We start from the raw sequence: 284,552 nt of genomic DNA, 5'->3' as shown, positions 1-284,552 counted from the left end.
TCGCCATGCACAAACGTGCCATGGTCTGTGAAGTACAATCCATCGTACTGCGGTTCTATTCTGCCAGGTCCATCCTCCCACCGCCTTTACTAACCAACCCGCACTGACCAGCACGGAGAAGTTGGTCAACTGACCAGCACGGTGTGGGAAGGCTGTCATCCAGCAGTGGATGTGAGATGTGCGCGTCGCTCCTGCACTCGATGGATTTAATCTCACTCCAGGTCGCTCCGCGCGATGTCGAACTCACTTTATTAAAATCTAATTAAAATTCTGCAGTGTAAATTACGCACGTCATACTATTAATAAAATAATTGCAAAACTGTATAAGAATCCTCGTGAACTGATTAAACAATCGGCAGATAATAATTCGACTCCGAAGTTGTGATTTGAAAAAAATAACCGTGAGGTTTCTCTGTCCGCCAGGGCGCGCTAATTGTGCACAATCGGCTTCGTGCAGTTCTTATCTCACCCAGCGGTGAGGCTCAACTTCCCAGGCGACAGACAGCAGCAGCAGCCACGGTTGTCTCGCCGGAAACCGCCGGAAAGTCACCGTGGCGCCAGCTTCTCGGTAGCCGTGTCACCAGACTGCTCAGTTCCCGTTCCCAGAACCACCCCCCCACACTTCGTCCGTCCCTGCCCAGTATTTTGATGTCGCTGCCCGAGGAGGTGCAACGGTCGGACACGCCGTGCCGAGTTCGCCGGTTCGTTTGGATCTCCCGGCGCGGCGGTTCAAACAACGGTGCGAGTTTCTTAAATCCCCCCCACACCGCCCCCCCCAGTGCCCCCCCCCCCCCAGCGTCCAACCATTCCAACGGGGAAGACTAGGCCAAAACACCCTCTGGAACGGCTCAAGCTTCCTCCGGTTGCCCATCGGCTTGCAGTGACGTCGGCAAGCAAATTGCAGGGCCGCACCTTTCTCCGCTGCTGTTGCTAATATTTTTGTATTTCGCTTTCGCAGAGCGTCGGTCCGTTTCCTTGTGCGTCAGGCGTTCCACTCCCACCTCAAAGCAAGCTGGCAGTGGGGCCCTCTCACCACGATGCAAATCTGATGGAGGCGGCGGAGCGCCGAGCGTGCCGACCGGTTAGGCCGGGAGGAAGCTGCACGGTCCGTCGCCCCGCGCCGAGACTCGGGTCTCTACATCAAGGCTCAACGCACCGCCTCGTCCATCCGTCCGTCGGTGCCCACTCTAAACTCGCCAACGTCGCCGTGCGTATGTGTGTGCGTGTGTGCGCGTGAGGTCATCCACTGCGGAGATGGAGCAGTTAAATCGGTTCGTGTGACCGGTGCTCAGGCGGAGGATTGTTGCATCGCGAGGTGGCAAGGTGGCGGTGGTGGTGCTTGCGGAGGTGGTTGATGACCATCATGTCGCTTGTGTTTTTTGTTTTGTTTTAAAAGACCAGGAGGCACGTCACAGATTTTGTCTCGATCGTGGGGCGTAGGTGGTGACGATCCAGCCGCATACGGTGGCAACGGTTCAGCTGCAACCACGACCGCCAACAAATCCCCGAAGTCCTCATGGCGGGGAGGGGGCGAGTGCCGGGGCTCATACGTCCCTCCTGGCAGTCCCTCTCCTCGATCCTCGCTGTGAATTCCTCCTGCAGGAGAAACACGGGGGGGGGGAGGAGGAGGAGCGCGTGGGCGGCAGGTTTACGTTACAGCAACCGCTGGCTTTGGCGTGCGGTGTAGTTGGTCACGGTTTCAGGTCGGGTTTTGTTACCGCGTGTCGCTGGGCATGAGGTCCGACGTTTCTCTCCTCGTGCCGGGAGCTTCTGGGGTGCGGGGAGCGCTGAATTTAAAATCGGGGGGAGGGAGAAAGCGAGACGCTCGGTTCAGTTGTTGGGAAGAAGTTCCCCGGGTGCGCGGGGCGAAACGTCGGACTTTGTACGGCGCAACCGCGAAACCCCGTGACGGTGTTACTCGTCGGTTGTGTCTAAGGATTTTGTCATTTTGTCATTTCACTCCCGGTAATGTTTTTGGGACTCTTGCGACGTTTTATATTCGTATTGCGCTCGCGCTGCCGTGTCTAAGAGACGAAGACCTCCGCTCGCCTCGACCGCGAACCCGCCGCCACGAAACACAAGCGAGCAGCGTGCACGGCCGGCTGCTGACGGCGGCAGAGATCGACGACGATGGGAGAGAGACAACGCTGGGGACAAAGCCGGTCCCCCACCTCAGTTGTCCATCGCCGCATCACTGGCTGCTGCTGCTGCTGCTGCCGCCAGACGCCGTCAGCCGCGGTCACATTCGCTCAAATTCATTTCATTAAAAGGAGAAGGGCCACAATGGCAGTTCTTCAGGAACCGCCGATGGGTTTTTTTGTTGCACGTACACAAATTGCTGGGCTTTTTTTTTTCTACACGTGTCTGCGTTGTTGTTGTTGTTGTTTTAAGCGTGTGGTTTTCACAGCCTGCGCTGTTGTATTACAATGGGGGTTTTCTCATCATTTCCAGATTTAACTAAGATTAAAATTCGTCGATACGTCTGCCAACAGCTCCTCTTCACAGCGGCCAGTGTTACGGCGAGTTTTTGGAATTGTTAAATGTGCTCATGCAACCCACTAGCAACGTAGCAGCGGCAGCACAACCAGATGACGTTTCACCAAATTAACGGTCAGAGCACAAGATTGGTGCTGACGAATAGTCAGAGTGAACGGCAGTCCGTGTCCGCTGTCATTCACGATACACGAACGCGGTTCGAATGTAGCCATTTAATAAATGACACTGAGGCCTCATGTTCTTTGTGTCTTTTGGTATAGTCACCTGATGACAGTCGCTTGTGTTGCGATCGAAACGTCGTAGTTTTCTGTTTATTTAGATTATTTTTTTAACCCATCTACGTGACTTTACCGAAAGACCCAAAGAATACGAATTTCTGCAGTCACGAAAGCTTCAAGTCAAGATTGATGCCTCCTCGTCACACCCGAGGGGTGTGCGTGTGTGTCTGTGTGGTGACGTCACTGGGAGCGAGGGCGCAGTGGTTCGAGAAGTGCACTGCGAACTCCGCGGCTCGAGTTCAGTTCCTGGCCACGGCCAACACCAGTGGCGATTATTTGAACGAGTGCCGAGGGCTCCGCTCGGTCGACCCAGGACAGCATTATTTTGATGTATTCTCTGTAACGTGGTTGTTGTTGCATCGATTTCTGTTTAGTTTCATTGCTGCACTTTGTTTTATGTTCTTGCTTTTGTGGCGACTCAGGTCACTGACTTGAGTCGATGCTGGTTTCTTGGGTTCTCACCCGGTGACACAACATACACTTCAAAATGAAACGAGTGCCTGGCGAGATGTGCAAACATCAGTGCTGGGGGAGACAAAGGCGGCCGTGCGTTATGCTGGCGACACCATCGCGGCCTTAAAGGAGGTCAGCTCTTGGAAGGGGGGGGGCATCTTTATCTGTGTCTGTGAGTGTGGAGATGCTCCACAGAGGGAGCAGCGGTCAGTCAGGGCGAGTGGAAAATCGGCGTCACGAGGCTCCACCGCAACCGGAGCCGGGAGTAAAAGTTTAACGAGAGGAGACGAGGGGATGAGGGGGAGAGGTCGAGGGAGAGAGATATATATATATTTCTTAGTCGTCCTTCCTCCCTCACCGCACCTCCGATTGACACGGTTGGTTACGTACGGTGTGAAAGAAGTTCGACAAAGTATAGCGAAAGCAAGGCCTCGATTAAAGGGGAGCATGCAAAAAAACCCAAGCTTGGGCATTGCGAGTTGGGCTGCGTTTTGAGCATTTAATCTCTCAGGCTATTGCCGGCAGGGCTGGCCTCCATATCAATCGTAGATAAACCTCAGGCGGGAGCCACGGAGAACTCCGAGAGACAACGGGCGAGCGACCAGGAGGAGGTGGACGAGGAGGTGGACGAGGAGTCGCGCAGGGCGGAGCTGCTCACCCCGTGTACGGTGGTGGTGGGCCGTCGTACTGCCCCGACACCTCCATGGCCTGCTCGTAGGAGGGCAGCCCCAGCAGCTGGTCGGGCCCTGCCATCATCATCGCCGGATCCTCGCGGTCGGGGGGCGGCGGCACCCTCGGCTCTCCGCTCATCTCCATGTCGTCATTGCTCCTGGCGGGACACGGGCATGCCGACGAGCGGGAATATCGGTGGGGCGCTGACGCGGGGCCGTAAATATGTCCAAGCCTACGTGTTAGACGTCCATCATGTTACCGGTCGCGGGAAATATGGACTGGCCACTGCTCGGATTTGCACTTCTGTTTCTGCTAAATCCCTCACGCTGCTCGACTCTGGAACTGCCTCACATCGCCTCTTTCACATCGCCCACCCCCTGCCCCGAACCCCCCCTCCCAAATCCCACCAAGTCCGTACAACATTGCTTATTTCAAGAACACGTTCAACTCTTTAATCAATTATAGCAGCTCAGCTCAAGATTGCACCACCCACTCCCCACGACAGCGAGCAAGCCAGGACGGCCCTGGCCGGGCCCCGGTACCTGGTGCCGCCGCGCGGTTTCCTCCGGTACTTGCAGCAGTAGGCGAAGACGAGGCCGATGAAGATGAGCAGCACGACGGCCGCGATCACGCCGGCCAGCAGGCCCGGGATGTTGAGGCCGGAGTTCCCTGCGCGGAGCGATCGGACAAGACGACGACAAACACCGCGGCCTAGATTATAACAACAATTATAAAACGACGACGGCGGCGGCGCCAACTTGTAACGCCGTGCCGCCACCGCTCCTCGCTCTCGTAGAGAGAGGACGGCTCAGAGGCGCCAGGGAGAACCACAGACGAGCAGGAAGACGGCAGCAAGGTGGTGATCCGGCACCAACAGTTTCCCAAGCTCTGCCGTCCCTGATATATTGAGATGTTAACGGCCAATTAATTAGTGACGCTGTACGCAAGTCCACGGACCTCTATCCGAGTCCAGGGTCTCTTTGCGAGTCTATGAATTGCGAATATTCCTCGAATCGCGAGGGGACTGCGTCGTTGTCCCCACCCCCCCTTAGGACTTGGACGACGCCAATCGCGGGACCTTTCCTGCAGAGGGCACTGCAATCCATCACAGCTGCAGGGTAAAGTCTCAGCCCTGCAATTCCTCGCTCGTGCCACTGCCGGGGGAGTCTCCGTGGGGGCATTTGTGGTCCGCTCTCCCACGCTACCCAGACGCCTTAGAAAGGTGGGGAGGGGGGTACCCACACTTTACCCCACCACACGTGACATGCCGATCGACGAACTATTATCCGTTTACACTGCTGGGTGGACAGAGGCTCGGGGGGCGGGAGGCTTTTCAGGAATCTGTTTCTCAGCTGCCGCGCCGTGAGATCAAATCAGACCGGCGACGTCTGGATTGCAAGCCCCAGTGCCCGAGCCGTTACCCCACGGCAGCGTCCACGATCGCCAGGAGGCGAATCGTTTCATCTGGGCGGCACGATGGTGGTGGTGGTGGTGGGGCAGCGGTGACGCTCGTGCCTCGCAGTGGCAAGGCCCCACAGGTTTGACTCCTGCCTGGGGCTCCTATCTCTCTGTGCGGGGTTTCTGCGTCCTCTCTCCCCCTCCCCCAACCTGTTCTGCACGGGTTTTCCTCGGCATTTTCCGATTTCCTCCCCCATAGCTAAAAAACACGTGGAATGAAACTGCTGGTTGGCCAAACATCATCCCAATGCTGAAAAATCACAACGCAAATGAATCAATTGGGATCAAAGACAAAGATTCACCCGTATAGCCTGGACAGACTGTTGGGACAAGTGCTGTTAGCGAGCACCACCTATGAAAGCCGGCACGGCACACGAGGAGGTGGGTGACCAACACCACGCCCAGCCGCCTTTGTCTCCCCAGTGGCGATGTTGACACCACACCAGGTACTCACTTGAGGCCGAGTCGACCTAGGGGAAGCCCAGGACCGGTTCAGATAACAGTCACTGGTATTGGCCATGAGCAGGAATCGAACTCGGGTTACCGGTTCGTAGCGCAGCACGCTAACCGCTATGCCACCACTCAATTGGGATCACACGCAGCAACATCACATCCCCTGTACTGCGAGGCTTGCCTGAGTTAACGAGCACATTAATAAAAACAACAATATAATTTAATTCCATCAGCTTACCTGCAGATGCCGGATTCATATACGTTTTCCAGAAGGCGTTCTACAAAAAAACAACACACACCACGGGGAACGATGATTATCCCATCGTTACGGCAACGATAACCACGCGTCGCTAAACGACGCCTCCAAATACGTGGCCGCTATGGAACACAGCAGCGGCAGTGGCACGCTGCGCATGAGACCGGTCTCGCGAACCCGGCGGGGGGCGGGTGGGGACTCACCGTCTTGACCACGCCAAGACATCGCACAATCCTTGCGTGATGTCTGGTGGGAGGGCGGCGGGGGGGGGGGTGTGGGGGACCCACCGTCTTGGCGTCATCCTCGAATATCTCTCGCGCCTCCTCGTAGCTGCACAGCTCCTCGTTGCACTCACGCTCCAAGTTGTCCGGCTGGAACAGCTCAAAGTCCCAATTGTTGGCGCGCAGCCGACGTGACAGGTACGAGTTCGCTTCTGGGGCGCCCAGGAACGCTGTTGCAATGTGTACGGGTGGGGGGGGGGAGAATATATTGCATTGTTAAGTGGGCAATATGGATCGTTACTTTGCTTTCGGTTTTTTATCCAGGCAAGGCACACCGAGTCGTAGGACTCTTTCTCAGGAGGGTCCTCTTAAGTTGACTTGGGCGGGGGGGGGGGGGGCTGATGGACGACACTGGTGATGGAACGACAGCCAAAGGAGAGAGAGTCCCGCTAGGGTTGACCGCCGAGGAGACTGAGCGGTGAGATGATCCCGCGTGGTGTTGGAGCAACATCGATGGTCGGTTGTCGCTTCGCGCGACCGTGATGGATGGCGACGACATTGGAAGGGGGTGGGGTGGGAGAGGTTTTGATCCAGTAGTGGATAGATCACGGCCGGTGATGATGATGATAATCACATGCCAAATTGTAACATGGCTGGGGCAAACCAGTCATGGAAAGATGGAGTGGATGGAACCGTAGATGCTTGAACGTTATTGCAGTCAAAATAAACCTTGAGTGGCAAGTGGACCTGTGGATTGTGGGTAAGAGCTTTGAGCTGCCACCACCGAGATCCTGGGTTCAACATTTCAGCGGCCCGGAACTAGACGAGATTCCCGCGTGGACTGAATCAAACAACCCCCTCGACTGATTCGACAGCAGATTAAGAGAGGGCTGTACAATTTTTATTTTATTTTATCGACACTGCTTGGATAAAGGGCTGAGGGTAAACCCCCAACTAGTTAATGAACTCACAAGCTCCGAGTTGAGTGGCCCGTTTGAACCCCCTATCTACACTTTAGTTGCGCTTCAACCGGAGGACTGGAATTTACAGTTTGCACTTTATCTTCCGAGGTCCCTACCCCGTGTATTTGTCTTCTCAGAGCTCAGTAAAAAAAAACCAGAGTCCACTTCTGTTGTTTCCCAATTCTGTTTACACATCTTCTCTCCTCCCCTTGAGCACGCAAACGCTCTTTGTTCCGGCAACCCGGGCAGGAACCTCGACCAACCTCCGCACGCAATGGGAGGTCGCTCCTCATCCGTTGCTGGCCCCGGCGGTCTTGAACTCATTCCCGCCAGCCATGTGCGGTGGAACCCAGTTGAATCGCGGCTGGCTGAAACCTGGATTCTAACCCAGAAGTGCAGCATTGATGGCCCAGTGTCCGCGTCACGGCCACAACCAACACCACTTCCCATTGGCTGTTGTGTGTTTAATAATGACTGTGATTTTTTCGCTTGCTTAGCATCTCGTTCGAGAATAATTTTGACCTTAAAATGTCGGATTAAATACTACGCGCGCCCTACAGCCGAAGAGTCGGTTGCGTTGTATTAAAAACAAGTTGAGGTATTCATGAAACGCGTCACGTCGCCTGGGCGACGGAGACACGGTTTTGATTTCACCAACGGATAAATAAACAATATATTTTAAAATAATAAGGATCATTCAACAGCTACACGGCCCGAATCAGGCCCATGGGCGTGAACTCGAGGCCAGGAGAGAGTCTCGTGAGCAAGAGGGACCTGGCTCACCGTGGTGACGAAAGCACGCGCACGAAATGATGTAGATGCGACGAAGGGAATCAGTGGCGTGAAAAAAACAGCCAAATAGTGATCAGGGCAAAAACAAGCTCGTTACTGGACACACAAAATGCCGCACGATACGGAAATAAACGTTAAAAAAAACTGATTTCTTGGCTCGGTTGGATCGCTCATGGCTTATGATGATGGCAATGATGATGTCGATGATGTCGTTGATGACGTCGATGATGACGTCGATGATGACGGCGATGATGACGGCGATGATGACGTCGATGATGATCATGGTGTCAACAATGACGGCGATGATCACAGAGGGGGTTGCGGACGGGGGCCTCTGCTCACTCACCGTGCTGGGCGTTTGGGTTGCCGCCTCCCGGCTGCCCCCCTCTGGCGGCGTGCAGCCCTGCCCCTGCCATGGGCAGCAGCGTGGAGAGCAGCGCCCAAGCGAGGGGCAGCCGTGCCCCGCGGAGGGGCTCGGCCGATCCTGACATCGACCCGGGCACCGCGGGGTCCACCTGGGGGCAGCGGGAACAGCCGCGGTCAACTTTACACTCGGCCGCCGGTTGTCGACCGGAGGTAGACACGCGTTGGGTAGAAACCGCAGCCGTAGCGAGCAGAATACTGGACGTGGTGTGCCGGGTTGCTGAATCCACCTGACCTGACCCGGCCCGGCCAAAATGAAGCCCCGGAGCACAGAGGCGGTGAGATGAGATGTGTGCCGCGGGAAGGCGTGACAGCTGTACGCACAGGATTTACACCTTACACACCCTCTCATCCCTACACTGAACAAAAACGATCCCCCGTACAGCCTTTGTTAGTTAGACGACTGGGGCAAGTGCTGTGGACGTGTAGCACCTACGAAGGCCGGCACGGCACACGAGGGGGAATGCCGACGCCGTTCATCCACCCGTGGATTTATCGTGGCTGATGTTATTGTCAATGAGACAGTCTGACTCCCTGCGAGGAGGAGGAGGGGGGGAGGAGAGAGAGGAAGGAGGTTCAGCCGGAGCCAGAGAGAACCGGCTCAAGGCAGGATTCCCGCGGCCCTGGTGACTCTTGGAATGTATTCAAGAGGCGCGTGGATGAGGGGAGATGGAACGATGGAATTATTTCGCGTGCAAGTGCCGGGCGGATTGTGACGTCGCGCGGCCACGGCGACTCGGGGAGGATTTCATCCAGCAGTGGATCGACCATGGCTGATGATGATTGATGAATGAACAACAGAACATTCTATTTTTAAACATTATATTGCTTTTGGGCCACATTGCAGATGCACTAAGACACGAGGGTAATTAGAAAACACAGATTCGTGGAACAGGCCACACTATTTCAGGCATTTCCTTCCACATTTAGAATCAACATCCGTTTAGAGTATTTGGCTGCTATGGATTTCCACGTGATAGGCCACTTTGTTGGAGCAATCATTTGTGATGGTCAGTTTAGTTTAGTTTTACCGAAAGACCCAAAGAATATGAATTCCTGCAGTCACGAACGCTTTAAGTCAAGATTGTTATAGTTTAGTTTCGACGCCAACCAGGAAGGGAGTTTCACAACAACATCTGCGCAGTGATCCACCAACCTCCAGTGCTGGTTTACAGACCGCGTACCCAGAGAACATCACCCCAGCACAGTTCAACTTCATCACCACCACGAGGATCTTCTCTTTGTATCTCTATGGGTCTCGATGTAAGTCGACGGCTTTCTATGCAAGGCAATATAAATGTTATAACCATGACCTTTATATGTTGAGCGCCTTTCATACCACAAGGTGTAAAGGCCACATCAGACGAGTGAAGAACAAACATTCACATGTTGTAACTAAACATCAGAACATTTACAAGACAGTAAAAATCATTTTAAGATGCCAGAATAAAACCAGAAGGCAGAATTACAGAAATAGGCCTTAGGCCTTTATAAACAAGAACCTCCGCACTTCCGATTTTAGCACGGTTGGCTACGTACGGTGCAAAAGAAGTTCAACATACAAACACGTAGGGGGCGAAACCTATGACGCGTTCGGACAGAGAGCCCCACGGCCGTGGTGCCCGAACACGGGAATCCACCACCACGTCTCCTCTCATCCCAGCCTGACCTCACAGAGCGCAGAGCTGCCAAAACCACCACAGTGAGCCGAGAGCCGAGCTCACTGTGGACGCAACACGAACTCCCGACAGATCATCTGGCGCCTTTCAATTTCGCGATTTAAACATCGGTAATCGAATTTAAAATTTAATTCCGTGATCGTTTCGAACCGCTTTTTTTCCCCCATTCGTACGTGGCCATCTGTACACGTTCATGGGATCTCCGTGCAAGTCCACCGGCCTCTTTTTAAGACTACGCAAGTATGTGCGTCTCTGTACGAGTCACGGGGAGTACACGGGTCTGTGAAAATGTATGGGATTACGGGTCTCTACCTAACTCTGTAGGCCTCATGTTGTCAGTCGATGGCACTTCGAAGCTCTCGGATTTGGACCGGGTGCCGTTTGGTATCATGCCCCGACACGTCACGCAACCAGAAAACACGTGGCCGCCAAGATCTACGCAGTCGTCTATGGGTCTCCATACACGTCTACGACACATTATGTACGGACAAGGATCTCCGTTAAGTATCTATGAATGTATGCGAGTACATTGGTCTCCATTAAGCATATATGGATTAAGTCCATGGGTCTCTACAAAGTATCTATGCATGTACGTCCATGGGTCTCCGTTAAGTATCTGAATGTAAGTCCATGGGTCTCTATGCAAGTCTACTGGACGTTTTGCGAGTCTATAGGTTTCTGTGCAAGTCTACGTTTCTCTCATTTGCTATGAGGCAGGGCCATTGCTCAATAACAACAACAAAAACCGTGCACCGCTTTGCGCTTCCTTCCAGGGCCACGGGGCGTTAGTGACGAGCGTGTCGAGTTTTCTGTTTCTCCGTTCTCCTCCTCTGGTTCTCTGCCCAGCAGCAGGTCCTCGGCTCACGCTGACAGACCTAACGACACATTGCTGCTGTATGCGCAGCGCAGCACTGCGCGTACACGGGCAACCCAACTCGGCCTTGTCCAGACCACCGGCTCAACAGAACTTGAACGTGCGAGCCTGCGCCGTCGTTGAGAACCATCACGGAGTTGAGGAAATGTGGCCAACCCCCAAACAGCAAAACAACGGCAGCAGTGAAGCGGACACCCGGAGACTGGCTTCATCCTCACGAGCACTCATCAGTACAGAACAGTCACCAATGCTCAGACATAAAATGCTTGTAGGGGCCCTATATATAGAGAGAGATGGCTCAAACTTTCTGTATCCCAGTTAAACAAGTAGGCTTTCGCGACAAAATCTCATCCATAATACAGGTTGTTTTGGGTTAGATCGCGTAAATCTGGCTGTCGCCTGATGAAGATAGTTGTAATTACTGGCGAAACGTCGTACTCAGATTGTAAATGTTGTGGCTTGGCTCTCCAACACAGCCTTGTGCTGTATTAGTGACGAATTGGCACGTTCTGTTTACGGGACAAACCTTACTAATTGGCTGTGTCGGGTGGTGGCGGGTTTAACGACACATTTATATTTTTCTGAATCCCATCTGCTCTCAAAGTCCCCCCACCCCCCTCCTGTACAAAGGGGACTACTCCCCATGCAGGGCCATCATATGGGGAATGCGTCCCGATTCGCTGTACTCTAGAGACGCCTCTGTCAGTACCTGATGAAGCTCACAGCGGTTTGAGCGAAACGTGGCGGGCGATACGTTAATGTTGCTGTTCATTGAATCCAGTCACCAACAGTCTAAAGTCACCGCTGGTAAGGAGAAGCTGTATCGTCAGAACGTGACCAATACATTGGCACATGTAAAACGGGTAATCATAACGCTACCTTTGTAAACGTCACAATTGTGTTTGGGTGGTGGTGGTGGCGTTAACGATAAGAATTTGCATGACGCTACCACGTGGCCCTCACCCAATTGTGGCGATGTTAGCCCGTGCGCGTTTGAGGACTTTAGGTGGTTTCCCCTCGGCTTCCTCATTAGCGTTTTTTTTAAACTTAAGATCACACTACCACCACCACCACAAGCAGCATGTTAACCTCATCACAACAACAACAATAATAATAATAATGCTTTCTCTATGCGCGCCTTGTGGGAGAGGCGGTGGTGCAGAACCGCTGGGAGTGAAGTTCCATTCCCAATCACGGACCAAAAACAGTGGCCGATATTTGAACGAGTCCTGGCCTTCCCCCTCGGCTACGTCCCTTGTGCGGTGTGCAAACATCAGAGACTGGGGAGACAAAGGCGTCCAGGCGAGGTGTCGGCCACCCACCCCCTTCGTATGACCTGCAGGCCGACACATGGGTGCTCGCTAGAGGCTCTTGCCCCAGCAGTCAGCTGAGGGCTCCGTGTGGGGCATGCACGCCGATGAGCCTCCATGCACGCCGATGTACCCTATTGAAGATTACGTAACACTTTGTATAGGGTATCCACGGCCATGTAAGTGTCACGACACAACCACGGCACTACCGATGACAATAACACAGTACGGCACTGGGCACGGGGTGGCCAGCACCCGTGGCGCAGGGCTGAGAGCGCCCCAGAGCTGACCCGAACCCGGCCACCCGAGTTGAACTCCCGGCCGGGAATGGCTCAACATCGACGGCGGCGAGCGAGAGGATCCGAAACCTCTCCCGAGGCGCTCCCTTCCACGTGAGTGGTGAAGTATGGTCAGGCCAACAACTCCACCACGGCCGGACCCGACACACAACACGGGGAGGATTCCATCCAGCAGTGGATCGACGAATCAAAGCCGCGTACAGAACACACGGTGCGGCAATCTACGTCTCTTACCGCCGGGAGAACGGATCCGACGATTCTTGGTCTCCGCGTACCCACTTCCACGCGGCTCAAGATCCCCTCAATCCAGCAGTGGAGAGAGCAGGAGGAGGGGGGGAGCTCTTGTCTCTCTTCGCTACCCCGGATTAGACCGCTCGCATTCCCGTGTGGCGGAGCCGGAACGGAGGGCGGTCATGGAGCCAGCCGGGCTCGATGGAGACCGCGTCTCCAAATCCGAAACGATTTCTTCTGCGATGACGACAGCTTGACGAGGATCGTTGTGGTTGGTGGTGGGGATGAGGTGGTGGTGGTGGGGATGAGGTGGTGGTGCTGGGGATGAGGTGGTGGTGCTGGTGGTGCTGGTAATGAGGTGGTGGTGGCGATGAGGTGGTGGGTCTTATCCCGCTGCGTGTTCGCTACGTCCTGTACCCAGCCGCCCCTGGTTGAATTGCGAGGGGGTGAGGGCTGGGGGGGTGAGGGTTGGGGGGGCGTGCGGTGATGCTGATGATGATGCTGCTGCCGGTGGGAGGATGCGAGGAGGCGGTAGCAGCAGCAGGAGGAGGAGGAGCGGGCAGCTCGCCGAACAAGTTCTTCGAGACGCGCCACAGGCCTCCCCCTCTCACCCTCTCCCTCCCCCTCTCTAACCCTCCTTTCTCTCCCTCTCTCTCACCCACCCTCTCCCTCGCCCTCTCTCTCCCTCACCCTCTCTCTCTTTTTATGATCAGTGGAAACAAGAAGATGCTCGGTGTAGTCGGCACTTTGCTTCGTTCATCATTTCGTATTTTTTTTATCTTTGCTTTATGTAACCCACTCTCTCTCTCACCCTCTCGCCATCCCCTCCCTACCCCCGAGCAAGCTCCCACCGCCTGTGGCACATCACACTCTCCGGCATGACCCCACACCCACCAATCCGATCCGCCCGCCCCCCAACTCCCCTCAGCCCCCCTCTCCCCACCCTGGATAACAAACATCGAGTCCCTTGGCTGCCAGCCAATCTCTCTCTCTCTCTGCGTCGCGCTCAGCGCTCAGGAATCCGAAGCGAAGCGTTTGCCCGCGGCGCAGAGAGCGAGTGACGTGGAGCAGCCGTGACGAGCGGGCCGCCTTCTCCTCCACGCCACCGCGGGGCGAATGCCCGAACACGAACGCCGCGGTGGAGCGATCGGGTGTGCAGGCGGTGCAACTGCGCAGGGGCGCACGGGCCCAGTAGCCCCCCTCCCACCACGGCGTAAGGCACTACCACCACGGCGTAAGGCACTACCACGGGAGAACAATCTACGCCTATTCATAGCAACCCTGTATTATCATACCCTACATTTCGATAATCCTTTGAACAGGTGTGTGTGTGGACAAATTACTCGTGTGCGGGTCAAAGTAAGGCTGCGGGATTGATGTGGTTTGAGTGCCAAAAATAATTTCCGGAACAGCGTTCGAGCTAAACTTAAATAAGCGCTGTCTATATCTTGACGTGAGCACGCCAGGATACACGTGGCCTGTGCGTGTGCGGCCACAGCCTGTGACGACCACGATCCATCATTAGGCGGTAGCACTGCACCGAATTAGCGAAGCAGGTGAAAGCCACACAAAGACAACCATCGCACACAATCATCTCATTATGCGGGCTGGAGTGGGCAGACAAGAGCAATACATTGAGTTTAACAAAAAATTGTATTGTCTGTGGTCAATCGTTATAGCCATCAGCGGGGTATCGCTGTGCTGTTCTTCTATGCTCCCACGTGTGTGCTCCCCGCTATCACCTATCCGCACCGACCAGCGTGGTGAAGTATGGTCAAATGACCCCTCCCACCTCATGGCCCGCACGAGGTGAGGAGGCCCTCATCCACCAGTGAGATTTACAAATTCTGGTGACAAATCGCGTGGCTCGGGGTTGTCACGCGGGTTTGACCCCGGGTTTGACCCGGCCAGTTCTGGAATTGGCATTTCTGTGTTGAGGCAGCAGCAGTAGCAGCACGTGTGAAAAACTACTGGACATCTCGATTTCAAGCTTTCGTGACTGCAGGGATTCATCTTCTTGGTTCTTTCGGTAAAGTCACGTAGAAGGGAAGTAATAAAATAATAAAAATAAAACATAATAAAAAAAATAAAACAAGAAGATACTGGACATCTGTGAAAAAGAGCTTAATCGCTCATCAGATTCCTCCAGTATAAATACATATTCTGATTCGTGCCGAGATCTGGTGCCGCTAGCATGTTGATATCTGCACTGCCGTGGCTTTTGGCCCAGTGCTGGCTGAGATTGGAAGGGCTGGCAAAACCCTTAGCCTTGGGTCATGTACATTGCTCTGTATTTAATGGCAAAAATTAGTTTTTAACATGTAACATACCGTAATAGGGTTTCAAAGACTCATGGACTGGTATCCAATGTTTACCAGAGTTCTTCACTGATTTTCCGAGGGGGGTCCACTTTCGCCCATAAGCCATGAGTATGAGGGCCGCCACAGATTTGAAACCATTGGGGGGTTAACAGCAGCAGGGTGATGATGATGGGAGGTGTTGTCACGTGTTGTCTATTGTCGAGGGTCCGGACTAAAGGCCACCAGGGGCCTTACAATAAATAACACCGGTTTACCAGTTTCAATGCAGCACTAGAGGCACCACATATCACAACAATGTCCCGCGATGAACTCTAACGTGGTGTACAAGTTTCAAGTGTATTACTGGTAGGAACCACCTGGTTCCACCAGCCCACAGGGGATTATTGTGTCCGTCCGTCCGTCGTGCATCCAAACATGAGACGGGTCGGGCTGGGTGGAGAGGGGAGGGTGGGGAGGGGCTGGGTGGGGAGGGTGGGGAGGGGCTGGGTGGGGAGGGTGGGAAGGGGCTGGGTGGGGAGGGGCTGGTCACCCCGTGATGCCCTTATCAAACTCAACGTCTAACCTACTCACGCCGGCTTGTGCCCGACCTCACAGTCGGCCATATTTGCGGAATGCACCACGCCGCCGTTGACCCTGGTCATTGACCGAGCAACCCAACGTTCCTACCAGCTCCCTCCGCAGGAATGAGTTTTGTTTGACCAAGGTAGAGTCTCAATGGAAAGAGTGACCTTGGGCCATCGACATTACAACATCAAAAACAAATAAAGTTGCAGCAATGAAGCAAACAGCAGCGAGAACAAATACAACTGCGGCCACCATCACGACGAACACAAATCCAGGTTAAATAATCGACCCCATGGAGCGCGAATCGCCTCGGGAAGATGCTTTTTTCGTACTTTGATCCGGGCAAAAAGGGTATCTCCCACGATGTAGCTGCTCGCCACGAGCTAGAGATGCTCTGATAGTGCATCGCCTTTGTGCTGTTCGCCTGTTGGCGTTGTGCTCTGGTGTGACACTGGTGGTGAGACTCGGCCATAAAGAAAACTGTCTCTGGTGAAGTAGGCCAATCAGTTTCAAAGACAATGACTATATTGTCAGAGCGCGTTTTATTTGCATGTTCACCACACGTACGTGTGCTTAATGCAGACTTGATTCCTTGCAAAATGTGTCCATTTGGTGTTTGAACATCTGGACACACCTCCTGTTTTATTTCCAGAAAGGGTAAAACCCCCATTCTTATTTTTCATGATGTTTTTGTTAGACGATCACAGCGCAATTACAAAATAAAAGTTACAATAAATACTGTGAGGTATTGACCTCCCATCATCGGTGCACCGAGTGATTCGCGTGGCGTGGCGTGAGAGGCGACGGGAAGGGAGCGACACCATGGGGCGAACGCGCCATGCACGAGACACTCAGAGACACCAACAAAGTCCGCTGGCCTCCTGCCTGCGCCTTAGGGATGTGGGGGGGGGGTGTTTGCTTCAGCGGTAAACATCGCCTCCACGGCGCTTGGGTTCGACTCGGGCCCTTCGACGTATGGCAACTCAGCAGCAGCGGCAGCAGCAGCAGCGGCCACACCCCGCTGATGAGACGCAGATAAACCGAATCCCGGTCCCGCTGTTTGCCTCCCGCTTAAACAAAGCGGCGGCTCGCGGGCGACTCTGGTACATTTTGTGGTGGCTAGCGTGGTGGCTAGCTTGGTGGCTAGTGTGGTGGCTATTGTAGTGGCTAGCGTGGTGGCTATTGTAGTGGCTATTGTGGTGGCTAGCTTGGTGGCTAGCGTGGTGGCTAGCGTGGTGGCTAGCTTGGTGGCTAGTGTGGTGGCTATTGTAGTGGCTAGCGTGGTGGCTAGTGTGGTGGCTATTGCAGTGGCTAGCTTGGTGGCTATTGTAGTGGCTAGCTTGGTGGCTATTGTAGTGGCTATTGTAGTTGCTTGCGTGGTGGCTAGCGTGGTGGCTAGCTTGGTGGCTTGCGTGGTGGCTTACGTCACGACCGGGAAATCCGCGTGATGCCACCGCTTCTTTGTTCTTCGAGGGTGGATCGGAACGCGCGGCTTGCGTGATGAGTCATGGGGCGATGCAGTTCAACGCTCGCATTATTCTCATTTAATGTTTTTTTAAAATTTCTCTTGGTGAGAATTGAAAGCAATCACAAGTGTCAGGAGGAGAATGGTCACATTATATTAATGGGGGAAAATATGCATTGAAACGGCAATATTACAACACGCAAATGGTGTAATACGCCAGAGTATTAATCAGTCACTAAGGTTGAGGTGTAGCGGGTATCTTGGTTGTCTCATACGCTGGCAACCCGAGTCCAAATCCACACGCACACATCGACGCGAAGACGTCACGCCGTGCGGGATGACGTCGGCGCGCGTGTACAAAAGGCCACGTGCGCCCTGTAACCCCTCGTGGGCCCTGTCACCACTAGGGGGCCCTGTCACCACTAGGGGGCCCTGTCACCACTAGGGGGCCCTGTCACCACTAGGAGGCCCTATCACCACTAGGGGGCCCTGTCACCACTAGGGGGCCCTGTCACCACTAGGAGGCCCTGTCACCACTAGGGGGCCCTGTCACCACTAGGGGGCCCTGTCACCACTAGGAGGCCCTATCACCACTAGGGGGCCCTGTCACCACTAGGAGGCCCTGTCACCACTAGGAGGCCCTGTCACCACTAGGGGGCCCTGTCACCACTAGGGGGCCCTGTCACCACTAGGAGGCCCTGTCACCACTAGGGGGCCCTATCACCACTAGGGGGCCCTATCACCACTAGGAGGCCCTGTCACCACTAGGGGGCCCTATCACCACTAGGGGGCCCTGTCACCGCTAGGAGGCCCTGTCACCTCCAGGGGGTGCGCTTTTAGTGTCCACCACGCCATGAACCTCCACCGTGTGTTCAACGTTTCGGCAGCACGCAGTAAACCCCGCGATCACAGTCGCAACGCGCCGTGACACCGTGAAACGGCAGCGTCCGTTTACCGTGCTTTGTGGGTTTACTCTCCAACACAACCGTTGTTCCACCATCACCACCACACGAACGGGTCACAACAACACACACACCCACAGACTACTCACTCACCCACTTACCCACCACACTGCAGGTCACCTCACTTATGTCGACGTATTCCCTCGCAATGCTCCAATGTGGACTTCCCTCTCGTCTTATAATCGCCCTTCTCAATTCAACTAACTTGTTCACTCAAATATTACACCTTCTGTGTTGCTGGCGCTTCAAACACAACAACCATACACAACAACATACAACAACCATACATAATAGACTCAACAACCACACACATCCTCCCATACACAATGGCACAAAGATCCCCCGTGTAGCCTTAACATACTGTTGGGGCAAGTGCCGTTAGCGAGCACATATGAATGCCGGCACGGCACACAAGGGGGTGGGTGGCCAACACCACGCCCGGCCGCCTTTGTCTCCCCAGTGGTGATGTTTTTACGCACCGCACCAGGTACTCATTTGAGGCTTAGTCGACCTATGGGAGGCCCATGACCAGTTCAGATAATCGTCAGTGGAGTTGGCCGTGAGCGAGGTCACGGTGCCCCGCCCACGAGGTCACGGTGCCCCGCCCACGAGGTCACGGCCAGGTCAACACCACCCCGCGCGAGCACGGCGCCGTGCTCCGCCCTTCCCGTGCCCCCCCCCCCATCTCCCTACCCCCCCAACCCCCCTCATCATCTTCCCACCTCATTTTCCTCCCCCTACCTCATCCTCTGATCTCACCACCTCATCCTCCTGCTCCACCAGCTTCCTCTTCCACCTCATCATCCTCTCCTACCTCAAGGTCTCTCTCTCTGCGTGGTAGAGGTCACTCCGCCAGCAGGAGAGCGAGCTGGCAATTGCAGGGCTGTGCCTTTATAGCTTCGCAAACATCTGCCGTGCACCTATTCATCTCCTTGATGTCGTGCGGGCCGCTGATGTCGACGCAGATCAACGACTGCGATGTCACATCCAGGTGCTCAAGCCCAGACAACGGCCTCAGGAGCTGCGGAGTGTGGTCTCGTCGTCCTCGCTCTGATGTCTCCTGCTTCACATTTGTCGATCGGGGAATTGCGTCGCGCGCTCTGTTCTGGGTGGCCACGGTCGCACTCTGCCGGAGACTTGTACTGGTAGGAACCACCTGGTTCCACCAGTCCACAGGGGATTATTGTGTCCGTCCGTCCGTCGTGCATCCAAACATGGTGACGGGTGGGCCTGGGTGGGTATGGGAGGGTGGGGAGGGGCTGGGTGGGGGATGGGGCTGGGTGGGGGTGGGAGGGGTGGGGCTGGGTGGAGAGGGGAGGGTGGGGAGGGGCTGGGTAGGGAGGGGAGGGTGGGGGATGGGGCTGTGTGGGGAGTGGGAGGGGTGGGGCTGGGTGGGGAGGGGCTAGTCACCCCGTGGTGCCCTTATAAAACTCAACTTTAACCTACTCACGCCGGCTTGTGCCCGCCCTCACAGTCGGCCATATTTGCAGAATACACCACGCCACCGTTGACCCTGGCCATTGACCGAGCAACCCAACGTTCCTACCAGCTCCCTCCGCAGGAATGTGTTTAATATCCCAACTCCTGTATGGGGGCGGCGTTGTCACAACCGCTTTACGCCGCTAGAGGGCAGCACTGACTCAACAACACCGCGATGAGAACGGAATGCAGCACGGTACCGAGATTCGGAATATTCCTATGAAGTTCGTACGCACATTTGGTATTCGCATGATTCCTTGAGCGCAAGGCTAAATGGCAACTTCTGTGATGTGACTCTCGTTGGCGAGGAAGCGTAAACCTTTCACTGTTTGCACTTAAAACGAAGCAAAACATCACCGCAAAGTGTTCCGCTGTGATTCGAGCTGTAACTGTTATTGCTGTGATCATGTTCGCGCATTTCCCAATCAATCAAGTCGACGACGTCACCACCGTAACGAGGAGACCGAGGAGCAGGAGACCACGTGTTCGTTAATTGAAAACTCATTTCTTTGGCACTGCCTGTTGTGTTGAGTTTGCGCCTCCGATTAGCACGGTTGGCTACGTACGGTGCGAAAGAAGTTCAAGATACATGGAGGAAACCCAGGCTGCCTTCTGGATAGGAGTTATTCGTCTTCGACGTTGGGACGTGTTCTAGGGGGGGGGGGGGGCTAAAATTCGGCCGGGTCTGTCCAGGGTCGTTAACCTGGAGAAAGTCGTGTGTGTGTGTGTGCGCACGCGGTCCACCACATCCAGTATGCATCTCACGACAGCCGTGGCCAGAGATTTCGTCACGTGCCATCTATTCCAGTCTACCAAGCGATCCGGAGATTGTTCAGTGAGAAGAGTCAAGCTCCGTGACTGCGAGGAACAGCTCGTGATGAGATTCTCCCAACAGGAACGATGCGTACTGTCCCACCCCCCCGTCACCCTCCCCTTCAACCCGGCGATCCCAAACAACTGCACAATAAACAATGACAATTAATTGGTGGAATTATTTTCAGCCGATTTATAAAAACGCCAGTTCCGCTGGCATTTAAGTGGTCTCTAAATCCGTTTGTGGACCCTTCCCTAGGAAGGCTCAACCCTAAATGTAGTCCGTACAGTCTATAAAATCGACCCTTCTTATGTCGAGTCGCTCGCAGAGCTGCTTGCTAACGGCACGATACTCAACTCAACATGCTTCCTATTCAGCCATGGTATGTGCCTGTCTTGTGTGTGTATATTTCGGTAAAATGTTCATAGAATAAAACTAATTAGGACCGGGAAGACAAAGACGGCCGGGATTTGTACCACGCCGCTAATAGGTTCTCGCTGTTAGAACATGCCACACAATATTATCTAAGGCGAGCCAGAGGGCAGTGTGTGTGTGTGTCTGTGTGTGTGTCTATGTCTGTGTGTATATCGATGTCTGTGTGTGTGTGTCTATGTGTCTGTGTGTGTGTGTCTATGTGTATGTGTGTGTGTCTATGTCTGTGTGTGTGTCTATGTGTATGTGTGTGTGTCGATGTCTGTGTGTGTGTGTCTATGTGTATGTGTGTGTCTATGTCTGTGTGTGTGTGTGTGTGTCTATTTCTGTGTGTGTGTCGACGTCTGTATGTGTGTCTATGTCTGTGTGTATATCGATGTCTGTGTGTGTGTCTATATCTGTGTATGTCTGTGTGTCTGTGTGTATATGTTCATGTCTGTGTGTGTGTGTCTATGTCTCTGTGTGTGTCTATCTGTGTGTGTCTATGTCTGTGTGTGTCTATGTCTCTGTGTGTATATGTCTCTGTGTATCTATGTCTCTGCGCGTGTCTTTTCTTTGTGTATAAGTGTGGGGAGCGGTGACACAGCGATTAGCGCGCTGCGCTACGACTCACCCGTCCACCCGAGGTCGCTTCTCGCTCACGGCAAACAACACCGGTGACGATTATCTGCACCGGTCATGGGCCTCCCCTAGGTCGACTCAGCCTCAAATGAGTACCTGGTGCGATGTGTAAGCATCGCCACTGGGGAGACAAAGGCGACCGGGCGTGGGGCTGGCCACCCACCCCCTCGTGTACCGTGCCGGCCTTCATAGCTGCTACTCGCTAACAGCACTTGCCCCAACAGTCTGTTAAGGCTATAGGAGAGATCTTTGTATTTTAACCATCGTTAGCAAGTGTGAAGACGGTGCAACTGCAACCGGTACCCACGTGCCAGAGAGGGCTCAGGCATCGGGCTACGAAAAGTGGGGTGGGGGGGGGGGGATTTAACAGACGGGGGGGTGGGGGGGGGCTTTAATGATTTGATCCCTTGCACCAGGGTCCATGCAAACCGCGCTGGCGCTGTGCGTGTGGATGGAGCACGGTGGGTTGGGTTGCCGGTGCTGTTAGCGAGCGCCTATTCAGGGCGGCAGGGCGCACAAGGTGCATGTGGGAGCCGGTAGGGATGAGGGGGAGGGATAGAGGGAGGGGGGGGGATGAGTAGGGGGGATTGGGGTTGATGGGGATGAGGGAGGGATAAGGGAGGGGGGAGGGGGGGATGAGTAGGGGGGGGATTGGGGTTGATGGGGATGAGGGATGAGGGAGCGATGCGGGAGGGAGGGAGGAGGGAGGGATGGATGTTGAGGGATGAGGGAGGGAGGAGGATGAGGGAGGGAGGGGGGCAGGGTTTATTTTTGAGGCGGAGCGCGGAGCCGAGTCAGAGAGGCAGCGATGATCTTCGCGAGGGCGGAGAGGATCGCAGTCGTCTCCAACAACGTCTCCATCTGTGTCCCGTCATCATCCTCGTCGTCGTCATCATCATCATCGTCGTCTGCGTCATATCAATATTCATCCTTCACATATTCTTAATTTCCAACCTCTCTTCTGAGTTCCATCAATCTCTTCGTCATCTCCATCATCATCGTCATTATCTGCTGCGTCCCTTTAATCAGCGTCCCGTCGTCATCATCATCATCAGCATTCCCTTGTTGATCAATCTCCTTATCTTAAATCCTTCATAATCATCCTCATCCGCTTGACTTCGTCCTCCGATTCATGCATCCTCATCTTATCCTCCCTCCTCCTCCTCACATTCATAATCCGCTTCATTCAGCTGTTATTCACCATCTACATTCTCACTCCTCCTCCTTCTCTACAACTTCCTGATCCTCCTCGCTCCTCATCATCCTAATAATCCTCTTCATTTCCATCATCCGACAGTCATCTTCATCGTCAACTCTGTCTTCATATGAATCCTTCTAATCTCCCTCCTCTGACTTGTCATTAGCATCATCATCGTCATCCTACACTTTTATCTTTATCCGAGTCACATTCATCATCCTCGCAACCCCTCTCCTCTTCCTCCTCCAACCGAATCAGTCTGTTCTTCTTCGCGGAGCAAAGATCTCGACCTCGCCAAGTCCCGAGTTGGGAAGTCCGCGAACCCTTTTCAGGGACCCGGGAACACTTTCAGGGACACCAGGACCCCTCTGCAGAAACCCAGGTGCCCTCTGTAGGGGCCCGTTGCTCCTCGGCAAGGACCCAGGAACTATCTCTAGGAAACCAGAACCCCACTGCAGGGCCCCACGTACTATCTCCAGGGTTCCAGAACCTCTCTGCAGGAACAAGGTTCCTTCTGCAGGGACTCAGGACCCCTCTGCAGGTACCCGGGACCTCTCTGCAGGAACAAGGTTCCTTCTGCAGGGGCCCAGGACCCCGAAGACCATGCGTCCCCGCGGCGAGAGCCACTCCTCCTCGCCCGCGGCCCCCATGCGCCGGGAACCTCTCATCCCGGCGCGGCTCCACTGAGGGAGACGAAGCGGGCAGCGGAGAGGGGCCCTTGTCTGGAGAGGCGTGGGGCATGGGCAGGCGGGGCATGGCCGTGCTGCCCCGGGGCAGCCTCGCCTGCCCTCTCAAGAAGCTGCGGAAGCGCGCACGGGCACTGCTGCTGCTCCTGCTGCTGCTGCTCGCAGCTGTGGGCGCGATAGCCACGTGGGCTGCGGCGTGCGCCGAGGAGACGAGAGGAGAAGCAGGAGGAGGAGGAGAGGAGGAGGGCGCGAGAGGTACGATGTTGGGAGGACTGACGAGCATCGGGGATTGGGGGGCACCATGACAAAGATCCCCCGTATAGCCTGAGCAGACTGTTGGGACAAGTGCTGTTAGAGATTCAAATAGTCGGCGACACTGTTATTGTTCGTGAGCGGGAATCGAACTCGGGTCGCCGGGTTAGTAGCATCGCAGCACGCTAATCGCTGTGCCACCGCTCCCGATATTTGGGGGTGGAGTGGGGGGGGGCACACAGAGACACGCAACCTGGCACCCACCCACACATACCCACCCACACCCACGACCAAGATCCCACGTGTAGCCTTAACAGACTGTTGGGGCAAGTGCTTGTATAGCGAGCACCTATGACGGCTGGAACGGTACACGAGGGGGTGGGTGGCCAGCACCACGCCCTACCGCCTTTGTCTCCCCAGTAGCGATGTTCACACACCGCACCAGATACTCATTAGGGGTTCAGTCGACCTAGGGGAGGTTCAGATAATCGTTATGGGAGTTGGCCGTGAGCGGGAATCGAACCCAGGTCGCCGAGTTTATAGCGCAGCGCGCTAACACCCACACACCCCCCAAACTCCCACACCCCCACACCCCCCAAACTCCCACACCCCCCACACCCCCAAACTCCCACACCTTCCACACTCCCCAAACTCCCACACCCCCCACACCCCCAAACTCCCACACCCCCCACACTCCCCAAACTCCCACACCCCCCACACCCCCTACAACAACCACACCCCCCACACTCCCCACGTGAACACGAACCGCGCGCGTGTGGAGTCGCGGGCGGACATCGCTTTGCCACTGCGAGGCGGTTACTTCGTAAAAAGAAACATCGTTAATTTTGTATGTTAATATTATTATCATTTTCCCTCTTGTTTACCAAGGCGAAGGCTCACCGAATCTCGTGACGCGGTTTTTAAGGAGGGTTTCTGACAGCTTTTAGCAACAGTCTGACGATCATTGATGATGCTGGTAGTGGCGTCGTTTTTGTGATGGCGATTTGGTAATTGTGATGATGATGATAGTATTTGTGATCATGATTTTGGAATTGATGATGATTATTACTTGGCAGTTGTGATGGTAATAATTATAATAACGTGGTGATGATGAGGTGGTATGAATGATGATGATGAATGAGGTGGTATGAATGATGATGATGAATGAGGTGGTATGAACTATGATCATGATGACGATGGAGGTGGTATGATGATGATGAACAATGCAGTCACCTCGTTATTCTTTAATTGACACCACGGTGACGTCACTGGTGCCTGTTGACGATGTCACGAACTTCTTCACGTCTCGCCGCATGGATCTGCAATCTCGTGGCACGCGGCCCAGGCCACGCGCGGCCTTGGGTGTGTAGCTGCACGATAAGAGCCGCTTCTGTCGCGGTGAAATGAAGGAGACCGTGAGCGAACGCGTGTGGACCCAAGATCGCGATGTCATCACCACCACCACCACTAAAGACAAAGATCCCCCGTATAAACTGTAACAGACTGTTGGGGCAAGTGCTGTTAGCAAGCACCTATGAAGGCCGGCACGGCACACGAGGGGGTGGGCAGCCAAGACCACGCAGCGGTGATGTTTACACACCACACCAGGTACTCATTTGAGGCTGAGTCGACCTAGGAGAGGCCCATGACCGGTTCAGATAATCCTCATTGGCGTTGGCCGTGAGCAGGAATCGAACTCGGTTTGCCGGGTTCATAGCGCAGTGCGCTGACCGCCACCACCGCCACCACCGTCAGGGTGGAATCGAAACCACGACCTCCTGTATACCTGGCGAAGGAATTAACATCTCACCACCGCGGCGAGAAAGATACCCATGTGCTCACACTGAGAGACCCAAGGCTCACACACAGACCCATGACGCCTACATAGAGACCCATACACTCATAAAGAGATACTTAGACTTACACAGAGACGCATAGAGTCAGAGAGAGACCCACACACTCGCACAGCAGCATCAGCGGTCGGGACACCTGAGGTCAAATGCCAACAGCTGCAGTTCGAGTCAAGAGTCCAGCTCTGCTGCCTCAAATGCCCTCTTCTTTACCCTCAGACCTGCAAGTAATGGAAGGTGTTCATGAAGTAATGGGAAGGCATTCATTAACCCCCCCCCTCCTTTGCATGTGAAGGGCTCACAAGTGACGTAATCACATTTATCCGTCGATTTAAGGAACGAAACTGGAGGATTTCTCCACAGCATCTGGCTGTCCGCCTGATGCAGCTGGTTGTAATTACTGGCGAAACGTCGGACTCAGATTGTGAATGTTGTGGCTTGGCTCTCCAACACACCGGTTAGTGCTGTACGAGTGACGAACTGGCCACGTTCTGTTTACGTGACAACCCTCTGTTATTGATGAAAGAAGTCTTTCTCAAGGTTTTTTTTGTTTTGTTTTTGCGAACGAGATGGAGACCGTGAACGCAGCTGCAGGGAGACCTGCACCGGACGACTGAATCATCACAACCATAGCCCGCAGTCATTGCTCGCATGGACGAGCATCCGTGTCGCAGTGAAGACACCACGGCGTCGTGGTGTCTCTGCTGGTGTCTCTGCTGGTGTCTCTGCGTGGACACAGCGGACAGCGTGCGGTGTTGCGAACCCTGCGGCCAGAGTTCGATTCCCGTGAACAGTCACCACCAGTACACGATGATCTGAACGAGTCATGAGCCTCCTCTAAGTTGACTCGGCCTCAAATGAGTACCTGGTGCAGCATGTAAACATCAGCACTGGGGAGACAAAGCCGGCCGGGCGTGGTGTTGGTCACTCTTCTCCTCGTGTGCCGTTCCGGCCTTTATAAGTGCTCGCTAACAGCACTTGCCCCAACAGTTTGTTAAAGCTATACAGGAGATCTTTGTCTTTGTATATCTGCGTGTGTGTGTGTGTGGTGTGTGTGTGTGTGAGTGCGTGTGTAGTACAAAGGGCGTATTAATAAACGGCGACCTTGGGGCGGTATTAATGCTGAAGACCTTGGGCAGCATTCATTTGCAGCTTCGCGCCTCACTCTGCACATCCCACGTACACACGCACACACGGCGCTTGTGTGTGTGTGCGTGCTGATGAGGGCGTGCGAGTGGGACAAGCGGTGTGTGTGTAGTTCCCACTCGCACGCCCTCAAACACACGCACACACACACCGCGCTCGTGTGTGTGCAGTTCCCACTCGCACGCCCTCATCAGCACACACACACCTTGGCCGTGTGTGTGTGGGGCGTGCGTCGATGTGCTCGCTAACAGCACTCATCCCAACAGTTTGTTAAGGCTACACGGGGGGTCTTTGTGTGTACACGCACGCAGCCCTTTATTAATCCACTGCTGGATGATGACCTCCCCGTGATGTGTCGTTTCGCAGGGGTTGTTGGACCAGGGTTCAATTTCTCACGCGATATTTCCCAGCACGCTGCTGCTGGGTTGAAAGAGGGATTCATGGCGTAAGGCACTACCACTAGAGTACAAGCTACAGCTATCACATGTCACCAATGGGGAAGATGAGCACAGCATTCTGGACTCTTCCGGCAAAAAAATTGAGCACAGTGTTTGACCGTACTTCACCGCACTGGTCAATGAACACGTGTGTAATCTCCTTCGCATAACAGCCATTCTCAATCCACCGCTGAATGCAGGTCTCTGAACCGCCAATCAATTGCATCTCGTTGCCGTGTGTTATACATTTGTTTGCAAACGTCGTTTCGTCTCCCGTTTGGTAGAACCCGCGTTACTTCCTGTGGGAATGCTCCCCCTAATTAGATTCCAACAAGTCGGCACCACAGCGTCATACACTAACACAACACCTATCATAAACACACACACACGAACAATGACAGAGATTCCCCGTATAGCCTGTAATAGACTGTTGGGGCAAGTGCTGTTCGCGTGCACCTAAGAACGCCTGGAACGGCACACAAGGGGGTGGGTGACCAGCACCACGCTCGGCCGCCTTTGTCTCCCCAGTGGTGATGTTTACACACCGCAGCAGGTACTCATTTGAGACAGAGTCTACCTAGAGGAGGCCCAGGACCCTTTCATATAATCGTCGCTGGTGTTGGCTGTGAGCAGGAATCGAACTCTGGTCGCCGGATTCGTAGCGCAGCGCGCTAAGCGCTGCACCACCACTCCCCACGTACACAAAGACACACGTCTCTGATGTCAACCACGCACAGAGTCCCTGTCTCACGACTGCGCGACCAGCCTTCATCACTTCTGAGCTGGGCACATTCCCTGACCGCCCGCTCTCTCCCTCCCCATCCTTCTGTGCGCCACCAACCCCGTGTCGTTCCCAGGGGTCGGGAGGTCAGACAGCGTGCGGGGCAGAGTACGAGACAAGACGAGAAGCGGCGGTCCAGTCTCTCACCTCTCCGTGAGTCCTGCCTTGACACCAACACAACCACCACCAACCACGTTGTCTACCACCACCACAACAACCGCTGTCAGCCACAAAGCGGTGGTGAAATTACCACGGCGTTTGTACAAAGCTAAGGGGCACCTTGAGGCACGCTGTCTCTACCACCACAACCACGCCGTTTTTACCACCAACCTTCCGATGTTGCTGTTCGCGGCACGAGTTCAAGGGGGTTTGGGAAATCGATAGCGCAGAGGAAAGTTGCATCTCCTCTCGACCATGACAAAAGTGTTCTCACGCCCATGCACTTCTAATGAGCCCGCGGGACGCGCTGGGTCAGGCTCGGCGCTCCGGTGAGCCACGCGGCCTGGGAACCTCGACTAGTGGACGGGCGTCCACCGACTTCGTGAGGAGCAAACAGAAGGCAGGAACAACAACAGCAACACGAACAACAAGAACAACAATTACAAAAAAATGCATAATTCCTCTCCCCGCACTGCCCAACCACTCCCCCCCGCCACCCCCACCCCCGAATATCACCAACCCGGACTGCTGACCAGCGTGGTGAAGTATGGTCAAACAAAAGCCCCGTGATTGACACTGCACACGGGGAGGCATTCATCCATCAGTGGCCTGCCAAAGGGTCCTGTAAATTACGTTGAATATTTTATTCTTCGTCGGATGCAAAAGCAAGTATCCTCTAAGGGATCTCTTTAAAAACAAAAATCATTCACGGCAGGTGGACGAGTGGGAGGGGCAGCGTGGATGATGTCGCGGGCGATGAATTACGCGGGGGGGGGGGGTGCGTTGATGCACCGGAGGAGAGTTATTAACGCCCGCGTCCACTCATCTCGGCTGGGATTATCGCCAGGACGAAGAGACGGCATCGCCGTTTGTCGCACGGACCCCCGGCGGCGCAGCGCGGGCCACTCTCATTAACCTCCCGTGCCCCCCCCCCATTCCCCCACCCCCCCCCCCGGGGCTCCGTGCCCCCCCCCCCACCACCCCTTCCTCCATGTGCCTGCGTGACGCGAGCATCTGAGTTCATCTGAGCGACTGGCAGTAGTAAGCAGCATTGGCAAGCGCGGTAGAAGCAGATAAGCGCGTGGGGGTGTTCGCCCTCCCCCACCACCCCCCTCCCGACAGAAATTGTTTTAGAGAGCCGATACGAGCAGGCAGTGACATTCGCGCGAGATGTGCACGGCAGGGGGTGGTTCTTTTCGTACAAAATAAACCCACGTTAGCCACCTGCAAATCAAAGATGGCCACCATTAAATTTCGATTTAAACCATTCGTGACTGCAGGGATTCATATTCTTGGTTCTTTCGGTAAAGTCACGTAGAAGGGAAATAATAAAATAATGCAAATATAAAACAATAACAATTCTCACGACGTTTCGACTGCAACACAAGCAATCATCATCAGGTGTGAAATCCATAGCAATAATTTTTTTCCCTTCTACGTGACTTTACCGAAAGAATCAAGAATATGGCCACCATTGTTGGGTGGCGGTCATGTTTTATTTTGGCAGTCGTCTTAGATGTTTAGGTTCGGTCGATGCGAGTCTATGGGTCTCTGTGTGAGTATGGGTCTCTGTGTGAGTCTATGGGTCTCTCTGTGCAAGTCTATGGGTCTCTCTGTGCGAGTCTATGGGTCTCATTGTGTGAGTATTTGGGTCTTTGTATGCGAGTCTATGGGACTCTCTATTCGAGTCTATGGATACGTGTGAGTTATCGATCTCTCTGTGCGAGCCTATGGGTCTCGGTGAGTCTGGTGGGATACTCTTAGACCCTAAGAGGTTCAAAAAGTCAAAGAGTCTCCACTTGTGCACCATCATTGTCAACACGTGTCTGGAATCTTCTCCAGGTGGTCTCCAGAACCCGGAGGCACATTTCTCGTGGTGTTGTTGCAAATTCTCGGAAGTGTTAACATTTTTTTGAAGCGACCTGTATTTATATTTTTGGCTCAGTATTTTCTTGGCTCACTGCCTAAAATTGGAGTCGGCGCCGCATGTGACTCCAGTATTGTGTAGCAGCCACGCCAGCGAGAGGTACATTCAGGACGTGGTGTGCCGGGTTGGCAAGCACTTTCTGGCTGGCTGGTTCCGGGTCAGGCCCGGCTGGATTGAAGCCCTGCCACGTGGTGGATAATAAAAACGTTCAGTGACTGGGGTTCGTTAGCGAAGGTTTTGGATATCTTTCAATGCACGATGTCTCTCCCTCTCTCTTGCACGCTCTCATTCCTAAACTGTTTAAATCTATAACTTGCCGGCGCTGGCCTTTCCTCCCATCGCCGCGGCTACCGGGTTTGTTTCAGGTTCTCCGTGGACTGGACAAATTAGATTTTCGTGCGATGTTGGAAACCAGAAATAGCTCCATTTCACGTCGATAAGACGACGGGATGATTTATCCAGTTGCCGCTTCAGTGAACCCATGCATAGAATAATAGGTTAATTATGTATGATAATAACAGGTTTTTCTCTCTCCAACTATCACCATCGTCAGCAACAGCAGCAGCTGAGGCTCATGCACTGCTGGATGAACGCCACCCTACGATGGCAATAGCACAGTCACTGCGAGGAGAGGGAGATGTTGGATGTTACAGAAGGACCGGCTGCGTGCAGGAAACATTGAGGTTTACACGCGGACACAGAGAGACGTATGTTGAACTTCTTTCGCACCGTACGTAGCCAACCGTGCTAATCGGAGGCACGAGATAGATAGAGAGGGAGAATGGGAGTCGTGGAATTACACTGAGAGACTGGAAGGCGAACACGCGGATTAAACGACATATACACGGGTTGTTGAATATCACGTTGAGAGTCAAGGCAAGTGGATTTCGCGAGACGAGATGGATGACGGGTGATCGAGACGAATGATGTGATGACAGCCAAGAGAGGGAACGCCACGCTCGCGCGGGACGTCCGTCACGGAGACAGAGTGGCGAAATGTGATCACGTGCAGGAGCCGGCTGGATCGTGGCATCGCGAGAATGAGAAATGTCAGCGGCTTGGCGAGCGAGGGGCTTCATCTGGCGGTGAATTAGATGATGCCCGATGACAACGCTGGCAGAGAATGCACCGTAATTAAGAAGCGCAACAAGGACTCGGCATGTGAGAAGCTGTGACCGCATTCCGATGTTGAATGCAATTGGGTTGCCCGAATATGCAACGTAGCGAGTGTGAAACTCCGTCGAGGCGGCGTAGCAGTTTAAACAACGAGTCTGTTTCACCAAGACGACGTGAATGAAGCAAGGCCGCAACCAGGGAGTCAACATTGGGGGGGACCAAACCTTCTAGGGTGTCTGGGGGTCCCAACCCAGACAAAATATCTAGAACCACACCCCGACTGCCTTTGTCTCCCCAGTGGCGATGTACGTAACTCCGCAGCAGGTACTCACTCAAGGCTGGGGGAGGCCAGTGGAACGGGGCCCAGGATCGGTTTCGTTTATTCGTTGGCCGTGATCGGGATTCGAACTCTGGTCGCCGGGGTCGTAGCGCAGTGCAGTTCGCACACATACGCGCATGAACACACATGAACTGCACTAATTGATGTATCCACTCGTGTTGACTTGATTTTGCTCGGTAAGCGCGTGTTGTTTGTGTGCGCTTACATACTCGCGTGCCCATCTCCGAATCCTAGCATTCCTTTGTCCCTGTGCCCCCTCGTCTGTCTCCCCGTTTCCACGTATAACCCGTGTCCCCGTGTCCCCGTGTCCGCATGTCATCGTCTCCCCGTGCCCATGTCTCCTCGTGTCTCCCCGTGTCCGCGTGTCCCCCACATCCGTGTCCCCGTGTCTTTGTGTTTTGTCGTGCCCGCGTCTCGGCATCTCCTCCTGTCCCCCCCCCCCCCCCCACGTGTCTCCCGTGTCGTTGAATGACGAGCACACGCGTCCCCATGTCCCCGTGCCCCCCCCCCCCCACAGTCCCCAGACCGGCGGTCCGTGCCTCCAGCGGGGCCCCACAACAGGGTGGACTTGGCCGCGATGCTCGCGTCCCGAGGCCCCGCGCCGCGCCGCCAGGAGGAGGAGGGGGGGGCCCCCGCGCCCTGGTCCCCTGACGTGAGTCATCTCAAGCGGCCATTGTGTGGGGGGCCATGCCCCCCTTACCCCCCACCCCACCCCTTAATGAGCAGAAATGCTCCCCGTACCATCTGTCCCCTATTCTGCCTCCTATTCTGCACTCCTATTCAGACAGCTTCTTGGGGCGACTGTGCACTACGTACATACAGAGACCCCCTCGTGTAGTCTTGATAAGACTGTTTGGGTAAGTGCTGTTAGCGAGCACCTATTAAGGCCGGGACGGCACACGAGGGGGTGAGTGACCAGCACCACGTCCAGCTGCCTGTCTCGCCTGTGGTAATGTTCACACCATGGGGTCAGGTACTCATTTGAGGCCGAGTGGATCTAGGGGAGGCCTAGAACCAGTGTTGGCCGTGAGCGGGAATCGAACTCGGGTTGCCGGGTTTGTAGCGCAGCGTGATAATCGCCGAACTACCGATTCCCACACAAAGGCACACATACACGGATGTACACCCATGAATTGCAGAGGTTCACGGTTCGAATCCCGCGGCTGCCCTGATTAGTACTGCGGTGTGTGCACTCACCATCACTGGTCCGCGCCATCTGCTTCACAGCGGACGTTAGAGATCCCGTCACGTAAAATCGCAAGAGTTGGTCAATCGAGTTCCAACATCACGGACCGGGTTTAAACGATCACGCCGCAAATTACTCACTTGTAATTTACACACGGCAATCACCCGCACCCCCCATTACTGCATCTACTTGGCAGGACCCTCCAGAAAAAATAGTCACGAAACTCAGCGAGGCATTCTTTGGTGAGTTGCCTGCAGTCTAAACTAAACGAACTAAAACTTAAAATTTTATTTTACCAGGCAAGGCCCACTAAGCTATGTTGCTCGTTTTCAAAGCGACCTGGGCACAAACGATAGCTCAACTAAGTGGCTTGTCACGTGGAAAGTTATTGCGGCCAAATATTCTAAACGTACATTTCTAAATGTGGAGGGGAATAACTGGAGAAATCCGGAGAAAAATCCCCGCGACCACGGGGAGAGAGACACACACACTCCAAGTACACAGGCCGTCAGGGTCTGGATCGAACCCACGGCCTCCTGTATACCAGACGAGGCAGTTAACATCTCCTAGCCACCGTGGTAGACCTGTACCCGCGTCTCTTCTCGAGCTCCGGCTAGCGATGTGCGTGGCACAGCAATCCCCACGCGTGACGCACCGATGAGGAGGAGAGTTGGAACCAATTACGATCGCTATCGCGTGTGGGCAGGCGCATTAGCTCCGCGTCTCGACACCAGGAGGCAACCGGCGCTCTGCAGGGCTTTTAACCCCGATCCATTAAAACCGCTCACTAATTTCCACTGCGGGACGTCTGCGAATGTTGGCAACTCACTCGTCCGTCCAGCGGGGGCCACGCTCAGTCGTAGGACTCGTTCCGCGTGGGTTCCTGCTGCTGCTGCCGCCGCTACATTTGGGGGTTTTATTTTAAGAAGTTTTCAGCAAATTATTGACGAGTGCTTATTGTTATGATTATAATGAGACGCGTGGGGAGGAGGTCGAGGTTCGAAGCGGACTGCGACGCTCAAAGGAGGAGCGCCGTCCAGCGTGGTCGCCACCCCCACTCCTCCCTCCCTCACCCCTCCCTCCCTTCCTCCCCCCTCCCTCCATCCCTCCTCGTGATCCATGGATCAAACAAATCACTCGAGACGCCGGTCTATGGCAGCCAAGAGCAGTTCATGCGAATGCTGGCGCACAAGGTATTCCCACGTTGGGCACCAAAGGTCCCCTTCGCTGGCTGTGCGTGACGAGTGAATGAATGGAGGTGGGGGGAGGAGGAAGAAACCGGAGCACGCCTTGCACGAGGGGGCAACGTTCAATTCCCGTGAAGATGGAAACAGATGGCGATTAGTCCACTTGCTGTACCGCGTTCTCCTAGCGAGCCGGGGGGTATGGCCATCTCCTCCTCGACGCTCACGGGAAGGGAGTTTCACAACGTGATCTGTGCGGTGATCCACCAACCCCCCGCTGCTGCCTCCACACAATTGGGATTTACAGGCAGTCGCCACGTGCGACAGCAGCGTAGCCGCCACCACAACCACCGCCTCCGCCTGATACCGTCCGTCTATCTTCATCTCTCTGCGTTCGTATGCATCTGTGTCTTTGTCTCTCTTGGTCTGTCAGGGTTTGTTTGACTATACTTCAACCACGCTGGTGAAGGAGTGGGGGGAATGAGGGGCTGCAGGACCGGTTTAGATAATCACTCGATGCCACTAACAATGTTGCCCCTCGCCAGGGATTTAATTCCGGTCACCGGGGTTCATCATTTGGCAGCGCTCCAACCATTGCACCACTACTCCATCACATGAAATTTATATATAAATTAAATTTAGTTTCATGAGGTTATTTTTTTAAAGCTGATTTAAAAGTAATTTATTTGGGGTTTATCAGCCAGGCTCATACCCCGAGAGAACCGAAACTCAATTGCATAGCAATATCATCATCATCATTATCGCATTGCGTGCAGCGGTGGCCCAGCGGTTAGCGCACAGCACTGCGAACCCCCTCCCAACCGAGTTCCGATTCCCGACCACGGCTACCATCAGATTAGTACCAGGCATCATCACCATCACCACCACCAGCAACATCACCATCACCACCACCAGCAACATCACCAGCAGCATCACCAGAAACATCACCAACAGCATCACCAACAGCATCACCAACAGCATCACCAACAGCATCACCAACAGCATCACCAACAGCATCACCAACAGCATCACCAACAGCATCACCAACAGCATCACCAACAGCATCACCAACAGCATCACCAACAGCATCACCAACAGTATCACCAGCAACATCACCAACAGCATCACCAACAGCATCACCAGCAGCATCACCAACAGCATCACCAGCAGCATCACCAACAGCATCACCAACAGCATCACCAACAGCATCACCATCAGCATCACCAACAGTATCACCAACAGCATCACCAACAGCATCACCAACAGCATCACCATCAGCATCACCAACAGTATCACCAACAGCATCACCAACAGCATCACCAACAGCATCACCAACAGCATCACCAACAGCATCACCAACAGCATCACCATCAGCATCACCACCAGCATCACCAACAGCATCACCAACAGCATCACCAACAGCATCACCAACAGCATCACCAACAGCATCACCAACAGCATCACCAACAGCATCACCAACAGCATCACCAACAGTATCACCAACAGCATCACCATCAGCATCACCAACAGTATCACCAACAGCATCACCAACAGCATCACCAACAGCATCACCAACAGCATCACCAACAGCATCACCAACAGCATCACCAACAGCATCACCAGCAACATCACCAACAGCATCACCAACAGCATCACCAGCAACATCACCAACAGCATCACCAACAGCATCACCAACAGCATCACCAACAGCATCACCAACAGCATCACCAACAGCATCACCATCAGCATCACCAACAGTATCACCAACAGCATCACCAACAGCATCACCAACAGCATCACCAACAGCATCACCAACAGCATCACCAACAGCATCACCAACAGCATCACCAACAGCATCACCAACAGCATCACCAACAGCATCACCAACAGCATCACCAGCAGCATCACCAACAGCATCACCAGCAGCATCACCATCAGCATCACCAACAGCATCACCAACAGCATCACCAACAGCATCACCAACAGCATCACCAACAGTATCACCAACAGTATCACCAACAGCATCACCAACAGCATCACCAACAGCATCACCAACAGTATCACCACCAGCATCATCACCACCACCAACAGCATCACCAGCAACATCACCAACAGCATCACCAACAGCATCACCAACAGTATCACCAGCATCATCACCACCACCAACAGCATCACCATCAGCATCACCAACAGCATCACCAACAGCATCACCAACAGCATCACCAACAGCATCACCAACAGCATCACCAGCAACATCACCAACAGCATCACCAACAGCATCACCAACAGCATCACCAACAGTATCACCACCAGCATCATCACCACCACCAACAGCATCACCAGCAACATCACCAACAGCATCACCAACAGCATCACCAACAGCATCACCAACAGTATCACCAACAGCATCACCAACAGCATCACCAACAGCATCACCAGCAACATCACCAGCAACATCACCAACAGCATCACCAACAGCATCACCAACAGCATCACCAACAGCATCACCAACAGCATCACCAGCAACATCACCAGCAACATCACCAACAGCATCACCAACAGTATCACCAACAGTATCACCAACAGCATCACCAACAGCATCACCAACAGCATCACCACCAGCATCATCACCATCACCACCACCAGCAACATCACCAACAGCATCACCAACAGCATCACCAACAGTATCACCAACAGCATCACCAACAGCATCACCAACAGCATCACCAACAGTATCACCAACAGCATCACCAACAGCATCACCAACAGCATCACCAACAGTATCACCAACAGCATCACCAACAGTATCACCAACAGCATCACCAACAGTATCACCACCAGCATCATCACCACCACCAACAGCATCACCAGCAACATCACCAACAGCATCACCAACAGCATCACCAACAGCATCACCAACAGCATCACCAACAGTATCACCAACAGCATCACCAACAGCATCACCAACAGCATCACCAACAGCATCACCAACAGCATCACCATCACCACCACCAACAGCATCACCAACAGCATCACCAACAGCATCACCAGCAGCATCACCAGCAGCATCACCAACAGCATCACCAACAGTATCACCAACAGCATCACCAACAGCATCACCAGCAGCATCACCAACAGCATCACCATCAGCATCACCAACAGCATCACCAACAGCATCACCAACAGCATCACCAACAGCATCACCAACAGTATCACCAACAGCATCACCAACAGCATCACCAGCAGCATCACCAACAGCATCACCAGCAGCATCACCAACAGCATCACCAACAGCATCACCATCAGCATCACCAACAGCATCACCAACAGCATCACCAACAGCATCACCAACAGCATCACCATCAGCATCACCAGCAGCATCACCACCAGCAACACCAGCAACATCACCAACAGTATCACCAACAGCATCACCAGCAGCATCACCACCAGCAACACCAACAGCATCACCAACAGCATCACCAACAGCATCACCATCGCGGTTGGCTACGTATGGTGGGAAAGAAGTTCAACATGCATACATATATCTTCACCGTCATCACCGACATCATCACTATCAACACCACCATCACCACCATCATCACTAGCATCGGGCAGTGACACGGTCCAGTTGTAGCGCGTTCGCTGCCCGTTGTCGCAAAGGTTTCGCGGTTCGAATCGAGTGGCCGCCCTGATTGTTATTATTATTACGAATGCAATGTCCGTAATGATATCACGCGTCCCTCTGCTTCACGGCGGGCGTTAGAGATCCCGTGAGGTCATTCGCAAAGAGTCGGCCACTGTGCAACTTGGTGACCCGCAACCCCTCACTGGACATCTGTGAAAACGAGCTTCATGGCTCATCGGATTCCCCCCTCCTAGATATCTGTAAATATTGATCCTGATTAAGTGGGATCACACGCAGAGCAGCAATTGTTGCACCCTACTGGACGAATCAAGCTACGTGGGCACTCTGGCAAATGAACTTTAAATCTGAAACTAATCGAGAAATATAAAAAAAAAATTACTGAGCTATATATAGCTCGTTTTCAGAAGCGACCTGGCCACAAATGGTAGCCTAACGATGTGGCAATTTGTAGCAGCCAAATACTCTAAAACGCGTGGTGTCGATTTTAAATGTGGAGGGAAATGCCGAAGACCCGGATAAAAATCCACGCGGCCACGCGGAGAGAGACACGCAAACTCCAAATATGCAGCAGGCATCACAGGGTGGGGATCGAACCCACGATCCTGCGTACCAAGAGGGAGTTCACTTCTCGGCACCACGGCGCCCCAGCATCAGCATCAAGCCAGGAAGCAATATAGAAATACACAGAGACAGGCAGACAGCACGGGGAATGGGCATAGTTACGAAATATATGTACAAAGGTAGATATGAACATGAACACAGACAGACAAATGCACAAAGGGACAGGCTAGACAGACACAGATTGATAGATACACGGACACACATAGGTGGTTTGAGAGACATAAAGAGAGAGAGAGAGGAGCAGTGGCCCAGAGAGACAGACAGAAGCGTAGAGACGGAGACGGAGAAGAATCGACCACACCGACACACAGACCGATCACTCGGACAGCGAGAGACACAGACTCAGACAGCGAGAGACACAGACCGATCACTCGGACAGCGAGACACACAGACTCAGCACTCGGACAGCGAGACACACAGACTCAGCACTCGGACAGCCAGAGACACAGACAGCGAGAGACACAGACTCAGCACTCGGACAGCGAGACACACAGACTCAGACAGCGAGAGACGCAGACTCAGCACTCGGACAGCGAGACACACAGACTCAGACAGCGAGAGACGCAGACTCAGCACTCGGACAGCGCCGAGGCTGAGTGGTGTCCATTGTGAAGACGCGGCGAGGCAATCGGCCAGAGTAGCACAACCCTCCCGCACCCTCCACTCTCCACCCCCCACACCCCCCCCCATTACCCCCCCCCGCCTCTGTCCGGGTTGGATTGGATTTCCCCCCTATGCCTCCGCGCCCTCTCCCCCCCCACGACTTTTCCCGCAAAGACAAAGATTCCCCCGTGTAGCCTTCACAGACTGTTGGGGCAAGTGCTGTTAGCGAGTAGCGCCTATGAAGGCCGGCACGGCACACGCGAGGGGGTGGGTGGCCACCACCACGCCCGGCCGCCTTTGTCTCCCAAGTGGCAATGTTTAGACACCGCACCAGGTACCCATTTGAGGCAGAGTCGACCTAGGCGCAACCGAGACACGGACAGTGTCAACGAGAAAGCGAGGTGTAAATCGAGGGCTTCGAGCACCGAGGGCCGGGCAGCCAACGTCCACCGCCCTCCTCGACTTTTCTCCCACGCCGATGCGCGCCGCCTTCACCAACTCGGAGCTGACCAGCGCGGTGAAGTATGGTCAAATACCCCCCCCCTCCCCACTACCAACACCACCACCACCAGAGGAGCTGTCTGCAGACGACACGCTCAGTGGTCGGATTGTGTAGCCATACTTCACCGCGCTGGTCGGCAACGAAGGGCCCGGACCAGCGTCGAATCCGTGGCCGGGAATCGAACCCGTGCTGCGTGGCCCACGGTCAGCTACGCAGCTCGGCGCGCTAACCTCTGCGCCACCGCTCCCCGCATTATTGCAATTATTCGATGGCAATTAACAGCTGTCTCTGGGGGGGGGGGGGGCGCGGGGAGTACGGGGGCGGGGGGGCTGCTGTGAAATACCACGCCAGTCTACCTGCTCCTCGCCAAATAGATAATGACCCCCCTCCCCCACACCCCCTTCCTCCACACCACCCTCCCCCACACCCCCCTCCCCCACACCCCCACACCCCCCCTCCCTTGTTCTAACACTCCCATCTTACTCCCACCTCTAACCCTGGACAGCCCTCGCCTGGTCAAATATAGGGCACGGAATTGATTGCGATGCGATTGGGATGTCGTTTGGAGGGCAAGTCGGTGGAGGGCGGGCGGGGAGTGGTGGAGAGGGGGGGGCTGAGTGGGGAGGGGGTATACAGAGCTGGATCTGGGTTATTGGATTGGGGGGGCGGGAGTCGGTGTGGGAATGGGGGGGAGGGGCAGCCTGCTGAAGCATCCTAACGATGATGCTGGATTACCGGTAATGTGTCTCAGCATAAAATCGATGACGGAGGGACCGCTGGTAATTGATTTCTGAACAACAACATCCACTGCCCCCCCCTCCCCCCCGAGGAATGGATTCCGTGGGCCACGCAATCAATCTCTGTAAAGGTCCGGGAATAACATTGTCACGAACGCTGATGGAACACGGGCAGCCTTGCAAGCTTTGTATTCCTTAAACAACGGCGCGAAGAAGGCTTTCTGAAATTCCACTTAATAAGAGGCGGCTATAGTCGGGGAGTGTGGGGAGTGGGGAGGAGGAGTGTGGAACGGTGGCGCAGTGATTAGCGCACCGCGCAACGGAACCCCGCCGGTCCACGTTCGATTTCCGCTTACGGCCAACACCGGCGACGAAAAGCTGAACCCGTCCTAGGTCAGCTCAGCACTAAACGAGTTGCGGGTGCGGCTGTGTTCACAACAACATCAGCACCGGGCAGGCACCGGGCTGCCGGGCCGAGTGTTGTTGGCCTCGTCACACCCTCCCCGCGTGTCGCTCCAGCCTTCATCGTGTGCTCACTCACGGGGATACGCACTTTGCCACAACAGTCCGTTAAGGCTATACGGGGGACCTTTGCCTTTGGTGTGATAGGGTAGGGTGGAGAAGAGACGGGGTCTGCTCACTGCGGGGTCACCGGTCTCGTGTTCATCTGCCATCGTGACCACGTGCGCTGCCTGAACGCACGTGCGAGGTCTCATTGTGACGTGCCGACGGCGTTCGTTCCCCATCATCATCATCATCCCACGCGCTTCCTCCCCCTCGGCGTCTCGGTGCAGGCCTCACGGCCGCAACCTCCTCTGCACGCTTCGCTGCAGATTTGTTTTGTTGCTGTTCCTGAGTCTACGCCACCAGCCCTCGTTGATGGCCCCTTCGTCGTCGGCTCGCTAAGTACACAAACAACAACATTAACAACGTCACATTTATCAACAACACTCTGGACTTAAAAAGAAAAAAACAAATATATCATAGGCGACGTTTCGGGCAATGGCTCTTCTTCACAGCACAGAGATCGCCAGAGAGTTAGAGTGGGCTATGTGTTGTGAAGTGCCGTTGCCCGAAACGTCGCCTATTATATACTTGCCCTGTTAAGGCCACGCAGCGTCATTGACGAGCGTGTTGAGTTGTTGGCTGTGCGTGTGCCCCTCTGCCAACGCAGCAGCAGCACAAAATAATTTCATGAGACACGTCGGTATGCTGCTCTAGAAATGTCGGTATGCCGCTTTTTTAAAAAACCCCATCAAATTTAGTTTTTTTCTCTTCCCGAACGCATTCCATCCAGCTCTCATTCGCACGTTCATCTCATCGGCGCTGCAGGGACGCAGCTGGAACTCACCGCGGAACTTGTTTACCTTCGGCAATTACTGCGGCTTACACAGCGGGGAGACGGTGGGGGGCTGATGGCAACAGCCGAAGAACAGAAAAAAAACCCACAGAGGGAGGCCCTTTGCGTGGCACGGCGGAGAGGAGCATCGATCACAAGCCGAGCGCGGCAGGGGAGAGCGAAGGGTCGAGCCGAGGGCGTGAGCCGTGAGCAGTGAAGGAGCAAGGGGAGGGAGTGAAGGAGGGGGGGAAGGAGTGGAGGAGGGAGGGGGGGTGAAGGAGGGGGGTCAGAAGGAGAGCCATTAGCGAGGCCACGTCACAGGCTACACGGACCGGGTGGAGAGCGGAGGAAGCTTTTGGAGCCCGAGCCCTGGGTCGGGCCGTCTCGCCGGGAGATTCACGAATTCCCCTCGCCGCGCTCTCGATCACAGTCACTTGCACACAGTCGGGGGTGGTGGCGGGGGGCCGCGGGGTGGGGGGGGGCTGCATGGCTGTGCCCCGCCGGCTCCCGTGCGCGACCTTCACTCGCGCCTGCCCCAGGGTCACCTCGTGCCGGGCTGCAGCGCTTCGAGTGGAGGAGGAGGAGGGCGAGGAGCGGTGGCGCCGCAGGAGCGGCTCGCGCACTGCGCAGTGAACTTAGCGACCCGAGTTCGATCCCCCGGCTCAAGGCTGAGATCGATCGTGCCTCTCCTCGAGATAGAGAGAGAGGTGGGGGGGGGGGGCAGGCACTTTGGCAACCGCTCTGCCATGATAGCGATGTTGGTTACTTGACGGCCACGCCGATGCTTTTAATTTTCCGAGCTGAAAATTTGGCCAAATAATGTATGTATGTTGAACTTCTTTCACACCGTACGTAGCAGAACCAAACGTAATGTTTTGCGCAGTCATTCGTGACGGGGCTGGGACCATTAGCTCACTAGGCTTGAGAACCTGGTTTAATCAGAGAGGGATCCATGATTTATTTTTAATAAAAACATTTACGGATAGAGACATCACTTGCAGTTAAATATTGTATGTCCTGACATGGGCAAATCAATTGAACGCGAGTGTTAAAATCATGAAATAATAATTACAATAATAATGTTGAGTGGTTTGTCAATCCACTGCTGGTGGAAGGCATCCACACGCCATATGGGTGACAGGGGGGAGAGGGGGGTTATGTGGCCATACTTCACCACACTGGTAAGTGTGGCTTGTTGTAGTGGGGCCCCAGAGCAGATTCAGATCTCACTGCAAATTATTTTCCTATTTTTTTTTATTACATTGCATGTTGCACGTAATGGGTTTGACACGACGATCCTCTTGACAAAGAGTCTTGAGACTCAAGGAGGCTCTCCGGAGTAGACAAGCACAAACATCACCATACTACTAATAACATGACAATACTACAAAATAACATGACAATACTACTAATAAAATCACTGACATCCACTAGAGGCGCTACCATCCACCGCGACGGTAATGAAAAGGAATCGATTATTTAAATCGCCACAGTGGATCTTACAAAAAAATCTAACTTCTGATGATGCTAATCCTCTCCATTCCAAACGTTTACAACGACCACAAAAACAATCGAACTTCTCATTAGATTATCGTATCACTATTTTATTTAACAGCTTTGGCTCTTTTTATTTTCAGAGACAACCTGACCACACGTGATCGATCATCGAGTGGCTTTTATATCACCAATTTATAGCAGCTGCCAAATAATCTCAAGGCGTTGTTGTTTCTCGATGTGGAGGAGATGGGGGGGGGGGCTAGACTGGAGAACACTCCACGTGATCTCCACGGGGAGAGAGAGGACACGCTGACTCCGAATATACGGGCATCGTCAGGGTCCATGATCAAACCAACTCCTGCGTATCAGGCGAGGGAGATGACATCTCATCGCCGCCGCGAGGCAAACCCAACACGAGCAACGCGTCATTTTAGTATGAAAATAATAAGAATGGGTGTTAAACTTTTCTGACAATAAAACAAGCTTCAAATCTAGAATAAAACAGGAGTTGTGTTAAGATGTTCAAACACCAAATGGACACCTTTAGCAAGGAATAAAGTCACTGCATTAACCACACGTAGATGTGTGTGGTGAACATATAAATAAACTTGCTCTAATAGGCCAGGCCATAGAGAAAGCCATCTCTGGTGTAGACCAATCAGTTTCACAGGTAATGCGTAGATCAATAATTATCAGAGCATGTTTGTGTTTGCATGTTCACCACAAGTACTCTGTGTGGTTAATGCAGTGACTTTATTCCTTGCAAATGTTTTCTATTTGGTGTTTGAACATCTTAACATATTGTGTTTTATTGCCAGAAAGGGTAAAACCCCATTCTCATTTTTCATACTTTTTATACTGGCAAAAAAATGTCGCATTATTTTTTATTGTATCCCCTCCCCCCCCCTGCTTACTAACGCCTCTTCGCTGGTGAGTGTCGTTCTTAGGCGAGCAAATTAAATCAGCCCTTGAAATCAGAGAGCCGGCGAGGTTAATAGGAAATGTGACTGTAATTCGGTTTTTGCTGGAATTAAATCCGCAGGTGTATTGGCGTGCGGGGGTGAAACGCGCGTCTCGATTGTGGCGTAATTGAAAACCTCCCCCCCCCCACACTCACTCACTGCCGTATTGTGTGTGTGTGTGAGGGGGGGGGGATTATAGGAATTACCAAAAATTACAAAAATAGCCGAGCGAGCGTTATAACCTCGCGCACACAAAAAACGACACGCACCCTGGGCTCCCTCCGCGGTCGCTCCAAAACTCTCGTGCGACAAGGTCATGACGACTTCCTTCCGACGTGAGCGTTCGCAGGCGATGCCTCGCGTCTCCCCTTCACAGGCTCGAGCCTGTGAAGGGTAAATTCCACATTCCCATGGCGGGGGCGATGTTGGATTCCCAACGAATCGGTATGGATTTTATCGACCCCAGGAGAAGGGGGATGATTGTGCCGAGGCATTCCCCATCCCCAACGGAGCGCTCACCAGAATGTGACCTCCGATTCAGAAGCTTTAGATAGACCTGGGAGGAAATCCGATGAGCTATGAAGCGCATTTTCACAGACGTCCAGTGGGATTCACAAAACATTCAGATCGTGAGCCGCTCGCTCTACCGGAAGGGGGGACAGGGGGGGGGCTGGAGAAGAAGAGTCACTCCTCCACCCTACCCCAAACACACCGTCGTACATTCTAATCGTCAAGTCAGAACGGGTGCGATATTCAACACGAGCGGTGTGCCACCAGGGGCTTGGGAACGTGGAGCGTGGCGACAGGCAGACTAACGCGAGACTCCCCCCTCTGCCTTATCGACGATCGCGACTCATTCTGTCGAGTGTTTAACATTCGCTTCCAGTTGGTTTCAAGGCTTGCCGTGCAGTGCGCACCCCGACCCCTCTAAGCCGGGTGCCACGTTGCACGGGGGTAGTGGAGAACACGGCTCGTGTGCATGTACCTGTGCGTCGAACTTCCTTCGCACCGCACGTAAGGCAACCACGCTAATCCGTAGGTGCGCGGGGAAGGACAACAAAGTAAACACACAAAAGGCAGCTCTAAAGACGCGAGTTGTCTAACTTGATTGTGCAATTTGCGTTGACGGAGGGGGACACCTCATTGGTTACGAACGGATCGTGGTGTCCTGGACACGCGACGCGTCCGTGCGAGAACTCATCTCGTGTCTCACCGGAGGCTACAGTCGCTGAAAAACTCACCACGCAGCTCACCAACACCACTGCTAAACTCACCACGCAGCTCACCAGGGCCACTGCTAAACTCACCACGCAGCTCACCAACACCACTGCTAAACTCACCACGCAGCTCACCAGGGCCACTGCTAAACTCACCACGCAGCTCACCAGGGCCACTGCTAAACTCACCACGCAGCTCACCAACACCACTGCTAAACTCACCACGCAGCTCACCAGGGCCACTGCTAAACTCACCACACAGCTCACCAGGGCCACTGCTAAACTCACCACGCAACTCACCAGCGCCACTGCTAAACTCACCACGCAGCTCACCAACACCACTGCTAAAAACTCACCACGCAGCTCACGAGGACCACTGGTAAACTCACGGCACGACCACACCAACACCGATGCCCCGATCTGCGTGGCTATCAGGGGCAGGGGACAAGGCGGTGCCGCGCTTTACCCAACGCGACTGCAGCATTTTCAAATGGCAACTTAAATCGTCGTTTTACTTCCAGCGAAGCGCACCTTGAGGATGCGAGACGCCCCGTAAGTCTCCGTCGACATCGTTGCCATCACTGCTGCTGCTGATGTTGTTGTTGCTGTTGCTGCTGCAGCGTTACACCGCGCGCGCCTCCTCCGCCCCCTCCACGGGATGGGAGCGAAGGCTCCCTTAGTGGACCCGGCCAGTTTGTAGTCCGAACGAGGCGCGATGCTGCTAATTAAAAACCCAGGACAGACACACACACGCACACACACACGCGCGCGGCATCTGCAATCATTTCGAATCGCTCCACATTCGAATCAAACGCGCCGTAATTAATTTTACATATTCCCCTCCCCCCCTCTCCAACCATCAACAAACCTCATCTCAAATCCCCCCCCCCATCCCATCCCCCACGATCCCCAACTAATTGGCGACTCCGGCAAGCTCGTGATGAGGGGGATCAGCGGCCCCTCGATGCGCACGCGACTCACTGACGACGGGGATGGCTCACGGCGCTGCGCGAGAGCGCACGTGCCGACTCCTCGTCACGAGCACTTGACGAGGCTCCTCGCGATTCGGTTTCTCACAAAGACAAAGACCTCCACCGCCAGTATAGCCTTTGACATACTTTTGGGGCAAGTGCTGTTAGCAAGTAGCACCTATGAAGGACGGCACACGAGGTGGTGGGTGGCCAGCACCACGCGCGGCCGCCTTTGTCAGTGGCGATGCTCGCACATCGCACCAGGTACTCTTTTTGAGGCTGAGTCGACCTAGGGAAGGCCCAGGACTGGTTCGGATAATCGTCACTGGTGTTGGGCATGAGCGCGAATCGAATTCGTGTGGTCGGTTTCGTTAGGCAGTGCGCTAACCCCTACACGACTGTTCCTCACACACGCACACCCGTCAGACCCATCATCATCAGCCATGGTCCGTCCACTGCTAGAGGAAGGCCTCCATCCATGCCGCCGCCACCTCCTCCTGCACACACGGGCTGGTTTCATCGCTCCATCTCCTCCTGTCCTGCCCAAGCCCCAGTCACTTCTCTTAACAGTATGAGTGGTGAAGTATGGTCAAACACTGCCGCCCCCCCTCCTCCATTGACCGAAAAAAAATAAACCAGGGCCACGAACGGCTCTAAATCTATCAGCCGTGACATCTCTGTGTGAGTATGTGGGTATTTGTGTGAGTCTGTGGGTCTCTGTGTGAGTCTGTGGGTCTCTGTGAGTCTGGGTCTCTCTGTTAATCTATGATAATCTGTGCGAATCCATGGGTCTATGTGCGTCTATGGGCCTCTGTGAGTCTACGGGTCTCTATGTGTGTCTGTGAGTCTATATGTGCCGTTGGCTGGATGGGTGAACGAGCAGGGGGCGCTCAGAATCTCTGGGTATAAACAAGACGCCTTGTAGACACATATAGGGCACTGAGGGTGTCTACTGACAAAGATGATGCTGATGATGATACTGGTGCGGATGATGATCCGCTGTTGTTGGCAGTTGTTGGGTGGCGCCAACATGCACGTGTACGAGGACTGGTGCGGCGCTTCTGTGGCTCAACTGCGCAAGAATCTCCACTTCCCTCTCTACCCGCACGTGAGCTCTCTCACACACACACACCTCGAGGCCTCTGCAATAACACATCGTCATCAGCAGCAGCCTCGTCAGCATCGTCATCATCTTCAGTGCCATCATCATCAAGCAGCAATGTCACCATCAGCGTCATAATCATCATCAGCAGCAGCATTATCATCTTCAATGTAATCATCGTAAACATCACCATTCCATGTGTTCAGCCGAAACATCTTCTCTCTCTCTCGGTCTGCATCAATCTCCAGTTCACTTGGCTGTCCTCCGTCAGCCTCATGGGGCCATATGTACACGCGTGTGTGTGCGGGTGTGTGTTCTCGCTAACAGCACTTGCCACAAAAGTATGCTCAGGCTTTACCGGGACCCTTTGTCTTTGTGCGTGCACGTATATACACGTGCGTGTTTGTGTGTGCCAGCCTGTGCATGGGGAGCGGTGGCGCAGTGGTTACCGCACTGCGCTACGAACCCGGCGACCCCAGTTCGAGTGACGATTACCTGAGACGACCCCCGACCTACCCTTAGGTCGACTCAGCCTTAAAATGAGTACCTGGAGCGATGCGTAAACATCGCCACGAGGGAGACAAAGGCGGCCGGGAGTGGTTTAGCCATCCAGCACCACGCGTTGTGTGTGTACCGTTCCGGTCTTCATATGTTGGTCGCTAACAGCACTTTGCCCCAACGGTCTGTTAAAGGCTACACGGGGGACCTTTGTCTGTGTGTGTGTGATAGTCTCGCAGCGTGATCAGCAAGCTGGCCGTGTCTCCCCGCTGGGTCAACTACGGCCTCAGAATCTTCGGCTACGTCGTCCCCACCGCCACAGGTTGTGACCTACATCAGGGCACGGGTTTCATTCATCGGGGCACGCGATAAGATTCGTTCATTCCTCGGGGTACGTGTTTCATTCATCCATGCATCGGGCCACGCGTTTCATTCACTGGGGCGGCGTTTCATTAATCGGGACACGCGTTTCATTCACTGGGGCGCAGTTTCATTAATCGAGACATGCGTTTCATTCACTGGGGCGGCGTTTCATTCATCGGGACATGCGTTTCATTCACTGGGGCGTCGTTTCATTCATCGGGACATGCGTTTCATTCATTCAACGTCTACAATCCGCGCGCTCGGATCCGGTGCACCGCGGCGCTTGGCTGCGTCGCGTTGGCGACGCCGCGCTCACCTGTTGTGTGGACCTGCCTACCTACCTACACGTGCGAGTTGACTGTGCGCGTGTCGCTTTGTGAAGGCCTCTACCAGTTCGCCGTCACGTCGGACGACAACAGCGAGCTCTGGCTCAGCCGGGACGCGGCGCCGGCCAACGCCACTCTCGTCGCCTCCGTGGGTCCGGTACGTCGACGCGCTGTTCTCGGTCATCGGTCCGTCGCCGTCGTTACTCTCATCGCCTTGCCGCGGCCCCTTTCACGCTGGCGTATTCATGTTGGCATCAGTTAGGACGATTGCCGCGCTCGGAATAATTGCAGCAATTAGGCGGGCGGTCCTGGTGGCTTCACTGCTGCCTGTTACCCAGCGCTGTGGAGGTAGCAGCAGCGAGGGGTTGGTGCATCACCGCACGCAAGTGTTGTTGTGAAACTTCCTTCCCGTGGGCGTCGAGGAGGAGCCGTAACCCCCTGGCTCGCCAGGAGAAGGCGGTACAGCGAAAGTGTGGACTCCCATCTGTTCCGTTGGCATGGGATAGAGCGTTGCCCCCTCTCACACGTGTGAGGTTTTCTCCGAATGTGCCGGTTTCCTCCCACAGGTACATACACGCTCATCATTAATTGGCTGAAATCATCATCGGGGCACCGTGGGGGGGGGGGACCGTGGGGGGGGGGATCGTGGGGGGGGGATCGTGGGGGGGGGGGGACCGTGGGGGGGGGGGACCGTAGGGGGGGGGGACCGTGGGGGGGGGATCGTGGGGGGGGGACCGTTGGGGGGGGGGACCGTTGGGGGGGGGGGGGACCGTGGGGGGGGGGGACCGTGGGGGGGGGGGGACCGTGGGGGGGGGGGACCGTGGGGGGGGGGCACGGTGGCGAGATGTTAAAACAGAAGCCCCCGCCGCGTGTTCATTTTTTATTTCATCGCCCACAATGCACCACGACGTGATGGATTTTCCACTGAGAGTAATTGATGTTGAGCGAGCCTTAGAAATGACGCCTCGTCCATCATATATATAATATATATGTATACACACCGTAATGTTTTTATGATATCGCCATTATTTTTCTTCCACACTCCCTCCGTGAGCTTTCCGCGGCATGAACCGCGAAAAACTTCGCGCCCGTGGCTCCGAACAAAACCAAACGTCCAATAACGGCGTCGAGGAAACCAAAAAGAATTATAAATCAAAAGTTTTCCTTCGGGGTGGACGGATGGAAGCGGGAGGGGGACGTTGAATGTAACACGCGGAGCGGAGTTTTAATCTGATTAGGATGCTGCCAAGTTCGGGGTGGCTGATAAGATTGGTTCCGTCGCGAGATTTATGGGCATTGCGGTGGCGGTGGTGGCGGTGGCGGTTTGAAGAGTTTGGGGGCGTGGGGGGAGGATGGACGAAAAGTAGCGAATGTCGCGTCCCCGTTGCAGGCGGGACGTCGTCTCTGTGGGGCCGCGCCTCGGGCAGGGCGCGCCGTGCGGGCCTCTTCTGCCGTGTGGCCGTCCCGTGGACTGTTGGTGGTGGTGGGGGGGAGTGGGGGAGAGGGGAGTGGGGGGGTGGGAGTGAGACTTGCGCTGTTGGCGAGCACCCGCATCGCGGGGCGCTTTCAGATGCGCTTCCGTGGCCGTCTGGAACGCTCTTCCAGACGGCAGCCGTGCACGCGAGATGGTTTAATTTTGCTCCGTATGCGCGCTGGGCGTCCATCCTGCCGGGCTTGCTTTCCCATTCACGCGAGTGCCGCTTCTGCGGCCGTCTGGAACGCTCTTCCTTCCGATATTAGGAAGCCATTGGAGGTATGCACTTTTAAATAATCTACATGGAGAACTCATTTTTTTTATAATTTATTTTTGTGTTTAGTTTGTTGTCCTTCCCCTGCACCTCCGATTAGCACAATTGGCTACGGACAGTGTCAAAGAAGTGCAACATACATAGATACACCTATGAATGCTACACTCGTTTAAAGTTAAGCCGACCTAGGGGAGGGCCAGGAACCCCGTTTCCGTTATTGGTTCTGGCATTTTTTTTTGTCGGTGGCTGGGAAATGAACTCCAGGTTTCCGGGTTCGTACAGCAGCGTGCTAACCACTGCGCCACTGCTCGCCATGATAACACATGCGCACAGACGGTCCTACACACACGCATACGTAGACACTTGCAGATGCACACGGCACGCGCTCTCAGATGCAATAACGGTGACACTTAATCCACAAACCCCGCGTCACTCTCCCCGACCACCACCACCTGAGCTTGCCAATTGCTAATTTGCATGCGTCTCTGCAGACCTGGATGAGGGCAGAGGCGCAGCCCGGCAATTGCGCGCTCACACCACCGCTGCCGGCTTTTTCTCCTCCACATTCAGAATCAACGTTGCGTACAGAGCATTCGGCTGCAATACATTTCCACGCGGTGACGACAAGCCCACTTCGTGATAGCCAGGTCGCTTCTGAAACGAGCTGCATAGCTCAGTGGGCCTTACCTGGTCAAATAAAAAGTGAATAAAGCCCAGTGTGCTAACTTTGGTATACTGTGTGAGTAACACGGAGTGGGAGGGGGGGGGGGTGCTAATGGGGAGCCGTGTTGTATTATTGCTTCAGCAGCATCGTTGGTGTTTGCTGCTTTTGTTGTTGTTCGAGAGTAACCTGGCAATATTCACAAGGGTGCAGCCGTTTCGCTGGAGGATAACATCCGGCATCGTCAGGTTGTTAACAACAGGACCTACGAATCTCGAGCGCAAAGGCTTCCCGCTGCTCCACGTATCAGAACGGGAATGTACAGTGTCTGCCCCCCCCCCCCCCCCTTTGTACGCGTTGTGGCCTTCACTGGAGTCTTGCCATCTGCATTCGGAAATTGAGTCGAAGATCGCGAAATCAGGACGCCTCCCAAACAAACAAAAACATCTTCCGACTCAGCGAGGCCTCCCCTCCTCGATAAGCCACCAACAGATGGTGCATTTAATCGCGCGCGCCAGGACGTTTCATTGCTTGGTCTGTGCGTCACGCGCGACGGAATTTGACGGTCGGTACCGTTGCACGTTTTCGCAGACCGGCCGCGAGTGGACAGCGCCGGGAGAATTCCGAAAATTTAGCTCGCAGATCTCCAGACCAACCCGGTGAGTGACACAAAGACAAAGGCCGCGCCACGTAGCCGCCTTCGACAGAATGGAGCGACAAATTGCTGTCGGCGAGAACCTACCAAGGTGCCCGGCAGAGCGGCACACGAGGGGGTGGGTGGGTGGGTGCCCAGCACCACGCCCGGCCATCTCTGCTGTCTCGCAAGTGGTGAAGTTTCATACACACCGCATCAGGTACCCATTTCAGGCTGGGTCGACCTAAATGAGCCCCAAGGCTGGTTTTACAATTTCGCCACTGATGGTAGCCGTGAGCAGGAATCGAACTCTGGTCGCTGGGTTTGTAATGCAGCACGCACACAACAAAAACAAAGATCCCCCGTCTAGCCTTAACAGACGCTTGGAGCAAGTGCTGTTTGCGAGCACCTATGAAGGCCGGCACAGCGCGTAGTTTTCCAAAGACAAAGATCCCCCCATAGCCTTAACAGGCTGTAGGAGCAAGTGCTCACACACACAGACAAAGATTTCCCTTATCGCCTTAACAGACTGTTGGGGCAAGTGCTGTTAGCGAGCACCCACGAAGGCCGGAACGGTACACGAGGGGGTGGGTGGCCAGCACCACGCCCGACCGCCTTTGTCCCCCTAATGGCGATGTTTACAATCCGCACCTGGAGGCCCAGGACCGGTTCAAATAATCGTCACTGGTGTTGTGCCGTGAGCGGGAATAGAATTCCCCACGCACGCGCGCTCACCCGACCTCACGCACCCACGCACCCGTATTAAAATGCTGATGAGTTTGTCGAACAATTTGAATGCATGAAGCACATTTCGCGAGAGCCGCCTCAAAGTGCCGAATGTGAAATGAAAACCAATCTTGCATAAGTTTGCAGAGAGAGAGAGAGAGAAAAAAAAAGAGACCGATTCTGGGATTAGATTTACACGCGGACAGCGACAACACCCAACGCACGCTCGGGGAGGAGGCGTCGCGTCGGTGGGCTCGTTAAGCCGCGACACTCATCTCCACTCGAGAGGAGACGCGCTTTCAGCATTCGCGTGCTGGGTCGCGTGGCGGTGGTCGTAGTGGTGGTCATCGTGTTGGCGGTGGTGACGGTGGTGGTGGTAGTGGTGACGGTGGTGACGGTGGTGACGGTGGTGGTGGTGGTAGTGGCCACGCCGCTGCTCGTGGCTGCCTGTAAACCCAGCGGCGAGAGTTGGTTGATCACCGCGTCTGAATGTTCTTATCAAACTCCCTTCCCGTGGGTTGGCGTCGAGGAAGAGCCGCGTACTCCCCCGGCACAAAAATGTGGCCTCCGCCGGTTCCGTCTGCACAGGGATCGAGTGTTTCCCCCTCGCATTACGCGTGCGTTTTCTCCGGGTGCTCCGGTGTCCTCCCACATGTACACACACTCATGTATTGGCTGAGAGACGTCTTAGTACAGAGAGGACATCGGCGCCTGGGCAATTGCTGGTGGCGCCGGATCACAGCCGAGTCGCGTGCATGATCGCACTTTCATTCCGTGTTATTTCGTCAGTGCCGCTCAAGCCTACTCCGATTCGCACATTCGCAAGGCGAGCGAGCGAGCGAGACAGCCTTGAATTCTAGCGTGGAACTTTTTGCGCCTCGTTGTGACAGATGATATATTTTTTGTAAAAGTTACAATCATCACGCGCTTTGTCAATCTTGTCAAGTTTAATGTGAATGGGAAAAAAACGTGATTTGTTGTTCGTCTCGGAAGTCGTTTTCCCGAGAAGGGTCCCGCTACACTGGGATGTTTGGCCTCTTCCTATTTGCCGCATTGTCCGGGTCTATAACGCCGACACTCACGTCAGACGGCCAGCAACAAACGGCACTCCCAAGAATCAGAGCTGCAAGAGGAGGTGAAAGGGAACACGGATCTTGACTTGGGCCAGGTTACGGGCCCTTCATTCTAGATGTGAAGCTTTCGTGACTGCAAGGATTCATACTCTTAGGTTTTTTCGGTAAAGTCACGTAGGTAAAAATAAATAATAAAAATAATAGAAATATTTTTTAAAATCATTATATAAACAATATATAAATAATAATATGAATAAAAAAGATATTCTAATTTTTTTTATTTATATAATTTTTTCTATTATGTTTATTATTTATTTTTACCTACGTGACTTTACCGAAAAAACCTAAGAGTACGGACCCTTCGGCCGCCAACTCAAAGGGGATTAAAATATTGGCCTTCCCGTCAGGCAGCGGTGAAACGGAGAGATAACTGGAGACCAGTTTCGTCCTCATTACGACTCATCAGCTCGTCCAGGACATCAATGTTTCAACCCCCCCACCCCCATCCATCCACCACCGACACCACGATTGCCTCCGAGGGGCTCTGTGTGATAGCAAACCCATGAGGCACACGTGTCCGGGTTCGACTCCCGTTGCAGGCTGGTGTCGTCACAACGCTACTTCTTCGAGCTCCTCCACAAACAGGACGACAAGGGGACTGACCACGTCATGGTGGCCGTGAGTTTACCGTCACTCCGCATTCCCAAGGCAGGGACAGTCCGTCCGTAGAACAACGGCTGTCAAAAATACATTTAGGGACGAGTCTAACGATACAGCAGTCACAATATGGTACGTATTTTACGAACCCCAGTGGGGATGATGGGCTATATCTCGACGAGGCCTTCATCCAGCAGTGTCTGATTGATTTTTTTGTTGAGCACAGGGTCCAAAGGCCCGATATAGCAAGCGGCCAGCAACCAGCAGCACCCACACAACGTCGTAGAGTTGTTCACAGCTACCCAGGGGCTGAGCGGCAGAGCGAGGAGCAGGCTCGGGACTTTTGGGTGGTTGACTAAACCCATCATCCTTATTCGTGGCGCTTTTAAAACGAGTACCACTTTGTGCGGGAAGACCCAAAGTGGTTGCGCTAGAAAGAGCCCCCACCCCTCCACCCCCCTCCCCCCGCTGCACCTCCCCCCTCCCTCTGTGCCCCCGCCACGTGAACGTAGAATTTCTGCCACTGGCTGCAGCGAAGCTGCAAACGGGCGGGATGCGCGGCGACGTTCTCGACGTCCACTTCAGCAGGAGGTCACTCCGAGCGCGTGTCTGCGTGCGCGCGCGTGTGTCTATGTGTGTTTGTGTATGTGTCTGTGTGTCTGTGTGTTTGTGTCTGTGTGTGTGTGTGTGTTTGTGTCTGTGTGTGTTTGTGTGTGTTTGTGTGAGTGTTTTTTGTGTGTGTGTGTTTGTGTGTGTGCGTGTGTTTAATAGTCGAGGGAAGATTGATGATGCCGATGATGAGGCTGAGCCGCGCGCATTGCCAGGCGATGCATTATTAACGCGACTTTACCCGGACGCCAGGAGGGGGAAGCGTGGCACGGCACTCCGGAAGATCAATGCCCCCTCCCCCCCTATCTCTCTCGTCTCACAGACTTCTCACAGACAAGAGACGGATAGGCAGGGGGGGGGCAACGACGAGGATGAAGCTATTCCTGGCACTGCGCCCTCTCCTCACAATTGAATCCTCGGGCCTCAGCCGCTATTGAACGATTCAGCGTCTCAGTGCCCGGTGGCAAATTTGTTGGTAACTAAGACCCAACGATCCGCTGCATTTTTTCTTCCGTGTGTGTGGGCGAGCTCATTCTTAAAGAGATCGTAGCTTCTTGTTTTGTGTGTGTGCGCGTGTGTGTGTGGCAGCTGAGAAACTTTAGTCTCGTCTGGTTTTGACGAACGGCCGATCGATCGCGACGCGAGGGGGGGGGGAGGTAATTCTGCGCCGCTCTGTCTCAAACGGAGACCGTCTCCACCGCCCAGTAGGGGCTCGCGATCGATCGAGAACATCGTTTTTTTGCACGAAGAACACGGAGCTCTTGCGGACACCGTTGCTGCTGTTCATTGATTGAAAGTGATCCTGATAATGTCCGTGGGACGTCGCGTCTATGTTAATGCATCATCGCAAGATTCGCACGAATCACATTATGCCGACGTTGTCACACATGTCCCAGTCGACTGCGCCTTCTGTACGGGATCGAGTGTTGCCCCCTCGCACGCGAGGGTTTTTGCTTCCGGGTGCACCGGTTTTCCTCCCCACGCGAAGCCGCACTCTCATCGGCGGAATCGTTCCAAAAAGCGCAATGTGGCAGGAACCTCCTGATAATAAAATAATCCTCGTCATTGCCTGGGTGCATTTTTCCTGGGTAAATTAAGGTCATTGTTATAACGGTGACTCTACTCGTCACACTCATCTCTTGGACACGGGCGCGCTAATTGAGGCCAACCAATGTCTCATTCGCCCAAGGGAGCACGTGATGCGATCGACTGCCCGTTATTTACACGTTGATGAAATGTCAACGCGATGGAATCACAAAAGGCGAGGGTGGCACGCTTGACCGTGACTTTTAAATATCTATTTTTTTGTTCTGAACGAAGCGCTCAAACTCATGTCGGACAGCTACGGACGGATAGCCCCGTGTGTAACGCCTGGGACACAGGAAGAGGTCGGTTCGATTCACACCCTCACGCCTGTGGTTTGTTTAGTTCGCACGTCCCCCCCTGTGGCCGCGTGGATTTGCCTCCGTGTCCTCCGGGTTTCCCTCCTCCACATCTAGAGACGCGCGGCTCAGAGTAGTTGTCTGCTCTGCATCTCCACACTCGGAGCCAGCTACCACGTGCGATGGCCAGGTCGCTTCTGAACGAGAGCGTGTATAGACCAGTGGGCCTTACCCGGTAAATTATGACCAGTTTATCTTCTTGGTTCTTTCGGTAAAGTCACGTAGAAGGGAAGTAATAAAATAATAAAAATAAAACATAATAAAATAATTCTCACGACGTTTCGGCCACAACGCAAGCAGCCGTCATCAGGTGAAAACCAGGTCGGCTGCTTGCGTTGTGGCCGAAACGTCGTGAGAATTATTTTGTTATGTTTTGTTTTTATTATTTTATTACTTCCCTTTTACGTGACTTTACCGAAAGAACCAAGAAGATGAATCCCTGCAGTCACGAAAGCTTTAAATCGAAACTGACCAGTTTAGATCAGTCTAGCTACGAGAGAAGAGTTACCCGTTTTTTACACGCTTTTATTTAACTCACTGTCTGTTGTTGTTGTCGCTGTTGTTGTCGTATCCTCAAATCTTGGAACTCAATTTTAACCCACTTCCCAATGTGCTATCGACTGCAAACTTGGTATACTTATGTCATACTGATGACAATACTATATTCCATCATTAAAAATATAAAAACATATTTTTAAACCATCTTTTTTATTAAATTATCTATCGGCTTGGCTCTAATTGTCCACGCTCAACTAGCATTGGCTGTAAATCACCACGGTCCATTAAGTTATGGGGAAGCCTCGGGGCCACTTCCTGGAGTCGTGGAGTTCTGCCGTTACTCGTACGGTACATTTCATTAACGCGTGTTTTAATTTTTTTTTAAATATTGCTTGTTTGTTCTTTTCTTCTTTAAACGACAACGCAATTCCCTGTCGTGTTGTTGCTCCTCCGTCCCCGCCCCGCGTCACCCGCCCAGTGGAGTCGCCTCGGCGCTCGCGGGCGGTTCCGCACCGTCGACTCGCGCCACCTGTCCCTCTACGCAGGTGAGAGCCGCACAGAGTACGACAAGGTGGCCCGCGTGGCCTCTCAGCAGGGGGCCAGTGCCGTGAGCGAGTCGCGCCGATGAAGGCCGCCACGGCGCACGAGGAGGTGACGTGGTCGGCATCACGACCTGCGGCCCCCCGGTGGAGATTTTGACACATTTTGACACACTTTGCACCAGCTAACTCTTTTTGGGCCGAGTGAGCCTAGGGGAGGCCCAAGACCGGTCCAGATATTCGTCATCGGTGTTGGGGACTGCGAGTGGGAAGGCGACTCGGCTGGCCGGGGATTCGTTTTGCAGTGCGCTAACCACTGCACCACCGCTCCTCGTCTCACAACAGTCCCACACAAACTCTTTGGCTCTTTCGGTAAAGTCACGTAGAGAGATAAATAATGAATAAATAAATCACGACGTTTCGATCGCAACACAAGCGATCGTCTTCAGGTGACAAAATACAGCAGGCGAACTGCTGAGGCAGGGCTCTGCTGCACACTCACACACACCGTCACGCTCACACGTACACGTGTACACTCACACCTGCCGCAAAGACACACACACACACACCTACACACGAACAATCGCCATCACACACCTACACAGGTATTAAAAAAAAAACCCACAATGCCACACACACGGTCACACACTCACCGTCACCCTGTCACACACACTCACTCACCTCCGACTCTCATTCCCTCACCCCCAGCCCTCCCGTCGCATTCTACCTTCACCGCCATCATCCCCTCTCGCTGCTTAGCATATATATTGACTACATTTCCATCATGACTGACCCAAAACTCCCTGTGGATTTTATGAGCAAGTTTTTTGGGTTTATATTGTTGTGTTCACACGCGTGTGTGTGGTGTGTGTGGTGTGGTGTGTGTGGTGTGTGGTGTGTGTGGAGTGTGTGTGTGATGTGTGTGGGGAGCGGTGGTGTAGCGGTTAGCGCGCTGCGCTACGAAACTGGCGCTCACGGCCCAGTGACAATGATCTGAACCGGTCCTGGGCCTCCCCTAGGTCAACTCAGCCTCAAATGAGAACCTGCTGCGGTGCGTTAAAACATCGCCACTGAGAAGACAAAGGCGGCCGGGCGTGGTGCTTGCCACCCACCCCATCGTGAGCCGTTCTGGCCTTCATAGGTTCTCGCTAACAGCACTTGCCCCAACAGTCTGTCAAGGCTATACGGGGGATCTTTGTCTCTGTGTGCTCGCGGTGGGGAGCGGTGGCGCGGCAGTTAGCGCCGCACTGCGCTACGAACACCGGCGGACCCGAGTTCGATTCCCGCTCACAGCCACCGACAGTGGTGGTGGTGGTTTATCTGAACAGTGGCGAAATTGTGGACCCGTTTTTGGACCTCCCCTAGGTCGACTCGGTCTCAAACGAGTACCTGGTGTGGTGCTGGTCACAAGAGACCTCCCAGCCTTAACAGGGGCTCGCTGACAGCTCTTTCGCATGAAGTGGCTTCGTATTGAGAGTCCCTCTCCTTCACCAAACGAACATTCCCCCCGTACAGCCTGAAGAGACGACACGAGCAGCACCGATGAAGGCCGTTGCTGTACACAAGGGGGTGGGTGGCCAGAACCACGCCCGGCCGCCTTTGTGTCCCCAGTGCCGATGTTTACACACTCATTTGAGGCGGAATCGCCCTAGGCGAGGCCCAGAACCGATTCAGATAATCGTCACTGGTGTTGACCGTGAGCGGGAATCGAACTCGGATCACCGGTGTTCGTAGGGCAGTGCGGCGCTAACCGCTGCGACAATATGACTCGCACATCGGCGCGCGAGCCGTGCCCCAAGCACTCACGGCCAGCCACTCGCGCCTCCGTGAAGCTCCATCGCGGATGATGACGATGATGATGAGAGTCGGTGTGCGGGTGGTGATGGGTGCTGATGGGTGATGATGGGCAGAAGGGAGATGTGAAGATCGCTTCACGCTTCGTGGGCATCGTTTCGGTGTGGAGTTTTTTTTTTTTTAAAGCCACACAGTTGCAGAGCCCGGAGGCCCAGAACGTCAAGCGGCCAGGAACAAACAGCACCATGAGGGTTGTACTCGATGAGCGCAAGACATTTCTTGAATCGAGCGTGGTGATTATTACGAATGTTATTGTTGCAAGAGCTTTGAAAGAGGCGATGGGATGGAATTGCAAACTTGAGCAGTGCGAGAGAAGTAGAGACAGATGTTTTGTTCACCTTCCCAACAACAACCATCTTCACCATGACAACAACCACCATCTTCACCATGACAACAACAACCATCCTCACCATCACAACAACAACCATTATCTTCACCATCACAACAACAACCATCTTCACCATCACAACAACATACTGCAGCTTCTTCCTCTCTCTCAACAACCCCCACCTCTTCTGCCCGATCCTGTCATCATCATCCTGCTGCTGCTACTCCCTGCCCTGCCCCCCAGCTACGACCAGGCCTAGCACAACCCCTATCACTACCCCAACCCCTATCACTACCCCAACCCCTATCACTACCCCAACCCTATCACTACCCCAACCCCTATCACTACCCCAACCCTATCACTACCCCAACCCTATCACTACCCCAACCCATATCACTACCCCAACCCTATCACTACCCCAACCCCTATCACTACCCCAACCCCTATCACTACCCCAACCCCTATCACTACCCCAACCCTATCACTACCCCAACCCCTATCACTACCCCAACCCCTATCACTACCCCAACCCCTATCACTACCCCAACCCTATCACTACCCCAACCCTATCACTACCCCAACCCCTATCACTATCCCTATCACTACTCCAACCCCTATCACTACCCCTATCACTACTCCAACCCCTATCACTACCCCAACCCCTATCACTACCCCAACCCATATCACTACCCCAACCCTATCACTACCCCTACCCCTATCACTACCCCTATCACTACCCCTACACTACCCCTATATCACTACCCTAACCCCTATCACTACCTGAACCTCTTCCACTACCCCTATCACTACCCAACCCCTATCACTACCCCAACCCCTATCACTACCCCAACCCCTATCACTACCCCAACCCCTATCACTACCCTACCCCTATCACTACCCTACCCCTATCACTACCCAACCCCTATCACTACCCTACCCCTATCACTACCCAACCCCTATCACTACCCCAACTCCTATCACTACCCTACCCCTATCACTACCCAACCCCTATCACTACTCCAACCCTTCCTCAACCACTCCCACCTGTTCTCTTGTCATTGCACCACCACTTTTAACACCAATAACAACAACAACAACCCACACCACTCGTTATCTCAACGACCATCACCGCGTGTGCAATGTTAACATTGCTGTAAAGCGCCTTGGAACGAGGTGCTCTACAACAACCAAACGAACAGTCAAAGATAGGACAACGAAATTACTGCAGTTTGACGTTTCGCAGCCCTCTGCCTTAGCGAGGGCAAGCGAGAGAGGCGCCTCGGCTCGACCCCCGCCGCTGACCGCACGGGGTCTGTGTTCGACTCCCGTGCGCACAGACGAGAGGGGCCTGCACATGGACGAGACGGGTCACGTGCCCCTGACCCCGGGGGGGTTAGGGGGGCCTCCACCCCGGGGGGGGACGAGCCCCTCCCCCAAACACCCCGCCGCCATGCTGGCGTACAGCCCGCAGGACACCTTCTTCACGGGTGAGGAGGCCACGCTCATTATCTTGAGATGCACACGTTGTACACGGGCAGTGCAGAAAGTGGGTTGACAGACAGGTACAACAACAAAAAGCGGATTATTACTACTACTACCAGATCTCGGAATCTAAGCGTGTCATATAAACATAAATAAATTGTTTGGTGATGATGATGCTGCAGCTGCAACGTTGGCATTGGTGCACAAACACAGCCACCAACAACAAACTCACACTCGTCAACAACAACAAACTCACACTCGTCAACAATAACAACTGTGGCCTTCAAAGAACAAAATATAAAATCGGCCACGTTTCGGGCAATGGACCTTATTCAGGTGACACAGAGGCCACATCAGAGAGGCGCACTCCACCTCTATTGCCTCTCCGTGTTCTGTGAATAAGGTCCATCGCCCGAAACGTCGCCTCATTATTTTACTTTCAAGGCCACATACACGGTGTTGCTAACGAACGAGTTCGTTGAGATTCAAGTGGGGAGTGGTGGTGCAGCGGTTAGCGCTACGCTGCGCTACGAACTCGGCCACCCGAGTTCGATTCCTGCTCACGGCCAACACCCAGTGACAATTATCTGAACTGGTCCTGGGCCTCCCCTAGGTCGACTCAGCCTCTAATGAGGACCTACTGCGACGCGTAAACATCGACACAAAGGAGACAAAAGCGGTCGGACGTGGTGCTGGCCACCCACCACCTCGTCTACCTTGCCGTCCTTCATAGGTGCTCGCTAGCAGCACTTGCCCCTACATTATGTTAAAGCTATACAGGGGATCTTTGTCTTTGTTGGGTTTTCGGCATGCCGCGTGTCAACTGGTCAATTGATCAGAGACCTTTGGCAACAGGGGCGGTGGGAGGCTCAGGAGCGACGTGGGCATAGCGGTGGTACCTATCGACGACACGGGCGATATCCCAGCACAGCAATTAGCCGGGTAGCTGTGGCCCTGCATGTTGGCCTTCAAGGCAGCAGTGTTGAGGCAGGGAGAGGTAGGTGGATCACCGCACACAGATGTTGTTGTGAAGCTCCCTTCCCGTGGGGGTCGAGAGGCACTGTCCCCTGGCTCGCCCGGAGACGGCGGTGCCAGCAAGTGGACTAATCGCCATCCGTTTCCATCTGTGTGCGGGGATACAGCGTTGCCCCCTCGCGCAATGCGTAGGCTTGCTCCGGATGCTCCGGTTCCCCCCCCCCCCCCACGTGTCTACTAAACACAAATCATCACGTGAGAACTGTTTGTCGTTGCGTTTGGTTTGTTGTGCTTCATCCGCACCTCCGATGGTTACATATGGTGCGGACAGAAGTTCAACATACGTACAACTGGCTGAAAACATCTTAAAATAAAAAAGAAACCCTTACGTGGCAGGACGCTCTTGAAAACGAGTCACATGACTCCGCGTGGCTCTCCTGGATGAACGAGTCAAATTAAACGCTGCTCGAGAGCCCATCCACCCCATCCACCCCATTCACCACACCCACCACACCCACCACACCCACCCCATCGCCCCCGTGTGCGCCCTGCCCAGTGCCCCTGCTGGATGAGCGCTGGCTGGCTGGCGGGCTGCCTGGCTGTGCCTACAAGCCGACCTACACCATCCGAGGCCACCCGCTCCTGCGCTACCAGGGCCTCCAGTTCGTACGTACGCGCCGCGCGCGTGCCTACTGTATACGTTCGTGCAATGAGGAAGCGCCATTGCCCGAAACGTCGCCGATTTTACATTGTTTTTTTTTTCTTCCCGTGTATGGCCGCAGTGTTATTGACCGATGTGTTGTGATGTCTGTGTGTTGGCACGAGCCGTGCCAGTGATGTGCTGTGTTAGCATTGTACTATATTAGTGCTGTGTTGTTGTTGTGCTGTGTTAGTGGTGTGTTGTGTTGTCTGTTGTGCTGTGTGTCTGCTGTAGTAACGTGCTGTGTCAATGCTGTTCCATACGAGTGCTGCGTGTTGTGCTGCGTGTTGTGCTGCGTGTTGGTGCTGCCGCCAGGTGTACCTCTCCTACGTCTACCCCAACGACTTCACGCGCCTCGCGCACATGGAGAGCGAGAACGCGTGCGTCTACGAGCAGCGCGCCCTGGGTGGGGGGGCGGCCGGGGGGGGCCCCCATGGGTAACGCGCACCCCACGTGCGTGTCTGTGTCTGTGTGTACACGTGTGTGTGTGTGTACACGCGTGTGTCTGTGTGTGTGTGTACACGCGTGTGTCTGTGTGTGTGTGTACACGCGTGTGTGTGTGTACACGTGTGTGTGTAAGTGTGGGGAGCGGCAGTGCAGTGGTTAGCACGCTGAGCTGCGAATCCGGCGACCCGGGGGGTTCGATTCCCGCTCGCGGTCCCGGGCCTCCCCGAGGTCGACTCAGCCTCAAATCGAGTACCGGATGTGGTATGTAAACATCGCCACTAGGGAGACAAAGGCGGCCGGGCGCGGTGCAGGCCACCCACCCCTTCGTGTGCCATGCCGGCCTGCATAGGTGCTCGCTAACAGCACTTGATCTGACAGTCTGTTCAGGCTATACGGGAGATCTTTGTCTGTTGTGTGTGTGCGTGGGTGGGGAGCGGTAGTGTCGTGAATCCGGCGACCCGAGTTCGATTCCCGCTCACGGCCACCAACAACGGTGACGATTAACTGAACCGGTCCTGGGCCTCTCCCCTAGGTCGACTCGGCCTCAAATGAGTGCCCGGTGTGGTGTATAAACTTCAGCACTTGGGAGACAAAGGCGGCCAGGCGTGGTGCTGGCCACCGTCCCAATTGTGTTCCGTGCCGGCCTTCATAGGTCGTAGCTGCTCTCTCACCGCACTTGCCCCAACAGCCTGTTAAAAGCAATGCCGGGGGGGGGATCTGTGTCCATGTAATTGGAGTGCGGCGCAGTGGTTAGCGACCTTGCAATCTAAACCCAGCATCCTGACTTCACTTCCCAGCCACGTCTGACATTGGTGGCGACACTTAGGTCCCCTCGGCCTGAAAACAGCACCTGGTGCCGTGCGTAAAGCACCGCGTGTCAACACCTGCCCGCTGCTACTACCCCAGTCGTGTGCCAGGGCTGCCCTTAATAGGTGCTCGCTAACAGAGTCTATGAAGCACGCGGGATGGTTGCCTCTGCTGGCGAGAGGGCGAGTGCTTGCGGTCGGCGGGGTAAGATAATCGACAAGGGATTTGAATCGATCGTTTCCGATCGATGCAAATTATATTTCAAGGTGGACTTGAGGCTTCCGGAGCGCATGAGCGAGAACTAACGAGGCAGACTATGGAGAGGAGTTCAATAAAAAAACAATCGATTATTGAATGATATTCTTGAATCGATTCTTGACCCGAAATCATGGTCACGGGGTGGGTGGGGTGGGTGTGAATCATTACATGACAGCTATGACAGTCATCATAACAACAACAACAGTAATGTAATACATTTGGTACTTATAGCGCACGGCTATCATCACGAAGACGAGGCGCTACGTCTCCACCGCACAGCCCGCAGTAGTTTTCACAGAAGGGGGCGATGTGTCGGTCACTGCTGCCGCTGCGTGTGTGTGCGCCATCGGCGGCACGCAACGCCCTGCTCGTTCCTGCCGACGTCACGGGGATCTTTAACGTCCACCACTGCGAGCGGAGCAGACGGCGCGCAGTGATGCGTTACGGTTAATGCATCCACACCGCGGTTATGACCGGGGCGGCCCGCCGGAGTCAAACCGCGATTCCATTCTGCCCATCCCCTGACCCTCATTTGAACCGACTCTCTATTATTCAAATCACTAAACGTGTCGTGAACACACCACCACCACCACCACCTGACACAGCCAATTAGTAAAGTTCGTCGCGTAAACAAAAAATGTGGCGAATCGCCAGGGGAAGCTGGTTGCTTTAATCAGCAGCGAAACGTTGTAATCAAATTGTAAATGTTGCGTGTTTGCTCTCCACCCCACCGGTATGTGCTCAAGTAGTAACTAATTGGGCACACTTTGTTTTCACGACACATCTTACTAATTAGCTGTGTCGAGTGGTGTTGGTGGCGGGTTAACAACACATTTATATTCACGCGATCTAACCCAAAAAAAAAACTTTAATTACCAATGCCAATGCTTTCCTCTTTTCCGAACTACCCCCCTCCTCTCCTGCCCTGCAAGGGTGGACTTTAGCCGCTACATGAAGGTGGACGCTGCCGAGGCCGGAGGGCAGGAGAACGCATCCACTCAGTTGCCACGACCCCCAGGTAATAAATAACCAAACGAGAACAACGCCGCGATCATCATTCCTTCGTGTGCGTGTTGTATGTGCGGTGAACTTCTTTCGCACCGTACGTAGCCAACCCTGCTCAATATGTGCGGGGGAAGGACAACAAACTCCGAAACACAAATAATTTATGAACAAGTGAGTTTTCAATCTAGACGATTTAAAAGTGCATAGCTCAAGTGGCTTCTCTATAACCTAAAGAAGACCGTTCCAGACGGCCACATCGCGCGCGTCTGAACGTCTTTGTTCGAGGGCTACCCTGAGGCACGCACAACCGCGGAGTGCCAGCCGAGGGAATGGATCGCGTGAGACAGGAGGTCGGTAGCGACACAATCGGCTGTTCACTTCTATACGCCGCAGCAGCGTATAGAAGAAGTGCATCTCCCACAATATCACAATCGCCGAGGATCCACAGACACAAGCTGGAAGGCGGCAGCAGCAGCCAGGCTGTGGCGAGCCGGCGTTATCGACGATTGCCCAAGCTCTGCGATCCCCTACGCATTGGGATATTATCAGCCAACGAATGCGGGGAGCAAACCGGGGAGCACCCGGTGACAACCCAGGCGTGCGAGGGGGCAGCACTCGATCTCACACGGAAGGGACAGACGGTGCTCGTCCGCACTTTGCTATACCGCCTACTCCGAGCGAGCCAGGGTGCGGCGCACGTTCGTGCGGTGATCCACCAACCCTCGCCGCTGCCTCCGCAGTGAGTGAACACAGCCCGCGTGCAGCAGCGTAGCCACCATGATCGAGAATGTGCAGGCTTTGTTCGTCGGCAAAATGGCATAAAGATTCACCATCTCTTTCACAATCAGGCCTGGCGACCGCTGCTAAGATTCTGGGGCCTGCCGCTTATTGATTTTGTACAATTAGCTAATGAGTATTATTGGGATTATGACGACGACGACGATGATGTCAGCGCAGAGTGGTCCATGACCGAGAGGTACAGTGGAAGGTCTTCAACGCGCGCGGCTGATGCGTCTTGGAGCTCCTTTGCGGCATGAACTGGAATCTCGCCGTGACATCGGCGCCGAGTATAGCCGAGTACACAACGGCCCGTTGATGCCCAGTGTCTGACGATTACCTGCACCAGTCCTGGCCCTCCACGAGGTCAACTCGGCCTTAAACGAGTACCTTGACATCCAGAAATGTCAGGCCACCACGTGTACTGGCACTGCTGGATGAGGGTCTCCCCGTGCCCTGCGGGTCGCGGGGTGGGGGTTACGTGACCAGACTTGACCACAATGATCCGTGCAGGTTGGTGAAGACTGCCCTCTGGGTCCTACCACGCTGCAGCGTACAGCAACCTGCCGTGCATCCTGGGCAATCAAACCACTGCCCAAGCTCAACCCTGTTTATCCATGCATATGTCTCTCTTACCTGTCTCTCTGTCTCATGTCATGTGTCTCTCTGTATCTTTCTGTCTGTCTACATATTGTCTCCCCCTTTGTCTCGATGCCCCCTCTCTCCCCCAGTCTGCCCAGGACTTGACTTCGATTTGAGACAGACCATGCATGTTTCATGTTATCGCAATGTATATGTTTGTCCACTGTTATTTGTATGACCGGTCCAGCTTCATAGACGATCACCCCAAGAGTTTATATGCATATTGAAATAACCAACGCACAACGCTGCACGTACCTGATAGTTGGTTATCACAGAATGTAGAAACCGCGGTGGAGCCAATCAGATCACGAGTTCAGATCCCGGTCGGAGGTCCGCTCGGCACCACCATCACCATCATCACCACCATCACCACCATCACCATCATCACCACCATCACCATCCCTTTGACGTCGATAAAACGAGCACCACTTTGTGGGACGTCGAGCGTGGTTGTCCTGTAACGGATGGTCTCGCCCCCACCATAGCAATGTGGAATTCCTACCGCATGCCGTCACCCAGGAGACGCGTTGGCCGAGCGCGCCCGAGTCGCCCCCTGCTGCCCTCGGTGGGAGGCTGCGCACGGACTCGGCAGCGTCGATGCCATTGAAGCGAGCCTCGACCCAGCTGATGAGACGCTGAATGTCGAAACCGGTCTCGAGTTTTGTTTGTTTTGTGGAGAGACGGATACATGAAGGAGCCCGATGATCGATTTTGCTTAGTATTATTATTAGCAGGATCCATGACCTATCCACTGCGGGATGAAGGCCTCCCCACACCTTGTATCATGTGCGCTATCTGACCATATTTCACCACGCTGGTCGGTGTAAGTTGATGAACGGGAGGTGGTGGGAGGAGGAGGGAAATAACCCAGGAGCAGTTCAGATATCGCTCGCCACTGATGTTGGCCGTGCCCGGCAATCAAACCTGGAACACCACTGGCTTCATTACGCAGTGCGCTAACCGCTGCGCCACCGCTCCTGTTCCCCGTCGCGAACCGCAGACGCGGAGAGACGAGCGGTCACGGGGAGGGTCACGGGGAGGACCGCAGCCGTAGCGGGGGGCGATCGTGGCTGCGACGGCCCCGCGAGTTGGGACCGCTCCGCGCGGGCCGCACGGACGGGTATCCGAGCCCAGGAGGCACCCACGGCCGGCGCGAGGCCCTCGGGGTCGCGGCCTCCGCGTGGCTGCGGGGCGCAGGGGCCGCGGACCTCCGTCTCTCCGGGGGCGCCCGGGACGAACGGCAGCGGCGGCGGCGTCCGGCGCGAGGAGGAGTCGGCGTCTGCCGGCGGAGCGACGCGGCGACCTCGCCGCGACTCGAACCCCGACCCCGAGGCGGGGGACACTCGCGGCTGGCTCCGGCGGTCCGGCCGCGACTCCCGCGAGAGTCGGGCGCCCTCCAGCCGCTCCCTCCTCGTCCTCGAGGGCTTCGGCCCCGAGCCAAACATCTCGGCGCGTCGGGGCGACCTCGACCGAACAGGGACACGAATCGGGACTTCGCTCCTCCTCGGCGGCGGTGGCGGCGGCCTCCGGGCGGGGGGAGGGGCCGCGCGCCCCCCGATCGAACCCCCGCCGCCCTCCCGCGCCCCGGCGGTGGCGACGGCCGCCGCGAGCCGGGGCCCGGGACGCGGGGGGCCCGGGCCCTCGTCCGCGGGGCCCTCCGAGAGGCCGGGCCGCGGGGAGGCGGCGCTGGACTGGGGCCGCACGTTCGCCGCGCGGGGCCGCGTGGACGTGGAGCGCGCGAGGTCGGACCGCATCGACCTGCGGTGCAACGTGGCCGGCAACGCGCTGGCGCCGGCGCGCGAGGCGCTGGCGGTGGCGCGCAGATTCGTGCAGCTGCTCAACGCCCGCGGAGGCCAGCGGTGAGGAGCGGCGGTGAGGAGCGGTGAGCGGTGGTGGTGAGGAGTGGTGGTGGTGAGGAGTGGTGGCGGTGGTGGTGAGGAGTGGTGGCGGTGGTGGTGGTGAGCGGTGGCGGTGAAGATTGATGGGTGGTGGTGAGTGGCGGTGGTAAGGAGTGGCGAGCGGGAATAAGCGGTGGTGAGGAGTGGTGAGTGCTGGTGAGGAACGGTACGCAGACTCGTGCTATTCACATGCAAATCAATAGACAACTGAGCTCCTCCACCTTGTATCAGAGACGCCTCATCCAGATCAAGCGTGGCCGCAGACTCGACCCCGGGTAGCGCTGATGACGGGCTACCCTCACGCACAGCAGAGGACGATGCGCACCTCCGAGTCGCTTTATCTCTTCGCTTATCAAACCGAGGAGAGCCTCGTCGAGTCTCGAGGCCGTTTCCCACGAGGGGTCCCCGCTGCACGCGAGGCACGCGTCGAGTGATTCCCGTACCCTTGGTTTCGCGTGCCACGCCTGCGTCTGCACGCACGCTGCACTGCACGCACGCTGCGTGTCGCACCGCACGTGGCCAGACGCGCGAATCGCCATCGTCACGCGCCACGACGAAGGGTCCGTGGCCCACGTCGTCACCTGTGATGTCGCTCTCCTGTTAAGGGGGTGACGATGCCGCTGCTCCGTGCACTCCCAATTGAGTGATTTGCCGATCACTCCTCGGCACGGTAGGGAGGGGGGGTGCCGTGCTCTGCTGTGACCCCCACTCCCCCCGTTTCCCCCCCCCTCCGTCGTGTTCCGTTCTAACGCCGTCTGCGTGCATCGTCCCCGGCCCCGGGTCGCCGCGCAGCGCGCTGCGTCTGCGCCGGGCCGTGGCCGTGGAGAAGCGGCGCGACGGCGCCAGGGGCGGCCGCTACCTCCTGGAGCTGGAGGTGGAGGTCAAGGTCGGGGTCGGGGTCGAGGCCGGCTCCAGCGAGGCCCCCGTGGCGCGCCTCTCGCAGTACGTGTACGCCACGTGGGCCCAAGGTCCCCTCCGCCGTCGCGGCAGAGGCGGCGGTCACGTCGACGGCGAGGATGACGAGGACGACGAGGAGGACGATGAGGAGGAGGAGGACTACCGCGACGACGGGCGACTCGGCGGCGGCGCGGAGATTTACGAAGGCGCCGCCCGCGATGACGACGACGACGACGCCGCCAACGATGGCGGATACGACGAGGAGGAGGACGAGGACGGCGTGGACACGAGCAGCGACGTGGTGCTGCCCGTGCCGGCCTCCAGGGCGAGGGCCTTCCACCTGTGCAGGCCCCAGGGCTTCTCGTGGAGGCCCAACGTGATGGTCCACTTCATTGTGCCAGGTACAGAGCGGGACACCGCGTGGCAACATCGCCCCCCCCCCCACCCATTGCGTAAATCGTGCTCAACGACGCTCTCCTGGGTAAACGAGCAGAATAATAAAATGATGATGTTATTGTTGTTGATGATGATAAGAGGTAGGAGGCCAGAGTGAGTGCAGAGGTGGACGAATGTGGGTGTCAGGAGACACGCACGGAACGATGTGTGTGTGGGTGAACTGGTGTTGTCTTGCGGGGGAGAGTGGGTGGCGCGGTGTTTAGCGTATCGCGCTGCGAACTCGGCGAACTCGATTTGGCTTCCCGGCGATGGCCAACATCAGCGGCGAGTGCTATCCGAACCGGTCCCTGGGCCGCTCCACACTTCCCGAGCCCGCACTAACCTGCACGGGGAAGTATGGTGATATGAAGCGAGACCCGTAACCGGCACGGCGTGGGGAGGCCTTCACCCGACACTAATTTGATCACGTCTGACGACCACGACGACACTTTGAGCACACGGACACGGAACGATGTCGCTCGTACAAGTTGCCGTGCGGCACGTGCCCTGCCCGCGTTTCTGTGACGCAATCCATTGACGCGTCGGTCACGTGGTTTTGCTTCTTCATCTATCAACAAAAAAAAGTTTTCCGGGGTAGGCGGGGAGGGGGGAATGTCCCTCCTGGGGAGTGTCCCTCCTAGGGGGGAGATCATCCCGTCCGTGCTGGTGGCGTGCGCGTGTGCTCCTCCTCCTGCGTGTGTGTGTGCCCCCCCCACCCCGAGCAGTGAAGAACCAGGCCCGATGGGTGCGCCAGATCATCTGGGACCTCGAACAACTGTCCAGGGTGACCGGTGATCGGCGCTTCTCGCTGGTCATCGCCGACTACGACAGCGGCGACATGGACATCGAGAGGGCCCTGAAAGCGAGCTCCCTTCCCAGGTCTCCTTTCCTCCTGACCCTCACCCCCCTCATCACCGCCCCTCGTCCAGGCAGTGCGCACAATCGTCGCGAGCGCCGTTGTGGACAATGTAATTTTTTCTAAAAAATGAAGCAAAAAATAATCTGACAATATATCCACCCCCCACCTCATTCTGGCATCTGTCTCTCCACGTGAAGTATCAACGTCAGTTTCACACATCCCATCGGCCACACGGCCCACCTACTGGGAGTGCGTAATTTCAGCGGCGTTGGTTCAGCACTAATCAAAACTCTTGACCGGTTTCAACGTTCAGTGTCTCATCAGCAGTCAGGCTTGCGTGTGGCAATGCTGCCGAACTGCCAGATAGTTCTAGGCGAGGACCCTCTCTGTTAGACACGGTTCCTAGCCCCACGCGAAGCTCGCTTGACGCGTCGCTTTGGCTCTGCTCGCCCGTCGGTCTCGGTCGGACGGTCACGGCCCACAGAAGTGGCTATCACAGAGCCACTTCTGAGATCCCTTCAAGTGACGTTCCGGGCCCACACCGAGGGGGGCAGCACTTTGCCACCCACCGCGTGCGGCAACCAAACTAAGTTTTTTTTTTTGCCAAATAACAAAACAAAAACTTGAATGTCATGGAGTTCTTCTGTGCGGTCGTTGGTGACGGGGCTGAGACCTTCAACTGGGTACACTTACACCCCGGACTGCTCAGCACGGGGCTGGAACCCCGGGACTTGAACTCCGCCACGTGCTGCACAGCGGACCTCGTGTGTGCTCGCGTCCCCAGGTCGACTCAGTCTTAAATGAGTACCCTGTGCGGTGTGCATTAAACATCGGCACTGGGGATACGAAGGCGGCCGGGCGCGAGTGGCGCTGGCTACACCATCCCCTCGTCGTAGGTGTACGGCACCGGCTTCGCTCGCTAACGGCACTTGCCCCGAATGATTGTCCCTGCTACACGGGGGATCTTTGTCTCTGTCTTTGTGTGCGTGCTCGCAGTCATCAGTACGTGAGGCTACAAGGGAACTTCGAGCGGTCGGCCGCTCTGCAGGCCGGGGCCGACCTCGTCAAGGTGAGTTCACGCGACCGGCGCTGACCAGCAAAGTGCCCGGAGAGTTCCACCTCGCGGGGAGAAGCCGTCGAGGTGGATCGCGACGTGGGTTCACGCGGCCTTCCCAAACTAAAACCTTCCAGAAAAGTCGGTCCGGGTGTTCGGTATTCGTGACGAGCGAGTACCTCCGGAATAGACTCGAGATGAACGGCGTCGATACCTCCCGCCTGCCCAGCCCCCCGCACCGACCCCCCCTCCCCTCCCCCCGTTTCTAGCGACGGACAAGCAGCTACTGCAGCTCTGAGCGATGATAACCACTTTGGCGTGAAGCGCACAGATTCGGCCAAAGTAGAAATGTTAATGGGCTCCCAGTTGTAGTGGCGTGCGAGCAAAATAAAATAAAAATGTAAATCTCCACCTTTGTACATTGTATACCCGCACTGACCAGTGTGGTGAAGTATGGTCAGTTGACCCCCCCCCCCCAATCCATCCCCCCCCCCACCCATGATGTGCACGACGTGGGGAGGCCCTCATCATCCATCCAGCAGTGGATTGACAAGAGGGGATTGTAAGGGGGTGGGGGAATGTCTCCAGTTGTCTTGACTTCCTCGTCAGGGCCACGATGGGGAGTTGGGTGGGGGGGGGCAGCTGTAGACAAACCGAAGTGTCCGGTGAAGCCAAGAGGGGGCGCAATCGTCACGAGATTTCTATCTCTGACTCACCATCCACGCCACGAAATTTATATCCCTGACTCAACGTTCACGCCACGATATGTGTATCTCCTACAACGTTCATGCAACGAGATTTGTATCTGACTAGGCCCTAAAGAGTCGGCCTTCTTTAGGGCCTAGTCTCACCAGCGAATGCCAAAAGGCGAAGTTCAACATACATATGCGGGGATGTTTTGATAATAAAGGTGTTTTTGGGTTAGATCGCGTAAGTACAAATGTGTCGTACCACTCCACCAGCCGAAACAGCCAGTAAGGTTTTTCACGTAAACAACGCGCCAATTGGTTACTACTTCAGCCCACCGGTGTTGGAGAGGAAATCCAAAAACATTTACAATTATAGCTTCCGAGTCGTACGAGATCAGGGTCACCGTGGGCGATTTGGCCCAAGGCCTGGATAAATATCACTGGATCGCAAACCACGGCAGCAGAGATCGCTGGCGGAGACAATTCTTACGTCTCAAAATGTGATTCACTGCATCCCGCCATCGCACCCCTTCTCCTTAATGGAGTTGGCCAAACATCCCACGATAGGGCCACAGGGCTTGGACAATTGATGGCGCCCATTCTGGCTGCCTTCCTGCTTCTCTGTGGTTTATCACGCCTCTGAATCGTTCTCTTTTGAACGAAAACATGCACGTACAAAAATCCAAATAACTATCGTTGGCATCTTTTATCACAATCCTATCGCGTCCCATCCCATCTCATCCCAACCAGTCTCGTTTTAATCCCATCTCATCCCATCCCAGCTTGTTCCGTCCCACTTAATCTTATCACATCCTGTCCCATCCCGTCCCACGTCCTCCGTCCCACATCATCCCGTCCCGTCTCCCTGTCTCGTCTCACCGGCCCCGTCTCCCTGTCTCCCTGTCTCACCGTCCCCGTGTGGCCGCCAGGATGCACACAGCGTGGTGTTCCTGTGCGACCTCCACCTGCACTTCCCGTGGGGACTGGTGGACGCAGTGAGGAGGCACTGCGTGGAGGGCCGCATGACCTTCGCCCCCATGCTCATGCGGCTCAGCTGCGGCAGCCTTCCCACGGAGCCTGACGGTGAGGGACGGCCGCATCCACACCGAGACCCCCCGACTCTCAGAGTTGTTAACTACCTCGCCTGGTATGTAGGAGGTCGTGGGTTCGATCCCGACGCTTGCTTGGAGTTCGCGTGTTATCTGTTTTTTCCCAAGTCACGTGGATTTTTCTCCGGGTCCTCCGGTTTTTCTCTCCACATTTAGAATCAACGTCAAGCTTTTAGAGTATTTGGCTGCTATAAATTGCCACGTGACAGCCACTTTGTTGAGCTATCATTTGTGTCCAAGTCGCTTCTGAAAATAGCTATATAGCTCAGTGGGCCTGACCTGGTGAAATTAAAAAAAATGGTTTAGTTGTAGTTTAGTCTCAGAGACTCTTGAAACCCTGAACCATGAAACTCTTTAGAGAACCTGTGGACTGAGATTCTACGGCATTGAGACCCAGAGACCCCAATAACCTGAGCCCCATGAATCCAGAAGACCCACAGTCCCCGAGACTCCCAAACACTCCTGGACCCCTAAAGGTCTTGACACTCACCAGATGCCTGGATCCCACAACTGAGACACTGAGGTGCTAATAAACGGAGACCCCTGAACCCTTAGACCTGACATCGAGACCTTAAGCCCCAATATTCTGTGATCTGGACATCCAAAGACCCTGAGACCCAGAGACTCCAAGATCCATAGATTGAGAGACCCCGAGATTCCTGGACACGAATGCCTCTGTCATCCACGATCAAGGAGCCAGAATCATTTATACAGTTTGTCTCACTTGTTCCATCTCACTTGTTCCGTTTCATTCCATTCCATATGTTCAATCTCGTTCGTTGCATCTTGTATGTTCCCTCTCGTTTGTTCCGTCTCGTACCGTCTCGTCGTATCAATCTCGCCCGTTCCGTCTCCTCCGTTCCGTTTCCTCCGTTCTGTCCCCTCTGTTCCCGTCTCAGGCTACTGGGAGGTGAACGGCTTTGGCCTTCTCGGGATCTACAAGTCGGACTTTGACCGCGTCGGGGGGATGAACACCCAGGAGTTCCGGGACCGCTGGGGCGGGGAGGACTGGGAGCTGCTGGACCGGTGAGTGGTGGACACTCCGTGGGACAGAGATGGGGGTTGTCAAAATAAAGAAATAAGTAAATATTATTTCAGGTACTTTCGAAAACAATTAAATTGGACACAAAACGTCTTGGTGCGTTACATCCTCGTACGCATGACAAATGATTCATTTGGGTTACGTCAGGTGGTGGAGGGTCTGCACGACAAAATTATTTGCGTGCCCAAAAGTCTTGTTAGGCTATTTGGGGGGTGGGTCTTTGTGTTTATGAGTGTGAGTGTGTACGTGTGTATGTGTGGGGAGCGGTGATGTAGTGGTTAGCGCGCTGCGCTACAAACCGGCGAGTTTCATTCCCGCTCACGGCCACCACATGAGTGACGGTTGTCTGCACCGGTCCTGAGCCTCCCCTAGGTCGACTAAGCCTCAAATGAGTACCTGATGCAGTGTGTAAACATCGCCAATGGGGTGACGAAGGCGGCCGGGCGCGGTGCTGGCCACCCACCCCCTCGTGCGCCGTGCCGGCCCTTCGTAGATGCTCGCGGACAACACTTGCCCCAACAGTCTGTAGAGGCTACACGGAGGAGCTTTGTCTTTGCGTGCGGCGCCGCCCTCTCCCCGCAGGGTGCTGTCCGCCGGCCTGGAGGTGGAGCGCCTGCGATTGCGCAACTTCTACCACCACCACCACTCGCACCGCGGCATGTGGCACCGCAACGGGGCCGCTCCGCACGACCGCCACGGGGGCTGACGGCCACGCAGGTCGCGACGTCGCGATCGCCAAATCCGGGCTCGTCGCAGTGGGGCGGGCGAGGCTGGGGCGGGAGAGGCTGGGGCGGGAGAGGCTGCGGCGGGAGAGTCTCTGGCGGGAGAGGCTGGGGCGGGAGAGGTTGGCACAGGGCACCACCAATTCTCCCCTTCCCCCCACCCGAAAAATGTGTGGCCCGGAACCTGGGCACGCCGCTGGCCCGTGGGCCCTGGTGCAGTTGCACCGCCTACACACTCGATAGCTATGCCACTGGTTCATGGGTGTGCGTGAAAGTCGCGTATTTATGTTTGTGTGATGCTTATCTCAACCGCTCCTAGGCCTCCCTTAGGTCGACTCAGCTTCAAATGAGTACCTGGTGCGGTGTGTAAACATCGCCACTGCGGAGACGAAGGTGGCCGGGCGTGGTGCTGGCCACCCACCCCCTCGTGTGCCGTGCTTGCTAACAGCACTTGCCGCAAAAGTCTGTGAAGGCTATATGGGGGATCTTTGTTGCACAGGCCGTGGTGGGGGAGTGGCGGTACATCGGTTAGTGCCATGCGCTACGATCCTGACAACTTTGGTTTGATTCCCGACCACGGCAAACATCAGAGGCGAGTGATATCCTAATTCCTGGGCCTCCCCTAGGTCGACTTAAGCCTTAAACGAGTACCTGCTCTGGTGTATTAACATCAGCGCTAGGGAGACAAAGGCGGCCGGGCGTGGTGCTGGCCCACGCCCACCCCGGCACGTGCCGTGCCAGCATTAACAGGCGCTCGCAAACAAACACTTGCCCTCACAGTCTGTAAGGCTATACGGGGGGGGGGGGGGGGGGGGGATCTTGTCTGTGTGTTGATGACATTGATGATGATTACATTTCTATGATAATTAAATTTAATTACATTTAACGAGTAGAGCCTCGACGTTGGAGTCTCGTGGTGCGAGTGGGCGGCTGGGTACGGGCGGCGTTTGCCAGTTTCATCTCGGGCTCGAGAATGGTCAAATAGGGGCGGTCGTGGTGGGAGAGCATCTCCCGACTCCCGGCGTGCGCGCACACGCACGCATTGGCGCAATCGTCCACCTCCATGGGGAGGATTAAAGCCAACTCGAGCGCCGCTACTTTGCCGTAGATCGTGAGTGCAGCGGCGTGCAGGCTGGAGGCGGCGATCGGCTCGAACGACGTGCCAAGGGTGGCCGTGCCGCTCGCTAACAGCCGGACGGATGCGTGGACGCAATGACGCCACCACACGGTCGGATCTTCCCCACACACCCACCCCCCAGAGCTACCGATTGGCTTAGCGCTCTCCATGTCCACACGCACGTGGACATGGAGTCAACGTTGCCAACCGCACCGTGTGAACGTCGAGGTAAAGCTGCCACACAACTTCTAGATTTGAAGCTTTCGTGACTGCAAGGAATCATATTCTTAGGTTTTTTCGGTAAAGTCACGTAGGTAAAACATCAAAATTAATGAAAATAAAATAAAATAAAAACAAAAATCACGACGTTTCGGAGGCAACACAAGTCTCCGTCATCAGGTGGGACCGTCACAGCCGAATTATCTGATGACGGAGACTTGTGTTGCCTCCGAAACGTCGTGATTTTTGTTTTTATTTTATTTTCATTAATTTTGATGTTTTACCTACGTGACTTTACCGAAAAAAACCTAAGAATATGACTGCCACACAACCTCGCCTTGCCAATTAGGAGGCAGGTGACGTGCGTGCAATGCATGATGGGAGTGGCGTCCTCTTGCTGTGCGTGAGCAGCACGCCTGCGGTGTTCATTTCCTTGGGTTGGGAGCTGATCGAGTCCATCATTCTTCTGGGGCCGATAAAATGAGAACAGCTTTGTTGGGGGCCGTCAAACGAGTGGTTGTTCGATAGACAAAACCCGCCCCCACTGCTCATGGAGCAGAATCGGTCACTTTTTCGTGTTGGGAAACACAGACGCTCTCCTCCACTCTCGTTCGAATCTATCCTTTCGATTTATTTTACACTGTTTTTCTTAAAGCCGTTAGATTTGTTACACTTGTATAAAAACGGGGTGGAGGGGTGAATAATAATACATGTACTGTAAGGCGGCACCGGAACAATTTGTTTTGCTTATGATGCTGCAGGACAAACGCCATCACGGGGAACGCATTTACAGGAGAGCGTCGACTAAACGAGAAGCCATTTACAGGCGCGATCGAGCAATGGAAGAGGAGGAGAGACAAACGCGGCCGTCACTAAACGGGCATCTCGGACGCTGCGAGGCATCGCCACCTCCCGAGGCCGGAACGGATCCCGGAATCGCGCGGCGCTCCTCCCCGTAGCGGCGACGCCTCCCCGGCAGCGGTTGCCGCGGGCGGCAAGTGACGGCGCGAGACAGAGACAGCGGGAGCCGAGAGAGCGAGACAGAGAGTGAGACAGAGAGAACGCACGATCTCTCGGTCGCGAGTACCTCGTCAGGGTCGGGGACAGAGGCGATGGCTCCCCGAATCTGCTGCGGTTTGCCGCCAGACTCTCGAAAATAAGAGTTGCAAAAATGGTCTCTTTGTTCGCGTGCCCCTGACGCTTCGCGTTTTGCATTGAACACAACGAGCGCCCAGCGTGCCCGACCCGCAGTAAGGCTCGCCATGGTTCCCATCTCCGTGGTTCCCGTCTCCGTGGTTCCCGTTGCCGTGGTTTCCGTCTCCGTGGTTCCCGTTGCCGTGGTCCTTGTCGCCGTGGTTCCGAGGTGATGGTCTCCTCGAGGGCACAGCGCAGGGAGATGTCTCGTGGTGTCGCTTTACTTGCCCCGGAAAAAGCAGCAGCCTTCGAAGTCCTCGCGGGTCTCCTCGTGGTTGTCGCGAGGGGGAGTAGTGGGGGTCACGATGTGTTTTTGGCGACGCACCGGAATGTCGCCGGGCTCCATTTGTTGTCCTGGCGCGGCGGGTGAAAGATCGGTGCGCCGGTCCCCCCGATGCCACCCCGCCTGTGTCCACCCAGCGATTGCAAACGGCGACGGCACAAACCGAGTCCACCAGGCACCGGCTGCACCTTTACCGTTCCCGTGTCGGCTGTGAAACTCTCGACATCATCACGGTCAGCGGGGGCGTCGCGTGCGTGGCGATAATCGCAGCGAGTCCGGCGTACGGCGTACCCGGCGCAGCGAGCCGCCGACACGAGCCACAAACCCTCCGCACCTCTCACGGCCGTCGGCGGTCGATGTGCACAATGTCTGGCGTGATCACCCCGTCCCAGACGTGGCCATGCTCACTGTCATCCGACTGCTGCTTGGCCGAACCTCTCCTCCTCCTCCCTCCCTCCCCCTCCTCCCTCCTCCTCAAACTTCAACTCCTCATCATCATCGTTAATCCCACTTGGGCCCTGCAGGGTGGAGCTGGAAGTCTCTGGAAGCTCGAGCCATTTGCTGCGCTACGGAGTCGGTCGAGAGCACCGGCCCGTCACTTTAAAGTCTTTTCACCCCACCCCCCCCCCATTAATGAATCTTCCCGCTCGCGTTGAACAAAAGCGCGGGACGTCACACCCTACTGGGTGTGACACCCTGGGTGTGACGTCGCTACAAGATAAGAGCTGCTCGTTTTTCGGGCTGCCAAGGAACCGCGCGCCGTGGTTCTGTGCCGTATGGGAATCGCCGCAGGGCGTGGGCTCGCCGCGACACCCGCACCACCACCGGCACCCACCGCCGGCACCGCAGCATCTCGCCACTGAACGTCCGCTCGAACGTCTCGTGTCCGCCGTTGTTGCGTCCACCGCGAAAACCCAAGTGCGGACGGATCCGCGTGCAAAATCTTCGCCGCAAACGAATGCGCCGACCTCTCTCGCTCGCCGTGCGTTCTCCTCCCAGGCCGCATTCGGCAGCCGCCGCGCGACCGCGAGTGGCGCCGCTTGCACCCCAGGTGGCGTCGTCGGCATCGGCGTTTATTCAGCACTCGGTGAGGAAATCTAGCGGCAGGCGTGATCGGATTGGTCCACACCGGTAGCTCCTGGCCAAAGGTGCCCAGCCGGTGCTGCTGTGCTTCTGCTGCTACTGCAGCTGATGCAGCTGGTGCTGCTGGTGCTTCTGCTACTGCAGCTGGTGGAGCTGGTGCTTTTGCTGCTGTTACTGCAGCTGGTGCAGCTGGTGCTGCTGATGCAGCTGGTGCTTCTGCTGCTGGTGCAGCTGGTGCTGCTGGTTCTGCTGTGCTTCTGCTGCTGTACTTCTGCTGCTACTGCTGCTGGTGCTGCCGGTGCTCCTGCAGCTGGTGCAGCTGGTGCAGCTGGTGCAGCTGTAGCTGCTGCGACAGGCTGCCGCCGGCGGAGAGCTGTGTCTCCGCGCTGCTCCCATCCTGGCGCCGGCTGGTCCTGGAGGAGACTACTGCTTCTTGGAAAGGAACTTCATGCGACTCCCTGCAACACACGGCAGGCAACACCCATTGAGAGGTTTAGGGGCAGTGGAGCAGCATCGGTTAACGTGCTGCACCTATGAACCCAGCGACCCGGGTTCGATTCCCCGCCTGGGCTAACGGCAGCGGCGAGGGATATCTCAACTGGACCGGTTCCTCCCCTATTCCCCCGATCGTGCCCTGTTCAGGTTGACCAGCGTGGTGAAGTATGATCACGAGCGACATGGTGTGGGGGAGGCCTCAATCCCGCAGTGGGTTGACTCGGGGCTGGAGCTGGAGGTTTAACAACAGCTGATTGATCGTATTGGTTCGAGTCCAATCCCAGTCTTCCTATCTATTTAGCGTGTAGACGCCTAGTCTCATTCACCACATGTTATACAAGCCAAGCCTTCCTGTGCTCTTAATCCCATCTGTAATATCAATCGTAGAGGTTTCGAGTCCATCCGTTGTTTGACAGATAATCGTAAAAAAAAACTTATGTAAGATAAAAAAGATTGTACGAATTTTTTTTTTTATTACAGACTTCTCCGGCTCAAGTGCCACAAATGGCGTGCAATGGCGCGAGTGTAAAGAAAAACGTTCACTCACACTCACGGACACGCACGCACACATCAACAATTAACATCCCTCACTCCCGTCTCCCGGACCACAACACCCCTGGCCGACAACACCGGGTTGTCCACGGGCAGTCCCATCCCATCCCATCCATCCTTCAGGCTTAACTCTGCTTAGCTTTCTGACATTCGTGGCAATCTGCCCGTTGGCTTCGTGCGGTATCTACGCTCTGTGCCAGGGGGTGGCGCCACCCTGCACCGCTGAGGCAAGGCTCCCTGTGCGCTGGGTTGCGCTGTCGCTGCTGCTGGCGCTGCTGCTGGCGCTGCCGCTGCTGCTGGCGCTGCTGCTGGCGCTGCCGCCAGTCCTCGGCGCTACGGCTCAGGGCCGGTGGCCGTGCCCGCGCCGGCGCCAGCGCGGGGTTGTACGTACGTGTGTACGTTTAACTTCTTTTGCACCGTACGTAGCCAACCGTTCTAATCGGAGGTGCGGGGGACGACGAACGAAACACAACAAGCAGCGGGGGCGGTGTCTCTGCTCACCGAGCTCCTTGAGGAAGCGGTTCACTCCGCTCTGCTCCACGTTGGGAACTTCGTCCAGGAACTGCGACGCCCGCAGCTCGAACAGCCCTGGAGGGTCGCCCACAAACACCGCGATTAATATCATCATCACCATCATCACCATCATCACCATCATCACCATCATCACCATCATCACCATCATCATCATCATCACCATCATCACCATCATCACCATCGTCGTCGTCATCATCATCAGTGAGTGGTGAACCACCTCATGTCGAGGAGCAGCCATGGCAAGTCGCCCACGCACACCGGGGTTATCGTCGTGCGTTCTTCCTTTTGGTGCAGTGACAGACCAGGCCTGGGCCGTCGGTTCAATCGTATGTTCATGCGAGTCTGGAATGGATCTTTATACGAAGCCCAGGGGTCTCTGTGCGAGTCTCTGGGTTTGTTGTACAAGTCACCGGTGACGGAGCTATGACCGGCCACTCGCCGTGCTCGGTGCCGCTGACACCCGGCCTCGAGCCCAGGATCCCAGCGGTGCAGCCGGCCCGGCCCCTCCGACACGGCCATCGGTGAGCCGCGTGGAGGTAGCCGGCGGGACTCGTGTTTGACACGGGGCGACGCTGTGTCGTGCGGAGCCCTCGAGCGCGACAGACCACGACGGCGCCACCGCCGGCGTAAAGGGCGACGCGGCACTTGGGTTCGGCAAACCGCGGCACGTCACGGCGCTGGGGCGAGCCGCACGGCGCGACAACGTCCCCCACCCCCCGTGTCGCCTGCCCCGCGTCACCGCCCCACCGCCCCCCAACCGCGTTGCCCGCCCCCCGCGTCCTGGCCCACCGTTTCGAGTATTCGGCTGCTGCTGCTGCGGCTGCCACCAATCTCCACGCGACGATGACGACGACGATAAGCCGCTTTCGCCGAGCTATCATTCGTTGCAGGCCACGTCGCTTCGCGAGAAACAGCTGCGTAGCTCGGTAGGTGGGGTTGGAGGGCCTTGCATGGCAAAATCATATATATATTTTTTTTTATCGGTCGACAGGGGCTTTAGTTCACCTCTGGCGTGGTGGCAGCGCCGCAGCTCGCGGTCCTGCACGAAGCCGGCGAACATCTGCGTCTGCATGAAGACCTCGAGGAAGCGGCGGACGCTCTTGGAGGCGACCGCCTTGCGGAAGGCGTCGGCGTGCAGGCGGCGGGCGCCCTGCTCGTCGGCGCGCACGTGCAGCGCAAAGTGTCCCACCGTCTCCGCGAAGAAACGCACAAACGCCTCCGACACCAGCGCGTTGAGCGCCGCGCTGGCCTCGCCTGTCGCCGTGCGCGTGGGGGGGGGGCAAGGGGCAGGGGCGGGGGGGAAGGGGGGGGGAAGGGGGGAAGGGGGGGGGGAAGGGGGGCGGGGGGGAAGAAAGGCCCCGTGGGCGCCGTTAGCCGGTTTTAGAGTTGCCTCGTCGTGGCGTCGTTTTATTTGTTTTACTTTACTACAAAACACTCACAACAACCAGCGGAGCGCCCGGCAGCTAAAATGCACCAAGTTGGCACAGCTGGCGCGTCCGCCGGTCATCTCAGTCAGCCAACCACGGCACCTGCTGCGTCTGTCACGTGACCTCCCGTCAGCGAGCCTTTGACACTCCACGTGGCCTCAAAGCGCACCTGGCCTGGCGCAGGCTCCGACGTCACCGTCACTCAGTGGCCAATGGCGCGTGTTGGTGTTGGGGGGAGGTGGGCGGGTCACCTGCGTCTCCGTCGTCCGCGTCGTCGTCGTCGTCGCTGTCCACGGCGCTGCTGGCGATGAGGCTGCGCTGCTCCAGCACCTGCTCGAGGGCGGCGTGCAGCTTGCGCGGAATGACGCCGTCGTCATCGTCCAACTGGCACCGCCGCACAGGCAAAGGCAAATGATCCCCCCCCCCCCCCGTTATAGCTTCACAGCCTCTCGGGGCAAGTGCTGTTAAAAGCCAGCAGCAGGAACCTATGAAGACCGCCACGGCGTGGTGTTGGCGGCAGCACGCCCGGCCGCCTTTGTCTCCCTCCCCCCGGCTGATGTTTAGTTACCGCACCAGCTACTCATTTAAGGCCGAGTCGACCCAAAAGGAGGCAACAGCCATTGCTGGGAATTGTTTGTAGTGCAGCACACAAACAACGTTGGCACACACACACGAATAATTGGATGCCAAATGGTAGTGACATCACTGCAGCACCTGTGCCAGGCTAAGTGCACCTTGAGGCTATCACGTGAAGTGCTGAAGGAATGCTGATAGGAGGTCACGGAACAGGCCCAGGTGTTATGAGTTGACTGAGATGACTGGCAGATGACTAAGGCACGCACACATATCTCTAAAAAAGACAAATACCCCCCAAATAGCCTGATCAGATGGTTGGGGCAAGGGCTATTAGCGAGCACCTTTGAAGGCTGGGTTGGCACACGAGGGGGTGGGTGGGCAGCACCACGCCAAACTGCCTTTGTCTCCCCAGTAACGATGTTTATATCACACCACAGCAGGTACGAATTTGAGGCTGAGTCGACCAAGGGAAGGCCCAGGACTGCTTCAGATAATCGTCACTGATGTTGGCCGTGAACTCGGGTAGCCGGTTTCATAGCGCAGTGAAACGCTAACTGCCAACAAAAACAAAGATCCCCCATATAGCCTAAACATACTGTTGGGGCAAGTGCTGTTAGCGAGCACATATGAAGGCCAGAATGGCACACGAGGGGGTGGGTAACCAGCACCACGCCCAGCCGCCTTTGTCTCCTTAGTGGTGATGTTTACTGCACACCACACTAGGTACTCATTTGAGGCTGAGTCGACCTAGGGGAGACCCAGGACCGGTTCAGATAATCGTCATTGGTGTTGGCCGTGAACGGGAATCGAACTCAGGTCGCCGGGTTCGCAGTGCAGCGTGATAACCCGCTACACTACCGCTCCATGTACACACACACACGTACACACACACACGTACACACACACACGTACACACACACGTACACACACACACACACGTACACACACACACGTACACACACACACACACACGTACACACACACGTACACACACACACGTACACACACGTACACACACACACGTACACACACACACGTACACACACACACGTACACACACACGTACACACATACAAAGACACGCACACAGTCTCCCACACGCGTTTCTTTAAGACCATCGTGACCGCCTCTCCGACCAGAAAAATCCATTCACATTTTGCGGTCACGAGAATTTCTATCGATCAGACGCGTGGGAGAAGAGATCAGGTGTCTTGGGAGCCACCGAATCGTGCGCACGCACGCACGAACGAACACGTGAACACGTGAACACGCACGAACACGTGAACACGCACACCCTGGCAAAGATCCCGCCCGGCACGGCACACAAGGGGGTGGGGTGGTGTGGCCCAGGACCGGTTCAGATAATCATCACTGGTGTTGGCCATGAGCAGGAATTGAACTCGGGTCGCTGGGTTTGTAGCGCAGCGCGCTAACCGTTGCACTACCGCTCCCCGTACACACACACGTACACGCACACACGTATAGCCTTAACAGACTGTAGGGGCAAGTGCTGTTAGCGAGCACCTATGAAGGCCAGCACGACACACGAGGGCGTGGGTGACCAGCACCACGCCCAACTGCCTTTATCTCCCCAGTGGCAACATTTACACACCGCACCAGGTTCTAATTTGAGGCCGAGTCGACCTAGGGGAGGCCCAGGACCGGTTCAGATAATCGTCACTGGTGTTGACCGTGAGCGGGAATCGAACTCGGGTCGCCAGGTTCATAGCGCAGCGCGCTACCGCTCCCCACGCACATTACCACACACACGCTTGCGCACACTCGCGCTGACTCACGCGAGTCCTCGCCCACTCAATGCACGAGGCCTCCCCGTCCGTAAATCGCCGCCGTTTTCCTGGAAATTCCATCGACCAATGCCGTCCGTAAAAGCCCACGGGACGCCGGCACCGTGAAATCGAGAGCCGGGAGATGGGGGGACGGCGAGCGAGGGGCGGCGTGGAGATGGATGGGCGATTCGCACGCGCAGCCCAGACGCAGCGCGATCGCCTTTTCGTTGCAGAGGCTCGCGGGTCTGACCCCAGTGAGCCGCCCTGGTTGATGCTGCCGGGTGTATGAGGATCGTCGCCCGATCGGCTGCGGCCAGGACAGGTCGGGAATAATCGACGTCTGTCTTCGGGTGGAAGCGGGAATCGATTTGTTTTTACGGGATGTGGTTGCGGTATCGCAGTTTTGTGACTTCGCTGCAACGCACTGCAAAGTTTTGATTAGAGGCCGAGTGCGGACTGAGAAATGTGTGCGTGGGTTTAGTCTCCAGCGGGGAGGTTGGTGGCCGTGAGCATTAAGAGTAAAATTCCACCCGCCGTCTCGCTTTTCAGTGGATGCCGTACGTATGTTCGTACGTGCGTTCAACATACGTACGTGCGTACGTATGTTGAACTTCTTCCACGCCGTATACGTAGCCGACCGTGCCGGTCGAAGGCGCGTTCAAAATCCCGTGACGTCATCCGAGGAAGCAGCGGGCCGACGTTACTGTCGACATTTGAAACTTCACACCGCAAATTCCTTCATTGGGGAACTGCTTGGCAATCGTCACCCCCCCCGCCTACCGCGGAAGAGTGGCAAGACCCTCCTGAAAAAGAGTCTCGAGACTCGGTGAGGCTTTCCTGGGTAAACAACAATAATGATCAATAAAAATTCCGCTGTCCGTGTTGTTGAAGTTTTCAAGATTGGCAGTCCCTGCCGCGGGAAGGGTTTGGCCACTCGCCGGCCCGGCCTGCGGGAGGCCACCGGAGAAAGCCCACGGAGAGCAGGGGGAGACACGTACGAACTCCGTACGGATAGCCGCGAGTTTTCATCACAGCACCACCACGCTGCCCGGTGTCATGCAGGCGTTTCGCCGTACTCCATCAATCACTCGACGACAAAACAAAAATTACAAATGCTGTCTATGTACTGAAATTAAAACAGTTTGATTTGTGGTGTTTCTACCGTTGCTTCTACAAGCGATGCTTCATTTCGGTGAACGCCGCACACGAATCCAAACGACATAATAACGATGCCTAAGCAGGAGTTGCATCTGCTTATATTTACATCGTTTTGCGTTGAACTGCCACCCACATCTCTAAGAGAGAGAGAGAGAGTTCTCTGTCTGCAAACATCTGGCAGATCATCAGCATTGACTCAAGAGAGTATGACCTCTACTGATGAGGCACTGAGTGTTGAAACCGATGCAAGTTGTACTCGTATTAAAGGAAAAAAAAGCTGCTGATAAGATGCACCCCCAGAAGGCCGTGCGGCGGATTGATGGGGACATGTAAATAAATGCGTAACAAAAATACAAGTTATATAATTATATATATATGTTTATTTATTTATTTTATGCACAGATAAAGGGACGGAGGTATGATGTCACCTTATGTATTTTGTGAAACGATATGAAAGTGGCCCTGTGGAGACGGTGGATGTGGGGCAGCTGCTGCTGCTGCTGCCTGTGGTGGTGGTGGTAACGAGTGTTTGTGTAGCTGGTCTCGGACAGAGCTTCCTGCCGAACCCCCACCCGCTTTCCCAGACAAAGATAAATATACCCCGGATAGTCTTCACAGACTGTTGAGGCAAGTGCTGTTAGCGAGTAGCACCGATGAAGGCTGCCGTGGCACACGAGGGGGTGGGTGGCCAGCACCACGCCCGGCCACCTTTGTCTCCCCAGTGCTGAGGTTTACACACCGCACCAAGTACTAATTTGAGGCTGAGCCGACCTACGGGGAGGCCCGTGACCGATTCAGATATTCGTCGCTGTTATTGGCCGTGGGTGTGAATGGAACTCGGGTCACCGGGTTCAAAGTGACATGCACACGACGTCCTTCAGCAGCATGATGCTTGGTTCAAGTCGGGGTTCCAGCCCCAGTTCAGGTAATCGTCACTGGCTTGGACCATGAGCGGGATTCAAACCCACGCCTGGTGCTGGTGTCCACCCACCGCCTCGTGTGCCGTGTCGGCCTTCATAGGTGTTCGCTAACAACACTTACCCCAACAGGCTGCTGTCAAGGCTCTACACGGGAGATCTGTGTCTGTGTGCGAGGTTACTCACCTGTCTGATGAAGCGGTTATTGCACAGGTCCACCACGAGCACCTGCACGCGACACGCAGCACAGACTGTGGTGAGCCAGGTGCTGGTGCTGGTGGCTACGCTGCTGCTGCACGTGACCAGTGTGGAGGCAGCAGCGAGGGTTGGGTGGATCACCGCGCACAGCGATCGTGAACTAGCGGCCACTCGTTGAAGAGGTTCGAATCCAGCGGCCGCCCTCGTTAGTACTGTGGGTGGAATAACCACAATAATATTGCCACTGTGCAGGGTGCGTTTCACCGTCGACGTTAAAGGTCCCCCCGTGGGGTCATTGTGTGCCTGCGTCATGGTCCAAAGTTGAAGAATTACCACCGCAGACGTAAATAAAAACCACGCAATGTAAACATCCCAATGCTGCAAAGATTACTCGCAAATTACTCCCAACCGGAAACATATAATAAACAACCATGGCTCGGGCCACTGTCAGAACTAAGTTGGCAGGACCCTCCTGCGAACGACAAACTATCAACTTGTTTTGCCATGTAAGGCCCATTGAGCTAGAAATATCTCTTTCAGACATGACCTTGGCACAAATGATAGCTCTAGGAAGTGGCTTATCATCGTGTGGAAATTTATAGCAGCCAAAAAAACCAAGCAGCCACGGGGAGAGAGACACTCAAACTCCAAATATACAACAGGCGTCAGGGTTGGGATACCAAGCGAGGTAGTTAACATCTCCTAGCCTCCACAGTGCCCCGTGGAACGAGCTGTGGGACTTGGCGAGGCCCTCCCTCCACTCCCCCTCCCTCCACTCCCTCCCTCCCTCCACTCCCTGCCTCCCTCCACTCCCTGCCTCCCTCCACTCCCTCCCTCCATTTCCTCCCTCCACTCCACTCCCTCCACTCCACTCCCTCCACTCCACTCCCTCCACTCCACTCCCTCCACTCCACTCCCTCCACTCCACTCCCTCCACTCCACTCCCTCCACTCCCTCCACTTCCTCCACTTACTCCCTCCACTCCCTCCACTCCACTCCCTCCCTCCACTCCCCTCCCTCCACTCCACTCCCTCCCTCCCTCCCTCCACTCCCTGCCTCCCTCCACTTCCTCCCTCCACTCCCCTCCCCGTGGTCACCTCCTCGAGCGGCAGCTCCTGGAGTTTGGGCAGCGTGGAGGAGAGGACGCCCATGAGGAAGGGCGTGGGGGAGCAGGCGATGTCCAGCATGGAGGCGGGCAGGACGGGCACGTAGGTGTGCTGCCACGCGAAGGGGTAGAGCAGCGCCGCCGCCGCGTGCCCGCACTTCGACAGGGTGCTGGGGGGGGGGGGCAGGGGGGGCACACGGCCAAGGCGTGAAGAAGGGGGTAGGGTTAGAATTCAGATTTGAAGAATAATTGTTCACCACCTCCGTGGTTAGGCATGAGATAGTCGCTGCCCCAGGGGATGTACGTTGACGACAAGCTCGCTCGGCACGTGTACGCCGTTCTACGTGGTAGTTTGTGTGTGTGGGTACATTCCACCCTCCTCGAGAAAACACCATGGTTCGCCGCCGCCGCCTCGACGCGAGGAGGACAGAGCGGAACCTCCTCCTCCCCCGTCTCTTGCCCCGTCAGCAACCTGCCCTCGGGGGCACTTGTCCAATAAAACATTTTTTTGTATTCACATCGTGAACACGCACACCCTGGCGGGAGACTCACGAGCCCAGAGGGCGCACCACCGTTGTGGTAGTTGTTGTTGTTGCTGAGTGGGGAAAGGAGCCGCCGGACAATGCGGCGGCACAGAATGCCCCCCCTCCCCAAATTTCTGCGGTCCTCTATTTATTAAATTGTGAGTGGCCAATGAACGAGGAATTTCCACCACTGGCTCTGCAGGGCTGTAAACGTGCGATGAGCGCCGGTGCCTGGGCGCTGATTGGAGCCCCGCAGGGAATGAGCGAGTTCGACCGCGATGGGTGAAATGTTTTTCTTGCATCCGACTCCCAAATCGTCACAACTACAACCACCGCTCGCCACCAAGTGGCGGCGGACGTCACCACGGCGCTCGTGCCAGGCTAGGTGCACGCCTTCGATCGTCGCGCGTGGCGTGAGTCGGGACGGCACTGCCCCCCCCCCCCCCCCGAGACGCTGCACTACCGCTGACAGCCCCCGACGGCCCCCCCCTCCCCACCCAACACCCCCCACCCCCCCTCCCCCTCCCCACCCCCCCCCTCCCCCCTCCCTAACCCCCCCCCCTCCGAGCGCGCGAGCACATCCTGCAGGAATAACCCCGCACACGCGGACGGACGGCGCGGAGGAAACGGCACGAACCTTTACAACTCACCCTATAAATATCCATGTCCCCTCTGCTGAGGTGCGTGTGGGGGGTGGGCGTGGGGTGAGGGTGGTGGGGGGGGGCGGATGGAGGGGGTTTCAATGCATGCATTGGGATAACACAATCACAAAGCCTCGTGATGATAGCCATTGCCTACGCATTAGCATGGTTGGCTGCGTATGGTGCGAAAGAAGTTCGACACACAACAACATAGCCGCTGGCTATGCATGCACGGCCATGCCCGCCAGGCGCAGCGATGCCCCACACGTGCCGTGTTGCCCCCATGAGACACAACCATTGCCCCCATGTCTTTCCTTGCCCCATTAGACAAAGCACTGCCCCACACACGAGTCATCTCCGGCAATCATCATCTCTCGCACTAACGCTACATCCCGAGCGCGAGGCAACCTTGATTCAGTATTGCTGTGCTCGTTACACCCGCGGCATTAACCAGAGGTGATATCTGTCTGCTTATATGTCTATCTATATGTCTCTGGTTCTGTGTTTTATCTCTCTCTCAAATTTAGCATTCTCAGGAAGAACGTAATCAACCAGGTAGGGTGTTGACTGTTATGTTATCCGACTCTCTGTTGTATTACATTACATTTCTAAGTATACTAGATATGTGTTTCTATTTCATTTATACCTGATGATGATTGCTTGTGTTGCAATCGAAACGTCGTATGCTAGTATTTTAATTTATTATTTTCTCTTTCTACATGACTTTACCGAAAGAACCAAAGAGTCATTCCTGCAGTCACGAAAGCTCCAAATGAAGTTTTATTAACCAGAGTGGCCGCTGGATTCGGAGCGCCAACACGTCGGCGGCGAGCGGCGAACGCGACACCGCCAGGGCGCGTCGCTGCCACAAAGTACGGATGGTGACTCGACCCCCGTGCTGCGATGCGATGATTTCCCATCGTTCACGGAAGCCGTTGGGATTTGAACCGCCCCCTCTCCGCTCTCTCCGATGTGCAGCACCCAGAGAGGTCAGGGGCGGCCGCTCTCTCTCTCTCTGTTGCCCAGGCTGGTAATGATTAGACCTAACTCCTGGGGGTCACTTGCCAGCAGTGAATGGCTCGTACTTAACAAAGCCTACCACACACACACGCACGCACGCACACACGCGGACAAAGATCTCCCCTTCAGCCCCACGGAGAACGGTCCGGGTCAAGTGCTGCATGGGAGAGGCTACGAAGGTCGGAATGGCACACGTGAGCGTGGTGCGACAAAAGACAAATATCCCCAAGTGTAGCCTTAACAGACTGTCGGGGCAAGTGCTGTTAGCGAGTTGCAGCACCTATGAAGGCCGGCACGGCACACGAGGTGGTGGGTGGCCAGGCCCACGCCCAGCCAACTTTGTCTCCCCAGTGCCAAAGTTTGCACATCACACCAAGGTATTCATTTGTGGCTGAGTCGACCTAGGGGAGGCCCGTGACCGATTCAGATCATTGACGCTGGTGGCCGTGAGAGGGGAATCGAACCTGGGCCGCTGGTATCGTAGCGCAGCGCGCTAACCGCTGTGCCATTGCTTCTCACCCACACACGCACACGCACACACACACGCACACGCACGCACACACACACGCACACACACGCACACACACACACACGCACGTGCACACTTGCATATGGACGCACACGTGTAAGCACTTGTGGAAATTCAGGAATTTGTGGAAGTTGAGGAATGTTTTGCTCGCGATGCTGGTCTCATCCCGGACATCTGCTAACATTCCCCCACTGTGGCTCCCACCCTCAACCCCCACCCTAGGCACAGAGACAAAGATCCCCCGTGTAGCCTTAGCAGACTGTTGGAGCAAGTGCTGTTAGCGAGCGCCTATGAAGGCTGAGACGGCACGCGAGCGGGTGGGTGGCCAGCACCACACCCGGCCGCCTTTGTCTCCCTAGTGGCAATGTTTACACACTGCGCTAGGTACTCATTTGAGGCCGAGTCGACCTAGGGGAGGCCCAGTACCGGTTCAAATAATTGTCACTAGTGTTGAACGTGAGCAGGAATCGAACTCGGGTGGCCGGCTACGTAGCGCAGCGCGGTAACCTCTACACGACTGCTCCCCTGGACACACACTCACGCCATGTCTCACTTCCATCTGGACAGTTCCAAAAATGCTCCACTCATAGAGCGGCCTCGGTCTTAAGTTTCACATCACTTCACGTCTCGTGCTAAACGACAACTGCACATCACGCTATCCTCATCATCGGTGAACCACATCACGTGCCTTCCATCGAGTGTGTCACTGAAGCCGATATGAAGCAGACACAAAGCCTGCTGCTGGTCACTCGCTACGAAGGGCACCGTGGTGACGAGATGGTAACTACCTCGCCTGGTATTCGATTCCGACGCCTGTATATTTGGAGTTTGTATGTTCTCCCGGTGGTGGCGTGCATTTTTCTCCGGGTCCTCCGGGTTTAACCTCCACATTTAGAATTAACATGCACTTCAGAGTATTTGGCTGCTATGAATTCCGACATGATAAGCCACTTCGCTAAACTATAATTTGTGCCAGGTCGCTTCAGAAAAAGAGCTATACAGCTCAGTGGACCTAACCTTGTAAAATAAAAAATAGTTGAGTTGTCGTTTAATCTCAGAGACTATTGAGACCCTGAACCATGAAACTCTTTAGAGAACCTGTGGACTGAGATTCGGAGGCATTGAGACCAAGAGTCCCCAAGAACCTGAGGCCCATGACTGCAGAAGACACACAAGTCGTGAGACTCCCAAATGATAAGCCACTTCGCTAAACTATCATTTGTGGCCAGGTCGCTTCAGAAAAAGAGCCATGCAGCATATCTCAGTGGGCTTTAACACCTCGTAAAAAATGTAAGTAGGGTCATTACCCGAAACGTCGCCTTTTGTACAATTCTCAATTCAAGGCCACACTGTTGTTGTTGTCTTTGCATGTGCACCGCTGCCAACGCAGCAGCAGCAGCAGCACCAGCAGCAGATACTCTTCTCAGGGCCCGGCCACCACCTTCCCCCGCTATTCCGTTCTCAAGCAGAGGAGGGCGCAAGGAAGTCTCCTGTGAAGCGGGAGGGGGGCGTGGTGGGGGGGGCAGCCCCACCCCAGGGGCCGCCTTCGTCTCCCCGACGTCCACAGCGAAAGGACCGCTCCCTGTAACGAGGCCGAGTTGAACTTGCGGAGGTGGCCAGGAGAGATATTCAGATTTTGTCCACGAGTCGGGAATAAACCATGCGTCGCCAAATTTCGCAGCGCCACCGCTCCAACAACAACAACAACCTCCATTCGCCACTAAGTGGCGGTGACGTCACCACGGCGCTTGTGCCAGGCTACGTGCACGTTGAGGCCACCGCTCCACACACACACACAGAGCCAGGGGGGTTGCCAGCTGCCCGGGAATTGGCATTCCTGTGTTGCGGTGTCAGGAATTGATTTGCATCGATATCGGGTATCGCTGTTGTGCTGAACTTTATGACTGCCGACAGCACAGGTTTGATGTGAGACCTGGACTGCCTTAGGTGAGGGTTTGGTCCACATTGGATAGTGTGGCAACCCTAACCCACAACAAAGACAAACACCCCCACCCCCTCCCCGTGTCGCCTTGGATCAAGTGATGTTCTAGCGAGCACCTGTGAATGCCGACACGGCACACGAGGTGGCGGGTGGCCAGCACCGCGCCCGGCCGACTTCTTTCTCCCTAGCGCCGAAAATTACACACCCAACCAGATGCTGATGTGAGGCCGAGTCGACCTAGAGGATGCCCAGGACCCGTTTAGATCATCGTCACCGGTGTTGGTAGCCGTGAGTGCGAATCAAACTCGGGTCTCTACCAGGTTCGTGGAGCAGCGCGCTACTAACCACTCCCCACACCCTCGCGCACACACAGTGCGCTAACCATTGTGCCACCGCTCCCCATACACAGACACCACCACCACCACCACACACGCACGCACGCGCACACATCCAAATCGGCCTGTACAACCTGCACCACTGGCTTAGGACTGCCAATCAATTAGAATTAGCCCCCTACCCTCCTCCCTGCTCCATACCCCCCACCCCGATGCCCCCCCCTCCCCCAGCCCCTGCGCCACCTGAGTTTATCGGCGGTGAAGATGACCCTGCGCTCCATGAGCAGCGAGGAGAAGACGCGCAGCAGCTGCCGCGGGCCCAGGCACGACAGGAGGCAGGAGAAGTCCACGTGCTCCAGGCGGGAGTCGCTGGGCCGCCGCAGCTCGATCGTCTGTTTGGGGGAGGGAGGGAGGGGGGGGGGGGCGAAGGTGGGGGGGGGGGCGAAGGTGGGGGGGAGGGGGCGAAGGTGGGTGGGAGGGGGCAAAGGTGGGGGAGAGCAAAGGTGTGGGGGGCAAAGGTGGGGGGGAGGGGGGCGAAGGTGGGGGGGGGGCGAAGGTGGGGGGGGGCGAAAGTGGGGGGGGGGGGCGAAGGTGGGGGGGGGGGCGAAGGTGGGGGGGGGGGGAGCGAAAGTGGGGGGGGGGGCGTGAATGCGAGGGTGGAGAGGCCTCGTCTGTGTGATACATTCTGTAAACGACCCCCCTCCCCTATAGCCTGTAACAGACTGTTCAGGCTGTAGGGGAAGCGAGTAGCAGCACCTATGAAGGCCGACACGGCACACGAGAGGGTGGGTGGCCAACACCACGCCCGGCCGCTTTTGTCTCCCTACTGGCGATATTTGCACACCGCACCAGGTACTCATTTGAGGTCGAGTCGACCTAGGAGACGCCCAGGACCGCTTCAGATAATCGTCACTGATGTTGGCGGCCGTGAGCGGGAATGGAACTCGTGTCTGTGCCCATCACACTGCTGCTGCTTCATCCGTCTCATGGGCTGTGATGTGATTGGCCAAGCGGCGCCACGCTGCTGTGTTAATAGCCTCGGTGTGACCGTGCGAGACCCCCCCCCCCCCCCGAGTTGATAATGTTGTGACTACGTCACTGGTTAGGGCGGTAGGGGTCAGTGCCGCCTTTGTCTCTCCACTGCTCACCACGCTGCTGATCATAGGACACAGCAAGATAACCGCTGGCAGCTTCATCGTAACGCTTTCCAATCCGCGCGTTATCGTCGTCTGTGTATAGTGGGCACCACCGCCGGCCACCGCAATGCACGCATCTCCCTTCATTCGACCGCTCAGGTCGGCCTCCTCTCAAACACAAAAGCTTTGTTCTCCTGTGCACAACGACCTGCTGCTGCAGCGCTCCTGCAGCTCCTGCTGTTGTTGTCGTTCTGCGGTGTCAAGTTTTGCTCGCCTTATCCTTCCAGGGCTAAAACCCTGACCCCGTCCGGACGGCCGAGTCTTATTTGGAGATAAGTAGTGGGAGATAAACGCGTTGATATAAATCACTCAAAGGAGCACTTTAAAATAATGACACTAAATAAGCACCCTGGCCTGCGTAGTGGTCGCCCTCGGGCCGGCGTCGACCACGTGGCCCAAGGCGCGGCACCTCCGTCTCGTCTCCAGCGGCAGGCGGCTCCGGTTAATTGGCACCTCCGCCTCTTATTACTACTCAAGCGTTGTGTCCTTTGATCAGCAGCGTGGTGAGCAGTGGAGACACAAAGGTGGCACTGACCCCTACCGCACTAACCAGTGACGTAGTCACGACATTATCAGCTGGGGGGGGGGGATGGTGCGGCAATCGGTCAGGTGGGGCCCTCCAACCTTTGATTTGTCTCGCACGGTCGCACCGAGGCGATTATACAGCAGCGTGGCTCCTCTTGTCTAATCACATCGCTATGCTGCTCACCGTAGTACGGTACAATACTGGCGCGGATTTTCCGCTGCAACGGGTTCTCGGATTTCTCAATAAAGCTCGCTTGCGCGCGTGGGGCGGTGAAGCGAAACGTCGGACCTCGCGGCGCACGACCCCCCCTGACGCGCAACGGAGGACGCCGTGACGTCCCCCCCCGCCACCCCGCCCGCCAGCCCCACGCGGGTCGCAGGCCCTCGCCATCCAGCAGCGGACGGAGCCTCCCTCCTCACCTCGTGTCCGGCGCCCGGCAGGAAGAGCGACACGCGGACGGTGCGGCCCGGGGCCGGGAAGGGCGCCTCCACGAGTGCGCGCATGAACGGGTAGACGAGGGCGGCCGACAGCCCCCGCCGCCTCTCCACCTCGTCCAGGATCTGCGGTGGGGGGGGGGGGCACGGGGGGGGGGGGGCACATGACATCATCACCACAGCCATGAAGGAAGCCCCGGGTCAATGTTCTTCACTCATCAGTCAGAGACATGATCATCATGGAAACATAAAACAATAGGTTTTACTCTTTCTTGTAATAAAACAGTGGTGTTAAGATGTTATAACACCAAACAGAATCACATTTTTCAAAGGAATCCTGTCTGCATTAACCACACGTAATTGTGGTGAACATGCAAACACAAAAGAACGTACTCTGATATAATATATGAGGCTTTGTCTTTGAAACTGATTGGTCCACACCAGAGACGGCTTTCTTTCGAGCCTCGTCTCAAAGTGCTCGACCAGAGGATGACGCCAAAAGGCGAACAGCACGAAGACAACGCCACTCTCAGAGCATTGGGAGCTCGGGGTGAGCAGCTACAATATGGAACCTTTCTTTCCAGTGGCAAAGACATCGTCAGTGTGACGGCCGCCACACATTTGAAACCATTGGGGGTTTGACAGCAGCACGATGATGATGATGATGATTGTGGGGATGTTGTCACGTGTTGGCAGTTGTCAGGGGGCCGCACTACAGGCCGCCAGCGGCCCACGGGCCTTGCAATGAAGAGCCCTGCCCCAGGTGGAGTCTTGAACCAGAGGTTCACAACCTTGTGGGTGGTTATGGAGGTCCCCCCGCTCAAGCCCCCCCCCTCACCCTGTTTGCTAAGGCCACAATACACAGAGATCACATGCTCACGCCTTTGTATGTATGTTGAACTTCTTTCGCACCACCGTACGTAGCTATCCGTGCTAATCGGAGGTGCGGTGGGAAGAACAACAAACTAAACACAACAACAAGCTGCTCTAAATAAATTAGTTTGTCGATCTAGATGATGATGAGTTAAAAGTACACAGCTCCAGTGGCTCCTAATATCGGAAGAAAGAGCGTTCCAGACGGCCACAGAAGCGTATCTGAAAGTGCCGCGCGACGATGCGGTGACCGCCGCCTTTGTTCGATGGTCGCGCCAAAAGCCGCTGCGAGGCCCCAGCGGCGGAGACAGATTTTGGAGGGGACAAACCCAGCACGAGGGGGAAATGTGAAGGAGTTGAGAGCGGGGGGTTGTGGGAAGGGAGACTCGAGAGGGGAGGGGAGGGCGAGAGAAGAGAGGGGAGAGAGAGACAGAGACACAGAGAGAGACACACACAAAGACAGGAAGACGCACTGCAAACAGGAAAGCGCGCGACGTGGGGGGGGGGGTGTTTCTGGCCTGGGTCTCGCCCAGAACCCCGACCCGGGAGCTATTATTATTACTACTACTACTACTATTTTTATTATTCCTATTTATTTCTTTACTCGTGGCTAGAATTGGAAGTCGACGCTGGAGTTTCTAAAAATAACACCCGGCGCAGCTGTACGTTTTTTAGGAACTGACCTAAAAAGTGACGACTGTGAGAACGTGAGCCGCCGATGGATGGAAAGCCGATGGTCGTGATGATGATACCAAGACGATGACGATGATACCGAGATGATGATGATACCGAGACGATGATGACGGGTCACTTGAAAACAATCTCATTTCGCTTCGACGACGACATCGACCATGGTGGCGGTGGTGGCGGTGGTGGCGCCTTCGATGGCCATGCAGTGTGATGAGTAACTTCATGAGTGACGTAAAACTATCACGCATCGTGTTAATTCCACGTTAAGTTAATGCTCATGACGATCGCAAAATTACAACGGTGAAGTGTGATTACGCCGATGGTGATTGGATGATGACCACTGCATGAGGACAATGAATGAATGTGCACGATGATGATGATGATGGTGGTTATGCCCATGGCTGACGATCACTCCAGAGCAAGGGGCCCGTGTGCGTCTCCTCTGTCGCTATTATTATCGTTCCGCTTGCTTGCCCAGGAGAGCCTCGCCGAGTCTCAAGAATCTTCTTCTGGAGTCTTGCCACGTTTGTCACAGTATGGGTGAGGGAGGAGGGGGGGGGGGCTTTGATGATGTTGCTGCTGCTCGCGTACGAATCCCAATTAATTTGCAGCTAATTTCCCCAGCTAATGGGATTTATTTATTGGCCAATACCAATTGCATTGCACGGTTGTTTCTTCAGCGAGAACTGTTTCTTGCGTTTTAGTTTAACGTCCTTCCCCCGCACCTCCGATTAGCACGGTTGGCTACGTACGCTGCAAAAGAAGTTCAACAAACATACGTTCACCCCCGTTTAGCATGGTTAGATATGTACGGTGCGAAGGAAGTCCAACGTACATGCATACCAGTTCTGGGAGGGAACCAGAATACACCGAGGAAACGGATGGAGAGCCGCTCACAGCAGCAGCGGTCCTGTGGCCAAATGACCCAGAGTGTGCCCGAACCGAACCGGGGGGGGGGGGGGGAGAACGTACAAACTGGAAAAAAAGAAAGACGCCCGTGATAGGGAGTCAAACCCAGGCCCTTGTTGCTGCAAGGCGCGAGTGTCACCAGCGCCGAGTCTCACTGCCGTGGGATCGACTGCGGCGCATGCCGTGGTGCGGGTCATCTTGTGGGACCCAATGTTGAAGCACGCACATCCGCCCCCGTTTGGGGGGGGGGGGTGTGACGGTGTGTGCATGTGTGTGCCTGTGCGTGTGTGTGCCTGTGCGTGTGTGCGTGGGGAGCGGTGGCGCAGTGGTGAGCGCACTGCGGAACGTCGTCGACCTGGCGGCCCGAGTTCGATTCCCGCCCACGAGCAATAACAGTGGTGAATATTTGAACCGGTCCTGTGCCTCCCCTAGGTTGATTCTGCCTTAAATGAGAAGCGCGTTTGTATGGTGTGTGTATAATGTGTCTTTGATGTGTGCGTGAGATATGCATGCGTGATGCACGTCCGCACTGTTCGTGTGCACTGTGTGTGCATGGTGTGTACGTGCGTCATGTGTATCTACGTGTGTGTGTGACATGTCCTTGCTAACAGCACTTGCCCCCACAGTCTGTTAAGGTTATACGGGGGACCTTTGTCTTTGTATGTACGTATACGTGTGCCATGTTACACACTTGTGCAATGACAATGCGCGGGGAGCGGTGGCGCAGCGGCCGTGCACGTTGCGCCGTGCCGGCCTTGCTTGGGTGCTCGCTAACAGCGCTGGCCCCAACGGTTTCGTGTTGGCTACGCGTGGGCCTCTCTGTCTGCATCGCACGCACACACACGAACACGTGTGTGTGCGCGTGCGCGTGCACGTGGGTGCACGCGTGCACGTGGGTGCGCGTGTGCGTGCCGGTTGTGGCTTTGAAGGAAGGAGGCATCTCGTGAACTCCCCACGTCACCTGGAGCTGATTTGGACCGCAAGGGGGGCGGGGGGCGATTTCAGGAGCGGGCGATGGAGGGAGGAGGGGTGGGGGGAGCGTGCGAGCAGGATGGGGGGATGGGAGGGGATGGGAGGGGCTGAGGGGGGTGGGGGGGACAGGGCCGTAGGGAAGGCTGTGCTCTTTAGGAGTCGCTGGTTCCGGTTTAATTTTTTTTTTGTAATTCACTGCCAGCTGCTTTTGATAGCGCAACCCCCCTCCGCCCTGCCTCTATCCCAGGCGTGCACACACGTACACACACACACGTACACGCGTGTCCGTGTGTGTCCGTTTGTGTGTGTGCACGCCACAGATCCGCGCACGGCGCCAGGACCCCCCAGGAAATGCCAGCGCTCCTTATTTCAAACATCGAGAGTTAATACTTGCTCGCGACTCGGCTCAAGAGAAGAGTTCCTCCATTTAGATTATTTAATCTACCCGTGCGGCGGAGCATTGGGCGGTCTCCCCCCACCTCCATCCCCGCCGTGTGCCCGGCTGGGTTTTCTCCCAACCCCATCACGTGGGGTTTGGCGTCCCCCCGCCTTTCGTGAGCCCCAAAAAACCTTCGTCGTCGTAGTCGCAATGGGATCGGCCGAACGTCCCAAGGCGGCGGCAACCCCCCCACCCATCCCCCGTCTCCTCCCAGTCGCGCTCCGATCGCGCTCCCGCAACGCTCTTCTCGGGGATCAATAAAAGGGGTCGTCATTGATTCTAGATTTGAAGTTTTCGTGACTGCAAGGATTCATACTCTTTGTTTTTTTCGGTAAAGTCACGTAGGAAAAAAAATAAATAAATGAAAAACTAAATTATTCAGCAGGTGGAGCTCGCACCTGAGCTACGAGCTACTTCTTTTCAGAGGAGGCCTGGGGCCACACGTGACAGCTCACCGAAGTGGATTACATCATCATCATCGTCGTCGTCATCATCATCGCACGTGGGAATTTATAGTGGCGGCCGTATAATCTAAACGCGTGTCGTTTATAAATGTGGGGGGGAGGGGGGTAGAATCGGAGGAACCCGGAGAAGAATCCACGCCACCAACACGGGAAGAGAGAGAGAAGACGCGGATTCTAAATATTTTCTAGAAACTAAAAGAAACTATAAACATTTTTTTCTTTTACCGGGTAAGGCCCACTAAGCTATCTTTCAGAAGCGACCTGACCACAAACGATCGCTCAACCAATTTGCTCATCACGCGGACATTGAGAGCAGCTCTTGTAAAAGCAACACAACTAAGGGGGCATCGTCGGGGTGATCCGGGATCGAGCCCACGTCCCTCCCGCGTGGCAGGCGAAGGAAGGGACCGAGTCAGCGGCTCGCCTTGCCCCCCCCCACCGCCCCCCGCCGGGCAACGGCAACAACAAAAATTCCGCGCGCGATGTTCGGCGCCGCAGTAATTTGACGGGACAGGAACGGAGCGACGGTGAGGGCGTGACGACGTCACCACGGCGTCTCGCGCCTGCCACACCTGAGACCACCAGATGTCCCCCCCCCACCTCTTTGATGTTTGAGACAGACGGGGGCGGGGGGGGGGCACCCCTCAGGACAGAAACAACACGAGGGTCTAGGCAGAGTCGGAGGCATGGCAGCCGTGGGTTGTTTTTGTTGTTGTTCGCGCCGCGCGTCGTTCGTACACGGTGTCATTCTGAAGCTCCGGGAAACGAAACGTCGGACATCGTGCCAAATAACATGTATGCATCTCAGGTAGCAAGGGGCCGGATATTTGCCTTCGCACCTGGTTTGTGGGGTTGAACCTGGCCGTTCTGAGCTCAGCGGAGCAAGGCTGTGTCGTTTCTGGCTGCAGTGAATCAGGCCGTAGCGAGGTGGGGGGCACGGGGGGGGGGGGGAGCAGGGGAGGGGGGGCAGGGGGTTACGACGGGGCGAGCGCTGCAGGGCGATCGATTCGAGCGAGTGAACGAGTTTGACAGACTGGCGCGTGTCGGGTGAGTCAGTGGAGTGAGTCAGTGGAGTGAGTCAGCAGCAGCAGCAGCCGCCGGGCGAGAAAACAATCGGGCGCCGATGGGTTCCCAGCACTCGCCAACTCACCCCCACTTGAGCAGACTCACAAAGGCAAAGGTCCCCCGTATAGCCTTTAATAGACTGCTGGGGCAAGTGCTGTTGGCGAGCACCCACGAAGGCCGGCACGGCGCTCGAGAATGGCTGGGGTGACCAGCACCACGCCCGGCCGCCTTTGTCTCCGCAGTGGCGATGTTAACACATCGCACCAGGTACTCATTTGAGGTTGAGTCGACCTAGGTGTGGTCCGGGACCGTTGGCCGTAAGCGGGAATCGAGCTCGTGTAGCCGGATTCGTAGCGCAGCGCGCTAACTGCTACGCCACCGCTCCCCACGTATACACACGGAAACACACACACGCACGTACAAACACGCACGTATAAACACACACACACACATGTACACACACGTATTGTCACACGCACGTTTTGTCACACACACACGTATACACACACGTATACACACGTACACACACACGTACACACACACACGTACACACACACACGTACACACACACACGCACACACGCGTACACACACACACGTACACACACACACGTACACACACACACGTACACACACACACGTACACACACACACGCACACACGCACACACGCACGTACACACACGTACACACACACGTACACACGTATACACACACACGTACACGCACACACGCACACACACACGCGCGCGCACTCGGATTGCTGGGTGCGTGAACCACTCTGAGTGCAAGTCCGCCGCCTCATCGCAACCCCCACGTGCCCGCGTGTCGGGCCCGGTGTCTCCATCACAAGGGTCGTACAGAGAATTCCACACCCCCCCCCACGCCACCAGAAACGAGACGCTCGGCGCAAACCAGTAAGGCAAGTCCTCGCTTAACGCGATATCGCTTTGACCCCCCCCTCCCCGTTAGAACGCAGGGTCTCGGGGGTTGACGGCGAACTACTTTCTTGAGCTGCGTGGCTGAGCGGAGTGATACAATGACGCGGAGGCGTACACTCGGTTATTTGTCCCGCGAGGCAGTTCGTGTCAGCCGGCGGAATCTCGCCACACGTGACCATCACCATCATTACTGTTACCATCACGTTACTTACGTGGGTGAGGGGAGACTTGTTTTCGCTTAACGCGAAACTGTGTAGGGACGCATCTCCTAGCGCGCTAAACGAGGACCTGACCTGTCCAGTACAACCAGGGCAGCCGTCAATCCGGAGCAGGTGGTTCGCGATGTTACGAAGCGTCCCATTCACCACCCCCCCCCCCCCGCTAAAATGCGCGGTAGAAGAGTGGGGGGGGGGGTGGAGTAGCGCTCGGATAAAAGAGCCCCCCACGCTGTAGCGAGGGGGGGTGGCGGAGAGAGCTGACGGATCGGACCCCTTGTCCATCGGCTCTCAAGCCAAGCGCGCGCTCCTCTGCCTCTCTCTCCCTGTATCTCTCTCTGCCTCTCTCTGTCTCTCTCTCTCTGTCTCTCGCTCTCTCTCTCTGCCTCTCTGTCTCTCTGTCTCTCTCTGCCTCTCGCCGGTCGCATGGTCGGGTCTCGTGATTTCAGCGGCCACCTGGGGCCACTGGCGCGCTCCACACAGTTGACTCTGTGATAGCGAGTCAAGCTTGAGCTGGGTGGAGCTTTGGCTCGGTGAAAACGACGAAAAAAATACTTTTGGGTCACGCGGAATATTTTTTAAAATATAAATTGGTTCTTGAATGGCAACAACGCAGCGAATCGCAGGGGGGGGGGGGCATGGCCAATGAGAAGAGGGAGGGGGCACCGGTTAACTGAAAGCGGCCCCCTACCCGCTTTAGCCCCCCACTATCCCTCTCCCCCCATTGCCCTGCCACTATACTCTCCAACCCCGCCACCCCCAGCCCCCCTCCGACTTCCTGGACTTCCTGTGGCCTTGATTTGTCATTGGCTTTGCGACAGTGTGGAGATGCCCTGGGGGATTATCTGGACTGCAGAGAGGCTCCCCTGCCCCCAGCCGCCACTGATCCAGAGACACGGGGACACTGGGACACAAGACACAGAGACACAGAGACACAGGGGACGCAAAGACGAGGGTAAGGGTGGTAAGGGAGGGTAAGGGAGGTCACGTGGATTGTCATTCAGACACCGTCTCCCGTGGTAGCCATCACCTCCACCGATCAGTGGGCAACTTCATTGCGTAATAATTACAATAATAATAATCAGAACAACACCGCACCAGGCACTCGAGACGATGCATTCACACGTGGCTCTTCCTCCTGGGTGTTGTACCCCGGGAGGCGGAAGCCCCCAGCTCTCAACCACCACCACCACCACCCCCTACTGAGTGGAGCAACCATTTAGCCTGTGAAGTCTTCAACAGTTCCGCGCGACGATAACATCGATGGGTTGGTGAGGGGGCGGCGGGGCGCTGTGGTGAGCGCACAGTGCTACGAATGTCGCTGCGTTTTATACGCCCGGCGCTCCGCGGGTTGTTGTGAGCGTTGCTCCGCTGTCCTCCGCTGTTGTTGGAGGGTGACTGCCTCCAACTGCACAGTAGCAACGTCCTTCGCAAACACACTCCACTCTCCCACTCACTCATTCACTGACTCTCCCACTCACTCACTCTCTCCCACTCACTCAATCACTCTCTCCCACTCACTCACTCTCTCCTACTCACTGACACTTTCACTTACTCACTGACGCTCCCACTCACTCACTCACTGACGCTCCCACTCACTCATTCACTGACTCTCCCACTCACTCATTCACTGACTCTCCCACTCACTCACTCTCTCCCACTCACTCAATCACTCTCTCCCACTCACTCACTCTCTCCTACTCACTGACACTTTCACTCACTAACTGACGCTCCCACTCACTCACTGACTCTCCCACTCACCCACTCACTCACTGACGCTCCCACTCACTCACTCACTGACTCTCCCACTCACTCACTGACGCTCCCACTCACTAACTCACTGATGCTCCCACTCACTCACTCACTGACGCTCCCACTCACTCACTCACTGACGCTCCCACTCACTCACTCACTGACTCTCCCACTCACTCACTCACTCACTGACTCTCCCACTCACTCACTCACTCACTGACTCTCCCACTCACTCACTGACTCTCCCACTCACTCACTCACTGACTCTCCCACTCACTCACTGACTCTCCCACTCACTCACTGACTCTCCCACTCACTCACTCACTGACGCTCCCACTCACTCACTCACTGACCCTCCCACTCACTCACTCCCTGACTCTCCCACTCACTCACTGACTCTCCCACTCACTCACTCACTGACTCTCCCACTCACTCACTCACTGACGCTCCCACTCACTCACTCACTGACGCTCCCACTCACTCACTCACTGACGCTCCCACTCACTCACTCACTGACGCTCCCACTCACTCACTCACTGACGCTCCCACTCACTCACTCACTGACGCTCCCACTCACTCACTGACTCTCCCACTCACTCACTCACTCACTGACTCTCCCACTCACTCACTGACTCTCCCACTCACTCACTCCCTGACTCTCCCACTCACTCACTGACTATCCCACTCACTCACTCACTGACGCTCCCACTCACTCACTCACTGACGCTCCCACTCACTCACTCACTGACGCTCCCACTCACTCACTCACTGACTCTCCCACTCACTCACTGACTCTCCCACACACTCACTCACTGACTCTCCCACTCACTCACTCACTGACTCTCCCACTCACTCACTGACTCTCCCACTCACTCACTGACTCTCCCACCCACTCACTCACTGACGCTCCCACTCACTCACTCACTCACTGACTCTCCCACTCACTCACTCCCTGACTCTCCCACTCACTCACTGACTATCCCACTCACTCACTCACTGACTCTCCCACTCACTCACTCACTGACTCTCCCACTCACTCACTCACTGACGCTCCCACTCACTCACTCACTGACGCTCCCACTCACTCACTCACTGACACTCCCACTCACTCACTCACTGACTCTCCCACTCACTCACTCACTGACTCTCCCACTCACTCACTGACTCTCCCACTCACTCACTGACTCTCCCACTCACTCACTCCCTGACTCTCCCACTCACTCACTGACTATCCCACTCACTCACTGACTTTCCCACTCACTCACTCACTGACGCTCCCACTCACTCACTCACTGACGATCCCACTCACTCACTCACTGACTCTCCCACTCACTCACTCACTGACTCTCCCACTCACTCTCTCACGGAGGCTCCCACTCACTCACTCACTGACTATCCCACTCACTCACTCACTGACGCTCCCACTCACTCACTCACTGACGCTCCCACTCACTCACTCACTGACTCTCCCAATCACTCACTCACTGACTCTCCCACTCACTCTCTCTCCCACTCCATCTCCCACCCTGCCACTCTCCCTCTCCGCCGCCCCCGCGCACCTTTGAGAAGAGGGTGAAGCAGCCGAGGCGGCTGACGATGCAGTGAACCTCCGGCAGGCGCGGCCCCTTGCCGCTCGGCTGCGAGACACAAAACGGCAGCGCAGCGCTCGGGAACCGGGAAGCACGCGGGGGAAACGCGGGGAAACACGCGGGGAAACACGGGGAAACACGTGGGGGAAACACGGGGAAACATGCTGCCTCGCATTCGCAGGCCGGGAGCGCCATTCTCCTGCTGCGCTCAGAGCCATCCTCGATGGGGGCCCCACAATTCGACGTGACGGCGTCTGATATCACACTCCCGCTTTAGTTTGAAGGCGTCGCGGCCCACACGGTGCAAGCTGCCCCAAGCCCTGCACCACCCCCATCAGGACGACCCTGGCTGCCGCTGCAAGGTTTCGGTCGTTGCGACGGTTGCAAAAGATTGTGGGTAGTTGCAGTGGTTGCCGTGATTTCATGGTTCCATTGGTTCCGGTGGTTGTCGTGGTTTGGTTGTGATGGTTGCGATGCTGATCGCGGTGGTTGTGTTATTGCGCCAGTTGTGGTGGTTGTGGCAGTTGCGGTGGTTGTGGCCGTGATGATTGCGGTGGTTGCGGCAGATATGACTGCGACATTGCGGTGGTTGCGCCGTGGTTGTGACAGTTGCTATGATTGTGGTGCTGGCGAAGATTGCGGGCGGTTGCGATGATTGCGGCGGTTGCGATGATTGCGGCGGTTGCGATGATTGCGGCGGTTGCGATGATTGCGGCGGTTACCAGGAGACGCCTGCAGTAGCCGAACCGGCGGCTCCCGTCGCTCGTCGTCAGCACGAAGGAGAACATCTCGCTGCGCACGGCCGGACGGGGCAAGCGTGTCAACACCGCACGGCTCAACACAGATCAACAACAACAGCCACAACGGCCAGCCAGTGGCGGTGATGTCGCCACAGCGCTTGTGCCAGGCTAGGTGCACGTTCGGCAGGCTGTCATGTGAGGTGTCGAAGTTTCTCCGACTGGGGTCACGGAACAACGGAGACAAAGATCCCCCAGATAGCCTTAACAGGCTGAAGTGGCAAGTGCTGTTAGCGAGCAGCATCTATGAAGGCCGGCACGGCACACGAGGGGGTGGGTGGCCAGCACCACGCCCAACTGCCTTTGTCTCCCCAGTGGCGATGTTTTTACACACCGCACCATGTACTGATTTGAGTCTGAGTCAACCTAGGGGAGGCCCAGGACCGGTTCAAATAATCGTCACTGGTGTTGGCCGTGAGCGGGAATCAAACTCGGATCGCCAGGTTCGGAGCGCAGCACGCTGACCGCTACACTACCGCTCCCCACACACACACGGTAAGACACACACGGTGACACACACACGGTGAGACAAACACGGTGACACACACACGGTGAGACACACACTCGGTGAGACACACACACGGTGACACACACACGGTGAGACACACACGGTGAGACACACGGTGAGATACACACGGTGACACACACACGGTGACACACACACGGTGACACACACACGGTGACACACACACGGTGAGACACACACGGTGAGACACACACGGTGACACACACACGGTGACACACACACGGTGACACACACACGGTGACACACACACAGTGAGACACCCCCTCCCCACCTGGTGTAGTGGGTGATGGGCGCCCAGTCACGTGCGTCTGGGAAGCAGAACTGGGGGATGGCCTTGATCCTCTCCTCGGACTCCCGCACCTCCTTCGTCAGGCGCTCCAGCTTCACGTCACAGACAAACATCCCCCGGGTGACGTCACACAACGCCGGGGTAGGTGGAGAGGGGGGGGCACAAGGCCTGCTGGTGAGCCGGGTCGTCCCCGCGCGAACGAGACTCCGACCCTCTTCTCTTGAGTTTTCATAAACACAACCAGCGCGCCCCTTGGGGAACTGGTAGGTGACCTGGGCTGGTGCTCACGTACCTTCGGGAACTGGTAGGTGACCTCGGGCTGGTATCCGCGCCCCGTCGGCTTGGCACGCAGCGCCACCACCAGGAAGCACTCGAACAGCTGGCGCTCCTGCCACTCGAGCAGCTCGCGCTCCAGCGTGCGGTGGCCACGTGTGCGGGCGCGCAGCCGCGCCATGCGCACCAGCCTCCACGCGTGCTCTGCTCGCCACACCATGGGGAGGGAGGGAGGTCAGAGGTCACGGGGCTTAGGGAGAGGGGGGAGCAGGGGGGTGGTGGTCGGGGAGCGGTTGAAAGTAAAATATGGGCACCATGATGATCGATCGGTCGATTGTAATGCACGTAATAATCTAGCCGGGATGTGCGTTCTTGCGTAAATGTTTGCGTGTGCGTAAAAACTGCGTATATGCATGTGTGTGCGTGGGCATGTAGCGAGAGCGTAATAATTAGCGTGCCGTGCTACGAATCCGGTGACCCAAGTTCGATTCCCGCTCACGGCCAACATCAGTGACTAATATCTATACCGAGCTTGGGCTTCCCCTAGGTTAGCTGGGCCCTTTCATCCGTACCTGGCGGTGGGTGGATAACAAACATCACCGCTGGGGAAACAAAGGCGGCCGGGGGTGGTTGCTGGCCACCCACCCCCTCCTATGCCGTGCCGGCTGTCATAGGTGCTCGCAAACAGCGCTTGCTCCAACAGTGTTCAGGCTACACGGGGGATCCGTCGTCTCTGTGTGCGATGGGCAGCAGTCCGCAGGGTCACGTCCGTCCGTCACCGTCCCTCGTGTCAACGCCACCACGGGGCCATCTCACGCCGCACCTTTGCTGTGATCGTCCGAGTCGCTATCGCTCTCGCTGTTGTCGCCTGACCGTGGGTGGGGGTGAGCGGGGGGGGGCATGTGGGGGGGGAACAGCAGAAGAAACAGACGTCGCATGACATTCCATTACATGGCCACTGTCAACACCGTCCCCCCATTGAATAAACTGCACCCTGCCATAGGAATGTGGAGTTTAAAAAAAACATCAAATAAACTCGTGGTGGTGTGTCACACGAGGCCGTGGCCATCGCTCATCCCCCCCACGCTTCACCTTCCCGTGAAGTAATCGCAAGGGGTCAGAGTTCACGGTCGAGCAACGATGGGAAAGCTACGCGCGCTGGAATTTTTTGGAAGAAAATAACCCCGTGAAATATCGGCTCCTAATTGTTAATTATTTGCGTTGCCCTTGGTTTGCTGATCTATGACGGGGTTGGGGTGGGGATGGAGGTCAGACAGAGCAGGACCACATTCCTCTCGACGCTACGTCAAGTGTACGAGCACAAAAGCAAAGATCACCCCCCCCCCCCCCCCCCGTACGGCCTCAACAGACTGTTGGGACAAGTGCTGTTAGCGAAGAGCAGCACCTATGAAGGCCGGCGGCTCGGCACACGAGAAGGTAGTGTGACCAGGACATTGCCCGACCGCCTTTGTCTTCCCAATGAGACAAAGGCGGAGTTCTCACGTAAAGGCCGAGTCGACCTCGAGGAAGGCCAGGTACCGGATCAGATCTCCGAAGGGCACACACGCGATGGTGGGTTGACGGAACGAACCGACGTCGTGGTGAACTCGCAAAACTGGAACGAGGGGGGTCCAATGGGGGGGGAGGGTGGTGGGGGGGCGGGAGTCCATGGTATGGGGGACCCATTGACTTGACGCCGTTTGTGGCTCACGATGGCCGTGGCAACCGTGACAAGGAGCGGTCGCCGTGGCGACGACGGGGCTCACCGCGCAGGGAGGCGGTCTCCGCGTTGCTAGGCGAGGTCTTCCTCCAGCGCTTCTTCCCACGCTTCGCCGTGAACACCTCGTTGATCTTCTGCACCATCTTGGGGAGGGGGAGAGACGAGCGGAGAGGGAAAGTCAGCTGGGCGAGCGACGGGGCGAACCTCGTCGCAGCGCAATCGCCGGCCGGAAAAAAAAGGACGGATCTCAGAATCTTTATCTGGACTGCCGGAGGAATCTGATGAGCCGTGAAGCTCTTTTCCACATATGTCCTCCGGTCACAGCGAGTTACAACAACAAACAAACAAATAGCGATAGGAGCAAAGGTGTTGCTCGTGCAAAGGTTCCCAGCCTTGCCCAGACCACCAGCTCAATGCGCATCCTTACGTGTTGTTACATCTATGGTACGGTTACCTTGTTATAATAATAATTTCAGCACCGGGGAGACAAAGGTAGCCGAGGCGGGGCGGTGCTGGACACGCCACGTGTACTTTGCGCGCCGTGCCGGCCTTTGCAGGTGAAGGGTAACGGCACTTCACTTGCCCCCGGACCCTGTGTGGGGTGGGCTACACGGTGGACCTTTGTCTTTGTGTGCGCGCGTGCCCGTGTGGTTTTAAGGCAAAGCACGTGGCTACTGGCTCCGGTCTCGCCCCCCCCCACCGACCCAACCCCCCCCCTCTCCATCCCTTTCCCACCACCCCAGTTGGCAGTTCCGCCGCTCGCCTTTTGATCCCATCTGGGGAGCAACTGGGGCCGCACGCGGTGGCCAATCCCTCTCTGTGTGCAGTGGCAACAGCAGCAGCAGCAGCAGCAGCCTAGACGCCAGGTCATAGCTCCCTCACCCCCCCCCCCCCCGCATCTAAAACTCAACTATTTTTTATTTTACCAGGTAAGCCCACACTGAGCTACGTAGTTCTCTTTCAGAAGCCACCTGGCAACGAGTGAGAGCTCAAAGAAGTGGCTTGTCGTGTGGAAACGCTGCTTTTTGTGTCTAGTTTGTTGTTTTTTCGGTAAAGTCACGTAGGTAAAAATAAAAATAAATAATAAAAATTATAAAAATAATAGAAATAAAATAACAATTTGTTGTTGTTCCCACGCACCTCCAATTAGCACGGTTGGCTTTGTACGGTGCGATAGTAGTTCAACATACATTCACACATCATGCAGCCAAATACTATAATCGCACACGTTGATTCGAAATGTGGAGGGAAAAAGCAGACGACCAAGGGAAAAATCCACGCGATCACAAGGAGATAGAGAGAGAGAGAAGAGCAAACTCCAAATATACAGCAGCAGCAGCAGGCGTCGTCAGGGTCGGGATCGAACCCACGCTCTCCTGCACACCAGGCGACGGAGATAACATCTGACCACCGCCCCCCCGCCCCCCCCCCTTACCTTGGGCACACGGCGGGGGTGCTGCTGCCGGAAGGAGACGTCGCTGGCCGTGCTCACGGTGTCCTCCGTGGCCCCCCCGCGGGGGGATCCCCCCCCGCCCAGGGAGCGCCGGGGCCCCACCAGCGTCGCGATCGCCGGCTCCGTCAGCGTCTTCTTGAGCGGCAGGCGTCGCCGCCCCTCCGAGTCGCCCCCATTGAGCCCCACCGCCCCCGACGGCGACGATGGGGATGCCGCCGCCGCCGTCGTCGATGAGGCAGAGTGGGGACAGCTGCCCATGAGGCTCTGGGTTCTGCGGTGGCTCTGGGAGAGAGGGGCGGGGGGGCGGGAAACGATGTGGAAGAGGAGGTGAGTCACTGGCGCCACGGTGGCCAGTAGATGTTATATCCCTCGCCTGGTATGCAGGAGGTCGTCGGTTTGATCCCGACCCTGACACTGACGATGCCTGTATATTTGGGGTTTTAGTTGACGCTCAACCCTGGATCATCGCTCGATTCTCCAGCGACACCCGATGCTGTGATTTGTTGAGACTCTGATGACCACCCCCAGCTTGCAGTCTCGATCCTTCAACTTGAATGTGCAATTTCATTGAGAGACTACGAGTTGCCTCGGTGTGCTCTGGGACTGTTGCTGTTTTATTGCCTTGCCCAAGCTTGCATTGAGTGTTGAAAAATCGCCAGGAATGCATCTACCTATGCAATTTCTACTAATAAACGTTATTTAGTTTTTAGTGACTTGCTTACGTTTTCTCTACTTTTCACTCCTTTAGTTTTTTGTATTGCTAATTGTTGTTATTGTTGCTGCTGTAACTTTGCTGACCCCATTCCCCTGACTGGACATCTGTGAAAAAGAGCTTCATAGCTCACCAGATTCCTCCTCCCGTCTAAAGATAGATTCTAATTCCGCTTCTCTCGCCTGGTCCCACCGGCTCGTGCGGTTGGCCTCTACCCCCCCCCCCCCCCCCCCACGGTGTTGAGACGCCGGCGAGGGACGCCCACGGCTTGCGCCACCCACTCTTGGGGGGGTTGTCGGCGCTCGGCCGAACCCAGGGACACCGCGCTCAGCAGCGCCCGGTGAGGCCGGCACGGCGCAATGTGGCGGTGGTGTGCCCGCGGCCATCACGGCAGGCCGCCCTTTGTCTCCAGTTTACACAAACCGCACCGAGGTGCTCATTTAAGGCTGAGTTGACCTCGGGGAAGCCCAGGACAAGTTCAATGTTGTCCGTGAGCGGGAATCGAACGCCGGTGGCCGGGTTCGTCGCGCAGCGTAGCGCTAACCGCTGCGCCACCACTCCCCAAAGACAAAGATCCCCCGTATAGCCCTAACAGACTGTTGTCACGCAAAGAGACGTTCACATAGGCGTGTGCACACACACATGCGCGCACGCATACCGGCGATGGAGTGGAGAACTTGCGCAGCTGTCCCCAGGGCCGCTGTGCGGAGGAGCGGCGCCCGTTGCGCGACGAGAAGGCCCGCTTGCGCCCCGTGAAGAAGCAGTGCGGCTCCACGTCCTCGTAGGGGTTCTCCCGCGACGCGTCTGCTGGCGCTCCCCCAGCGACGCCGGCGCCACCGCCATGCACAGACACAGGTAAAGTCCCCCGCACCTCCCACCGGGTGGACATACATAGCCGGTAGGGGCCCCTATCAGAGCTCCTGTGTGCCTCGCCCGGTACACAGGAGCTCGTGGGTTCGACCCCGACCCTGACGATGCCTGCTGTATATTTGGAGTTTGCAGTGTATCTCTCTATCCCCTTGGACGCGTGGATGTTTTTCCGGGTCCTCTGTTTTTTATCTCTCCACATTTAGAACCAACATCACACGCTCAGACTATTTTACTGCTATACATTGCCACGCCATGATGATGATAAGCGAACTCCGTTGAGCTATCCATTTGTGATAGCAAGGTCACTTCTGAAAAAGAGCCGTACAGCTCAGTGGGCCTAACCTGGTGAAATAAAAATAGTTTAATCGTTTTTTTATAGTTTATTAAGGCCGGCACCTATGATGACGGGGTGAGGGGGGGGCAGCTCCCTTACCGACGATATCCTCGTACACATTCTCCTCCGAGCCGTTCCGCCCGTGTGCGCTCCTCCGCTCCGGGTTTTTCCTGCCGATGGGCGGGAGCCCCTCACCTCGATCCCTCGGGGTCTCACTGCCCTCCAGAGATTTCCTGCCCATGAAGGAACGCACACGTGTACACACATACACACGTGTACATAGACACGAGGACACACATACACACGTGTACACACATAGACACGTGTACACACATACACACGTGTAGACACGTGTACACACATAGACACGTGTAGACACGTGTACACACATAGACACGTGTACACACGTGTACACACAGACACGTGTACACACGTGTACACACAGACACGTGTACACACATGTACACACAGACACGTGTACACACATACACACGTGTACACACAGACACGTGTACACACATACACACGTGTACACACGTGTACACACAGACACACGTGTACACACAGACACACGTGTACACACAGACACACGTGTACACACATACACACGTGTACACACATACACACGTGTACACACAGACACGTGTACACACATACACACGTGTACACACATACACACGTGTACACACATACACACGTGTACATAGACACGAGGACACATTGAAAAAGCTTTTCTTTCGAACTAATCTTTGTATTTAGTTTGTTGTTCTTCCCTCCGCACCTCCGATTAGCACGGTTGGCTTCATACGGTGCAACAGAAGTTCAACCTACATACATACACACGTGTAAATAATATCTCTCGCTTTCGGATGCTCGTTCTGTAAATGAGATAAACTCCAAATGATGAGTGCAGCCCTCCAACGGAGCGTATCTCTTTGTGCGCGCCAGTGAAAGCGAGTGACCGCGAGTGACCGCTAATGCCGCCGACGCACTTGCTGCCTCCGCTGCCGCCGCTGCCGAACCGACTCTTGCCACGGGCGGCCCTCGGCTTCCGCGACACCACGGGCGTCTCCTCCAGCAGTCGCTCTCCTCCTACTCGGCATCCCACCCCCACGCTGCCGGATTCCTCCCCATCCCCTCCGTCCCCCTCCTCCCCGGCGCCATCCACCGCCCCCGGTGCCGGCGTCGTCCGCTCGGCGTGGTACTCGAACGTCCGCCGCGGCTTGGGCACGGGGTTCACCGAGATCGGCGTGAACGCCGCCATGACGCCGCCGCCCCCCGGCCCTCCCCCCGACGCGGCTGCCGACCTTGCGCCGGAGGCGGCGAAATCGTTCGGCGGCGAGGCCGATGACGAACCCGGCGATGGTGGCGGCGGCGTTGCTGGCGAGGAGACCGTGGCGGCGGCCGTGGGCCTGAGCGACGCTCCGTCTGGGCACAGCGGGTCGGCACGGCAATGATCGGTGGGATGCTCGGCGAGCGTAAAAGTTTGGTTGCGACGACGCACAACTTGGAGGCTTGCAACACATGTCAGTCTCACCGCAATGTGTAAGGTGACGGTTAGGGTTGCGGTTACGGTTGTGGTTAGGGTTAGTGTTACAGTGTAAATTATCGAATGAGACGCACACAGCAGACAGCCCCCAAGCAACGGTGCAACACTCGTGACACCACGCAGACTGGAGAGTACACAGGACAGGAGGACAATTCAGGCAGGCGCTGGTGCCAAGAACACGGACGGTCGAGCCTGTAGGCGACTACAAACACGCCGCCGTCATAGCCACCGAATAACGGCGCAGGCTGGAAAACCACGAACAAGGCACAAACGTGCGCACAAATCACACGGCCTTTTCGCAACCAAAAATAAACATCAGCATATCCCGAAGAAAAGCATTGTGGTCCTCTCTCTTCTTAGATCACTGCCAGCACAATTGTGAGCGTTCTTGACTAGCGCTGTGCCGATGAGTCGTGATTAGGACGGCACCGCTCCAGAGCCTGTGTGTCACTGCTGTAGCCGCTGTCAGTCAGGGTCACTCAACAAGAGGAGACCACAATGCAGTGCTTCAGGAAGTGCCGATGGTTTATTTTTATTTTGCATATGCACACTTGGTTGTGCGTCTCGCTACACATTTCTGCGCCCCATCTGCAAACGCAGACAACACAAAAACCAGACGGACAGAAAACAATTACGAAGGAGATATAAAAAAGATGAAAAACAACGGAATAAATTTCGATTTAAAGCTTTCGTGACTGCAGGTATTCATCTTCTTGGTTCTTTCGGTAAAGTCACGTAGAAGGGAAATAATGAAATAATAATACAATAAAAATAAAACATAAAATAAAATATTATTTTATTTAAATTTTTCTTTTATTATTTCCCTTCTACGTGACTTTACCAAAAGAACCAAGAAGAACAACGGAATAGTATAAACACAAGAAAAAAACAATACAATTTTCACCCCAAATTGCGATAATTCGTCAACCCTTGAGAAACTCGGACAACAATTACACTCTCCCACTGAACGCTCAATGGGAGGGAATGGATTTGAAATGCAAGCGATTCAATTGCATTCTCCCCCTGCGAGAAGCATTCGCAGTCTGACGAACAGTTTCCAAACGTCATGTACCAACGCCTGGGATAAGCAAGAGAGTTGTCTCAGATAGCGTAACGGGAGGTCACGGGGTTCAGCAGTCCATGGTTCTCAGGTTTAGCGATGTGATGGTCCCTGGTCAGTTTTCAACAACTTACACAAAGACCCATAGACTCACACAGAGACCCATAAACACATGGACAGAACTTATAATCAAGCCGGGATCGTCAGCCTAGTCACCGATGACTTCACAAACGAAGACAAAAAAAAACCCATCGTGACATTTCAACTCGGCATCCCTAACCCTGCCGAACTACGGCGGTCGCTTCTCAACGGCCGCCGAGCGAACACGGGGGGAGGCTGATCGCCCATTACCGAGGATGGAGGCTCCCAGCGTGGCCTCGACGTCATCCAGCAGCGACTCCCCACTCACTCTCCTCCACCCGGTCTCCGTGGGGCTGGCGTCGTCATCGCCGCCGCCGCCGCGCTCCCCCCTCCTCCTCGAGCCGCCCATCGCGAACCTCCCCCTGCCGCCGTCCGCGGTGCCGAGCGAGAGGCTCGCCGACTCCATCCTGCGGACGAGCGCCGCGTCGGGGCTGTAGTAGTTCCCGGGGAACTGCAGGAGGGAGGCGAGGGGGGTCGCTGCCCCCGTTGCCCCGCCGGCACCGGAGGCGGCGGAGGTGGCGGGAGGGCCGGGCGAGCCGGCCAGGCCTTCCTTGGCGGCCTTCTCGAAGGTCCGCACGCGCTGCAGCACCGACTCGCGCCGCTTCGAGTCGGCGCTGGTGCTGGCGGCGGCGGCGGCGTCGGAGGGGGAAGGGTGGCGGCACGCGCGGTCAGGGTCCCTGGCACGGAGGCGCACGCTCGCGCCGGCGCCCGGGCACGGGGCAGGGACGCCGCCTGGGATGGGCACACGCACGCACACACACACACACACACACGGGCAAGCACACACACACACGGGCAAGCACACGCACCACACACACACACATAAGCACACACGCATGCACACATACACACACATACAGGCAAGCACACACGCACGCACACACACACAGGCAAGCACACACCCACGCACACACACACACACGGGCAAGCACACGCGCACACACCACACACACACACACACACGTACGTTTCTTGTTATCATTTGAGTTTTCACGCCGGCGAACAATTCGTTCTATGTGATTGCTGTGCATCTCTGTGCGAGTTGATGGATCTCTGTGTGAGTCAATGGGTCCCTATGCACATCTGTGGGTGTCTATACGAGTATATGGCTCTCTGTGTAACTCTATGGGTCTCTATGTGAGTTCATGAGTTTCTATGAGTCACTGGTGTCCTTGAGACCCCCCACTTTAGTGACGTGCGGCTTAAACCCGGATTCCAACCCCACACCCTTAGCGGTGCTGGCTCATCATCTGTCATCACCCCCCATCCCCACTCCCCAAGCCACTTCAAGGCCCACTCGTTGCTGCGACGCCGGCAGCAAAACGCAAAACCCGGGGGTCGACTCCCGTTACCGTTCTCCGCTCCCCGGCAACCTCCGGCGTCGCCGTCGCTTCGTCCGCCGGCGCCGTCGCCTCCCGGGAAGGCGTTGCCCTCGCCGGGTGGGGGGCCCCCCGCCCCCCCCCTCGCGCCCTCGAGGGGGGGGGGCGGCGGTGACCGCGCGGGCGACGCCGCCGCCGCCGCCCGTGACGCTGAAGCGGCTGATGATGGAGACGCGGTACCCGGCCGGGGCCCGTGCCATCTCCCCCGTGGCCGAGCCGGCCGGGACCGTCGCTGCGGGACAGCCATATGGGGGAGGGGGGGGGCGTTACACAGACAAAGGTCGAGCCGTGTAGCCCGCACGAGGCTGTTGGGGCAAGTGGCGTTATCGAGCGACGGTGGAGGGAGGAGCGATGGCGTGGGCTCGACGGGGTGGTGTGTGCCGGCACCGCATCCGCCCGGCCGCCTTTGTCTCCCCAGTGGCGACGTTTGATACGCCGGGTATTCTGTGAAGGTTTGGTCGACCGAGGAGAGGGGCCCATGACCAATGCAGATATCACTCGCAACTAATGTTGCTCGTGGCGGGGAATCGAACCCAGGTTAATTGTGGTCCGGTGCACGAAATACCGCATGCAAACATACGTACATACCGAGTTCATCGACTTACACAGAGACCCATTGACTTACACAGAGACCCATTGACTTACATAGACACCCACAGACTTACACAGAGACCCACAGACTTACACAGAGACTCTTAAACTCATTTAGTCATCGAGGTCCAAAATGAGCGGTGGCGAAGGGGCGAACACTCCGCAACCGTGAATCCGGCCGGGTTCAATGCCTCGCCGTAGCGAACATCGCTTGCGAGTCCGAACCGGCCCCAAGAGACGGCCTCCCCTTCCAACCAACCGACGCTGGGCAGTGCAGTTAAGTACGGTCAAATGGCCCCCGTATGTATGTGTGTGTGTGCGTGTGTGCATGCGTGATCCGAAGCTGCGAACGGTTACAATTGATCCGGTGCAATGCAGGGAGTGGCGCGTCCACGCCCGTATCCCGAAATAAAACCCAAACATCTAAAACCTAAAACCAAAAACCCAAAAGGCTCACCTCCATTCTTCACGGCGACGCCGTTCGGCACCGCACCCTCCGCCGTTTTGGGGGGGCAGCCGGCGCCGGTGACCTCGGCCGCGGGGGTCACGGGTCCCCTAGGGGTCCCCGCCGCCCCCCCTCCTCCTCCTGCTCCAGCCCCCCTCTGCTGCTCCGGGGGCAGCACGGCCGGGCCCCGGGGCCGGGCCTGCAGCGCGGAGCTCACGTAGCGGGGGGGCTCCGCCGTGCAGGGCCCCCCCCCGCCGCGGGCTCCGCATGACCGGCCCCCCACGGACGCCTTCAGCGCCGCCGCCGCCTTGAGGCCGCTCCTGCGGACACACGTGGTTCATAACGGCCGCGTCGCCGGAGCGTCGATAGAGCCCGGCCTCAGCGGCGTGGTTGGCACCCGCCACCACCCGCCATTGACACCCCACACCGCCCCCCCCCCCGCCAGTGCTGTTTGTTGCTGGCCGCTCGGCGTGCCGGCCCTTTAATGAAGCGAGGTGAGAACCGGTCGCAATCCCGGGCGTCGCTCCTGTAGACGCGTCGCCGAACAGCGCAGCGCGGAAAGGGGGGAAGACGCAGCGGGAAGAGCACGAGGGAGAAAGCACCCCCCCCGCCCAGCCTCCCCCCCAGCCCCCCCGTGGTAACGCAAAGGGGGGGGGTTCAACGGGGACATTCAAGATTCCGGTAAAAGTAAACCCGGACCGTTGGCCCGAGCGGTGGAGCGAGCGGTGGAGCGAGCGGTTCGCAATCGGAAGGTCGAGAGCTCGGGTCCTGGTTGGGGCGGTGGTGGTCGGCTCGGCCCATCATCCCTCCCTCCGGGGCGGGGGGTTCGATAAAACGAGTACCGCTCTTTACATCGGGAAGGTCAACAGAGGTTGTGCTCTTGGAGAGACTCGCCACCCATGCCATGGAGGCTTGTGACCCAGGACGTCACAAGCCTCCATGGACGTTTGGGTGATGCTGATACTGCTGTGTGTGATCCCAGTTGAGGGCACCACAGAGGCGAGATGTTAACTACCTCGCCTGGTATACAGGAGGTCATCGGTTCAATCCCAACGCTGATGCCTGCTGTATATTTGGAGTCTGCGTGTCTCTCTCTCTCCCCGCGGTCACGTTTGTGCCCCCACATATAGAAGCAACGTGCGTGTACAGTATTTGGCTGCTACTGTACATTCCCACGTGACAAGCCACTTCGTTGAGCTACCATCTGTGGCCAGGTCGCTTCTGAAAAAGAGCTACGTAGCTCAGTGGGACTTACTTAGGTAAAGTAAAAAAAAACATTTTTTTGTTTAGTTTTTATGGAGCGCTGAGCGAGGGGAAACTTCGCTGCATGCGCAGGGAGACGTTTCGCAATCGCGCATTCACTCCCGACGGCGCGAATGGCATCCTCGTGAATCTGGCGGGGGGGGGGATCGTCGTGAATTGCGAACGATTTAAACGCGGAGTTAAGAAACGCGGCAAGCCTGAGATCATGGGTTTGAATCCTCGTTTCAGCCGCCCGTGCTTAATCCGGATTCTCAAGCATCGAAAGTGGAGGGTGTCGGCAGCCGGTCATCAATTGACCGGGGGGCCTGTAATCCAGCACTGTCGAGGCAGCAGCGAGGGCTGGTAGATCACTACACACACAGATGTTGTTCCTGTGGATGTCCCGGAGGAGTCGTACCCTGGCTCGCCAGGAGAAGGTGGCACAGCAAAGTGGCGGACTAACACCAACATCATCTGTCCCTTCTATACGGGGGATAGAGCGTTGCGCCCTCGCACGCGTGGGTTTGCTCGAGGAGCTCCCGATTCTTGCCACGTGTATAAACACTCATCGCTAATTGGCTGACAAGTATATTAATCAACAGAGGACCACAGATCTTGGGAAGTTGTTTGGCAGCTCTGGCTCACCGCCCAGCTCTGCTGCCTCGGCAATTTAGATGCAATTTGCACGAACGCCAATGATGCAATATACATAGAAATCATTACTGTAACTTCCCGTTGCACATTCAATGGTTGCAAAACGACAGCACCGAGGACTAAAAATACAACTCGCGTTGATTGCCGCATGACAAACACCACTTCAGATTACAACAGCACTGTGCAGTTGGAGTTGTCTAAACATGTTAATGTGGCAGGACCCACAAAGACAAAGATCCCCCATATAGCCTTAACAGACTGTTGGGGCAAGTGCCATTAGCGAGCACCTCTGAAGGGCGGCACGGTACACAAGGGGGTTTTTGGTGGCTAACACCACGCCCGACCCGCCTTTGTCTCCCCAGTGGCGATGTTTTTTTTTACACACCGCACCCAGATACTCATTTCAGGCTGAGTCAACCTAGAGGATGCCCAGGACCGGTTCAGATAATCGTCACTGGTGTTAGCCGTGAGCGGGAATCGAACTCGGGTCGCCGAGTTCGTGGCGCAGCGTAGCGCTAACAGCTACACTACCACTCCCGACGCACAGACTCACCCACACACGCACACACGCGCACACGCGCACACGCGCACACGCGCACACGCGCACACGCGCACACGCGCGCACACGCGCACACACGCGCACACGCGCACACGCGCACACACGCGCACACGCGCACACACGCACACACGCGCACACGCACACACGCACACACGCGCACACGCGCACACACGCACACACGCACACACGTGCGCAAGCACGGCCTGCAAATGCATTTGCTTGTTCAACGCAATGAGATCATCCCTTGGCAGGAGTCCCAGTCCCCTGCGTGGGGGTCCAGGCACATCCCACAGGCCAACCCCGGCCCACGTACGCACCATCACCTCCAGTGCAAACATCACTATCATCAACATCCTCCTCCTCCTCACACATCCACTTTCATCAACACCATCAGCAGCGGCAGTGTCAACATCAGCGGCGGGCCGACTGGGCAGATCCTGAGCATAGTCTCTGTGAGCCTCGGTGAGGATGAGCAGGAGGAGGAGTCATAGCGAGGAGGAGGTTGGAACAAAGAGGAGATGGAGGAGCAGAAGGGGGAGGAAAAGATAGCGCAGGAGTGAAGAGGAAGCGGAGAGAAGGGCCCCTCCCCGTTCATCGCTGCTGAGTCGCACGTTCTGCAGGCGCCGCGTGGAGACCACGACGGAGTGCGTGGTGGTCGGGGGGGGAGGGGGTAAGGAGGGGGAGGGGGTCTCGTATTTGATCCGAGCAGACCAGCACCACGCACCACACGAGGAAGAGCAGCGGGAATTATTTATTTACCTCTGCATTGAAAAGACTTTCTCCTGGCCTCGGCGATTCACGCGACGAAGGCGGCGTCCACCCCTTCGTACAACCAGGAACCCGGCACGTCCGTGCACACTCGGCAGCGTCAATAACCAACGCGCCGCACACGCACCGGCTTGGACTACCGGCGTCCCATCGGCAGAGCCGCGCTTGCTCGAACCGACGACGCCGGCGCGACCGGTTCTCGCGAAAGCACTCGCTCCACAAACGCCGCTCACCGCCGCTCACCGCCGCTCACCGCCGCTCACCGCTCATCCGCTGCCCCCCCGCACTCCCGCGCCCCGCACAGGTTCGCCGCTGGCGCCGCCGTCTTCGTCGGCGTCGTCGCTGTCTGGGAGCGGCTGGTGCTGAGCCCGTTCCTCAAGGCAACACCACCGCCGCCACCGCCGCCACCGCCGCCACCACCGCCACCACCACCGCCACCACCGCTCCTATTGGCCGTCATCGCGACCGCCCGGCCTCATCGTGACCTGCGGACACGCGTCACAGGGACGTCGTCACAGTCAGCCACCGTGGTTTCACGACGTCATCGCGGGAGCCGTCCACGCCTGCTACCGGTCACGACCATCAGCATCGTCGTCGTCATCGTGATCATCATCATCGTTATTCATGTCGAGTGTTGTGGGTCGCAGCGTGTGGGTGTGATGGACAACCTGACGAGTACTCCACCACCCCGACCACGGGCCGAACAAAAATGAAAGCTGCCGACCGAGTTTGTGTTTTCACCGCAACAACAACAACAAGAAAAGGTGCGAGAAACGAAAAGCGCGGACAACCTTTGCTGGACGCATTGCCGCCGGAGGATCACGACCCAGCATTGCGGGGGGGGGGGGGGGGTTCCTGTGCCGCGTGCCCAAGGCGTCGTGCCCACACGGGCCAAGCCAAATCAATGAATCGTGAATCGTAACATCGGTCGTGAAAGCCCACGAATCAAATCGTCGTCATCGTCAAGGAGCGGTCTGGCGAGCCCCCCCTCCACTCCGTCGTGGCCCGAGTGGGTCGTTGTCAATAACATCAATAACGTCAACAACATCATCAACAACATCATCATCGTCGATGTCAATTACATCGTCAACAACAACACCAACATTATCAACAACATCATCAACATCGGTAACATTGGTGATGACGACATCACACATTGGCGATTAAAAAAAACTGCCACCGTTATATCTAATTGCCAAGCAGGCGAGATCGAACGCAAGCAGGCAATCGAGCCCGCGACCTCTGGATTGCAAGTCCAGTGTGTTGACCACAACACCGCCGTAGGCATGAGAAGTGATCTCCCATCGCCTGTTAGGCAGAAGGCCATGGGTTGGATCCCAGACCCTGGCGATGATTGTTGTTGCATATTTGGAGTCCCCGTGTTCTCTCTCTCTCTCTCCGTGGTGGTCACGTGGATTGTTCTCCGGGTTCCTCCGGTTTTGCACCCCTCCTCATTTAGAATCAATACGCATTCAGGTTGTTTGGCAGCTTTGCATTCCAACATGAGAAGCCAATGCGATGGTGAGCTCGCATCACGTGTGACCTCTCCATAACAGCTGAGAGTTCAGTGGGTTCTCCACCTTAACAACAATAATAATAAAATGCTCTCGAGAATGTCTCCCTATTAAATGTGGTAATGAGGGTTGTTTTGGGTCCCGCCACATGAACGTGGAATGTCCACATTTACTGCCCTCTGGCGCTGGCCGTTATGTTCCTCCCGTCAGACGTGGGCCCTCCCTCTCCAAATACAGACAAAGCACAAAGACCCCCGTAAAGCCTTAACAGACTGTTGGGGCAAGTCCTATTAGTAAACGCCCATGAAGGCTGGCACGACACACGAGAGGCTGGGTGGCCAGCACCACGTGCGACCGCCTTTGTCTCCCCAGTGCCGATGTTTTATACACCACACCAGCTACTCATTTGAGGCTGAGTCGACCTAGGGGAGGAGGCCCAGGACCGGTTCAGATAATCATCGTCACCGATGGTATTGGCCGTGAGCGGGAATCGAACTCAGGACGCGGGGTTCCTAGTGCAGTGAGCCAACAATTGCACCAACGATCCGGTAACAAAGCCAAAAATCCCCCGTATAGCCTTAACAGACTGCTGGGGCAAGCGTTGTTAGCGAGAACCTATGACGGCCGGCCCGGCACACGAGGGGGTGGGGTGGCCAACACCACGCCCGACCGCCTTTGTCTCCCCAGTGGCGATGTTTACACGCCACACAAGGTACTCATTTGAGGCTGAGTCGACGTGCATACACACAGGCACATCATGCACACACTGACACGTGCACACAAATATGCGCTCGCACGCGCGCACGCCGCCCCCATCCCAAACAGCTCCCCCCCCCGAACCCTACTGTATTGTGCAGGCTTCAAGAGAGAGGCTCTTTTGTACCCGGGCAGAGAAAGAGAGCGGAGGATGGGGAGAGAGAGTTTAATGTGAGAGAGAGTTTCAAAAAACTTAAATTCTTCGGCCTTTTGTTTGCATGCGGAGAGAGCGAGGTTCCGGGGATGCAACTTTCCCTGCACTCTGCCCGTGCTCTTCCCTCTCTCTCTCTCTCCCATCACTATCCTCCCACTCTCACATCGCCATCCTCCTACTCCCCACCCCTACTCTCCCATCACCCCCCCCACTCTCCCATCGCCCCCCCACTCTCCCATCGCCTCCCCCACTCTCCCATCGCCAGCTCTCTCCCTCTTCCACTCTCCCCCCTTACTCTCCCATCGCCAGCTCTCTCCACTCTCCCTCTTCCACTCTCCCTCTTACGCTCCCATCGCCAGCTCTCTCCCTCTTCCACCCCCCCACCTTACTCTCCCATCGCAAGCTCTCTCCTCTCTCCCTTAATCCATTTCCTCTCTTCCTCTCTCCTCTCTCTGCCATTCTCCCCCTCCCTCTGCCATTGCAATCTCCCTCCCCAGCTCTTCAACTCGACTCGACTCCCCCCAACTCTCCCATCGCCATCTCTCTCTTTTATCCTTCTCGCGCTACCCCTCAAGCTGCGCCAACCACAGCGCCACAGCCTCCCTATGGCTCTCCATACACTGTGTGGGTATCTACGTGATCTGCGTTAGTCAATGGATGACTACGTTAGTCTAAACATCTATTTGCAAGTCCACGAGTCCCTTTGTAAGCATTTTTTTTAAATACATGGGTCTCTATGCAAGGCTATGGGTCTCTATGGAAGTCTATGCCGGCACCTCCTATGAGTACGGTTGGCTACGTACGGTGCGACAGAAGTTCAACAAACACACTTGATACCCCTCCTCCTCCGTCTCATTGTTTTTGTGATCATCTCGCCAGCGGCTCCCCGAGTCACGACAGCGACACGGGGGGTGAGAGCAGCAGCAGCAGCAGCAGGAGGAGGAGGAGAGAGTTGGGGAGGTGGAGGGGGGGGATGAACCAATGAATCACCATCGTCATCATCCTCATCATAAACACCATCAGACTCATCATCAACATCATCAGCAGCAGTAGAAAAAACAGCATCAGAGTCATTATCATCATCAGCAGTAGACATTGTAGAGTCATCCCGTGGCTGCGACAGTGTTGGTGAGGAGGTGAGAACCACCAACATCATCACAAGCGACTGCTTTATCCACTGCTGGATGAAGGCTTCCCCACGCCATCCACTCTCCCCTCCCGTTCCCTGCGATGCTATAAGCGGACCGAGTCCTTCCCGAGTGGAGCCGACCTCCACCTCAACGCTCCACCTCGTCGCTCCATCTCCGTGGTGAGTCACCCTTAAGGGAGATCATCCTCTCATTTGGCTGCCCCATCAGCCCATCACCCCACCATTACCCCATCACACCATCACCCCACCATCAGTCTCGGTCCATCAGCCATCGGCTCCTTGTGGCCTTGATGGCTCCAGCCCGAGGCCCCACTAGCTCCTCCTACTGACTCTGTTAGTTTCACCAGGTAAGACCCCACTAGCTCCTCCTACTGACTGTGTTAGTTTCACCAGGTAAGGCCCCACTAGCCCCTCCTACTGACTCTGTTAGTTTCACCAGGTAAGACCCCACTAGCTCCTCCTACTGACTCTGTTAGTTTCACCAGGTAAGGCCCCACTGGCTCCTCCTACTGACTCTGTTAGTTTCACCAGGTAAGACCCCACTAGCTCCTCCTACTGACTCTGTTAGTTTCACCAGGTAAGACCCCACTAGCTCCTCCTACTGACTCTGTTAGTTTCACCAGGTAAGACCCCACTAGCTCCTCCTACTGACTCTGTTAGTTTCACCAGGTAAGGCCCCACTGGCTCCTCCTACTGACTCTGTTAGTTTCACCAGGTAAGGCCACACTGAGCTGTTAAAGGTTTGTTTCGAAAGCGACCTGGCCACAAGTGACAACTCAACGAAGTGGCCTTATCATCATCATGTTGACATGTATTGCAGCCAAATACTCGAAACGCGTGACGTTGATTCTTAATTGCCGGGGGGATGGTAACGAGAGAGACACGCAAAACTCCAAACATACAGCAGCAGGCATCATCAGGGTCTGGATGGATCCCACGACCTCCTGTAGACCAGGCGAGGTAGTTAACATCTCCTAGTCACCAGAGTCGACGCGAGGCGTCTCTCGACCCTGCGTTCCTCCCCGCGCGTGGCAACGCGAACCTCAGCGGAGCGCCTCGCACGGGGCGAGGGGTAAAGCATCCCAGCAGCCAGGGGCGGTGTGGCACCCCCCACCCGCATCGCCCCCCCCCGCATCACCCCCCCCCCCCCCCCCATTGTCGCCCGACCCGACCCACGCCTCCTGCTCTCCCACTCATCCACAATTCAAAGGGGGGGGGGGGGGGTGTAGGGGGGGGGGGCGGCGTGTGGGGGGTGGGGGATGGGGCTAATCTCACAGCCCCCCACGGTAATTCTCGCTCGGTGTAAACACAGAGGAGCCCCTAAACCCCCGAACAGTCCCACAGGGGCCCCTAAACAACCAGACAGGCCGCATCACGGCCCCACCACCCCTCTACCCCCACCGCCCCTCAACCCCCCCCACCCCTCAACCCCCACCACCCCTCTACCCCCCCCACCCCTCAACCCCCACCACCGCTCTACCCCCCCCACCCCTCAACCCCCACCACCCCTCTACCCCCCCCACCCCTCAACCCCCCCCACCCCTCAACCCCTACCACCCCTCAACCCCCACCACCCCTCTACCCCCCCCACCCCTCTACCCCCCCCACCCCTCAACCCCCACCACCCCTCAACCCCCACCACCCCTCTACCCCCCCCACCCCTCTACCCCCCCCACCCCTCTACCCCCCCCCCCACCCCTCTACCCCCCCCACCCCTCTACCCCCCCCACCCCTCAACCCCCACCACCCCTCTACCCCCACCACCCCTCTACCCCCACCACCCCTCTACCCCCACCACCCCTCTACCCCCCCCACCCCTCTACCCCCCCCACCCCTCAACCCCCACCACCCCTCTACCCCCACCACCCCTCTACCCCCACCACCCCTCTACCCCCACCACCCCTCTACCCCCACCACCCCTCAACCCCCACCACCCCTCAACCCCCACCACCCCTCTACCCCCCCCACCCCTCTACCCCCCCCACCCCTCAACCCCCACCACCCCTCTACCCCCACCACCCCTCTACCCCCACCACCCCTCTACCCCCACCACCCCTCTACCCCCACCACCCCTCTACCCCCACCACCCCTCAACCCCCACCACCCCTCTACCCCCACCACCCCTCAACCCCCACCACCCCCACGACAACAACAACGCCGCCCTTGCCACAGCGCCAGCTGCGAGGGCGCGACGTGCGGGGTGGCGTGAGCCCCCCCCCTCCCCCGTGCAGTTGCACCGCCTGCGCACCCCTCGATGGCCACGTCACACAGGCCGGGCGAATATCCGAAGGTGGAGAGAAAGAGGGGTCAGGGTTGGAAGACTCGCGGTCGGCTTCAGCGTTACAGATCAGACACGCGTCTATGTGTGTGTGTCTCCGTGTCAATGACTCCGTGCCTGTGTGTGTGTCTCCGTGTCTCTGTGTGTGTCTCCGTGTCAATGTCTCCGTGCCTGTGTGTGTGTGTCTCCGTGTCTCTGTGTGTCTCCGTGTCAATGTCTCCGTGCCTGTGTGTGTGTCTCGGTGTCTCCGTATTTGTCCAGCAAGCTCCCCTCTAACACCCTTCACGCACAGGGAGGCTTCTCCGACACGAGCGCACCTCTGGCTAACACGACCCCAGCACCCCCACCTCGTGTAAGGTCGCCCTGGGTTTCTTGCCAAAGCTTCGTCCTCATCCCAGTGCCTCTTCCCCCTTCCTCTCACTTCGTGGGTGCCGCGGTGGGGAGATGTTAACTCCCTCGCCTGGTACACAGGAGGTCGTGGGTTCCATCCCGACCCTGCCGCCTGCTGTATATTTGGAATCTGCGTGTCTCTCTTCCCGTGTCTCGCGTGGGATTTTTCTCCGCAATCCTCCGGTGTTTCCCTCCGCAGCTATGATCGGCAACAGGCGTTCAGAGCGTTCGGCTGCGATACATTCCCACGCGACCGTGAGCCATGCTTCGTCGAGCTATCGTTTTGTGATGGCAATGTCTCTTTTCAAAAAGAGCTACGCAGCTCAGTGGGGCCTTACCTGGGTAAAACACAAATATAAAATGTGGTTACCTTTAGGAGTTTACTGAGACATCGCCAGCAACACACAGCATGGGTCGCGGAAAACGAGCCGGCTACTCATCACGTGGTTTGTGAGTTGTAAGGGGGGGAATGTTTGACCCCCCCCCCCCAACGGTCCTAAACAGGTAAAGGCAAAGCCGGAGCATCCCTTGACCCAAGTGCGCTGCTGAATTGCGAAGTGGTACAGGGAGACGTAAATAAATAAACAATTTGGTGCCAGTTCTGGGGGGTTTCTTTTCCCGTCTGAATAGAAACTTTCCACACACCCCCCCTACACCTCCACACACACACCCCCCCACACGCACACCCCCCATGTTCCACGTGTTCAGCCAATAATTCCACTAATGAGCGTTTGGCTCTCTTAGGGGATCGGGAAACCGGAGAACCCGGAGGGAGAATCCCACCACTCAAAAGCTCCGCACAGACCGATTCAATAATCTACTGCTGCACCAAGCATCTGCTGGTCGCGTCGCAAGGCTGGCTGGCACTGCCGGTATTCTTGATAGCCACCGAAAGGTACAAAGATACCCCCCTCCCCCCGCGTCTTGGCTTGACAGGCTGTTGTGGCAAGTGCTGTTAGCGAGCAGCACCTACGAAGGCCACCACCACGCCCGGCCGCCTTTGTCTTCCGAGTGGCGATTTCTTATTCTACGCACCGCAACAGGTACTCATTTGAGGCAAAGTCGACCTAGGGGAGGCCCAGGACAAGGTTTTTAAATAATCGCCGCTGGTGTTGGTGGCCGTGAGTGGGAATCGAACTTGGGTGGTCGGGATCGTAGTGTAGCGCGCTAACCGCTGCGCCACCGCTCCCCAGATGCACCCACCCTGTGCATGTCCCCCATGCCCCCCCCCTCTTTATTTTCAGGTCTCTCCCCAAAGCTCCCTCCTCATCCCCGCGCCTTCACAACACTCCCTGGTATTGCTTCCTGCCTCCTTCCTTTGAGTCAGTGAGTGCGTGCGTGTATGGGCGGGTGAGTGAGTGTGGGAGTAAGAGGGGTGAGTGAGTGAATGGGTGAGAGGGTGAGTGAGTAGGTGAGCGGGTAATCAGGTGGTTGAGTAGGTGAGAGAGTTGGTGAGTGTTTGCTTCGATTGGAGAACAAGCGGGTCAGTGAGTGGGTGGGAGAGTCAGTAGGCGATTGAGTGTGCGAAAGAGTGGGTGAGTAGATGGGTGAGTGAGTAGGTGAGTGGGAGACTGAGTAGATGAGTGAGTGTTTATGCGAGTGTATGAGTAGGTGATCGAGTGAGTGGGTGAGTAGGTGATTGAGTGAGTGGGTAAGTAGGTGATTGAGTGAATGGGTGAATGCGTGTGTGAGTAGATGGGTGAGTGGGTGAGCGAATAGGTGAGTATTTTAGTGGGCGAGTGAGTGGGTGGTTGAGTGAGTAGGTGAGTAAGTGTTGGAGTGAGACGTTCGTTACATTCGGGGCCCATTACCAATGCGAGCCGCTGTTGCTTCTGAAGGTGTTGACCCGGATCGTCCCGCGAGGTCACAATCACCTCCCCGACTCCGCGAGCCCTCCCGCCCCCCCGCCCCCCGCCCCAGCGTTCCGTTCCCAGCGAGCGGAGTGCGAGAGCTGTGCTCTCAATCTGGATCTCGTTTGCGTTCAAGTTCTTTGTTTGCCTTTCTTGGCCTAAATCTCCGAAGCAGCCAGGGAATGGGTTGGTTTTTCAGCGACGGAGGGATGGAGGGAGGGTGGGTGATGCGAATGAGAGAGGAGGGAGAAAGAGAGTGAGGGAGAGATGGGATTTGAGAGTGAGGAGGATGGAGAGTGAGAGATGGGAGTGAGAGTGAGGATGGAGAGCGAGAGGAAGAGAGATTGGAGAGTGGAGGTAGAGAGAGAGAGAGAAAAGGAGAGCGATGAGATGGGTGGGTGATTGGAGTTGAGAGTGAGGAGGGTGGAGAGAGAGAGTGAGAGATCGGAGTGAGAGATCGGATGGAGAGAAAGAGGAAGAGAGATTGGAGTGAGAGTGAGGTGGATGGAGAAAAAAGGGAGAGAGATGTGAGTGGGAGTGAGGAGGAGAGAGAGCGAGGGAGAGCGATGGGACGGGTAGGTGATGGGAGTTGAGAGCGTGGAGGAGAGAGGAAGAGAGAGAGAGATGATGGGAGGGGTAGGGGGATGTGTGTGGGGTGGGGGAGGGGAGCTGCGAAGGGATACGGACCGAGCCTCGGGGTTTATATTTAAACATTTTGGAAGGAATGTGTCCTGGGGGGTGGGAGGTGGGGAGGCAGTCAGGGCTGGTGGGGAGGGGGACTATGGGCTGAGTGGACACGCAGACAACACGACCGGCACTCACAAGAGGCTTTTGTTTACAGAGATCCTGGACCCCGGGACACACACAAAAAATATCTGCAGCAACTTCTCAAGTTCGCTGCCGGGATTTCAATTACTCAGCCAGTGAGAGACGGGGGCCCGAGTGTGAGAAACGGGGGCCACAGTGTGAGAGACGGGGGCAACATGTCGCAATGTGGTGGTGTAGTAGAGTGTGGGTACTCCAAGGCGTCTGGCCAGCGTGGAAGAGTAGGCCAAATACCCTCCTCCGGTGTATGAACCATCACGCCACGGCAGCATCCTCAAATCTACAGCCCCCCCCCCCCCACTAGAACCCCCTCGAGAGTGAAGGCTCTTCCGCCAGCATTGTCGTGAGCGACGAAATTGCAGGGCTGCGCCTTCATCCTTCACGAGCAATCCTACGCCACAGCCGACACGCAACACGCGCGTCAAAAACGATGCGAGGCCTTGAACTGAACAATGTATACGAGGCGGCGACGTTTCGGGCACTGGCCCTTCTTCAAGGCACGACTCCAGACTGTTGTTCCCGTCTGTCCGAGTGTGAGAATCCATCCCTCTTCTCGTGGGATCCCAGCCCAGGGAGGAAGGAAAGCAGCGGCAGCTTAGGGCGCCCGTAGTTGATCATCAATAAAGGTGTTGAGATGAAGGTGGTGATAATGATGCAGTGGTCATCCTATAGATATACTGGCACTTGCCATAGAAACATCCAATTTCCAGAAAATGGCTTAAAGCACAGCAATGGACGTGAGTGTTCGTTAAAAACCGCCTTCCTAATAGCCTTGGAGAGAATCGCCGACCGATACTCAATTATTGATGATTATAATATTTACTAATCACCACACAGTATTCACTCACTCGGATAAAGAGAGAGAGAGGACAACTCAGGAACCGCGGGGAGGAACCACAGAGACAAGCAGGGGGAGGTAGCAGCAGCAGCAGCCACGCGGTGAGCTCACGCGACCACCCCTTGTTCAAGCTCTGCGGTCCTCTACATATGAAGGTCTTATCGGCCAATTGAGGTGCGTTTACGCACGTGGGAGGGAACCCAATCATCCCGAGAATCCCCGCGCGTGCGAGGTGGGGAGAGGGTGGCGCAACTGTTCGCGAGTGTGGATTGGCAGCGGCTGACAGGCTCACGCTTAGTCAAACAGTCATTGCAGCCATCTCTCTCTCTCTGCAAACACTCATCCCCATTGGTGGCTTCATGTGAACCAGTGCTGCAAATGCCACATTGCACGTATTACGTACGCTGAACTTCTTTCGCACCGTGCGTACCAAACCGCGCTCATCGGAGGTGCAAGGGACAGACAATCCGTAGGACAACCACCGTGTTCTCTCCACTGCTGGATCATCACCATCGCTCACGGCACTGCGATGGCCACGTGATTCGCCGTCCTCCTCGACACCATTGACGAACAGACTTACGTCAAGTGATTCACGTAATTCTGTTAATCTCAACAACGAAAATCAACGCGGCCACTTGCGTAATGCCCGTGAAATATCCTGCGCTCCTTGCGACTTGCATAATTGACTATGATCAATGCTGTGCACCAAAACCTCGCCCATCGCGGGTTTTCCCCAACGCAGTTATGACCGTTCGCTCGCCAATCGCGCGCCTCCTGTGGGGCGACTGCTGCCCGCATCGCGGTGCAGCAGGAACTGCACTGCCCCGGCTGCTGCTGATGCTGATGCTGCCGCGGAAGAACCCCCGCGCGAGACGTCTCGCCTCCATCTCATCTCACACGCAGACCACAGCGGGTCCCGGGTCACGTGCTGTGATTTGTTTTTTACTGCGTCATATATTTTTTCCTCCCATTCTATATTCTATACACTTGCTGTATAAGTTATATTTAACGCTGGGGGGGATTCATTGAAAAAATACTTCCTGATTAATGTCCGGGTTAATGTAGGGGAACGTAGAACGAAGAGAGGCGGTGTCGTGTTACGAACTGGGAAGCAAGCCCTGGTTTTCCCATAACGACTTTGAGTTTGCAAATTGCGGATTTGCCGATTCCGGCTGTTTTCAAAAACGTAAACAAACCCGCGATGGGCGAGGGGGAGGTTTGGTGCAACGCAAATGAATCCAGTACCCTCGCCAAATCGCCGGTGTGATGGAGTTCTACCGGGTGGCATGACAGAGTTCTACAGGGTGCATGACAGAGTTCTACAGAGTGGCATGACAGAGTTATACAGGTGGCATGACAGAGTTCTACAGGGTGCATGACAGAGTTCTACAGAGTGGCATGGTAGAGTTCTACAGAGTGGCATGGTAGAGTTATACAGAGTGGCATGGTAGAGTTCTACAGAGTGACATGGTAGAGTTCTACCGGGTGGCATGGCAGAGTTCTACAGGGTGGCATGACAGAGTTCTAATCGTGGCATGGAGCCACTTGGACCCTGGGCGATGATTTCTCGCAGAGCGCCTTACAAGGCGTAGATTCACACAGGAATGCGTGTCACATCATTCCTTCCTAATTGTGACCGCACATGCGATTTGCCCCGTTTGTGTCACTTCTCGGTAATTAGCACCCTCGCTGCGCTCCCCGCCGTCTCTCCGCTTCGTCTCGCCAACTCCACGCCCCGATGCTGCTGACGAGTCGTGGCACCGGCCCCCCCCTGACGTGCGGCGACACGCGGGGGAGGTTCGCATCCTGCCGTGCGTCTGCCACCAGCTGCGGCCGCGCCCCCCACCCCGCCCCCGGCAATGTAACGGCGCTCCGCTAAGTGAGACGCACCCCGACCAGCAACTCGTGCCCCGTGTGTCAGTGACCACGCACACCTGGCCACGTGCACGCACGCCCGATTGTTGCTTTAAAATGCATACGGCGCTAAAAGCGCGTCTTACAATCTATAGACTGCGGCAATTCATACATATATAAGGCGCCGTCCCTGTGTTATTCCACTGCTGGATGAAGGGGGTTGTTTGACCATACTTCACCAACAACACCACGCAAGGTGCGTGAGGCTACGCAGATGCTGCGAGGCATTAGGGACGTTCCCTCAGCTTTGATGAGCCTCGAACTCCCGCCCCGATCCCACTCCGCCTCTCCCCTCCCCCTCCCCGCGCGTGGAAGGCAGCGCGCACCTGTGAGGCAGACAGCCTCCCCCTCTCCCTCCCCCTCTCCTACTCCCCCCCTCCCTCCCTCCTAGTCTCCTACTCCCCCTCTCCCTCCCCCTCTCCTACTCCCCCCTCTCCCTCCCCTTCTACCCCCCTCTCGCTCTCCCTCTCCCTCCCCCTCTCCCTCGCCCTCTCACTCCCTCCCCCTTTCTTCATCACTCTCCCACTCTCTCCATCCCTCTCTTTCTAACTCTCTCCTCCTTCCCTCTCCCTCCGTCTTGCCCCCCCCCCATCCACTCACGGTTCTGCAAGCACAAGCGTCAATCCCGGCTCTGTTAATGAGAGATGTTGACCACCCGGCGTGTGTGTGTGTGAAAGTGCAAGCGATTGAGAGTGTGTGAACGTGTGTGCGTTTGTTGCGTATGTGTGTGCGTGTGCGTGTGTGCGTGTATGTGTGCGTGTGTGTATGTGTGTATGTGTGTGCGCGCGTGTGTATGTGTGCGTGCGTGTGTTCGTGCCTGCGTGTGTGCGTGTGCATGTGTATGTATGTGTGCGTGTGTGTATGTGTGTGTGTGTGCGTGTATGTGTGCGTGTGTATGTATGCGTGTGTATGTGTGCGTGTGTATGAGTGCGTGTGTGTGTATGTGTGTGTGTGAGTGTGACATCGCTCTGTACCACGTGACATCGCTCTGTGACACGTGACAGCGCTCTGTGACACGTGACATCGCTCTGTGACACGTGCAATACGGGAATGTTTTCCAGTCAGCGAAATATCCTGCGGCTTAAACGAGTATTGAGCCATTGGTGCTGATCTCCTGTTTACAGGTCCGAACTGAACCAGTGGTAGAAATTCCACATTCCTATGCCGTGGGGGAGGGGGGGGTCAGAACCTTTTTCCAGGGAAAAAAAATGCGGAGTATATTAGTCGGTGAGCACGTGGTCTATCGTCAGTGGCAGCCGTACAGTTCCTTGCAATACCGGTGACAGTCTCGGTACAAATCAATTCCTGCTGCTCGCAACACGGAAGACGCCGACTGCAGTACCATCCGGGTCAAACCTGGACAGGTGGCAACCCTTGGTGGTGGTGGCGAGTCTCTCCATAGGACAACCGCTGAATACAACGTGCTACTCGTTTTATCGACCCCGGAGGGGTGATTGGCTGAGCCAAAACCCCTCCCCCCCCCACACCAGGAATTGAGCTCGCAACCTTTTCCGATCGCGAACCGCTCGCTTATCCGATAGTCGTGCATCATTATTGTCGGTGTTGGATTAGCCGCTCCTTGGAGGGAGGGAGGGAGGGAGTTTCCATGGAGTTCCAGACATAACAACGCGGGCAGCCAACTTCACAGAGACGGAGACTCCAGGAGAGAGGGGGGGGGGAGTTTAATACAGAGAAGTAAGAGCGACAGGGAGGGAGAGAGGTAGAGTGAGAGATGGGGAGGGGCATGGGGAGAGAGGTTGGGAGAGATTGGAAGAGAGGGGGGGGGTGAACGTTAGCGGGAGAGAGGCGTGCAGAGAGAGAGAGAGAAGGTGGAGAAAGTGCACACCGTGGGAGACTGACAGACAGAGAGCGATAATTGGAGAGTGGGATGGGGAGCTTCAGATAGTGAGAGAGAGAGAGCCTGGGAGAGCGTGCGAGAGAAAGGATGGGTGTAAAGTTAGAGAGACTTTGACTTTTAAACAACTTTTATTGCCGCCAGCAGCAACAGCACTGGAGGCGATTCCGATATGAAATACACAAAGTCACCAGCAACACAAATGAAAACAAACGATAAATGCACCGCGCACAACACGAAAGAAAAGTCACGTGGTGGTGGTGAGAGGGGAAAGAGAGAGGGAGGGAGAGAGCGACACCCTAACAGGCAAAACGGAACACGAATCATTTATGGAGGTCTTAAACCCAGGGGCACATGGAGCGAAGCAAACGAAACTCGATGCCAGAATCTGCGTGCATCGGATTCCACTCCACACGACACAGGGAGGGGGGTTGGGCGGGGGGACGAGGGGGTGGGGGTCCCTCGGGTTAATGACACAGACGGAGGAGGGGGGGGGACAGGGGGTTTGGGGTGGAATTGGTGAAGGGGTGTGGGGAGGGAGGGGGGGTCACGGGTTTATTGGGGTCGGGTTTGGAGAGGGGGGGGAGTAAGAGGGTAGGTGAGGAGGCGGATTTGGTGGGGGATCAGTTTGCTGGGGGGGGGGGTTCTGATGGTGGGTAGGGAGTTTGGTGGGGGGAGGGTTTTAGTGGGGGGTGGGGAGTTTATGGGTGGGGGTTTGTGATGTGGTTGGAGGGGGTGGGGTCAGTGGGGGAACCCGTGACTTGGAACGCGCAGCCCCAGTGTCGGAATTCCACGAGAATTCCTATTGCACCTCTTCTGCCTCCTCCACCTCCAACACCTCCAACACCTCTTTTGCCACCTGCTCCACCTCCACCACTTCTTCCTCCTGCTCCAATACTTCCACCAATACCTCTTCCTCCACCTCCTCCAACACCTCCTCCTCTTAACACCTCCATAACATAACAACCGCCATTCGCCACTAAGTGGCGGTGACGTCACCACGACGCTTGTGCCAGGCTATGTGCACCTTGAGGTCACGTGAAGTATCGAACGCCCGCTGGCAGGAGGTCACGGGGTAGATCCAGGTGCCACGGGTCGACTGACTGACATGACCGAGATGACTGGCTGATGCACCACCTGTGCCCCCTACTGTGCCAACTTGCTGTGCTTTAGCCACCCGGCGCTCCGCTCGTTGTTGTGAGCGTCGCTCCTCCGCGCTCCGTTGTTGTTGGAAGGCGACTGCCTAAAACTGCCCAGCAGCGTCCTTCACGAGCCTCCTGCACAGAGGCCGATCTTGACACCGCTGGTACCAGTCATCGGCAAGTCTACTCAGCTCCACATCCTCCTGTACCACATCACTCCCTCTCTTCCCTGGCCCGTGCCGCGCCCGTTTAGCCCCCTCGATCCGGCCGAACAAAAGCTGTTTAGGCATGCGGTGGCTGGGCATGCGGGCTACATGACCCAGCCAGCACCTCCTCCACCTCCACCACACACATTCACAGTCACACAACTTAATTCGTGCTGTTGCTACGTTGGCAGTGGTGCATACTTAACAACAACAACACACCCAACACAGCCTTTTAAACCGTACAATATATCGGGTTTAATAGGCGACGTTCCGGGCAATGGCCCTACTTCACGGCACATAACAGACTTCTGTGTCCCTTTTATCCAACGCAGAATCGCTGAACAGTAGCATGCATCGTTACACGGGCGGTTAGCGAGCACCTATTTGAATGCGGCGGTGTGGCCAGAACCATGCCCCGGTCCGCCTCCGTCTCCCCAGTGCCGATGTCTACGCGTGGTTAGGGGGGTGTCGGGCTTTCGACGTCATTCGCGGCCAGCCTTGGCCGGTCACCGAGAATCGAAACCCAGGCTGCCCCCAGTTCGTAGCGCGGCGGTGCTAACCATTACGCCACCGCTCCACTGACACACGCGCGTAGGAAGGGGAACCGGGGGATGGACAATCCGCGTCGGTGATGACGACCCAGGCTGGAACCTCGGCCGCGTGCTACCGCCTCCTCCCGCATCCTGCGAATGTCAGCACCCAATCCCCCCCCCACCACCGTCCCCCTGCCACCCCGACCCCTTCATTCCCCGCAAACCGCGGTTCCCACAGTCCCTGCCCACCCCCTACTCCCAATCCCCCCTCCCCGCGCCCACCCCCATCTCGACCCCTTCTCCCCCCCACCCCCCATGCCGTGTCCGCTTCGGGCCAGGAGCTCAAATTTACGCGGTCAGCACAAAAGGCGACGAGCAACAGAGCAACGAGTTGACTGCTGTTGTGTCGCATGCGATAGATAGATATGGGTCTGTCCGTCCGTATGTCCGTCCTTCTATCCATCCGTCTGTCCATCTGTCTGTCCGTCCTTCTTTCTATCCATATATCAATCCATCTATCCATCTGTCTGTCCGTCTATTTGTCTTTCCATCTCTCTGTCCGTCCGTACATCCATCAGTCTATCTATCTGTCTGTCCATCTATCCATCCATCTATCCATCCGTCTGTCCGTCTATTTGTCTGTCCATCTGTCTGTGCGTCCATCCATCCGTCCGTCTGCCTGTCTGCCCGTAACACGCGGGGACACGATGACACACAGCGCTTCTGCGGGGCGTTTCCTGGCCGCACAGTACCGCGCATTGTTCGGTACGATGTCCGACGTTTCGCTGCGCGTGCCGTAAATGTTCTTTAAGCTTCTTGATGAACCTCTAGGTAAGTTAATAATAGGCACGATGATTATTATTTTTATCATAATATATATTTATATTAAAAAATAATTATTTATATTATTGCTTTCCCCGGGAGAAGTGACGCGCCCCGGCTGTTACGCGGAGGCGTGGATCTGACCCCGAATTTTTGAAGAATCCAGCGAAGCGATTTCACTGCAAATGCCACGCGTTGCGAGAAGGGGAGGGGGGGTGTGAAGGAGGGTGATGGGGTAAGGGAGGGGGTGAGTGGCTGTGCGGGGAAGGGGGGTTACGGAGAGACGGGAGGGGGGGGGATTTTGAGAGGGTGGAAGACGGAGCATGAGAGGGGGAGGTTAAGGGATGGCGAGGTCAGAGCTGTCCCTAAGGTGCACGGCGAATCGGGGAGACCGCCCCGTGCCCCGCGCTTTGGGGGGCCCGACGCTTCATCGTCAACGGTGTCAGATGTAACACTTCCGGTTTAGTTTGAAGGGGTCGGGAAGGCCCACACGGTGGGGTTCGCCCCAGGCCCCGCACCCCCCCCTCTGTGGACGTCCCTGGGCGAGGTTGTAAAATGATTGGGGGAAGAGGGTGGAGCAAGGTGGTGTGGGTGGGGTGGTGGAGGAGGAGGGGGAGGAGTGTTGAGGGGGAGGGGTGGGGGAGGGGGGTGGATTTGTGAGCGAAGCGCTCTCACGGACTGTTCGGGAAGGTAAGTGGGGTTTAGGCAGGGTACTTCACGACGAGAAGAGAGAGAGAGGATGGATGATTGCCAACGGGCGAGACTGGTGATGGACTGCCAGCCAATGTACAGGGTGGTCCAGATGCGACTCCTAATTAATATACCAATCGCACCGATTGGTATGAAACAACGTTGCGCTTTAGATAATTAAATGAGGGTCACCTGGACCACCCTGCAGAGAAGGCGCCCAAGAGACCGCCTGTCGCGGAGATGGAGCGACGTTCCAGATCAGCCCCTTGCGCAGGCGCGAGGTGGCTTGTGACGCGGCGGTGGCGTGGGGAAGCCTTCATCCAGCAGTGGATCGACAATGGCTGATAATAATAATACTAATGATGATGATGATGAGGAATGGGGGGGGGGGGGTAATCACTGATAATTATATTTGAATTTTAACAAAAGGGTCAGCCGCTCCGTGGAATTCGTTTAATCAAGACAAACTTTAAGACGGGTGGTTTCGACTTGGAGGGTTCTCATCAGTAAGTTGCGGCCTCTGAAACATCAACACCGGCGTCCGTTATTGAGAGATGTTGGCTGCTATAAATGTCCACGTGATGATAAGAAGCTCAGTGGTGATAGCCAAGTCGCTTCTGAAAAAGAACTATGCATAGCTGAGTGAGCCTTTGTAAAATACAAACATTGTAAATATTTGTTTAGTTTCGTGAACAGTGTCGTCACAAGAAGCATAAGGCGTCACAAGAAGCATAAGGCGTCACCGGCGCTCGGGCTGACGTCACTCTGTCCCTTTTGTGACGTTGCGTCATCTGGTAGTGACCTCACCGTGACCTTGGCGAGGGAGAGAGCTTCCTAAAGACCCCCCCCACCCCACGTGGGGGCACAGGCGCAGCCCCTGCAAGTGCTCGCTCTAAAACAAACTTTTAACTATTTTTATTTTACCAGATAAGGTCCACTGAGCTCTGATATCTCTTTTTCAGAAGCGACCTCGCCATCACAAATTATCGCTCAACGAAGTGGGCTCATCATGTGGACATTAAACAGCAGCCAAATACTCTAAAAGGTGATTATAAATGCGGAGGGAAGCAGCGAAGGACCCGGAGAAAACCCCACGCGACTCTGGGGAGACAGACATGCAAACTCCAAATATACAGCAGGCGTCTCGCCGATAGGGAGATGGGATCGAACCGGCGACCTCTGGGTTGCAAGTCCCGTGGTGCTGACCGTTTCACCACGGCAGCTCCCCTAAGCCAGACAAGCGGTTGTGTAATGCGCGCTCCACTTACAGACACGTTACCTCGGTGCGTGTGCATTTAACGGATTCTGTTTGGCCGCATAGAGGGGGCTAAACGGGCGCGGCACGGGCTCGAGAAGAGATTGAGTGACGTGTGGTCGAGTGACGTGTGTGATTGGTTGAGTGGGTGGTTGAGTGAGTGTGTGAGTTGGTGCTTGAGTGAGTGGGTGGTTGAGTGGGTGGTTGAGTGGGTGGTTGAGTGAGTGGTTGAGTGAGTGTGTGAGTGAGTGAGTGTGTGAGTGAGTGAGTGTGTGAGTGAGTGAATGTGTGAGTGAGTGGATGGTTGATTGTGTGGGTGGTTGAGTGAGTGAGTGGTTGATGAGTGGTTGAGTGAGTGGTTGAGTGAGTGTGTGTGTGAGTGGTTGAGCGAGTGTGTGAGTGGGTGGTTGAATGAGTGTGTGAGTGGGTGGTTGAGTGAGTGAGTGTGTGGGTGAGTGAGTGAGTGAGTGGGTGGGTGAGTAAGTGAGTGGGTGGGTGAGTGAGTGGGTGGGATGAGTGAGTGGGTGGGTGGGTGAGTGAGTGGGTGAGTGGATGGGTGAGCGAGCGAGCGAAGTGGCTCGGGCTAGCGAAGAGATGGAGCTGATGCAGTACAAGATAATATTGAGTTGAGTGGATCTGCCAATGACTGGGGTACCAGCGGTGTCAAGATCAGCCCCTGTGGAGGAGGCTCGTGAAGGACGCTGCTACTGGGCAGTTGGAGGCAGTCGCCCTTCATCAGCAACAACGGAGGTCAGCGGAGCAACGCTTAAAACACCGGACGGAGCGCCGGGCGGATAGAACGCAGCGAGTTGGCATAGTCTGGACCACAGCCGGTGCATCTGCCAGTCAAACCATCGCACCTGGGTCTGTTCCGTGAACTCCTTTTAGCAGCGAGCCTTCGACACTTCACGTGGCCTCAAGTGCACCGCTCACGACCGATAAGAGTGACGAATATCTGAACCGGTACTGGCCCTCCCCTAGGTCGACTCAGCCTTAAATCAGTACATGTCGCGGTGCGTTAACAACAGTCAGGCTGATGAGGGTTTAGCCTCGCTTGGTGTTCGAGCTCGCTGATGGAGCTCAGAGCAGTCTGGGCGAAACGTCATCGCCAACATCATCACCATCATCATCATCACCATCATCCCCGCCATCATCGCAAACATCGTCAACATCGCCATCACTGTCTGGTGATGTTTAATTCAGTCGTGAGATGCATTCAAATGGTCGGTCGGTAACGGTGAAGGCCTTCATCGAGCAGCTGGTCGATCATGTCCATCGATCTTGACGATTACACCTAACCGCTCTCGACCCGCCCTCTAACCACTCTCTAACCACTCTCTAACCACTCTCTAACCACTCTCTAACCACTCTCTAACCACTCTCTAACCACTCTCTAACCACTCTCTAACCACTCTCTAACTGCATTCGATCTGCTCTCTAACCGCTCTCTGGCCGCAATGAGCAGTCAACGCGTTCTGTGATCGCTCCGTGCGTGCAGCGCTGACCACAAGGGGCAATTCTGCTCCTTTGTGTTCCAAATGTTCCAGCGCAAAGACAAAGATCCACCGTGTAGCCTCAACATACTGTTGTGGAAAGTTCTGTTGGCGCGTTACACCTATGAAAGCCGGCACGGCGCGCAAGGGGGTGGGTGGCCAGCACCACGCTCGGCCACACACACACACACAGACACACACACACACAGACACACACACACACACAGACAGACACACACACAGACAGACACACACACACGCGCGCTACACTACTGGCCCTGGTGTCTCGGGGCGTGTGTGTCGTGTTCGCTAACCACCGCAGGTTGTTCAGAGAGAGAATGGTGTGGTGTGGTCTGTGTTGTTATTTTTTTTGGGTTGATCATCTCCTTTGTTTTACGAAGCGAGGCCACGACCCATGGTGCACCCCAACAAATGCGGCGGAGAATCCTCAGCGTCCGGACGGTGCCCACCGTGGAACTTTACAAAGTGCACCCCAGAATAAGAGGTTATTACGCGTATTGTTATTTAGTATTCTGACTTTGTATTCTTATTTTTATTCTTATTCTGTATTCTCATTTTGCATTCTTATTTAGTATTCTTACTTTGTATTCTTATTTTTTATTCTCATTTTGTATTCGCATCTTGTATCCTTATTTTGTATCCTTATTTTGTATCCTTATTTCGTATTCTCATTTTGTATTCTTATTTTGTATTCTTACTTTGCATTCTTACTTTGCATTCTTATTTTGTATTTTTATTTTGTATTCTCATTTAGCATTCTTATTTTGTATTCTTATTTTGTATTCTTATTTTGTATTTTCATTTTGTATTCTTATATTATATTTTTATTTTGTATTCTCCTTATGTATTGTTATTTTGTATTCTCATTTCGCTTTCTTATTTAATATTCTTAATTCGTATTCTTATTTTATATTCTTAACCTATTCTAATTGTTCAAACTTTGATACTGCCACAAATTCCCCATAGATGTAGCTTCTCAACCCGAGCTAGAAATGCTCCGATGCGTGTGGCATTGCCTTTGTGCTGTTCGCTTTTCGGCGTCCTCTGGCCTGACACCGGTCGTGAGACTCTGCCATGAAGAGGGATGTGGTCTCTGGAGTAGCCCAATCAGTTTCAGAGACAATGCAGATATTATCAGAGCACATTTCTTTGCATGTTCACCACAAGTACTGTGTGTGGATAATGCAGACTTGATGCCTCGCAAAAAGGTATCCGTTTGGCGTTTGAACATCTTAACACAACTCCTGTTGTATTGCCAGAAAGGGTAAAAATGTATTCCTATTATGTCATACTGATTACTCTGCTCATTTACCTGGGAACGCCTCACCGAGTCTCGCGACTCTTACCCAGGAGGGTCCTGCCACATCCACGGCAATTGAGAAAGTTTTTGTTCTTCCAAATGTTCACTCCGTGGCACACAATCGCCTTCGCTCCTGCGAATAGCGTCACGGGATCTTGAGCGACCGCTGGGAAGCAGGCGGCGCGTGAAGGTGCAGGCGAGAGCGAGAGAGATGGCGACGGCCTGGGAGGCCTTCATCCAGCAGTGGATTGGTCACAGCCGCTGATGACGATTGTGCGTGTATTTTAAACGCACGGCCACTTGCAACTTTACAAAGTGCACCCAAAAAAAAGACAAACGCGCTGCGACACGCCCGCCCGCAAGCACGTACGCACGCGCGCGATGGATCAACGTCACAACACATTTATGAAGGTCCATTGTCTGAAACGTCGTCTATTGTGTATTTATTCTCTTAAGGGCACGGGGTTATGGATGTACGTATTGAGTTGTTTTACTATTCGACTTATACATAAAAAAAAAGTTTGGCTGGCTGGGTGACTGGGCAGACGGCCACGTGCAATAGACGGCCACGTGCAATGGACGGCGTGCTGCTAGTTGATTATACGTATTATTGACTGTGCCTTTGCACCACTGCCAACGCAGCAGCAGCATCGGCAAATCATTCGAGAAATAAATTAAAACCGGATTGAAAATAATCACTTTGATTTGAAATCGCCGCCGAAATGAAAGCAAGATCTTCAAACGTTTCGGGGGGGGGGGGGTGTCTCCTTTTCAGGAATTATCGGTTAAATTCGATGTTTTTTTCTCCCAGTCGATGTGATCGAAGCAGCGATGGTAACTAGTTATCTCGCGAGTTAAATAGTCATCTCGCAAATCACATCCCCGTCTCAATCCACTGCTGGATGACCTCACCCACGCCACGCCACATCGGCCAAGGGTTATTGTTTGACCATACTTCACCACGCTGGCTGAACCAAAGCGAGGCCAACACACACAACCAGAACCACATCGCGCGTTACCGCGCCGTGCTGCCGAGCGAGCGAGGGGGTGTGGTGCTCTCTTGCCAATAACAAATCTGGCAGCCTCCGCAGAGTTTGTTTAACAAGCCAGATACGACGGCAGCTTTGCTCGTATCAAATAAATATTGCCCGGATAGCATTGGTCTGGGGAAGTTGACGGGAAAAAAATATTATCTAAATATCGGCGCTTTGCAAAGACGCTGGGAATAATTGAAGGAATGTTTCTCCTCTTTGTGCAAACAAGGCGAGGAATGTGGCGTTTTTCGGCGTCGCTGTGCCAGAGATTAAAACAAAAACCTCCGCGTGTCACGGACCTCTGACGCAGGCCCCTCTGCGGTGAGGTCATCCGTGTCACTCATTCGCATTCACTCAATCACTCACTTCATTCATTAGGCAAACGGAATTGCGCGCCACTGCGTTGGCAGCGGTGCAAAAGCAGAAACAACAGCGACTCTATCCATCCGCCTACAGAGTAGGCCCATTGCCCGAAACGTCGCTTATTAAGAGGGATGTGGTGGGGGGGGGGGCAGAACTAGTTCAGATATCACTCGCTAACGATGACGATGCCCCGTGATGGGGAATCGAACTCAGGTTTGATGGGGTTCCCTGCGCACTGGCACACCCCGCCGATGAAATGAAGCCGGCAAGCTACGGACTGCATCCACACTCACTCACTAATTAATTAATGCGAGTGAGTGGGGGGGGGGGACTTTGTGGGTAGGGCACGTGACAGCTCGGAAGGGACGGGATGGCGATGGTCGAGGACGATCAGAGAGTGGCAGCCGAAGGATTGGAAACTGACGAGGAGGAGGTGGAGGTGGAGCGACTTAAGGCAATGATATCGTGTGCGGCTTCGGAGTGGATTCGTATCGTCAGTGTTGTTGTCATATCGCAGGATCGTGAGAGACGGTGGCGGGAGGCCTTCATCCAGCAGTAGATTGGCCGTGGCTGATGACGCTGGTGATATTGATGATCGAGAAAATGAGATGCGATCGATAGGGCATCGCGCCCGATGCCGTTGATGCTGCGACCGCCGCCACACCTCGCCATCACTCCCTTCCTGCTGCCAGATACCAGGACTCGGAGAAAGTCGACGCTCACAACCTGGCAAGCGTTGCTCACAGAGGCTCATCGTCATCATCCCCACCACCAGCAGCACCACCACAACAGCCACCACCAGCACCACCACCAGCACCACCACCACCACCAATACACACCATTCGGCAGTGACGTCACCACGGCGCCTGTGCCAGGCGAGGTGCCCTTTGAGGCCACGTGAAGTGTCGAAGGCTCGCTGCTGGCAGGAGGTCACGGGGACAGATCCGTGAGCCCACGTGTTGACTGACTGATACGACTGGCAGACGCACCAGTTGGAACCCCCTGCTGTGCAATCTTGCCGCGTTTTAGCCACCCCGGCGCTCCGCTCGTTGTTGTGAGCATCGCTCCCTCTGTCGCCACCACCACCACCCCACCGCCCGACTACAAGGGAAGCTGTTGTAAATATTTGTGGAGCGTGATCACGTAAACACAACCAGCGAGGGGCAGCAGTTGGGAACTCGGAGCCATTCGCTGTACAGGCGAGGGGGGGGGGCTCCGAAACGTCAGCTGCTTACCGCACGCGGTGATCGAGTCTACGGAGTCATTTCGGGGGGGGGGGCATCTCGCCCAAGGCGTCGCGAACTCACAGCGATGGTCCCCGTGGACCTCTCTCGATCCACTGCTGGATGAAGTTCCCGCGCCACATGCGCGCCGATGTTGCTCGTCGGGGAATGTTGGTTAGTAGCCATACTTCACTTCTCTGGTCAGTACGGATTGCTGAATTAGCGGGGGGTGGAGGATGTGGGGGGGGGCAGGACTGATTCAGAGATCATTCGCCACGGATGTTAGCCGGGAATTGAATTCGCTAACCACTGCGCCGCCACTCCACCTCGATGTGATGTTTGACTGTGACCGTGCGTGTGCACGTGTGTGTACGATTCACCGTGAGTGTATCTGTATGTGTGCCTGTATGTGTACCTGTATGTGTGTGCCTGTATGTGTGTGCCTGTATGTGTACCTGTATGTGTGTGCCTGTATGTGTGTGCCTGTATGTGTGTGCCTGTATGTGTGTGCCTGTTTGTGTGTGCCTCTATGTGTGTGCCTCTATGTGTGTGCCTGTATGTGTGTACCTGTATGTGTGTGCCTGTATGTGTGTGCCTGTATGTAGCTGTTAGCGCGCTGCGCTATGAACCTGGCGACCCGAATTCGATTCTCGCTCACGGCCAACACCAGTGACGATTTTCTGAACCGGTCCTGGGCCTCCCCTAGATCGACTCAGCCTCAAATAAGTATCTGCTGCGGTGTGTAAACATCGCCACTGGGGAGACAAAGGCGGCCGGGCGTGGTGTTGGCCACCCCATTTCATCGGTGCTACTCGCTAACAGCACTTGCCCCAATAGTCTGCTAAGGCTACACGGGGGAACTTTGCCTTGTGCCTGTGTGCACAGACGTCCCTGTAAACAAACGCGGTGATGAAGAGCCGCGATGTTTACATCAACACCGCAACTGTCGCACGCAACTCGGCACGACACGCGACCACGCAACTCTCACCAATCGCTGGTGATGATGATGATGACGTTGGTGGTGACGATGATGATGTTGATGGTGATGATGTTGGTGGTGATGATGACGTTGGTGATGACGTTGGTGGTGATGATGATGGTGATGATGTTGGTGATGATGTTGGTGGTGATGTTGGTGGTGATGATGATGGTGATGATGGTGATGTTGATGGTGATGTTGGTTGTTGTGGTGTGTCCATGCGTGTTGATGTGGTGTGTACATGCGTGTTGTTGTGGTGTGTACAGGCGTGTTGCTGTGATGTGCTGTGATCAAAGGGTTATTGCCCGAAACGTCGCCTGTTATATATTATATTTCCTTCTCAGGTCCCACAGCGTTGTTGACGAGTTTGTTGTTGTTAGTGGTGTTGGTGGTGTTGGTGGTGGTGGTGCACCACTGTTAACGCAACAGCAGCAGCATCATCTCCGAGCAATGGGTTTAGTTTAGACGAGACTCAGCTGCATTAAGGCACCGAACGGACATAAATCCACATTCCTCGCTGTTGTTGTTGTTTCAGACCACAAAGGGACACAATGCCGCCCATGTCCAACTCGGCACAGCAGCAGCCTGGAGCTCCATAGGCCCCAGGACTCCGGGAGAAGTTCACAGTCGCTCAGTGGGAGTCGCTCACTCCTCTCTGCTGCGCCTATTGTCTAACTCTCGTCTCACTCCACTCGCCTACCTCTCCCTTCACTCTCCACTCACCTACCCCTCCCCTCTCACTCCACTCACCTACCTCTCCCTCCCCTCCTACTCCACTCACCTACCCCTCCCCTCTCATCTCACTCCACTCCCCCTCAATTGCAACCCTTCCGCACGGTCTGCCACCCCCTCCCCCCAGCCCTCCGTGCTGCAGACGCCCTGGCCCTTGTCAAAGTCGACCAGAGCCCCGTGCTGTCCGCCCGCTCCCTGCGACTCGCCGCGTCCCCTCTCCCTCTCGCCTCACCGCCAAAATGAATATCACCCCCCCTCCCCCCTCCCCCAACGCGGGTTGTGCGCGGCATGTCTCGAGGTGCGCTCGCATTTGTACTCCGGCGGTACAATTCGGCACTGTCTTTACGAACTGGAAGCAGTCAAAGCCACGGGGTTTCGACTTTCTGAATGTCGCCAACAGGGCGCGGCGGCGGCGTGCCGCTCGTCGAGCGAGCGCCGCTGCGCTGCCGTCGTGGTCTCCCCGTGGACACTCCGCCACCCTGCGACGCTCTTGCTCTGATGGATGGCCATTGCCCGAAACGTCCCCGATCATATGTTTGTTCCTTTTAGGGCCCCAGTGTTATTGACAAACGAGAGAACGGGAGGGAGGGAGGGGAGGGGAGGGAGGGGAACAGAACCGAATCAGATACCACTCGCTGATGATGATACCCGTAGCCGTGACTCGAACTCAGGTGTGGCCACTGAGGAGTGAGCCTGTAGGCTCACGAGAGGCGAGTGGCGGGGGCTTTAGGGGCGAGGGCCATGGGGGGGGGGGGGTGGACAATGGCACGACTGTGGTACAATATCCGGTCAGCACAACAAGTGCAGTACAGCAACATCTTAGGGGGGGGGGACATTCTGTACCACGTTATTACCGTCGTTCTTCGTCGTAGTAGTATGATTATCGTGGCTTTCTTATGGCTTGGGGGGAAAATGTTTGAGAAAAATCCACCACGATTTTGGCAAATGCAGATTTGAATAGAGGTGGGGGGCGATGGGGGTTCGGGGGAAAGGGGGGTGTGGGGGGAGGGGTGTTGGTGGAGGAAGGGGTGTGGGGGGAGGGGTGTGGGGGAGGGAGGGGGTCGCGGGGGAGGGAGGGGTGCGGGGGGAGGGGTGTGGGGGAGGAAGGGGGCGACGTGAGCAACACACCGGCGTGTGGCTCTTAGCAACTTCTCGTCAAATTTCCGATCTCATTTCTCACTCTCCTTTACTCCCGCACCCCCTCTCTCTCTCCCGTCTCTTCTTTCCTCTCTCTCCCTCCCTCTTACTCTCCTTTCTCTCCCCCCCCCTCTCTCAATTATCTCCTCTGCTTTCCTCTCTCGCTAATCTTTCTCCCGTCTCTCCCTCTCTCGCACCCCTCCTCTCCTCCCACTCTCTCCCAACCTCTCTCCTTTACTTTCTCTCTAACCTCCCCCCTCCTCCTCTTATTTACTCTCTCCTTTCTCGCTCTCCGCTCTCGCTCTCCTCTCTCCTTTACTTTTTCTCTATCCTATCTTCCGTTCCCCCCTCTCTCTTTCCTCTCCCCCCTCTCCTTCCTCCCCCCCTCTCTCTTTCCTCTCCCTTTCTCTCCAATCCCCTTTCTCTGGCAATTCATTCAGTCGGCTCTCTCCCTCCTTGGCCGAACATCGCAGAAGCTCCATCTCTCTTTCGCTCTCTCTCTCTCCCTGTGTGTCTGGCATGGAAGCTGTGCATGTGCGTGTGTGCATGCATGTGTGTGCGTGCATATGTGTGCGTGCATGTGTGTGCGTGCATGTGTGTGCGTGCATGTGTGTGCGTGCATGTGTGTGCGTGCATGTGTGTGCGTGCATGTGTGTGCGTGCATGTGTGTGCGTGCATGTGTGTGCGTGCATGTGTGTGTGTGTCTTTGTAACAGTTAGAGGGGTTGTGGGGGAGCGGGACTGAACAGAGACATCAGAGTTCAATTCCCGCCCACGGTCAACTTCTCGCGACGAGCGAATCTGAGATCCCAGGTCAAGCTCGCCACCTTCACCAAACCCGCATTGACCAGCGTGGTGAAGTATGGTCAAACAACCTCCAATGACCCGCACGGCGCGTAGGGAGGCCCTCATCCAGCAGTGGACTGGTAAAGGACTTTGAGTTTGTATAACGGAGAGGGTACACGTTCTGTGTGTGTACGCGCAGATGGGAGCGGTGGGGTAGTGGTTAGCGCACTCCGCTGCGAAGCCGACGACCCGAGTTAGATTCCCCGCAGTATCGTGGCGATTGTATAACCGGTTGTGGGTTTTTCGTAGATCGACTCAGAGTTAAATGTGGACCTGCTAATGGCTACACGGGGGAGTGTGTATTTTGAGCGTGTCGGTGTATTTTGAGTGTGTTTGTGCTGTACATGTGGTTCCGTGTTGGCCTTCAGAGGTGTTCGCTCACAACACTTGCCCCAGCCGCATGTGTGGGATATAGGGGGCAGCTTTGTCTGTATCTCTATATGTGTGCGTGTTGAATAGTCAGAATCAGCAATGCCACTGCCGTCTGATTCACTCTCTTTGAACGACACAATGATGATGATACAATCTGTATCATCATCATCGTCAATATATTTAGCCATGATCAATCCGCTGATGGATGAAGGCCTTCCCAATCAGTCGTCAACTCCTTCCATAACTCCCGCATTCTTACACTGGCGCTCGTTATGATGATGATTATTTTTTTATTCGAGATGGGGAAGAGGAGCTGCCAGATGTGGGGAGCGAAGCCTCAAGCTCTCTGCGCTCACCCAATGAGACGGTTCACGCACAGCTGGGAGACATTAGCCGGGAGGGAGGGAGGGGGTGGGGTGCAGACCCCCCGCCTCCCACCCTACCCCTCCTCTCAACATCATTCTCTTATCCCAAGAGCCGTCTGGGTATTAGAGGAATCCTGGAGGCAGAGACACGAGGAGAGACGGACAGACAGAAGGGGAAAGAGATACGAGGACAGGAAAAGACGGTGTGAGACGGGGGGGGGGTTTGAGAGACGCTTAGACATCTCCACCACCACCATCTCCACCATCACCATCACCATTTCCACCACCACCATCATCATCACCACCACCACCACCATCTCCACCACCACCATCTCCACCACCACCACCATCTCCACCACCACCACCATCTCCACCACCACCATCTCCACCACCACCACCATCTCCACCACCACCACCATCTCCACCACCACCACCACCATCTCCACCATCTCCACCACCACCACCACCACCATCTCCACCATCTCCACCACCACCATCTCCACCACCACCACCACCATCTCCACCACCACCATCTCCACCACCATCATCTCCACCACCACCATCTCCACCACCACCATCATCATCATGACCAACTTCCATCATCACCAAGTGGCAGCACGACCAAAGTTGTAAACAAGGAAGGACTCACTAACAATCGCCACTGCTATTAAATATTGTACAAACATGTTTGACTTGACCATAATGATTTATAAGAGGGGCTAAACCATTCAGCAGTGGGTGGGGGGGATTAGCCCCCCCCACCCCGACACTACTGGGCTGCAGAGGAGCGGGAGGGGGCGTGGGGGGGAGTGGGGGGGATTGTTGTACATAAACACACACACGGAGCTGCCAGGGGACACGGCCAGACCACAACAAAGCCGCCGTCAGCAGCGCAGCCGCCCTCAAAGTCGCTGCCCAAAGGCGGGGACGCTCCGCGGGTTTCTAATCCGCAACGTCCGATAGAAGCCCCCCCCCCCACTTGGCGACGTTACTCCTACGACGAGACCACTGCGATGTAACCAGCAGCATCATGAGAAGTACATCACCGCCACCACCAATACGCACGTGTCCATTGGGTGAATAGAAAGTTGAAAGACGCGAGCCACAGCCGTGCGAGTGTGGCCATGCAGCCTAAACTATGGACCCGCACAGTAAACCCACAGAGACGCACAGAGGCACATAGAGGCGCATGGAGATAAATAGCGACTCACTCGATGAGATATACACAGAGACATCTAGACATAGAGAGACACACGCAGAGACGAGACACATCGAAGGAGTGCACAGTAAACCCACCCACTGTGGGCTGGGCTCCTTCAGCGCAGGAGGAGGAGGAACAGCGACACGACACGAACTCTCTCTCTCTGCTGCTGAAGCCCTCTCGTCGTGGCCATCAGCAGCAAGCAGCCAGCACCTCGACATTGGCGCCGAGCTCCTGAGCCATCACGCGGCTGGCTGTGTAAAGCCACCGCGCGCAAGAGAAGATTCGTACACGGGCGCGTGGGAATTTTTCGCGGATTTCTTTCCTTCTCGCCTCTGATGAGGCACACGGAAGGTTGGCTAAGGGAGCAGAGGGGGTGGGGGGCGCTCTGAGTTGAAGGCATTCCTCTCGCGAAAGTGTAGCCGCCTTTTCCTCGATCCACTGCTGGATGAAGGTGTCCGGAACAACGCCGTTCAGGTCGTCGAGGGGTTTGTGGGGGGGGTGGGGTTATTTGTCCATATTTCACCACGCTGGTCAGTGAAGACGGTGAGCCACATAGACGCGTTGACGTGGAGGTGCAGTACAACTATGATGACAGCGCGCTTTCGTGTATCGCGGTCCGGCCATGCACGCGCTGGCCAGGCTGGGGTGGCCTGCTTAGCTTCGTGAATGTGGCCGAGATCGCAGGCGTTCCGGAAAGGCCGGCTGATGTGACCCGAAGTGAAATGTTGATCAGAGCAATCACGCGATTCGGTGACATTGCCGCCGCTGCTGCGTTGGCGACAGTGATTCACAAAGCACAGCCAACACGGCGGAACAACAACAGCAGCAGCAGCAAACGCCGCGTGCGTCGTCTTAAAAAAACATAGGCGACGTTTCGGGCACTGACTCTTGTTCGGAGAACGGTCAGAAGGTGTATAATGGGACCACTTTTCGGGAGCAATGGTCTTCTTCGTAGAAGGGGCATTGCCCGAAACGTCGCCTATTTTTTATTTTATTTTCAAGCCAGCGTGTTATTGACGAACGTGCTGTGTTGTTTATGTTCCACGCGCACACGAATGCGGTCAAGTTGTCGACTTAGCAACCAAGGCAAGAGAGGGGGCATCGGGGTCGAACGGTGGCGCTGTGGGTCGCGTTCTCTGCTATGAACTCGACCTGCTGCTGTACTCAATCCCTAGGAACAGTAAACTCGTTTCGATAGACTGTGGATAATAGTGTAGGGCTTTGTCAATCCACACATACATGCATACTGTATATACATACATGAAGCAATAAAGACAAAATTCCCCGTATAGTCTTAACAGGCTGTTGGGGCAAGTGCTGTTACCGAGCACCTATGAAGACCGGAACGTCACACCATGGGGGTAGGTGCCCAGCACCACGCCCGGCCGCCTTTGTCTCCCTAGTGGTGATGTTTACGCACTGCACCAGGTACTCATTTGAGGCTAAGTCGACCTAGGGGAAGCCCAGGACTGGTTCAAATAATCGCATATACCTGTCAACCCCTTATCAGTGCCTATCTTATTACAGACCACTTTAGATCTTATTGGTCACCCCGTGTCCTTATACATCTCAACGTTCATCCTACAAAGTGCCATCACAAGGGAGAAACACACACACATAGACAAAATAAATTACTCGTATTGAAACGGCTGCACGCCGTATGGACCTGAAAACTACATTTCCCTGCACACAAACACGGGCTAAACCGTGTGGGTTGCCGGGTTTGTAATCGTCACTCGTGTTGGCCGTGGGTAGGAATCGAACTCGGGCCGCCAGGTTCGTAGCGCGTACACCAAGCACAACGCGACACACACACAGCCACTACACGGAGGAGCACCGACCAACACACCACCACCACAATAACCACTACCACCACAACCACTACCACCACAATAACCACCACCACAATAACCACGACCACCACAACCACCACCACAATAACTACCACACCACCACCACAATAACCACTACCACCACAACCACCACCACCACAACCACCACCACCACAACCACCACAACCACCACCACCACCACAACCACCACCACAATAACCACCACCACAATAACCACAACCGCCATTCCTCACTAAGCGGGGGTAACCATCGCCAACAGTGCGCGTGCCAGAAAAGGTGCACCAGTAGAACCACCAGCACAACCAATAGAACCACCAGTAGCACCACCAGTAGATCCACCACCAGCAGCACTACCACCAGTAGCACCACCAGCAGCAGCACCACCAGCACCACCAGCAGTAGAACCAGCACCACCAGCACCACCAGTAGATCCACCACCAGCAGCACTACCACCAGTAGAACTACCAGTAGAACCACCACCACCAGCAGCACCACCAGCAGCACCACCAGCAGCACCACCAGCAGCACCACCAGCAGCACCACCAGCAGCACCACCAACAACTCCAACTCGCGCGTGTGGTCTGGTGGAGTCGCTTTTATCAGATTCGCAATCCGGATGCGGCGTGGATGGATGTGTGGGTGATGGCCGGATAAGAACTCACTTCACTCGCTCGAGTAAGGAGACTTGGGCTTTTGCAAAGCTGCGTCACGTGTCCCGCGGTCGCCTTTGTCTCTCCCCGACTGCGCCTCTCGTTCTTCCCACTTCCTCCCTCCCTCCCGGCTCCTAGAGGGAGCAGAGACGCGTCGCTGTCGCCTCCTCGTCGTCTTCCTCTCTCCTCCTCCGCTGCTCCACCACCATCATCATCATCCGCAGAAGCGACCGAACGAGTAGTCGTAGTTGAGCAACCACAGCAGCAGCCGAAGAAGCAACCAAACCCGCACCTCCGATTAGCGCGGTTGGCTACGTACGGTGCGAAAGAAGTTCAACGGACGCAGCAGCAGCAGCCGCGGTGACGCCGCGAGCACCACGCTGCCGACGAAGCGGCGGGGAAGTGAGTAAGGAGCTGCTGCGGCGGATTCCAGAGAATGCGCATGGAGACATGCCCCCTCCCCCCTCCCCCCGTCTCCTCCTCCCTCCCCCCGTCTCCTCCTCCCGCTCCTCCTCCTCCACCAGCAGCCATACAACTCTCCCTCCCCCTGACTCCCAACTCCCCCTGACTCCCAACTCCCCCTGACTCCCAACTCCCCCTGACTCCCAACTCCCCCTGACTCCCAACTCCCCCTGACTCCCAACTCCCCCTGACTCCCAACTCCCCCTGACTCCCAACTCCCCCTGACTCCCAACTCCCCCTGACTCCCAACTCCCCCTGACTCCCAACTCCCCCTGACTCCCAACTCCCCCTGACTCCCAACTCCCCCTGACTCCCAACTCCCCCTGACTCCCAACTCCCCCTGACTCCCAACTCCCCCTGACTCCCAACTCCCCCTCACTCCCAACTCCCCCTCACTCCCAACTCCCCCTCACTCCCAACTCCCCCTCACTCCCAACTCCCCCTCACTCCCAACTCCCCCTCACTCCCAACTCCCCCTCACTCCCAACTCCCCCTCACTCCCAACTCCCCCTCACTCCCAACTCCCCCTCACTCCCAACTCCCCCTCCCCCTTCTCTCCCAACTCTCCCTCCCCGTCTCCCGTTGCGCTCTCTCCTCCCTCTTGCTGTGACGTCGTGTGTGTGTGGCGTGTGTGTGTGTGGCGCGCGTGTGCGTGTGTGTGGCCTGTGTGTGGTGTGTGTGGTGTGTGTGGCGTGTGCGTGACGTGTGTGTGCGCGTGGTGTGTGTTGGTCTCTGTGTGTGATTATCGGAACCAGTTCTGGGGCCTCCCCTAGGTCGACTCAGCCTCAACCGAGTATTGTACCTGGTGCGGAATGTAAACATTGCCACGAGGTGCTCACTAACAGCACTTGCTCCAAAAGTCTACCGAGGCTACACGGGGAATCTTTATCTTTGAGTGTGTGATGTGTGTGCGGTGGGTGTGTGTGTTGAGTGTGTGTGTGTGGTGAGTGTGTGTGTGCGGTGTGTGTGCGGTGAGTGTAATGAGTGTGGTGTGTTGTGAGGAGCGGTGGTGCATTGGTTAGCGCGCTGTGTTTCGACCCGAGTTCGATCTCCGCTCACGGCCACCAACGCCAGAGACTTAACAAAGTGAACTTGTATCTGGGCCTCCCGCTAGGGACGTTCGGAGCGGTGCAGCGAGGACAAATATGCGGAGACAAAGGACCAGAGGACACGCCCCCGCAATAGCCTAAGGGGCCGTCCATAAATGACGTCACGAAATTTTGGACGATTTTTGACCCCCCCCCTTCGTCACACGGCGTCTCAAAAAGTCAGACGTCATTTATGGACGGCCCCTCAGATCGGCTGTGTGGGCCAGTGCACTCCGCCACAGTTTGTGTGAGAGCGGCCCCTGGCGTCCGCAATGACGCACTGCCACCTGCACGGCCACCACCTCGCAACAGCCTCACGCCTACAACGCTTGGCACAAGCCCCGGTGGCGGTTGGGTAGTGGCGGTCACCCATCCGAGCACTGACCAGGCTCATCGCTGCTTAGCTTCACGAGATCTTTGGCGATCGGGCTGAGCCCGTCAACTCAGTTAAACTCGCGTGGTGGACCCGATTTCGTCGCGGGCAGCTGAATTCCAGACTCGCATCCAAAATCTGAGCTGTGCTGGCTCGGCGTTCTTCTGACCTCAGAGCTCACTCGGCCATCTCAAGCCTTCCGCGGAATTCTAAAGGCGCTCCCGCCGCAGATTTCTATCCCGCGGGTGTCGGTGCGTCCGCGGTGGAACTCGCCGTGTCTCTCAGCCCGGGGGGGGGCGGGGGGGGCGGGGGGGGGGGCGGGGGGGGGGGGGGGGGGGTGGCGGGATTAGCCCTCTCGAGACGAGATCTCGGCTCTGATTTAGAATCGGGGCTTAATCTCTCATTGGTAAGGCGTGGGGTGTTGGGTAGCGCCGTGGCTCGAGTGAATGTAGCGCACAGCGGAAGGTATTGTGAATGTGGTGTGCCGGGTGAGAAAATGTATTAAGACAATTTATTTTAATTGTAACAGGTAAGGACCACTGGAGCTAAATAGTTGTCATTCGGAAGCTACCTGGCCACAAATGATAGCTCTACACAGTGGCTTATCATCACGTGGACATTGATAGCAGCCAAATACTCTAAACGCGTGATGTTGATTCAACATGTGGAGGGAAAAACTGGAGGTCCCGGAGAAAAACCACGCGACCACGGGGAGAGAGAGAGACACCGCAAACTCAACATATACAGCAGCAGGCGTCAGGGTCGGTATCGATCCCACGACCTCCTGCACACCAGGCGAGGGAGTTAACATCTTATCGCCACCGTGACTGCGGGCTGGCGCCCCGGACCAATGCTGGTGGAGCCGCACCCCCTTCGACTTTTCAACAATTAAATAATGAACGCGTGGGTTAAAGGCGCATCTCTGCAAGTGCCTGCCTGCTCACGCGACTGCTGGCGGACGGCCGCCAACTGAAAGGGAGCTCTAGATAGCTCCTCTAGAGGGGTATTTGGCCTACTTCTCCCACGCTGGTCAGCACGTGCTCGAAGACGAGGCAGTACCCATACTTTACCCCCCCCCTCCACTACACGATGCGAATTTTCGATCGGCTCGCCGATGTTTCCTGCTGGGAGTGCAGAGGCAACTGCCGCACCGGGAGATCGGACAACCGGCGACCTCTAAATCTCCAAGGCCACTGAAGCCAACCACAGCGCCCTATCCATGACACCACCCGGGCCGTGCTGACGTCATATATTAATCAACTATTGATTATAATATGGAGTAAGTAATGAATCCCGCGGTTGTAATCTCAGCAAATCGCCTTTGCGCTTTTAATCCGCAAGGGGCAGCGCCACTTCGCGTCGCATCCCCCTCGGAGGGAGCTCCCCAGTCCGGGCAGAGGAGGAACACGAGGCGAGGCCTCGGTCAATAGCCCGAGCCGAGAGAGAGACACACAGAGACACACACGTAGAGAGACACACACAGAAACACACACACAGAGAGACACACAGACACATAGAGCGAGACACACACAGAGACACACACAGAGACACACACATTGATACACACAGACACACACATAGAGAGAGAGACACACACAGAGACACATACACACGCAAAGAGAAACACAGAGACACACATAGAGAAAGAGAGACACACAGAGACACACACAGACACATAGAGACACACACACACATAGATACACACAGACACACACACATAGACAGAGACGAGAGATATATACAGAGAGAGAGAGACGAGAAAGAGATACACACATAGACAGAGACGAGAGAGATACCATAGAGATACAGAGAGACACAGAGATCCAGAGACGCGAGGGATACACAGAGAAACGCACGCACAGAGACAAGAGGGAGACACATCGACAGAGACTCGAGAGTGACAGAGACCAACGAGAGCGAGAGAGACACACAAAGACACGGTGCAGAGAGAGAGAGAGAGACACACAAAGACACGGTGCAGAGAGAGAGAGACACACACAAAAACACGGTGTAGAGAGAGACACACACAAAGACACGGTGTAGAGAGAGACACACACAAAGACACGGTGTAGAGAGAGAGACACACAGAGGCTGCCTGTCCACAAATGCACATCGCGCCCTCCGCTGTGGATCGCGGATTACAGGAGTGCAGTTGAAATCGCGGATTACAAGAGTGCAGGTGAAATCGCGGACGGCAGGAGTGCAGTTGAAATCGCGTATTACAGGAGTGCAGTTGAAATCGCGGATTACAGAAGTGCGGGTGAAATCGCGGATTACAGGAGTGCAGTTAAAATCGCGGACTACAGGAGTGCGGGTGAAATCGCGGACTACAGGAGTGCGGGTGCTTGAGGCGTCGCGGCGATGCCCCTGAAGACGGAGACGCTGAGGAGCGTGTGGGGCAAGGAGACGTGAGTGCCTGGGAGAGTGAGTGAGAATGAGAGAGTGTGAGAGAGTGTGAGGGAGAGTGCGTGGGAGAGCGTGCGAGCGAGTGAGAGAGAGGGTGAGGGAGAGTGCGTGGGAGAGCCTGGGAGAGTGAGTGAGAGAGAGGGTGAGGGAGAGTGAGAGAGTGCGAGAGAGTGAGAGAGAGGGTGAGAGAGAGTGAGAGAGAGTGAGAGAGTGCGAGAGAGTGAGAGAGAGTGAGAGAGTGAGAGAGAGTGAGAGAGAGGGTGAGAGAGAGAGTTCCTGGGAGAGAGTGCGAGAGAGTGAGTGAGAGTGTTAAAGAGTGCGAGAGAGTGCGAGAGTGTGTGAGAGAGAGTGGGAGAGAGAGTGAGAGAGAGTGAGAGTGAGAGAGTGGGAGAGCGTGCGAGAGAGTGAGAGAGTGCGCGTGGGTGAAAACGTATGGGGAGTACGTGGGTGAGAGTGTAGTGAGAGGGTGTGTGGGTGAATGGTCGAGAGAGTGTGTGAATGAGTATGTGGGTAATTGGTGGGAGTGTAAAGAGTATGTTGAACTTCTTTCTCACCGTACATATCTAACCGTGATAATCGGATGGGTGTGTGTGTGAGAGACAACGAGCAACACAGACAGTAAACTAGACTATAAACTCGTTTTTATTGACCAGGTAAGGCCCACTGAGCAACGTAGCTCTTGATCAGAGGCGAGTTGGCGATCACAGATGGTAGCTCAACGAAGTGGGGTTATTGTCATCGCGTGGAAATGTATCGCACCAGCCAAACACTTCCAACGCGTGACGTTGGTTTTAAATGTGGAGGGAAACACCAAGCGACCGTGCGGAGCATGGATGTAGCGATCTCTCTCACTGATTGACCAGGGGCACACCCATCTCGCCCGTCACTCCTCCTCGACTCTCCCGTCACTCCACCGCGACTCTCCGTCCCTCGCCGGAGCCAGGCAAGGATGCGTGACTAGAGCTACCTGTAAGGGCGCCATGACGATACGAGACGGAGGGGGGGGGGGTCGCACAGTATCCCCTTTGCTTTGATCCCCTTCGTCCCTTCGCCCACCCCCCTCCCACTCCTCCCCACCCACACTCCACGCCACCACTCACCGTTACTTTCCCCCTCGTGTCTCCAAATCTTAACCACCAACACAGAGCGCAGTCCGGTACCATCATTATCATGATTCACCCCACCTCCTCCCTCCCCCCTTTCTCCCTCCCTCCCTCCTGCTCCTGTTGTTGGCCGTGAGGATGAGGGGTTGACGGGTTGCGGAGTGAGCGGCGTTCGTCATCTCCGCGACGGGGACTGTGTTTGTGGCTGTGTAGCGGAGCGTTGCGAGTGCCGCTGGGAATCACCGCGATTCAGCTACGCTGCACAAAGACAAAGAGACAAGATCCCCCGTACAGCCTTAACAGGCTGTAGGGGCAAGTGCTGTTAGCGATCACCACGCCCGTCCGTCTTTGTCTCCCCAGTTGGCGATATTTTAACACCAAAATCAGGTACTCATTTGAGGCCGAGTCGACCTAGGAGAGGCTCAGGACCGATTAGGATAATCGTGTGTGTGTGCACTTACACACGTGTGTGTGTAGCGGTTAGCGCGCTGCTCTACGAACCTGGCGACCTGGGTTCGATTCCCGCTCACGGCCAATATCAGTGACGATTATCTGAACTGGTTTTGGCCACCCCCTAGGTCGACTCAGCCTCAAATGAGTACCTGGTGCGGTGCGTCAAAACATCGCTACTTGGGAGACAAAGGCGGCCGAGCTTGGTGCTTGCCACCCACCCCTCGCGTGACGTGCCGTGCTTCGTAGGCGCTCGCTAACAGCACTTGCCCCAACAGTCTGTTGAAGGTTATATGGGGGATCTTTGCCGTTGTGTGTTTCGTGTCGTTTAATGAGCCACACGCTGTGTCTGCCAGGTTGTTGGAAAATGACGGAGCGGCTGTTAACAAAGAGAAACTCGACACACAGGTGGGTGACAGAGAGAAAGAGTGAGAGTAAGAGAGAGTGAGAGAGTGTGAGTGAGAGAGTAAGTGAGACTTTTGACTTTTAAACCACTTTTATCGCTGCCAGCAGCAAAAAAAATGCACTGGAGTCGATTTCGATACCACGTGACATCGAATGCAGCGTGACGTCACAAAGAGACCACTACACGTGCCACGCGCTACGCCACGCGCAAGACGCGTCAGCTCGTTAACAAAGTGAAGTGCAGAATGCCGTGAGCGTCGGTGCAGAGGTCTTCACCGTCTCCCCTCGCCACCGTTCAAAGAGCCACGCGCGCGTCGCTGGCATCGGAGTGGTTCGCGGTGCCCCAGCGAGAGTGGCGCCTTGAGCAGCCCCCTGAACATTGTGACCCCGCGGAGCACCGTACTCAGAGGGCATCGGTTTTTTATATTTTGCTGGTCCTGTAAACTGCCGTCTTCGCTTGGGCACGGATGGAGTTTGCAAGATCGTGGCGCTTATTGGCCAGGTAAGGCACGCATATGAATGAAAACGCTCTTGTAAAGAGAGAGAGTGTGAGGGAGAGAGACATGGGGGTGTGAGTGGGAGAGAGGGTGAGAGAGAGAGCGCGGAAATTGTAGCTTCGGGAAAGTGGCTTGTCTATCAAGCACGCAGGCGGTGCAACTGCGACGTGGTCCACGGATGGGGTTAAGGGATGGGGTGGGGGGTGGTCGGGTGGGGGTTTGCAAATTGCAATTAATTTAATTATTAGCAGCAACAAACAATTGCAGTGTGCGTGGCTCCGAATTCTCTGCGTCCTTGAAATGTGTTCAAATTAAGCGGTGGAGAGGCTGCACATTGTACAGAGACAGAGAGGCAGACAGGCAGGGACAGGGAGTAGCGCTTTGATGCTCACGATGGATGGGGGGGGCACGTTCTCTTCGCCGCTCTCGTTCTCACAGCGTGCGCTTTCGGCGCCTGGCCGCGGTGAGTGTGAGATTGTCGTGGTTTCTCTGCGTCGACATCACGGCCGCCGTACGAAAGAAGATGACGGCGAAGGTGAACTCCTGGCGCATGAAGCCGAGCAACTCAAAACGTCCCCTTGTATGTTTGTACGTCGAACCTCGCCTTTTGGCGTCCTCTGGTCTAACACCGTTTGGAGACTAGGCTTTAAAGAAAGCTGTCTCTGGTGTGGACCAATCAGTTTTCAAAGACAATGCATCATCATATACTACCAGAGCATGTTTTTGTTTGCATGTTCACCACAAGTACCGTATTTACCGCATGTAACCCGCATACGCATGTAACTCCCAGACGCATATTCCCCGCAAAAATAGCGTTTTGTGCAAAACAAATTTCAGATATATTTCGAGGACGGCTGCTTACGTTGTGGCCGAAACGTCGTGAGAATTATTTTATTATGTTTTATTTTTATTATTTTATTACTTCCCTTCTACGTGACTTTACCGAAAGAACCAAGAAGATGAAATTTCAGATAGCCCGCGCCTCCATATACTCCGCAGGGTCTTGTTTTGTTTGTAAAAAGTGGTATACCCCGCGGGTTATATGCGGGGAAATACGGTATATGTGGTTAATGCAGACATAGTTTTAGTGCAAAAAGGTTTCAGTTTGGTGTTTTGACATCTTAACACAACTGTTTTATTGCCAGAAAGGGTTCAAACCGATTCTTAGCACTTGCCCCAACAGTCTGTTAACGCTGTACGGGGGATCTTTGTCTTTGTTTTTCAACGGGCTCACGTCAGTCGTGCAGCCACAAGAGGCGCTGTTATTCACCGCGATGTTCATTAAACAACGACTCATCGAATTCCAATGTTTCAGAAGGGCTAAAGACATCCAATGCCTATCAAGAAAACTCAACACATTTATCAAGTGCACTGCCTTAAAATATACTTCTAATAGGCGGCGTTTCGGACAATGACCCTTCTACATAGCACATGACACAAAAACGACGTCGCCTAGAGCATACACGTGAAGGGCAGACCTCGCTTAGTGCGGCCTTGTGGAACGCCGATTCGTTATAGCGCTCTTTGTCCCGGAGAATATTTTTAGAAAGAAATTAAATCTAAATAAACCCCCCCCCCCCACGTGTTTATGGGGTTGTACCGAGTGTTGTTCGGCACAATGTCCGACGTTTTGCCGGGTAGAGGCTTCGGAGATCGATACAGCACAACCTCCAGCACCTACGCAGGGTTGTTCTAGAATCTAGAACGACTCGACAGTTGAGTTGTTGTTGTTGTGGAGCAGAATTATTAAACATGCGCTGATTACTTAAACACGATCCTAAAAACCGACATCTTCAGATTTGGTTTAAAATATAATGACACCTCCGGTTGATGATGATGTTGTTGATGATGATGATTGCTTGCACTCAGGGACGGCGTTAGCTCCTAGCACAAATATCAATGAACCCAACACATTCGCCGATAAGGATGCCTCGCTACAACCTCCCTAAGTGTCCCAAGCGTCGCACTAAACGCTTCGTAATCATGGACGGGCCGCACCTTTAACCATATCTACATCTGCCGATCTACATCCGCGCTTAGCGACTGGCTCTGTACCCCCCTCCCACCTCGCCCCCACCCCCACCTCGCTCCCCCCACCCTCGGCCCCCTCCCACCTCGCTCCCCCCAGCCCAGCAAAGGGTGCATCGCTTATCAGGGACAATCAGGAGCGAGTAGAAATGCGTGGAAGCAGTCTCACGATTTCAACAGCAATCGCACATTCCATGTTGACGTTGCTTGTGTAAGATGGACGATTCGCATGTTTAGGCTACGATTTAATTAGGTGCACACGATTACAATGTGTAATTATAGAACGTAAAACTAACCTGGCTTCGCACAGATGGATTTAGGAATCCAATACTGTTGCCATTGTCCCTCGTAAACGATGAGACTAAAGAGGAGAACATCGGCATGAAACATTAATTCCTTCTTTAAAACATTTTTATTTTGTATTTTACCAGGTAAGACCCCACTGGGCTGTATAGCTCTTTTGTTCAGAAGCGACCTGGCCACAAATGACGTGGCTCGTCATCCCGTGGACATTTCTAGCCACCAAATACTCGAGACGCGTGATGTCGAGTCTAAGTGTGGAGGGGAATACCCGAGGAGCCGGAGAAAAACCCACGCGAGCACGTGGAGAGAGAGAGACGCGCACACTCCAAATACACAGCAGGCGTCAGGGTCGGAATCGAACTCACGACCACCCGTACACCGGGCGAGGGCGGTAACATCTCGCCGCCGTATTAATCTGACATCCACTGACATTTCCTTTCACAACAACAAAACTCACTTCCGCAGATTGTTGTTTTAGTATTTTACCATTCCTGCGTAGAGAGGAAAGCGGCCGTGGTGAGGGAGTGGGGTGAGAGATGGATAGGGGAGGAGGGGGGGGAGTTTGCGATCGGGGGTCTGCATTGATGGCGGTGAGTGGGTGCGCGGCTCGGTGAGCAGCATGGGCAGGGTGAGCGTGGGCAGGGTGAGCGTGGGCAGGGTGAGCATGGGCAGGGTGAGCGTGGGCAGGCAGGGCCGGCGGTGTGCGTGGGGTCGGCTGAATCGTGGGAACACGCCCCTCGCCGCGCCTGTGACACTCCCCAGGTGTGCGTGGGTTGAGCGTCGTGTCGCGGGTTCCCATGGAGACGGAGCAGATTACAGCGCTAATCTCGGATTCCCGATGAGCGGCGACCCCCACAGGGATGAGCGGGGAGTGGTGGGGGGGGGGCATGCGGCGATAGGAGGGTGGGGGGAGCGAGGGAGTGTTGAGGGGAGCATTCATTCATCGGAAGACGACAGAGACCGGGGGTGATAATCCGAGGAGGAGGAGGAAGAGAGAGCGAGAGACGTGGGAGGGGGAGACGGCGAGAGACGCGAGGCATCGGCTCCTCGCCGCGCCGCTTCAGGATGTCCCACGAGAAGGTTCGTGTGCTCGTGTCGGGAGTGCGCGCTGCTCTGGCTCGCTCCCTCCCTCTCTCTCTCGATCGTCTGTCTCCATCTCTCTCTCTCTTCATTCCGTAAACATCGCAGAGTTTGCGCGTGAGAGCGAGACGCCACCTCTGCTGCTGCTCCTCCACCACCTTCACCCATCATCACCATCACTAAATTCACCACCACCTCACCCATCATCACCATCAATAAATCCACCACCACCCCCTTCACCCATCATCACCATCACTAAATCCACCACCACCTCACCCACCATCACCATCACTTAATCCACCACCACCTCACCCATCATCGTTACCAAAACCACTCCCACGAACCACATTCACCCATCATTACCATTACTAGAAGCATCACAACTACCCCCATCATCACTACCTTCACCACCGCCATCTTCACCATCACCGCCATCACCACCGCCGCCGCCGCCGCCACTGTCATGCGTAAATGACGCCTGCTCCCTCCCCTGCTCCCCTCGTGACCTGCAACTCCTCTCCTCCTGCTCCCCGTCTCCGTCTTTTCTCCATGACCCCCCCCCCCCGCCCATTTATTACCCTTCTCCGCTGCTCTAAATTATAAATTATACTCCCCCCTCACAAGTCGACCCTTGATCCCCGTTTCTTCAACATCCCTCTCATACATCCCGCCCTCCCCCGATCCCCTTCAACTCCAGATTCCCCCGTGTCTTCCCGTTCCTCCTTCTCGTCTGACTCTTCACCCGTTCTCCATCTTTGTCTTCATTCTTCCCAGGTCGCTCTTCTCATAACCCCCTCCCTCTCCCGTTCGCCTGCTCCCCCCGCGCCCCCCTTCCCCCCGCTCCCCCCTCTCTCCCGTCAAACGTGGCCAATGTACCACTGCTTTCAGCACCACCGGTGTGTTGGACAGCAATGCCGCAGCATGTTTTACAATGCGGTGCTACTGACGTGTCGCTGGTGATGTACAACCAGCATCATCAGGCAGTTGACAGGAGTCTGGATCTCCGACGTCACCCTCCAACACACTCGCATGGTCATAAGTTAGCACGCTTAGTCGTCGCGTGACACATTTCATAATTCGCTGTATCGGGTGGAGGAGGGTTTACGACACGCATTGTACTCACGCGGGCTTACCCGCAAATCAACGAAGTTGCCTTTCTGCCGTGTCTCGTTGCCTCCAGTTGGCTGTTGTTGCCCATTCAAATACGTGAACATTTGCAACGCCTCTGTACGAGACGCGTGGCTGAAGGGTGGTTACATGTTTGGTCTATTTACATTTGTTCTGCTGAAAGTCTGTGTAAGACGGTGGTGGAGGCCGAGAGGGGACAGGCGTCTAGCAGAGCCAGTGGAGTCCTCCCAACAACTGTCAATCATTGCAGCTCAGACGATGTGGAATGTCCGCAAACGCTTACTCGGGAGGAGAAGAGAGGCTGCCATCCTTCTGTCCGGAGCTGGACCGGTACTGTCTGGACCTCGGATACAGGAGGTCTGATGGACTGGTTCTGGCTCTAAGGCACACCGCGCCGGGGTGAAGTCCTCCACTCGAGGCAAGCTACTGTCAAACGAGGAGTGTCTCCTGGTCAAAGTTAAAGAACGAAGGGAGTGTGGGGAGGGGGGTGGCGAGGTGTGGGTAGCCGCGAGCCCCAGGCTACTGTGGGCTCACCTACCGACAAGCAGGAGGCGAGGATTGGTGCTGGCGGTGGTGGCTTACGGCCGCGCCGACGGCGAGGGATGCAGGCAAAGCTCATGAGTCAGATGCCCTCTATGTGTTCCTCTCCCGAGGTGCTGGCTGAAGTGCCCCCTCGGGATAGAGTCATCGTATTGTCTGACTAATGCCCGGCCGAGTCACGACGTGAGCGCTCGTGTGGAAGCGTTTAGAAGGCATGGGGGGGCCCTGCAGATCCGCTCAATAATCACAGCGGGAGGCTGCTAGACTTCGCGTGCAGCCCGTGCGTTCGTAATCGCCGGCACAGGGCGACATCTGTAACCGCATCTTGACGTAGCAACCACACAGCGTCACCGGGTTCAGTGTTCAACACTGTGGCTCATAGAGCCAAACTAAGGTTACCCAAGGGTTCAGTGTTGTTAACCGCCCGTGGTTCATAGAGCCAGACTAAGGCTACCCAAGGGTTCAATTATGTTAATGACTGTGGCTTATTGAGCCAGACTAAGGCTACCCAAGGGTTCAGTGATGTTAATGACTGTGACTCATTGAGCCAGACTAAGGCTACCCAAGGGTTCAGTGATGTTAATGACTTGGGCTCATCGAGCCAGACTAAGGCTACCCAAGGGTTCAGTGATGTTAATGACTGGGGCTCATTGAGCCAGACTAAGGCTACCCAAGGGTTCAGTGATGTTAATGACTGTGGCTCATTGAGCCAGACTAGGGCTACCTGCGGGTTCAGTGCTGTTGACCACCTGTGGCTCATAGAGCCATAATTATCTTGAGGACAAATTTACACAAAGCTGATCTTTAGTTTAATGAGGAGCCAGATTGCAGCTGCCTCTTAAAATCCAGGCCACGTGACGCGGCTATTTACCCGCTTAGCTGAGCGCCACGTGGTCACAACACGTTTGTTTTTCAAATCACCATCGTCACCATCATCGTCACTATAACAAGACCCATTCTGCACCCAGGAAAGTCTCAGAGCCCTAAAGACATTGGGGTTTGTTTTTTAATCAGGAGCAATCCGGTTTTGGGATGACTGATGATGATTAATGGGATGTAATTGATAGTGCTCATGAATATTACGATTAAAAGGTCGATGATGACAATTGTGTTGTCGTTATAACGATGATGGAATACATTATTTAATTGATGATGATGATGATAATGATGACGATAGATGGAACGGACGGTGAAGATAACGTTGTTTATAATAGGAGAGATTTATCGTTAATATTATTATAATGATGATGATGATTGATTGACGAAAAGTATGACAATTGTATAATCACGACGACGACGATGATAACCGTGACTGCGTCTTGCAGGTAATGGTAATGCCCATCGATGAATTGATCTTCTATCGATGACAATGTATCTTTTACGATGCAAGCTTCCACTTTCTCCCCCCTCTCCCCGTGTCTCTCGGGGGAGCTTCCCGTGATTGATTCTCGGTCTCCCCGTGGGTTTTGCTCAGGCTGTTGCTATGATAGAGGCTGCGAGTTGCTACTTGAGTGTGAGATATATATAGAGAGAGAGACACGCGCGCAACACAACAAAGACAAATATGCCGCTCGCGAGCCGTCGTGGCTCTCGGGGCCAAGAGCGCACGGAGCCGACGTCGCATTTGGACACCCCCCCCTCGGAAATTAGACCCCACGATCAAAATGTAAAATATATAAATATATGCACACGGTAAAGGCGCAGCCCTGCAATTGCTTGCTCACGCCACTGATGGTGGAAGACCCCCCACGAGGTGGCGAGATGTTAACTATCTCGCCTGGTATGCGGGAGGTCGTGGCTTCGATCCCGATCCTGACGCCTGCTGCTGTACATTAGGAGTCTGTGCGTGTCTCTCTCTCACCGTGGTCGCGTGGATTTTTCTCTGCGTCCTCAGGTTTTCCCCTCCACATTTAGAATCAACGTCACGTGTTTAGAGTGTTTGAATGCCAGACATCCCACGTGATAAGCCACTTCGTTGGGCAATCATTTGTGGCCAGGTCGCTTCTGAATGAGAGCTATAGAGCACAGTGGTATAATAAAAATATATATATATATAGTTTATGGAACTCCAGAGAGAGAGACCCTCTGGCGGGTGCTTTGGCCTACTCTTCCACGCTACCCAGACGCCTCGAAAGACGTAGGGTCTCTCACACGTTACCCCACCGTTACACGGGAGCTGCCGATCGATGTCACGGCGGTGAACCCAGCGACGCAGGCAGGCGGTGCGAGGATGGATTTATACAAAACACAAAATAAAAACTTGCCCTCATTGTTGCAACTGCCGCGCCTGGAGAACGAATCGAGTCGTCCAAGTGCAGCATACATAAATACAGCACCCGACTGACGTGTTATATACACGCCGCACCACCTACAAGGCTGAGTTGACCTAGGGGAGGACCGCTTTTGATAATTATCCAACTCAAGTTGTGTCCGCTAGCAGCAATCGAATCTGGGCTCGCTGAGTTCGCAGGGCGGTGCGCTTACCACTGCGCCACCGCTCCCCCACACAACACACGTGACACACACATGTGCGGGCTCTCCCATGCGTGCAAGCCAACCAACCGAAGCCGCCAGAGTCGAGATAACGTGCCCGACTCTCCTTATCTCCCCCCCACCACCACCCTCTCTCCACTCTCCGCTCTCATCAGAAACAAAGATAAAGATTCCCACCCCTCAACCCCCTGTAACCGCTAGAGACTGCTGGGGCAGGTGACGCTATCGAGCAACAAACGAGGGCCATCACGGCACACGAGAAAGTGGGTGGCCAGGACCCCCCCCCCCGCCGGCCGCCTTTGCCTCCTCAGTGTGCTACGTTTACACACCGCATCAGGTACTCAGTTGAGACTCGTTGCAGGCCGAGTGGACTTAGGGGCAAGCCCACGGCCCGTTCTGATAATCGTCACTGGTGTAGGTGGCCGTGAGCGGGAATCGAACTCGGGTCTCTGTCGGGTTCGTAGCGCAGCGCGCCACCCCCCCCCCCCCCCAGAACCCACCCCCCCACCACCCCCCACCACCCCCCACCACCCCCCACCACCCCCCACCACCCACCCACCACCCCCCCACCACCCCCCCACCACCCTCCCAACCCTCCCTCCCTCCCAATCCATCACCTGTTGGGCATCTCGTCCTTCTTAATCTGCGTGGCGTCATCAGCTATTTTTCATTCCTAATGGTTGTCGCATCATCGTGCAATCGTCCCTATGTCTTGTGCACGTGTGCGTGTGCACGTGTGCTGGACCTACCTCCCTTAGGTCGACTCAGACTGAAATGAGTACTGTATCTTGTGCGGTGTGTATTCAATTTCAACAACTGGGGAGACAAAGGCGGTCGGGCGTGGCGCTGTTCTAACACCACCTCCTGCTGCGATGAGAGGCTACACGGGGGGTTGTTGTTGTTGTTGTTGTTGTCTGAGTGTGGAGAGTGGTATCACGGTGGTTATGCGCACTGTGTTACGAACCCGGCGACCCGGATAAAATTGCCGCTCACGGACAATTGCAGTGAAGAATATCTGAACCGGTTCAGGGCCTCCTCTATGTCGACTCAGCCTTAAATGAGTACCTGGAGCGATGTGTACACTCTTAGACTAAGCTATTAAAAATGTTATATTCCATTTTACCGGGTAAGGCCCACTGAGCTATGTAGCTCTTTTTCAGAAGCGATCTGAACACAATTGATAGCTCAACGAAGTGGATCATCGTCATCATCACGTGGAGAAATACTCTAAACGCGGGATGTTGATTATGAATATGGAGGGAAATCCCGGAGAACCCGGAGAAAAAATCGTACTGACCACGGGGAGAGAGACACGCAAACTCCAAATATACAGCAGGCTCAGGGTGGGGATCGAACCCACGACATCCTGCATACCAGACGAGGTAGTTAAAATCTCCAAGCCACCGTGATGATGATGAGAGAGAAAGACACGCAAATTCCAAATATACAGCAGGCTTCAGGGTCGGGATCGAACCCACGACCTCCTGCACACCAGACGAGGTAGTTAACATCTGCACGGGGGCACGAAGGTGGTGCTGACCACCCACCCGTTCGTGAGCCCTTCCGACCTTTATTGGTACTCGCTAACAGCACTTGCCCCGACAGCTTGTTAAAGCTATACGGGGGATATGTGTCTTTGCGTGTGTGTGTGTTTGTCCTCCATGCTTTCGATCATCAACCATCACCTACATCACGCCACCACCCCCGTCCCATCGTCTCTGGTGAGTAACAGAGTTCGTGGGGGGTTGCTCCTGCTTAGAGCCCCCCCCTCCCTGCTCGCATTGACCAATCGTTGCTGTGCAAGTAGGAAAGTGCCCCCCCCCCCCCCCCACTGCAGTTTGCAACAGAGGTCACTTAAAAGGAGCTATATCTCAGTGGTAGTTCTGTGATATGCACAGACCTACCACTGTTTTTTGGGGGTTAGATCGCGTAAGTATATAAATGTGTCGTTAAACCCGCCACCACCCGACACAGCCAATTTAGTAAGGTTTGTCACAGAAACAGAACGCGCCAATTCGTTACTAGTACAGCACTAACCGGTGTGTTGGAGAAGCGAATGGACAACATTTTACTATCTGGCGAGCCATTGTTTTATTCGCCATTGTTTCATTAGCCATTGTTTTATTCGCCGTTGTTTTATTCGCCGTTGTTTTATTCGCCATTGTTTCATTAGCCATTGTTTTATTCGCCATTGTTTTATTCGCCGTTGTTTTATTCGCCGTTGTTTTATGAGCCATTGTTTTATTCGCCATTGTTTCATTATTCATTGTTTTATTCGCCATTGTTTCATTAGCCATTGTTTTATTAGCCATTGTTTTATGAGCCAAAGTAAGTTGCGATTCAATCGCACGAAACCAAAGTTGCGATTTGATTGCACGCAAAACCAGGTTGCCATTCTGTCGCACGCAACCCCGATTGCGATTAAGTCGCACACAACCCGGGTTGCGATTAAGTCTCACGCAAACGAGGTTGCGATTTAGGCACACGCAAACAGGTTCCGATTAAGTCGCACGAAACCCGTGTTGCGATTCAGTCGCACGCAAACCCAGGTTGCACGCAACTGATCGCGCTCGGCCGTGGCGCAGTGCGTGATCCCCGGTGCACGTGTCGCGTGTGTGTGTGTGCAGCGCGCTCTGCTGGAGCAGAAGCAGCGTCGCAAGCGGAACGAGCAGCAGCCGCTGCTGGTGCAGCCCAGCTCCGGGGGACAGCACGAGGGCAGCGCCGAGGTGGCGGGAGGGGGCAGCGGCGGCAGCGGCAGCAAGGGGGGGAAGCAGCGGCGGGCGCGCCGCTCGGAGGAGAGAGCGCCCCTCGTGGAGACCCCCAACGGAGCGAGCAACGGCGAGCACGCGACACCCACACGCACACACGCGCGCGCGAGTCGCCCACTAGAACACGTGCGCGATTGAGTGGCACGCTCCAGGGTTCGATCCGTGTCGAAGCATTGAGCGGTGCGCAGCGGTCACATGCGCCCGTAGTTCATTTCGATGGTGACCTGTAATGAAAGTGGACCACAGTGCAGTTCTTCGGGAAACGCTGATAGGGTTTTTTTAGTGCAGAAACCACACGCGCAATACACCCCACGCACCCACACACCACACGAACACACACACCACACGCACACCACACACACACACCACACGAACACACACACCACACGCACACCACACGCACACCACAAACCCACAGCTGTGTTGACCCAACACTCAAATTGACTTCTTGAGCCGCGGGACCCCCCCTCCCCCGCCTTGCTCTCCCACTCCCGGGGGCCCGAACCCCCCAAACCCCCTAAACCCCCATCCCCCCTCGACAATGAATGTGTTCCCAGGAGTCGCGAGAAATGTATTGTCCGTATGGAGAGGGAGTGGCGGACAGCGGAAACTCTGGGGGGTTTCGCGATCACAGCTCTACAATCACCGAATCACGACGATTCAACTTCACGCGAAAAGGCTTTTCGCAAAAAAAATTATTCATAAAGACGTTTTGGTTGGGTTAGATCACAAAAATGTAAATGCGTCGTAATGCCCTCCTCCACCCGACGCAGCCAACCAGACTGCAGCCCTAACCACGGTAGCCAACCAGACCCCAGCGCTAACCCCCACCCACCCTCACTCTTACCCCCCTCTTCAATGTAAATTCGTGTTCCACTTTTGTGATGACGCACGCATTTCACTTTACACAGAGAGCGCTTACAAAAGCCTGCTCTCACTCCCCGTTCAATCGACGACCCACTACGTGCCAAGTCGTCTTCAAACCGCTGTCCATTCATGTGGTCCCCATGCACACTCACCTCACGTCATGGTCTCTTGCCGTTCTCCACGTTTTATTCTTCTCTGCTTCTTTTTCTTTGCTGTTTTTTTTGCTTTCTCCCCATCCCCCCACCTTCTATTTTTTGCTCCATCACCCATAACCCGCACGCGATGGGGTGCGGGGGCTGGGGGGGTTTCCGGCGGGTGGATGTGGCTTCGGGTTTGGGGTTGGTGGTGCACGGCTGGATGGGCGGTGGTGGTGATGACGATGGCGATGACGCATCAAAGGCTCGTCCGTCAAATCTCCTCGCAAGAAGAGCGACGATTCCGACCTCGCGGGCGAGCCCGGCGCCACCACGAATCGGAAGAGCCGCAAGGCGGGAGGAGCGGTGAAGAAAGCGGCTCCTAAACGAGAGCAGCCGAAGCAGCAGCAGCATGAGGAGCAAGAGGAGGAGAAGGACGAGGTAGATGGTGAGTTTGTGCTCACCACGACAGTCCTCACCAGCCACGCACGTGGCTGGTATCGAGTCCATGTTGATATCCAAGTGCCCGTTGGTGGGTCCACCGGCAACCGGGCAACCGGACCTCCCGCATCGGTTGCTTACACTCACGTTGTCCGCCTCGGACCACCTTCTCTCCCCCCCCCCCCCACCTTCCTCCCCCCAACACCAATTGACCCCTCTGCGCCCCCCCCCCCCCCGACACGTGCCTATGGTCTCAACAGACCGGGATGACGACGCCTGCTCCGTGGAGTCCATCCCAGAGATCCCCTCGTGCCGAGCGGCGCCTCCTCCCAAGAAGAAACAGCCGCCGCGCCGCGAGAAGAAGCCCAGACAGAAACAAGGTGTCCTGCACCTCCTCCGCCTCTTCCTCCTCCTCGTCATCATCAGCAGTAGCAGCAACAGCAGCAGCAGTAGCAGCAGTAGCAGCAGTAGCAGCAATAGCAGCAGTAGGAGTAGCAGCAATAGGAGTAGTAGGAACAGAAGCAGCAGAATAAAATATCTTAACCGGTGGCATTACCATCATGAGCAGTAGCTGCAGCAGAATCAGACAATTGCTTCCAGTGGTATCACTAAAACACTATTATCATCATCAGCAACAGCTGCATCAGGATCAATTATCAATCAATCGTCAGCGGAATCAGCATCACCAACTAATAATTATCGTCAACGTAATTGACACAACAATCATCATCATCACCATCCCCGCGACCATCAGCAACAGCATGAGCAGGAGAAGCAATGGGATTGCACGGTAAATATCGTTGGCCGGATCGGAATCCCATTCATCACCTTCATCATAACCATCATCACCATCCGTGCCGTGTTCTCTCTCTCTCGTCGCTACCGCCTCGTTACCCTGAGTTTGTTGATTTTAATTTGTTTTGTTATTCATTTGCCCATTGCCCGTGTGCGCACCCCCCCCCCCCCCAACTCTCTGAACCTTCCCCCAACCCCCACCCTCGCATCCTCCCAACTCCCCCGGCCCCGCCCCTAATATACCCCCCCCCCTTCTCTAATTCCCTTCATTACCCCCCCCCCGCACCCCCCTCTCCCCGTGCCCCCCCCCCGCCCCCATTAACCCCACCGCTCCCGCACCCCCCTCTCCCCCATACCCCCCCCCGCTCCCCCCTCGCTCCCCCCTCGCTCCCCCCCCCCACTCCCCCTCCCCCCCCGCCCCCCAACGGCCCCTGGAGTAGCCCCCGCCCCCGAGGAGACCCCCTCCACCACCGAGGCGGCCAAACCCCCGCCGAGGAAGGCGGCTCCCATGAGCGCCTTCCTGGCTTCGGGGGGCTCGGGGTCAATGAAGGTGCTAGGGGCAGCAGCAGCAGCAGCGAAGGATGCGGGGGCAGCGGCTAAGAGCTGCTCAGGGGCAGCGGCCCCCGCAGAGGGCAGCAGCAGCACAGACGGAGCTGCCCCGGCCAAGAAGGAGAAGCGAGTGAAGCGAAGAGGTCGGGTGACGCTGCCCCCCTCGCTGCCCACATCACTGCCCACGTCACTGCCATCCCTCGCTGCCCCTCCCCGCACGTAAAGCGCTCCGAGGGGAACATCGCTCACCGGGACTAGGGGGCAATCGGGCGAGAGGAGAAATCTGCGGAAGCGATGGAGCGCGGTGGGCAGCGCACCGGGACGGAGACTGGGCAGTCGTTAAACCCCCGGCGGCACCTGGGAGGGGTCTCCCGTCTCCTGCAGTGCCGGATGAGGCTCGTGCGGGGTTCTGTAGCGTTATGCTATAAAGGGGCCCCAAATAAAATAAATACGTAAATATTAAAACACACACATGTTTAACTTGCATCGTAAAATAATTGTATATTTTTTATTTGTTATACGGCCGGGTAATACGACAAATCGCCAATCTTAAACACCCAGTCGTTCATAAACGTTGAAGGCGGTATAGTACTATAGTAATAGAGCAAGTGCAGAATCACTGAACCGGAATTGATAGCTTGAAAGTGCGGCGCCCGTAGCATTTGTCGCTACTTTTGGATAATCCGGCATTGTGTCTCCTCCACGTCTCGCAAGCTAAGCAGAGGTTGGGGGCTGGACGTTGCTTGGATGGGCCGTTCCTAGAAACAGGTTCCTCGGGACGGCAGATGCAGTGCGGCAAAGGGCCGTTGTTGTACTGCACTTCTAATGACCCGCTCCGACTGCCGCGTTCGCAAAACCCGCACTGACAAAGCGTGGTGAGAGGTATGGTCAAGGTGGAGGCCCTCATCCAGCAGTGGATTGACAAAAGAGTTGTACCCCATACATGCAGCCGACGCAGATTGTGTAATCTACACGCGCTGTTAGCGAGCACCTATTAAGGCCAGCACGGCGCACCTGCGAGAGGGGGATGTGGTGTGGATATAATCACTCCCAGCCGCCTTTGTCTCCCACAGCAGCGCTGATATTTACACACCGCACAAGGTGCTCATTCGAGGCCGTACCCATGTCGATCTTCTTTCGCACCGTACGTACCTCCAGCGGGGAAGTCCAGGGCGTGGTTCCAATCATCGCCACTCGTCTTGGTCGTGAGCGGGAATCGAACTGCTCCATCGTTCGCCGCAACTCATAAACACACTCGCCTTTTATTATTATTATATATTCTAGCTGTACGACCCGGCTTCGCCCGGGACTTGGATCCACCACGCCCGGCCGCCTTTGTCTCCCCAGTGGCGATGTTCACACACCACACCAGTTACTCGTTTGAGGCTGAGTCGACCTAGGGGAGGCCCAGGAGCGGTTGAAATAATCGTTACCGGTGGTGGCCGTGAGCGGGAATCGAACTCGGGTCGCCGGGTTCGTAGCGCAGCACAACACTACAATGCGCTACGCTTCCACGTGCGTGGATCACGTGACAGATTTGACGTCACAGCTCACTTGCCGTGTGAAAAATTAATGCATTATTGAGCTCCCCCCCCAAAAAGTGTATTTTAATAATGTTTGCATGGTGTACAGTCTGGAAAGTACCCACATGGCAAATTTCCAGTTTGTTGCATGTCGGGAAGTACGCTAAACATTTTTAACACACACATAATCACAACTTTGCCTTTTATTATTATTATATATCTTTTAATGTATTCTCCTAGAATCTCCTCTGTTCATGCCACTTCGTGGAAGAGATGCAATGGGCCCGTGCCCCGCTCTCTCTAAACAGATGCAACAACAACAACAACAATAACCTCATCTCCCCGATTATACTCCACGTGACCTGCTTGCATACGCCTAATTACTCCTCTCATTAATTACCCATCCAATTACGCATCGAATTAATCACCAGTCTAATTACTGTTTGATCAACCGCAGCGGTGGTCAGAGAGAGAGAGCGCTTCTTACGCAGAATGCTAAGCGTGCGATTTTAATTCCCGGACGATTTAGCCCATCATCATCATCTTCGCTGCGGGGTCGATAAACGGATTCAACTGTCAATAGTGGTTGCGAACGAATAGATACGCTCCCGCCATAGGAACGTGGAATTTCTACCACTGGCTCAAACATCAGTGCGTGTTGGCAAAGGTGGTGGTGGTGATGGTGGTGGGGCGGTTCGGACACCACTCGCCACTGATGGTAGCCGGGCCATCAAACTTGGGTCTCGCGCGGTGCATGGCGCAGTGCGCGCTCCAAATTAGCAAACGCACCCTTGTTGCCTGCCTGCCTGCCACTTTCGTCGAGAATGTTCCCCATTCGAGCCCCCGATTAGTGCGGCCACGACAGTGCCGGCCCGAGCCTCTTGGGGGCCCTAAGCAGAATTTGATTTGGGGGCCCCCCTCCCACCACGCAGACTCATCTGTGCTAGAAGATTATTGACACAAATGTCACACTATAATGTTATAGCGAATATTATAAACGAATACAGTGAGGTTATGTATTAATAAAAAATAAAAACAACACTTAAAATACTTCACTCTTTTATTAAAACTTCTGAATACAAACGGTCACAAAAAACATATTAAATAAATTATTTGCAAATGTGCATTAAATGTGCAATCTTTTAAATAAAACCAAAATAGACAAACATTAATCTAATCAAAAATAGAATGTTACAAAAAAAAAGATACTTAAATAATGAAAGCAAACATAAGAACAGCAAGGGTTCAACAATGTCAACTGTACAACAATGACCTCAAAATCGTTCCTTCCTAGCTTTTCTGGAGGCAAAGTCACTAATGACATCATTGTATGGTATTGCTTGGCCAACTTTGTTATTAATACTAATGACTGCAAGTCCACTTAGTCTTTCCTGGGCCATTGATGATCTCAAATATGTTTTTATCAATTTGAGCTTGGAAAAGCTCCTCTCTGCTGAGGCAACTGACACAGGCAGAGTGCAGGCTATCCTGAGAGCTACCCAAAGATTTGGGTAAAGCTCACACATCTCATTTTGTGAGAGGTATGTGAGAAGCTCAAAGGCAGTCATCATAGTTTGGGGAAGTTCAGGAAGACTCTCTATCTCTACTGCCAGTGCGCTACCATCAATATCAGCCTCCTCTCCACAAGAGAGTTTTTCCCCAAGAAGCTCACATTGTTCCCTCCGGACCTTTTGATCTAGCTCCCTAAAATTGAGCAGCACTCCAAAGTTCTCTTTAACCTCACTTAGAGACTTAAAGCAATTCCACACCACACCTAACAATTCATATTCTATTGGCAAATGAGGCATAATTGCAGTATGGTGAAAAATTAACATGGTGATCTACTGCAGCCTATAAATATGAGGATAGCACTGCTACATCAGTTGCCACCATATTAATACAATTGAAGTCTATTTTCATTACAGAAGTCTCCCCACCTAACATGGCTTTGGTATATTTTCTCATAAAGATCAATACCATCGCTTGCCAAAGATCTTAAAGCAGAGACCGCACGTGCTTTGCCTATGAAGCTGGAATATTCACTTCAACACAAACAGCAATGCTAGCTAAGCTTGTCATCGCTGTTTTCTCCAACTTAAACCGATATCTATCAACGTGAAATACACACCTACTACCTAGATAAATGTATATTAATAACATTTCACTGTTGTGGCGGGGATTTAGCTCTGGTGCGTTATATTACCACTTTTATGGCTTATAAAAATATCATGAGTCATGACTAGCTAGCTGCTTCCTCAAGTGACGTGAGCACAATTTGTGCTGCTGCTGCACAAAACATACTGTAAATAATAATGCAAACATACCTTTATCTCGCTCTTTTTTCTCCTCCTCGGTCCTTTTCTTTTTTCTTTTTTCGGCACCAGAGGGATACGTCCTTTTTTGTGACATGGCTTAGGCGTATTTATTATCGTGACGTACAATTGCGCGCACCTGCCCGCGCCCGCGCCCGCGCCCACGCGAATTGTCAATGAGCCGTGACATCCGTGAGCCGTGACAAAGCAGCAGTTGTCGACAGAATTTTCTTGTCTTGAATCATTTATTCATTCATTCATTAATTCATTTATATCACTTGTTTAAGTTATTTAATTGTAAAAAAAAAACGATTCGGGGGCCCCCTGGTGGCCAGGGGGCCCCAAGCAGCCGCTTAGTTCGCTTATGCCTCGGGCCGGCCCTGGGCCACGATGCTTCGCGTGTACCGACGGTGGGGACGCCAATCGCGGGCCGCGTCTTCTGTGCCCCCCCCCCCCCCCCGTAGGGGTTGTAACTTCCTTAACCCCGCCCCTCACCCTCCCCCCACCTGCCTTGAGGGGGTCGTTATGAGTTGGGGTACCGCGCACCCCCTTTCTTTAGGTCGCAAGGGAGGCCCGGGAGCGGATGACGGTGGCGATCCGGACAAGAACGACTCCCCATCGGGGGGCAAGTCTGACAAGGCGAGCACTCCCCCCACCCCCATCACCTCCCCCCACCCCCCATCACCTCCCCCCACCCCCCATCACCTCCCCCCACCCCCCATCACCTCCCCCCACCCCCCATCACCTCCCTACACCCCTCCACCCCCATCACCTCCTACACCCCCCATCCCCCATCACCTCCTTACACCCCACAACCCCCATCACCTCCCTACACCCCCCCACCCCCATCACCTGCCTACACCCCTCCACCCCCATCACCTCCCTACACCCCCCGCACCCCCATCACCTCCCTACACTCCCCCACCCCATCACCTCCCTCCACCCCTCCACCCTCCATCACCTCCCAAAAAAACCCTCCACCCCTCATCACCTCCCTAAACTTTCCACGGGTGGGGGAGCGGGGGGGGCAGCCCACCATCACTTCTATACCCCATAGCGCCCCCTCCTGCCGCCCCATCCTCCTCGCCGCCCCCGCTTTATTAACCCCCACCCCTTACCCCCTCTCTAACACCTCCCCCCCCGCTAGGACGCCGCGGCTGAGACCCCTTTGGGGACCCCCCCGATCGAGGTGGGCGACCTGGACGCGTTCGCGCTGATGCCGGCGCCGCAGGGCATCACGGTCATGTGCCGCATCACTCGCGACAAGAAGGGCATGGACCGGGGCATGTACCCCACCTACTTCCTGCACATGGAGAGAGACGACGGCAGGAAGGCGAGCGGATGATGATGATGATAATGATCATGATGCTGATTGTGATGGTGATGATGATACTGATATTGATAATGGAGGTGGTGGTAATAATGGTGGTGATGCTGATATTGATAATGGAGGTGGTGGTTGTAGTTTTGATGATTTTGATGATATTGATGATGGAGGTGGTGGTGGAGGTGGTGGTGATGATGATTATGATGATTATAATGGTTGTGGTGGTGATGATGATGATGGCAATGCAATTGATGAATGTGGTAATAGTGGTGATGAGAATTGTGCTGCGCTGATGAAAGTGTTGATGTTGATGGATGACTGCTGTGATGGTGGTGGCATGGACCCCAACTCTGTCCTGCACATGGAGATAATGACGGAAAGGTTAGCGGATGATGATGCTGCTGCTGCTGATGATGGTGATGATGCTGATGATGGTGATGATGATGCAGGTGTTCCTCCTCGCTGGCCGTAAGCGCAAGAGAAGCAAAACCTCCAACTATTTGATCGCCACGGACCCCGTGGATCTGTCCCGAGACGGAGACAGCTTCGTGGGGAAACTCAGGTGGGATCATCATCATCACCATTACCATGATCACGACCACCATCATCATCACCATTACTATGATCAGGACCACCATCATCATCACCATTACTATGATCAGGACCACCATCATCATCACCATTACTATGATCAGGACCACCATCATCACCATTACCATGATCACGACCACCATCATCACCATTACCATGATCACGACCACCATCATCATCATCACCATTACCATGATCACGACCACCACCATCACGACCACCACTACCACGATTACTACGATCACGTGGACCACCACCAACATCACCACCAACATCACCACCGTCTCGCGTGGTGAAAAGAAACTCCCGGATCCACACCCCCAACCTCACACCCCCCACCCCACCCTCTCTTCTCAGGGCCAACCTGATGGGCACGAAGTTCACGGTGTTTGACGGGGGTCTCAGCTTCGAGAAGCGGGGGGCCCTGGCGCGAGACGGGACGGGGCTGCGACAGGAGATGGCGGCCGTGTGCTACGTGAGAGCCACCCCCAACCCACCACCACCACCAACCCCTACCCACCACCACCACCACCCCCTACCCACCACCACTACCCCCTACCCACCACCACCACCAACTTCCTCCACCCCCTACCCACCACCACCACCACCTCCAACCCCCCCTTACCCCGCCCCTCCACACCGCCCCCCTCTAATGATCGATCATCTCTAGGCACAATCGCGGTGTGTGATGTTCCTTCAGATTAGCACGGCTGGCTACGTACGGTGCACAAGAAGTGCCGTACAACTACAACCCCCCTCCTGTGTCCCCCTCACCTCTGACCCCCCCCTCCCCTCTGTCCCCCTCCCCTCTGACCCCCTCCCCTCTGACCCCCCCTCCCTTTTGTCCCCCCTCCCCTCTGACCCCCCTCCCCTCTGTCCCCCCCTCCCCTCTGTCCCCCCCTCCTCTGACCCCCCCCTCCCCTCTGTCCCCCCCTCCTCTGACCCCCCCCTCCCCTCTGTTTCCCCCTCACCTCAGATCCCCCTCCTCTGTCCCCCCCCCTGACCTCCCCCCCCTGACCTCCCCCCCTCTGACCCCCCCCCCTCTGCCCCTCCCCCTCTGACCTCCCCCCCTCTGACCCCCCCTCTGACTCCCCGCCCCCCTCTGACCCCCCCTGACCCCCACCTCTGACCCCCCCTCTCTGACCCCCCCCTCTGACCCCCCCCCTCTCTGACCCCCCCCCGACCTTCCACTCTGACCCCCCCCCCTCTGTCCCCCCCTCTGACCCCCCCCTGACCCCACCTCCCCCTTCTGACCCCTCTCCCCTCTGACCCCCTCCCTCTGACCCCCCCTTTGACCCCCCCTCTGTCCCCCCCCCTGACCCCACCTCCCCCCTCTGACCCCCCTCCCCTCTGACCCCCCCCCCTCTGACCCCCCCCCTCTGACCCCCCCCCCCTCTGACCCCCCCCCCTCTGACCCCCCCCCCCTCTGACCCCCCCCCTCTGACCCCACCCCTCTGACCCCACCCCCCCCTCTGACCCCTCCCCCTCTTTCCCCCCTCCCCTCTTGTCCATCTCCCTCAGGCCCAAAGACGGCGCTCAGTACGCCCCTCAACGTGTCTGGCCGCCTGAGGCTCGTTCCCGGTTACCGGTTTCAGTGGCCGTTTGTTTTGTGGTTACCGGTTATTCGCAAGCGGTTGGCCATTGTTGGTTACTCGTCGCTAGTAGCTTTGATACTTGTTGATTGTCGCTTATTGCCGATGTGTAGTTACTGGCAACTCGTTGTTAATTACTGGTTGCTAGTTTCTGGCAACCGGTTGCTAGTTGCCAGCAACTGGTCGCTGGTTGCTCGTGACTCGGTTGCCGACCCCGTCCGCTCTCGCCGCCGGCAGGAGACGAACGTCCTCGGCTTCAAAGGGCCGCGCCGCATGACCGTCGTCATCCCCGGCATGGACGCCGAGCAGCAGCGTGTGGCCATCAGACCCCGCGGCGTGAGACCCCCTCGCGTCCACAAGCACGCCACTCGCCACGAAGCTCGCTCCAGATTCGTCGCAATCTACACCCCCCACACGCACCCCCCCCCGACTCACCCCCCCGACTCACCCCCCCCCGACTCACCCCCCCGACTCACCCCCCCGACTCACCCCCCCCCCCGATTCACCCACCCCCCCGACTCACCCCCCCCCCCCCCGCGAATCACCCTCCCACTCCCCCTTCCGACTCACCTCCCCCGACTCACCCCTCCCACTCCCCCGACTCACCCCCCCCGACTCACCCTCCCACTGACTCACCCCCCCCCGACTCACCCCCCCCCCCGACTCACCCCCTCCGACTCACCCCCCCCCCCACGCAACCTCACCCCCCCGACTCACCCTCCCACTCACCCGTCTGCAACAACTCAACCCACTCCTATCACCCCCCCCCCACCACTCACTCCCCCTCCCGTTCACCTTTCTTCCTCACCCCCCATAACTTATACCCCCACCCCCCTACCCCCGCTCACTCCACTTGACGTCCACCCCTCTTCAAAGACAAAGATCCCCCGTGTAGCCTTAACAAACTGTTTGGGGCAAGTGCTGTTAGCGAGCACCTATGAAGGTCGGCACGGCACACGAGGGGGTGGGTGGCCAGCACCACGCCCGGCCGCCTTTGTCTCCCTACTGGAGACTCATTTGTGGCCGAGTCAACCTAGGGCCGGTTCAAATAATCGTCACTGGTAGTGGCCGTGAGCGGGAATAGAACTCGGGTCGCCGGGTGTCGTAGCGCAGCGTAGCGCTAACCGCTGCGCCACCGCTCCCCTCCTCCCCCCCATCACCTCCACTAACCCTCCACCCCCCTCTCCTCCCCACCTCTCCCGCCCCACAACTCCCGCCCCCTCCCCCCGGGTGCAGGAGCGAGACTCGCTGCTGAGTCGCTGGACTATGCACAGCTTGGAGGGCCTCATCGAGTTGCACAACAAGTCGCCCGTGTGGAACGACGAGACGCAGAGCTACGTGCTCAACTTCCACGGCAGAGTCACCCAGGCGTCCGTCAAGAACTTCCAGATCGTGCACGACACGGACCGTGAGTGACGTCGTCGTCGTCATCGTCATCACCGTGACCCATCGGTCGCCCTTGCTTCTTCTTGTTGTTGTTGCGTTTAGTTCGTCGTTCTTCCCCAGGCACCTCCGATTAGCACGGTTGGCTTCGTACGTTGCTTGCGAATGAAGTTCAACGTACGTACATCATCATCATTGACAGTCATCATCAAAGCCACTGGTGGATGGGGTAAGGGAAACTCCACGCACGCCCCGAGAGGGGGAGATGCAACAAAGGGGAAGATTTTATCGGAACTCCCGCACACCAGAGAGACCCCCACCACCGCCGCCCTTCCCCCCCACAAAGGGCCTGTGTGTGTGTCTGTGTGTGTGTGTCTGTGTGTGTGTCTGTGTGTGTGTCTGTGTGTGTGTGTCTGTGTCTGTGTGTGTGTGTCTGTGTCTGTGTGTGTGTCTGTGTCTGTGTGTCTGAGTGTGTGTCTGTGTGTGTGTCTGTGTGTGTGTCTGAGTGTGTGTCTGAGTGTGTGTGTCTGTGTTTTTGTAGCTATTTAAAAAGGGGGTGGGAGGGGGTTGTTTTTTTCCCCTGGGCCTCCAGGAAGCACGGGTTGGCTCTTGAAGCAACAATCCACTGCGACTCGCACGATTGGCTACATACGGTGCGAAAGAAGTTCAGCACACACACACGAGATTAATTCATGATCAGCAGCAGCAGCTATGATCAATTCACTGCTGGATTAAGGCCTCTTCATCCCCCCCCCGTCCCCCACCTCCCCCCTCCGCAAGCCATCGCTACTTTCTCACGGCTTCACGATTCGCAATGAGCCCCCTCGCGCCTCCTCCACACGGGCACAGATTCCGTCTCCACGGTGGGGAGCGCGCAGCCAACGCCGTCCCAAACTTTCAACGATTCTCGTTTCAATGCTACGTTTGTTTTCTATTGTTCTCACCCATTCCCCCCCCCTGCCCCTATTACCCTCCCCCCGCCCTATTACCCCCCCCCCCCTCCCATATTACCCCCCCTCCCATATTACCCCCCCTCCACCCATATTACCCACGCCCCTATTACCCCCCCGCCCCTATTACCCCCCCGCCCCTATTACCCCCCCGCCCCTATTACCCCCCCGCCCCTATTACCCCCCCCCGCCCCTATTACCCCCCGCGTGTACCTTTCTCAGTCGACTACATCGTGATGCAGTTTGGGCGCGTGGCCGAGGAGGTGTTCACGATGGACTACAGCTACCCCATGTGCGCCCTCCAAGCCTTCGCGATCGCGCTGAGCAGCTTCGACGGGAAGTTGGCGTGCGAGTGACATGGGCTCGACTCCCCCCCCCCCCCCCCCTCGTACGATGTTACCGGCTCACCTCCCCCCGCCGCCGCCGCCCCCCACACCCGCAGGGAACGCCTGGGATCGTGACTGGAATCTCACGCAGGCTCCTCCACCCCTATAACCCTGGAGCCCTAAAGTCCGGATCCCCTAGCCCCTGGACCTAAACCCGGGCTCTAACCTTGACCCGCGAGCTTGGAGGTTTTCTCAGCGAGTCGTCGAACTACCCCCCACGACGCTTGGCAGGCACCCACAGGCCGCCACCAGCAGCTCAAGAAGCTCTCCCGGTGAAACTCCGACGATTGCTCTTCACAATCACGCGCAGGTCACCACTCCCAGAGCTCGCACCAACCTACCCCTGCATCGAATCCCAGCATCATCTCAACTAGGGCTGAACGATCAATCGATTTCAAATCGAAATCGCAATTTGAAACAATGCGATGAGCAAATCGCAAAGGCTGCGATTTTTTGTGATTTGGAAAGTCCTATTACTTTCTGATTGAAATTGTTTTATTTTGTATTATTATGGCTTTATTTATTTAACTTAACAATTGTTCTATGTTTGATTGTTCTATTTCAATTAAAACATTAAAAAAAATACATGTTGGAAGCAATTCATATCTTTTAAGTTCTCGCCCATGCATTAGAATATATAGAACAGTTCAAATGTTGATGGTATCATGTGTTAATGCTCCATCACATGTTTTAAATCTATTGCACAGTGAATATTGAACTGAAGCTTGAATTTAAAAAATAATCGCAAATCGCAATCGCAACATCTGTGAGAAAAATCGCAATTAGATATTGTCCCCAAATCGTTCAGCCCTAATCTCAACGTGCATGCGTGTGTGCGTGTTGTGCTATGGGGAGCGGGAGTGCAGCGGTTAGCACGCTGCTCGACGAATCTCGGCCACCTGAGTTCGATTCCTGCTCACGGCCAACACCGGTGACGATTATCTGAACCGGTCATGGGCCTCCCCTAGGTCGACCCGGCCTCAAATGAGTACGTGGTACGAAGTGTAAAACATCGCCACGAGGAAGACAAAGGCGGCCGGTCGTGGTGCTGGCCATCCACCCCATCGTGTGCCGTTCTGGGCTTCATAGGTTCTCGCTAACAGCACTTGCCCCAACAGTCTGTTAAGGCTGTACGGGGGATCTTTGTCCTTTGTGTACGTGTTTAAAGTCATGCCGCGTACCCACGCGGCTGGAGTTCAGTGTTACGGATACCGTTGGTGGGTTAACAGTTGTGCGGATGAACCTTAGCAAAGATTGATGTCCCAGTGTATGGGGGACCCTGCTCAAAGAGCCTTTAGAACTCACCGAGGCTTCCCCGCAGGATCTAGAAAATACTGTCATGATGTCTCTAAGTATTTATTTTTTAGAAATATGGGGTGACATTTTTTGGGGGTTTTCCTGGTTAAAAAAAATCGAATTAGGAAACCCGGACCGTGGGATCGCATGCAGAACCAGGACCATTTCTACAACCGCGGAATTGTTTTATAATATTCTAGCGAGGTTGAAGTCGGATCTCTTACCTCTCGATGGGAGTCCAATCACTTGGTGCTGGCACTCCCAGCGTGCTCCTTCATTCAAGAATGAATGGATGATGGATTGAAGGAGAATTGAATGACTGACCGAAGGAAATAACGAGTGAACCAATGCATGAATGACCGAGTGAACGCGCGACTGAATGTAAGAAAGCGTTATAGAATGAGTAAATGAAGGAATAACAAATACATACATACATACGTGAATTAATATACATTGTAACGTATATCAATGGATGAATGAGTGACTTTATGAATTACCGAATTGATTAATTACTTTGAATGAATGAGTGACTTTATTAATGACCAAATTAATGCACGAATTCAAGGCACAACGGATGGGTTCACGAGTGATGGAATTAACGAAGCGATGCATTGACTCATAAATGTGCGAATGGATCACCGGAACAAGTGAAAGACGAGAGAGCGAGCGAATGAATGAAGCCACGTGCGGCGTTGACAATCCAACTTTGCGATTTGAAACCAGCAGCGAAACGCGGAGCGGAACCGCTCCCTCGGCGGAGTGGAGGATAGAGATGAGTGATAATTCTCTCCAATCGCCTTCACGCCCAATCCCTCCATATATGCGGTCCTACCCGTTACACCGCGCGCTTCATTCGTTAATTACCTACCAGGTGATGGTGGTAGTGGGGGATGCCAGCAATGGAGCTGTCAGACTCCCAGTCCCTCCCTCTCCCCCCGCTCCACCTCCCCCTTCCCCCCCACCACCAAACCCACCCTTCACAATCGGGGTCTCGAGTCGAACACTCACGATCAACAATCAACTGCGTTCGAGATCGGGTTCCCATTGACGCAGTCACCTTCAATAGTGCCGTTTGTTGCCGACCGTTTTGGGTTCTTTGATGGTTCTTTGGGCCATCGTTCTCATCAGATGTAGATTGTTTTTGGTTTAGTTCATATATAAAATCACATTCAACGCACGCGTTAAGGAATCACTCGGCTATTCAACCCGGAGGACCGATTCCTTTTTTTAAATGCCCACAGGGCCAATCATTTGAGCTGCACAGCGACCATTTAAACGCCCACGTCGCTTGGAGCTGATGCGAGGCGTGACAACGTTTTGCTCTGCAGCCGCACAGCGGCACGTGCGACCCTCACGACGCCGCAAATTCAGTCTCACAACCACCGCGTCACATGCGCTACGGAGCAGGGTCATTGCCTGAAACGTCGCCTGTTATGTTTTCTTTCTAAGGCCACACAGAGTGTTGTTCTCGTTGTTGTTACTGACGAACGTGTTGAGTGTCTTGTTTGTTGTTGTGGTTTATTATGTCTGTGCACCACTGCCAACGCAGCAGCATCAGCAGTCGTGTCAGCGAATACATTCCGTGTGAAAAAGGGGAGCCCGCTCGAGTTGCCATGCACTGAAGTCGCCAGTTCGCGTCCATCTCCCGGGTCGCCCCCCTCTCTGTCTCCACCCTGCAGTGATCACAGCAGGCGCGCACACAACACTGGCGAGGCGGTCGGCAGGCCACGTGTAGCGGTGGTGGCGGTGGTGGTGGTGGTGTTGGTGTTGAGTAACTTCAGCCTCGACCAACACGTCCGGTCGGCGTGGAGGTGTGGGACCACACGCTGCGTGGCAAGTCCGCGTCTTGAGCGCGGTCGTAGATGCGTTCATGAGAAGTGCCGCGTTAAGTGAAAACAACCCCCACCCCCCTCCTCCCAATAAATAATGTAACGATACAGTTTGGCGAGTGATGAAGCGCCACCACCACCACTACACACACACACGGCGAGATGGCAATACAAACAAACTGAGGGTACGCGGCCGCACTACAGCATCATTTCGCGTACCGAATCACTCCGCTTCAGCCGCTCAGCTCGTGTAGCTCGTCGTCGACTGCTGAGAAACCGCGTTATAACGGGGGGCGCGCGTTCCCCCCTAATGGGAGAACCGCGTGACAGCCACAAACGCGCCGTGGTGTGAACGCCGCCACGCGTCAAGCGAGGAAGTCGCCGTACCCCCCCCCACCCCCCGTGGACGCTCCCTCGACTGGGAGAGGCTCCTAGCGGCGTGGGCACCCGCGCGAGGGAGAGATATTTCAGGGCTGCGCCTTTGACCGTCTCGTGCCCGGGGGTGGGGGGTTGGACTCGTTACAGGGGAGCGCAGGTTGGCAATCGTGCACGGTGCAGCACAGCTGATCGCGATCGCATGCCGTGTACGTTGTAACACTTAGCGTGTAATGTGTGTATCATTTGGGTGTTAGAATATGTGTTCCCGATTGCGTTGTACATTTTTACAAGCTGTGTTTTTTTTTTCTTTGGTTTTGTTTACGCACCAAAATCTGTTGCTTTGTTTCCGCTGTGTGTCAACGAACCCCTGGTCTTAATGTTTCCGTGTTTTAATGTGAACCCCAGAGGTCTGGTCTCAATTGCCTCATCTTACACACATACACACACACTTATATTTAGATGCAAGCCACTGATGTTGGGTTCATAGCCGTTGTGGTTTCGACTTTCGCCCACTGCGCTTAGCAACGCGCCACTGCTTGCTGTCTGCGGCTACAAGTCGTGAATGAATCTGTGATAACGCTCTCAATAGTGGAGTCTTCATTCATTTTACAGCCCTTTGTTAATTCACTGGGGGATGACCCCCCCCCACCCCATCCCCCATTGCCGTGTCGGTCGTGCGGGTGGTGATGGACGATATTTGGGGAGCGGCGGCGCAGTGGTTAGCGCACCACACTCCGCACCCGGTCACCCGAGTTCGATTCCCGTTTACGGCCATTGCCAGTGGAGAATAATTAAACCGTTCATTGGACCTCCCCGAGGTCGACTCAGCCTTAAACTAACACCTGGTACAGTCTGTACACGTCGGAGCTGGGGAGACGAATGCGGCCGGGCGTGGTGTTTGCCACTCACCCCGTGGTGCGCTGTGCCGCCCTTCATAGGTGCTCGCTTATGGCACTTGCCCCAACAGTCTGTACGGGGGATCTTTGTCTCTGACTATGCTCCACCATGGCGTCAGTGTGGCCTGGCCAAGTGAGATGGGTAGACACGACCGGCTTAGATTTGAGCCGTGGTCTGGAATCCAACTAAGGCGGTCGGAGTACACGACGCAGGGCGCTAACCGGTCACGTGGCGTGGCCCTAGCCCCATACCTCTATGTGTGTACTGTATGTAGAACTTCATTGGCACCGTACGTAGCCAACCGCGCTAAACAGAGGTGCGGAGGCGGTGGTGGGGGGGGAGTGGGCAACAAACCAAACACATATATCACTTCTATCGAAATGTGTATGTCAATCTCGATGAATTAAAAGCGTATCACAGCTCCCGGTCGCTTCCTGATATCGTACGGAAGGAGCGTTCCAGACGGCCACGGAGGCGGCGCTCACGCTCCCCGAGGTTGACCGGCGCCGCGCAGCGCGCACGCGGGAGCCAAAACGAAACCGGCATCGCGCGGATTTGCCCCGAATCGTCGCGACGCCGCGAACTTCGTCGTCGTCGTCGGCGGCGATCTTCATCCAGCGGTGGAGAAGGAGCCGCCGCTGCCGGGCGTCGTTTGATCCGCGAGCAGCGCCCCCCCCCGTCCGCCGCCTCCGCCGTCTGGAACTCGTCGATCGTCGTCGTCGTCCCCAACGCTGCTGCTGCTGCCCCTGCCGCTGCACAACCAAAGCGGCAGGGGCGGCAGCAGCGTTCAGTCGGCACCGACTTCTAAGAGGCACTTACAGACCCTCCCTCTTTCTTAAAGGCCGCGTCTCTTTCTGAAAGTCCCACCTCTTTCTTAAGGGCGTTCCTCTTTCTTCAGGCCCACCTCTTAATTAAGGTATCACCTCTTTATTAAAAGGCCACATCCATTCTGAAAACCCCACCTCTTTCTTAAGACCCCACCTCTTTCTTAAGGCCCCACGTCTTTCTGAAAGGCCCACCTCTTTCTAAAAGCCCCATCAATGTCTTAATGCCCCACTCTTTCTTAAAGCCCCACCTCTTTCTTAAAGCCCCACCTCTTTCTTAAGGCCCACCTCTTTCTAACAGCCCCATCGATGTCTTAATGCCCCACTCTTTCTTAAGGCCCCACCTCTTTCTTAAAGCCCCACCTCTTTCTTAAGGCCCCACCTCTTTCTGAAAGGCCCCATCACCTCTGTCGCCTGGCGTCTCAGTGACAATGAGCTCGGCTCCTCGCCATGGATCCACGCTCCGTGAAATACTGCGCAAGTTACAAACTGCACGCTTAGCATCAATATTATGATTATCACGACTTATTGCGACGATACTAATAATGTCAACAAAACTCCACCAGATAACTTTGCACATTCACACGACAAAATACAAAGGCCAAGACCACGTGGACACGAGAATAAAAAATATATTTTTTGTATTTTACGCATACGAATAGCAGTGCTGGGTCAGTACCAACCACACACATCAACGAAAACCACCCAAGGCCGAGACTGATTTAATGTCTGTTGTACCGTGATCACAAGATCAGTTTTTATATATCAGCAAAGTAAAGAGGGACAGAGAGAGAGAGAGAGCGAGAGTTTAACAAACATCTCTGTTCTGCAGCGCAAACGAAGAGCCGCCTCCAGGTCAAAGAGACAACGTCATCGTAACGTTAACGCAACGTGATTTCAACGTCATCGCAGCAGCAGCAACGGCGGTGACAGGACCTCAATAATCCAAAGGTGCTACCCGGCTCTTCCCTTGTAGCCACACTTCCCAGAGCGATGCGTCGAGGCTTGCCACATCTTTGACATAACAACAACACAAAATAACAACACGTACCGTTCGGGAATAAGTATCGCTCACAATGCCGCCAGAGAGGGAGGAGAACCACACGGAGATGCGTCGCAAGATAAATTGGCGTGGTGCTGCTGCTGCTGTGTCTGTCAGTGGTGCATTAGCACACTCAACAACAAGAAGCTCACCACAATCGTCAAAAACAACAAGTCCGAGTGTGGCCTTAGAGGAAAATAAAATAGACGACGTTCTGGGCAGACACCCTTCTTGATATGTATCTGTTATGAAGGGCGATTGAGCGAAACGTCGACTATTATATATTTTTAAAATCTATTTTAAGGCCATGCAGTGGTATTAACGAATGTGTTGAGGGTTATTTTTGTTATTGTAAATGCATTGCCTTAGGTGGTGGATTCGTGTTAACATTACGCAACTCGCAAAAAACCAGGACCCTTTAAGAAATGTCCCGGGACAGCAGCTGTCTCGTCAACAACAAGACGACGATCTCGGCAGAGTAAAACAGGGACGGGTGGCAACCCTCGCTGCGTCACGTGGGTTCCAGTGCTGCCCCTGCGTCAATCAGGTTAACGACGACTTCCAAGGCCGCCGCTGTGGCGACGTCACTGCCGTTCCCTCGCTCCGGTGTCGTCAGAGAGTCACCGCGAGCCAAAGCGACGACTCCGCGTTAGATGTGACGCGACTTTTTTTTTGTCTTACGAATTTCTGCAGCGCTCCGGTGACGTCACCGAGTCGACCCGTCAAACAAAAGAACCCACGGGCAGTCCACCGCAGCGCAGTCTATCGAGGGCGATCCTGAAAGTCACTTGAAATCGTTTTTTAAAAATCTTTTTTAATCCACAAAAGTTGAACACTTGTTGCAGGGCGGTGCAGACCACGCAGCCGAGGTGAGTACCTATGAGAGTTTGTACTTGTATCTGTAGCGTATTTAGTTTTGAATAATTATTAGTAAGAAAGGCAGAATACCCCACTCCGTCCCCCCCCCCAAACTCTCCACCCCATTCCCCGCACGCACACAGACACATCCGAATGACCTGGCCAATGAGGTCAAAGCCATCAGGTGAACACTTGAACACACCTGGCACAAAACCTCACGAGTACAGACGGCGTGGGGTTAGGATCATGTAGTTGCGTGTGTGTGTCTGTGCGTGCGTCTCTTGTTAGGTGCTCGCGAACAGCACTTGCCCCAAACGTCCGCGAAGGCTATACGTTGGGATCGTTGCCTTTGTCTGTTGTTGTGTGGGAAGCGGCGGTGACGTGGGCCTCGCATTGCGTCACGAACCCAGCGCCACCCGAGTTCGATTCCCGCCCACGGCCACCAACACCGGTGACGATTATCTGAGCCGGTCCTGGGCCTCCCCTAGGTCGAGTCAGCCTCAAATGAGTACCTGGGGCGATGTGTAAACATCGCCACTCGGGAGACAAAGGCGGCCGGGCGTGGTGCTGGCCAACCACCCCCTCGCGTGCCGCCTTTTACAAGTCCCGCTCGCTTACAGCACGTGGCACAGCAACGGTCTGTTGAAGGCTCCACGGAAGGGGATCTTTGTCTGTTGCTGATGCTGTTATTTGTCGTGTGACCTAAATTCGCCAAGGCCTCGTGTTATATTTATTTATTTATACATTTTTTTCTTTATTTAAAAAAAAGAAACCCCCACAGCGACGCGCCTCTCGCTCGTTCGAGCCCAGAAAGAAAACCAATCTGGCCAGATCCCACGTCGCCTCTCTCTCATCTCTCTCTCTTCCTTTGTGCTGCCGCGGATCAAACTAAACTGCGAACGATGCAGAGGCTGCCGTCAGCGTGCAGACATAAATCCAACTCCCGCACCTCGTGCTCGCTCGGCACCGGAGCAGCGTGGTGAAGTATGGTTAAATACAATTTAACACGAAAAACAACCCGCGCCACGACTCACAACAGCGTGGGTGGTGGGGGGTGGGAGGGGAAGAAGGGGCCCCTCGTCCATCCAGCAGTGGATTGGCACACAGCGACTGTAACATGAGGGTTTTTTTGTTTGTTTGTTGCCGTGACCAGTTCTCTTGAGTTTGAGCACAAATGGGAGCCGTCGCTGGTAACGCGTCAACACAGTCACGGGATCGAGCAAAGAGCGCCACGTGTACACTCACACACTCACACACACATATATATAATCTCCATAGTATTTTTTTACAGCGCTTAATTTCTCACTCGACATATAAAGTTGTTTCTTCTTCCCGAACGCTGCTTAAGCCCGCCACAGGTCTGCAGTAAGGATGTATCGGCGTAAGGCACTACCACTCACTTGAAAGTACAAGGTACGCCTACTCATGATAATCCTATATAACTGTGTATCCTATGTATTACTAACATCGGGACAGGTTTTGTAGCAATCAAATGCATGCAGGCATGGATGGATAGACACATTCGCTGCTGCTGCTGCTGCTGAAAAATACAATTCCAGGAACCGCGTTCTGGCTGAAATTAAGCACTGGGCGACTTTACCCGGCCCCCTTCAAAAGGCACTGGGGACCAACCACTCCACTGCATCCCTGCAGCACCAAATAACACAAACACACCTCTCTCTCTCTAAACCCGGGTCAACGTCCTGAGCGATAAGTTGCGTGCAACTTTTGGTCGCACGCACGCACACCCGACTCGCTTTACATGTGTGGACGCGTCTGCGCAACTGGTTGCGAGCGGTTGCGCGTCGCAACCGGTTTGGGTCGCAGTCAAGAGACGGACTCGATTGGACTCGAGCGTCAAAAGTAGCGACCAGCTTTGTGGCGTTTTGTAAAACGACGTCGCTTTGTTTGTTAGTGTGTCGCCATCATCGTCGTCGCGTGCAACATCGAGTGCGAAACCACGTGACGACCGTGCCCGTGAGAACAATGGCAGGAGCGAGTGGTTGCGCAACCACTCGCCGGGGACCAACCACTGCACCGCACCCTGCAGCGCCAGGCGCGATCGTCTGAGCGAGTGGCTGCGCGCAACCGCTCGCTCAGACGCGTCTGGGACAAAGCCGTCGCGACGCCCTTGGGCGATTCGAGCAAATTGCGCGCGGCCTTCGAGAGCGGCGTTTGGGATTTGGGCCGCCCCATCGCGCCGGGGGTTGCGGGGAGCGGCTCAGCAGCGGGGACCCACGTGCCCCCCCCCTCCCTCCCTGCCACGTCTCTTGAGGGTCGCCAGAGACATCGCACACGGGCAGAGACTTTCGCGAGACTTTGCGCGACCGAGAGAGTGGGGGACGAGGGCGGCTGCGAGGGCGTTGCAAACAACGGATCGCCTGTCCAGCCCCCCCCCTCCCCCAAACTCAACCCCTTACAGCGATTCGATTAATCCTCGCATTTAAATAATCGACTATCCCCCGCCTCGGTTGTTCTCCGTCTCGTTCGCACCGTTTCTCGGGTTTTGTTTTTGTTCGATTCGTGCGCCGTAACGTCACGTGGGCCGACTCGTTTTGGATATCATTTGCATGCGATTTGCGTAACGAACAAGAACGTCACCAAAATCCGGCGGTTTCTCTCGGAACGCAATCTGTCGATGGGTGCACCCCGATCGCAGTATCGATCGATCATCGTTGTGAAAAGTCCATGACAACATCGACGGCGACAGTCGCAAGCCGGGCGACGCGAGGCTGGCATTGAAATTAAAATCCAGGGGGTGGGGGGATGCAGTCATGGCACGTGACCGAAGCTCCACTGTCACGTGGGACGGTACGTCACAGTGGTGGTGCTGATTCCAGAGCGGGAGGGGCTAAGGGAGGCGGGGGGGGACCCCCTTCAGACTTATGAACTCTGAGTGTGGAGGTGATTTATGGGATTATTATTTTACATGGCACGATTATGATAGTTTGTGGTGATGGATTTTAAAATCCTTACGATATTAGGACGTTAGTGGAGTTATGCACTTTTAAATCGAGATTGAAAACTAATTTGTTTGGAGCTGCTTTTAGTTGTGCGTGGTTTGTTGTCCTTCCCCCGCACCTCCGATTAGCACGGTTGGCGACGTACGGCGTGAAAGAAGTCCAACGTACATACATTTCGGGCAGGCCTTAATCTAGCAGTGGATGGATCGACCGTGGCTCGCGGTTGAGATGACCGAAATAAAGGTTAGATAAGATGCGGAGACGAGGAGAGATTGTAAGGCAAGAGACACGGACAGAGAGTCGAGGAGAGAGATGCAAAACAAGTAAATGCATCCGTCAATAACACCGTGGCCTTAAAATATATAATAGGGCGACGTTTCGGGCAATGCCCCTTCTAAACAGCACATACAATGATGAAGGGCCAGTGCCCAAACTGTCGCTTATTATATAACGTTCAATGTCACACAGTGGTGTCAGTAATACGGAACGTATTGACTTTTTAAAAATCACTAATTGTATTCGTGCCGCCACTGCTAACGCGAACACAACTAGTTTACATTTTTTTCGGAGCGATACAGACACGACTGGTACCAAAGAGATGAATTCGCTCGCGTGTTAATTAGCCGTTCCCTTTCTTAAGACTTTGTTCAATTCGAGCTGATATTTGATTCATGACTAAATGGGGGTGGGGGACCTTCAGCTGCTTGGGAACCTGTTGGCTTTAGCTTGGTCTCTTCACGGACGGCGTCACCACTGCGAGTACGCGACTGGAGGGGAGTTGTTTCTGGACGCACGGGATTCACCACCACGATTGGCAACCCACGTGACTTCGGGGTTGGAGGTACAGCGTCAGTGACGAGGCTGAGAACCCTTCGCCACCCGACGCGGACAGCCGAGGGCTCCGTCAACAACTGACAATGCCGGGATGTGAGCATCTCCAGCGAAACTTGGTTCGTATAATAATGAATTATTTTTTGTGTGTATCTTTTATGTGATTGTTATTCGTATAAATGTCCGGATTTTTTGCTTGGGACTTCTCAACAATCTTCCTCTGTACTCTTTGGTTCTTTCGGTAAAGTCACGTACGTGACTTCACGTGCGTGACTTTACCGAATAGTATGAAATCCCGCAGTCACGAAAGCTTCAAATCAAGATTGAATCTTCCTCTGGTTTTTGATGAAATATCCAAGTAACTCGACACATATCGAGCGGGGGACAGCTTGACTCGATTGGCTGCGTCGGGTCGTGGAGGCTCGTGTTTGAAATGAACATTGTACACTTGCGATGTGACCCCCAAAATGAACCCAATTATGAATGATAACAACTGTTTATTTTAATATAGATATTGTTGGTGGGTGGGGGGGGGGGGTTACGAGGTTTCTTTGAAGATAAAAACTAAACGTTCGTCAACCAAGATGCAGATATATATATACTGTAGGGTTATTTATGTTTTTTTCAATTTATATATTTTTTAAGTTTCGTTTTTCCATATTTTATTACAAAAAAATGAGAGAGAGATACGTTTGCAACCCGATTCTGAATTCCTCTTGCAGGCGCTTCTACCGCGTAACCGATTTATATATTTGTTTAAAAAAAATTCACCACCTTAGAATAATAATAACAATTAAAATAGCAATCGTAATAATGGTAGAATAATAACAAGTGACATGATATTAACACCACGTACATGTAATGTATAACAACACACGCGAGCTCGTCTGTTTGAAGGAAATCAAACGCTTTTTAGAAAAACCATTAATATTCTAGTACCTCTCAATCTCTCTCTGTATATATAATAATTAAAGTAAAACATCATCACCGTCGTGACGATACCGCGGGGTTAATTAATCAATTAACTAAGTGCCCCCCAAACCCCCCCCCCCGCCGCCCCCCATTTAGGAGTGACTTGATCATCGTCAAATAGCCTGACTAGCAAAGGCACATCTGCAAACACACGAAGTGTACCTGTGTGTGTATTTTAACTTCGCGAACATTGTTCCAAGCGCCCATGTGTACCGTTATCGTCATCATCATCATCATCAATATCGTCATCATCGTTACGATAATCGTTACCATCATCGTCAACATCATCATAATCGTTGTCATTATCATCACCATCATCATCATCATTACCATCATCATCTATCTACTCGACGGGCGCTAAAGCGCACTTTTGGCAAGATTCACGGCGCGCGCGTGCGAGAAACGGGCACTTTGAGTGTGGAGTCCCTCCGGTCTGTTAAGGCGATACGGGGCATCTTTGTCTTTGTGTCGTCTTCGTGTGTGGAGTGGGCGATACAATCCTCATTTGTTTCTCAGATAAATCCCACTGAGCTATATAATTATTTTTCAGAAGCGAACTGGCTATCACAAGTGATAGCTCAACGAAGTGGCTCATCATCACCGTGTGCACATTTATCCGAGTTGGCAAATAAACGCGTGATGTCGATTCTAAATGTGGAGGGAAAAACCGGAGGACCCGGAGAAAAATCCACGCGACCACTGGGGGAGAGAGACACCGCAAACTCAAAATATACAGCAGCAGGCGTCGTCTGGGTCGGGATAGAACCCATGCCCTCCTGCGTACCAGGCGAGGTAGTTAACATCTCGCCACCGTGGAGGGAGGACGCGTGCTCCGTGTCAACGGTGACGAGGAACACACGCCGTGATTAGAGAGAAGACACACGCCGTGACAGAGGTACACACTCGACGTATTCGTCAATAAAAACAAGTTTGTGACCTGCGAAGGGCCATTTCCCAAAACGTCACCTATTGTGTTTTTTGCTCACGTATTGAGTTTGTTGTTGTTGTTAACTGTGCTTGTGCACCCACTGCCAACGCATCAGCATCACCAAGCACGTGGTGTTAAAGAGACGTGCTGTATTCGAGAATGATGCTAAAACACACAACACGTGCACACTCCGCGTTGAATACGCAGTGCCGCCGTGTTAAAGAGAGGCGATTTCATTCTCCGTGGTTAAAGAGTCGAATCAGAGCGCAGTGCGAGACCGGTAGACGGTGGGGGGGGGGGGGGTAATTGCGGTGTCACGTGGTGCGGTTAGAACTCAGCACCACCTCGGAGCACGACTCGCCACGTGCGGTGCACGAAGGAAGCTCAGCAACAGATCGAACGCTCAAGGGATGTTGGTATCTGAGCTCGGGTGTCTGTCCCCGGTGGAGGATACGCTGGAAATGTCGTGGCCAAGGCGAGAGAAGCGATGCACAGGCCACCGTGGCGTGCTTCGATGTTGTACTGCCGGCCTCGTCGCATTTGGATGGAGAAGAAAAACAAGAAGCGTCCCAGCTCATTGGGCTCTAACTCGGTGGGAGGTAAAACTTTTGATTTCTGGAGTCCGGCTCACGGCGCGGCGGGGGGTGAGTGTCGTTGTGTTGTTGTTGTGTTGTTGTTGTGCTGTTGTGTTGTTGTTGTGTTGTTGGAGAGGCCGTTTGGCAGGATGCGGCTGCGTGTTGGGTGGGACGGACGCGTGCGCGCGTGTGGTGTTGGTGTATGTGGGTGTATGTGTGTGTGGTGTGCGTGTGTGGGTGTGTGTTGGTGTGTGTGGGTGTATGGGTGTGTGGTGTGCGTGTGTGGGTGTGTGTTGGTGTGTGTGGGGAGCGGTAGTGTAGCGGTTAGCGCTACGCTGCGCTATGAACCTGGCGACCCGGGTTCGATTCCCGCTCACGGCTAACACCAGTGACGATTATCTGAACCGGTCCTGGGCCTCCCCTAGGTCGACTCAGCCTTAAATGAGTACCTGGTGCGGTGTGTAAACATCGCCACTGGGGAGACAAAGGCGATCGGGCGTGGTGCTGGCCACCCACCCCCTCGTTCGTGTACCGTTCCGGCCTTCATAGGTGCTCGCTAACAGCACTTGCCCCTACAGTCTGTTAAGGCTACACGGGGGATCTTTGTCTTTATCTTTGTGCGTGTGGTGTGCGCGCGGGCGATGCGGGAGCGACCACGATGTGGTCATTGCAGTGAGTTGAGTCTCCACGAGTCGGGGAAATGCAGGTTGAGGAATAGGCGACACAGATCACCGTGTTAAATAGAGGGGGCAATCGGGCACCGCTGCGTTCACACAAACACACACACACGGTACAAAGTACCGTCTAGTAACATTGGAGCGAGAACACACACACACACCCTGGGCACTGCCTTAGAGGCATCTTCGGGCACTGTGTTAAATAGAGGCGACCTCTGGCACTGTGTTAAATAGAGGCGACCTCCGGCACTGTGTTAAATAGAGGCGACCTCCGGCACTGTGTTAAATAGAGGCGACCTCCGGCACTGTGTTAAATAGAGGCGACCTCTGGCGCTGTGTTAAACATCAACAAGTAAAACGCGGTGAGGGTTAGGGCCAGTGGTCGTGCTCGGCGTTGATTGGCTCACATGGCGTTAAGGCTCGTGTGTGGATTGGCTGAGCGCCGGGTCACGCCCTCTACTCGCCATATTTGGTCATGGGCGAATCCATTAGGAAAGGGTTTGGCGGGGGGGATCGGCGGGAAAGTTCACCTGTGTTGGGGAGGGGGTTCTCAAGAGGATTGGACTGGCCCTGAGGGCACCATGCGGCATTGAGTTCCCCCGGGGCACTGCGCACGAAGGCACCGCCACACGGACCTCCTCAACGGAGTGGCGTCAACTTAGTTGTACCAGATGATTTCGCATTGAACCCTCCCCGCGAGATCTCGGTTGAATCAACCGAGTCACGTCAACTTAGTTGTACCAATGTAGTTACATCCACTTTAGTCGCAACTTTTTAACCCCAATGGGAAATGCATCAGTTTGTGCTCCCAGGGGTGGGTTGGCGGTGGCCGTGGTTGCTATGCACGCCTGCGACCGACTCGGCGCTCCGAAAGGCAAGGGTTGGTGGATCACGCAGAGATTCTAAAATAAAACTCCCAACATTCGCTGGGCCTGGGAGCGAGGCGGCTGTCTGGAACGTTGCGGTATGGCAGGCGGGACGCGTGAGCACAACCCCCCCCCCCCCCCGGGATTCTCCGGTGTCCGTCCACACTGCGCGGAATTGAAACTTCTCGTTTGACAACGGAACGTTGGGCCAAAGGGCACGTGGCGGGAGGACCCTCCACATAAAAAGAGACTCAGTGGGTGGGGGGGGGGGAAAGTACGGTTTGGCATGAAGTGTTCGATAGGGCAAGGTAGGGCTGGATTCGAGCACACGCACACGTACATAACAGCCGGCGTTGGTCGTGAGCGGGAGTCGAACTTGGGTGTCCAGGTTCGTAGCGCAGTGCTGCGCAAGCCACTGCACTACCGCTTCCCGCTCAGTAAAAACAACAGCCACCATTAAGTGGCGGCGACGTCACCACGGCGCTTGTGCCAGGCCAGGTGCACTCCGAGGCCACGTGAAGTGTCGGATGCTCGCCGACAGGAGGTCACGGGGCAGACCCAGGTGCCACGGGTACGAATTTGCTTTTCTTACTCCGCAACTCCGATTAGCATGTGGACTACATGACCCCGCCAACGCAGCCTTGCCCGCTGGAGGAACTCATACACGCACACACGGTCACATCCACACAAGCATAAAGGGGTACCACTGACTGGTTGACTACAATTAGCACGGTTGGCTACGTACGGTGCGAAGGAAGTTTAACATACGTGTGTGTGCGTGTGAATGTGCGCGTATGTGTGTGCTTGTCTTTTGTGGGGAGCGGTGGTGTAGTGCTTAGCGCACCGCGCTACTAACCCAGCGCCCCGAGTTCGATTCGCGGCTTTATATCTGAAGCGGTCCTGGGCCTCCCGTAGGTCGACTCAGCCTCAAATAAGTACCTGGTGCGATGTGTAAACATCACCACTCGAGAGACAAAGGCGGCCGGGCCGTGGGTGCTGATCACCCACCCCTCGTCTGCTGTGCTTGGCCTTAATAGGCGCTTGCAAACAGCACTTGCCCGAGTTGCCTGTTAAATCTATACGGGGATCTTTGTCTCTTGCACGCACGTACGTGTTAACTCGTGCACGCACGTACGTGTTAACTCGTGCACGCACGTACGTGTTAACTCGTGCACGCACGTACGTGTTAACTCGTGCACACACGTACGTGTTAACTCGTGCACGCACGTACGTGTTAACTCGTGCACGCACGTACGTGTTAAATCTACGAGCAACTTTGCTTGTCCAAGTAAATTTGACACCTTATTGGCATTTGCGTTTTACAAAAAAAATAACAACAATAAAATAAACAATAAAAACAATAATAAAAATGCAATCTTTAAATTCTGGCTAAAAAGTTCGACCCCCGTACACGACAGCCACCCTAAGACCCCCTTCCCCGTCAGATACTTGACCGCTCGACTCCAGGGATAACCCCCCTCGTCTTCGCTGCGAAGTGGACTCTCCCGAGCGCTCTGACCACGTGCTGGAGCAGGGAGAGTCCTTGCAGGTGCAGGTTGGGGGGGGAGTACGGGGGGGGGAGGCGATGATGGCGGTGGTCCATCAGTCCTTGACGAGGCGGTAGATGTGATGCTGTGCCCCGTGTTCGCTGGTGGACACCTCGAAGACGTAGGCGACGCACAGTAGCGTCTCCTGGGTGTCTCTGTTCGTCACCACCTGCACCACGATACACATCGTCGTCGTCGTCATCGTCATCCCAATCACCACTGTGGTGGAACTGGGACTGTGGTAGTGAGTCGGTGGTCCCAGCCAGATCACCAAAAAACTCCGCCACCAAGGTTGGCGTGGCGTTACCTTTCGGTTTGGCAGCTAACACACGCAGGGATGTACAATTGCCAGGGTTAGGGCGACTGCTGCAGCTATAGCGAGTGTGGTGGTAGTGACAGGGCTGGTAGTGGTGGTGACAGGGCTAGTAGTGACAGGGCTGGTAGTGGTGGTGTCAAGGCTGGTAGTGACAGGGCTGGTAGTGGTGGTGTCAAGGCTGGTAGTGACAGGGCTGGTAGTGACAGGGCTGGTAGTGGTAGTGTCAAGGCTGGTAGTCACAGGGCTGGTAGTGGTAGTGTCAAGGCTGGTAGTGACAGGGCTGGTAGTGGTGGTGACGGGGCTGGTAGTGACAGGGCTAGTAGTGGTGGTGTCAAGGCTGGTAGTGACAGGGCTGGTAGTGACAGGGCTGGTAGTGACAGGGCTGGTAGTGACAGGGCTGGTAGTGGTAGTGACAGGGCTGGTAGTGACAGGGCTGGTAGTGACAGGGCTGGTAGTGACAGGGCTGGTAGTGACAGGGCTGGTAGTGGTGGTGTCAAGGCTGGTAGTGGTAGTGACAGGGCTGGTAGTGACAGGGCTGGTAGTGACAGGGCTGGTAGTGGTACTGACAGGGCTGGTAGTGGTGGTGTCAGCACCAGAGTGTGAGGGCTGGAAGGGGCGCACCTGCAGGATGGTGAAGTTCTCCAGGACGCTGTTCATCATGTACTTCTCGGGCAGGTGCTTGAGCTTGTGGATGAAGTTGATCATGTACTCGCACATCGGGGAGCGGTGGATACGGAACACAAAGCGGCCGTTCTCAAAGCGCGCGTACTCCGTCTGTGTGCGGGGACACGTGGGGGGGGGGGGGGTGGTGGTGGCATGGGGACACACACACACACATGGGAGATTTGTGCGGGAAACTCAGTAGGGGAAGATACAGTGGCTGCAGCGAGAGCCTGGGGCACTATCCCCCCCCCCCCCCGGGGAGGTTGCGGCTGGTCCCGCGCACCTCTGATTAGCAAGGTTGGCTACGTACGGTGCGAAAGAAGTTCAATATACATTCAGCCTCCTCACCCACCCCGCTTCCTCAACGTCCAAGCAATATTCACGGAGACATTCAGGCATAGAGCGAGACGCGAAGAGACGAGACACATAGAAGACAAGTCCCAGGAGTGCGACTGTGGCCACCTGAAGAAGGCTGCTTGCGTTGTAGCCGAAACGTCGTGAGAATTATTTTATTTTATTATGTTTTATTTTTATTATTTTATTACTTCCCTTCTACGTGACTTTACCGAAAGAACCAAGAAGATGTGGCCATGCAACCCAAGCTACGGACGGCACAGCGAACCCACTATGGGCTGCGCTCCTTCAACGCAGGAGGAGCAGCGACACGAACTCTCTCTCTGCTGAAGCCCTCTCTCGTCGTGGCCAGCAGCAGCAGCACCTCGACATTGGCATCGAGCTCCTGAGCCACGTGGCTGCCGCTGCCGCTGCCATCATCATGAGAATGCGCAAACTCGATTCGTCCCCACGCGAGACTTTGTGCGGCTCTTCCCTTTAAGCCACGAGGGGGCGATAGCTCCCCGCGGTCACTGGGCTCAGGGTCGAGTGGGGGGAGGGTTTCGTAGGGGAGGAGGGAGCGTGGGGGGGGGGATTACGGAGGCTCGAGTAGATGGGGGCCGCGTTTGCAGCGTGGCGAATGCGAATCAACGTATCGGGGCAAACGTTCCGAATAGCCTCCTTCCGCAATAAGCCAACTTCTTCCGTCAACTCTGGCCCCCTCGAGCGGTCAACCCGGAGGCGGCCGTCCTCCACCAGTCCTCACCTCCACCTTCTCCACCACCTGCTTGCCGAAGGAGCACACTTTGGTGGAGCAGGTGATGGTCATGTTGTCGGCGCTCTCGTACTGGCTCGTCACGCCGTAGAAGGCGCCCGTGTCGTCCTGCGTGCTCGTGTTCAGGTCGGCCTGCACGCCGCGGCCACCACCACGATGATCGCCACCATCCATCATCGTCGTCGTCGTGCCAACACGATCGTCAGCATCACACCACGATCGTCGTCGACCGTCAATCGTCATCACGCCACCACCATCACCACCATCAATCATCGTCACACCACCACGATCGCCACCATCAATCATCATGACACCACCACGATCACCACCGTCAATCATCATTACACCACCACGATCACCCAGAAATTGACCACCCACCGACCACCCCACACTCAGAGAACTTGACCCCACCACTCACCCAGAACTTGACCCCCCCACCCCCCACTGACCCCCACCCCCCAACTCACCCAGAACTTGACCCCCCACCCCCCACTGACCCCCACCCCCCAACTCACCCAGAACTTGACGAGGAAGAAGGCGCTCTGGGGGCCCCGGTCGTACATCTCCTTGAGGCCCCCCTTCTTCTCGGGGAACTTGTCGTAGATCTGGCGCACGTCCACGGCCTCGAGCAGCGGGTCCCCGTGCGAGGGGCTCGACTGCCCGATGTGGACGAACAGGTGCTTGTTGTACTGGGCGGGGGGGGGGGCAAGGGGTGAGAGCAAACACACAAATCAATTTAACACGTCGTAGCAGACTTTCGCGACCAATATCATCCATGATATTCTTAGGTTTTTTCCGGTAAAGTCACCACGTAGGTAAAACATCAAAATTAATAAAAATAAAATAAAAAATCACGACGTTTCGGAGGCAACACAAGACTTGTGTTGCCTCCGAAACGTCGTGATTGCCTCCCAAACGTCGTGATTTTTTATTTTATTTTATTTTTATTAGCTGCATCACTTGATGCAGCTAATCCGGCTGTGACGGTCCCACCTGATGACGGAGACTTGTGTTGCCTCCGAAACGTCGTGATTTTTTATTTTATTTTCATTAATTTTGATGTTTTACCTACGTGACTTTACCGAAAAAACCTAAGAATATGAATCCTTGCAGTCACGAAAGCTTCAAATCTAGAATCATCCATGATACAACGTTTCTTGGGGTTAGCTCGCCGAAATATATGAATGTGCCGTTAAACCCGTCCACCGCCCGACATAGCCAATTCGTCAGGTTTGTCACGTAAACAGAACGTGCCAATTCGTTGCTAGTACAGCACACCGCCACAACATTTACCATCTGAGGACGACGTTTCGCCAGTAACTAACGACACGTTTACATTTACGCGATCTAACCCAAAAAAAACTACATTATACACAAATCAAGTTAGTAGAATTTAATTCGTATTTCTTTGTGTCGGACACCACATCGTAACGGTCTGCCCACGTTTGTGTCGTAAGACCCTCCACCACCCGACCGGGAAAGTAAAGACACGTAGGAGCATAGTCATTGTTGTGGCAGCTCGCCCCGGTGAGTTTTCAAGATCAAATTCTCACGACGATCAGCTCACTCGCCCCCTCCCCAACGCTCACCCTACTCACTCAACCCCCACTCGCCCACGTGCCTCATCACCCCCTTCACCCACCCCCACTCAGCTCACCCACTCACCCGTTTCCTCCTCACCTCCACCCTTACACCACTCACCACCCTCAACAAGAAGCCTCTCCACAGCAATCGCTCACACACAACGCACGTGAGAGATGGGGGTCAGAGCAGCAGCAGCAGCAGCAGGAGGAAGAGGTGGTGGAGGGTGGAGGAGGAGGAAGGAGGAGGGAGGAGGAATTCGCACACAACAGCGGTGACGTCACCACGGCGCTTTGTGCCAGGCTAGGTGCAGAGACACAGATCCTAGAGTATAACCTTAACAGGCTGTTTGGGGCAAGTGCTATAAGCAAGTAGCACCTATTAAGGCCGGAACATCACACGAGGGGGTGGGTGGCCAGCACCATGCCCGGACGCCTTTGTCTCCCCAGGTACTCAATCGAGGCCAAGTCGACGTAGAGGAGGCCCACGACCGGTTTCAGATAAAATCCGTCACTGGTGTTGGTTGGCCGTGAGCGGGAATCGAACTCGGGCCGCCGGGTTTGAAGCGCGGCACGCTAGCCGCTACGCTACACGCTACACTACCGCTCCCCAGTGTGCCAGGCTAGGTGCACGCACACACACACGTGCAGCGGGAGCTACAAACGAGGGATTTCCACCCCCCCCCCCCCCGTGGATAATCCCCCTCGGCTCTTTGTGTGGGCCAATCAGAGCGGCACACCGCGGGCGTGTATATTTATATTCCCCCCCCCCCCCCCGGGTTCAGGCACAAAGAGGCCAATTTTTGTTGCCTTTAAAGACGCGGGTGGAGGAGAGGGGGGGGGGGGCAGGCGGGGGCGGGGTTCTCGTCCAGATGTCGGGAGCAAGGGACTCCACATCGCTCGCATAGCTCCTTGCCCCCCCGACTCTCTCTCTCTCTCTCCATCCCGGCCTCCGTCACCGATTACTCGTAAAAAAACCACACACACACACGTGGGGTTGGAGTTTATATTAAGCACCCGCACAGAAGAGAAAGATCCCCCCGTATAGACTTTGACGGACTGTTGGGGCAAGTGCTGTTAGCGAGCAGCGCTTACGAAGGGCCGGGACGGTGCGCGTTGGGGGTGCGGGTTGCCGGCTTCACTGCCGGGCCGCCCTACTGCCCCGATTGGCGATGTTTACACCAGATGCTCATTTGAGGCTGGGTCGACCTAGGAGAGGCCCTGCACCGGTTCAGATCATCGGTGTTGGCGGAAATCGAAGTCGGCTCGTAGCGCAGTGCGTGCTAACCGCTGCGCCACCGCTCCCCACACTCCGGACGCACTCACGCACCGCACGCACGCTCACATGCTCACGCACCGCACGCACGCATACGCACCGCACGCACGCTCACATGCTCACGCACCGCACGCACGCACACGCACCGCACGCACGCACCGCTACCGACCTTCCTGCCAAGTGTGGTTTTACCCTCTCGCCCTGTTTGACAGAACTCAAGCCTGACCAAACTAACTCGTAACATTGGAATGTCGTTTACTCACGACAGACAAATACCAATCTCCGCCCGGTAGCCTCTTGGTGGCTAACACCGTGCCCGGCTGCCTTTGTCTCCCCAATGCTGATGTCTAGACACACCGGACCGGGTACTGATTTGAGGCTGAGTCGACCGAACGGAGGTCAAGAAACAGTTCAGATATTCCCCACCGATGCTTCGGAATTTAAACTCTGTTCTGATGATTATAAAATAAACTTCTCACCAACACCCACCCCTCCCTTCTCTATCCAACCATCCAACTCACCAATTAACCAATCAATTAAAACCTCACCCCGCCCCCCGCCCCCCCCGCCCCCAACTCACGGTGTCGGCGTCCCGCTGCTGCTCCAGGAAGGCCGAGAACTCGACGAGGCGCAGCTTGGAGGTGCCGATGGAGCGGCCCTGCCACGCGGGCCCCACCGCCGTGGCCACGAGGCCTCCCGTGCCGGGGTCGTAGCCGCCTGGGGGGGGGGGGAGAGGTGGGGGACGGACGGGGGGGGGGCAGGATAGAGGTCGTTAACATCTCGCCACGGTGGCTAGGAGACGTTAACTACCTCACCTGGTATACAGGAGGCTGTGGGTTTGATCCCAACGCTGACGCCTGCTGTATATTTGGAGTTTCGGTGTGTCTCTCCCGGTGGTACGGCGTGGATTTTTCTCCGCGGTGGCGATTGACGATTTATAATGGCGTTGATGATCACTGATTAATGATCGTGATGATGATTGACGATTGATCATGACGATACAAAAAAACAGGCAACAATGAGCAACAACATTAACAATCTAAAAAATATACTGTCATGATGATGATATCATGATGATATCACCATCATCATCATGTTTGTGTAAGGCCACGTGGTAGTCTTTCAATGCCAAAATACTTGCCATTCAACCTCCACCACCCGACAAGACTGTCACGTGTGTGTGTTGTCCCGTGTCGGGAGTCGAACCGGTCACCTGGGATGGGCGTGGGGATGCTCGTCTGCATGGGGTACGCGGGCTGTGCAAACGGCTTCACACTACGGGAGGGGGGGTAGAGGAAGGGGGGGGGATTGGGAGTGGGGGTTGGGGGGAGTTGGGGGGGTTGGGGGGGAGTTAGGGTTAGAGGATTCCCCTTCACCCGGTTACTTGTTTACACACTTTTATTTAACTCACTCTGTCTGTTGTTGTTGTTGTTGTCGTATCCTCAAATCTTGTAACTCAATTTTAACCCACTTCCCAATGTGGTATCGACTACAAACTTGGTATACTTATGTCATACTGGTGACAATACTATATTCTATAAAAAAAATGTACATCTTTTTTAACATTCTTTTTATATGTTAATGTTTCGGCTTGGGTCTAATTGTCCACGCTCAACTGACGTTGGCTGTAAATAGCCACGGCCCCTTACGTCGTGGCAAGCCTCGGGGTCACTTCCTGGAGTCGTGGAGTTCTGCCATTACTAGTACGGTACATTTCATGAAAGCGTGTTTTAAAGAAGTAAAAAAAAAATATTACTTATTCTGGTGGATATCTGTCCGAGTCTTCTAGGTCTCTACGCAAGTCTACGTGACTTTACGTGAGTATAGGACTCTACTAGAGACGATGTCTCTATGTCAGTTTATGGGTCTCTTTGCCACTCTATGTGTTTATATGCAACTCTATGTGTCTCTATGTGAATGTATGAGTCTCTACGCGAGTCACTGGTGACCGGGCTGAGCCCCATCAACTTCACTCCACTTGAGAACCCGGTTTAAGGATGGAGGGGGGCAGATGGCTGGGTGGGTGGGTGGCTGGGTGGGTAGGTGGCTGGGTGGGTAGGTGACTAGGTGGGTGGGTGGCTGGCTGGGTGGGTGGGTGACTGGGTGGGTAGGTAGTTGGGTAGGTGGGTGGATAGGTGGGTCGGTGATGGCTCCACGAGGGGGAGACTCACTCCTGAGCGGACGAGCCTGGCTGCCCGGGCAGACTCCAGAACTGCAACACGAGGAGAGAGGATACAGGGAGGAGGAGGAGGGGGAGGATGAGGACATGGTGAGAGATAAGTGTGAATGCCATTGGAGAGGTGGGCGAGGTAGTTAACATCTCGCCACCACCCCTCCCCCCCCGCGTGTGTGTTGCGAGAAGCGCGCTGCTGCTGCTGCTGCAGGCCACTGACCCCCTGGGCGGGCGGGTAGGGTGGCCGCGGCAGCGCGGGCCCCATGCCCATGGCCTTGCTGTGAATGGCCGTGGCCGAGACGATCTGCGCGCTCGACATGGCCGCCATGCTTTGCAGCGCCTTGTCCTTGGCGTTCTGATCCTTGACGTGAGACGAAGGGGGCGGGGGGGGGAGAACGACGACGACGAGGAGGATGGTGAGGAGGCCACAGAGAATATCGAGAGGCAACTACTGGAATAAACGAGGGGACGGACTCACTCGAGCCTGCAGGGGCCCTCTGTCAATTGTGGCGGGAATGTGGTTAGCACGTGATTAACACGTGATCTATCACGTGATTAACACGTGCTCGCCACGTGCTCACACAAAGACAAAGACACCCCGCCCCTCCCCCGTGTAGGCCAGACACAAAGTGGTTGGGGGCAAGCGCTCCTAGCGAACACCTTTAGGGCCGAGTGAGCGCGGGGGGGGGGGCAGCTACCACGCCCGCCCGCCTTTGACTCCCAAGCTTCGATGTTTGCACACCGCGCACTCGGTACGCATTTTACGGCTGAGTAGACCTATCGCAGGCCCGGAATGGTTCGGATAATCGTCACGTGTTTGGCCGTGAGCGGGTAATCGAACTCGGCTGGTTGAGTTCGTAGGGCAGTGAGTGCGCTAACCACTGCGCCACCGCTCAATTACGTACATACGAACGTACACACGCGAACACGGGTAAACATACACAAACACATGTAAGTACATCCATCTGCACACGTACACTCACAGTTCCACAGGTAGGCTCACAGATGTAAACGCCACACACACCGACAGTATTTACCACATCGCACGCTCAGAGATTCAAACACTCAACAGATCCACATTGTACAAAGACCCCCCCCCCTCCCCCCCGTATACAATTGTACAGAGTCTTGGGGCAAGTGCTGTTAGCGAGCACCTACGAAGGCCGTCACGGCACACAAGGGGCGGTGGGTGACCAGCACCACGCCCGGCTGCCTTTGTCTCCCCAGTGGCGATGTTTACGCACAACACCGGGTACTCAATTGAGGCTGAGCCGACCTCGAGGAGGCCCTGCACCGGTTAAGATATCCGCCACCGATGTTGGCCTTGAGCGGGAATCGAACTGGGGCCACCGGGGTTCACACACACACACATGCAAAGACAAAGACCCCATGTATAGCCTCGTACGGGCCGTTGTAGCAAGTGCTGTTAGCAACGCACACACACGCGCACGCAGTGTAGCGATTCCACCACAGTGAACTCAAAACGTTAACTTCAAAGTTCTCAGACCCTGCCCGGGTCGTCCGCGTCTTTGCATGCAGAGCTGGGGGGCTAATGGGGGGCAGTTGGGGGCTGTGTTAGTGCTTGGCTGAGCGTAATCGTGCACACACACTGAGCATAGCACACACACACACGTGTATACATACACACACACACTAACTCACAAAGATAACCCAAATAGCCTTTAACAGACTGTCGGGGCAAGTGCTGTTAGCGAGCACCTGTGCAGGCCGGCACGGCGCACGAGGGGGTGGGTGGCCGGCACCACGCCCGGGGCAGCCTTTGCCGCACCCAACGCTGATGTGATTTACACACCGCACTGGGTACTCATTTTTAAGGCCGAGTTGACCTAGGGGCCAGCCCCAGGAGCGGTTCACAAATCTGTCACCGATGTTGGCCGTGTTTGGGATGTGAACTCTGGAGTCACCGGAATCGCAGTGCGCTAACCACTAGGCCACCGCCCCCCCCCGCCCCCGTCTCCACACACACACACGCGCGCACGTACGCGCATCCGCAAAGCAGCATGCTTCATAAGCATTATTTGCTCTTGCGCTGTTATTGAGGCTTCGGGGAGGGGCTGGGGGGGGAGGGGGCTGGGGGGGGAGGGGGCTGGGGGGGAGAGGGTCGATGCCCCCCAACCCCTACGCCCCCCCCCCCCCCCCTGTATCCACTAGGCATGGGAACGCGCACGCAGAAGCGGTCTCCATCAGTTATTACAATTGGGGGGGGGGGGGGGCTCCAATTGTTATCATCTCTATAGATATATTGGGGGGGTGTGGGGGGGGGCAATCCCCCCTTTCCCCCCGAGTGTGAATTTTTTTTCGAATTCGGTAATATAAAAAACCCTCAATATTTCAAGAGCCGCAATGCACCGTGAATACGAGACGGTGGTGGTGCTTAGTGAATAACTGCCCCCATGCGGTCCTTGATGGGCCGCATGCAGCTCCAGAGCTGCAGGTTGCCGACTCCTGCCCATGGTGAACCAAACTTCCATGGCGAACTGGACTCTCATGGTGAACTGGACTTCCATGGTGAACTGGACTTCTATGGTGAACTGGACTCTCATGGTGAACTGGATTTCCATGGTAAAGTGGACTTCCATGGTGAACTGGATTTCCATGGTAAAGTGGACTTCCATGGTGAACTGGATTTCCATGGTGAACTGGACTTCCACGGTAAACTGGACTTCCATGGTGAACTGGACTCCCATGGTAAAGTGGACTTCCATGGTAAACTGGGCTTCCATGGTAGAGTGGACATCCATGGTAAAGTGGACTTCCATGGTAAACTGGACTTCCATGGTGAACCGGACTCCCATGGTCAGGGATCGGCAACCGAAATAACGAAGAGCAGCAATTTTTGTTTGCGAATTTCAAAGATGGAGCCACTGCAGCTCCTGAATGAGCCACCCCACACGCCGCTCCGGACAGTGCCGGCTGACTGAGCCCTGCGCTCGTGCGGCCGCCTTGGGCTGCTGCTGCTGCTGCTGAACCCGAGAGAAGCCAAGGGGGGGGGGGGGGCGGGGGGAGTTGGGAGCTTTGGGAGTGGGGGGTGCTAAGCCAGAGGGGGGGGGGGTCGTGCCTATACTTACCATGTTCATTGCCTGCATAGAACGGGATTGTAAACAGAGAGAAGGGATAGATGCGCGAGTTACAATCACGTGCGAGCGATGATCGCAATCATGATATCGGCAGCAACAGGCAGTCAACCACCACCACCACCACCCACAACAATCATAAACACCACCGCAAACACAGCAGCAGCAGCACCAACAATCATCAGCAACCGCGACAATAACCATCAACACCACCACCATCACCACCGTGACATCAATGACAATGGAAGCAAATAACACCACATCAACCACCACCACCACCAATACAACAAAAACAACAACAACGCTGACGTTCAATTAAAATATCTAAAAGTGCCGGCAACGTAACACACGACACACACACACACATACGACAGAGGTAAAGATCCCCCGTATAGCCTGGAACAGGCTACTGGGGCAAGTGCTGTTATCGAGTCGCAGCACCTATGAAGGCTGCCACGGCACACGAGGGAGGTCAGCACCACGCACGCCCCGCCGCCTTTACACACACAAGTACACACACACACGTACACACATGCACACATACACACACACACACACAAGTACACACACACACAAGTACACACACACACAAGTACACACACACACACACAAGTACACACACACACACAAGTGCACACACACAAGTACACACACACACACAAGTACACACACACAAGTACACACACACACAGGTACACACACACGCGCCCACGTGCTCGAGACTAAATTGGCGCGGATTGCGATGGGGGCGAGAGACCCCGCGGCGCGCCCCAGCGGGCCTCGAGCTCGCCATAGTAACGGCCCAATTCCGAGAAGATCATCGCCATCATTATTATCATCATTATCATAGCAATCATTATCATCATGATAGCCATCATTATAATCTATACCCTTCTCACGGCCCGTGTGTCAATGCCCTTCTCACGCCCCGTGTGTCAATGCCCCTCTCATCTCACGCCCCGTGTGTCAATGCCCTTCTCATCTCACCCCCCGCGTGTCAATGCCCCTCTCATCTCACACCCCGTGTGTCAATGCCCTTCTCATCTCACCCCCCGCGTGTCAATGCCCCTCTCATCTCACACCCCGTGTGTCAATGCCCCTCTCATCTCACACCCCGTGTGTCAATGCCCCTCTCATCTCACGCCCCGTGTGTCAATGCCCCTCTCATCTCACGCCACGTGTGTCAATGCCCCTCTCATCTCACACCCCGTGTGTCAATGCCCCTCTCATCTCACGCCCCGCGTGTCAATGCCCCTCTCATCTCACACCCCGTGTGTCAATGCCCCTCTCATCTCACACCCCGTGTGTCAATGCCCCTCTCATCTCACGCCCCGCGTGTCAATGCCCTTCCCGTCTCACACCCCGTGTGTCAATGCCCCTCTCATCTCACGCCCCGCGTGTCAATGCCCCTCTCATCTCACGCCCCGCGTGTCAATGCCCCTCTCATCTCACGCCCCGCGTGTCAATGCCCTTCCCGTCTCACACCCCGTGTGTCAATGCCCCTCTCATCTCACGCCCCGTGTGTCAATGCCCCTCTCATCTCACACCCCGTGTGTCAATGCCCTTCTCATCTCACGCCCCGTGTGTCAATGCCCCTCTCATCTCACGCCCCGCGTGTCCATGCCCTTCCCGTCTCACGCCCCCGACTCTCCGTATCCAAAGCGGCCATGTGCGTCAGCAACAACCAATTAGAGGCTCCGCTAATTGGTGGGGGAGGTGGAGGGAATAGGAGAGATGGGGGGGGGGGGGCATGACCATGACCCCCCCCCGCCCCCCCCCCCCACTTTCCCCCCGCTTTGTCCGCCCCGTTACCCCTGGCGATGGTGCAAGTTCCTCGTGAATGTTCCTCGTTACCACGCTCACAATGCGTTGCGCTGTGAGCGCACAAAAGGTAAATTGTGTAATCAGTTGATGTGTAAATTGCGCGCGGTCGTTCTACAGCCGGATGTTAAGGGGGGGGGGGGGAGGGGTGGTTTGATAGGGGGTTATTTGACCATACTTCACCGCACAGGTGTATGCGGGTTGGTGCAGGCGTGGGAGCACAGGCGTACAAATGAAGAGCGGATGTTGTTGCTACACTGCCTGTCTGCCGCTACTGTTAACCTGCTCGCAAAGTCATCGCGCAGCCGTCCACAGCGAGCAGTTTGACGCGTGATGCTTGCCCCAATTCAGGCGGTGTCCAGGCGAGATCGGGGGCGAGAGGGTGATTATTGTGTATCCACGAGACTCTCTCATCGGGAGGGTCCACGTGTTGTGGGATGTATGGCCGATTCCATCATTAAGTACTGAATTAGTCCCCACGCCAGCCCACACTGACCAGCGCGCTGAAGTGTGTTCGAACAGACACCAACCATGACCGACAGGGGCATGAATGAGAGTGACCTTCAATCTGGCAGTGGATTGATGAAGGGATGTGCATTGTTATTATAGTTATAATTGTTATTATAATTAATTATTTACAAACGCCAGTGTGGGACGAAACTGATATATTCCGGGAGGAAATCAGCGCGCGCGCGAGAGGATAGCGCACGGCATCAAGGTGATGGAGGCAAACCTACTTGCTGCACCGCAATCTACAAAGCACCACCCTCGTCCAACAGCCCCCCCCCCCCCTCGTAGCGGTAATGAGCGAGGGGCGTGTGGGGCTGGGGTAGGCAAGGGGTGGGGGGGGGGCAGTCGCTAAACAAGCCGCGATTGAGTGGCGGGCGATTGAAAGGAAATTCAATTTTCGTTTTTTGCTTTGTCCGCCCTAATTGGACGCGATGTTTGAGTCACGAAAAATCCCGAGCTGGTTTCTCGGCAGCTTCCCAGGCCAACGGCCCCCCCATCACCCCCCCCCCCCACACATACACCCCTCCCCCCACAACCCTCCCCTCCACCTATCCACCCCCCACATCTCCCCACGTAACACACACAACACACGTCCCAAAAATGCATTGACAAACACCGAGAGCACGTGCACACAGACCACGTGCACACACGTGGAGTGTGGCACCACGAGTAGGGACGCGCTGCGCACACACACACACATACACACCCCCACAATTACATAGGGACACAAAGACACAGACCACCATTACAGCCTTTAATAGGCTGTAGGGGCAAGTGCTGTTGGTGAGCTGCACCTATGAAGGCCGGTACGGCACACGAGGGGGTGCCACACACACACTACCTCGCACACACAAACCCAAACACACACGCAGACATCATGAACACACGTCCGCGCCTCCGATTAGTTGGCTACGTACGGTGCCAAAGAAGTTCCACATATGTACATCAACACAGACCCGACCACATGTACATGAAGTCCCACCGCATGCACACACACACGGATATACACCCGCACACACACACACATGTACACAACCCCCCCCCCCACACACACGGACACACACGCACAGGTACACAACGCACACACACACGGATATACACCCGCACACACGAACACACACACATGTACACACCGCACACACACGGGCACATACAGGGATATACACACACAGGTACACACCGCACACATACACACAGGTACACACCGCACACAGACACGGGTAGACGCCGCACACATCACACACGCGGGGACAGACAGCGCACGTGGATGTGGTTCAGGGATGGTGGAGACGGAAGGAGGAGGAGGAGGAGCGGCCCGGGGGCTGTGGAAAAACCGCGCGTCCGCCGCTGCCGCCGCCGCTGCCGCCGCCGCCGCTGCTGCTGCTGCTGCTGCGCCCTCGCGCAGCGCTCCGTGTGGCGGTCACCAATCATCGGGCGCGTGCGGCGTGTAACGACTTCGAATTTTGAATTTGAACGGGTGGGGCGGACTTGAGGGTGAAAGGGCCCGCGACAATGGGGCGGTGCGCCCCGCGGTCAAACCGAAGTTCGCGAAGCCGCACGGTGTTGTTTAGGATGGTGGACCCAAAATAACAAACAACGGCCCCTACGCTTGAAGCTAGACGACGAGACACCCCACACGCACTCTCCTACCTCTCCCCTCTCATCTCGCTCTACTCCCCTCCACACACTCTCCTACCTCTCCCCTCTCATCTCACTCTACTCCCCTCCACGCACTCTCCTACCTCTCCCCTCTCATCGCACTCTACTCCCCTCCACGCACTCTCCTACCTCTCCCCTCTCATCTCACTCTACTCCCCTCCACACACTCTCCTACCTCTCCCCTCTCATCTCACTCTACTCCCCTCCGCGCACTCTCCTACCTCTCCCCTCTCATCTCACTCTACTCCTCTCCACGCACTCTCCTGCCTCTCCCCTCTCATCTCACTCTACTCCCCTCCACGCACTCTCCTACCTCTCCCCTCTCATCTCACTCTACTCCCCTCCGCGCACTCTCCTACCTCTCCCCTCTCATCTCACTCTACTCCCCTCCGCGCACTCTCCTACCTCTCCCCTCTCATCTCACTCTACTCCCCTCCGCGCACTCTCCTACCTCTCCCCTCTCATCTCACTCTACTCCCCTCCGCGCACTCTCCTACCTCTCCCCTCTCATCTCACTCTACTCCTCTCCACGCACTCTCCTACCTCTCCCCTCTCATCTCACTCTACTCCCCTCCGCGCACTCTCCTACCTCTCCCCTCTCATCGCACTCTACTCCACACACTCTCCTGCCTCTCCCCTCTCATCTCACTCTACTCCCCTCCACGCACTCTCCTACCTCTCCCCTCTCATCTCACTCTACTCCCCTCCGCGCACTCTCCTACCTCTCCCCTCTCATCTCACTCTACTCCCCTCCACACACTCTCCTACCTCTCCCCTCTCATCTCACTCTACTCCCCTCCGCGCACTCTCCTACCTCTCCCCTCTCATCTCACTCTACTCCTCTCCACGCACTCTCCTGCCTCTCCCCTCTCATCTCACTCTACTCCCCTCCACGCACTCTCCTACCTCTCCCCTCTCATCTCACTCTACTCCCCTCCGCGCACTCTCCTACCTCTCCCCTCTCATCTCACTCTACTCCCCTCCGCGCACTCTCCTACCTCTCCCCTCTCATCTCACTCTACTCCCCTCCGCGCACTCTCCTACCTCTCCCCTCTCATCTCACTCTACTCCCCTCCGCGCACTCTCCTACCTCTCCCCTCTCATCTCACTCTACTCCTCTCCACGCACTCTCCTACCTCTCCCCTCTCATCTCACTCTACTCCCCTCCGCGCACTCTCCTACCTCTCCCCTCTCATCGCACTCTACTCCACACACTCTCCTGCCTCTCCCCTCTCATCTCACTCTACTCCCCTCCACGCACTCTCCTACCTCTCCCCTCTCATCTCACTCTACTCCCCTCCGCGCACTCTCCTACCTCTCCCCTCTCATCTCACTCTACTCCCCTCCGCGCACTCTCCTACCTCTCCCCTCTCATCTCACTCTACTCCCCTCCGCGCACTCTCCTACCTCTCCCCTCTCATCTCACTCTACTCCCCTCCACGCACTCTCCTACCTCTCCCCTCTCATCTCACTCTACTCCCCTCCGCGCACTCTCCTACCTCTCCCCTCTCATCGCACTCTACTCCACACACTCTCCTGCCTCTCCCCTCTCATCTCACTCTACTCTCCTCCACGCACTCTCCTACCTGCCCCCTCTCACCTCACTCTACTCCCCTCCACACACTCTCCTGCCTCTCCCCTCTCATCTCACTCTACTCCCCTCCGCGCACTCTCCTACCTCTCCCCTCTCATCTCACTCTACTCCCCTCCGCGCACTCTCCTACCTCTCCCCTCTCATCTCACTCTACTCCTCTCCACGCACTCTCCTACCTCTCCCCTCTCATCTCACTCTACTCCCCTCCGCGCACTCTCCTACCTCTCCCCTCTCATCGCACTCTACTCCACACACTCTCCTGCCTCTCCCCTCTCATCTCACTCTACTCCCCTCCACGCACTCTCCTACCTCTCCCCTCTCATCTCACTCTACTCCCCTCCGCGCACTCTCCTACCTCTCCCCTCTCATCTCACTCTACTCCCCTCCACACACTCTCCTACCTCTCCCCTCTCATCTCACTCTACTCCCCTCCGCGCACTCTCCTACCTCTCCCCTCTCATCTCACTCTACTCCTCTCCACGCACTCTCCTGCCTCTCCCCTCTCATCTCACTCTACTCCCCTCCACGCACTCTCCTACCTCTCCCCTCTCATCTCACTCTACTCCCCTCCGCGCACTCTCCTACCTCTCCCCTCTCATCTCACTCTACTCCCCTCCGCGCACTCTCCTACCTCTCCCCTCTCATCTCACTCTACTCCCCTCCGCGCACTCTCCTACCTCTCCCCTCTCATCTCACTCTACTCCCCTCCGCGCACTCTCCTACCTCTCCCCTCTCATCTCACTCTACTCCTCTCCACGCACTCTCCTACCTCTCCCCTCTCATCTCACTCTACTCCCCTCCGCGCACTCTCCTACCTCTCCCCTCTCATCGCACTCTACTCCACACACTCTCCTGCCTCTCCCCTCTCATCTCACTCTACTCCCCTCCACGCACTCTCCTACCTCTCCCCTCTCATCTCACTCTACTCCCCTCCGCGCACTCTCCTACCTCTCCCCTCTCATCTCACTCTACTCCCCTCCGCGCACTCTCCTACCTCTCCCCTCTCATCTCACTCTACTCCCCTCCGCGCACTCTCCTACCTCTCCCCTCTCATCTCACTCTACTCCCCTCCACGCACTCTCCTACCTCTCCCCTCTCATCTCACTCTACTCCCCTCCGCGCACTCTCCTACCTCTCCCCTCTCATCGCACTCTACTCCACACACTCTCCTGCCTCTCCCCTCTCATCTCACTCTACTCTCCTCCACGCACTCTCCTACCTGCCCCCTCTCACCTCACTCTACTCCCCTCCACACACTCTCCTGCCTCTCCCCTCTCGTCTCACTCTACTCCCCTCCACGCACTCTCCTACCTCTCCCCTCTCATCTCACTCTACTCCCCTCCACGCACTCTCCTACCTGCCCCCTCTCATCTCACTCTACTCCCCTCCACGCACTCCGCTACCTCTCCCCTCTTATCTCTACTCCCCTCCACGCGCACTCGCTACCCCAGAAACCAAGGCTCTCCGTGGAAGTCCCCTGTCAAACGTCGTCGTTCAGTGACATGGTCGCTCATTCTCCTCTGCTGCCCCCACGGTCTGAAACTCCCTTCCCCCAGCGGTCCGCGCTGCCGACGCCGCAGTTTAAGTCCACGCTTGAAACCTTTCCTCTCCTCCGCCTTTGGCTGTGACTGCCTCTCTCTCTCCCCCTCCGAGATTAATATCCCGACTCTCAACGTGCAGCGGCGTCACGAGCTGCGGGTGGCGATTCAAGCATGGCTATCGTACGAATCCAGATTTAGTATCTTCACCAGAATGCCATCGCAACTCAACTGAAAGTCACTTTTAACACGTCAGCAGGGCCTCTGACAACTCACTTGGGACAAGCCTAGGCAGGCACACAGCCGGTGTGTGTGTGCGTGCGTGTGTGTAAATAAATGCCCGACAAATGTAGCCACAAATCCAAATCGGAATCGCATTAATTTTGACTGGAGGAATCTGATGAGCTGTAAAGCTCTTCGTCCACAGACGTCCGATCACGTGACGAGATAGAGACGCGCGTGCGGACTCTGTGGCGACCGGGCTGCCGGCGAGACGATCTGGCACGGCGCGCAAAAGTAGGCCAACATTCCTCACTCTGCGCGTTCTAGATTCCATCAATGTGACGGCGCATCGTGAAAGCCTCTCTCGATCGTCGCCGCGCTCGGGCGGCTGGAAGCCGGATTCGAGCTCGAAGTTCTCGCGGCGGTGCCGCCTGCCTGCCCGCCGCGTCCCCGGCACGGCCGTCGCGAGGCCACGCGGCCGAGTCGTGCGGCGGCGGAGGCGGTGGCCCGCGCGGTTTTTGACACGAGAGGGGCATTGGCGGGGGGGGGGAGCAGGAGGGGGCGCAGGTGAAGGAAGCGGCCTGGGACGGAGCAAGCGTTGGGACAGAGCTAAGCGAGAGAGAGCCAAGCGAGAGAGCCAAAGTGGCGGTAGGCGGGGAAGAAAGGGGGAGCGTCAGCCCAAGAAGGAAGGGACGGAGGGAGGGGGGAGAGAGCGGGGGGCCAGTGGGAGGGAGGGGAGGGGGGCACAGCCAGAAGCAAGCGGCGGCCGCACAAGCGCAGCTCGTACCTTGAGCTTGGCCTGAATCTCACGCGCTTTCCGCCGGGCAAGCACCTGAATGTGACTAGAGACCTGCGGGCGAGGAAGGAAGAAAAGAGGTGGAGGGCGGGGGGGAAGAGGGGGGGGGGGGGCACGGAGGAGAAGGTGGGGGGGGGGGGGGGTTCGGGGGGAGGCGGGGGTTCCAAGAAGGAGATGATGCGGCGACAGGGGACAGACGGAGAGGGCCAAAGGAAGAGGAGACCAACAACGAGACAGGAGGACAGAGGAAATAATTAAGATGGAAAGGAGAGAAATGCCTTAAGTATTCCCAATTGCAGCAGCCACGAGCACCAGTCAAGTAGCCTGCAGCCTCAGCAGCAGTAGCAGCAGCGTGCAGCCTTCGCCATTCCAGAGGCCAGACACAGGACCTTAAGATGGAGAGGGGGGGGGGGCGCGCGGCTGGCCAGGGTGGGGGAGCGGGGGGCTGAGAGGGAGTGGGGGATGAGGAGGAGCGGGGGGGGGTCACGTACCTTGATGCTGGCTTGGATCTCGCGCACTTTCTTTCGCGCCAGCACCTGTATGTGGCTAGACACCTGGAGGGCCCGATGGCAATGCACACGCGTTACACACACACCGCCGCCGCCGGCTCGGGTACACCACGGCGAATCGGGGCGACTGCCCCGGGCCCCGCACTTTTGGAGGGGGGGGGCGGCTCGCTTCAGCGTAACGGTCTCAGGTGTCAAGATGTAATACTTCTCATTTATTTCCCGGGGGGGGGGGGGGGGCCCACACGGTGGGGTTTGCCCCGGATCCCGCACCCCCGCCCTATCGATGCCCCTGATTATTACGATAAAAGAATGTTTATTAACACTGGAGGAATCCGATGAGCTACGAAGCTCTTCTTCACAGATGCCCAGCAGTCCACTCTATGAACAGGATTCACAGCGCCGCGCGCTCACCACTGCGCCCACCAGCACCGCTCTGCCCCCGGCCCCTCCACGGCGTGGAGTCCCAAGCGACGTTTGAGGTCGCGTCCACTTAGAGGCGCTAACGGGACGGTCAGGAGACCCCGAGCCGCGTGAGTGCGTGTGGAATCGTGGCAAAGACAAAGATCCCCCGTATAGGCTGTAACAGACTGTTGGGGCAAGTGCTGTTAGCGAGCAGCACCTATGAAGTCCGGCACGGCTCACGAGGGGGTGGGTGGCCAGCACCACGTCCGGGCCGCCTTTGTCTCCCCAGTGGCGATAATGATCTTTGTCTTGGAGTAGCGACGCAGTGGTGAGCGCACCGCGCTGGGAATCCAGTGGTCCGAGTTCGATTCCCGGCCGCGGCTAACATCGCTGGCGATTATTTTCACCCGATCCCACCTGGGCCGTCACTCCCCCGAGGTAGAATCATCTTTAAATGAATGCCGGGTGCGGTGTGTGAACGTTAGCACCGGGGAGACAAAGGCGGCCGGGCGTGGTTGCTGGCCACAACAACAGACTGCTCCTGCCCCCCAGAGGAGCAATGTTGTCGCAATTAATTGGAAGGCCGTGATGGGTGGCGTGCTGCTCACACGCTTCTGTGAAGACGGGGGGCGCGGGACCCCCACCTGTGGGCCAGGTGAGGAGCGGGGGAGGGGTGTCGGGGGAGGGACGAGGCTTTGGGGGGAGGGGCGGGGTTTCATGGGGGGGGTATTGGGGGAGGTGCGGGGTTTTTTGGGTGGGGGGGGGATTGGAGACCTGGGAGGAGGGGCCGGATATCGGTAGGCGGGGCCTGATTGCTAAGGGAGGAGGAGTCAAATTAGACGGGGAGGAGTCAAGGTGACCGTGGAAAGGGTGGGGCGGTGGAAAGGGTGGGGCGGTGGAAAGGGTGGGGCGGGGGGGATACGGTGAGGGGGGGGGTTCCGGGGTGGGGGCTGAAGGGGTCAAGGGGAGGGGCAGGGCCCCCTGTCTCACCTGTTTGCGTGTCCGTGTCTTTCCCGTTCGAAGTTTGATGTACCTGGCTATGAGTTCATTCCGTCCTGAATACACACAGCACACACACAGCACACACACAGCACACACCCAGCACACACACAGCACTCCATTAGCACAGGAGCGGTGCTGTTAGCGAGCACCTATTAAGGCCGCCGCAGCGCACGAGGAGTGAATGGGCCCAGCAAGTGGCCTGATCAGATTTGTGTACACTTCATGCCGAGTTGTCCGCGGGGAGACCCAACCCAGACATATATAGAGTACCGATTTACACTGAATGCATGGAATGTTATGGTTTAATTAAAATGGGACATGTAGAACCAAATAACCGAATCTGAACCTAGACTTAAGGCAGTTCACAAATCAAAACCCCGCTAATTTCCAAACACATTAGTATGATTATCATCAGCAGCATGATTACCATCAGCAGATTGAAATTCAAAACTACAACCAATTATCATCATCAGCAGCAACAACAGCATGCCTTACCACTAAAATCATCATCATCAGCAACAAACATTCCTAACTGCAATCGTCATCATCATCATCAGCACCGACATTCATAACCATCACCACTATCATCATCATGTCAGCAGCAGCAAAGTCGAATTATTTGGTGATGCTGCTGCTGCTCTATTGACAGTGATTGGTGCACCAACACAATCAAAGCAACTCAACACAGTCGTCAATAACAACACCGTGGCCTTCACGCGAACAAAACATTTATTATATGCGACGTTTCGGGTAGTGGCCCTTCCCCATAGCACGTGCAGTACGAGGAGGAGCCCATACACGTCCCCCAGTGTCACCCAACATCGCTCACTCGGCACAATCGCTCCAAGGTGGGCGTAAGGTGCGCAGGCGTGGTGGGGTAAAGTGTGAGCGACTCCCACCGTCTTCCAAGACGATCTGACACAGCGTGTAAGGCAGCATTCCCCACTCTGTGTTCTAGACTCGGCAGCCACGGTGGCCATGAGATGTTAACTACCTCGCCATGTATACAGGAGGTCGTGGGTTCGAACCTGACCCTGATGCCTGCTGCATATTTGGAGTTTGTGTATCTCTCTCTCATCATCATCACTGTGGCTAGGAGATGCTAACTACCTCGCCAAGTATACAGGAGGTCGTGGGTTCGAACCCGACCCTGATGCCTGCTGTGTATTTGGAGTTTGCGTGTCTTCTCCTCTCCCCGTGGTCGCGTGGATTTTCCTCCGGGTCCTCTGGTTTTTTTCCCTACACATTTAGAATGAACATCCAGGCGGTCAGAGTATTTGACTACTTCTATATATGTCCACGTGACGATGATAAGCCACTTCGTTGGGCTAGCATTTGTGATAGCCAGGTCGCTCCTAAAATAAAACAATTTAGTTTGTATGTATGGATGTTCAACTTCTTTCACACCGTACGTAGCCAACCGCACTAATCTCTCCGTGTCTCGAGCTCCGCTTCGAGTGGACCGTGCTTCCGCCAGCAGAGGCTTGAGCACTGCACTTGCGGTAGCTGCGCCTTGACCACGACATGACCTTCACGTAAAATCGCAACCATTTCTGCCGCTGCGGATGATGATGACGGTGAAGGATGCCTAGCAGACGTTGACAATGGCTCCCTGAATCCCCTAATATGCGGGCACAAGGTTCGCCGCCACCGTCGCGCTAAATAATCTGTTAATTATCAAATCGCGAATGCCTTCTCAAGGTCTTCACATCCTTTAGCAGCGCAGCCAGACGGGGACACCGCCAGGGTCGCTCCGCGTGTCAGTGTTCAACACACACACACACGCACACACACAAATACACAATCACACACACAAATACACACACAAACGCACACACGCATGCGCACACAAACAAACACACACAAACACACACACGCACACACACACAATCACACACACACACACAAACACACATACACACAAACACACACAACCAAACACGCACACACACAAACACACACACACAAACACACACACACACAACCAAACACGCACACACACAAACACACACACAGAAACACGCAAACACCAACACCCGCCATTCGCCACTAAGTGACGGTGACGTCACCACGGCGCATGTGCCAGGCCAGGTGCACTTTGAGGCCACGTAAAGTGTCGAAGGCTCGCTGACAGGAGGAGGTCTCGGGACAGGCCCAGGTGGCATGGGTTGGCTGACTGAGATGACCAGTAGACACACCAGCTGTACCCTCTATTGTGCCAACTTGTTTCATTGTATCCGCCCGGCGCTCCGCTCGTTGTTATGAGCGTTGCTCCTCTGCCCTCCGTTGTTGCTGGAGGGAGACTGCCCACCAACTGTCGAGTAGCGTCCTTCACGAGCCTCCTCCAAAGAGGCCGATCCTGATTCCGCTGGTACCAGTCATCAGCAAGTCCACTCAGCTCTACATCCTCCCATACTGCATCAGCTCCATCTCTTCTCCAGCCCATGTCGTGCCCGTTTAGCCCCCTCTACGTGACCAAACAGAAGCTGCTTGGGCATGCGGTGGCTGGGCATGCGGGCTACACGACCCAGCCATGGCAGCCTTGCCTGCCGAAGGAGCTCAGTGATGGGATATGTGTTCAGATTTTTCAAGGATTTGTGAGCTCCTCACACAATTCAGGATGGTTAAACCCAGGATGTATCGTAGGCATGCCAGCCTCAATGTTTCTAACCGGCGCAGATGTTCCATTAGAGGGGTCCACGTTTTATAAGCATAAAGAAGGGAGAGCATGACTGTGGACGAGAAGACCAGAAGCTTCGTGCGGAGCAACAGACCAGGTAGCTTCCACACAGCATTGCACAGCCGATGAAAATATAATGCCGCACCACTCATCTGGAGTGAGACCTCTGCTGTAAAACCAGAGCTGGTCATAAGCACACTGCCCAGGTGTGGGAAACTCCCCACTCTCTCCACAACTGCTCCATCAGCAATGGGGAGCTGAGAGAGTGGAGTGTTTGGTGGCACAAACTACCCAGGCTGGTGCTTAGTTTTGGTGGGGCCGATGGTGGCTTTACCCGTGCCTGCCCACCATCATGAAGGCCCTTAAAGATTGAGCAGAGAGTCAGGAACTCCAAAAGCACGAATAACTGCCCACAACTCTGGCCTGTTGATGATATAATAATAGGCCTTGACCAGGTAAATAAAGCAGCGATGTAGGTCTTGTTTGGAATTCCCTACACCTCTGCTATAGCAGAAGGACGGATAATATGGCATCCTTGCAGGACCACCCTGGTCTGAAATTGGGGCTCTGCAAGCCTCTCCTCAGCGTGCCTGGCAAGGCGATGTTGAATAATCCTTGCCAGGACCTTTCCCAGCAAACATTCAAAGGCAAAGATCCCCCCCCCCGTATAGCCTTAACAGACTGTAGGGGCAAGTGCTGTTAACGCGCACCTATAAAGGCCGGAACGGCACACGAAGGGGTGGGTGGCCAGCACCACGCCAGGCAGCCTTTGGCTCCCTAGTGGCGATGTTTTTACAGTCCGCACCAGGTACTCGTTTGAGGCTGAGTCGAACTAAATAAGGACCAGGACCGGTTCAGATAATTGTCACTGTTATCGCCGTGAGCGAGAATCGAACTCGGGCCACCAGGTTCGTAGCACAGCGTGCTAACCGCTACACTACCGCTCCCCACAACCGCTACACTTACCGCTCCCCACGACACACAAAGTCTTAATTAATCGAGACGTACACATACACAGACAAAGATCCCCCTCCGTATAACCTCGGCAGACATTTGGGGCAAGCGCCGCCTTTGTCTCCCTCGTGGCCATCTTTACTACACTACACCGCTACACCAGGTACTCATTTGAGGCTGAGTCGACCTAGGGGAGGCCCAGGACCGGCTCAGATAATCGTCACCGGTGTTGGTGGCCGTGGGCGGGAATCGAACCCGGGTGGCGCCGGGTTCGTGGCGCAGCGTGCGAACCGAGAATCCTCACTCCAAGCCAGCAGCGTTCCGGAAAAAACTTAGCGAGAAATTAATCCCAGGTCATTATGGTTGGCAAATGATGACGTTGAAGATGATGATGTTGATCTTAAATGAAGGCCTAGCCAACCCATCATGACGGTCTTGCAATTAAAGTAACCATCTCAGTGATGACGACGACGATAATAATGACGACGATGTTGTTGTTTGTTGTTGTGGAGTGAAAAAATGCTGGACCTTATTTTGTTAAACCAGATGGGAACCCAACAGACTCGAACCGTCTCATTTGCGAGACTAACCCAACACGCGACAAAACTCGGCTACGCCACTGCTACGAAGTAGCCCCATCACCTGAAACGTCGCCTATGATACATTTCCTTTCATGGCCACAGTGTTAATGACGCACGCGTCGAGTGACGCTTGTTAATTGTGCACCACTGACTTAGTCTTGTTTGCGTGAGCGGGGGGGGTGACGCTGCGTAGGAGGGGGAGGCGGGGAGAGGGGGCGGTTTGGGGGGCATCTCTGCGGTTCTAAACATTTTCGTGGCGAGGGGGATGAGGAGGAGGTGAGGTGGGGGCAGGGGCGTAGGGGGGGTGCCGGGAAATCTGTCTGGGGTCAAGTGCACGCTCCAGCTGACACCCCCCCCCTCTCTCACCCTCACCACCTCCCCTCCTCACTCTGCTCGACTCCAGGCCGGGCGTGCCTCTCCCGAGAGAAGCATTCCTGCACAATGACTCACGCACGCCACGAGACTGCAACAACGCCGACCACCACTACCACCACCACCAGCAGCAGCAGCACCCCGAGCCAGGCTCAGCCGCCATACCGCGCATTCCTCAGCTGCTGGAGCTCTGGAGACCTCGGGCCCCCCCCCCGCCGCCGCCCCCATCACTACCCCCCCCTCCTCTCTCCCACACTCTCTCACTCTTCCTCCAGCTCTCATTCCCTCCCTTTCTCTCAACATCTCCCGTCGTTTGCATCGTGGCTCTCCGCGTCAACTAAGCGCTCTCTCTCGCTCTTCCGTTGTGAGCGCCACGATCTCTGTGTTTCGTCTCCACGGAACGATTCCTCCTCTTTCTTCCCGCTCATCAGCTCTCCTTCACCCTCTCCCCTCCCTCTCCCCTCACCTTTCCCCTAGCTCTCCAGGTCTCTTCTTATCCGTGCATCGCTCGACACCCCCCTTGCTCTCCCCTTTATCTCCACTCCATCTCTCAATTATCTTCACTTTTTCCCCTTCTCTCCCCCCAACTCCTTCCTTCTTCCTCCTTCTCCTCCTCCGACTCTCCACGCACTCTCCCTCCTTAACCGCTCTCTCTCCCCCCCCTCCCTCCGCTCTCCCCCCCGCCCTCGCACTCTCCACGCAGCTGGCAAATTCCTCATCCCCCCCCGCCCATACCGCCCCCCCCTCGCCCCCCTTCTGGCCAACTCACCCCCCCCCCCCGTCTCTACGAAATCCCCCTTCTCTCTTCCTTACGGGTTTACCCAACTAGCTCCTCCTCGTTATGCACGCGCGCCTGTGTGGATAGGTCAAGGTCATGATCCTACCGTGACCTTTAAACTATTACAAAAAAACTACGAAACGAATTTTATTTTACCAGATAAGGCCAACTGAGCCGTGCAGAACTTTTTTTACGAAGCGGCACGGCTACCGCAAACGATCAACTAAACGAAGCGGCTTATCGTCACGTGGGAATTTATAGGAGCACCCAAATGTTTCTAAGAGCGGTGGGGAAAACCGGAGGACGTGGAGAAAAATCCACGCGACCCATGGGGAGAAAAGAGAGAGAGAGAGACACGCCAACTCCAAATACACAGCAGGCGTAAGAGTCGGGATCGAACCCACGACCTCCTGTGTACCAGGCGAGCGAGTCAACGCCTCTCCACCGCGGCGTCGCACTGCAGAGCTACGCGACTCATCTTGAGGTGCCCTGCGGCAGCCTGGCCGAGGGGAACCCCCTCCCCCCGTGGCAGCTGCCCCTGTGCGGCACAACGTGAACTTCCAGCAGGAGGCGATGTTTGCTACGCGGCTCCCTAAGTGCAATAAGTCGTTCGCTCCCGGTAAAGTTGGTCAGATTCGGATCCAAGACTCCGGAAAGTGATTGCCCGGCCTGCTCCTTGAATGGTCCGTCACCACGAGTGTGAAACGCAATTGTACAAATATATAAATAACCGATAGCGAAAGGAATCATGGGGAGCGAAAATAATGTAAACACAACGCTGCAAGAAAATGCGACAAGAGAAATAACAGACATTCTTTGAATGATTCCTTAATTACATTGCCTAATTAGCATGCTTCCATCGCGGATTTACGCTAAGTGTAGGAGCGTTGATTAGCGATGGCGACTACGGCGGTGCAGATAATCATCGGCGACGATGCCCATCCACGGCTGGATGGATGAAGGCTTCCAGCCGCAGACGCTGCGGGTACCGTCACTGCACCCATCGTGACGTCACTGCACCCATAGTGACGTCACTGCACCCATAGTGACGTCACTGCATCCTCGTGTGTTAAAGGGTAACGTCGCTGGAGTTAATCGATGAGACAGCAATGGACGGCGATTGGGTTTGGCGGGATCTTCGTCCCTTGCAGCCACTAGAGGTCGCTATACTAATCTGAATGTCATAACAGAGAATACAACAACCACTGCATCCGTGGATCGAATCGTGACAATGTCGCAGTCCGCGAAGTCGAGAAGCGCACGCCGTGAGAAATGTGGCACCTCCAAAGTTTGAGCAGATGCAATTAAAACTTGACCTCGAGCCTTCACCTAACTTTGACCTCTGGGGCACCAACGACGCGCCGTTTAAAGTGACCACGTGGTCGTGGAGCCACCCCCCCCCCCCCATGTCCTCTACCCCCTCCACTTACCGCCCCCTCTCTTCACACCCCCCTCCTCCCGCCCTCACGCTGTACTCTCCTCTATCACTCCCCCCTCTCTGTCACCTCCCCCCCTCTCTCTCCCTCGTGTCTCTCTCGGTCAAATTCACACAAAGTGATTTTTTCCCTCCGACTGAACTCTGGCTGTAGGCTGGGGGGGGAGGCATGGGGAGAAGGGGGGGGGGGGTTGGGGGGAGGGGGTTGGGGGGAGGGGGTTGGGGGGAGGGGCTGGCAGCTGGGGCTATGAAGTTCAGGTCCCGCCTTGAGGAATGTGGGGCTGAGTGAACAGAGCGCGCTCACAACTTGAAAGCCGGGCCTCATGTGCACACCCCCAAAGACAAAGATCCCCCGTATAGCCATTGACGGGCTGCTGGGGCAAGTGCTATTAGTCGAGGTGCACCTATTGAAGCCCTGATCGGCGCACAAGGGAGGGGCGGTCGTTAGGACAGAACCCTCCTCAATTATCACTCAAATGGGCTCACGCACGGCGCTGGACGCCTTCTCACTGCACGACCAGTACTACTTGTGCCGCACAGGGGCAGCTGCCACTGGGGGTGGCCCTTTCAAATGCGGTACCACGTGACGTTAACGCCTGGGACGTGGCGCTGCCCCCCACCCACCCGCCCTCGTGCGCCGTGTCGGCCTTCATCGGTGCTGCACGCGAACAGCACTTGCCCCAACAGTCTGACGAAGGCTATTAGGGGGATCTTTGCCTTTTGTACGTCCGTATACAGTCTTCGCACGCACGTGTTCTGTGAAACTAAACAAATTATTTGACGACGCTGCTGCATGTATTTACAGTATGCTTGAACTTCTTTCACACCGTACGTAGCCACCCGTGCTAATCGAAGGCGCGTTGACAGTGGTCAACAACAATTCAACACGTTCAATACCAACACTTTGTGTGGCATTAAATTAAGTAAATTTTACGTATAGATTTTTTTCCAGGTAAAAGCCACTGAGCTGTATAACTCTTTTTCAGAAGCGACCTGGCCACAATTGACAACTCAACGAAGTGGATTGTGGTTACGTGGAAAATTATAGCAACTAAATACTCGAAAAGCGTGATGATGTTTCTAAATGTGGAGGAAAAAACCGGAGGACCCCGAGAAAAATTCACGCGACTACGGAGAGAGAGACTCCGCAAACTCCAAATATACAGCAGCAGGTGTCAGAGTCGGGATCGAACCCACGACCTCCTGTGTACCAGGCGAGGTAGTTAACATCTCCTATCCACCGTGATGATGATGAGAGAGAGAGACATGCAGACTCCAAATATACAGCAGGCGTAGGCGTCAGGGTCGGGATCGAACCCACGACCTCCGGCATACCAGGCGAGGTAGTTAACATCTACGCACACCGCGGCGACGTTTCGAGCAATGGCCCTTCATCATAGCACACGGAGAGAGGTAAAGAACGAGTGCAGTATTTACGAATGGAACACCCCCCATTTGCTCCGCCATCACCTCCCCTCTTCCACCCACAAGCCTCCTCAACCCATAACTTTGACCGGCCCAGCCGCATTCCATCGAAGCCGATTCGTGCCGCCGCTGCCGCCTCCTCCTCCCTCGCGTGGCGGTATCAGACGAGGAGATCTCCACCCGCGCAGCGCTCGGACGAGGGCCGCGAGGAACTCGCCGAGGGGGGAGTTCTCTGCCGAGGAAGGGGGGAGGAGGAGGAGGAGGAGAGACCCTGCCCGAGCGTGGCTTCCCTAAGGCTCTGCAAACATGCACGCGCGTTTGTCCTGGGAAGTTTTAAAAAATATATTTAAAAAAAGTATTTCGTGATCAACTAAACGATTTAGTTTTTTTTTTTCACCAGGTAAGGCCCCACGATGAGCTATGTAGACACGAAGCAATCTGGCCACAAAGTATAGCTGAAAGAATAATATGCCCTTAAAAAGAAAAGAAAAACGTATTACGGACGACGTTTCGGGTAATGCCCCTAACTTCGTATCGCCGTAAATAAAGAGGCCAAAGCGATGGAGTGGATAATAAGAGTTGGAGATGATACTTCACACCGCACGTGTTAAGGCTAGTGTTATTCACACGCGTTATTCACACACGTGTTAAAGCTACAGTGTTATTGACACGCGTGTTATTCACACACGTGTTATTCAGACGCATTGAATGTATGTCTTTATTGTAACCTGCGGTTGTGCACCGCTCACAACGCAGCGGCAGCAACACCAACATCGTTTGCTTACTCACAAAAGCGTGTGCGTGTGTGCGTGTGTGCGTGTGTGCGTGTGCGCGTGTGTGCGTGTGTGCGTGTGTGCGTGTGTGCGTGTGTGCGTGTGTGCGTGTGTGCGTGTTCGGGCAGGGCACCTCCGTGCCACCACAGAGGGTAATGATGCATGAGCGATGGACGAGACTGGAGACGGAATAGCAGCCAAGAGAAGCAACGCGCTCCGGGATGAGCCTCCAGCTCCGCGGAGCGATTTGATGGGTTCGCGTGCAGCAGCGAGAAGCGCGAGAGCCGCCGATGACGGCGATGAAGGACGTTGATCCAGCAGAGGTTGGACCACGGCCGATGGTTATCAACGCCTCTCGATGTGAAACACAATGATGGCGCTGGGACGCCGCGGCAATTATTCATTCATTCGCGCATTAGGGGAGATTTCGTTTATCCGTTCATTCTTCGCAATGTTATTTATATATATATACGACAGGATGAGATCGACTCACCCCTTGATACAGGCAACAGGTTTCGCGCGCGAACTCGCCGGAGCTATCGATGTAGGGAGCAGGCGTGGGTCGGCGCAACCGGAAATGTAAAGCTTAAAAAAACATCATAGAACAACGATTGAGCTTTATTGTTCATTTGTATGCTACCATGTCTGGATTTGTACTAGTCCCGGTGGCCTTTGAGGAGGAGCGCTAGGACTGGATCGCCTCTGTTGTTATTATATTCTTGGTTCTTTCAGTAAAGTCACGTAGAAGAGAAACAATGAAATAATAAACACATCACACCTGATGATGATTGCTTGTGTTGCAGTCGAAACGTCGTGAGAATTTTATTGTTTTATATTTTTATTATTTTATCGTTTCCCTTTTACGTGACTTTACCGAAAGAACTAAGAATATCACGAAAACTTTAAATAAAAAAAATATGTTGTTGTTATCGTGAGCGGGGACTGTAGCACAATGCGCTAACCACTCCTGCTGACACGATCGCTACTCATAATTAAATCAACACAAAGACCCCCCCACCCACCATGTACACACACGCATTCGCGCTCACACGGACAGACGAGCTCACACTAACGCAGACACCCAGCCAAAGAAAGACAAAGCCTGAACCGACTCATCTTCTTGGTTCTTTCGGTAAAGTCACGTAGAAGGAAAATAATAAAATAATACAAATTAAACATAATAAAATACAATTCTCACGACGTTTCGGCCACAACGCAAGCAGCCGTCCTCAGGTGAAGAACAGGTCTGTCGGGAAGACAGCGTCTGAATGACGCTGTCTTTCCGACAGACCTGCAGTCACGAAAGCTTTAAATCGAAACCTGAACAGACTGTTCAGGGCAAGTGCCGTTCGCGAGCAATTATGAAGGCCGGCACGACACACGAGGGGGAGGGTGGGCAGTACCACGCCCGGCCGCCTTTGTCTCTCCAGTGGCGATGTTTACACCGCACCAGGTACTCATTTGAGGCCGAGTCGACCGAGGGGAAGCCCAGGACCGGTTCAGATCATCGTCCGTGAGCGGGAATCGAACTCGGGTCGCCGGGTTCGTAGCGCAGCGCGTTAACCTCTGCACTACCGCTCGCCCCCCCCCCACCACACACACAGACAGACACACACACACAGACACACACACACAGACAGACACACACACGCATTCACCAACACAAACGCGCCCACGCACACACCCACGCGTACACGCACATATACACCGTGCATACCTCCACGCACGCATACGGGCACACACCCACATACACAAGCATGCGCTCAAGTATGCGGGAATGCACACACACAAACGCGCACAAGCCCACATGCGCGCACACACACTCAGCATACGGGCGGCACACACACACGCTGCTACACGCCCAAACGCGTGCACGTGTGCACACAGGACAAAGATCCCCCGTATCGCCTCGTCAGACTGTTAGCGAGCACCTCATGAAGGCCGACAGGGCACGGCGAAGGGATGGGTGTCCAGCACCACGCCCGGCCGCCTTTGTCTCCCCTCACCCCCCGTGGCAATGTGTATACTGTACATCGTACCAGGCAGTGTACTTATTTGAGGCTGAGTCGACCTATGCGGGGGCATGGGTCCGGTTCAGGAAATCGCCGCGAGAGTTCGTGGCCGTGGGCAGGAATCGAACTCCCGAGTCGCTCGCCAGGTTCGTTGCGCGGCTGCGCTAACAACTGCGCCACCGCTCCCCGCGACCGCACATGCGCACACACACACACCATGCACGCACACACACACACCATGCACGCACACACACACACCACGCACACACACCACGCACCATGCACACACACACACCATACACACACACCACGCACACACACACACACACCACGCACACACACCCACACCACGCACACACCCACACACCACGCACCACACTACACACACTATGCACACACACCATACACACACCACACACACTTGTCGGCTCTTATTTCTCACCACCCCCACCGCCATGCTCGTCAGACGGCGCACGACCCCTCTCGACCCCCGCTCCCTCCCTCCCTGCCCCCCCCCCCGAGCCCCCTCCCAGAGCAGCTGCTACTCGCAGCCTTGACCCTGGGGGGGGGGGGGTAAGGGGCGGGGTGGGGGGGTAAGGGGCGGGGTGGGGGGGTAAGGGGCGGGGTGGGGGGTAAGGGGCGGGGTGGTGGCTAAGGGGCGGGGTGGGGGGGTAAGGGGCGGGGCGGGGTGGGGGGTACAACCAAATGCGTGACATCCAGAGGTCGGCGACCAAGGGGAAGACCCCGATACAGTGCTGCTGATGATGATTGGTAGTGCTGATTATGATGATGCTAGTGCTGCTGATGATGATGGTAGTGCTGATGATGATGATGCTGGTGCTGCTGATGATGATGGCAGTGCTGATGATGATCGTGCTGATGATGGTAGTGCTGCTGTTGATGATAGTGCCGATGATGATGAGATTGTAAGAGCGATCCTTGAGGCTTCGTGTAAACTGTTTAACAAGAGGGGAGACCGACACGCGTGATATGGAGTCTTTGTGGTTTTTGGGACTCATCAGTGAGTCCATGCCCAGCCATCCAGACCGAGAGCAACAGCTCTGGATGGAGAATTCGATTAGAAGTTAAGGAACATTTTTATTTATTTCTAAAATTTTAACAATTATGAAACAGAAGAAGAAAAAAACTTCACACAAACTCCACGAAGATAAATATCGAATACACGGAATCATAGCAGGCGGAATCCCCGTGTGAGTAGTGCGTGTGCGTGGATCTATGTGCTGCGTTATGCAATTGTGTGAGTGCTGTGTGTACTGTGTGTGCGTTCCACGCACTGTTTATGTACTGTTTGTGCCTGTTGTGGAGTGTGTGTACTATGCTGGGTGCGCCTGTGCTGTGTGTGTGTCTTTCTTGTTGTGTGTGCGACTCGTCTGCCTGTGCCTGCCTGTATGTGTGAGTGCCTGCCTGTATGTGTGAGTGCCTGCCTGTGTGTGCCTGCCTGTGTGTGCCTGCCTGTGAGTGACTGTGAGTGTCTGTGAGTGCCTGTGTGTGTGTGCGCCTTTGAGTGCCTGTGTGTGTGAGTGTGTGTGAGTGTGTGTGTGCCTGTGAGTGCCTGCCTGTGTGTGCATGTCCATGTGTGCCTGTCCGTGTGTGGCTGTCCGTGTGTGCCTGCCTGTGTGTGTGCCTGTGAGTGCCTGTGTGAGTGCCTGCCTGTGTGTGCCTGTCCGTGTGTGCCTGCCTGTGAGTGCCTGTCTGTGTGTGCCTGTGAGTGCCTGTGAGTGCCTGTATGTGTGCCTGTGAGTGCCTGTGAGTGCCTGTATGTGTGCCTGTGAGTGCCTGTGAGTGTGCCTGCCTGTGAGTGCCTGTATGTGTGCCTGCCTGTGAGTGCCTGTCTGTGTGTGTGCCTGTGAGTGCCTGTGAGTGCCTGTATGTGTGCCTGTGAGTGCCTGTGAGTGCCTGTATGTGTGCCTGTGAGTGCCTGTGAGTGCCTGTATGTGTGTGTGCCTGTGAGTGCCTGTGAGTGCCTGTATGTGTGCCTGTGAGTGCCTGTGAGTGCCTGTATGTGTGCCTGTGAGTGCCTGTGAGTGCCTGTATGTGTGCCTGCCTGTGAGTGCCAGTCTGTGTGTGTGCCTGTGAGTGCCTGTATGAGTGCCTGTGAGTGCCTGTATGAGTGCCTGTGAGTGCCTGTGAGTGCCTGTATGTGTGCCTGCCTGCGAGTGCCTGTCTGTGTGTGTGCCTGTGAGTGCCTGTGAGTGCCTGTATGAGTGCCTGTGAGTGCCTGTGAGTGTGTGCGTGTGTGCCTGTGAGCGCCTGTATGTGTGCGTGTGTGTGCCTGTGAGTGTGTGTGTGTGTGCCTGTGAGTGCCTGTATGAGTGCCTGTGAGTGCCTGTATGAGTGCCTGTGTGTGTGCCTGTGAGCGCCTGTATGTGTGCGTGTGTGTGCCTGCCTGTGAGTGCGGTGGTGGTGGTGGCGGCGGCGGCGGCGGCGTGTGGATGCAGGGCGCGATTGAGTTCAGAGCGCCCGACAGGAAAGAGAAGCGCGAAGCAGATGTGGAGCATGTGGTGCTGGAAGGGTCATCCATCTTCCCCCCCCCAGCCCCTCCCCTCCCCCACAGCCCCCCCCACCACCACCTCCCCTTCCCCCCACTCCCATAATGAGCTCTTAATTGTCCGTCGCCGGGCCGAGAGGGGGGTTGTGTTACCCCGTTGTTCCTAATTAAACAAATTATTTGGGTGACTGCTGCTGCTGCTGCTACGTTGGTAGCGGGGTGCACGAGCACCGTCAACAACAGCAACACATTCGTCAATAACGCAGCGTCCGTAGAAAGTAAAACATAAAAATAACAGGCGACGTTTCGGGCAATGACCCTTCTTCATAGCACATGGGAAGGGCCGTTGATCGAAACGTCGCCTATTATATATTTTTCGTTTGAATGCGACGGTGCTATTGACTAGCGCGTTGTTCCTAATTAACTTGCACGCGTACAAAACGCAACTAATCCACACACGCGCGCACGCACACGCGTAGACATACACGAATACACAAAGACAAAGATCCCCCGTGTAGCCTGCACAGACTGTTGGGGCAACCACTGCCAGCGAGCGCCTATGAAGGCCGGAACGGTGCATTTGGGGGGGGCGAGTGTAGAAAGCATTGCGTCGGGACGCGTTTGTCTCCCCGGTGGAGCATGTTCATACACCGCACCAGATACTCAATTGAGGCCGAGTCGACCTAGGGGAGGCCCAATACCGGATAAGATAACACTGGTCAACACACTTTTTTGGCATAAGGTATTCCAACGGTTTTAATGTAATGTTGGGGTGCCGATTCCAAATCTGGCATCAGTTTTTGTCTATCACATCAGGTTTTTGAGATATCAAATATTGCATTTTCAATAAAAACTGCAGAAGAAAAATAATAAATAAATGTGGATATCTACATAAAATTATATTATAAACACACTATCCTAAAAATACAGCACCATATTTTAACACTAAAGCAGTCACTGACTCGCAACAACTTGCAATCATAAGTGACAGAGTTAATTTCGGGTAAAATCAATGAAAATGGGGTATGCCGATAGCATAAAAATGAGATGTGATAGAGCAAATCTGAGATCAGATTTGGAATCAGCACCCTGAAATTAGTCTAAAACCGCTGCAAAAGTCCAGGCCAGAAAAAAACGTTTTTTTTGTTGACCAGTGTAATGTTGGCTGTGAGCGGGAATCGAACTCGGGTCTCCGGGGTTCGTAGCGCGGCACGCTAACCGCTGCGCCACCGATCCCCGCAATTTACGACGATCGATCGCGCAGAGACCCACGCAGAATAACGCCGTTTTCTGGACGGCCGACGGATTGACGGACACACGAATCCCGGCTCAGGCGTCAACCAATCACTGTGGACTCTATCCAGGACTGGTGTCAGATTCGAACATCGCTGCGAGGGTGGCTCGAACTGGGCTCCCATCGCAGCACGTGACCCCCCCCCCCCACGCACTTCCATATCCACGAACATCTCCCCCCCGCCATCCCCCGTATATCGAACGCACACCCTTGGCGAGGGGGTGAGGGCAAGTGTTGTTGTTGTCAGCGAGCACCTATTATAATCAAGCACGGCTGGTAACGTTGTTCGGCGCGCCGTGCACGTGCCGAACAGCGTTCTACCGCTCGCGCGTGTTGCCGCGAGCTTCAGGATCGACAGCGAATCGAGGAGGAGCCCGTGAGTGACACGTGCGCGGAGAGAGGCCATCGAGGCGTCTGTCGGCGTTCAGCGTGAGGAGGCGGCCTCCCCGCTACGCGTGGCGCTCGCTCGCCCCGTGGTGAGGATGGGGATCCCTCTGGGGTTGAATGGTCACCGCGTCGAGGTGGGGGGTGGGTTGTGTGTGTGTGGGGGGGGGGGGTACCTCGTCACCCCCCCACCACCCCCCACCACCCCCCACCACCCCACACCACCCCACTATGTCCGCTCCGTGTTAGTTTGTTCAGAGCCGTTTCGACCGGCGCTCCACGGGGCGAGCGCGGTTCGCGAGCAGGGAGCGCAATCAACGACCAACTTCGCAATGGTGACGCTGTATATCGATGCAGAGCCGGTAACCGCTTTCGATTTACCGGTTTGCCGGAACACAGGAAACCGGTAACCGTTTCCGGTGGAGATTTTATGAGGGGGAGTGGGCGTAAACCCACACTTTACCATCCCACCACCACCACCACACGCGACATGCCGAACACTGACACGAAAATGTGGCTGCAGCTTCTCCTGCTGGGTGGACAGAGGTGGCGGAAAGGGGGGGCGGGAGGGGAGAGGGAGGGGAGGGGGGGAGAGGGAGGGGGGGGAGAAGGAGGGGAGGGGGGAGAGGAGAGGGAGAGGAGGGGAGAGGGGAGAGGGAGAGGGAGGGGAGGGGAGGGAGTGGGGAGGGGGGATTTAAGACACGTGCCCCCCCCCCCCCATATTTGTTTAAACTTCCGCGCCGAGAGTTTGGCCCGAACGTCTCGACGGCGGACGCGGCGCGGTGCCTTCCGCTGGCGGTGAAACAGCTTCTTCGCGTGTCGGCGTGTATCGCCATAGACACGTGTGCACGTGTGGCAACCGGTAACCGTTTGAAACGGTTTCTTTCATGCGGTTACCATTGATAAAATATGTAAACATGGAACACACAAACACAACGAAGCACACACATAGACATGAACGCAACAAGGCAAACGCATGCACACCGACGCCACACACCGCACACTGGTGGCGAGTATTTCATGCACCAGTTGTGTTTACGTCCAATTAACCTACAAATCAAACAATTAACCAAGTCATCAAACAAATCAAATAAGCAACCGATCAATCAGTTAACCACACGAAAGGCAGCAGCAGCCCAATCACGAGATGGTAATTGGCGTCGTTGCCAATGTCGCAAACAATAACCTCCTTCACATAGTCGTCTCTCCATATAATTGTAAAGTTTGTTGCACAGATCCCATCAGCCACGAGGCCCTATCTCGGGTGGGTATCATTTCAGCAGCATTTGGTTGAACACACGAGCACAACTCCGCACTGGTTTCCACATTGACTGTCCTCATCACCCGGCCAGTCAACCATCCATCCAACCAATTAACCAATCAAGCGCCTCGCTGTCAACTCATCCCCGTGTCTTAACTCGAACCCCCCAAACTCTCAGCGGATCCCTCCCTCCCTCCTCCGACTGACCCCCTCCTCCCCCTGCCCTCATCTGGCCGCTGTCGCTCAGAATTTGCATGCAGGTGCAGGAAGGGGGGGGGAGACGGGTGAAGAGAGAAGGGAGAAGGGGAGGGGGGTTGAGGGGTGGAGAGGGGGGACGAGGGGGAGGGGGGCGAGGGGGTTTTGGGCGAGGGAGGGGCCAGGGGGGGCGAGGAAGAGGAAGGCGAGGGGCCGAGGGGGAGGATGGGGGGGGGGCGAGGGGAGGAGGGGAGGGGGGTAAGAGGGAGGGGGGATACGAGGGAGGGGGGGGGGTAAGAGGGAGGGGGGGGTAAGAGGGAGGGGGGAGGGGGAGCGCGCGTGTCCCTGAGATGGGGGGGGCATTTAATGTAAAAAAAGAATGTATCCCTCCAATTTATTCCGTGCGTCGGACCCATTTACAGGGCCCATTGTGACTCGCGGCCTCTTTCAAGGCGGATTCGTGTACCCCGCAATTCCTCTGTTTCGTCTTCATTATTTAAAAAAATTTGAATAAGAGGAGAGGGTGGGGGGGAGTGGGGGTGTGGGTGGATTTTTTTTTTATTATAATAAACACATAATGATCTTAAAGCCACACGACCCTCCCGGCCCTCTATCATCACCGGCATGTATCGTCACACCACAAGCATCACCACACATTCATCACCACCAACACGCGCTTACCATAACATCCTCATCATCCTCGTCACCATCACCGCTGACACATTATCATCATCACCCCCGAAACTCTCTCCCCCACAACATTCTCACTACCTTCATCACCGACACACCATCAGACACAGCATCACGACCGCCATCATCACCGTCCTCATCACCATCAGCCCCGACCCACACCACACCATCATCATAACCACCACCATAGCCATCAGCACCATCACACACACCACCACCATCATCATAACCTCCACCACCACCATAGCCATCAGCACCATCACACACACGCCACCACCATCATCACCACCATAGCCATCAGCACCATCACATCACACACACACCACCACCACCAAGCAACATGAGCACCACCTCATCTTGCATACACTCCACACCCTTAATAGGTGCTCGCAAACCACACGCCACCCAACCGTCTGTACAGTCACCACCTCAGCTGTTTTGAGCTGGTGGACATCCAGCATTGATGCACGGAATGTGCCAAGACCGGCGATGTCATCTTGACATGCACAGCACGCTGAGATGCCCGTTATTACGCTTCTGTTTTGCGGATATTTCATCGTATATCATCAGATATCATCATACATCATCATATATCATCTATCATCATCATCTATAATCAGATATCATCATATATCATCAGATATAATTAGATATTATCAGAGATCATCATATCATTATTATATATCATCATATCAGATATAATCATATATTAACAGATATCATCAGATATCATCTATCACCAGATGTCACCAGATATCACCAGATATCACCAGATATCACCAGATATCACCAGGCCCTTTGGGTGGTTGCATGGGGATTGGCGCCACGCGCCACGCCACCCGCCGATCCAAGTTCGATTCCCGCTCACGCAGCCAACACCGGCGGTGCAATGTCGGAACCGGTCCCGGGCCCTCCCCGTAGGTCGACTCGGCCTCAAGTGCACCGCCGCTGTAAGCATCAGCGGTGGGGAGAACACGGCGGCCGCGCGTGACGCTGGCCCACCCACCCGCCCGCACCTCGTGCGCCGTGACGCCATTCGGGACGCTGACAGCACTTTGTCCCAACAATCTGTTCTGGCTATACGGGGGGGGGGGGGGGGGTCTGTCTCTGTGCATGTTCCAACTGTGGCACGGTGGGGGTCAAGGGGGGTAGAGGGGGCGGCGGGGGGGGGGCGCAGGTGGGGCACGTGCGAGCCAGCGCGCTGCGTTAACTCTCAACGTCTGGGTCTGATTGGATTTCCCACGCACTTCAAATAAAAAACATCCACCCTTTGTCAATCCACTGCTGGATGCGGCAGCCTTACCACACGCCGTGTCAAATCAATGGGGGGTTGCTTGACCATACTCCACCACACTGCTCAGTGCAAGTTGATGAAAGGGAGGGACGCAGGACCGATTCATGGTGGTGAGATGTTAACTACCTCGTCTGGTATACAGGAGGTCGTGGGTTAAATGCCGACCCTGATGCCTGCTGCATGTTTGCAGTTTGCGTGTCTCTCTCTCCCCATAGTCGCGTGGATTCTTCTCCGGGTCCGATTTTTCCCTCCACATTTACAATCCACGCGTGTTTAGAGTGTTTGGCTGCTATAAATGTGTACGTGATGAGCCACTTCGTTGAGCTCTCATTTTGAAAGGCAGGTCGCTCCTGAAAAAGAGCTATACAGCTCAGGGGACCTTGTCTGGTACAATACAAAATATTTTCAATTCTTTAAATAGTTTGAGTAGATTCAGATCTCATATGCCACTTATGTTAGCCGTGACCAGGAGTCGAACAAAGGTGGCTGGCCGAGTGTAAGTCAGCGACTACCACGGGGAATTGACGGCATGGGAGACGAGGGCACGTGTTGACCTCATTAGAGCTCATCAGTGAGACAGGCCCATCGACAGAATGCCAAAGAATGATCGTGGTGCTTTGTATGGGTCCTCACCATCATGGGCACTCATCAGTCAACCACGCATGCCGACAAGACTCTCAATGAGAACCCAGAGTGTTATAGAGGTCCTCGCGTTCATGAGTGCTCATCAGTGAGCCAAGCGCAGCTTTAAAACTCCAAGAATAATTGGCATTGCACAAATGAACCCCCGGCATTAGCACTCATCGATGAACCATGCGCAGCTTATTCCCCATGTGAGAACAGAAATCAATCGAAGTCATCACCGTTGGTGATCATCAGCGAGCCACACCATTTGATTCGATCTGAACCTGCCTCGATTTCACCGCTCACCAAATCTCCAACCCCCCCCCCGTAGCCCCCACCCCTCCCCCCGTAAAAGGGGCGGTGGGGGTGGTGTGCAGGGCTCCAGAGATGGGGGCACTGGGGTAGAATGAACCAAGCACCTGTCGGCTCACCCACACCTCGGGTGATTGGGCGGGTGAGTGGGCGGGTGAGCGAGTGAGTGAGCAGATGAGTGAGCAGGTGAGTGAGCAGGTGAGTGAGCAGGTGAGTGAGCAGGTGGGCGGGACAGTGAGTGGGCGGGAGGGTGTACAGATGACTGGGTTCGTGAGTTAATACGCGAGAGAGTGAGCTAAAAAAACTGAGTGAGCGAACGAGGGAGTGGGTGGATCAGCGGGTGAGGAGGGTGAAAAACGTGGATGGGTGACCAGGTGAGCGAGTAGTCAAGGGGCCGAATGACTGATCGGGTGGGTCGGTAGGTGAGCGAATGTGTGAGCGGGTGAAGTGAGTGACCTGATCGAGTGAGCGAGTGTGTGGAAAGGTGAGCGAGCGAGCACGTGGGTGAGTATTTGTGTTGGGTGGTTCAGCAAACGAATACGTTCACGCGTGAACCAGTGCACAACCGAACAAAGGCGATGGCGAGCGAGTGAGTCGGTTGGTAAGTGGTTGAGTAACCGGGTGAGTGAGTGAGCGAGCGGGTAAGCGAGCATCTGGGGGTGCGGAGTGTTTGTGAGCTGTGGCAGGGTGGATACAGTTTCGTGTACACCCGTGCGTCCCCCTCCCATCCTTCCCCCCCTCCCTCCAACTCCACCCCAAACAACAAAACACACGCGTCTGTGAAGACAAAGGCGGCCTCAGCAAACCTTGGCTGCGAACACCGAGGGAGGGGAGGGGAGGCAGGGAGAGTAGCAGCGATGATGAGAAAGAGTTGTGTCGAGAGGGAGTTTGAAACAAGACACTTCATTTAACATGGACCACGTTCCTTGGTGATGCAGCTGCCGCTTCGGCAATCGTGCACAAACAAATAACACAAACAATAACAATCAACGCGCTCGTCAATGACAGGCGACGTTTCGGGCAATTAGCCTTCTTCATAGCAAATAAATCTATGTATTTTATAGGCTTTCTTTAGTCATCCTTGCCCCAAAAGTGTACGCAGTCTACCTGGGGGATCTTTGTCTTTGTACAATGTGCTCGCTTTACAGCAATAGCCCCAAGCCCCGACGGAGTCTGCAGGCTCGCTGGGGACATCGCGCGTTTTGTCTTTGTGAAAGGAGAGGCAGGAAGAGGGGGATGATGATGGTGGGGGGGGTAGCAGATGAGAAGCTGGATGAGACTGCGGTAGGGGAGGGGGGGCAGGGGGGGCTTGGTTATACTGAAGACCCGGTCTGTGATTGGGCAGATCCCATTGGGCCGTCCATTAATCATCAATCTCAGCTTTAGCCCCCCCCTACCCTCGCCGCCCCAAAGACAAAGATCACCCGTGTAGCCTGCAACAACGGACTGTCGGGGCAAGTGCTGTCCGCGAGCAGCACCGATGAAAACCGGCTACTCATTTGAGGTCCAGTTGACCTAGGGGAGGTCCCAGGAACCGGTGCAAGATAATCGGCATCGGTGACCGCGAGCGAGATTCGAACTCGGGCCGACCGGGTTCGTAAGCGCAGCGCGCTAACCGCTGCGCCACCGCTCCCCTCGCCACCCACCCGCAACGCGTGATGAGTCTCACCTGCAGAGAGAGAGAGAGCGAGAATGTGACCCAACGAGTTTTTTGGCATCGCCCGCAGCATGCGCCGTGAATGCTGCGTTTAGCGCGGCTCGCTGCGCTCACACTCGCGAGCGACACGCGCTCGCAAAATACCCAAGACGCAGAAACCAAAGGCAGAGAGGGTGCACCTTGAACATAGTTTGTGGCACGTGCTGTTCGCGAGCACCTATTGAGACCGGCACGGCACGCGAAGAGGTGGGTGGCCAACGCCACGCCCGGCCGTGTTTGTCTCCCCAGTGGGCGATGTTTACAAATCGCACTCGGTAATGAATTTGAGGCCGAGTCGACCTGGGCGAGGCCCGGTACCGGTTGACTCGGACACACTCAGAAGCTCACGGAAGACAAGCTGACATGCACGTGAACGTACACGGGGTATGCACAATCACACATTCACAAACACACAAATGCTCACACGCGCAGTGAATGTCATGACGCTGAGACCAATCAACTCACTCCACTCGAGAGCCCAGCTTCAATCACAGGCTGCTGCTGAACCCTGGACTGGAACCCAGACCCTCGGCGTCTCTGACCCCCAGGAACATCCCTCCACCTCCCTCCTCCTCCGCCAACTTAAGACTCTCCCCCACCCCCATTCAGAGGCAAGGCAGCGGCCGACCGCACCGACTGTCTGCCTGCAGCCACCTGCGCTCCCCGTCAGGGATGAGTCCGAGGGCGAAGCGCGCGCACTGCCCCGTCAGTTGGTCGCCTTGCGGCTTCAGGGGCGGGCGGGCGGGCGGGCGGGCGGGCGGGCGGGCGGCGCCGTGAACTCCGACCGAGCTGCGAGGTCAGCGACTCGGTCGAGTCCAGTGGCAGCCTAGTCGCAATTCCCGGCGGGTGGGATCCGAACCGGTCCCGAGAGACACCATCCCCCCCCCATCCCCACCTCACACCCCCATCCCATCCCCCATCCCCCCCACCCCATCCCCCCCACCCCATCCCCCCCACCCCACACACCCCCACCCCATCCCCCCCCCCCACACACCCCCACCCCATCCCCCCCCCCCACACACCCCCACCCCATCCCCCCCCACCCCATCCCCCCCACCCCATCCCCCCCACCCCATCCCCCCCACCCCACACACCCCCACCCCATCCCCCCCCACCCCATCCCCCCCACCCCACACACCCCCACCCCATCCCCCCCCACCCCATCCCCCCCACCCCACACACCCCCACCCCATCCCCCCCCACACACCCCCACCCCATCCCCCCCCACACACCCCCACCCCATCCCCCCCCGCACACCCCCACCCCATCCCCCCCAACACACCCCCACCCCATCCCCCCCCCCGCGCCACCCCCGCCGCGCCGTGACCTACACAGCGTGGAAAACCCTTGACCCGTACTAATTATATAATGAATGGCCGTCTCGCTATTGGAGAGGCAGCGTCAAGTTAAGCTAATGACGCGGTCTTTCCTAAAACTCAGAGGCGGAGGGGACAGAGGGGAGGGGATAGCCCCCCCTCTCTCCCCCCACCTTAGCGTGGGATTTCCCGAGCGCGGATTTAGATGCGGAGATGAATCAAAATAGAACCGATCTTGGGGGAGAGAGGTGTGAGCCCGGTGGGCGATGGTGGAAGGGGGGGAGAGGAGGGGGTGGGGGAGAGAAGGAGGGTAGAGAGGGGGGGTGGGGGGAAGAGGGGGGGGAGGAGGGGGGGGGAGGAGGGGGGTGGGGGGAGGAGGGGAAGGGGTTCATCTTCCGTCGCGTGGTCTACACAGAGCCGAAGGCTTTGGAGCGACGCGTGGGGTGAGAGCCGGGGAGGCTCAGAAGAGGGACGCACGGGGGGGGGGGGCGAGAGCAGAATGGAGGTGCCGAGGGAGAGGAGGCGAGAGATGCGCCGTGCGTTCAACTTCTTTCGCGCCGTACGTAACCAAGACTAGAGAGATGTGCAGATGAAGACGGGGAGCGGATGACGAGGTGGGGAGGGGGGAGGGGGGTGGTTGTGGAGTGAATTAGGACATTTCCCCGAGCGCATGAGACCCGCACGGCGTGGCGACCCCCTACGACCCTACGGGGGGCGGCGTCGGAGGGGGTGGACCCCGACTTCGTGCGCGCCGTGCCGGCCTTCATCGGCGCAGCTCACGAACAACACTCGCCCCAACAGTCTGCTCGGGCTGTACGGGGGTGTCGTTGTCTTTGTGCGCGCACGTGTGGACGCGTGTTCGTACATGCACGTGGAGTGTATTCCCACACGTGTGGGTGTGTGCGAGGGTGTCTATGTGTGGGGAGCGGTAGTGTAGCGGTTAGCGCTCCGCTGCGCTACGAACCTGGGGACCCGGGTTCGATTCCCGCTCACGGCCAACACCAGTGACGATTATCTGAACCGGTCCTGGGCCTCCCCTAGGTCGACTCGGCCTCAAATGAGTACCTGGTGCGGTGCGTGAACATTGCTACTACCCCATCGTGTGCCGTGCCGGCCTTTATAGGCGCTCGCTAACAGCACTTGCTCCAACAGTCTGTTAAGGCTATAAGGGAGATCTTTGTCTCTCTTTATATCTAGGTATGTGTGTGTCTACGTGTGTGTGTGCATATCTACGTGTGTTTGTGTATGTCTAGGTGTGTGTGTATGTCTACGTGTGTTTGTGTGTCTAGGTGTGTGTCTACGTGTGTGAGTGTGTATGTCTAGGTGTGTGTGTGTGTGTACGTGTGTGTGTGTGTGAGTAGCAGGTCCAGACGAGGAATTCTGGATCATCTGAAGTGTGCAGAAGACGGAAGTGAGGGATGCGGGGAGGTGAGGGAGGTGAGGGAGGTGAGGGAGGTGAGGGATGGGAGGTGAAGGAGGTTAGGGATGGGAGGTGAGGGATGCGGGGAGGTGAGGGATGGGAGGTGAAGGAGGTGAGGGATGGGAGGTGAGGGATGCGGGGAGGTGAGGGAGGTGAGGGGTGCGGGGAGGTGAGGGATGGGAGGTGAGGGAGGTGAGGGGTGCGGGGAGGTGAGGGATGGGAGGTGAGGGAGGTGAGGGGTGCGGGGATGGGAGGTGAGGGAGGTGAGGGGTGCGGGGAGGCCGTGGCGGAGAGAGACTGCCATAGTCGAGTGGGGAATCTGATGAAGTCTTGGATGATGGATGAGGTCAGCAGCAGATCGAGACTGGACGTGGTGGTGGACGTGGTGGTAGACGTGGTGGTGGACGTGGTGGTGGACGTGGTGGTGGACATGGTAGACGTGGTGGTGGACGTGGTGGTGGTGGATGTGGGGGCGATGTGCGGGGTGAGGTGTTGCCGAGGGGACAGATGCTGCGGGGAAACCGAGACCCCGGCCGGGATCGAGGACAGCCCCGCGGGTTTGGACACTCGCCCCAGGCAGACTCGCGGTCGAGACTCCACGATTGTGTTGCCAAAACATGACGACTCCTGCTTGGAGGGCATTCGTCTGGAGAAAGCTACAACCGCAAGATGAAATTGTGTTATTCCGCATGATGATGATGATGGCAGCAGCAGCAGAACGTGCTTCAGTAGCTCGATGCCGATGTCGAGGTGCTGGCTGCTTGCTGCTGCTGCTGGACACGACGAGAGGGCTTCAGCAGCAGAGCGAGAGAGAGTTCGTGTCGTGTCGCTGTTCCTCCTCCTGCGCTGAAGGAGCCCAGCCCACAGTGGGTGGGTTTACTGTGCGGTCTCTAGCTCGAGTTGCATGGCCACAGTCGCACTCCTTCGATGTGTCTCGTCTCTACGTGTGTCTCTCTCTATGTCTAGATGTCTCTGTGTATATCTCAACGAGTGAGCCGCTACTTAGCTCAATGCCTCTCTGTGTGTGTCTCTGTGTGTTTGTGTGTTTCTGTGAGACTCTGTGTGTCTCTGTGAGACTCTTTGTGTCTCTGTGAGTCTCTGTGTGTCTCTGTGTGTCTCTCTGGGCTTGCGGTGGGGGTCCATTATTTGGGTTGCATGGCCACAATCGCGCCGCTGTGGCTCGCGTCATTCCATTTCCATTTGTGATCGGGTCTGCAGGAGTCGATGGGAATGGAGAGGTGTGTGTGTGTCATCACTAGGGAGACAAAGACGGCCGGGTGTGGAGCTGGCCCCCCACCCGATTGTCTGCAGTGCCGGCCTTCATAGGTGCTCGCTAACAGCACTTGCCCCCAAAAGTCTGTTAAGGCTACACGGGGGATCTGTCTCACGTGTGTGCGCGCGCGAGTTGTATGTGCGTGTGTGTATACAGTACATAAATGCACACGTGTGTGTGTGCATGTGTCCGCGTGTGTGTGTGTCTGTGTCCGCGTGTGTGTGTGTCTGTGTCCGCGTGTGTGTCCACGTGTGTGTGTGTGTCCAGGTGTGTGTGCGTGTGTGTCCACGTGTGTCCACGTGTGTGTGTGCGTGTGTGTGTCTGTGTCCACGTGTGTGTGTGTGTGTGTCTGTGTCCACGTGTGTGTGTCTGTGTGTGTGTCTGTGTGCGTGTGTTTGTGAGCGTGTGTATGTGCGTCTGTGCGTGTGTGTCCGCGTGTGTCTGCGTGTGCGTGCGTGTGTCTGTGTGTATCCGCGTGTGTCTGTGTGTGTGTGCGTGTGTGCGCGTGTGTCTGTGTGTGTGTGTCTATGTGTCTGTGTCTGTGTGTGTGTCTGTGTGTCTGTGTGTGTGTGTGTGTCTGTGTGTCTGTGTGTGTGTCTGTGTGTGTGTCTGTGTGTGCGCGTGTGTCCGGGTCTGTGCGAGCGGCACCCGAGAGCATTCCTCGCGTGCCGAGCGATTGCGCAACAGGTGGCTCTGACCGACAGCAGCAGTGCACGCGCAGCGCGCGCGTACACACGCACACACTTACACACACACACACACTTACACACACACACACACTTACACACTTACACAAAGATAAAGATCACCCATATAGACTTTAACAGACTATCGTGGCAAGTGCTGTCAGCGACCACCTATGAATGCCGGCACGGCACACGATCTGTTCGGGTAGCCAGCACCACGCCCGGCCCCCTTTGTCTCCCCAGTGGCGATGTTTACACAAAGTGGGGGACTCCAGCGCGCTCACCGCAGCACGTGGACAGACACCGCACGCGCCCCTCTGGCCGTCAGCGAGCGCCTCGTAACGGCGGCGGAACGTCGCCTGGCACGTTCACGAGCCCGGCGTGCGTTCAATCAATCAAAGTGAGATCCCGTGGAATAACCTGAACACTCACACGCACACGTATACACACGTACACGTATACACACACACGCACACACACCACACGCACACACGTATACACACACGTACACACGCGCGCACACACACACACGTATACACACACACACGTACACACACGCACGCATACACACACACACACGTACACACACGCACGTACACACACGGAACCGTTGTGAAGTCCCGACTCAACGACGCAACGTGGATTCATGCAGCGGTGTGCGAATTGTGACCGCATCACGACATTATTCACACAGACAGTGGAGGGTATTGATTTTATTTAGGTGTGTGTGTATGTTGTAGGTGTGTGTGTATGTTGTAGGTGTGTGTGTATGTTGTAGGTGTGTGTGTATGTTGTAGGTGTGTGTGTATGTTGTAGGTGTGTGTGTATGTTGTAGGTGTGTGTGTATGTTGTAGGTGTGTGTGTATGTTGTAGGTGTGTGTGTATGTTGTAGGTGTATGTGTATGTTGTAGGTGTGTGTGTATGTAGTAGGTGTGTGTGTGTATGTTGTAGGTGTGTGTGTGTATGTTGTAGGTGTGTGTGTGTATGTTGTAGGTGTGTGTGTGTGTATGTTGTAGGTGTGTGTGTGTGTATGTTGTAGGTGTGTGTGTGTGTATGTTGTAGGTGTGTGTGTATGTTGTAGGTGTGTGTGTATGTAGTAGGTGTGTGTGTGTATGTAGTAGGTGTGTGTGTGTATGTTGTAGGTGTGTGTGTGTATGTTGTAGGTGTGTGTGTGTGTATGTTGTAGGTGTGTGTGTATGTTGTAGGTGTGTGTGTATGTAGTAGGTGTGTGTGTGTATGTTGTAGGTGTGTGTGTGTATGTTGTAGGTGTGTGTATGTATGTTGTAGGTGTGTGTGTGTATGTTGTAGGTGTGTGTGTATGTTGTAGGTGTATGTGTATGTTGTATGTTGAACATTGTTCGCACCAAACGCAGCCAACCGCGCTAAGCGGAGGTGCGGTGGAAGGACAGCCAACTAAATATACAGAAGCAGTGCGAAATAAAGGAGTATTCAATCGAGATGATGGTTTCAAATGTGCAGAGCTCCAGTCGCTTCCTAACATCGAAAGGAAGAGCGTTCCAGACGGTCGCAGAAGCGCATCTGAAAGCGCGCGAATTTTTGTTTAGAGAGGCAGCCAGGCAGGTTTCTTATATGCGAGCCTCAGGGTCTCTATACCATTCTATGGGTGTCTAATGCCACGCAGACTCCATTTGAGTCTCTACGTGAATCTGTGAGTCTTGTACGTGGTGGTTCCCGTATGTCTATGGGTCTCTATGTTAGTCTGTGTTTCTCAATGTAACATAAGTATATGGCTCTTCTATATGAATGTGGACTTTCAATGAAACCATTCCGTATGGGTCTCAATGTGACACTATGGCTCTCTATGTATATATATGCTGAACTTCTTTCGCACCGTACATGTGTGTCTGTGGGTGTCCATGCGAATCTATGAGTCTCTGCGGTAAATGAGTAGTGTCCGGGCCTAGACCATCATGAACTCACTCCACGCCCCCTCCCCACCCCGGTTTAAATCATCACGCACTTGAGGATATGTCAAGGAACACGGGATTAGAACCTCGGCTGTCACCTCAGCGTCCCTGACATGGCTATTATGGATTTCTCGTGAGACTCTGGGGAAGGATGGGAGGGGGGTTGGGGGTCCGGAGGGGTCTGGGAGGAGGAGGAGGATGAGGGGGGGGGTCGCCGAGACAGGAGTGACATCAGGATTGGCATCATGAGCTCCGTGACCACCTGCAGCGAACGCTTAAGACCCCCTGCCGAGTGGTGGTGGTGATGGCGAGGGGGGGTGTGAAGTATGGGGGGGGGGTGTGGGATGGAGAGTGGGAGGGGGGGAGATCTACCCCCCCCCTCCTACCACCAGACTCACCCCTCACCCACTCCCTCCCCCCGCCCAAATCCTCTCCTAGCCCCCCCCCCCAAGCCGACACTCCCTTAGCGGCCGTAAGATGAGACTCGGGGCATGGGGACGGTTTTAGCGAGCGGTCTGAATGACGGCCTCAAATGGCGCATTGTACTACCCGATAGGGTGCGGGGAGAGCGTGGGGGAGCGTTCGCGAGAGAGAAAGAGAGAGAAAGAGAGAGTGCGCGTGAGTGGGAGATAGTTGAGTATGGAGGGGGAGAGGGAGGAGAGAGAGAGGGAGATGGGGCGAATGGGGGGGAGAGGTGGGCGAGAGAGATTTTGAGATAGTGGTCGAGTGGGAGAGAGGACGAGAGAGGGAGTGAGAGAGAGTAGAAGAGATAGAGAGGAGGAGGGGGAGCTGGGGAGAGAGTGGGCGAGCGCGCGCGAGAGAGCGAGGACGCACGGAGAAGAGCGCATGAGAGTTTGGAGTGAAAGATACGGGGAGAGATACGGGGAGAGAGTCGGAGAGTGGGAGAGAGAGAGAGATAGTTTAGGAGTGGGAGCGAGAGAGAGAGAGAGAGAGCAGACACGTGCATCGTGCAACACACACACAGGGTGACCTTGTTCGGCCAGAGAGCGAGCGCGACACGCGCCCTCTCGCACGCGCACACGCATATAGATACACAGGCAAAGATCCCCCGTATAGCCTTAACCGATTGTTTGGGGGCAAGGGCCGTGAGCGAGTAGCACCTATGGAGGTGACAGGGAAACGCCCGCTGTGTGGACGAGGCTAACGCCACGCCCGTCCCTATTTGTCTCCCCCCCTCCCCCACTGCCTCCCAAGACCGCACCAGGACCCGTTGAGCTAATATGTCACTCACGATAGCCGTAGATACAACCCGCGCCCGCTGGCTTTGCGCGCAGCGCGTTGCGACCAGCGCGCCACCGCTCCTCGTGCATGACGACGCATACACAGTACACGCACACTGCTGGATAAAGGCTGTAACCACGTGGTTGTCGGTCATTGGGGTTGCTTGACCATACTTCAGCACACTGGGATACTGTAAACTGGAAAATGATAAAGAGTCGAGATGAAGGGATTTAGAAAAAAATTACTTTTGTAAAGTTTTATCCATTAAACCGACGCAGCCTTAACACACTTTCGGTGCGAGTTCTGTCCGCGAGCACCGATCTCAGCAGGGGTGAGCAGCAGCTCTTTGAGGGCCGCTTCGTGTGGTCGTCTATTAGGGACGACCCCGTCTCGCATTCACCACACCAGTGCATCGCGCCTCTTGAAAATCTTGATTGCTAACAGCACTTGGCCCAGCAGTCACCCGTTAAGGCCACACGGGGGATCATCTTTGTCTGCGATTGCGCGTAATCCCAAATGAGTAGTTTTCGAATTTTGGCAAATGTAGTAAGGCGACGCCGCTGGCACACAATGACCTCCTCCTGCGAATTGCGTCACGGGGCGACGCATCTTTAGCGTCCGCCGCGGAGCAGACGAAGCCGAGTTTTTAGTTTTGTATTGCGGCGATAACCAGGGCGGCCGCTGGGAAAAATCCGAACCGTGAACCTCCGCGGTGTTGATTGGCCAAGTCAAGGCGGCTGCGCGGGCCGGTGATTGGTTCCGCTCGCTGGGGGGATTGGGGGGCTCAAGCCAACGGGGGAGGGAGGGGCGACGTGGGGGTTCCACGTCACCCCCCCCACCCCCCCGGGTCTCGCCGCGCTAAAACCTACACAACGATCATCAGCGACAGCGTCAGCAGCGAACCGAGCGGTCGGCTACGTCTGGGGCAGCAATTGGAAGACACCGAGAGAGACGTTGAGGCACGAGGTCGTGCTTGTTTAAGTTTGTTCAGCCAGCTGGCCAGGATTGGGATCATCTTGGCACACTTTTTACCCAGTCTCTGTGTGTGTGTATCTCTATGCGTCTTTATTCATCTCTTTGAGTCTGTGTATCTCCAAGAGTCTCTTTATGTATCTCGGTGAGTATCTATGCATCTCTATGCGTCTATCTCGAGTCTCTATACATCTCTATGAGTCTCTGTGTTCGTTTAGTTTATTAAGTTTTTGAGCCATCTGGCCAGGATTTGGCAAAAACAGAGTTCGCCTTTAACCCCGGGAACTTGAGACTACAGACGAGGTGTTTCTCACCTAACATTGAACCTAACAATAGCATATTTAAGAATCACAGTTCAGAGACAAACAACATATATACCAGAGGTGTGGACTCGAGTCATGTGACTTGGACTCGAGTCAGACTCGAGTCATGAATTTGATGACTTGCGACTCGACTTGGACTTGCATAACAATGACTTTGTCCCACCTCTGATATATACCATCACAAAATAACAGCTACAATCTCATCAACGGTGTGTGTAAATACTGTGCACTGCATATGTCCTGTTCGCATGCACTTCCAAACCCCACGTGTTTCACTCACAGAGGTGTACCAATCATCCGACGCGTGCAGCGCTGTGACCCGTTCCGTTCGTTCGATAAGACACACGCAGAGTGGTCATGGGACGAGGGATGATCCCATCGTCTTGGTGGAGGGAGGGAGGGAGGGGGGGGCGGGTCGTGGTTGGAGAACCTTCATCCAGAAGTAGACTGACCGCGGCTGTTGAGAGCGAGAGTTTAACCGAGACGTGATTCGCCAATGATCAGGCGCGCGCAGCGTGCAACGGAAATTCGAATTGGAACGGTGGGGGAGGAGGAGGAGGTGGGGGTGGTGGTGAGTCAATACGAGGAGGGCGGAGGTGGGGGTCGAGGTTGGGAACTCGGGGGTGGTGGGGGGGTTCTGACTTTGCGACTCCACGCGCTGTGGCTGAGTCGCCAGCCCTGTTGCTGTAACGACTCCCAGGGTTGGGAAGACGGCAGGACGGGACGTGCGGTTTAGCCCAACAGACGCCCGCCCCCACCCCTTGCACCCCCCCCCCTACCCGCCCCCACCACTCGCCTCACCCATCGCTGTTTGCCTGCTCGGCACGGAGAGACAAAGGCGGTTAATCCCACGCAGTCCACGCGGCCTATTGTAACCACTGTGACGCGCTCACACCCCTGCCGCTCCTCGCCCTCGTGGACGGTGGGGGGGGGGGGTGTACGGAACCACCCCCGACCGCCTTTGTATTCCCCCCGACTGTTGATGGATAACAACACCACGCCGCCTATTTATCTATTTTATGTCGGAGACGGCCTAATGGGTGGGGGAGGCGCCACGAACAACGTCCACAGGTTCAGGTGACAGGTGCTGAGCACGTGACCGGGGAGACGGGGGGCCGCTCGCGAAATTCCACAACAATATCCACCCCCTTCACCCCAGGAACACCCCTCCCCTCACGCCCCTCCCCCCTCGCAGGGACCCCCCTCGCAGGGACCCACCCCTCCCTCCAGCCCCCCCCCGCCCCAACAGGGACTCCCACCCCCGCCCTCGACGAGAACACATCGAGGTGCGCAGTGATAGCTACTTTCTTATCCCTCCTCCCACTTCCAATTAGCGCGGTTGGCTCTGTACGGTACGAAAAAAGTCCGACAGACACATACACGCGGCCTGTAATCCCCCGCTGCGGAGGTCGTCGGAGGGTTGGTGGCTTACCGCTCACACAGATCTCTCGGTGAAACTCCATCCCCGTGGACTGATCGCCATCTGTCTCCATCTGTACGGGGATTGAGTGTTGCCCCCTCGCGCAGAGTGTGGCTTTTCCACGGGTGCTCTGGTTTATTCCCCGCGTGTCGAATAATAATACTAAACAGAACTCATCAGTAATTGGCTGAAAGCATCTCATCTGAAAATAAAAATCGATTTAACGGCAGGACCCTGAATTAGTGAGTACATTATAATAATAAAATACGTGGTACCGCAGCAGCTACTCGGTTAATGCTGAGTCGACCTAGGGGAGACCAAAGACCTGCTTCAGATTTTCGTCACCGAATATTTCATGAGAGCGACAATCCGTCTCGGGTCGCCGGCTTCGTAGCGCAGAGCGCTAACCGCTGCGCCACCGTTCTCCATGCACGCAAAGACAAAGGTCACCCCTATAGCCTTTGCACAGACTGTTGGGGCAAGGGCTGTTAGCGGCCACCTATGAAGGCACACGCACACGGTACACCCACACACAAGACACTCACTCATGCGCAAACGCGCAGACACAAAGGCAGACGCGTGGTGGCAGTCGGAGTTTCCCGTAAAAGGCGTTTTTTTTAATAAACAGAGACAAAGATCCCCCGTATAGCCTTGCACACAGACTGTTGGGGCAGAGGGCTGTTAGCGCGCGCATATTGATGCCGGTACAGCACACGTGTGTGGGGGAGGGGGGGGTGAAATCTCAGACTGAGCCCATTTGTCTCCACACTGTTTATGTGCCATGGTAGCTAAGAGATGTTAACTCCCTCGCCTGGTATACAGGAGGTCGTGGGATTGATCCCGACCCTGGCGCCTGCTGCTGTGTATTTGGAGTTTGCGTGCCTCTCTCCCCGTGGTGGCGTGGATTTTTCTCCGGGTCCTTCGGTTCTTACCTCCGCATTTAGAAACACTCGTTTAGAGTATTTGGCTGCTATACATTTCCACACGATGAACCACTTTCAGACTTACGACTTTCGTGACTGCAGGAATTCATATTCTTGGTTCTTTCGGTAAAGTCACGTAGATAGAAAAAAAAATCTTCAGAAGAAATTATTATTCAGAGATAACCGCTTGTGTTGCGATCGAAACGTCGTGGGTTTTTTTGCTTTTAATTTAGATTTTTGTTTTCTATCTACATGACTTTACCGAATGAACCAAGAATATGATCAACCACTTATTTGCGCTATCATGTGTGGCCAGGTCGAATTGTCGCTTCTGAAAAAGAGCTATATAGGTGAGTGGGCCTTACCTGGTAAAATAAAATAGTTTAGTTGAATATACACTACTTCATGAAGGTAACAATTTAAGGCTCAGTCAACCTACGGAAGGCCCAGGACTGGTTAATATATTCCCCACTGTTATTATTATCGTCAGCAGGGAGGGAACTCGGGTGGGCTGTAGCGCAACGCGCTCACCCTTTACACTATCGCTCCCCATATTTAAATAAACAGAGACAAAGTACCCACACGTACACACACACGCATTCGCGCTCACACAGGCAGACAAGCACACACGAACGCAGACACCCAGCCCGGCCGCCTTTGTCTCCCTCGTGGCCAAGTTTACACAACGCACCAGCTGCTCAGTTGAGACTGAGTCGACCACGCACGCGCACACACACGCACGCGCACACACACACGCGCACACACACACACACGCATGCACACACACACACGCGCACACCCCCACGAACACGTGGTCGTGGGGGACAGACTCACTCATCACATCTGGAGAGCATCTGTTGGGGACCGCGTGAGTGGGCGGTCAGCTGATACCACCACCACTTCTAATGATGTTCCTACCATCACCTCCGATACCATCGCTATTGTTACTATTGTGCTCGTTTAAAGCTATTAACAACACGCTTTTATTTAAATGTTACCAAGTAAGGCGCCACGGAGCTACGTAGCTCTTTATCAGAAGCGACTTGGCCACAAAATGATAGCTCAGCGAAGAGGCTCATTACGTGGAAATCCATCGCAGCTAAATGTGGAGGGAAAACCCCAGAAAAATCCATGAGACCACAGGAAGAAAGACACGCAAACTCAAAATATACAGCAGGCATCAGGATCGCGATCGAACCCACAACCTCCTACATACCAGGCGAGGGAGTTAACATCTCTCCACCGCAGCACCCTTACATATATACTAATACGCATACTTCGCCATGCTGGTCAGTTGCCGATTCATATCAGTAATGGCCTGAACCCGAACTCAGATGGGCCAAATTCACTGCACAACGCTGCGAATCTGGTCATGTCCAGCAGCTGATCTGAACGCTGCTTGTCGCTGTTATTGGGCAAGTCCACACCTGTACCACACCAGCTCCCTCTCGAGCCCCTACGGTCCGGCCAAACAGAAGCTGCTTGGGCATGCAGTGGCTGGGCATGTGGGCTACGTGACCCAGCCAACGCAGCCTCCTCAGCTGCCAGAGGAAGTCATTAATGGGACAGTGTCCAGATCTTTTAAGGATCTGCGAGCTTCTCGGCACTGTAAATCCAGCCGGGCTAAACCGGCCGGCATGGATCGCAGGCAGTGGCCCAGCTGGAATGTTTCCAAGTGACACAGGTGTTCCGGTCAGTGGGCCCACGCTCCGTAAGCGTGCAGGAGAGAGGGTGCAGCGATGGGTGAGAAGACCCGGTTTGTCAGCGAGACCTCCGTTGTCAAACCTGAGCCGCCTCTAAGCACCACTGCTCAGGTACTGGGAACTCCTCCTCCACTGATAACCCAGAGTGTCAAGGCAGATGTTTTCGTTGGGGCTGATGGAATAGACACATACATATGGGAGACAAAGACAAAGATCCCCCCATATAATTATCTTCAACTGACTGTTAGGGCAAGTGCATTTAGCGAGTGAGGGCTGGCAAGATACATGAGGGGTGGGTGGCCAACACCAGTCGCGACCACCTTTGTCTGATGATGAGTATGATGAGGATGATGAGGATGATGAATATATGACGATGACAATGAGGACGACAATGATGCTATGATGACTCAGTGATGATGCTGATAACGATGACCACCACCGCCTCCTCCTCATTGGTTCCTCCCAGCAAACCCAAGTGGTGAGCTCCACGCACCCTGGCATGTGTCCGCCACATGGCACGCCAGCCCCCTCGTCTCGTTCGACGCGTCACCACCACCATCGCCGCCGTCACAACCACCACCAAACATCAATAACCACCGTCTTCCGCCTCTCAGCCCCCGCCACCACCAGCGTCACTGTAGCAGCCTCCCCCCACCACCACCCGCACCCCCCACAATCACCCTCCGTCCACACCCCCAACTCCTCCAGCACCAAAAATCCCCAGCCCCCCTTCCCCCCACCGCCCCCCGCCAATCCACGTACTCCAGCCGGGCAGCGTGTCGGGGAATAATCGGTAGACATGTAAGCTCCGATACATCTTAATCATCTGTAACACCTGGTATGCCACAGGCAGCCTCCAATCATCCAATGCACGAAGCAGGCTCAAAGACCTGCTTAGCTTCCGAGACTCGGAAGAGATCATTGCCTAAACTCCTGGCGGGTTGACGCGCGAGTCATTGTTACAAAAAGCGAATTGAAAAACTGTCTTCACGTCTCTTTAAGTAAAAACTATCTTTTTTCTTTTCCCTTGGGGGGTCCTTCTGGAGTTCTTGGGCCCGCGGAACAAATGTCCCATTTGCACCGCCCCCCCCCCCCCCATAACACATCCGTCCGTGTCTTTATCGATAGCAACAGGACGGTCCCTCATCAACACCTCAGATTCGAGGTTTGTCAAGGTTCACCCCTTGGTTTTTATTTATGGTCGGCCAGGCGAGAACTCAAGAGACCAGGACTCGAGACTCATTTTCTGAGGGTGACCCTCAGCCGCCGGAATCGTAACCGACGGCGATGACGTTCAAGACAACTGAAGAACGGAAAGATGACGCAAAGGAAAATCGGCGCAAGAACAAACTCCGCGCGCGTTACGCGAGAGACACAATAACCACGAAACAATCCGTGCGCAAGCGTGATCAGTATTTTTGGGTCGAATTAAAAAGAAGTTAACTCGGAGGTATCAAAACACATTTCACGGTAACCAAAAACATCAACGTGTTGGAGAAACATCAACGGCGCGACGGCGTCATTTACTCAGATGGGCGACAACTCGGGATTTGCCATCTCAGGTGGCGCCAGTAGCCAGAGGTGGATCTAGGACCCTCCCAGGTGAGTTCGGGAGCGGGGGGGGGCAGCCATCCCAAAATATCCCCCCACAACCACCCCGTCGCATTCATTAATCAACAAAACGTGCCATGCATTGCCTCTGCGGAATATCAACAAAATACAAATTTGTGGGGTCTCAAGTAGCATGGGTGGGCGGGGGAGTGACAACCACCCCCAATCGCCCCCCCCACCCCCCGATCATCCCTCCGTATACCCAGCACTGCTCTGGGTCTGTGCACCGAGACACGCGCTCTGATCTCGTACAATTGTGACGATTTTACTTACCAGGCAAGGCCCACAGTGAACTACGTAGATTTCTCTTTCAGAAGCGAGCTGGCCAGGACAAATGAGAGCTCGACGGAGTGGGCTTATCGTCACGTGTACATTTATAGCAGCCGAATACTCTAAACGCGTGACGTTGATTCTAAAAACCAGAGGGACCCGGAGAAAAATCCATGCGAGCACGGAGAGAGAGAGATGCAAAGTACAATATATAGACATCGTCAGGGTCGGGATCGAAACCACGACCTCCTGCATACCAGGCGAGGTAGTTAACATCTCGCCGCCACCGCACACGTTGCAGAGGGGAAACATCCACGTGACCACGAGGGCATCGTCAGGGTCGGGATCGAATGTGCAACCTCTTGTATACCAGGTGAGGTAGTTAACATCTTGCCACCGTGGCGTCCAGGAAAGCCGAATGGAGTCTCAAGACTGGTTTTCACAATGAGGGGGGGGGTGCTAGGGGTGATGTTGCTGCTGCTGCGTGATCTCAATCAATTACAATCGCAGAGTTAATTTTTTCAGCATTCAGGGAAATAACATTTCGCCACGGCGGTGTACCGATGGAGGGCCGGGGGTCGGGCGGGGGAGGAGGTGGGGGCAGCGGGGGGGGGGGGGACAGCGGGGGGGGGGGACAGCGGGGGGGGGGGACGGAAGGGGGGGGGGAAGGGGGTGCGCGCGCGCGCGCGCGGCGGCGTTCCTTACCGTACATCTTGCCCTCGTCCGACAGGATGATCTTCCTGCGCCCGCACGGCGGGTAGATGGCGAGCGCCTCCTGGAAGCTCTGCTCGATGTCGGGGGACCACACCCCCTCGGCGTCGTTGTCCAGCGGCTTGTCGTTGGGCCCCCCGCTCCCCGCGCCGCCCCCACCCTCCGCTCCGCTGTCGTCCGCGTCCTCGTCCTCGCTCGAGCCCCCATCCCCGGGGGGGCCCTGGGGGGCCATCCCCCCCCCCGCCCAGGAGGGAGTGGGGGTGGTGGTGGGGGGGCAGGCCCCCGCCACCGGGCCCCGGCCACTGAGAGGCTATGGTGCCGTTGGGGGGGTGGGGGGCTGTGTGCCGGGGGGAGGGGGGGAGGGGTGGCGCGGTGGTTTGGTTGGAGACGTCGGTTGTTGTTGTTGTTTGTTGTTGTTGTTGTTGCTAAAGGGTGGCGTGTTTTTATTGTCGTGTTGCCCCCCGCGCCACCACCTCGTCGCCGCTCCCCTGCCCCCTCTCGCCCGCACTTTGTCTTCCGAGGGTTCGGAGAGATTCACTCACGGGCAGGGCTGCCCCCCCCCCAACCCCACACACTCCACACCACCCCCCTCACCCTCCCCCCCCCCAATGCTTCCTCCGCTTTCACCGTCGCACAGCGGCAGTGGCAGCAGCAGCAGCAGGCGCAGAGAGGTCGTGGCTGTGTGAGGTCAAAGTGACCTCCCTCTCTCTCTCTCCCTCCCTCCCCCTCTCTCTCTTCGTCTCGCCTCTGTTCCTCCTCCCGATATTTCTCGCGTTGAGACCGAGGGGGGTCGGTTCGATCGGTTGAGAGGCGACCTGGATACACACGCACGCACACAAAGACAAAGACCCCCCGTATAGCATTAACAGGATGTCAGGGCAAGTGCCGTTAGCGAGTAGCAGCACCTAAGAAGGGTGCCATGGCGCACGAGGAGATGGGCGGTCACACCAACGCCCGGCCGCCTTTGTCTCCCCAGTGGCGATGTTTACTACCGACAGCACCACGGTACTCATTTTGAGGCCGAGTCGACCTAGGGGAGGGCCCAGGTCCGGTTCAGTGTTGGCTGTGGCTGTCTTCCCAAAACACAAGAACGCAGCGACTACCAGCTCCACAGTACCTCTTTGCAAGATTACGTTATTACTGCCCTAATTAAATTAAAATGTGGGACGTAAATGAAAGGATTTCCATGATAAAGTGTATTTACACCGCGTTTAAAATTGTTTTTTGTTCTTGATTAATGTGTTGTTGAAAACATCTCTTGATGGTTGTCAAGGAAGCACCAACCCGTTGCTTTGGCCATGAAGAGGGGGGGCAAGGCACCCCCCCTGCCCCCCCCCCCCCACGCTTGTCACGCGACTGCCTGTCTCTCTGTCACCCCCCCGCTCACCCACTGCTCACCTCTCGGTCTGTCTCACTCTCACTCACCCCTCTCTCTCTCTCACTCACCCACCACTCACCCACTCCTCACCTGTCTCACTCTCACTCACCCCTCTCTCTCTCACCCAACACTCACCCGTCTTTCTATCTCACTCACACCTCACTCACCCGCCGCTCACCCCCCCCCCCCCTCTCATACTCTCGCTCACCCACCGCTCACCTTTCTGTCTCTCTCACTCACTCACCGACCACTCACCCCAATCTCTCTCTCTCACTCACTCCTTGCTGATCCCTCCGTAATTTACTCCCACTCACCACCTCTCTACCTCGAACGGAGAATCTGAGGAGAGTGGGAAAGGAGTGCGAAATTAAGTTGGGACATTTGTTGTGTTTTTGTTCAGATGAAATCAGCCCCCGAATATTCAATAACTTAGCCCGAAATAAATTGGACATTTTTTTCACTCAAAATAACCAACACAATCACCCGAGCAGCTATTCCACTTCGCCATATTTCTCAACAACAACAAAAAATCCATCAAATAATCAACCAAATTGTTTGGTGGAAGGTTTTTTTAACACAGGGAAGCTACGGAGACAAGAAAAAATATCATCCCTTCCCCCTGTCTCACCCGGCTGACACTCGCATGCAAGTGCTAGCCAGCCCTTGCTCAATCCACTGCTGGCGTTGGGTCTCCAATCTCCGATATTCTTTGCATTCCTCCTCTGTCCGCCTCTAAGCGCAGTGCCAAGGTGTCAATTTCCCCATGTTTAAATTTCGATTTAAAGCTTTCGCGACTGCAGGGATTCATCTTCTTGGTTCTTTCGGTAAAGTCACGTAGAATGGAAATAATAAAATAATAAAATAAAACATAATAAAATTATTCTCACGACGTTTCGGCCACAACGCAAGCTGTCTCCCCGACAGACCTGGTCTTCACCTGAGGACGGCTGCTTGCGTTGTGGCCGAAACGTCGTGAGAATGATTTTATAATGTTTTATTTTATTATTTTATTATTTCCATTCTACGTGACTTTACTGAAAGAACCAAGAAGATTCCCCATGTTTCTTTGCACGCACTTTTCAAACAAATGTTGTTGTCGTGTTCCTTCAAAAGTATCTTTCATCTTAATGGGGTCGTCGACGTGATTCCGACATGCACACAAACACCCTCCTTGCTTCTCGCTCTAATTGGCTGCCGTGGGTTAATTGACGCTGAATGCTCGAAGACGTCACGGCGAGGAGGGCCCTGCCGTCAACGTGAGCTCGACGGGGCGGCTACTGGGCGTGCAGTTTAAATGTAAATAAAAGACAAAGGCCCCACCTCCCATCGGATAGCCTTAACAGGCTGTTGGGACAAGTGCAGTTCGCGAGTAGCACCTATGAATGTCGACACGGAGCACGAGGGATGGGATGGGTGGCTCGCAACACGCGCGACCGCCTTTGTCTCCCCAGTACTGAGTTTTAACACCGCACCAAATCCTCATTTAAGGCCGTGTTGACCTAGGGAAGTGGCCAGGGCCGGTTCAGGCATTCATCACCGATGTTGGCTTTGAGCCGGATTCCAAATCGGGTGACCGGGTTCAAACTCGGGCCACCGGGTTTGTAGCACACTGCACAAACCACAGCGACACCATTCCCCTTTAAGTAGAAGCAAAGACACATGCGTGTCTGAATGTGCACAAGTCCGAGTTGACTTGAGGGAGAAGGCCCAGGACTGCTTCAGATATTCGCCTCGTACACACAAAGACAAACAAATAATCCCCCGTGTAGCCTTAACATGCTGCCGAGGACAAGTGCAGTTTAGCGGGCAGCGCCTACGAAGGCCGGCACGGCGCACGAGAGGGCGGTTTGGCCAGCACCACGCAAAGGCCGTCTTTGTCTCCCTCGCCCCAGTGCCGGTGTTTTCATTTAAGGCCGAGTCGACCCGTGGGAGGGCCAGCACGTAGCACAGCGCGCTAACCACTACACCACCGCTCCTCACACGTGCATGTAATGTTTTTACAGCTTATATAGAACACACATTTATATGTTTCTAGATTTTAATTCTAGATTTGAAGCTTTCGTGACCGCAAGGATTCATACTCTCAGGTTTAATATGTGTTCGCTTCATGTATATGTGTTCGCTTCATGTATATGTGTTCGCTTACAGCACTTGCCTCACCGGTCTGTGAAGGCTATAAGGGAAATCGTTGTCTTTATATATGTGTGTGTTTTAGTGTGGAACGGTGGTGCAGTGGTTAGCGCACCGCACTACGAACCCTGGCGACCCGATTTCGATTCCCGCTCATGAACAACATCAACGACTAAACAATCTCGGAGGCGCGCCGTGCCGGCCTTCGTTCGGTGCTGATCGCTGACAGCACTTGCCCCATCAGTCAAGCAAAGGCTACACGGGGGATCTTTGTCTATTTTAGTCCTGTATCTCGCTGTAAAAAGCTTGTTTAATCACCACGCGTCCGCTGAGCATAAACTCAAGTAAATAATTTACCAAAGTTCGTGACCCTTTACTTCATTAAAGGTTGCGAGGTCTCAGTGGGGGCGGGGGGGGGGGGTACGTTGATGGGGGGGGGAAGAGTTCTAAACAAGACTAAGCAGACGACGCCGTGGCGAGTCGAGTTTCATGACGGCTCCATTCATCGATTGGCGCGAGTAACGCCGAGTTCGATTTGTAGTCGATGATGGACGCGATGGATTCACGTGACCCCTGCAGCCACTAGAAGCGCGGGTTGTTTTAAAAAAAACTAAAACACATGTACGCTTGGATTAAATCGCCGGGGTTTGAATTCCTGAAGCTCGCACGACGATTGCAATTCGCATTTTGCTTGTTCCAAAAAAGTGCCAATTATTTTAGGCTGGCGGTGGCTCGGAGAGGCCTTCATCCAGCAGTGGACTGACCGTGGCTTAACGATGATGTTGATTTTAAGTTGATTTAAAAAATCTTGTGAAAAAGAGCTTTATAGCTCATCGGATTCCTCCAGCACGAATAAATATTCTGATTTTGGAACCAAGACAACTGGTCCCCCCCCCCCCCCGGGAGCTCCAACTGCCCCCCTCAATCCTCCCCCACCCCACTCCCCGCCCCCACCAGCATATTACTAGGGGCACAATACACAGAGAAATTACATGCCCACGCCTTTTCGTGAACGCGACGTTACTCAGGCATTCGTTTTCACGCCGCGCATCCCCCGTGTGTGCTTCGTGTCGTAATTTGTCAGTGCGTGTTTGCATTAGCAGCGCGTTCGTTTGTGTCACGTCGCGAATGATCGCGTCCTGTCGCCGCAACGTGTCCACGACGTGCCTCACTCAGACGCGGAAAGAGGTTCTCTCCGCACGGCGCCCAGGCCGCGGCGGAACCCAATTCGCGGGTGAAGGGCACCGCTGGATGAGCGCTTCGCTGGACTCCACAGCAACCGCCTTCCCGTAATGAGGCGAGGATCAATCAGACGGGTCAGGGACCATCAGAAGGGCCAAGGACCATCAGAGGGGTCAGGGACCAACAGACGGGTCAGTGACCATCAGACGGGTCACGACCATCAGACGGGTCAGGGACCATCAGACAGGTCAGGGACCATCAGACGGGTCAGGGACCATCAGATGGGTCACGACCATCAGACGGGTCAGGGACCATCAGAGGGGTCAAGGACCATCAGACAGGTCACGACCATCAGACGGGTCAGGGACCATCAGACGGGTCAGGGACCATCAGACGGGTCACGACCATCAGACGGGTCAGGGACCATCAGACGGGTCACGACCATCAGACGGGTCAGGGACCGTCAGACGGGTCAGGGACCATCAGACGGGTCACGACCATCAGACGGGTCAGGGACCATCAGACGGGTCACGACCATCAGACGGGTCAGGGACCGTCAGACGGGTCAGGGACCATCAGACGGGTCACGACCATCAGACGGGTCAAGGACCATCAGATGGGTCAGGGACCATCAGAGGGGTCAGGGACCATCAGACGGGTCACGACCATCAGACGGGTCAGGGATCATCAGACAGGTCAGGGACCGTCAGAGGGGTCAGGGACCATCAGACGGGTCAGGGACCATCAGACAGGTCAGGGACCATCAGACGGGTCAAGGACCATCAGACGGGTCAGGGACCATCAGACGGGTCAGGGACCATCAGAGGGGTCAGGGACCATCAGACAGGTCAGGGACCATCAGACGGGTCACGACCATCAGACGGGTCAGGGACCATCAGACAGGTCAGGGACCATCAGACGGGTCAAGGACCATCAGACGGGTCAGGGACCATCAGAGGGGTCAGGGACCATCAGACGGGTCACGACCATCAGACGGGTCAGGGACCATCAGACAGGTCAGGGACCATCAGACGGGTCACGACCATCAGACGGATCAAGGACCATCAGACGGGTCAGGGACCATCAGAGGGGTCAGGGACCATCAGACGGGTCACGACCATCAGACGGGTCAGGGACCATCAGACGGGTCAGGGACCATCAGAGGGGTCAGGGACCATCAGACGGGTCACGACCATCAGACGGGTCACGACCATCAGACGGGTCAGGGACCATCAGACGGGTCAGGGACCATCAGACGGGTCAGGGACCATCAGAGGGGTCAGGGACCATCAGAGGGGTCAGGGACCATCAGACGGGTCACGACCATCAGACGGGTCACGACCATCAGAGGGGTCAGGGACCATCAGACGGGTCAGGGACCATCAGACGGGTCACGACCATCAGAGGGGTCAGGGACCATCAGACGGGTCACGACCATCAGACGGGTCAGGGACCATCAGACAGGTCAGGGACCATCAGACGGGTCACGACCATCAGACGGGTCAGGGACCATCAGACAGGTCAGGGACCATCAGACGGGTCAAGGACCATCAGACGGGTCAGGGACCATCAGAGGGGTCAGGGACCATCAGACGGGTCACGACCATCAGACGGGTCAGGGACCATCAGACAGGTCAGGGACCATCAGACGGGTCACGACCATCAGACGGATCAAGGACCATCAGACGGGTCAGGGACCATCAGAGGGGTCAGGGACCATCAGACGGGTCACGACCATCAGACGGGTCAGGGACCATCAGACGGGTCAGGGACCATCAGAGGGGTCAGGGACCATCAGACGGGTCACGACCATCAGACGGGTCACGACCATCAGACGGGTCAGGGACCATCAGACGGGTCAGGGACCATCAGAGGGGTCAGGGACCATCAGAGGGGTCAGGGACCATCAGACGGGTCACGGACCATCAGACGGGTCACGACCATCAGAGGGGTCAGGGACCATCAGACGGGTCACGACCATCAGACGGGTCAGGGACCATCAGACGGGTCACGACCATCAGAGGGGTCAGGGACCATCAGACGGGTCACGACCATCAGACGGGTCAGGGACCATCAGACGGGTCAGGGACCATCAGAGGGGTCAGGGACCATCAGACGGGTCACGGACCATCAGACGGGTCACGACCATCAGACGGGTCAGGGACCATCAGACGGGTCACGACCATCAGACGGGTCAGGGACCATCAGAGGGGTCAGGGACCATCAGACGGGTCAGGGACCATCAGACGGGTCACGACCATCAGACGGGTCAAGGACCATCAGACGGGTCAGGGACCATCAGACGGGTCAGGGACCATCAGACAGGTCACGACCATCAGACGGGTCACGACCATCAGACGGGTCAGGGACCATCAGAGGGGTCAGGGACCATCAGACGGGTCACGACCATCAGACGGGTCAGGGACCATCAGACAGGTCAGGGACCAACAGACGGGTCAGGGACCATCAGACAGGTCAACGACAATCTTCTCCGACGGCGTGAAGAAGATGAAGAAAGTGCGGCCTCTCCTCTGCCCTCTCCGAGGGGGGTCTCAAGGAGGGTCTTGGCGTGTGGAGATTTGAGGGAGGGGCTTAGTGGGGGACTTGGTGGGGGGGGGGGGCTGTGGGGTGTGGGTGAGGAGGCGGGAGACGCGGTTCTCACGCTGCCTCTGACACGGATCTCTCATCGGCCGGCTCTGAGCGCGTGCGGGAAACGGGGGGAGGGGTTGAGTGGGTGGGGGGTGAGGGGAGGGGAGGGGGTGGTGAGGGGATGAGCCATTGTGACGCCCGGCTAAACCCGCGGACACGCCCCCCCCCCACACCCCCATTCCCACATCCTCCTCACCTCCTTAATCTCACCACGTCCTCCTCCATCTCTCTTCTCTACCCCCCCCCCGTCCCACGCGCCCCATCCGCTCTCACCTCCTCTCTCCACCACTTCCCTCCATCTCATTCCTTCCCTCCCACCTCCTCTTATTTTTACAAAACCTCAAACCTCCTCTCGCCTGATCCTCCCTTTCCACATCCTCCCTTTAAAGTCACCTCATCTCCCCACTCGCCCCCCCCCTCCTCACATTCCTCCCAGCCACCTCTTCGCTCCACCTTCACCTCATCTCTGTTGCCGTCGTGGTGCATGGATAGCCCCACACTCGACGCGGCCTTTCGGGGCTCCCCGTGAACCAACCACGTGCAGCCGCGTGTCAATAAACCCTCGGTCATCGACGTTGCGTGGCTCGCATCTACAGCGGTGGTCTTCATTGCAAGGCCCGCGGCCCCCGGTGGCCTTTAGTGCGGCCCCCAACAACAGAGAAAGAGTGCGAACACCCCCCCCCCATCATCATCGTCATCGTGCCGCTGTCAAACCCAACAATGGTTTCAAACGCGTGGCGGCCCTCACACCGACGGCGTCTCATCGGCGAAAGTGACGCCCCTCTGAAATTTAGCGAAGAACGCCGATCTAGCAAAGCAATCGAACGTCGCCCACGGTGACGTGGGGTTAGAGCGGCATTCCGGGGGTCAAAATTCAAGGGCCACGCACGACTAACGTCGGTAGCGAGCGATTTCAGAACCAGTCCTGGGCCCCCCCCCCCTCCCTCCCTTCATCAACCTGCAATGGAGACCAGCGTGGTGAAGTATGGTTAAAGGGCCAGGGGTTGGGGTGAATTCGGTGACTGGACTCTACTTTGAAACTATGAAGACAGCGCAGCCAGACAGACAAAATATAGAGATCCCCCGTGTAGCCCACATGGGCTGTTGGGGCAAGTGCTTTAGCGAGTGGCACCTATGAAGGCCGGAACGGCACACGAGGGGGTGGGTGGCCAGCATCACGCCCCACCGCCTTTGTCTCCCCAGTGGCGATGTTTACACACCGCACCAGGTACTCATGAGGCTGAGTCGACCTAGGGGAGGTCCAGAACCGGTTCATACAATTGTCACCAGTGTTGGCCGTGAGCGGGAATCGAACTCCGGTCGCTGGGTTCGTAGCGCAGCGCCCTCACCACGACACTACCGCTCACCACGTAGACACACACGCAAGTAGACACACACACGCGCACATAGACACACACACACAAGTAGACATACACACACGCACGCACTCCCCTCACACACACACACAAGTAGACACACACACACAAGTAGACACACACGCACTGCCCACACACACACACAAGTAGACACACACACACGCACTGCCCACACACACAAGTAGACACACACACACACAGACACACACACACAAGTACACACACACACACACAAGTAGACACACACACACGCACTGCCCACACACACACACAAGTAGACACACACACACGCACTGCCCACACACACACACAAGTAGACACACACACACGCACTGCCCACACACACACACAAGTACACACACACACGCACTGCCCACACACACACACACACACAAGTAGACACACACACACAAGTAGACACACACACACACAAGTAGACACACACACACGCACTACCCTCACACACACAAGTACACACACACACAAGTACACACACACACGCACTGCCCACACACACAAGTAGACACACACACACGCACCACCCTCCCACACACAAGTACACACACACACGTAGACACACACACAAGTACACACACACACACGTAGACACACACACACGCACTGCCCTCACACACACACACGGCACCATTCATCCCTGCACAGAACAGTTCAGATTAAGGGCTGCTTTTTTTGTTGCAATGGCGACACGAGTAACCATGGAGACCACATGATGATGATGATCGGTACTGTACGACTATTCTTGTTGGATTAACACCACATGATACAAGTATTGATACTTTTGACTTCCCAGTGCCGAGTGATGTGTGAACCCCCCCCCCCACCAAGACAACCCCCCACGGGTAACATCAGTGGCAGGTTGTGTCCGAACCAGTTGGCTTGGTTGGGAAGTTGAGATTGTGATCTGGGATGTTAGACTCATTGCTTTGTTTTGATAACTGCTGCTGCTGTTGTTGTTGGTTGTGCTTTTTTGTTTTGGTGCCATTTGTTGATTTTGCTTGGTAGTAGTGTTTTCATTAGCTTTTGTGTACCTATGGATATATGTAAGTCTATGGGCTTCTATGTGAGTCCATGGGTCTCTATGCGAGTCTATGGGTCTCTATGCGAGTCTATGGATCTATGTAAGTCCATGGGTCTCTATGCGAGTCCATGGGTCTCTATGTGAGTCTATGGGTCTCTGTATAAGTCTATGGGTCTCTCTGTGAGTCTATGGGTCTCTATTGCCCTGAGACCATCAACCTGTGCGTCTCAACGGTGGCGGCTCAATGGTCTGTGGACATTCGAGTCTTGATGTCCCTGTCACTCTCACTCAGACCCGACTGGGCTCACCTCGCCACCTCGAGACGCAACTTTCAATAATCAAAAACCCTCACATCCTCTCTCCTCCTCCCACAGCACCGCCACTAAATATATCGCCACGGAGAGAGGGGAGAGAGAACGCGGAGATGTAGAGACGAGCATAGACATGGAGTAGGGAGAGAGGGGGTAGAGAGAGAGGGAAGGGGTAAGGAGAGCAGAGCGTGAAATCTTTCATTTAAAAAGGGGGGGGGGGGGGGTTAACATAAAGCAAAGCATTAAAAAAACTAAATGATGAACGAATCAAAGTGCCGACTACACCGAGCATCTTTTTGTTCCCTCTGATCGAAATTTTGTCTTAAATTAAAAAGAGGAGACAGAAAGGCGAGAGGGGCAGACGGAAGAGTGGAGAAGCGAGTGTGGAGTGAGATGCCAGGGGGGAGACGGAGGAAGAAGAGGAGAGGCGAGAGGAGAGTGAGAGGGGGAGACGGAGGAGGGAGTGGGAGGGGGAGGAGGGAGTTAGTGGGAGGGAGCGGGGGAGGGAGTGATAGGGGGAGACGGGGGAGGGAGTGGGAGCCGGGGGAGGGAGTGGGAGGGGGAGGAGGGAGTTAGTGGGAGAGAGCGGGGGAGGGAGTGATAGGGGGAGACGGGGGAGGGAGTGGGAGGGGGAGCCGGGGGAGGGAGTGAGAGGGGGAGGAGGGAGTTAGTGGGAGGGAGCGGGGGAGGGAGTGATAGGGGGAGACGGGGGAGGGAGTGGGAGGGGGAGCCGGGGAGGGAGTGAGAGGGGGAGGAGGGAGTTAGTGGGAGGGAGCGGGGGAGGGAGTGATAGGGGGAGACGGGGGAGGGAGTGGGAGGGGGAGACGGGGGAGGGAGTGGGAGGGGGAGGAGGGAGTTAGTGGGAGGGAGCGGGGGAGGGAGTGGGAGGGGGAGACGGGGGAGGGAGTGGGAGGGGGAGCCGGGGGAGGGAGTGAGAGGGGGAGGAGGGAGTTAGTGGGAGGGAGCGGGGGAGGGAGTGATAGGGGGAGACGGGGGAGGGAGTGGGAGGGGGAGCCGGGGGAGGGAGTGAGAGGGGGAGGAGGGAGTTAGTGGGAGGGAGCGGGGGAGGGAGTGGGAGGGGGAGACGGGGGAGGGAGTGGGAGGGGGAGCCGGGGGAGGGAGTGAGAGGGGGAGACGGGGGAGGGAGGGGGAGGAGGGAGTGAGTGGGAGGGAGCGGGGGAGGGAGTGATAGGGGGAGACGGGGGAGGGAGTGAGAGTGGGAGACGGAGGAGGGAGTGAGTGGGAGGGAGTGAGAGGGGGGAGGGAGTGAGAGGGGGGAGGGAGTGAGAGTGGGAGAGGGGGGAGGGAGTGAGTGGGAGGGAGTGAGAGGAGGAGGGAGTGAGAGGGGGGAGGGAGTGAGAGGGGGGAGGGAGTGAGTGGGAGGGAGTGAGAGGGGGGAGGGAGTGAGAGGGGGGAGGGAGTGGGAGGGGGAGCCGGGGGAGGGAGTGAGAGGGGGAGACGGGGGAGGGAGGGGGAGGAGGGAGTGAGTGGGAGGGAGCGGGGGAGGGAGTGATAGGGGGAGACGGGGGAGGGAGTGAGAGTGGGAGACGGAGGAGGGAGTGAGTGGGAGGGAGTGAGAGGGGGGAGGGAGTGAGAGGGGGGAGGGAGTGAGAGTGGGAGAGGGGGGAGGGAGTGAGTGGGAGGGAGTGAGAGGAGGAGGGAGTGAGAGGGGGGAGGGAGTGAGAGGGGGGAGGGAGTGAGTGGGAGGGAGTGAGAGGGGGGAGGGAGTGAGAGGGGGGAGGGAGTGAGAGTGGGAGAGGGGGGAGGGAGTGAGTGGGAGGGAGTGAGAGGAGGAGGGAGTGAGTGGGAGTTAGAGGAGGAGGGAGTGAGTGGGAGTGAGTGAGTGGGGGAGTGAGTGGGAGTGAGTGAGTGGGGGAGTGATGCTTTACACAGGAAATCGTTGAGGCGTGAATAACCTGCGGGGCTACGACCAAGGCGGATGTGTGGCGAGCAACCCGCGGCGGCGGTGGCGGCGGCGGCTGGGGGAGGGAAAGAGTTGGAGTGAGGCGATGGTGGCGGTTCGCCCCGTGTTAAAGATGCAGCAATTAAAGTCGATTCTTGTTCAGTTCGGCAGTGCAACTTTTTTTTTACACCCGCAACTTTGTTGCTCAACTTTGACTGTTGCGTGACATCCCTCGTGAACGCAAGTCGCGTGCTTTTGTTGCGGAGCAAAGTTGCACGGTAACATTTAAATTCATCATTGGCCGTGTCTTTTTAAGTCGTTTAAAGGAGAGGCTGACAAGGCCCAAAAAGGCCCGATCCCGAGCCCGCCCTCCCCATTTGCCTAAGCGATCCAGCCTACAAAGGTCACTCGATCCCGGCAAAAAATCTAGGCAAGGCAACGCACATGCTTGGCCTATTAATAAATAAATAAGTTTATAAAGAAGTAAATTAGGTCAACATTTAGGAGCGTGTAAGCCAAGTAACCAGGGCGAATGTGTCATCTACTTTTCATAAAGACAAAAGTTGGCTTTAAAAAAAATCGACCATCACATTTAAACTCTCCGCCATGTTTAATATTGTCAATGACGACCTACGTCATCGAATCCAGCCAATCATCATCACTGCGATTACCAGTGACGCGCAACTTTACTTCAATTGTCGAAGCAACTTTACTTCAATTGTGGGAGCAACTTTACGTCAACTGTTGGAGCAACTTTACTTCAATTGTGGGAGCAACTTTACGTCGACTGTCGGAGCAACTTTAATTCAATTGTCGAAGCAACTTTACGTCAATTTTGGGAGCAACTTTAATTCAGTTGTCAAAGCAACTTTACTTCAATTGTGGAATCAACTTTACGTCAACGGTCGGAGCTCCAATTGTTGGAGAAACTTGTATAACATTGTCGGAGCAACTTTTTATTCAACTGTCGGATCAACACGCGCAATGATGATGCTGCAGCAGCAACACAAGAATCGCAACCAATTGGAGCGGCTTCACTTTAGCTTTGCACGCCTCGCTGGGGTTTAAAAATCGATTGCTCGGTATTAAAACTTAATCCAAAAAAATTTCCTCTTACGGTAACCGTCGGAATACCTAGATAATTTTAAGAAGATATTATATAATCATGAATGCACATGTACGAATGTTTCCATGTAGGCTGCCAAAATGAAGGCGACGATACGACACAAACGGAATTGTGTAAAGGTTATATCAAGAATATACGGCGAACGAGATGGGACAAACGAGAATAATACAAACGAGTTGGTACAAACGAGACAAACAGCACAGACTTAGAGGTTTCCAAACGACACGAAAACGCGTATAAAGTACACACAGCCTCTGAGGTCACCATAAAAACATGCGAAAGGACAGCAAGTGATACAGACAACTGTAGATCGATAATACGGGTATTATGGATGATATTGGTGGCGAAAACCTACGTGTCAAACGAATTGTAGATCGGTTTCGTCCTTATTAGGTCTCATCAGGAGCCAATGCACTCACTGCTGGAAAGTCTGAATCTGTGAAGCGTACGCGTGAAGCCCCCACTTTCACAAACGAGGATATTAAACTATTTACTATAATTGTACCAGGCAAAGCTATATAGCTCTTTTTTTACAACAGACCTGGACACAAATGATAACTCAACTTAGTGGCTTATCACGTGGAAATGTATAGCAGCCAAATACTCTAAACGCACGTCGATTGTAAATGTGGAGGGAAAAACGGAGGACCCGGAGACACAAATCCACGCGACCATGAGGAGAGAGAAAGACACGCAAAGTCCAAATATACAGCAGCAGGCGTCAGGGTCTGGATCGAACACCACGACCTCCTGTACACCAGGCGAGGTAGTTGACATCTAGCCATCGCAGCACCCTACAGACCTAAGCATAATGCAGCCTGACGCGCCGATGTGGTTGGTACGGGCGAGATCGGGGTACAGACCGAGACGGTGTGCGATCATTCGCCATGTAGCACGTGGTCAATGACATTGATTCATTACTGATTAGTTTTTGTTGATAATGGTTGTATTTACAGTTTGAGAATTATTCAGCTAAGACCAATTAACTTATATTCTTGGTTCTTTCGGTAAAGTCACGTAGAAGGGAAATAATAAAATTATAAAAATATTAAACAAAATTTTCACGACGATTCGACTGCAATACAAGCAATCATCATCAGGTGTGAAATTGTCTTGCTGTGGATTTCACACCTGATGATGATTGCTTGCGTTGCAGTCGAAACGTCGTGAGAATTTTGTTGTATTTTTTATTTATTTTATTTTATTATTTCCCTTCTACGTGACTTTACCGAAAGAACCAAGAATATTAATCCCTGCAGTCACGAAAGCTTTAAATCACAAATTAACGTGTTTCCTTCATTTTTCTATCGGTATTGCAAATGCACAGTCGGCCTCTTATCCCGAGACTCCGACACTCAATTTATCGCAGCGGGAAGCGCTCGCCACCTTGCAGAACGGCCTCGGAAGATAACACCACAGAACTCCTTCAGAGGTGTCCGATGTATTAGCACGCGCACCTCCGATTAGCACGGTTGGCTACGTATGGTGCGAAAGAAGATCAACCTACGTACAACTGACTCTTAATACCCTTTGACTCACATACCCTGCTATGGAGGGGAAATACAATACTTGGTCAGATTGCGTTGGCAGTGATGCACAAATAACAAACGCAACACATACCCCTCTTTGGTTTTTTCGGTAAAGTCACGTAGGTAAAAAATAAAATACATTTAGTTGTTTTCATTTTTTATTTATTTTATTTTTCACCGACGTGACTTTACCGAAAAAAACAAAGAGTATGGATCCTTGCAGTCACGAAAACGTCAAATCTAAACGCAACACAGTTCCGTCGGTATGTATGTACTGTATATAATTAGGCAACGTTTTGGACGACGGGCCCTCCTTGCAGACATTGGTGAACAAAGCTGAGTGCCATCAACTCGCTGATGAACTCGCTGATGCACTCGAGATGCCAGTTTCATTGGGGCTGTCTGCGGCAGCGGCACGCTGTGTCGGGACAACGGCCGTGACGAATCCCCCTTGGACTCTTGAGTATGCTAACGTTTCGGACAATGACCCTTATTCAGAGTAAGTAGGAACGTTCGATACACTCTTATGAAGTCCAGTCTACGTAATGCGCATTGACTCAATCACCCGGAATGAGATACTGTAGTTAGATCTCCATAATACAGGTTTTTTGGGGGTTAGATCGCATAAATATAAAGATGTGTCGTAAAACCCGCCACCACCCGACGCAACCAATTAGTAAGGTTTGCACGGGTTTATATATTTACGCCATCTAACAAAAAAAAACTGTATTATGGATGATATTGGTCGCGAAATGTTAAACGAGTCAGATCTTGTACGCTAAGCAGGCTTGAGCTTGAAAAAGTGTTTGGATGGGCGACTACTGTGTATCGACAAACGGGTGTTTGTCGGCTGCGTGGTGACGTGTTCAGTAGAGGGCAACATCAATTGTTGTACTGCACTACGAGCTTACGCGTCCACGTACTTTGCTCCCCACCTTCAACTCGCCCGCACTGACCGCGTCACGGCGTGGGGAGGCCGCCGCCATCCAGCAGTGGATCGACTCAACGGACTTCTTGTTATTGTAATCACCAGCGAAACGTCGGACTCGAATTGTAAATGTGGGTTCACTCTCCAACGCACCGGTGTGCTGAAGTCGTAACTAATTGGTTGTGTCGGGTGGTGGCGGGTTTAACGACACATTTATATATTTACACAATCTAACCCCCCCTCCCAAACCCTTTATTATTAAAAACCCTTTATTATGGATATTGGTCGCCAAGGCCCACGTGTTTAACACGCGCGCGTTACTCGAATGCCATAGTGAGTTGTCCGTTAAACGTCCGATTGTTACCACGCGGCCTTCAATCAATTGGAGGCGTCTGCCCGCTAATTAACTTGTGTAAGCGTGCATCGCCGTCCGTCCTGTGCCACGTTTCGCTATCCACTCGGCCACTGTGAAGGGCAAACGCAGAGCGAGAAGAAGTTGTGTTGGGCTGCACGTGAGTCCGATTGTGCGGCGGATCGGTGGTGGAGCGGTTAGCGCTACGCTGCCCTGCGGAGCCGGCGAGCCTCGTTCGATTCCCGCTCATGGCCAATACCGGTGACGATTATCTGCAACAGGTCCTGGGCCTCCCCTAGGTAGACTCGGCCTCAAATTAGTACCTGGTGCGGTGTGTAAACATCGCCACTCGGAAGACAAAGGCGGTCACGGGCGTGGTGCTGGCCACCCAGCCCCTCGTGTGACGTTCCGGGCTTCATAGGTGCTGCTCGCTAACAGCACTTGCCCCTACAGTCTCTTAAGGTTATACGGGGGATCTTTGTCTCAGGTATGGGGAGGGGGTTAGTGTCGCAGTTAGCGCGCTGCGCCACCAACTCGGCGACCGGAATTCGATTCCTACTCACGACCAAATAATAATAAGAGGTCAGCACGCTGCAGAGGTCAGCGCACAGCAGAGGTCACCACACGGCAGAGGTCAGAGGTCACCACACTGCAGAGGTCAGCGCACAGCAGAGGTCAGCACACCGCTCAATGAACCCGGCGACCTGAGTTGGACGTTTTGGCCACGGCTCACACCGGTCCGCCAATGATACCCGAACCAACCAGCCAGTGGGACCGGCACTTTCTCGCTCTAATTTGAGTTCCTGCCAGCAACTGGTGCGACGACAAAGGCGGCCCGGTGAGGTGGCGAGAGCTCGGCAAAGGGCACGGGGCTCTACAGCCTCCTCCCCTTGCACGAGATCTGTGTCAGGAGGCGTGGGCAAAGGAACGTTTGGAAGTCACTCGATCGCTTTCGTGCGTTCCCAAAATATAAATAAAAAGTTCGCCGATCAAATGTCGGATCGAAATAGAGTCGACGCCATCAGAAAGCATCAAAATGTCGCAGCGGCGATCACAACGGGCCGCTCGACTACGTCCTCTACGATGTAAAGATCCCCCGTGTAGCCTCCGTAGACTGTGGGGGGCAAGTGCTGTTAGTGAGTAGCACCCACTGAAGGCTGGCACGGCACACACGAGGGGGTGGGTGGCCAGCACCGCGCCCGGCCGCCTTTGTCTCCCAAGTAGCGATGTTTACAAATCCCACTAGGTACTAATTGAGGCTGAGTTGACCTAGGGGAGGCCCAGAACCGGTTCAGATAATCGTCACCGGTGTTGGCCGTGAGCGGGAATTGAACCCGGGTGGCCAGGTTCGTAGCGCTCCCCACACAAGCGTACACACACGCGGACACAACTGGAAGCATGTACTCAGACTTGCGCAAACTCACAAAGACGCGAACATACAACGAACAGACACAGACACACACTTCGACGCAGTTGTATACAACGCCTACACACGCCCACCCTTGGATACGACCATACACACTCGCGTTTAGACAAAGGACAAACATCTCCCCAGTTAGACATGTACTGGATTCTACTTCAAGCTGTCGCGGGGGCGAGTTTTCTGCGGGTTCTCCGGTTTCATCGCACACGAGGCACGCGCAACCCTCGTCACAAGCCTCGTCACCGCGAGAGAAATTTGGCCCCACGTGGACCACTCTGCTGGGTAAAGCGTCTCGAGACTTGGCGGAGCTTCCGTGACGGCCATCATTGACCAGTTTCACCACGAGAGTCCAGTTCACCGTGGAAGTTTGGTTCACCATGTGCAGGCATGGGCACCCTGCGGTTCTGGAGCTGCATGCGGCTCATCAAGGACCGCTTGATGACAGTTATTCACTAAGCACCACCACCGTCTCGTATTCATCACCGTGAATTGCGGCTGTTGCAAGATTGAGTTGTTCTTTTAACGAATTCGACAAAGACGCCTCTCCTTGTTATTTTGACGACTGATCCCTGCGCGATCAACATTAACGAGGCACAGCATGTCCCAGTGACGCTGCTGCAAGTTGAACTTCTGTTTTTGCACCATAAGTAGCCAACTGTGGTAATCAAAGCCATGGTCTTTTTTTTTTACATTGGCCCACTTAATAATTGAATACACGCATAAATTAACTTAATTAAATTCCATCAATTCTCCACTCCACTGCTGGATGAAGCCCCCCCCCCCCACCTTGAACACCATTTCGCAGTCCCCCGCGGAGGCCTTTGTGGGATTTCCACGCTTCCGTCCCACGTGCCTCCCGACTCCGTGATCGAACCCCATTATAACACCTACGCGGTCCGCTATTGGGCTCGGCTGGCGGTTGAGGTGGGGCTATTGTTTGGCTGCCATTCCATCAACCAGTCTCCTCCATTGGCCATAAACAACATCATCACCATATACATCATCATCGACATCATCATAGTCATCATCATCTCTGCTCGCCGTGCTGTGTCCTTCCCAAATCCCACCGCACCAAATTATCTGGTGATACTCCCCCCCGCTGCGTTTGCAGCGTGGCACACGTGCAATTACTAATTGTGTATTGAACAAAAAAAACCAAACCTCAACACATTAATCAATAACACTGTGGCCTTAAAGTGGTGTCTCCGTGTGCTGTGCAGAAGGGTCATTGCATGAAACGTCGCTTATTGCAGACATTGTTTTATTTTTAAGGCCACAGTGTTATGGACTTGTGCGTTATTCCTAATTAACCTATACACATGTAAAATACAAATGTCCCCCCTATAGCCTCAACATAATTTTTGGGCAAGTGCTGTTAAGGCCGGAACGGCACACGAAAGGGTGGTTATGGCCCGCACCATCATACGCAAACATATACACATATGTTCATATATATACACACACACACACATTACAAAGACAAAGGTCTCCCGTATAGCCTCCTTTAAAGTCAACGTGGCGACGTCTCCGATCAACGTGCGTTCCCGCAATCTCCCAGCGCAATCCCAGCTCGAGTCTCAGCGTACACCGCGTTCGTCCTTTGCCACTCCACCGCTGGATGAAATCCCCTCCTTCCCCCCCAACTAAGTGTCGATCGTGAATGGTTATTTGACCATACTTCACCATGCTGGTGGGTCAAAGAGGCAGACGCAACGAAGGCCCCGCACATCAATCGCCCGCCTCGCGCGAGCCGTGGCACTGGAACGGAACTCGAGTCGCGGGGTGATCAGCGCTGTGCGCCAGCGCCGATCCACGTCGCCCGCTACCGTTAACGCGTCCTTCATTCAGCAGCGAGAGGCCCACGGTCGGCAATGGTCACCACGACGCGAGTCTTGCACTCGGCAATATGCAGACGTCGTGGAGCAGAGTTTCAGAGGAGGCGCGCGGGCGGGGGGGCGGGGGGGGGGCACTTTCACCGAGAAGTCATCGTCAGTGCGAGATGCTCCCGACACACATTTGAAGTTTGGCAGCAGCACGATGATGTGTAGTGTCGGGGGCATCACTAAAGGCCACCAGGGGTCGCCAGTGACCCGCGGGCCTTGCAATGAAGAGCGCTGCCGTGGATGGCCCCAGAACGTGCGGCGAAACGTCGGACATGACGCCGAACAGCGCGCGGTGGACGATATGTTCATGAACGCATTGGTGATAGCGACGCTCGCAACGATGGCGGTGTCGCAGTGGCACCGCGTTATAACCACATGACAACCGCGTTATTGCAACCACATCGACCAATGCACCTGCACGCGTTACCTAAGAGCAGCAATATCTAGAATTGCTGCAAAGTGACCGGGGGAGCGGTGGGTTATTGAATACATCTGTGCGGAGTTTTGGGCCCAGAGAATCTCTCCGGATACCCCCCCCCCACAGCCCACGGTAAACCAAAACTCTCGTTTCTGAGATGTGACCAGGCCAAACATCCCACTCTAGCAGGACCGACCCTCTTAAAAACGAGTGCCGAGACTAAATAGCCGCCTGATCGTTACATTTATATTCAGAGCGGAGCGGTGGCGCTGTGGTTAGCGCGCGGCACCAACACACGTGAGCGGCAAGACCACTCTGAACGGGTCCTGGCCTCTCCCCCCCCCACCCCTCCACCATCTCAGGCCACCTCTTACAAACGAGACCGTCCACGGCACCGACCCAGCGCGGTGAAGTATGGTCATAAACTACAACAACAACAACTGCGCACCACCAGCAGGCGAGGGTGTTGTGGAAGAGAGGGAGGCTACGCGCGTGCATGCAAGCGGCGCCTTTGGCAGACGAGGGTGGGGGGAGCTTGTCTCTGTAATGACGGGGATTGTCGTAATGCGACGCAGCGTGGAGCTTGGGATGGAGATGCCTGACACCGCTACCCGCGTGAGGAATGGATGTGGACGCGGGGAACTGAATAGAAGTATTATTATTAGACGGGGCGAGCAATTCGCCGCGTTCCGAACGGAGTGTTCCTCTCGCGCTGCGCGGAGGCACGGAGCGAGAGCTCGCGACTTTGGCGACGATGAAGATGATGGCTCATTCGGTGTTCAGAATGATGATGGTGATTATAGTGATTATTGTGATTATTGTGTGAAACTTGGTGATGATGGATTTGGTCGTGGTATGGCTCTCGGTGTTAATGGAAGATGAGGTGTTGATGGTAATGATCACGATGACGGTGATGATGGCGGTGGTGAAGATGATTGGTGTGGTGTTGGTAACGATAGTGGTGGTGGTGAAGATGGTTGATTGGTGTGGTGTTGGGAATGATGATGGTGGTGGTGAAGATGGTTGATTGGTGTGGTGTTGGTAATGATGGTGGTGGTGGTGGTGTTGATTGGTGGTGGAGTTGGTGATTGGTCTAGGTACGTGTCGGTATTGACATTGAGGAGGTTGCCAATGGAAGATGATGATATTTCTGAGCTGATTTTCCAAAGCGTGAACTTACTTTAAGTTCACGAATCAAACGCCACAGGTTGGAGACGAGGTCACACGAAAACGCACTCCCACGCGCACACGTTTACACATGCATACAAAGATCCCCAGTACCCTATAGCCTATAACAGACTATTGGGGCAAGTGCTGTAAGCGAGCGCCTATGAAGGCCGGCACGGCACACGTGGGGGGTGGATGGCCAACACCACCCCCGGCCGTCTTTGTCTCCCCAGTGATGATGCTTAACACACCGCACCGAGCGGAGGCCCAGGACCGGTTCAGATGATCGTCACCGGTGTTGGCCGTGAGCGGGAATCGATCTCGGGCCGCCGGGTTCGTAGCGCTGCGTAGCGCTAACCGCTGCACCACCACAGTCTTCGCACACACAATTGCGTACACGCGCGCACGTGTACGCGCACACGTACATGTACACACGTGTGCTTAGTACACACATGCGCGCCTACACACAAACATCTCGCATGTGCAGGCAACTCTGTGTACACACACGCGACTTGTCGCCCCGCCCAGACGCTGTGCAAGTCGACACGCGCAATGGTTGCACGCAACATCGCAACTCGCCTTCAACTCGCTGCCACAACTCCCACTCAACTCCCTCCCACCCACCTCGCTTTGTTCCCCTCTCTCCGAGCGTCTGTGTCAGTGTCTATGTGTGTGTGTGACTGTGTGTGTGCTACTGTGTGTGTGTGACTGTGTGTGTGTGTCTCTGTGTGTGTGTGACTGTGTGTGTGTGTGTATGACTGACTGTGTGTGTGTGACTGACTGTGTGTGTGACTGACCGTGTGTGTGTGTGACTGACCGTGTGTGTGTGTCACTCTGTGTGTGTGACTGTGTGTGTGTGTATCACTCTGTGTGTGTGAGTGACTGTGTGTGTGACCGTGTGTGTGTGTGTGGGTGACTGTGTGTGTGACTGTGTGTGTGTGTGACTGTGTGTGTCTGTGACTGTGTGTGTGTGCCTGTGTGACTGTGTGTATGTGACTGTGTGTGTGTGACTGTGTGACTGTGTGTGTCTGACTCTGTGTGTGTGTGACTGTGTGTGTGTGTGACTGTGTGTATGTGACTGTGTGTGTGTGTGACTGTGTGTGTCTGTGACTGTGTGTGTGTGTGTATGTGACTGTGTGTGTGTGCCTGTGTGTGTCTGTGACTGTGTGTGTGTGTGTATGTGACTGTGTGTGTGTGCCTGTGTGTGTATGTGACTGTGTGTGTGTGTATGTGACTGTGTGTGTGTGACTGTGTGTGTGTGCCTGTGTGTATGTGCCTGTGTGTGTGTGCCTGTGTGTGTGTGACTGTGTGTGTGTGCCTGTGTGTATGTGCCTGTGTGTGTGTGTGTGTATGTGACTGTGTGTGTGTGCCTGTGTGTATGTGCCTGTGTGTGTGTGACTGTGTGTATGTGACTGTGTGTGTGTGCCTGTGTGTGTGTGTGTATGTGACTGTGTGTGTGTGTGACTGTGTGTGTCTCTGTGTGCCTGTGTGCCTGTCTGTATTCGTTGTCTATGTATAGGAAGCTGTCTCTCTGTGCTGCTTGCCGTGAAGACGTTCACGATTCGACTCCAGCGATTCGACTCCAGCGGGCCGCCCCGATTAATACTGTAGGCTTTTGTATATTCAGATAAAGCGCGACGCGTACCACAACAACAACAAACATCCCAGTCGACGTTAAAGATCCCGTGGCATAATTGGCGAGAGAAGTTACCAGCGTCGCGGTCCGCAATTGCTAACCAATTGATAACCAATTGATAACCAGCCAATAACTCAGTCCGCACCAATCATCACCCCCACACTGATAAAACCTGGCAGGACCCTCCTGCCGAAGAGTGGTGAGACTCAGCGAGGCTTGCGTGGGTAAACGAGTACAATCACCACGTGCTTACTCTGTTCTGTGCGTGTATGTCTGTCTGTGCGCGTGTATGTCTCTGTCTGTGCGCGTGTATGTCTCTGTCTGTGCGCGTGTATGTCTCTGTCTGTGCGCGTGTATGTCTCTGTCTGTGCGCGTGTATGTCTCTGTCTGTGCGCGTGTATGTCTCTGTCTGTGCGCGTGTATGTCTCTGTCTGTGCGCGTGTATGTCTCTGTGCGCGTGTATGTCTCTGTCTGTGCGCGTGTATGTCTCTGTCTGTGCGCGTGTATGTCTCTGTCTGTGCGCGTGTATGTCTCTGTCTGTGCGCGTGTATGTCTCTGTCTGTGCGCGTGTATGTCTCTGTCTGTGCGCGTGTATGTCTCTGTCTGTGCGCGTGTAAGTCTCTGTCTGTGCGCGTGTAAGTCTCTGTCTGTGCGCGTGTATGTCTCTGTCTGTGCGCGTGTATGTCTCTGTCTGTGCCCGTGTATGTCTCTGTGCGTGTTTTTTTGTGCGTGTCTTGGTGTCTTCGCCCGTGCCTCTGTGTGATGTAGCTGCCAGTTCGTCTGCGTGTCCAGCGTTCGCCAATCCACAATCAGTCCCATCAGGCTCTGTCGTTCCGTGTCTCCGTGCGTGTCTCAAGTTCCCAGTGATAGGTGCTAGCTAACAGCCTGTAAATGCTACATGGACGAATCGTTGTTGTCTACGTGTGATGCTCGCTACCTCCACTGGATTTGTATGGTTTTCCCCACCTCCCAGTATGTTTAAGTTTACGCGTCTGCCTCTACGTGCGCTTGTCTCTGCGACTTACACTCAGACAGACGTCTGTACGTCTGTCTTATCTCGAGTCTGTGTGTGTGTGCCGACATCTGCGTCGCTTTGTTTGTATAAAAGTGCACGCGTGTGTCGAGCGGACGCATAAACAGAACTCGCCTCTTATAACACAGCGTCTGTCTCCCGAGTCTGTGTCTCTCCGCCCGTCTCTCTCGACGCGTCTACGTCTCAAGCGTCCATCGAGATCAATGTGTGTCTGTCTGTCCACCTTGCGTGTCTCCGTGTCTCTCCGCGTGTCTCCGTGTCTCTCCGCGTGTGTCCGTGTCTCTCCACGTGTGTCTGTCCACCTTGCGTGTCTCCGTGTCTCTCCACGTGTGCCTGTCCCCATGTGTCCGTGTCTCTCCACGTGTGTCTGTCCACCTTGCGTGTGTCCATGTCTCTCCCCGTGTGTCTGTGTCTCTCCGCGTGTGTCCGTGTCTCTCCACGTGTCTCTCCACCTTGCGTGTGTCCATGTCTCTCCCCGTGTGTCTGTCCACCTTGCGTGTGTCTCCGTGTCTCTCCCCGTGTGTCTCTCCACCTTGCGTGTGTCTCCGTCTCTCCACGTGTGTGCGTGTCCCTCCGCGTGTGTCAACACTTGCGTGTCTCCGTGTCTCTCTACGTGTGTCTCTCCACCTTGCGTGTCTCCGTGTCGCTCCCCGTGTCTGTCCACCTTGCGTGTCTCCGTGTCTCTCTACGTGTGTCTCTCCACCTTGCGTGTCTCCGTGTCGCTCCCCGTGTCTGTCCACCTTGCGTGTCTCCGTGTCTCTCCACGCGTGTCTCTCCACCTTGCGCGTGTCCGTGTCTCCGCGTGTGTCAACACTTGCGCCAACAGTTCCAGTTGCTCTTTGTGCGTCTCACTCTCGTCTCCCAGCGCGTCTCCCTTGTCTGCGCGTCTCCGTGCGTAACCCGCCACGCGAGTCCCACGGACTCCTCTCTCTGTCGGTCTCTGTCGGCCTCTCTCCGTCTCTCTCTCTCGCGCGCGACACAAGTGGAAGTCGCGAACGGAGTCGAGGAAGATCCCCCCCCACCCCCTGCTCGTGAACAATCCGAAAAATGCGAACGATTCCTACGACTTTCAGGCCTGCGCCGCCGCGGCTTCGCCTCCTCCTCCCCCTGCCCCCCCTGCCCGAGTTGTAGAGTCGAGAGAGGAGAGAGAAGGGGGAGTGAGTGAGAGAGAGAGGCGCTTTAACCCTCGCTCGCTTCCCCGCCACACGCATCATCCGTTCGTCACCCGAAGCGCTCCGCTCATCATCATCGCGCGCCTCAACTCACCTGGTGGCGCGGGGTGTCGAGTCGGGGCGGCTCGAGACGGGCAGTCGGCAAAGCCCACGGAGGGGTGCGGGTTGAGAAACAAAACAAGTCAAAGAGTGCGTTTCACGGCCACCACGACGGCTGCTGACAACGGCGGTGACGATGGTGGTGGTTGTGGTGGTGGTTGTGGTGGTGGTGGTTGTGGCGCGCGCCGTCTCCAACCTCTGTCACCGCGACACGCGCGCGCGCTTGGGCGGACGAGCGCGGAGAAGGAATTCCAGGAATGAGTCGGTGGAACGGAGGAATGAAATGAACGCGAGCGAGGAGGAGGGGTGGGGGTCGGAGGGGGTAGGGGGCGGTGCAGGAGTTTTTGAGGGGGCGGGGTAGAGGTGGGTGGGAGGGAGCGGTGGTGATGGAGGTCGGATGGAGGGAGGGAGGGATGATGATGATGGTGGTGGTGGGAGCTTGGGGTGGGGGGGGCGAGGGAGGAGTGGTGGGCTGGGTGGGGGCGGGGTTACGGTGAAGTTGGGGGTCGTGCGCTGCTGTTGCTCCCATCGAGGTTTGAGAGCGCAGATCCATAGGCACGGATGGCCCCCCAGACGGCCCGCAACAAACAGCACTTTTAAGAGTTGTGGTAGAAAGCAGTGAATGCGTTTTTTTAGTGGAGGAGGAGGTGGAGTCGTGGTGTAGTGGGGGAGGAGTCAAACTCTGAATATGTATTATCCTGGAGGATAATAAGTGGGGCAGGTAAGAACGTCACAAAAACAAACAGTACAACACACGATGGTAGTACAACGTACAACAAAGGTAAACAAATCACCCAAACACGTAGACATGTGTTAATGCCCACTGAGGCATTAACTTAGTGTTCAAAAGCGACCTGGCCACAAATGATAGCTCAACAAAGTGGCCCTCATCATTTGGAAATGTATAGCAGCAAAAACATCTTGGTGGAGTGGGGGAGGAGTCATGGTGGAGTGGGGGTGGAGCCATGGTAGAGTGGGGAGGAGTCATACTGGATTAGGGGAGGAGTCATGATGGAGTGTGGGAGGAGTCATGATGGAGTGTGGGAGGAGTCGTGGTGGAGCTGAGAGTGATCGCTTGAGCCAAGTGCGCTCATGGTGAGAGCGGAGGGACGTGATCACGTGATGCGTAACAGCGCGCGGACGTCACCACGTAACTACTCCCCGTGACGCCCTCCTCCTGCCCCTCATGATGGCAATGCTCTCGGATGTGTAACGCCCACAGGCTTGGTTCACTCTCAGAGAGAGAGAGGGAAAGCGAAAATGATTCAGAGGCGCAGGAAACCACTCAAACGAGCGGGATAGACATGCAGAACCGGCGCCAACAATTGCCCAAGCTCTGCGGGCCTACACTGGCGATGCATGGCCAATTCCACCCACGAGTGGTTGACATTTATATGGGAGAAAAGCGGAGTGCCCGGAGAAACCGCGGCCTCCTCCTCCTGCGCCCCATCATCATCCTCATCATCCTCATCATTTTAACCCCCCTCCCCCCTCTTCCTGTCGGGCACACGCAGTGAAGACCAACACCGATGCTCGGGATAGGTTTAGGGATGTAACGTGTAATTCCTTTCGTGTATTGCTACGACTCGTAGTAGCAGTGGTAGTATTAGTATTACTACTACGCGTCTTTAGCCAGGGAATTGTCGCTGAGTCTCAAGATTCGTTTTTCAGGAGGGTCCTGCCGAGTTTTCACGGCAGCGGTGGGGAGGGCGATGTGGCCTTCTGTGTGACTCCCACTACGTGGGGAGCAGTCGTGTAGCGGTTAGCGCGCTACGGGGATTTCTGTTTTGTATGAGTGGGTATGAGTGGGTGAGTGAGTGTGTTGGTGTGACCTTGAGTGGGTGAGTGTGTGGTGGGTGAGTGGGCGAGAGAGTGAGTGAATGAGTGAAAGAGTGCGTGGGTGAGTGAGTGTGTTGGTGTGACCTTGGCAATGTGGTGAGGGGGTGAGTGTGTGGTGGGTGAGTGGGCGAGAGAGTGAGTGAATGAGTGAAAGAGTGCGTGGGTGAGTGAGTGCGTTGGTGTGACCTTGGCAGTGTGGTGAGTGGTTGAGTGGGTGGTGGGTGAGTAGTTGTTGAACACAGCGTGGTGGTGGTTGAACACAGCGTGGTGGTGGTTGTTTAACACAGTGTGGTGGTGGTGGTGGTTGAACACAGCGTGGTGGTGGTTGTTTAACACAGTGTGGTGGTGGTGGTGGTGGTTGTGGAACACAGCGTGGTGGTGGTTGTTGAACACAGTGTGGTGGTGGTGGGTGAGACGACCCAGTGTCGAGGAGTGAGCGAGTGGAACTCACGACGACCACGGCAGGCAAGGAAGGAGCCGCACGCGAGCGGCGGGGAGCCGGCCGCAAGGAGAGGCGCAGAGCTACTGAGCGCTTAGACGTTTCCAACCTTAGTTGGAATTTGTTATCACAGCCGCCTTCTACCCCCCACACTCCCTCAGCCCCCCCTCACCCCCCCTCACTTCACCCACGTCACGAAGTTGGACTTAGCCACGAGAAGAATCTGAACAATGTCTGAGCTGCTGGTAGACTCCGCGCCACCCCAAGCTACCCCCACCCACCCCCAGCTACCCCCCCCCAGCTACCCTACCGCCCCCACCCACCCCACCCTACCCACCCCCAGCTACCCCCCCCCCAGCTACCCCCCCCCCCCAGCTACCCCCACCCCACCCCACCCACCCCCAGCTACCCCACCCCCCACAGCTACCCCACCCACCCCCAGCTACCCCCCACCCAGCTACCCCCCCCCCCTCCAGCTGCCCCACCCAGCTACCACCCCCCCCCAGCTACCCCCCCCAGCTACTACCCCCCCCCAGCTACCCCACCCACCCCACCCACCCCAGCTACCCCACCGCCCCCTACACGTGCGGTCGTGAGTTCGAGACCGACCCTGACGCCTGCTGCTGCTGCCGCTGTATATTTGGAGTTTGCGGTGTCTCTCTCTCGCTCGCTCGCTCCCCGTGGTCGCGTGGATTTTTCTCCGGGTGCTCCGGCTTTTCGCTCCACATTTAGAAACGACATCACCACGCGTTTAGAGTATTTGGCCGTTGATATAAATTTCTGCACGACGAGCGAATTGTTTTGTAGCTATCCGTTTGTGATAGCCACGTCGCTCTGAATAAGAGCTATGAAGCCCAGTGTGCCTTACCTGGTCAAATACAACATTATTTTATCGCTTCTTTTTTTCTAATGCACAATGTCGAAAGCGGCCCGGAGTTTCGATTTAAAGCTTTCGTGACTACAGGGATTCATATTCTTGGTTCTTTCGGTAAAGTCACGTAGAAAGGAAATAATAAAACAATACAAATAAAACAATGAAATTCTCACGTTTCGATTGCAACACAAGAAATCATCATCAGGTGTTATAACACCGGATGATGATTGCTTCTGTTGCAATCGAAACGTCGTGAGAATTTTATTGTTTTATTTGTATTACTTTATTATTTCCCTTCTCCGTGACTTTAGCGAAAGAACCAAGAATACGGCCCGGAGTGGTGGTTGTTGTTGTGGCTGCCCGGGTTAGATCAAAGCTCCGCTGACGTTATACCGTAACCACCCATCCACCCGCCCTCCCCACCAGATAGACCCGCGGCCCTGATGGGATGAGTAAAACAAAACAACACTTCGATTTGTTTTTGGAGAGGCAGACACGTGGAGTAACCTTTGTTGTTACAATCCTCCAGAAGAACAACACGAATTGTAATATTGTGTTATCGTCCTTTTGGTTGTTGCGGTCAAAGTTATTTCCGGTTCAGTTCAACATTGAGGCATTTGGTGCTCAATTTCTAGTTTACAGCCCTGCATACGTGGAAATCCCGCATTCCTATGGCGGGGACGAGTCTACTTCAACGAATAATCCCTGTTGACTTATTTCCAAAGTGCTGTCGTGCCCTCTCGTGGCCAGCCAGGGTATGGCACCTCCTCCTCTGATTCCCACGGGTCGCGGGTTTCACGACAACGTCTGTGAGTGCGGTGGTCCACCAACCCCTCGCTACTGACTCCCGCAGTGATGGGATGACGGGCAGCCGCGTGCGCCGTGGTTATTCAAGCTGTCGCTCGTTATTACTGGCGAAACATCTTCTTGGTTCTTTCGGTAAAGTCACGGAGAAGGGAAATAATAAAATAATAAAAATTAAACATTATAAAATTCTCACGATGTTTCCGTCACAACGCAAGCAGCCGTCCTCAGGTGAAGAACAGAGCTGTTTTATTATGTTTATTTTTATTATGTTATTATTTACCTTCTACGTGACTTTACCGAAAGAACCAAGAAAATGAATCCCTGCAGTCACGGAAGCTTTAAATCGAAATTTACTGGCGAAACGTCGTATTCGAATTGTAAATGCTGTGGATTTACTCTCCAACACACCGGCGTGCTGTACTAGTATACTACACTACACACTACACTACACACTACACTACACACTACACTACACACTACACTACACACTACACTATACACTACACTACACACTACACTATACACTACACTACACACTA

The 284,552-nt window shown here is 55.4% G+C and overlaps 5 protein-coding genes across 15 annotated transcripts; 2 read left to right on the top strand and 3 right to left on the bottom strand.

Annotated features, from left to right (window-relative positions):
• Positions 1-805: 805 nt before the first annotated feature.
• On the bottom strand, positions 806-13,471 carry LOC144933936 (transmembrane gamma-carboxyglutamic acid protein 2-like). Of its 3 annotated transcripts, none has more exons than XM_078859257.1 (8): positions 12,861-13,470; positions 8,388-8,556; positions 6,354-6,517; positions 6,049-6,088; positions 4,442-4,568; positions 3,886-4,056; positions 1,719-1,787; positions 806-1,596 (listed from the first exon to the last, which is right to left on the bottom strand). In XM_078859257.1, exons 2-8 carry the CDS (start codon positions 8,530-8,532, stop codon positions 1,545-1,547), a joined length of 768 nt encoding a protein of 255 aa, XP_078715383.1. In that variant the 5' UTR covers positions 8,533-8,556; positions 12,861-13,470; the 3' UTR covers positions 806-1,544. The 3 variants fall into 3 exon arrangements, with proteins under 3 accessions (XP_078715383.1, XP_078715384.1, XP_078715385.1); XM_078859258.1 differs by lacking the exon at positions 12,861-13,470 and adding an exon at positions 8,897-9,086; XM_078859259.1 differs by lacking the exon at positions 1,719-1,787 and having other exon boundaries at positions 12,861-13,471.
• An 8,832-nt stretch (positions 13,472-22,303) lies between these two features.
• B4GALNT4 (beta-1,4-N-acetyl-galactosaminyltransferase 4) lies at positions 22,304-74,746 on the top strand. The gene is made up of 20 exons (XM_078859253.1): positions 22,304-23,654; positions 27,942-28,018; positions 31,925-32,059; positions 46,885-46,980; positions 47,704-47,794; positions 48,218-48,318; positions 51,162-51,229; positions 53,603-53,681; positions 56,688-56,754; positions 60,268-60,417; positions 61,944-62,053; positions 62,403-62,524; positions 64,532-64,617; positions 67,024-67,882; positions 68,714-69,219; positions 69,979-70,132; positions 71,109-71,181; positions 72,785-72,938; positions 73,864-73,990; positions 74,589-74,746. Exons 1-20 carry the CDS (start codon positions 23,453-23,455, stop codon positions 74,710-74,712), a joined length of 3,381 nt encoding a protein of 1,126 aa, XP_078715379.1. The 5' UTR covers positions 22,304-23,452; the 3' UTR covers positions 74,713-74,746.
• A 3,422-nt stretch (positions 74,747-78,168) lies between these two features.
• Positions 78,169-116,667, bottom strand: LOC144933993 (DENN domain-containing protein 2B-like). The gene is made up of 23 exons (XM_078859387.1): positions 116,579-116,667; positions 115,504-115,762; positions 114,362-114,883; positions 112,394-112,829; positions 111,503-111,634; positions 110,856-111,027; positions 109,468-109,767; positions 108,079-108,175; positions 107,136-107,180; positions 106,332-106,516; positions 106,022-106,131; positions 105,150-105,219; positions 104,398-104,475; positions 94,506-94,646; positions 92,608-92,756; positions 87,366-87,543; positions 86,257-86,298; positions 84,934-84,942; positions 84,190-84,302; positions 81,884-82,185; positions 81,211-81,459; positions 80,173-80,259; positions 78,169-79,082 (listed from the first exon to the last, which is right to left on the bottom strand). Exons 1-23 carry the CDS (start codon positions 116,582-116,584, stop codon positions 79,048-79,050), a joined length of 3,717 nt encoding a protein of 1,238 aa, XP_078715513.1. The 5' UTR covers positions 116,585-116,667; the 3' UTR covers positions 78,169-79,047.
• A 38,193-nt stretch (positions 116,668-154,860) lies between these two features.
• Positions 154,861-181,913, top strand: LOC144933932 (tubby-related protein 3-like). 5 transcript variants are annotated; one of them, XM_078859248.1, is made up of 13 exons: positions 154,861-155,863; positions 157,771-157,822; positions 168,534-168,726; positions 169,923-170,105; positions 170,359-170,478; positions 171,334-171,585; positions 175,837-175,916; positions 176,425-176,610; positions 177,054-177,166; positions 177,553-177,670; positions 179,025-179,123; positions 180,024-180,195; positions 181,343-181,913. In XM_078859248.1, the coding sequence occupies exons 1-13, from the start codon at positions 155,817-155,819 to the stop codon at positions 181,474-181,476; spliced, it is 1,749 nt and encodes a 582-aa protein (XP_078715374.1). In that variant the 5' UTR covers positions 154,861-155,816; the 3' UTR covers positions 181,477-181,913. The 5 variants fall into 5 exon arrangements, with proteins under 5 accessions (XP_078715374.1, XP_078715378.1, XP_078715377.1 ...); XM_078859252.1 differs by lacking the exon at positions 171,334-171,585; XM_078859251.1 differs by lacking the exons at positions 154,861-155,863; positions 157,771-157,822 and adding an exon at positions 161,589-161,727.
• Positions 181,914-188,764: 6,851 nt separating this feature from the next.
• Positions 188,765-255,862, bottom strand: LOC144933931 (transcriptional enhancer factor TEF-1-like). 5 transcript variants are annotated; one of them, XM_078859242.1, is made up of 13 exons: positions 255,315-255,862; positions 218,242-218,306; positions 216,832-216,894; positions 216,332-216,394; positions 208,195-208,206; positions 205,326-205,466; positions 205,104-205,144; positions 204,074-204,207; positions 203,513-203,649; positions 200,592-200,765; positions 200,068-200,208; positions 198,927-199,079; positions 188,765-198,158 (listed from the first exon to the last, which is right to left on the bottom strand). In XM_078859242.1, exons 1-13 carry the CDS (start codon positions 255,550-255,552, stop codon positions 198,045-198,047), a joined length of 1,476 nt encoding a protein of 491 aa, XP_078715368.1. In that variant the 5' UTR covers positions 255,553-255,862; the 3' UTR covers positions 188,765-198,044. The 5 variants fall into 5 exon arrangements, with proteins under 5 accessions (XP_078715368.1, XP_078715371.1, XP_078715369.1 ...); XM_078859245.1 differs by having other exon boundaries at positions 204,146-204,207; XM_078859243.1 differs by lacking the exon at positions 216,332-216,394.
• Positions 255,863-284,552: the final 28,690 nt, after the last annotated feature.

This window comes from Lampetra fluviatilis, chromosome 8 (assembly GCF_964198595.1).
Source record: "Lampetra fluviatilis chromosome 8, kcLamFluv1.1, whole genome shotgun sequence".
Taxonomy (NCBI): domain Eukaryota; kingdom Metazoa; phylum Chordata; class Hyperoartia; order Petromyzontiformes; family Petromyzontidae; genus Lampetra; species Lampetra fluviatilis.
The sequence above is the reverse complement of the archived record's forward strand: the minus strand, read 5'-3'. Positions and strand labels throughout refer to the sequence as shown.

Bases quoted from the DNA above. Each gene is read 5' to 3' on its own strand.
- LOC144933936 (XM_078859257.1), bottom strand. From the start codon at position 8,532: ATGTCAGGATCGGCCGAGCCCCTCCGCGGGGCACGGCTGCCCCTCGCT. The intron at 6,518-8,387 runs GTGAGTGAGCAG...ACATTGCAACAG, and splicing joins CAACCCAAACGCCCAGCACG to CGTTCCTGGGCGCCCCAGAA. The intron at 1,597-1,718 runs GTAACAAAACCC...TTTCTCCTGCAG, and splicing joins CTCATGCCCAGCGACACGCG to GAGGAATTCACAGCGAGGAT.
- B4GALNT4 (XM_078859253.1), top strand. From the start codon at position 23,453: ATGGGCAGGCGGGGCATGGCCGTGCTGCCCCGGGGCAGCCTCGCCTGC. The intron at 32,060-46,884 runs GTGAGTCATCTC...TGTTGTTGGCAG, and splicing joins CCGCGCCCTGGTCCCCTGAC to TTGTTGGGTGGCGCCAACAT. The intron at 47,795-48,217 runs GTTGTGACCTAC...CGCTTTGTGAAG, and splicing joins CGTCGTCCCCACCGCCACAG to GCCTCTACCAGTTCGCCGTC.
- LOC144933993 (XM_078859387.1), bottom strand. The intron at 114,884-115,503 runs GTAACGGGAGTC...TGCCCATCCCAG, and splicing joins TTGCCGGGGAGCGGAGAACG to GCGGCGTCCCTGCCCCGTGC. The intron at 107,181-108,078 runs GTGAGCCCCGTC...ACCCACGGTCAG, and splicing joins GGAGACCGCCTCCCTGCGCG to GCGACAACAGCGAGAGCGAT.
- LOC144933932 (XM_078859248.1), top strand. From the start codon at position 155,817: ATGCCCCTGAAGACGGAGACGCTGAGGAGCGTGTGGGGCAAGGAGAC. The intron at 168,727-169,922 runs GCGAGCACGCGA...GACGCATCAAAG, and splicing joins CCCCAACGGAGCGAGCAACG to GCTCGTCCGTCAAATCTCCT. The intron at 170,479-171,333 runs GTGTCCTGCACC...CCCCTGGAGTAG, and splicing joins GAAGCCCAGACAGAAACAAG to CCCCCGCCCCCGAGGAGACC.
- LOC144933931 (XM_078859242.1), bottom strand. From the start codon at position 255,552: ATGGCCCCCCAGGGCCCCCCCGGGGATGGGGGCTCGAGCGAGGACGAG. The intron at 218,307-255,314 runs GTAAGGAACGCC...GTGTGTATTCAG, and splicing joins GGACGAGGGCAAGATGTACG to GACGGAATGAACTCATAGCC. The intron at 200,209-200,591 runs GTGAGTTGGGGG...CGCGGCGTGCAG, and splicing joins TCTTCCTCGTCAAGTTCTGG to GCCGACCTGAACACGAGCAC.